Below are 271,966 nucleotides of genomic sequence, written 5' to 3'. Positions count from 1 at the left end.
GTGTTTTAGATATATAAAAAAGTTGTATATATCAGTTAAATTAATTTAATAATAAAAAAATTAAACAAGTAACTGAAATAATTAATGTATACAAAACACATGGAAATTCTATTAATTTTTCATATACGTGTAAAATATATATAATTTGCAGATGTTTTATATACAAAAACAAAGGTAAGTTGTAGATACTTGTCAGTAAAAATTTATTTTATAATTCAAAATAACTAAACAAATAACTGACTATCTAAATAAATATTAATTTCTATTTTTCATGTATTGAATTGATTAAATTATTTCCATTTATTCAGTTTGTTTATAGGCAGGATGGTTGCCATTTTCTTGACACCAGACTTTTATTTATTATTTTTTTTTTCAGTTTTTTTTTGTTATTTATGTGCCTTCAGTAAATATATTTCTTCAGATTAATTACATTTATCTACTTGTTTATTTACTTAAAAAATGTAAAAATGTAAATTTTTAACACAAGTGATTCATTTATGTTACATTACATAAAATCACTTTTTTCCCTATTTTTAACAGATCAGTCTGTGCTTTCATGGTGTTCATTTCATCTGATGAGCTTCAGCAGATAACAACATGCTTTCTGCTTAAACTGAATCTGTCTCATTACCCCACCGACCCGTCCTGCTGATAAATGGCCATTTAAGCTACATCTCGGGGGATTTAGAGCTCCTCTTAATCAGGTGAAGAGAGCAAATGAAAATGAAACATCAACACCAGCTATTCATTTCATAAGAGACTCTTTTCCCGCACTGTCCACATTTGTCCTTTAGGGCTGTCCAGCCGGTTGTTGACGTACCATTGTCCATTAATGCATTGTTTTCACTGAAATTAATGCAGGAGGTGTGTTTTTTTCATAGATGTCAAATGTGAACTCTAACTCCTAAAGGAAAAGACTGAACTGTGTCATGCTGTGGGACTAAATCTGAGGACATCACTCTTGAGCCCTGGCGTGGATTCTCTTTCACTCACTGTGAGTACGAAGGTGAAAGCCCCAGCTGAAGATAATGTGCGCTATAAGCTGTACAGGCTGCTAGACATCATGTGTGTTCCATCTATACACATGAGGGGGATTGTTATGTTTCTAAAATGGCAAATAAAAGCACACATTTCCAGCACGGCAGCAGAAAATTGGCTGTTAAAGCTGGTATATTCCGCTGTGACGAGGCTGCGGCAAATCAAAAGCCACAGAGAATAACGAGCCGGCGGCTGCGGCTAAAGAGCCTGGACAGATGCGGCGAACACACTGCTGAAAACAAAACCAGCGTAATACAGAAGAGAACAGAAACAGCTCTGGGCGTATCGCATCCCTCACTGATCCTCGGGCGGCCTCGTTTATCCACAGTCTAATCTCAGCCACAATGAGATGAACATAAATCTGCTCTTAGATCAGTGGATCAGTGACTAGAGGAGCTCTTCTATTTTTTATGAATGCTGCCAAAAACAAAACATCCCACATTCAGAACACTTAGGCCTTAGTCTGCTACACTGTAGAACCGCTGAACAAGATTAAAGGGTCTGTATTTCCACATTCCTTTTCTTTATTTAAAATAAAATAATTTGATGTTTATGTAAACAGTATTTTTTGCTTTTTGGATTTTCTCCCTACTTTAGCAGTATTGAATTCCACCCGCTACCAAAGCCTTCTCTATCACGATGCTACCAAGCTGGGATGATGAAGGCTAACACATGCTTCCTTTGAGACTGCTAACTGCTGCTGACACAACGTTAGACAGCTCACGCTTGGAGGAGAACACTAATTGCTACTTCTGTTATGCCAGCTAACAGACACTTGTGTTAGCTAACATCATGCTGAGAGGTGGGGGGTGGGGGGGGCCTTCCTACCCACCCTGAGAGAGAGTGGTCAGGCTCCCTTGGACTCTTGTCCACAGATGGCTGGGGCATCACAAGAGATTTTGATCTCCCAACACTAAGAACAACACTGTAAAAAAAAATCTAGTGTAAAATTACAGTAATTTATTGACAACAATTTCTTATTTCTAGTATTCATGGGCCATGAACCACTTTTGGTGGTCCCCAGTCCAATACTGTGTGAAACCATGATCTGTAGTGGACCAGTAATGGCAGTTTGATGAAAAATTCAGTAAAAAAAACAGAAAACAAACAAAATTTTGTAGACAACACTTTATTTTGAGTGGTAGCTGTTTAATAAAGTCTTCTTATCAGATTATCAGTAACACAAAATTTAACTTCAACCCAACATCTAATCCTAACCCTCACCCTGGCCATAATCCTAACCTTAACCTTAACCCAGTACCTAATTCTAGCCCTCACCCTGGCCCTAATCCTAACCCTAACCTTAACCTCAACTCAAAACCTAATCCTAACCCTCACCCTGGCCCTAATTTTAACCCTAAACTTGATCCCAACCCAACACCCAATCCTAACCCTTACCTGGCCCTAATCCTAATCCTAACCCTAACCTTAACCACACCCTATTTCAGTGAAGCTCCAGGTACAGAATGGTGTCAGTGTGTCATGTGTCTATAACAGCTTGTTGAGGATGTTGATGGTCTGTATTAAACCTGTTACATGTTCAGTTCCTCTCAGGTTAAACATCTGAAGATACGAATTTGGACTCTAAATAAAGTGAAAAACAACTGAAATTAGCAGATTATAAACAAATTTTATTTACACAGGTAGAAGTCTCTTGATGATCTACTGAATGTATTCACTTCTGCTACATCACTGATACGTTGTTGATATTACTGAGAGTCTGTTGAGTGTTTGTGGAAACAGCATTAATACAAGCATTGCAATCATAGCGAGAAAGGCACCTTTGTCAATGTTTGTCCCCTGCTTTGAGTAACAAATACACCCCTCTAACATTTCAGTTGTCCACTTCCAAGTGTAACGGGTTTTGCAATTTTTAATATTATTATTGCTAGAACCTTATGTGAGGATGTGAGGTAACCCGGATTTATTTGAAGTCTACAGACCAGGGCAAGAGAGGGAAACGCTCGCACCAAGGATGCTTCAGAAAAGGGAATTTATTGGCTAAATATCAAACTACTTTTGGACTACATTCAATGATAAACAATAGAAAATAAGACCAGAAAACACAACAAAACAAAGTGATAGTAATGAAAGACAAAATAGCTCGAGTAAGTTAGAGTGATTCACGGCTAAGTGGTATGAGGCAGTGTGGTTTGGGAAGTTGCTTAGGAGAGCCTCTAGAGAATTAACCTAAGCCTGGACGGGAAGAACTATATGGCTGGATGTACCTATAAAAGTTCTCTTATTAAATAAATTGGCGTCAGGGCCCTGACTGCAAAATGATGGAACCATCTTACGTTGGAGTCGGGGGCTGACTTCAGGAGGGGTCGTCTCAGGACGGACTCGATCGAAGGCTGGAGCTCACGCGGTGGTTCCTCTCCTCGCTGGCCGTGGATGCCGCATCTCCGTGTGGGCACGCGCCTTTCTGTCAGTGATTGGATGGAGGCGTCTCGTGGCTGTCTGAGGGTGGAGCTTGCGCAGCCTTTCCATGGTCGATCTGTTCACAGATCAGTGCGTGGCTCTGGGTGGGATGCTGGGTCTCCGTGGCGTCAGAACCGCTCCCACTCCGCTGGCGAGGTTTAGGTTGCAATCAGGGCTCTGAGGCTGGTGATACTAATTTAACTAAATACCTCTCTTTAGCAGAATCGAAAGTTGTGGATATATCCTCCCTGGCCAGACAAGAAATATCCACCTTCCTTCTGTGAGCGTGGCTTAAACTTAAGGTGTATAGACGAACAGGCAAACAAACAAAGGTTTCAGATCTGATAATTTAGCGTTCTAATACTTCTGACCTGTCTTTCTGACCAAGGCCGGCACAAACTTAGAAACTTAGCTATCCTCTCATTGCGATTGCAGGAATCTGATCTGAACCACCGAAATTTGCAGTGCACTCTTGTTTTGCTCGGCTGGAGGCCCTACCCTTTGGAGGTGGAGCCAGAGTGCTGATAGGTTCTCCTCACCTAAGGTTAACTAGCTACTCATTGTTTCCAACTCTGATTGGTTGTGCATAATTTTAGGAATGCCTTCCCCAGAATCACTGCCTCCTTTGTTTCAGCTAGTTTAAACAAAGAAAAAGAAACATTCCTATATCATCAAATTGGTTTAACTTTCAAAATCAAGGAATGAACAACCAGGATATTCAGGCATGTTTCTAAGAGAGAGTTTAATCCTTGTTACCTGATACACAACACATGTCAAAGAACACAGGTACTATCATATCTGAATATGACCCAATGCATAAAAAAAATAAAATCGACAATAAAAGGAAAGGAACAAAGGAAGAAAAGAAAAGAAAACCACATTCAGGATACATATTGGTCAATGGTCTAAACTCATAGCAATTAAATGGTTGGGTCTGTCTGTTATCAAAGTTATACTCTACGTATTTCTAGCACTTAATAGTAGAAAAAGATACAGGTAATATTTAGGTGCTACACAACAACAAGATTAATACAACAAGTAGTATTGCTTACAGATTATATAAATGTTGATAATCAAGCAGATAAAGCAAGAAGTTTCTTGGGTTCCTTATAAGCACAAGGTTTCACCCCTTGGGGGTGCTGTGGGTCCATGCTTGAGATCCCTAGGAAATTTAGAAAATTGAAATTTGCCGTCCAAAGTCGAGTTCCGTTCTTGGTATGTCTAGTTTAGTTAAAAAGAGTTCTAACGAATGGTTGCAGTTTGGAGTGGACATACGCCTTAGAAATGTACTTTCTGTTACTTAAAGATAAAGTTGTCCACAGGACTTTGGAGGGCCATGTGGACAATATTCCAGGGAGGTGTTGTCCCCCTTGGTCGAGGGAGAGGGGTGCTGGTTCTTGGTTCAGTCGTAAATTCGACTGAGTTTGGGGGTTGGGAGTGTTAAGTGACAGATTTACACTTTCAACTCCAGACTTGCTGGAGCCAAAAGGCCCTTAACTTTGGGTTGTTGATACGTTAGAAACACTCAGCCTGGGGGTAAAGTTTCAGCCAGTGTTCGCTACACAAGCAACTAGTGTAAAATAGTGTTGTAGAAACATTCCACTTCATTTGCCCCCACTCTGCCTGATTTCGATATAAAACAAATTTACACTAGCCTGGTCTGTTGATATTTTATGTTCACTGATGTTGCAGAGATGTAGACACCCAAACATTGAATGTGTAAATATGTACTTAATAATCTGATATCTGCAGAAAATCAGATTTTGTCAGTAATCCGATCAACACGTTTACACGCACTTGAGTAATCAGATAATGGGAAACTCCAGGTCTACATGATTCGGGCTGTAATTGGATTTCTGCTCTGCAATCAGCCAATAAACTCATAGAAGAAGACGTGAGGTAAACATAACGTGAAAAACTTCATGCCGCAGCTTTTTTTTTTAAAAACATCGCGCCAGTTCACCTAAAAATATGAACATACATCATATAGAAGATCAAGAATATTTCAACTCCTCATTTTGTTGGGTATGTGTTTGGTTTCAGCATCGCTCCAAAAGTGTTTCGCTGCCGTCTCGCGGCAACACTGCTCATTTCCAGTATCACGGCCAGTTTTCACTCATGCGCAGACTGAGAAATGCGAAAGAAATCAGAGTAAGAGTTTACATGCACTGAGAAATCTGATTACTGAGCTAAAATCCAGCTCTCTTTATCAGATTTCTTAATCAGATTTCTAGACCTTACTCTGCCCTAAGAAATCAGAGTATGCTGTTTACATGACCATTTAAATAATCAGATAACTGCAGAAATTAGATTATGATCATATTATTGAGTGCATTGCTGTGTTGAAAATTTCCCAATAAAATATTGTTTTCCTGTGGGCCGTCATGTTTTCTAGTAATAAATTGATGTGCCTTGAGGTGGAAAACGTTGAGAACACCTGCTGTGATGTGCACTCACAGCTGTCTGAAGAGCTGCTACATTATGTAGTACATTATGTACATATATAGGAGGAATCTATCTATAGCTAGCTTCTGGGAGCAAATGCTTGAACCTTCATGCATACTGTTACATAATTAAGAGAAAGATCATGCTATCAGAAAAACATTATCAGTCACACCATGAACTGAACATCACATTACAACACTTACTGAACTTATACCCATCTTTAAGACCAGGGCTGGGCAGTAATGGAATACATGTACCAAATAAGGTAAATGTTACAGTTCAGTAGACAGGACAGTAATCAGATTACAGGTACATTCTACAACCAGGATCATTACAGCAGGATTACATTCAAACCAGAATCCTCTGGGAGATCACATGCCTGCTGACCCTCTACAGCGCTCCAATCATCATTCACACTCACCTGAATACTATTCTGGTTCACCAGTTCTTCTGGTCATGTGATTTGTTAGAGTAAGTATAAAGCCTGGGCTTTTAGACTAGGTTCTTTGCAAGGTATTGCTTCTTCTTTCAAAAAACTACTGAGCGGTTTTTCTGACCACCTTTTGTATTTTTGACCTGCCTTGGATTCTTTGACCTTGTCTTTTTGTCTTTGCCCTTTGGATCTGCCTGGTTTTGTTATATTTGTCCTTCTTTGTATTTTAACCTCTCTGGATATGACCATCATTCATTCATTCACTGACTTCGAGTTTTGCTCGAAGTCCTTAACAATAAAGCCTCAGTTTTCTGCGAGCGTCGGACTGGTTTGGTTTCATTACAGAGAACATATTTCGGGAAAATAATTTTTTTTTGTATTTTATCTTATTTCACTATTTTGTTGTAACTGTTTTATTTGATGTTAATTATGTTACTGTCCTCTTTTATTTTACTATATTATTAAGTAATTTTATTTCTAAGAGTTTTCATTTTCTTCTTGCTTATTATCTTTGTTGGTTCTTTTGCTTACTTTTAATTTGTTTTCATGATATATTTAATTCCTGTTTTATGCCTGTTTCATTGAGCTGTTATTCTTATTTCTTTATAAATCTTCTTGTCTTGCTGATTTTGATTTAAGATGATAAATTTCATCTTAACTTTTTTTTGTTAATCCCTCTTTAATTTGTTGGGCTATATTGTAAATGTGGGTCACCCTCAATGTACTTCTGAGTGAACATAAAGTTTGATTGATATTTCAATCAGGTATTCAGCCTGGTTGCAACATCCTTGCTCTGTTTGTGTCTGTGTCTGCTTTTGCTTTTCTTCTCATGTACTTTTAATTTTGTTTTCCTGCTCCTCTTTGGCTCCATCCTTTTGTTACGCCCCTCACATCTTTTTATGTTAAGATCTGACAAGTCAAGATACATTTTTCCACAAATTCATATAACAGAAGCAAATCATATCTTAATTTAGGAATCTTATCTTACAGCATCTTATATCCAGTTAGGAAATCTTACCCTACTCGATCAAAGTCGACAATCAACTGTCATGTCTGTTGTCTAGTAACTGACCATACATGCACAGCTAAAACGTTAACAAATAATCAAAATAATCAAGTTAGTTAGCCAGACAGCTAACAACCACTATTGATGTAAACAAGGTCAAACAAAACACGCAATAAACTTGAAGTTAAGAATACTGTAAGAGCGCCCCCTGCTGATTATCAGAGCATCACTGCTCTCCAGTTTCAGTTTCAGTTTCCCAAACGCTTTAGCTGTGCACGCTAACGTTATTCCTCCTAATAAACAGACACACGTTCAGCTCTGTCTCCTCATTATTCACCACCATCACTGTTATATTTTATCATCAACATTAACACATGAAGGTAATAAGAGGGGATGGTGGGGATTGTGTGTCTGCAGTGTCTCAGACTTTTTTAATTGTTTTAAAAAAAAAGGTCAAAGCACTGTTTACAGTGTAGATAAATGTAGCATCATTATACTAGTTATACTGAACTCTGCTGTCTGTCACTGCATAAAACAATAGAAACAGACGATTAATCAGAAGTTAAGACTCTCTGGGGTTTATCTTAAAGTTAGGACAGTTTAGTAGATTTGGTCTAGTTAGGATGTTTGTGTAATACTGTTTTCTTATCTGGAGTTAATAGATAGGTTTATGAACTTAAGAACTGTTGTTCTGTAACAGCTTCTGTATTAAATTCAGTCCTAACTGAAGTTGTCATGGTGACTAAACGGGTAAGATTTCAGGGTTAAGAAGTTTGTGTAATACAGCCCCTGGGCTCTAATAAAAGGAACTTGCACTTGCATCCTGCCTCCATGGTAACACTGGTTTTACATAGCACCAAATTCAACAGCAGCAAACTGACCTGATAGTGAACTCTTAATTAGCTGTAAATCAAACATTGCTAACTTGCTGAAGGGAGCAAACATCAAAGTTAACTAAGAATAACATAGAACAGAAAAATTAATAAATGTCAAAAGAGCCTTGTGTTGTTTCTTCATTCTGTTCTCTATTTGCAGTGTTATTTATTGTTATGTCTTTATTCTTACTTTTCTCTGTTACAGTATCAATGCTGAAGTGTCTGTATATTTTAAGTTTACAGCAGTCTAACAAACGCATGCTACAGCATTCTTTAAGGTCCAGAATAGACTTTCAGCAAATGTTTAGTTTCCAGGCCTTTAGAGAAATGCGGTAATAATGTACAATAGTACTCATAGATCCAGTCACTGAAGGTCATGGATGCTGGTGTGCCTGCAATAAGCATGAGTTCAATACAGACTGTGTATGTATGTGGTGGATGGACGATAGCAAACCAGATATTCCATTGTTTTCAATAGAGAAAATTCTGCCAATGCAAGCAACAGTGTTCCACAGACTGCAGCAGTGAGTGAAACGATCCATCCAGCGTTCAATTTTTCCAACTTTTGCCGTCTATTGCAGTGGTGGGATAAACCAGACGTCTTGTTGGTGAACTCCAGACAAACCCAGTATTATAGGGGAGCATGGGGTACAATTTAACACAGACTTTTTACATTGTTAAAGAAGGGCAAGCAGTGTGAGCTTCTGGCCACATTACCACATTTCCTTGTCGTGGTCTCCCACCAAAATTCAGAGTGATCGGTCTGCATTTTAAAGAAATCTGTGCCAAAGAGTATTTTCAGGGCATTTAAGTAGTTTTTTTCAACACAAGTTTTTTGGCTACTGAGCTCTTTGTGTAAATCACAAAATCCGACCTTGTATCACTTTAATCACCATCTTGTTTCCTACAACACAGCATGTTTTGAAGCAGCTGGTAAGCTCACAGCAAGCACTAGTTAGGCTTAAGTACAGCCTCTGTACTGTGGGGTTAGTTCTTACATGGCGTTACAGTTAAGACACCTTTAGTAAGTACATAACAATTAAGTACATTTTGTCTTTTGGTATAGCAGTTTAGCCCCGCCCATTCAGCCTACAGCAGTTTAGCCCACCCTTTCAACCTACAGCAGTTTATCCCTGCCCATTTAGCCCACAGCAGCTTAGCTCCACCCATTAAACCTGCAGCAGTTTATCCTCACCCATTCAACGTACAGTGGTTTAGCCCTGCCCATTTCGCCTACTGCAGTTTATCCTCACCCATTCAGCGTACAGCAGTTTAGCCCCACCGAATTAGCCTACAGCAGCTTAGCCCCGCCCGTTCCTGTTGAAGTAATAGGAAGTGTTGTTCCTGCAGACAGTCTGTAGCAGTTATTGTAGTGGAAAATTTGGGAAAACTATTAAATGTTGTGCCGTTCCTGGCTGCAAGGAAGCAAGCAGATCATCAGCATAAGTGGAGAAAACATAGAACAAGAAAAAAAAATGTAGAATATGGGCCCTTTAAATGGTTTATATCATTATGTGAATTGCCCTAATTTGATATTAATGTGTCATTTGCATTACGTCTGTGCTGATGTAAGGCAGCTTCCTTTAAGGCCCAGAACAGACTACTAGCAAATGTTTAGTGAACTGCGGTAAGATGACTCAATTGAGTTCAGGCCACTGTTCTCTGTAAAGCCATAAATCCAGTTTTACCTCGTACAAATCTTCCTCGGATAAATGTGAGTCAGAGCGGACTGAGCTGCACATTCATACTGAGATCCATTTAAAAATAAAAAGAAAAAAGATTCGTCATCAGGATCACAACATGCAAAAAGAGCAAAGAAGAAGGAAGTAAAGACAGGGATAAAGAGAGGTGAAAAGAGAGTGAAAGAGAGAGATATAGAGGCAAAGACAGAGAGAGAGAGAGAGAGAAACAAAGAAGAAAGAGAGAAAATAAAAAGAGAGAGAGATGCAGAGAAAGAGAAGGAAGGAACATAAAAAGAGAGAGACAGAGACAGAAGAGAGAGTAGAGAGAGATAGAGCAGGACGAGGGGAAGAGATGGAGAGAAAATAGGGAGAGGGTAGAGAGGGAGAACAGGAGCGCGAGGGAAAGAAAGGAGAGAGAGTACAGAGAGCCGTCTCAGCGCAGAGTGTCAGTGGGTGGAGCTGTGGTGATAATATGAGTTAGAGAGGAAACTACAGGATAAAGGAGGCTATTAACCTCAGAAACAGAGTTAATTAAACAGACCCTCAACACCACTGACTGTACATCAGATCAGAGAGAGAGAGAGAGAGACAGGCAAAAGAGATAAAGGGAGAGAGAGGGAGTGACAAAGAAGAAAGAGAGAGGGGGAAGAGGGAAGTGTGTGTGTGAGAGAGAGGAGAGAAAGAAGAAAGAAGAGAGAGAGGGAGAGAGGGGAAGGAAGAGAGAGAAAGTAATAGAGAAGGGGAGAGAGAGGAGAGAGGAGAGAGGCAAAAGAGAAAATGAGACAGAGCGAGGGGGTGGCAAAAAAGAAAGAAAGAGAGAGAGGGAGAGAAAGGGGAGTGTATGAGAAAGAAAATAGAGATGGGAGTAGTGGTGAAAAAGAAAGAAAAGAAAGGGACAGAGAGAGAGAGTGTAGAGACTGTGTGTGTGTGTGTGTGTGTGTGTGTGTGTGTGTGTGTTTGAGTGTGTCAGAGGGATTTAGTGTATGTAAGTGCAGTTGGGTTCATGTTCTCTCAGTCAGTGCTGATATGACAGACAGTGATTATGGGTGAGCGAGAGTGTGTGATAACGTGAGAGAGAGAGAGAGAGAGAGAGAGAGTATGTTATATAGGGTTTGATAAAGAACCCCTCATTCTCTCAGAGGGTGAAGGAGAGCTCAGTCATGTCTGGACTGAGATTAAACTCTTCAAAGTCTGTATGAGGGACCAGGCTTCAGCTTCTCAACCTCAGAACTAATAAACTACTACAACTATCAACTTATACACTTCTAGTAGTTACTGAATGATTCATAGTAATAACTGAATAATTCAAAGCCAAAGAGTACAACAATAGTATGGAAAAAAAGTTGGTAACACTTTCTATGAATGTCACGTTTGTAAGCATCTATAAACACATTTAGAACATGTTATAATGCACTCATACGGCATTATAAACATGGTTATAAATATTTATAAAAATGAATTACACTGAATTACACTTTATAGCCATGTTTATTATACATTATGAATTATTAATAGAATTACTGCTACAATGTGCTTTTCTTATCCACTATTTTTCACGCTCTCACTTTAAATGTTACGTTAAATCACAGCAAACCAAGTACCCATGAGCCCCTCCCCTAAACCCCTCTGACATCACACTGAGTGTGAAGTCACTGTGGAGTGAAGGCCTGGAAAGGGAGAGGCAAGATAGTAGAGTGCTGTTATTATAATTTGTTCCCTCACTGGTTCTAACGTCAAGCGCTAGAACCCTTCACTCTGTAACATCCCTACGCTACAGCACAGTAATGCTTATTTCTACTAGCATCCTATTGGATATGCAGTGTTAAGTTAGTGTCAGGCTAACGGGGGTGTACATTGACTTTCCCACATTGGGTAAAACACTGATGGCAGCTCTAGTTTAAACTCTGACATTTGAAGCCTGTAATGTGCTTTATTGTGCATGTTTTAGTGTTTCAATAAATTCTTCAGTAAATACTTCAACTTGAAGCCTCACTCTGAACACTAGAGTTGGCTTTAGTACAGTATGCTTCACTTTACTTAGAGTGGACTAATACGACTTATGAGCTTTTATAATTTGCTATGAACAGTACTTATAATGTATTATATTAACAATTCACAATGCATAATAAACATGGCTGTAACGTGTAATGCATTTTAAAAATATTTATAGCCATGTTTATAATGCCTTATGAATGCATTATAACATGTTATGAATGTGTTTATAGATGCTTACAAAGGTGACATTCATAGAAAGTGTTACCAAAAAGTCAAATCATTATTTAGGCAAAACCAGCTCTTCATACCAGGAAATACACTTTGATGAACATAAAGCTGAGAGTTGAAGCAAGGTGCTTGTTATTTACTAAAGCATATTGTTCAATAACTACATAGACCATAATGCAAACTGCATGAGCTGTTTCTAAGTTATAGAAGTGTGTGGTAAAACTTTGGACCTGCTGGTAGGTCAGGTTATGTCAAATCAAGTGAAAGTTTATTCATATAGTGCTTTTAACACCAGGTGTTGCCGTAAAGCAGTTTTACAAAAAAAAATCTGGGTCCGAGCCTCCACGAGTGTCGCCAATGGCAAGGAAAAACTCCCTAAGAGCAAGAGAAAGAAACCACAGCTGTGTCCCAATTCAGGGGTGGCATCCTTTGAGGGACACGGTCTACGAAGGCGTATCCTTTGAAGGCTGCATTGACTTGTGAAGGCTGAACCGAAATGAGAAGGTCTGCCCTGTGGTGGACTTCCTGTTTGCGTCACAGCACCTCTGTTCCTGCCCTTGACCTCCTGTCAAGTATTTTGAAGTTTGAAGTTAAAACGTGGAGCCAGAAACTTTGATTTTTTATTATTTGTTTTTATTTTTTCATTAATTAGAGCTGGAGGCGCTCCACCGCCAGCGCCTGCACATTAGCGTAAGTTTTGCTTCAGACCACAATGGCTTTTTTTAACATTTGTATCGTTAGCTATTCGATTCAGTTTAAACCCAGTACTTCCATTTAAAAGTGTCTCCTCAGCTGCTGTTTGCTCCTCTGCTGACACCGCCATGTTCTCGAATCCTCGCCGGCACGTAATGAACTTTGGGATATGTTGACTGGCGAAGGATCCACCCATTGGATCCTTCATTGCCATGGAAAAGAAGGACACATATCTCGGCCGCATATGAAGGAGACTTCGGAATGGGACAGCCTATTTGCACTGCTGTGACGCAACTGGCTTTCAAATGCAGCCGCCGAAGGATACAGCCTCTGAATTGGGACACAGCTCTTGAGAGGACTCAAAAGGGTAACACATCCACCTCTAGTCGACACTGGATGGCAAATGAACAGAGAATAAGGTTTTAACATTAGTGTAAAATATTAAAATACAGAAAAGAGGAAAAGAAGCTGAAGCAATGATTATGATTAAATAGTCTGAGTCTGTGCAGCAGCATCATCATCATCATCAGGAGGGTCAGGTCATGCAGGAGAGGTTTGCCCAGTGTCAAAGTGGTCCAGGTCATTTAAGATCCTGGCCATTTAAGGGGCAAAGCTAGTAACAAATAGGTTAGACTCTAAAGAACCAAGAAGATAAGCTTCTCAGTAGGTCAGTGCTGATACCTACATACACAACTCATGGGAACATCACAACAGCCTAAATTCTTTATGGAATGGTTCTGGAAACATTTCTTAGAGATTCTGCTCTTTTACATTGCATCTTTGTTGCACATTTGTCAGCTGAGCATTTGTGCCGCAAATGTCTTGTTCTAACACATTCTCCCAAAAGTGCTCTACTGGATTCAGATCTGGTGACTGGGGAGGCCGCTGACGTTCACTGAACTCACTGTCATGTTCATTGTGCCAGTTTGAGATGACTTCTGCTTTGTGACAAGGTACATCATCACACTGGAAGTAGTGGATGTAAGAAGGGGCCATAAATGCACATGGTTATTTACAACACTCAGGCTGTGGCTTTTAAATGATCCTCAGTTGGCATTAGGGAGCTCAATATATGCCAAGGAAACATCACCCCCACCATTACACCACCACCACCACCAGCTTGCACTGTTGACACAAGGAAGGTCCATGGAGTTGTGCTGTTTATGCCAAATTCTGACCCTACCATCTCTATGTCACATCAGGAATTGAGATGCATCAGACCAGGTGATGTTTTTCCATTTTTCAGCTGTCCAGTTTGAGTGAGCCTGTGTCCACTGTAGACTTGGATTCCTGTTTTTGACTGACAATGGGCCTCATTCATGAAACCTTCATAAAAACATGAGCAAACTGCAAATAAATTGGACCCTCACGAAAACTCTCCACCAGATTCACGAACACTGTGCAAACAGCAGATTTATTAATAGAACGTGTCTGTTAATGAATACCAATGATTCGCAAATTAGGTGTGCTTGCACGGTAATTTACAATTAACATACAATTACCATAATCCACGCCCATGAATGAAAAATGACCACCGCATAAGGGAGCTCTTGGACTGAGGAACCACAGCAAAAAGCCTCCAAGATGTCTCTGAAAAAGCAAAGGAAAATGGTTCTGGGCTCATTGACGGCCGAGAAATTCCTGATCTGTCAGCAATCTCCCGCTGGAACGTTCTAGTAGCCGAAAAGCCAAGCACGGATAGCATCTGCACAGGTACAGGACAGCGTGGGATCTGTTGGACTCCCTTCTTAAAGCTGGTTCTAAAATGTTGCATAAATGCAAAAGAATGGGTTTTGATGGACGAAAGTGATGAACCAGCCAGACATCACTGGCTGGTTTATGGGGCAGTCATGGGCTGGAGGTTAGGGTGACAGTTACAGACCCTTCACTATTTTATAGTGCAATTATCCACATTAATTAACTAATTGGGAACATGTGTAACACAAAAAATTTAGCAAACAATTGCTCTGTATAGGCTATTTCTATTTCTCTGAATAACAGGCAGTATTAGGAAACAGAATGCTTAGTCAGTGTAATTTCATTTTGTTTCATTTTTTGATGCATTATAGATCATTTTATTCTTTAGTTATTTCTTGAATTACAGTGCAGTCATAAAAAATGACATTTTGGGTTTCTTCCGGATATTACGCACACATTACACATGGTCAGGAGAAGGTGTACATTTTGTTCGTACTTACATACATTTTGAGACACCGAACACTTTAGTCAATGCAGGTTATTTACAGAAAAAGCATTTTACGAACAATTTACACACAAATTCGTTCTGCTTGCTTTTCATGAATAAGGCCCAATGTCATTGAGGTGGAGGTCTAAGCTGAGTCATACTTGAGACCCGAGGGACCTCAGGTACAGTCTTGAATTTGACCATTTCTGTCAGAAAGACACTGGCAGCTTCACTTGTGGCTTTACAGGCAACTCAGCCTACAATTGATTTTTAGTTAACATTTCATATAAATTATATATAATATGAATAATATGATTGAGCTACAGGAAGCCAGTGGAGAAGTGGGAGATAAAAGTAAGCTTGGAAAGACAGACATGAACTGAGGAAGACTACGGACATTAAACAGTAAAACATGGATTTTATATTACTGCCTTTTAGTAAAATTGAATTAAATTAATTGTTGCCACATGACAACACCTTGCAACAGAGGGCTAGTGTGGGCTTTTTTAGAAAGGGTACCACCCTGGCTGTCTTGACAGCAGACAGTACATGACCTGATGTTATGGAACTGTTTATGATGAAGAAGAGCAGGTCATGGGGGATAGTCTGGAGCTTTATGGATGGCACTAGGTCTAGTTGCGAGGTAGTGGGATTATTGGATGTCAGTAGCTGTAAGATCTGTCAGCCAGAGAAAGAGGAGAAAAAAGAAGTTAGGGATTTGGAGGGGGGAGAAGGAAGGCTAGCGAGGGGAATTGGGGAGAGGGGAAAAGGATTAGTGGATCCTGTTAACCTTCTCCTCAAAGAAAGTGACAAAATCTAATCTCTCGAGATCAGAGAAGTGGGTCAGATGAGTGAAGAGAGGTAAAGAAGAGAAAAGACAACAGTGAGGATAACCCTAAATCCAACAGAGCTTAGCAGAAGGCACACCCAGAGATCTAGTTAACCAAGTAGAGGATGAGTAAATTGTAGAGAACAAGTGTTAAACCCTAAAGATAGCTATATCAAGTTGAAAAAAAACCTCTGCGGTGTATGTGGGTTTTGTGTTTTGGTTCGGCAATGCTTTATGTACAGCCCCTTTATCCTTAAGGTCATAATACAAACCTAAACTCTGTGTATTCTAATCATTTTGGTAAGTCCAGCAGTGTGAGACATACATGAAATGCTGGAAATACACAGCTTTATGTGGATGTAGCATAATCCAGAGCGGCTTTGGATCAGTTGGGTTGTCATGTTCACGCGGATTGAAGTTCTGAAGCCTGTTTGGATTTGACTTTATGGCCTGTTGCCTCTGCAGCTCAAGGAGCCTTACGCTCTCCAATGGTTTGGAGAACTACTTTGGGTTTATCTCTTCTCCTTTTGTTTTTTTTTCATGGTACTGCCAAACTTTCCAGTAATTTTCTTCTAGCTTCACACATTTCATAACTGTTTATTCCTTTATATACTGGCTGCTTCTATAAAGGACTGTTAGCCCCTGTAAAACTGCAAGCATCTGTATATGGGTCTGCACATTCCTCACTCTAATAACTACATAACATACATACTAGTTTCATAGTAGTTGCTGAATAATTTGCAGCAGCTTCTAAATAAAAAGATTTGAGATTATTAAATAATAGGTCCACAGATTTCAGCCTTGGTGGCTTTTTACCCTCTAACTTGCCAGTAGGTGTAATCCTGCCCAGTTGGCTGGTTTGACTGATTAGGCAGGAACATTTTGCTTTTGACCCTGAAACTTTGTATTGCATTAGCTGTATGTTAAAATGTGGTTAGGCCAACTTGGTAGATACACTTTCCAAAAGCACCATGTGTCACAGTGTCATAGCGTCAGATTACAGCATATACTTGGCAGCCATGCAGTCATCACCCTACTTATTCCAACACTTCCACTCTATGATACAAAACAATAGCAAGACTGTATGTATATCAACCAGAATGCTGGATTCACACTCCAACACCCTTCACTATAAAGCATCCGTCTGCTCACAACAGGCACTACTTTTTCCCCATTGAAGATGACATAACCGAGTTAACCCTCTGGGGTCTGAAGGCATTTTCTCGATATGTACATATCTTCTTACGTTCTCCTTTAAAGGCTTCTGCTTATAACATGTTACTCATATGTTTTATTTCAAAATACTCCATTATTTTCGTTGCTGCTTTCCAATACTAAACTGCACTCTCCGCACACCATTTTACATGTGTCTCCAATGTGGACTGAATGAAGAATAAAGGGTTTCCAGTGGGTCAGTCCTTAGTGATTTCTTGTGTGTCCATTGGTCAGTTTCACACAAAATGTAGACGAGCACACAAATCCAAAAAGGCAGATGACATGTTTCTCAACCCCTCTTCCTATCTTCATAACTGAGAGTTTGTGGACCCCGGTGGGTTAAAGTCAGATGGTAGAGATGAGATGTGGGAACACAACACAGCTAACTTAAAAATCCAAATCTAACCATCCTAGGCTAAATTATACTTCCATGGCAGACATAAAAATTGTTTATGGACCATTTATGTCTTACTTTTAATGACTCGCTGCAATGAATTAGACATTTGATTTGACATTTTGGCAGCCCAATCTGGATTTTGTAGTAAAAGAGCATTCACAGACTATGGATGACAACAATGTTTAGTTTTGGCTTTAGCAATGGGTAGAAAAAGACATTGTTTACACTATCAGGGATGAGCTCTCACATTTCCAGGTCTCCCAGGTTAATTTTTTTACAATAACTTGAGCTTCAAATTCAAAGACTGGTGCACTGATAAAGAGCTAAAGGCTTGAGGCAATGGCAGAAGGCAATGATTGCTGAGCAGTGACTGGAGGGCTGAGAAAATAAGACAGAGCTCAGGATTGGTCAGTTGAACTTGCACAAATATTGGAATGTAATGATTTTGATTGGCCATCATACAATAACAGCACTCTAGTCACTACAGGATTATTGGATGTCAGTAGCTGTAAGATCTGTCTGCCAGAGAAAGAGGAGAGAAAGAAGTTAGGGATTTGGAAAGGGGAGAAGGAAGGCTAGCGAGGGGAATTGGGAGAGGGGAAAAGGATTAGTGGATCCTGTTAACCTTTTCCTCAAAGAGAGTGAAACAGGAAAATTTCATTATCTTAAAAAATGTAGCTTAATTAGCCATTTGATTGGGTCTGTAATCAATGAGTAGTCTGTTTAATTCTAAAAAACGAAACACTAGTTGTTTGATGATGTATAGGATAGCTAGCTAACTATAAATTGCATATATTGTGATAATCAGATCCAGATTATCACGAAATATGCAACTGATAGATAACTAGCTATGCCAGACACCCGTCATTGCCTCAAGCCCTCAGTTTTTCATCAGCACACCAGTCTTTGAATTTGAAAATCAAGCTGTGTTAACACGATGAACCTGAGGGGCCTGTAAAAGTGAGAGCCTATGGTCACTGAAGGCCTGCCTTCACATTGGTCAGTATTGGTCAGCACAGAAAAACAAACATTCATAACATCCACTACTCACCCCTACACTTTCAGCTTAGGCAGAAAAAGCAAGCTTGTGCATTTTGTGTGCAAAAACATTGAGAAAAATCTCTCTCCTAGTGAAAACAATCAGAAGGAGTGTGGCCTCCTATGTTATGCCAGTGGCACTGAATCATAAGACTGGGTACCATTGGTGGCAACAGGTAGCCTACCTAATGATAATGAAGTACAGAAAAATTACAGAATGCACCCAGAACACAATTAACCTGTGGAGCAGCAGCGGGGCAGGTGGATTTGCTATTCTTATGGAGGTTTAGATTAGCTCATCATCTTTCTGGCTTTGAAAACCTCTTTTTTGTTGTTCATTCATAGATTATCAGAGATTTGTTCCTTGTGCCATTTGAGAAGCAACATGCTACTATTTGCATCTAAACATTAAAATGTCAAACGTATGGGTTTGGGAAATTGGAGTCATAAAGATTACAGCCACATTTTTCTAGCCACATTTCATATAATTTCTTTTAAATAAAGAAATAAATGTAATAAAAATAAATGTTTTTATTCACATTTTGTCATGTTATGCAGCTTTCTTTTCACCTCTGCCTCCCATAATTATGATCCTGCAGTAAAAGTTTTGAGGCATTCAGTAGAATATAAGCAGCTCAGATGCTTCTGCTCCATTCAGAGGTTAACTTGCTACTGCTGCAAATTATGTTATTATCATTAATAATAATAATAATAATAATAATAATAGCTATTAAATGTTAGACAAGATCAAAGATAACAACCAGTTAAACACACCCAGTCAAGTTGCATGTTCTGTGAATTTTCTGTGAAAATAAATGAACACATCCTGTATAGAGTGCACACTAATATGAGTTTACCATATTGGAAAAAATATATATAAATAAAATGTGTGATAATAGCAGTAATTGTACATTAAAGAATACAAAAATGTGATCTCTGTAGAGGAAACTTCTGCATGACTGTTTATGGAGCTCTATATTATTCTGCACTTTAGCAGTACAGTCCATCAGCTCCTATTAATATTATGGGTGGATTAATTTGTAAATGATATATGAGGTCTACACTGAGTAGTAATGGATGCTGCAGTTTGATGGTGATGGAAGAAGGTCCCAGATCACATAAAAAAGGTGCATCAGTAGCAAAGCTGAGGGTGAGGTTTCCCCATCGGTGCATCTTTAGACTAATGAGTATGTTAATGAGGCTCCTAAGAACTGAATGTTCTCTCATATATCGTTTCCCAAAACTCAACAGTTTCTAACGCATGAGTAGCTCACAAATCATCACAAGCCAGAGGTTATTGAGCTCTTTAGTGAAAGGCCTAAAAAGCACACTAGCTTTTTAGTGAAAAGCATGCTACCTTTCACTTTTTTATGTTATATTCTGTTTAAGTTTGTGTGTAGACAATTACAATATTTATGCAACTGACATTACAATTAGATTTACATGTATGGCATTTAGCAGACACTCTTATTCAGAGTGACTTACAAAAGCGTTTGGTTGTCCACTCAGGGAATGTAACCTAGCTAGTACAAATATGAGTCCAAATTATCCCTGAGCCAAGACATTGCCATAAACAAGAGCAAAAAAAGGAACCAACGGGATTGTTGGATTTACAAACTAAACATATGTCAATATTAAATACATTCATTGTGTTGTCTTTAAGTAACGTTTTATGTAATATGAACAAAAATGAATGAAAGTGCATTTCAGTGAGTATGTTGAGCCAAAGAGAATACCATTTCAAAGAAAATGGATAAAGTGCACTGAAACTGTTTGTTGAGATAAGTCCTTGTGAACTGACTCTATTTGAGTGGAAATGTGTGGCATAATTGAATTAAGTTCATACAACAATTTATTTAAGTGGTAGATCAGTGCTCATTTGAATCCTTCACAAAGAGATATGTTTTTAGTCACCATTTGAAGGTGGTGAGATACAGCCAGTCCTTTCATTCCACCTCCTGGAAAATGTGAAAAGTGTAAAAAGTTACATAAAAAGGTAACACGCTGCATTGCCTCTCGATACATCTTTACAGACTGTTGCCTGCATTTATTTCTAATTGTGAATGAGGTGCCAGATTCATTCTGAGAGGTGATGGATCTGGTTTGTTCCAGCACAAATAAAGCCTTGATTTGGGCAAACGGTTTATCATCATCATCATCATCATCATCATCATCATCATCATCATCATCATCGTCATCATCATCACTTTTATTTATATAGCGCCTTTGCCATGCTCAAGGACGCTTTACAATCAGAAAGTAACAAAATACATAATCAACAATACATAACACAGAACACACAAACACACACACACACACACACACAACTCCACAGTTCCAATAGCTAGTGGGGGGGTTTCACTGATCATTGTATAAAGTCACTTAGCTAGCCTTGAAAGAGTCGCAGCGCAACTATGGTGCATCACACAGGAGGCCAGCCTGGGAAGCCTAGAAGGCCAAAAATGTCATTAGCCATGAAGGTGTAGCGTTTCCTGCAGCCGAACACCACCAGTCAAGGCAGCCTCATAACTGAAATGCAGCATCACTCAAGTGGCCGACTCAGGCAGCCAAGTAGCTACGATTTAGCGTCACTTAGGCAGCCAGCCCAAGAGGCCTCCTAGCTGCAGCATAGCACTGCTCATGCAGCCCCACAACTGCAGTGCAACGTCAGCCAAGCAGCCAGCCCAGGCTGCGATGTCATGTTGATTAGGTCCTCAATCCAGAGAGACTCGTAGCCATGATACAGCGTCACTCAAGTGGCTGGTCCAGGCTTCATCATAGCTGTGATGTAGCATCACCCAAACAGCCAGCCCAAGAAACGTCTGAGCCACAGTTGGAAAATCACTCTCAGCTGCTATCTCGGTGGATATGATGGCAAACTCCTCAGCCTGCAGGGAAACATCAAAACATACACACAAACAATACAAACCAAACAAAAAAACGATGTAGAGCTGCAGCCATATTGCATTAGCATACTTACATTGGAGCACAAACGTACACATGCACGGTTTAGTGTAGCAGGGGTCAAGTAGAAGTTCTTGTGAATAATGATGTTCATAAATGACTAAACAAAACTGCTAAGAGGAACATTTTAAGAACACAACTCTCAAAGAACATCTCAAAACCACTGTTTCATGTAGAGAAAAGACCAAACAAAGGCTGAGATAACTCTGAACTGGGATAACTTTGTAACTCTGGCTTTGAAACTTTGTAACTCTGGCTTTCTCGCAGACTGGAAACAGCAGAGATGAACAGGCCAGAGAGTGACCCATGCAGTACTTTTATTCTTGCCTTTAATTTCAGACAGACCAACAATTTCCATTGTCATGCAAGTGGCAGGTGGTTTGCTACATTTTGACAGTGGCAGGATTTCTTACAGAAGTACATATGACAGCCAGCTCTAAAGAGAGTTTAGCGAGGAGGTAGAGTGCTAAAATTATGGGTCTGATAGTTCTGACAGCTCCCAAAAGCAAGGGGACGTTCCTACCAGCCATTCTAAAAATCTACCCACCTTCGGAAGGTGACAGGTGTTATTTGGACTTGCATGAGCTTTTGAGCGTCCAGTGAAGTATCTTTTGCAGTGGAAAAGCAGAGTTTGCTGCACTTTTTAGAAAGAAGAGACAGCAGCACATCACAACACCTGGAGAACAAAAGACTAGTCAAGTGCTAGCAAACACATTGGCAGCTGAATAGCGATCCAAACTGTCCAAGGGTTCGCTCGGCAGAAAGGGTCTGAAGTAAGTGTTGTTTCAGGCTTGGATTTCTGAAGCTCAGTCGGGCGATTGATAGAGAATAAAGAGAGGCCTCAGGCACTTGTGTAACTCTGTTTATCTCTTTCTCAGATCACGTCTCATTGACAGCTACTTCTTCTATTCCTACTGGGATGGTTTTCTTTAAGGGGGAAGGGGAGCAGGCTTCCTTTGCAGCCAGCTTTCAAACAGCTTGTTGTAGGCACAAAAGTTTGAATGGGTTTGGAGGGGTTGCAAAAGAATAGCTGCTAATTAGAATCATTAACTCTTGGAAATAGCAGCTACACATTGTACACTGTTAGAAATAAAGGTACAGTGCAGGTATATTTCTCGCTCATCAAGGTACAAACAATGTTCCCTCAAAGGTACAACAGTGGTTTTAAGGTCCAAGTTTTTTCATAACCTCATGTTTTAAAACAGAACAATTAACTAAAAAGCCTGGAGATGAAATAATAGATAATAGACAGATAGATATAGATAAAGACTTAGATAATATAATTTCAATAGATTATGATACAGTTATGTTCCCTGACTAAAGTTATTGAGATGTATTGCCTAAGTGACAGTTTAGTACCTTTTTTTCTGAGAGTGTAATTTTGTAGTAGTTCTTGTAGTAACAAGTAAAATTCTGTTGAAAGTTGTGATTATAAACTTCCAATCCATTTTATATGTGTTTGAAGATATGTGGCTATGATTAGAATTGGGAGAAAAGTTATTGTGTGTACAGTATTTTTCTGTGTTAAGAAAATCATATTTCATATTTTTGCTGTTTTGTCATTTCTTGACATCAAAACATCAACAAAAATCAACTGCCGAGTGAAACCTGTCAATAGGCAATGTAAGCTGAACTTGAATGCAATTCATTATACATCTAATTTATGTAATTAACTATGAATTATCACTTGTAACTATGTAATTACATAGCAACATAGCTGTAATAAGTCTAGACCTCTACAGTTTAATGCAACTAGTAAAGCCTGATTGTAGGGTTCTCTTCTGTCAAAGTCTCCAGAAAGTCCTGCATCTATAATTAGAAGAGCTCAGCGTGCTGATAACTGAGAAAGCTTATCTAACAGTATGTTATAGTAACTTCTTCCGCTGTTGTACTTGCTGTTCAAGCCTCTAATAGATACACACATCTCAGGTCAGTGGCGGCAGCTTCCCAGATAAATATGCACAGGCAAAATGTGTTAGAGGCCCAGCATGTGGCACACCTACTTTTATCGAAGGCCGTGGACGGAGACAGATGGCTTGGAGTGGCTGAGTGTGTGTGGAAGTGTGTGTGCGGGATGGCAGCACGCAGATAAGAGCCCAGCTCTAAATCAGTGGTTATCTCCCGCTGACCATAACCGCACACTAATGGTCATCCCAGCGGGAGAAGGAAAATGCAGCACAGGTTCGCAGTGGGACAGTTTGGCCTTCAGCACGGCCAAAACACACTCAGGGGAGAAGAGCTGAGACATTCCACCTTTTTGTCCACCAAGAGAGCACCATTTCTGTCCAACAATAGAGGACTTTTTTGCCCACCCGAAAGATTACCTTTATTGCCCACTAATAGAGTACATTTTCAGGGACTGAAAGAGTATGTTTTTTTGGCCATCAATGAAGTAATTATTTTGACCAACACCGCACCTTTTTGCCCATCAAAAAGTGTGTTTTGTCAGCCAGTATATTGTCTTTTTGCTCACCAAAAGAGTACCATTTTGGCCAACAATAGAGGACTTTTTTGACCTCCGAAAGAGTGCCCTTATTCCCACGAAAAGAGTACGACTGAAAGATGTTTCTTGTCCACCAGCATAGCACCTTTTTGCCCACTAAAAAGTGCATTTTTAGCCAATAGAGGGCCTTTTTGCTCACCAATAGAGTACCATTTTGTCCACCAATACAGGACTTTTTTGCCCACTCTTGGTCATCAATGCAGTATGATTTTGCACCCCACCACAATATCAATTTTGCCAACAATGTACGTTCTTGTCCAACAATATAGTACTATTTTGGCCACCAACAGAGTAACATTTTGCTCACAAATAGATACATATACATATACATATTTGTCCACTAATAGTGCACCATTTTTGCCCAGCAACAGATTACCTTTGTTGCACTTCACTCCATTTTTGTCAGTCTATAAAGTCTGATTCTTGTTTACCAATAATGTACATTTTTGTCCATTAACACAGTATCATTTTGTTCATAACTGGAATATATTTTGTCCATTAGTATAGTATAAGTTTGTCCCCCAACACAGTAACAATTTTGCCCACCAAAAAGTATGTTTTTGTCAGCTAGTATGTTGAGTACCATTTTGTCCAACAACAGAGGACTTTTTGACCCCCAAAAAAGTACCCTTTTCTCACTAATAAGGAATGTTTTTGAAGACTGAAAGAGTACGTTTTATATCCAGCAATAGAGTAACTTTTTTGTCCACCAATGTAGCAACTTTGTGCCCATTAAAAAGTGATTTTTTTCAGCCAATAGAGTGCCTTTTTGCTCACCAGTAGAGGGTTTTTTTTGCTTACAAATAGCACCATTTTTGTTTATCAGTGCAGTATAATTTTGCACACCAACACAGTGACACTTTTGTCTACCAACAATGTACCTTTTTGTCCAATAACAGTACCATTTGGCCATCAACAGAGTTTCATTTTGTTCACAAACAGAATTCATATTTACCCACTAATAGAGCACCATTTTTGTACACCAACAAAGTTACCTTTTTTGCACTTCCGTACAGTTTTGTCAGTTGATAAAGTATGATTCTTGCTCACTAATAAAGTACATATTTGTCCACCAATAGAGTATCTTTTTGCTCATAACTGGAATACATTTTTGTCCATCAATGTAATATAATTTTGCCCTCCAACACAGTAACAATTTTGTTATATATAAAGTAAGTTTTTGGAGATTGAAAGATGTTTTTTGTACATCGATAGAGTAACTTTTCTAGTCCATCAACATAGCACCTTTTGCCCACTAAAAAGTACATTTTTTCAGCCAATAGAGTGCCTCTTTGCTCACAAATAGAGCCACTGTTGTCCATCAATGTAGTACGGTTTTGCACACCAACACAGTAACAATTTTTTCCACCAACAGTGTACCTTTTTTGTCCAACAATATAGTATCATTTTGTCATTAATGATCAACGGTGCATCATGCTGCCCACCAATAAAGTAACTTTTTTCTCACCAACAGAATACATGTCCACCAAGAGTAGAATTCATGTAATAATAAAGCATCTCTGTACTCACCAAAAGGTACCCTTTTCCATTCTCACCTCTTTTGCTCACCAATAGAGCACCAATCTCACTCACAAATAGAATATACTTTTGTCCACCAACAGAGCACATCCTTTGTCCACCAGTAGAGCACCATAGTCTACCATTTAACAAATATATTTTGGATACAGTTTCTGACTGTACACCAATAAGAAGGGTAGAGTGTCCTAATGAAGTGGACTAGGGGTGTCCAGTGTGATATTAGGTAGATAATGTCACTTCATAGAACATTAATGACATGAAATAAGCATGATTGTCAAACAAATGATCTTTAACAACTGTTATCTCTGGCTGACACTTTCTGCAAGTATAGTAGTAATTCTCTTATTTCATTGTTAACTTGGGTTGGAAAGGGTTAAAATCTCAAAATGCCAAAAGGAAAATAATCCAATCACGATATTTCTGTGGCATCTAGGCAGACATAAATAAAATCACTAAATATTATATTATTATTTGTATTCATTCAAATATTAATGTTTTTCTGCACAAATAAAGACTAACTGACCAGACAAACAGCTTTTTAAATATAATTTTCTCAGGTGCCTAAAACCTTTGCACAGTACTGTATATAAGCATCTGAATGTAATAAGCCTTTCTATGCCTTAACCTTAATCTTAACCTCAGGAAGCAAAAAGATATGGTTTTGCTCTTTCAGTAGAACAAAAAGAAACATGGAGTTTCTGTTAAAAAAAGAACTTAATAAAGTCAGGATTTCTTTGGTCTTGTAGGTTGGAGCTGTTTTTTCTTTGGCTTTCCTACAGAGTCAGGATTATTTTGCTGATCCTAACAAACAAGGTTAATCCTGATTTTACACTGGTTGTCCTATCAGGACAGGACCTCTTTGTCCTGAAAATGTACAATACCAAACATACACACACTCACACACACAGTAACAATGCCGTAGGAGCTGAGCTCGAGATAAATAAAGGCAGACTCAGAGGGACTGAAGGACAGTTTCGATTCTGCACGCTAGCCACCGGGGACGGACGGCCAATTAACGCAATAATTAACTGGACTAACATTTCTTTTAAACAAGTGTTACGAAGCGCGGTGACAGCACGAATACGCTTTAATTGAAGTGCCCTCCAGTTAACGTGGGCATTTATAAAACCCGGGAGGCACTCTTGGTGGAGAAAAAAGAGCAGTTCACTGAACTGCTGTGCATGTGTGTGTGAGTGTGTGTGAGTGTTAGTCAGAGGCTGAATTGGCTGTGAATTGTTGTCAGACGGGAAAAGGCAATAAAGCCTGTTATTTTCCTCTGTTCCCCTGTGAACCCCTCTCTCCAGCGAAGCATGCCCAGAGTAAAAGAAAGCCCCATTCACTGACATTATGGAGACAGAGTGAATAAAGAGAGTCAGAGCAGGTGTTTGAATTGTGCTGAGAAACATCACATTGAGACCTTACAGCCTGTGTGTGCTTTATACACACTGGCCTCTTTATTAGAAGCACCTACCTTGTGCTTCAATTAACTGGCCACTTTAATAGAAACACCTACCTAGTACTTCCACTAACTGGCCACTTTATTAGAAACACATACATGGTACTTCCAGTAACTGGCCACTTTAGTAGAAACACCCACTTTGTGCTTCAACTAAGTGGACACTTTATTAGAAACACCCACCTTGTACTTTCACAAACTGGCCACTTTATTAGAAACACCTACCTTGTACTTCCACTAACTGGCCACTTTATAAGAAACACCTACCTTGTCCTTCCACTAACTGGCCACTTTATTGGAAACACCTACCTGGTACTTCCAGTAACTGGCCACTTTAGTAGAAACACCTACCTAGTGTTTCCATTCACTGGCCACTTTACTGGAAACACCCACCTTGTATTCCCACTAACTGAGCACTTTATTAGAAACGCCTACCTTGTGCTTCAACTAACTGTGTACCTTATTAGAAACACCTACCTTGTCCATCCACTAACTGGCCACTTTATTAGAAACATCTACCTTGTACTTCCGGTAACTCGCCACTTTAGTAGAAACACCCACCTAGTGCTTCCACTAACTGGCCACCTTATTAGAAACACCTACCTTGTGCTTCAACTAACTGACCACCTTATTAGAAACACCTACCTTGTCCTTCCACTAACTCGCCACTTAAGTAGAAACACCTACCTAGTGCTTCCATTCACTGGCCACTTTATTGGAAACACCTACTTTGTCCTTCCACTAACTGAACACTTTATTAGAAACACTTACCTTGTACTTCCACTCACTGGCCATTTTATGAGCTGCATCTACTGTGTGCTACAAATTTTCATTATTACAGCAGTGACACTGATATGGTAGTGTGTGGTGCTGGTACGTGTGTATCAGACACAGCGGTGTTGCGGGAGTTTTACACATGGCAGTGTCACTGCTATATTGAGAGTAGACCACCACCCAAAAAACATCCACGCAAGAGCAGCTCTATGGTCAGAAACTGACCACTGATGATGGACTAGAGTAGGGGTATTTAATTAAAATTCAGTAAGGTCCAGTTAGAGAAAATTTCCTCAAGCAAAGGTCCAGAACATCATAATGTCTATTATGACTCAGTGCCACATACTGTATACTGAAGTAGCCTAGTAGGTATATCAACATCTTATGCAGTCAACAACCGAATGTCAAATCAAATAATGTACAACTCAGTAATATTTCAACAACATTTATTGTCACTTTTCTCTTTTTAGAGCGCGCCATGTGAAATAACTTCCCTCTGACTCACTTTGTTCTCCGCTGTTTCTTACCTCGTCCCTAACCTGTGTGTGCATCCTACACTCGAGTCTCACTGCTCATTGTAATGCACAGATCTGATTGGCTGAGTAGCGTCATGTGTGAATTTTACAACACATGCGATTGGTCTAGGAGTCTCCTGGGCTGCTAAAGCGGTACTGTAAAGGCTAGAAAAGTTACACAGATTAAAATAGGACCACCCTGTTGAAATTAAATAATTCTCCATAATTTATCGGTTATAGGTCCAGTTCCGCATAGCACAGCGTCTGGGTCCGGACTTGGACCGCGGTCCGCCTATTAGTGACCTCTGGACTAGAGGATGGACAACACAAACTGTACATCTACAGATGAGCTACAGTCTCTAACTGTACATCAGCAAGGTTGCGCTACAAGAGAGGGGTTTTTGATAAAGAGGCCGGGGGAGCATATTCAGCAGTACACACACAACCCGGCCTGGGGAAAAACTCAGTATAACTGTACATGAGAAAATAAAAATATTAATTGAATTTATTGACCATTGTAACTTTGATCTAAGTCTGGCAGGTGGAAGACAACCAAGACAGTTTAAACTCTCTGGGCCTGTTTGTGGATCAATACTTCAATTTCTCACCCTCATAACCACACAAATGATATATTAAGCACTACTGGAGCTGGATTAGTTTCCTAGAGAGTCGTGCAATGTAATCAGTCAGGATTTGTTCGACCAGTTGGTTCGGCATAAAATATCAGTGTAATTTCCCCAAATTCCCAAAGACAGGTTAGCTTGAAAGGACACAGTCTAGCTGTTCTTGTCAGCATGTCAGCCACAGGACACACTCAATAACAATATCAATATGGCCGTGTGTTTTAGCAGGTTTTGCTATTCAGTTAGTGTGAGTTGGACAGGAACAGGACCACGATTATGGAAAATTCGGGTCAGCCAAATACAGAAGACAAATCACTCCACAAGCATTACTGCCAGACTGTAAAAAATACACACACTGCAGATTCATACTGGATTAAAATCACTCCACAATTATTACTGTCAGACTGTAAAACTACACACACTGCAGATTCAGACTGGATTAAAATCACTCCACAATTATTACTGTCAGACTGTAAAACTACACACACTGCAGATTCATACTGGATTAAAATCACTCCACAATTATTACTGTCAGACTGTAAAACTACACACACTGCAGATTCATACTGGATTAAAATCACTCCACAATTATTACTGTCAGACTATAAAACTACACACACTGCAGATTCAGACTGGATTAAAATCACTCCACAATTATTACTGTCAGACTATAAAACTACACACACTGCAGATTCATACTGGATTAAAATCACAGATCTTGTCAGAAATTGTACAAAAACTCTCTGTATAAAACCAATCCAGCTTCAGTAGGGTGTTAATTTCATCATAGTTACTGAAAGATGAGTAGTATCTACTGTATGCAAATAATTAATCTGTTGTGTTTTGTTTGTGGAGAGTGAACTTAGCGCCCAAAGCAACCCAAATGACCAATAAACACAGCAAAGTCTTTACAGCCTCCTGTTTAATTGATCTGTGGTTTATCAAACACAATGCCCCGGAACAGAAAGTACGAAAACAGTTTTTGTTTCATTGAAGACTATCTCCCATGACAGAGAACATTATTATCCTTCATTATAAAATAAATACAAATCTCAGAGTCAGCTCTTAAAGTTGGGAAAGAGATGCAGCAAATAAACCAATGTAAAAAGCATAAATTAAAAACAAATAAAAACAAAAGGATAAAAACATCGCTACTAAAAGGAGGAGTGTTTGGAGGAGTACTGAGTAAAGTTAGTCTACTATAGCGTCTGCACCTCTGTACAAAAATCACATGGTACATTAAGATAAGATCATATTCATAAGCCTGATCAGTCCATAAGGTACATACCATGAGACTGAATATTACTTCTTGATTATAATTGATTTTAATTGCAATCTATTAAGATAATATTATATTATTATTGTTATTATTTTGATTATGTTTTTCCAAAGTGATTTTGAACAAAAGTCAACATTAATGTAAAACTGTGAATATACAGTTCTGTGCAAAAGTCAGAGACCATATTTAATTGGTTTAATTTCCAGTCAAAACAGCCATTAAGTATGAGAGATTTATTTTTCAGGATATTTCTGAGCAGAAAATATTAAACCAACTTCTAAGACTGAACTTTGGAGGTGTGTCTGCAGATTTCTTTAAGACACTGAAAGTGAGCCTCCTGAAAAGAATGGAGGCTGTAATAAATGTAAAAATGTACACAATAAATACTGAATTATTTAGTTGTTGAGGCTTCTGGGTAATTTTCTGTTAAATATGTGTTTTCTGCTTTTTTTCTGCTGAAAATGTTGAAAAATGAATAACGCTTAATATTTTGACTGGAAATTAAATAAATGAACATGAAATGAGGGGAATTCTGTAAAACAGAAGATCATTACTGTTTAGTTATGATCAATTATAATATTACATGACATTTATTTTTAGATATTATATTTGTAGTTAGGGTTTTTAAAGATGGGTTTGGACAAAAGTCAACATAAAAGACATAATTGTATATTAAGTATTAAATCTCACATGTTGTGTATGTGTGTATACATATATATATATATATTTTTTTGTTTGTTTGTTTTTTTATTCTATTATCTATTTCTATTATGTTGAAAAATGAATACCGCTTAATAATTTGACTGAAAATTATTACTGTGTTATTACTGTTTAGTAAATTAATTACAACAGTAATGATATTATTATTATTATTATTATTATTATCGTTGTTGTTTTGTTGTTGTTTTTGTTGTTATTACATGATATTTATGTTTAGATATTATATATTTATTATTAGCCTTTTAAAGATGGTTGTGGACAAAAGTCAACATAAAACATAAAATTATATATTGGGTTTATATATATATATATAATTATATATATATATATATAATCAAATCAAATTTCAATTTTGCAGGCAATAGAGTGCTGCTGCGTCCCAGTGTGTGTATCTGTCCAATATGAGGAACAGATTCTTCGATGCAGTAAAGGTCTTTAGGATGTTTATTTCTCTTTAAGATAATTTATATCAAATGTGCTGAGTGTACCGTATACAGGCTCAATCCTGTACATTAACTATTTTGCACTTTTTTGAAAAAATGTGACGTTGTATGTGCTGGATCACTCACTTACACACTTGACACTGTGATAAAGCACAAGGTGGTGGGAAACAATGAAAAGGCAAGTGACCAGTGAATGAAGGAAGAGATCAATCCATGCCCCGCCCACAAATGTGCTCTTTCTTAGCAACTGTTGCTAGGTTGAACAAACTTTACAAATTGCTAGTAAAATCCGTTCAACCTAATAATAAACTTTAACATTAACAGACACAATACTGACACATTTACTGTGTTATTAATTAGAAATAATAATTATTGTGAAAGAGCACACTGTTAAGATTGAGGGTTGTCTGGTTTGGTAAGTAGAAAGTTGACAACAATTATTGACAAGGCTTTATCAAACCTAATGTCTCGACTGCAGACTCTTTGTCCCTGTCCACTGATTAAAATCTGCCCCCTAGAGCAGCTGGTGAGCATGCATGCGCACACTGGTCAGTAAAATGGATCAGTGTGCGTTGCTTTCTGTGAGCTACTGTTTTTCTTATCACTGTTTAAAGGAGCTTTATTCTGCTTTTATTGCTGGATGCACTGTAATAGTAATTTACATCTCTATGGAAACTCTATATTGATTTATTTCACCAGCATAACAATAAAAAGTGACTGAAATATGAAGTACAGTCAGATGCAAAAGTTTAGACACCCTTGATCAAATGACAGTTTAATGCACAGTTACTGTTTATTTGCTGGATTTAACGTATTTACAAAATATATTTAATCACAAACAAAAAATTGTGCACGAAAATGAGCAGAATTTAAGTTCTCTGCAGAGGGTGTGTTAAATAATTTTTTTCAACAAAACATGGCATTTGACCTGGAGTGTTCAAACTTTTGCAAATGACTGTACATTCATATTAATGTGTTTTTAAAAAAAGACAAAGACAAATATTCACTGTGATGGATAATAAAGTTAATCTAAGACAATCTAATCTGGTCTAATCTAATCCAATGTAATCTAATCTGGTCTAATCTAGTCCAATCTATTCTAGTCTGACCTAATCTACACTTGATCCTCCCTAACAGTGTATTATACAAAATAATACACAAATATACTCATATACAAAATAAAAACATAATGTATCTTGACACAGACCGATTTGTGTGCTACAGTGAGATTGATGATTAGGTTGATCATGATTTTTCCCAGCATTCTGTAAAGTCTGTCTAAGTGAAAATTAAGTATATTCCTATTCATGTGTTTTAAACAAATTACCACTGTGATGGATAATAAACTAAATCTAATCTAATCTAATCTAATCTAATCTAATCTAATCTAATCCTTCCAGTATGTAAAGTTATTCATGTATTTGGTCCTAACAATGTAACTACTGGTGATGTATTTAATGTTACAGATAGATTACAGTAGTACAGCTTATGTAGATTGCAGACTCTTTGTCATGTCTGTGTTTGTTCTTATCCACTGATTAAAATCTGCCCCCAGAGCAGCTTGTGAGCATGCATGAGCACATTCGTCAGTAAAATGGATCAGCGTGTGGAATTGGATCTTTCTGTGAGCTACTGTGTTTCCTATCACTGTATAAAGGAACTTTATGCTGCTTTTATTGCGGGATGCACTGGGACCGTAATGTACATCACTATCGGAAATTCTTTAGATTGATCTATTTTAACAGAATAATAATAAAAGGTGACTGAAGTATGTTTTCATTTATACCAAATAAAAACATAATGCAGTCTGACACAGACTAAGCTGTGTGCTACAATTTCTCATTAGGTTGAACATGATTTTTACCAGCATTCTGTAAAGTTTGTCTAAGTGAAAATGACGTATATTCCTATTCATGTGTTTTAAACTTGAAGCCAAAGAAAGCTTTTCACTTTCATGGATAATAAAGTAAATCTAATCTAATCTAATCTAATCTAATCTAACCTAACCTAATCTACACCTAATCCTTCCTAACAGTATGTTCAGTTATTCATGTATTTGGTCTAAACTATATGTGGTATATCTATTGTTACAGATAGATTACAGTAGTTCATCTTATGTAGTTACACATGTGTATCAACTTCAGATTTTTCTTAAGTAATGACACAAGCGTATGTTGGTAGGTGTGACAGCATGTTTTCTCATATGTAATTACACATGTGTAACAGAGTTTGCTGTTTTCCCAAAACCTACCTTATAATTACCTACATAATGACAGTTTATCCACTGCATCTGCACAGGAAACGCCAACTTTCCTAACATTTAGATCGTTGCAGTAGTGTGCTTGTGCCATGACATGGTAACCAAAGCTCTGGCTTCAAATTATTCTATAATGTGACAGTATTTAAATAGCAACAACAGATCATGAGCATTTATCTTTATGTAGTTGCTATGAAATTACAGACAGGTATTAATCCATGTGATTTGATCTGGATACCATGTTACAATACAAATATTCCACTCTGTAACTCTGTAAAAGTAAAATAAGTGGACGGTTGCTGTGTAGTTGTTCTGTAGGTACAGCAAAGTTACAGACCCAATCCAAACATTGCTTTTGGAAGCATATAATAAAATAAACCCTTATTTTTAAAACAATTACATAGAAGTTACTGTTAAAGATATGTGCTGTTGCTGTTTAAAGACCATTACACTAAAAATGGTTTAAAGCCAGAGCTTTGATTACCATCATGAAACAAGAGCACTACTACAGCAAGCTAAATGTACGGAAAGTTAGCATTTCCTGTGCAGATGCTATGCAAGTAGTCTCATAATATTTGTAATTACACATTTCTTTTTATAATCAGAAAAGTCTTGTTGGAAAAACAGCAATTCACACTATTCACATGTGTAATTACACAAGAAAAAAACACTGTAAACTATCAAGATACACTTGTATAATTACATAAGTAAAACTGAAGTTGGTACACATGTGTAATTACATAAGCTGTACTACAGTAATCCATCTGTTACAGTGAATACATCCCCAGTAGTTGCATTGCAACTACATGCATTATTAATAACTATATGTACTACATAGTTATTAGCGACAATAACTATAAAAAGAGATGTATTTTGTTTATGTTAATTACGCTGAGGGGGATTTTTACCAGTGTTCTGTAAAGCCTGTGCAGCCTAGAAACAGTAGCTAAGATGAAACACATTTGTGGGCGAGGCATTAATAAGGTAATCGAGTGAGGAAACTTTACATGGAGCAGGAGAAGTGAGTAGAGTAGTAGAGTAGTGAAGAAGCGAGTTAAAAGGCCAGAACAGATTTCAAAACTGCCTCAAAGTATTAAATAATTTAAAAAACAAGCATGAGAAGGTGTTTGGGGTTTTTTTTTAAATCGCTCTGAGTCGCTGATGTGCTAACACAGAGATGCGCTTCAGTCGTGTGGGAGAGTCTGCTGCTTCAGCTTCATCCAGCAGAGTCATGTCAGGTTGAGTCAATCTACACGCACGCTCGTGTGCTGTCAGTGTCTGCTCTTGTGGATTATGTGTCATCACTTATCTGAGCAACCTCTTGGAAAAAAAAAGGAAAAAAAACCAACACAGTCCTGTAGGAAAAAAAAGATTCCCTCTCTCTCCTTCACTCTCTCTAGGTCTCTCTCTCGTTTTCCTTAGTGAACTCATCAGGTCCTTCCGTTTTGATTCATTTGTCATATATCAAACACAATGCCCCGGAACAGAAAGCACGAAACCTTTTGCTTCTTTTTTTTGAGAACAATCTGTCATGACAGAAAAACACGTTTCCTTCATTATTTCTTCCTCTGTGACGTGATCAGTTTGTCCGCCTCAGGATAAGTGGGGTATTTCACCGTTTCGATCTTTTCCTTCACTTTGTAGGATGGATACAGGCCTGTTTGGCCCAGCCTGCGGTTTATGCCCTTGGAGAAGCCATCCCAGTGGTTTCCTGCCACTCCGATGACGTCGCCAGGCTCCAGCGGGATGTCCTCGGTGTTTCGGGGCTGGTGCGGGTAGATGGCGATCTGATTGTGAGCGTTTTGCCCTCCAAAGTAGTAAATATCATCCAGAGAATAGAAGAAGGAGGAGGCGTCTGGGTGGAGCGTCTGCATGATCTCGTACGCCACCCTGCAAACCTGAGACATGATACAAGAAAATTTTAAACCGATAATTTGGCAAAAATTCTAATTTGCACAGTTTCTAAAGAAGAAGCGAAAGACAAATTTTTCCTAACAGTTTGTTCAAATATTTATATATTTGGTCATGAGTTATATTAGGCACCTGTAATAACTGTGTAACTACCATTAATACATGTAATAACAATGTAATTATGAGTGATGTGCTCACTGTTACAGATAGATTACAGTAGTACAGCTTATATAGTTACACACATTTTTTACACATGTAATTACACAAGTGTATCTTGGTAGTTATAACTACGTTTTCTGGTATGTAATTACATGTGTGATAGAGTTAACTGAAAATGGCTTTTCTGATTGTAACACAGGTGTAATTACCTATATTGTTGATCACAGATGTTTAGAGGGGGTACCTGTGATAAACTGTGCAATGAGGCTACGTTCAAACAGCAGGTAAAAGTGGCCCAAATCTGATTTTCTTACCAAATCTGATTTCTTTGTTTGGCTGTTTACACTCTTTTAAATGTGACCTGTATACGACATTAGTCTGAACAGATCACGCTCCTAAACTGACCCGCGTATGCAAAAGAACATTGCTTCACGTTGCTTCACGTGGCTCATCCAGAGGTACACAATCATGACTGCCAACAAATGCCAGTTGCTCCTGGAGGCTTTAGTTTCATCTTCACCAGCATCACAGGAGCCATCATGAAGCTTCATTGACTGAGAGCTGGGCTCATCACCCAGAATGTGTTCGAGCTCGCCATAAAAAGGGTGTGGTCACTTCTCTGATTCTTTTAACTTTGCTTTTTTAACTGTTCGTTGATGCTGCAGCCTCGTTCTCCTACAGCCATGTTCAGCCGTTTCTTTCGAAATCTCTTCAAACACGGAGGGGTTTGGATAAGACTTATCTAATCTTTTGTATAGAAACATCACCCCAAATGTTTATGAGATCTCAGCAGAGCAAGAAATTATAACAAATGTGGAGTTGGATTGATGTAAAAGTCACATGAATTCCGATCTGGCCGTTCAGACTGAGTCGCATTGCTGCATATTGGATACATATCGGATTTCAGTACCATATATGAAAGCGCCTCAAACTGGAACTGAAAATGTCAGATTCAGTGTGATTTTTGCTGTTCACCCTGACACACAGACAACAAATTTATGTCACATATGAAGAAAAACATCTGATTTGGGCCACTTTTACCTGCTGTGTGAACAAAGCCTAAAGGAAGGGCTAGAGTCCATATCTATACACCTGTGTAGTGGACCTGTAAAGTAGGAGTCTCACTTACAGTGGACAGTCAGTGTACATCTGCATACCTGTGAGGAAAAAGTGCAAACCAGGAAGTCAGTCTGGGACAGGAAGTGGATGTCCAGTATAACTCCCCTCAGAGAGTTCTCTGTGTAACGGTTATGCAGTCCAGCTGACCACGAGATGGAGTTATCACTGATAAACTCATAGTCTGGGTACCTGAGGAAAAAATATGATAACAAACAACCAATCATAAGCACACCACTTGTTTATTTACGACGGATTCTGTGCTATGCGTTTTCTTCACTTTGCTGTTCACATGCAAACCACTAAATGTAAATACTTCAATATGATTTTAATGCCTTCTGCTCTTGTGTTTTATCTGTTTGCACTGTGTTAAGATGTGGATTTATTATGTATGCACAATGTCAGGGTTTCTTTTATGTATATATTGTGTGTATATATATATATATGTGTGTGTGTGTGTGTGTGTGTATGTATATACCTACTCCTGTTATAACTCACTTATTTTTGGCCTCCTGTAGCAGTGATGGGTCATCAGTGGCCAGATAAACTCTCTTTTTGTCCAGCTGGATGCGCTGGGCCATATACTGGAACTGTTCCTCTACGTGCACCATGTACTCCTCTATGGGGTGAAACGCCGCCTCCGTTCCGACTTTGTCCGTGCGTCTCACATGCACTCTGCAAGCACACACACAGACATGTCAGTCTAACACTTAGAAGTCACGGTTATCACTAGATATTAAACAGCATGCTGTAAATTTATATGAATTTTTTCTGACTCATAGCTCATTGAAACAAGCACAGAAATTAAGTGGAAACTTTCAATCCAGACCACATTTGTATTTGTTGGTAAAAGAAGAGAAATTTTGTTATGTTTTAAATTTGATGGAAAGTTCTAGAAAAAGATGGCTCTTTAAAGGTTCTTCAGTAAAGGGAATAGTTCTATTTAGAACCAATTCATGGTTAAATGGTTGTGTATATATTATGCATTATACCACAGCTAGTTCTGACCTCACAATGTGAATGGCATCCTGAGGGTTTTGCATTGCGATACTTTATTTAGCAGCGTTTAAATGCAGCAGCACTAGATCAGAGCGATATTTCTTTGTGGAATGTAAATAATGAGTGTTTGTGTCATAATTGTGTCAAATATCTAATAATAATACTCCGGAGGTGGAGCTGTGCTGTGAGGTATCAGTGCTGTAGCATACCAGTGCCAATATTTCATATTGGCAGGGCTCTGCTATTGTTATGATGTGAAGCTTGTAGCAATAGAAGAACTCTGCTTGGTGCTATATAGTACCATATACAACACATTCTCCATCAATCTCAAGTACCATATCACCATGCAAAGAACCCTTTAAGCATGAAATGGTTCTATACAGAACTCATAGCTCTAAAAAGAACCATTGCCTGTACTAAAGAACCTTTGAAGAACCATCTTTGCTTAAAGTGTGCAGTTTCAATCTTTTACAAACATATTAAAATTCAGACTCAGTGAATATACATTCAGGAATAGCTGAACACAATGATTTTATTTTGAAGCAGCTGTTTATGAACTGGTTTTACTGGCTAGTTTTACACTCTAAAAACGGGTGTTAAATTACAACACATCTATGTGTGCTACCTGAGCTGACACAGACACTGTGTTATTCATAAGTGCACAGAAATACAGAAATAAAAATGTGTATTCCTTAACTGAACACATCAAGGTTATAGAGTTAAAGACAAAATGTGTATATGTGTATATATAATATGTGTATATGTGCATATATAATGTGTACATGTATAAATAACTTCGTATGAGAGAGTGAGCCATCTATTTCTTTGCAATTGCATTAGAGCAGAGCCTACCTGATGAAAGCAGAATGAAAAATGAATGAAAAGCAGCCAAAGCTGTAAAGCAGAGTGAACTGAGAGAAGCTTACAGAGACCACACAGACAGACAGGTGAAGGGAAATGTTGGTAAGAATGTATAAATATGCATCTGCTGGAAGTTAAACAAACACACAGGGACACAAAAAGAGTGAAGAACCTGCCCACTGAACTACCTAATTTTAATTTTGTTTTAAATTAAATAAAAAAAAATAATAATAACTTCAGTATAAAATAACATTATCATGTCTTTATAATGCTCTTATTAAATCTTATCAAGCCATTAATTTCTGATTAAATGATTGCTGTTTACTACAGCAGTCCAGAGAGGCCATGTGGTAGTAATTTTCTGGATTGTTATCTTGAGATAACCAAGTTGTTATCTTAAAATGACAAGTTAGTTATCTTGTTTCTCGAGATAATAAAAGTTGTTATCTCATGCAAAATGTAAATAAAAACAGAATGGAATAATGTGCATCTACACCCTATTTTGAATTTGAAGTCAGCAACATGTCCCAAAAAAGTTGGGACGGCGCAGCAAAACACTGGTAAAGTTGTGTAATACTCAAAAAACCTCCAGCTGGTTAATTGGCAACAGGTCAGTAACATGATTGGGTACAAAAAAGCAGAGTTGTAAGTAACGAATTACATTTACTCTCGTTACTGTGAGTACAGTTTTCCCTGTAACGGTACTTTTTGGAGTCGAATTAAATCACAGTACTTTTACTCTTACTTGAGTTAATTTTTTTTTTACCCGATTTTTCTCCCCAATTTAGTCGTCTCCAATTCCACCCGCTAGTTAGGACTCCCCCAATCACACGATGCCACCAACGCTAGGAGGGTGAAGGCTAACACAGGCCTCCTCCGAGACGTGTGAAGCCAACCACCGCTTCTTTTCGAGCTGCCGCTCACGCAACGTCACTGGACAGCCGAACGCGCTCGGAGGAAAGCGCCAACCGCCAGATCTGTTACGTCAGCTAACAGACGCCTGCGCTGACTAGCATCGCGCTGAGTGGTGGGGGGAGAGGGGGAGCCATCCTACCTACCCAGTTGTGCTCTCTCGGACTCCCGGCTACGGACGGCTGTTGCATCACCAGGGATCGAACTCGCGATCTCCTGATGATACGGCCAACGCTTAGACGGTTGCGCCACTCGGGAGCCTAGTTAATTTTTAATAAAATACTTTTACTTCGCTACTTTAATTTTCATAACGTTACAGAATAAAAATAAATTATGAGCGTATCAGCTCAGAAACTAATACAAACGAAAGGCATTTAAATGTAAAAGATTTTCAATCAAAAAACAGCAGCTTCGGCAGGAAAAACACTACAGAGCTAAACAGGTACCGTGTTTACGGGTTTCTTCTTTCTTTTATAATGATGCTGTTTATTACATTGGAAATCTGCTGTGTATATTTTATTAGTGTCTGTCAGCTACTTTAGTTAACAGGTGTCCCCACAGCCCACAGGTTACCGTTAATACAGCCTAGTTTAGCTGCTGTTTTGGAGGTAAACGGTCGTGAAGACAAGAAATCTAGTCTAATACAGGATCTTTATCAACTCTGAGCAGTGATTCTGTCACGCTGTCGTTGACTGGCCTGATCTGATCCCTCCCCCCTGCCCGTCCGCCCTCTCTCTCTCTCTCTCTCTCTCTCTCTCTCTCTGCCTTGGTGTTTGTCTTTAACTGTGAGAGGCTGTGTAGCTGTTTAACTGTGAAAAATGCACGATTAGTGAAATAAATCAACGCTGGGTAAATTGCTGATGTTGCTGCTGATTTTAATGGTGTAAATATTCTGAACAGATATCAGTGAAAATATACAGTTTGAAGGCTGGGAGAGGTTCACACCTATTAACGTAAGCTAGAGTCCAGGGAGATGATGGGCAGCAGGACCGTCACTAAAATCACATTATTAATTAAGCAATTTACTTATAATTTTGACTTTTTTTTCCTCTTAAATCTACTTATTGAAACAGTAACATCCTCTGCACAGTCTTTCAGGGATTCTGAAATACTTTACTGGAAACAGATAAACTAGGACATCTTATATAATCGTCTAACCATGAAATGCATGCAGTTTAATGTAAACCTCATTCCTTACACAGCTCACAGAAAGCTGGGTAAATATTTAGTAGCAGAGCGAACTGTGATCAGTCTCAGCTCTCAGAACTTTAGCTTTAGTGTTTTTCTGTACAGATTATTTCCAGTCATGTAGCCAACTCAGCTCAGAAATATGTTCAGGTTGTGACAGCAGAAATATGAAAAAGTAACGAAGTAACTGAGTACCTCAGTAGTTTTTCAGCGAACTACTTATTTACTCTTACTTGAGTAATTTTATTTACTAATACTTTTACTTGTACTTGAGTAAATTGTCACTACAGTAACAGTACTTGTACTTGAGTAGGGATTTTCAGTACTCTTTACACCTCTGCAAAAATGCATCCTAGAGGGGCTGAGTCCTTCAGCAGTAAAGATGGGGAGGGGTTCACCACTCTGTGAAAGACTGTGGGGCAAATAGTACAACAAATTAAGAATAATGTTTCAATGTAAAATATCGAAGAACTTGGGGATTTCATCTTCTATGGTACATAATACCATTAAAAGATTCAGAGAGTCCAGAGAAATCTCTGTATGCAAGGGACAAGGCCAAAAACCAATACTGGCTGGCTGTGATTTTCAGGCCCTCAGGTGGCACTGACTTAAAAACAGACATGATTCTGTATTGGAAATCACTGCATGGGCTCAGCAACACTTCTGAAAACCACTGTCTGTGAACTCAACTCGTCGCTGCATTCACAAATGCAAGTTAAAACTCTACCATGCAATCAAGAAACCATATATAAATAGGATCCAGAAACACCGCCACCTTCTCTGGGCCTGAGCTTATTTAGGATGGACTGAGGTAAAGTGGAAAAGTGTCCCGTAGTCCAATAAATCAATATTTGAGATTCCTTTTGGAAATCATAGACATTGCATCATTTGAGCTTAAGACCACCCAGCTCGTTATCAGCACACAGTGTAAAAGCGAGCATTCGTGATGGTGTGGAGGTGCATTAGTGCACATGGCATGGGTGACCTGAACATCTGATGTTTTGTTTTGGCAACATATGCTGCCATCCAGATGACGTCTTTTTCAGGGAAAGACTTGCTTATTTCAGCAAGACAATGACAAACCATATTCTGCATGTACTACCACAGCATGGCTCTGTTGTAAAAGATTCCATGTCTATACTGACCTGCTTGCAGTCCAGACCTGTCATCCTTTGAAAATATTTGCTGCATTATGAAATAAAAAATACGACAAAGGAGACCCCAAACTATTGAGTAGACTAAAATCTTATATCAAAGAGGAATGGTAAAATATTTCACTTTCAAATCTATAGTAGTTGATATCAACAGTTCCCAAACACTTACAAAGTGTTGTTAAAAGAAGAGGTGATACAACTGCTAAAGATGCCCCGCCCCTTTTTGGAACGTGTTGCTGGCATCAAATATAAAATGGGCATATATTTTCCTACAAAGATAAAATTTCTCAGTTTCAACATTTGTTGTGTGATGCACTATTTTCAATTAAATACAGTGTTTAAATGATCTGCACATCATTGCATTCTATTTTTTTTAATATTTTGCACAGCGTCCCAACATTTTTAGAAATGAGGTTGCATTCAGCATATTGGAAACATCTGAAGTATTTTAAAGTTTATGTTTTATTTTTTTTTCCAACGTATTAAAACTTAGCAAATAAATAGAAACTGTGCACTAACATTTGCACATTAAAGTGTGTTCTCTGTAGAGGAACTGAATTATTAAAGTTGTTTGAGTTCATGATTAATTTTTTTCTCAAGGTTCATCATGTTTGGGCTCATCACAGTACCCAGGATACAGTAAAATCATCTACAGTAAAAACCAATAATATTATATCGGTATTCACTTTTACACCATGTTCCTCCCTCTTCTTCATCATACATGCTCTCTCTGTCCTTTACACACTCTCTTAATTTAATTCAGTTCACTTCAGATCAGCTGAGCTCAGCTCAATTCAATTCAATTCCATTTAATTTGTTTTTACTTTCATGACTGTGTTCAGCAGCGTGCTGCCAAAAAACAGTTGTAACAGAATTTAAAAAAAACAAAACACATTTTTTTTTTCTCACTTATACTTCCCTTTATCTTTCTGTTCTCTAACACTGCATTGCTCTATCTCTCCTTCTCTCCATCCATCCAGGCCTTCTTAGCATCCACCTATCGATACCCCCCCTTCTCCTCCTAAGACGCATTTTCACACTCTTTAGCTTCGCCCTTATACTCATCTGACTGACTCACTGACTCACAGATTGACTGACTGACTGAACTCGGCCTGGCGTGTCTGTACCAGGCTTGTGTTAACATATACAGAAAATCCCCCCGGTCTGACTAAACCGAGGATCCTCCAACACCTACGACAAGTGCTTTCTTTCATCTGGTCTCTTCTGCACAGTTTCCTTTCGAAGAGCACTAACTGTTGTATCTGTGGAGAGTGCAGCAGTATAAGAATGGCTGTGTTAGATCAATAACACTAACAGCTGGGTAATGGCTGCTGTGCACCTGTTTAGTGCATCGAGATTTGTGCAGATTCTCATTCATTCTTAGAGACAGTTTCCTGAAGTGCCTGACAGGTTTAACAAGGTCACTGAGTGGCACCATCTCCAAATACAGTCAGCTTAATGAGTTTATGATGACTAAGGTGAGAATATGATGACTATCACTAATTCTCAACTTTTATTTTCATGTTAACAACTCAGAATTTTTTTCTTCAAAAATTTTCAACATGTCACTGATCCAACTTGTAATTGGGACTTAATTATGACTTATTATTTATCAACGTCATACTCTTTGTAATTTTGTACAGGGTCATATCATGTTGCCATGTGAGAGCATTACTTACATAACTTAAATGGCCTCATTTGTACAAACCAATGTAGAATGCAAGGCCATCAAAAATGGAGATGATTCCCCAAGCATACGTGACAAAGTCAATAACTTTATCATTCTGTTGACAGACACTACATTTATCTGCCCCGTACAAAAAACAAAGACATCTCTATCTAGGGTTGTCTTGTAGAAAAGGAAACTGACACACTCTGTTAAAGTGGACCATCGCAGAGGGAAACGAGCATGACAGAAGAGTACATTAATAATGCATTATGAAATTTATAAGTAATGCATTGGTGTCTACTGAGAGACTGCTGCCTTTCTATAAGATTGCTGTTAAAAACCACAGTGAGCCTAGATTACGGGTTCCAATTGATCAGCTTTTCAATCCTTCACACCTGACCACTATAGGGGTCAGTAAAAGTGTGAGGTACTTCCTTATTCTTAAAAAACAGAAAATCATTGACTTCAGATGACATCCACTATATTTGTCCATTTCAATCATCTATCTATCTTTTTATTTATATACAAATATAGGATATATACATCCTACATTTGTCAATTTAACTGCTCTAAAGAATATTTTCTAATTACCGTTAAAACTGGATAATAGATAATTACATTATAAAAATTTAAGTATTAAATAGCATTAGTGAAGGTAGTTGATGATCTGGAAATAAAACACTTGTTTTATTGGATCATGATTGAGTCCTTGGGGATTTTTGGCTAAGCCCCAGCTCCTGGCATACCTCTGCAGTTATTCACTGCTCTTGATTGCTAGATTCTTGATTGCAGCAAAACCAGGTTTGCCACATATTTAAGTGAAAGATGTTAATTTGTCAGTTTCAGACTGTCTCTGACAGGCATGGTTTTCTCTGTGGTGTACCCCAAGGATGTACACTGGGTCCCCTCTCATTGTTTTGTTCATGCTGACACTGGGCCATATATACAGTGAATGTGTAGCTAATGTCCTTAGCTTTGCAGACAACACACAACACTCAATGGTTCTTTAGTAAAGACAGTGGTCCTATATAGAACCATAAACATTCAAAGAACAAAAGGCACAAAGTCATAGAACACAATCCTGGAAGTGGCTAACAAGCAAGACATACCAAGAGATGCACTGCCCAGCTAAGTTAGTGAGACAGACAGACAGACAGAGAGAGATGCACTGCCCAAGTACACATTTAAAATGATGGTTCTTCAAGGGTTCTTTATGAAAGAGTATGGTTCTATACAGGACCATTAACAATCAAAAAACTATAGTAAAATAGTTCTTCAGATCAATGCAGAATGTGTTTTTGTTGCTATATAGAACCATATACAACACATTCTCCAGCAATCTGAAGAACAATTTCACCATGCAAATAAGCATGCAAATGGTTCTATAAGTGTTTGTGGTTCTATATAGAACCACTGTGTTAACTAAAGAACCCCTCTCTTTTAAGAGTGTATATATTATGCATTATACCACAGCTAGTTCTGACCTCGCAATGTGACTGGCATCCTGAGGGTTTTGCATTGCGATACTTAATTTAGCACTAGATCAGAGCGATATTTCTTTGTGGAATGTAAATAATGAGTGTTTGTGTCATAATTGTGTCAAAATCTAATAATAATACTCCTGAGGTGGAGCTGTGCTGTGAGGAATCAGTGCTGTAGCATACCAGTGCCAATATCTCACAGTATAGCACCCTCTCTTGTGTTTTACTGGGTAATTATATTATATAATATACAATATACACTGATGTCTTCATAAAAGTCATAAATTAGTTATAAATCAGACAAATAATTTTTATTATTAAGTGCAAAAAGAGAAACAGTATACACTCAACAGCCACTTTATTGGGTACACTTACCATCTATCTACATTCGTTGTCCATTTTATCAGCTCCACTGACCATATAGGGGCACTTTGTAGTTGGACAATTACAGACTGTAGTCCATCTGTTTCTCTGCATACTTTGTTACCCTGTTCTTCAATGGTCAGGACCCTCACAGGACCACCTCAGAGCAGGCATTATTTGGGTGGTGGGTCATTCTCAGCACTTCAGTAACACTGATGTGGTGGTGATGTGTTAGTGGTGTTGTACTGGTACTAGTGGATCAGACACAGCAGTGCTGCTGGAGTTTTTAAAGACTTCAGTGTCACTGCTGGACTGAAAACCAAAAATATTCAGCCATACAGCGTCCAGTGGGCAGCATCCTGTGACCACTGATGAAGGACTGGAGGATGACCAACACAAACTGTGAATAGATGAGCTATCGTCTCTGACTCTATATTTACAAGGTGGACCAACGATGTAGGAGTGTCTAATGGAGTGGACAGTGAGTGGACACAGTGTTTAAAAACTCCAGCAGCACTGCTGTGTCTGATCCACTTACACCAGCACAACACACAATAACACACCACCACTATGTCAGTGTCACTGTAGTGCTGAGAATGACCCACCACCCAAATAATACCTGCTCTGTGAGGGTTCTGTGGAGGTCCTGACCATTGAAGAATGGAGTAATAAAGTATGCAGAGAAACAGATGGACTACAGTCTGTAACTGTAGAATTACAAAGTGCTCCTATATGGTCAGTGGACAGTAAAAGTAGATACAAAGAGGTGTTCCTAATAAAGTGCTCAGTGAATGTACAGTAAATTAGTAAGGCTCGTTTTCTTATTCTGGTTTTTATCATTTAGTGTTGTATGTACTTTTTTCCCTGTTTTGTACAGTTTTAAGCCAGTATGTTAAATTATTTAAAACCAACAAAGAAGTAGAAGAAGAAGTTCATTTATTAAAAATGAGCACTGGACAGAGCTCACAGGAGAGCTGTGGATAAATCAACTGCAAACTAACAAAAGCAAGAGCAGAGTGTAAAACTGGCTCTGCTCCAAAGAGTCCAGAGACTATATATATATATATATATATATATATATATATTTTTTTATATATATATATATATATATATATAAAATACCTGTTGACTTTTACATTGTGTGTAAACTTCATGATGAATGGACCCACAAAAATGATCCAGAATTACTAGGAAAGAAATCTGGTTCCATTGACTTACATTACAAGTAAACTATCTTTTTTCTTTTTCTGAGATATGAGGTTTAGTTACAACAACAGCGATATCTTCATCACATCCTGCTGACCCTGGCTCCACTGGCTCAGACTCTATATATTTGCTCTGGAGAGTTCTTCAGGAAGCAGTATGAAAAAATGACGTTGTTCCCTGAACTCCACAAAGCAGCTCCTACAGGGCCTGAACTGCACTGCTGAATGGAGTCTACTCTCACACTTTCATCACCAACACCCATCTTTTCACTCAGGTACCCAGTGGAGAGAGTGAGAGACTGAGAAAAGAATAAGAGACAGAGAGAGAGAGAGAGAGAGAGAGAGAGAGAGAGAGAGAGAGAGAGAGAGACAGAGAGAGCGAGGAAGAGAGAGAGAGAGAAAACAGAAATAACATGAAAGAGAGAAAAAGAGAGAATGAGAAAGAGAGAAAAAAAGAAAAGAGAGAGACTGAGAAAGAGAAAGGTGAGAGAGAAAGAGAATGAGAGAGCAAAAAAGGGGGAAGAAGAGAGACAAAGATAGAGACATTGACAGTAAGAAAGAGGAGAGAGAGAGATAAAGATAAAGAGCAGAGAAAGGATAGAGAAAAATGAGTTAGAAAAGAGAGAGAGCATAAAGAAAGTATAAAGTGAATGAGAAAAGGGAGACAGAGAATGAGAAAATGAGAGAAAGAAAAGAGAGAGACTGAGAAAGAGAAAATAGAGAGAGAGAGAAAGAAGCAGAGAGCAATAAAGGGGGTAAGGAGAGAGAAAGAGAAAAAAGAAATTGACAGAGAGAAGAGAGAGGATAAGAAAAAAGAGAAAGAGAGAAAAAAGAAGAAGAGAGAGAAGCAGAGAGACAGAGAGACAGAAAGGACAGAGAAATTGACAGTGAGAAAGAGGAGAGAGTAAGAGAGAAGGAAAGATAAAAGAGCAAAGAGGGACAGACAGAAACATGAGAGAAAAAATAGAGCACAGAGAAAGGATAAAGTAAATGAGAGAAAAAGGAGAGAGAGAATGAGAAAGAGAAAGGACAGAGAAAGGTGAGAGAAAAAGGCAGAGAAAGTGAGAGAGACAGAGAGAGAAAAGAGAGAGAGAGAGAGAGACAGAGGGAAGATAAGGGCTAAAAATACAAAAGGAGCTCTGAAAGAGGGAAATGAGTGATGAGGGTGGGAGCAGACGGAGAGAAATGGAGGGAAGCAGCAGAGGAAGACGTGAATAGATGGAGGATGGAGAGACAGAGATGGATAGCGTGGTGCACGGCGACAAGAGAGGAAGAGAGAGCAACACCATAAATGATTGAAGAAAAAAAAACAGCAGCAGCTGAATATGAGGAGAAGCGCAAGAACAGAAACGCTATCAAACATAAAACCACTTAAAACATAATAAAATCAGCTCCAACAAATGAACAACATTCCAGGAGCTGTGATGAAGCCAGAGCTGTAATCTAACAGTGACAGTTCAGCAGCCGGTCACTGCTGTCCACTCCTCTCTCTCTAAAGCTCACTCCTCTCTCTCTAAAGCTCACTCGCTCTCTCGTTATCTGTGAACTGATGCTGTGAGAGATTAACACTGAGACGTATGAGGAGACAGTGGAGAGACGGCTTCTGCTCCTCTCTAATCAACGGAGAGGGAAGATGAAGAAGGGGGAGGGTCCTCCTGCCACTGACCACTAATGATCAGGAGGATGAAAGTTTTTGAATTTTTGGAACAACTACAGTTGTATGCAAAAGTTTAGGCACCCTCAGTCAAATTCCATCTTGATGTTGATTTTCTGTGTGAAAATATATTTAAAGATCCTCTACAGAGAACACAGTTCTGCCCACTGTAATACACAATTACTGTTTATTTATTGAATTTAACATATTAAATGTGGGCTGTGCAAGTTATGGCACATGTTTTTTTCCCCAATATGTTAAACTCAGCAAATAAATAGAATTTGTGCACTAAAATTAGCAGAAAAAAAAGCTTAGTTTATTTTCTGTAGAGGATGTATTCACTCATTTTCACCTAGAACATCAGTAAAACATGTCATTTGACCAGGGTGTTCAAACTTTTGCATTTCCTCTTCTCTGTAATGGGATGATGACTTTACTCATTTAATTAAAGTGATAGTTTTGCAATAAATCTAATACACTGTTTTATTATTATTAAACTTATTCAATCAGCCAAGACATGCATGGTGTCTCAAGTTTGTTCCTTTAGTTTTGCACTGGAGCTGTGAGGCTACACACTTAAAAGTGATGGTTCTTCAAGTGTTCTATAGTAAAGAAAATGGTTCTATATAGAACTATTAACATTCAAAGAGCCCTTTGCATGATTGAATGGTTCTTTGCATTGTGAAAGTTTCTTCAGATTGATGGAGAATGTGCTCTACATGGTTCTATATGACACCAAAAAGGGTTCTTCTATTGTTACAAGCTTGACATCATGACAGTAGAAGAACCCCTTTGGGTTCTATATAGAGCCATTTTCAAAAAAGTTTTATATAGAACCATCTACAGCACATTCTCCATCAATCTGAAGAACGATTTCACAGTGCAAATAACTATTTAATCATATAAAAGGTTCTTTGAATGTTGTTGTATATGGTTCTATATACAATCCTTTTCCTTACTAAAGAACCTTTAAAGAACCACCTTTTTTAAGAATGTTGTTACAATAGAAGAACCCTTTTCAAAAAGGTTCTATATAGAACCATCTACAGCACAAGCTCCATCAGTCTGAGGAACCCTTTCATGTTGCAACGAACCATTTCATCATGCAAAGAGTTCTTTGAGTGTTCATATAGATTATACCATAAACCACAATTCATAGAGAATTATACCATTTTCTTTACTGAAGAACCCTTGAAGAAAATCATTTTAAGTGGTATAATGAAATGGTTCTTCAAAGGTTCTTTCCTAAAGGCAAGAGTTATGCAGACCATTTAAATGGTGCTTTGCATGCATAAATCCTGTTATATCTTCTTTAAAGAACCTTTTTTATATAGAACCCTTTTTTCTAAAAGTATTGCTAACAAATAATAGAGCTAAAAGCCACCAGGTTAGCATACCTAGTTCATCACATGCTCGTCTCAAACCATGTTGAGTTGTTTAAAGGGACATTTGGCAAAAATGAACAATTTAACCATCACTACCTCGGCTGTAAACATGCCTACTCGCCTCCTCCAGCAGGACCACAATAATCCAGTCTGAGGAATTTGAAAACCCTCTGATGATGCATCTCAAAGGTGGGAGGAAATCTTGAAAACTACGAGCTCTTTTGGTGTGGATTTTTGGAGGCAACCTGTTTGAAATGCTTTTTTCCTCACTAGCTGGCTATACAGAAGGATGGCTATATGACAAATTAGTACAATGCATGCTGGGTATTGTAGATAACACTGCAAATTCTCTCAAAGCGATGAGGCTGCATTGTAGAATATTTCATAACATGACAAATAAGATATTAAATGCTAGTTTTAGGCCTGAATTTCCATTCAATAATCTCAAATAGATTTGCTTATAATCAGGCTAAAAGCTCCATTTTTGTCGTTTTCCATTTTCTGCCAGAATTTGAAATCGCCAGCTGCTCTTTACATTGTGTCAGAATTTCATGATGAACAGGCCAAGAGAAGTGGTGCAAAATTACTTGAAATTAATCATTTCCTCAGTTACTTCCATTAAAAGATATGATTGTTTTTTCCTTCTTCTGTAAACGTACTTTTCTGGACAGGAGAAGGTTTTGTTCCAACAGAGATAGTTCCTATGTGTTTATCATGGACAGAAGTATGTCCCATGACTAAATACTGTAGTAGAGCTTACACTTTTACTCTTATATAATGACATCACTAGTCAGCATGACAATAAATATTAATAAACTGAATAAACATTGAAGTGCACTGACCCGATAATTGGATGTTTGAAGCCCAGTTTGACGCTGGCCTCCTGCATCTCCTTCTCCAGCCAGGCCTGCGGACGTACCAGATACTTCACAAACTGAGAAACCCACCAGACCGAAGGGTCGCCATGGAGACGCTGGAGCCGGGGGGCCAGGTCCTCCGGGATGGCCAGGGGCAGGTAGGGGGGCCTGGGGTGAAGACTGTCCACTATGGGCAGCTCCACCACCTGGATTTCCCGGTCATTATCCTCGCCTGGAGAGACAAAGAGAAGAAATTCACAAAGATTCATTTTAAGGCTGCTGATTCTCAGAAATGTTGAAACTCTGAGATGTCAGGGCGTTCATTCCTTGCCACCTACTTTTTCCTCTATAATACCTAAATAATCCACTCAGGATGCCACCATGTTTGTTTAGAGATGCTACTTTGACCTTCCAGTTTAAAAGGCAGTTTTGAGTTTTTAGTCTCTCCTCACTGAAGTAGAAGATCATGGTCTTTTAAGACTGGATATAACTGCTGGTGGCATTGCTAAGCCTACTGCTGAGTCTAGAGACTTCCCTATATGGAATTTAGATGAATGACATCATGGCTGTGATGTGAATCACCATAACACATCTACTGTAAACAAACCACAGTTGGGATGTCACTTATCATATCCCACTCATAAAAGCTGTTATGCTGATCACCAACAAAAGCAGCATTTGATGTGCTTTGGATGTTGGTAGGATGTTGGCTGCTAGGCCACCTCGAGCTGCTAGGAGGGGCCGGAGTGCGAGGACTGACTAATTAGGGCTGCGTGGTAGCAGCTGTGGGCACCCTACTTAAGGGGTGCTCACACGCTGCTTGGTGCTCAGCCTTGAGTTCATGGTGCTACATGCATGTTGCTCTGACTCAGCTGGCAACCCTGGTCTCTGTCTCAAGTTTTGAGTCTTTGCTTTTCACAAATTGCTCTCAAGGATAAGTATTTAAAAAATCTTCTGCGTGTGTTTCACTCTCCACGTTTAGGGAAGGAGCAAGGGTGAAATTTAAGAAGGGAATTTTTTTATTTCAGTTTTGGGGAGCTCTCAGTTTGGGTCATCCTTTTTTCAAGTCTTTAGTTAGCACAGCCATTGTCTCCTTTAATGACACACTGCATAGCATGTTAGTCTGGCAACGAGGTGAATGAGGGTTCAATCCCCCCGTGACTAGTTAACTTTCCTTATTTACTGCATTCCCTTTTTAATTTGTTGCTTTTCTGTTTGTTTGTTTGGTTGTTTGTTTTCCCCCTCTTAGCCTATATTGTTTTGAGTTGCACCAACTTTCAGTTGCACTTGAGGCCATCCTCTAGTATCCACCAGTTAGTTTGTCTCTTAGCGCTCCTGACTACTAACACAAGGGTCTTGAGTTCAATCCTCACTCAGAGCAAACCCCCGGGTGTGTTCCAGACCAGCTAAACCAGCTTAGATCAGCATGGAATTCATAATGGCCTGTGCTGTTTTTTTCAACAGGAACTGTAAAATACACACAGCTTTTCATTTACAATACCATGTCGGCATGTCACATTCAAATAATAACAACACTTAGACTTTTATAATTGTCGGGCTGAAGTCATCAGAGCATTGGTCACCAACCACCAATATGTAAGCTCTATCTAACATACCCTAACCTAACACTAATGCATCTAATCCAGCCAATCAAGGGCAAAAGCCGCATACTACTATACTACACATTCTATTCAAATGAATGCAGTTCTAATGGTAGTGAGCCATTCTTGACATTTGATGTTGGATGCAGCCAAGGCCAGATTGTGGTTGGAAATAAGGGCTGACCTCCAGGATCAGGGTTGGTGACCACTGCTTTAGAGACTCGCTGCTGCACTGTTCATTAAACCGGAGTGATGTATTTTTTTCTTCCCCTGTGAAACTGTACCATGCTAACAAGTAAATATAAGTTTCTTTCTGTCAACAAACTGTCATGTAAATATACATTAAACAGATGGTCTGACCTGCTGCTTGTCTCAATCTGGCATCCTTGTTAGTGCTGTAAAAGATGACAATTTAGATATGTTTCTGAGCCTTTCTGCTTTGGTAGGTGCTACAGCCTCTCCAGTCATTTGGCAGGAGAATAACAGTGAACTGAAGTGTGTTATTACTCACAGAAGAAAACATAATCACTGGCAAAAGGGGCTAAACACATGTCAAAACCCAAGCCTCCTCCCATTAGGCTGTGCTTGGTAAACCTCCACTGGGAGGTGGCCAGGGGGTGTCCTGCTTAGATGCCTGAACCACCTCAACTGGCTCCTGTGGAGGAGTAGCGGCTCCACTCTGAGCTCCTCCCGGATGAATGAGCTCCTCACCTTGTCAACTAGAGTGTAGCCTGCCACCCTGCGAAGAAAGCTCATTTCTACAGCTAGTTAGCTACAGCTAACTGCACTGAGTACGCTTTGAAAGAGTTCTGTGTCGAACCATGTCCGTGTTAAAATGCTATTGGAATGGTTGCTCTTTGTGTGCAGGCCAGTTTACACTGCAGGAGAAAAGAGTAGGAACCTGCGAGTGTCCAGCCTGCATTTAACAGTAAAGTATTTCTGCAGTGATTAATGCCACTATAAAACACATATGGAACGCTAAATCATGGGAGGCTAAAAGCTGCCATGTTTATATTTGACCTCGTCTCTTGGGAACAGTGTGACTGAATATAAAATCTATACAGCAGACATTAAGCCAAATGCTCAATATATCATCCTCTGCTCATAAATGCACAATGCTGATGAGTCGAACGTTATTTAAATACAGTGCCTAAGCAGGACTTACACAGAACTGCTCAGTCAGCTGAATAGAGGAGGTAATCACACGATTTGTATTGCAAGGAGCGAGCGGCATAGAAAGAGAGTGAGAGAGAGAAGGAGAGGGAGAGGGAGAGAGAAAGAAGGAAAAGGGAGGGGGAGAAAAGGAGCAAGAAAGAGTAAGAAAGATGAGAGATCTTGAGGGTGAGGGTGAGACCTAGGGGCAGGAGAGAGACAGAGAAAGTGAACGAAAGAAGGAAAAGAGAGGTAGAGAGAGCAAAGAGAGAAAGCGGAGAGAGAGTAAAGAGACGGGGGAAGAAAGGGGGAAAAGGCAGGGAAAGGGAGAAAGGAGAGAGAGTGGGAGGGAGAGATAGAAGGAAAATGAAGGGGAAGAAAAGGAAGAGCAAGAAAGTAAAAAAGATGAGATATAGAGGGTGAGGGTGAGACAGAGAGGGCAGGAGAGAGAGACAGGAACAATGAAAGAGAGAAGGAAAAGAGAGAGGTAGAGAGAGAAAGAGACAGAGAGAGAGTGGAGAAAGAGAGCAAAGAGAAAGTAGAGAAAGAGAGGGGAGAGAGAGTAGAGAGAGGAAGAGGGAGAGAGTGAGGGAGATGGAGGAGGGGGACAGACAGGAAAAAGGAGAAAGAGAGAGAGAGTGAGAGGGAGAGAGAAAGAAGGAAAAGGGAGAGGGGAGGAAGAGTGAGAGAGAAAGAAAGATGAGAGATATGGAGGGTGAGGGTGAGACAGAGAGTCAGGGAAAGAGAGAGACGAACAGTGAAAGCAAGAAGGAAAAGAGAGAGAGGTGGAAGAGAGAGAAAGGAACAGTGGAAGAAAGAAGGAAACGAGAGAGAGAGGTAGAAAGAGACAGCAAAGAGAGAGCAGAGAGTGAATAGAGAGAGAGAGAGAGAGAGAGAGGAGAGAGAGGGAGGGTGAAAGTGGGTTGAGTTTTATCACTCATATCCTCAAAGCTTGCTGTGAGAAACTTTCTGAATATTATATTGCAAGGTGACATCCTCTCTCTCTCTCTCTCTCTCTCTCTCTCTCTCTCTCTCTCTCGTCTTCTCTCTTAGGGGGTTTACTGTGAACAGCACTTGGCTGGGAGCAAAGGTCTGTTTGAAACTGATTAAAAAGGTAACTTAACTTCGAGAGAGAGAGAGATAGAGTGAGAGCGAGTTGGTTTGGTTGGTTTCTTTTAATTATCAGCAAAAATAAGCAAAAAAACAATATATCAATAAAAAAAGATGATGTCATAATTGGCTGGGAACCAATCAGCTGCTTGTTACTATGCACTAACAGTTACTGTACACTGTTTGTTGTTGTTGTTTAAAGACTCTCTATAATTGCTCTTTTTAATGATCCATGCAGTTGTTCCATACTGATAATACTCATCATATGCATCTGATGTATCACGCTGAAGACTTACATCTGTCTTAATAAGCTGTTATCAGGCCTTGTGTTCATCCTCAGAAAAACACAGTGTTTGTCTGCTAACTCCATCATCTGAACAGGCACAGACACTGAGCTGCTCTTATTTATGGTCAGTGCACTCGCCGCCAGAGCGCCACGTGTCAGTGTAGCAGTGAGAAATGACCAAAAACACTTTTCTGCATGGTCTTAGGGTTTAAGCTGGATTCTGCAGTGTGTTACAGCACTGTTTGAAAGTCGTGTCAATACTTTTTGTTGTTTTGTACACAGTTTGGGCTCAAATTTTACTTTTCGTCTTTATTACAGCTTCTTGTTTTTTTCACAAAATCTCAGTTTTTCAAAGAGATCTGCAGGCATATTTTTCCAAAGTTTAGTCTTAAAAGTTGGTTTAGAATTTTCTGCTTCTCACAATCCAAGTAATCCCAAACACATTCTATGATGTGGAGGTCTGGACTCTGTGGTGGCCAGTCCTTTGTTCTGAGAACACCAGCAGTTTACAATCCAATGCCAGACTTTAACTGCTGCACCATTTAAGGTGAAAGGGAAAATTTAAATAAGAAGCTGGTGAAGAACTAGCAAACTTCAGCTTTGGCACAGGTACCATAGACACTTTCAGTTCAATAAGTTACCTCTGCAATCTGATATCTAACATCCAGTTAACGTCCAAGTCCTGCCAGAAAATAAAAGCTTAAAAAATGATAAAGTCTGGAAATTCATTTTATTAACTTCAGTCAATCTTTTATAGCCTGTTTGGTCATTTTAGCTCCTGACTTCAACTTTTTTTGGAAATTTTACAAGAGTAGGGATGAAATCAGGAGTTTTAAAAAGCTTAATGCCCAGTGTCCCCAGTGTAAATTACACCTGCGATCTCGATACAAGTTGTATGAAATGACCAGGTGTAAACGCAGGGTCAAAGTAGCAGCTGACAATAATTAACAGTGCAGCTCAATTTAGCGCAGCAGTCACTGACTTGCTCAACAGAAGCCCACAGACACTTTACTCCACCACGTTGTTCCCTCACTTCCACATCAAATCAGTCACCCCCAGATACAGTGTACAGCTCCCATCCTAATTACGCCTCTTTCATACAGCAGCACCGGCTCTTAGAACTCAATCACTAACCAACGAAATAACCTCTCGTGAAAAGCATTCTCTCTACAGAATGAGCTCCAGAAACGAACAGCAGCAAACGAGGCTCCACAAACGAGCCGGGCCTTTGCGCACAAAGTGCAGGGCACCCGGGAGCATGCTCGGAATTTAAATTGGGAAGGCATCAAATATTTAACAGCAAAAAATATTCCCGAGTCCTGCTGTACTTATATAAGAACATTGGCAGCTCATGCGAGAGAGAGAAGAGAGAGAGAGGGAAAGAAAGGGGGGATGCGTTTTTTTCTACTTTTTTCTTGAGGCTGGAGCACTTCTGGCGAAGTGTCTCCGATAAGCGATTCCCCCAACAGCCCTAACCGCATTAATTAGGACACAAAGTGTAGAGAAAATTTCAGCTTGTCCTCAAATCCACACGAATAACTTACTGTCTGCATTTGTGCACGGTCTGAAGGAGTTCTACTGCTAATCTGATGGAAGTAAGCGTTTCTATAACGGAGAGAAAGTCTGTAATACAAGCTGTACAATACTTTGTCCAAACCCAACAGGACCCGACCAGTCAGAACGGATTTAGGCGTCATTTTCCAAATACGAGTCAGGCTCAGGTCGGGTTTCACCAGATTTTAACCTACAAATTTTAACAGACCCTGCAGTTCCCCCTGCTTTACACTTTCTACCTACTTCCATTATCTTAGAACAATCTGAAACCTTTTGTCTCAGTAGTCAATACCTTTTTTCTTCTGTAACATTGATGGAATGCATTTCAATAGAAATGTATACTGAATTAGTTCAAACTGCAGTCCCACAGTAAAAAAAAGAAGGATTCAGACATTCAAACATATTTAAAAAGGATTATTATCTGTTCAAATTTAAGGCATTAATAGAGATAGTAATAAGCTAAATATATACAAAATCATCATTTATAGCAGGGGTGTCAAACTCAACCACAAAAAGGGGGCAAATCTGTGGGCCAGAGGAAAAAAAAATCATTTCTAATAAATGTTGTGCTGTAACCCCAACTGACCATTGTTTATTCAAAATATGCAAAAACCTCAGCAGTAAAATATAGGCACTTGAAGTACACCTTGATATATGATATGATATATGATACATGATTTCTGAGCTGAGTTTTGGGTGTTTATATTGGCTGACCTGCAGCTGAAATGCAGCTAGTGTGGTGATATGACTGGTGTAGAATTGTGTAGAATTGAGGTGTAACCGCTGTCCCATATATTGCTGTTAGGTTAGGAGGGTCAGAGTGCACTTTTAAGTTGCATTGCATGCTGGGGACTGCAGTGCAGTGCACTGTGAAACAGGCTAATATTACCAGAAAGTTAAAATACTTTTGCGGGCCGGAAAGGATTGTGTCCTGATCTGTGTTTGACACACGGGATTGATTGGGTACTTTCTATGGGAGGTGTCTGTCCCAAACTGGGGCCGACTAGCCTGCCGAGCTCAGGGACTGAGCCACTTAGACCCAGCTAAAGACCCGCCCCATTTACCTCAGCCCTCCAATCATTGCTTAGCAACCGTTGCTAGCTGCATTTCAGCATGTACATATGTATTTTGGTCAAGAAATGTGCCTGTGTGACTTCTAAAATACACCCCAGACAATGACAGAGGACAGGACAGTGCTCTCTGACCATCTCCAAAGCTACAAATAAACTTTAATAAATGTCAGCTTTGGATTGGTCTATGTGGTAAACCTGTGTTTTCCTCCATTTGTGAGTCATTTCATTTTCATTACACTCATAGTTGGTAATATGGGCTAGTTTGACTTGAATAATAAGCGCATGACTTCACACAGGAGCTGAAAAGTTGATGCTGAGTGGATTCTTCAGCTAGATTACTGTTTTGTCCATGTTATCTCTGCAGTAAGTTAACTTTATTAATAAGAAAAAGCAAGCAGACTCAACTGAATACCAGTAGAGAGAGAGGTTGTGGCTTCAGTTTTGCACTGAGTGCAGCAGCAGGGCAAATTTCTTTCATTTTGCTGTTTTTAATGTATTGAAAGGCTGAATCCAGGGCTCTTGAAAACATCCAGGTAGTTATGTCAGTGGCTACGTCCTTCCAGAATGGCTGCATTGCATTTTGGGATGCAGTATATCACAGAGATAGCTCTTGCATCAAACTGAAATATTTGGCTGTAGTAGTGTGTTATCAGGATATCTTTGGCATTCTGGAGAAATTCATATTGTTCACACACTGCATACAACTTACTACTGTTGGGCAGAATCAATACGCAGGCCAGTGTGTGGTAGGCTGTTTCAAACACAGCCAGAGTTTTAGTCATGGGCAGAGCCTTGTTTTAGCCACACCCCTTCATTTTAGAGCGGGAAGTGAGACTGCGGTAATAGCCTTTTATGTACTGCTTGCATACTGATTGAGCCCAAAAGCAGTAAGCAGTATCAGACCACCAGAATGCCAAAGATACCCAGATGATTCACTACTCCGGCCAAATATTCCAGTACATGGAACAGTACTTAGTCTATTTAATAAAGTTGACAGTGATGTAAAGGGGAGTTCCACCAATTTTTCTAAATGTCTGCATAATTCAGTGGTTGAAATGTAAACAATGTCATTCAGAGTGGTTTGATGAGAAATGGTTCTTTTGTAGAGAAACTTACTGACTCAAATTTCTTTACAGTGGTGGTGATAGGAACCAGGGATCACAATGTCTACAACACAAATATAGCCATTTTATTTACTATCCAAAACCACCAACGTACAGTCTTCTGAAGTTTTTATATGTTGCTATATAAATGCTGATGATGGTAAAATAGTCGTAAATTAGTTTACCACTCAAACTACTGTAACTCATCTCAAAACTACTACAAAACAATGTCTCAGACATCAGGCTGAGTATTCATAACCAATTAATGTAATAACTTTCTGTGATGTAGCTTTTAGTGGCCTTAAACTCTTCAGACGTCTGGTTCCGAGTACTGCCGCTGTGAACAATTCTGACTTACTAAGTTTCTCTAGAATTAAGCATTTAAGTTTAACGCTTAAAACGATATAAGGCCTCTAGAGGTGCCAAACATGGGACACTGTAATGTACACTCTTGTACACTTCTATACTAAACCAAGATTAAGCTTTCCAGAAAGTATGGAAATATCAGCCCTAACTGTGTTGGATTATGATGCTATCAAATCCTGGCCAATTTATTTCATATGTTCTGGAACTCCATATTCAATTCACTGTCAGACATATTACAAGTGCCTGTTGACTCCTCTCCAATTACCGCACTCGTTGGAGTCTTTCCCGTCGCCCATTCTACATACAAATCCAATCTGGTGGTCTTTGTGACTCTCACAGCGAGCGGCTCATTCTGATGAACTGAAAAAAAAAACAAACATCTTCCCACACACATTGGATCAGACACGTACTGTATTTTCTGAAACTGGAAAAAATAAGGTCAAGGCTCCATAGCTTAATGTTATGAAGTGTGGGGGCCCCTTTAGCACAACTGAATAAATCAGAGCTCCAGGGTCTGTCAGACACAGATTAGGTTGAGTTAAAGTGACAAGTAAAGTTTATATTATTGTTTTTGTTTTACACGGTCGCCTCCTGCCTGGCACATGCATGTGCAACTAATATGGTAAATGGGCTGTGACACTTGCATGTCTACATTTGCATTGCAGTTGTCTATTTTATGTGGGCGCAGCTGGCTTTGTGGAGAGGTGTGAATTCACGGCAGGAGGTTCTGACCCCTCTCCTTTCGCTACTCATTGCTCACTAGCAGCTCAACACAGAATCACATTTCGCACACAGAGAAACAACAGTATAAAATACAAGTTATATAAAATATGTGTATATATATATACATATATATATATATATATATATATATATATATATATATATATATATGATTTATATATCGCTGCTTTGGGGAAAAAACCTTGTATCTCTATTTTTATCATTTTTCAGTTATTGACATAATTTGAAAATGCTTGTTCTTTAAATTGTGTGTAAATTTATGTAGAATGGACCAAATGAAATGGCCCTAAAACAACTTAAAAACGTAAAAAAGCCTGGTTCCATTGACTTACATTAAAATCATCAAAGTATGATTTTCCTTTGCCTGCTATCATTTTGGAGATATGGCGTTTTCTTCCGACAACAGCGATATGTGTATATACATATACATGTATGTATATATATATATGTATATATGTATGTATATATATATATATATATATGTATATGTATGTATATATATATATATATATATATATATATATATATATATATATAATTTGAGTACATTAATTACAACCCCATTTCCAAAAAAGTTGCTGTGCAAAAATGTAAATAAAAACAAAATGCAATTATGTGCAAATTATTTATGCCCTATATTTCATTGAAAATAGTACAAAGACAACATTTCAAATGTTGAAACTGAGACATTTTATTGTTTTTTGAAAATTTTTTGCCCATTTTGAATTTGATGCCAACCACTGCACGAGCAAGTAGTGCAACAATTCAAGAATAACGTTTCTCAACGTAAAATAGCAAAGAACTTGGGGATTTCATCATCTACGGTACATAATAACATTAAAAGATTCAGAAAATCTGGAGAAATCGCTGTATGCAAGGGACAAGGCCAAAAAAACAGTATTTGCTGGCCGTGATCTTTGGACCCCCAGGCGGCTCTGCATTAAAAACAGACATGATTCTGAAGTGGAAATCACTGCATGGGCTCAGGAACACTTATGAAAACCAGTGTCTGTGAAAACAGTTCATCACTGCATCCACAAATGTAAGTTAAAACTCTAAAACACAAAGAGGAAATTGTACATAAACAGGATCCAGAAATGCTGCCACCTTCTCTGGGCCTGAGCCCATCTAAAATGGACTGAGGGAAAGTGAAAAAGTGTCCATATTGTGTTTTTGAAATCTTTAATAAAGTCTCTTTTAAAAAGGAAAAGTGTCCTGTGGTCTGATGAATCAACATTTGATTTTTTTTGGAAATCATGGGATACAGACCACTCAGCTTGTTATCAAGTATTCTTTTAAACTGTGTATAAAAGTATAGGGGCGCATTAGTGCACGTGGCATGCGTAACGTGCACATTTGTGAAGTCACCATTAATGATGAACTACATATATGTGCATCCAGATGACGTCTTTTTCAGGGAAGGCATTGCTTAGCAAGACAATATCAAACCACATTCTGCATATATTACAACAGCATTGCTCTGTAGTAAAAGAGTCTGGGTCTAAACTGACCTGCTTGCAGTCCAGACCTCTTATGAAATGAAAAATATGACAAAGAAGAGCCTGAACTGTTGAACAGCTGAAGTCCCATATCGAACAGGAATTAAAAAACATTTTACTTTTAAAACTACAGCAATCGGTCTCCTCAGTTCCCAAATGCTTACAGAGTTTGTTAAAAGAAGAGGTGATGCAGCACAGTGGTAAATATGCCCCTGTCCCAACTTTTTTGGAACATGTTTTTGGCATCAAATTCAAAATGGCCATTTATTTTTGAAAAACAACAAAGTTTCTCAGTTTCTACCTTTGATTTGTTGTCTTTGTACTATTTTCCTTTAAATTCTCCATTTTGTTTTTATTTACCTTCTGCACAGCGTCCCAACTTTTTTAAAAGTGGGGCTGTAAAAATGTCCCAAGCAATTTCCAGTCTTTCAGCAGAATGGCCACTGCAGAGAGAGAGAGGGGAGAAAAATAATAACAAATTTATTCATCATGAATTTATTCATTCAATGCTGTAATTTACCCACGCTATCATCACAAATACCAGGTTTTTGTTCAGCACGTCGGGTGACAATGGGCTGCTTTGTGTAGGTTTCGGACCGGTCCAGTTCAGACAAAATTTTTCTGGCTCAGGTCGGGTTTGGGCAAGTCTGTGATAATTTGTGTAAGCACTTTGTACAATGCTAATTGATAGGGCATACGCTTCCATTAGATAAATCTAAACAAGCAAACTTCAGACACCAAACATGTCTTGGCTGATAGACTACATTTTGTACAATGGGTAAAATGTATAAATACATTTTTTGCTGAATTATCACTTTAATAACCCATGCAGGTGCACATGTAGGTGGAAGCTGTAGATAAAACTCTGAACATTGGTGCTTAGCGGAGGGCAGGAGATACACTATCACATGTTTTGTCAGCAAATGTATGTTGTGCCTTTCTCTGGCAGTTCAGACGTGTCTCAGTCTCCTCTGAGCTACAGTTCAGTTTGCACACTGCAGCTGAGAGATTAGCATTAGAGGACAATACTAAAGCCATGAAAGAGTGCAGGAGAGAGAGAGTGCAGAGGACAAAGAGAGAAAGCCAGAGAATACAGAGAGAAGACTGGGGACTTCTGGAATAAAGAGATGTGGAAAACAAAAGGACAGAGAAAGCACAGAGAGCGAGCGAGAGAGAGAGAGAGAGAGAGAGAGAGGAAAGACTACAGACTCTACTGAGACCTTTTAAAATCATTTTGAAGAAAAAGATGATACCTAAAATATCATGGCAAATAATAAATTCCCCACCAGGCTGATATCTCTATTCCATCTCACAGAGGAGTTATTTCACTCTGCCAGTGTCAGTGCTGCTCATATTTTGACTAAGTACGTCAAGTCCATGAGTTATTACTCTTCACAAAAAAGAGTTTCCACAAGGAAATATTGGTGCCGGTCACTGTGTTCAAGAATGATTCACTTTGCCAAACAAAGTGAATGAGAAAAAAAAAAAATCGCTGTTATATATATATCTCCAAAATGATAACTTTAAAGGAGAAGGAAAAAACCTACTGTACTTTTAATGTAAGTCAATGGAACCAGACTTTTTTCCAAGTCATTTTGGGCTGTTTCTTTTGGTTCAATTATCCTGAAATGTACAGACAATGTAAAAGACAACAAGCATTTTCAAATTACTTCAAAAACTGAAAAATGGCAAAAATGGAGATACAAGGTTTAGTTTCGGCAGCAGCGATATGCAGTAGTAGTGAAGATACATGGCCGAGCTGATCTCCCAATTTGAATAACTTGAATCCAAAGGAAAATTATGAGGAAATTTTGAGAAATTCTGAGTCGTTCAAAGGGAACCTCGTAACCTTACGGAGGGAAAATTGTCCAAGAGTAATACGGCCGCAGAACCTTAACATCTCAGAATTTCTTCGGAGAACCCCTTATGCTACACTACGTACAGTATAGCAGTATGCATTTTTGGATGCAGCCATAATATTGTAGCGTTGAGTGCTATTAAAGGAGTTTTCACACAGATCATGGTGCTTTATTATCCAGCTGCCTTTGGCCACAGCTATGCTGTACGTAGGCTTAGTTTTCTCTAACAGCTCACTTGCTACTCAGCTCACATCTTACTCATCACCTCTAGACTGACTGTCAGTTCTTTCTGCTCTACACACATACCCCACCAGTCAAAAATAGCCCCACCTTCACAATAAGAGTCCTTGGAAGAATAGCCACATGAATAAATGTGAATAAAATAACATTTCAAAAGCATTTGTTGAACATGCTACAATATAATAATAATTATTATATACAAAGTATTAGAGAGTGAAGGATGAGTACATTGAACAGAGCCCTGCCCCTGCCTACCTGACCAGTGTCTGGTGGACGCTCCTGTGCGGTCAGTGCAGGTATCGCTGACCGGCCTGAAGACGGTCTCCCAGCCGTTGTTGGCATAGCGCCAGTTGTGCGACTCGAGGATGAGTGTGCGCTGGGTGCCGTAAGCGATCATAAAGCAGTAAACCACATGGTGCAGCTGGCAGCCATAACCACAGCCCTTATTAATATTACACACCAACTTCCGCGCTTTACTGCAGTCAGGGGGATTCTGGGAGAGAACAGAGAGAGAAAGAGAGCGAGAGAGATAAAGACTTTAAAGGGCAATTCCACAGATTTCTCTGCATTTCTGCATAATTAGTGAAGATGAAGGCAGTCATTCAGAGCAGTTTGGCCTGAAATGCTCCATTTCAGAAAAACATAGAAAATTGTTCACAGTGGTGGTGATAGGAACCAGACGCATGCAGAACACTATCAGGCGTAATAGTACCCAAAGAAAACCACTATTTTGCCATCAGCATTCCATATAAAACTCAGAAGACTTGTGTAGGTTCACTGGTGGTTTCGGATAAATAAAATGTCTATATTTGTGTTGTAGTCTCCCACGACCCAGGAGGATAAGAGGCTTAGAAGGTGTGTGTGTGTGTGTGTGTGTGTGTGTGTGTGTTTGTGTGAGTGTGTGTGTGTGTGTGTTGTAGTCATGGTGACCCCTGGTTCCTATCACCACCACTGTAAAGAAATCTGAGTCTATCTGAGATTATCAGCTTACATGGTCTTAAACTCTGTCACACAAAATGTCTCATAATGTCTTTTTTTCCTATAACCGATTAAAATTTGCCCCCAGAGTAGTTGGTGAGTGTGCATGTCCATGTTAGACTTAGTAAAATGCATCAGCATGTGTAATTGGAGCTTTCTGTGTGCTACTGTATTTCCTATCACTGTATAAAAGAAGCTCCATGCTGCTTTTATTGTTGGTGCACTGTTATAGTTTTAGACCTAGCGTGCACTCACATTCAGAACACAATTCACATAGCTATGAAAACACCTATTATTGATCTGTTTCATCAGAGGAACAACAAAAAACAAGCAAGTGTGGAGTATATTCTAACATATGTGTTTGCTTGTTTAAAATGGTAGTTTGTGACACAAACCATAAAAAAATGTATGGCTTTGTTAGATCATGCAATAACAGCAGTAGGCATAGGTGCATTTCCTGAAGAAATTGGAGAGTGATTGGGACCATCCCAGGTGGTTGCTAAGGTGTTGCTAGGTAGTTACTGTGGTATCTCCGGTGGTTGCTAAGGTGTTGCTAGATAGTCGCTGTGGTATCACAGGTGGTTGCTATGGTATCTCAGGTGGTTGCTAAAGTGTAAACAACCGTTGTACAATCCATCCAATCAAAAAGCTGCATACACGCACAATATTCCTGATCAGACTGAACATTCCAGAGTCCCTGAATTTTAAAAACTGTGGTAAGAGTTCACTACTACTGCTACTACTACTACTAATAATAATAGTAATAATTGTTCAGGCCAAAACATTATTTAAAGTATTCCTCTCAGACATCAGGCAGTGTATTCATAACTATTTCCTAAAATAACTTCCTGAGAAGGAGCACCAAACCATTCTGAATGACTTTGTTTACACATTGACTATTTAATTATGCAGAAATTTTGATGTGAATGGAAGTTAAATCAAAGAAAGGGTTGTCTTTGACTTTTACACAGTACTGTAATATACATAAGTCATTTTAATATTACCTATAGTGTGTGTGTGGATGAGCTGAATAACTGCAGAGTGCTCTGTGAAGTGCTGATGATACTGCTGAAGTGGGCGGCTCACACCTATCAAGATTCCCACCATCAAATGAACATCTCAGCCTGTGTTTGTTTTAGAACAGAGGTGTAATGGATTTCCCTCCTAATTAAACTGCAATGTGTTGGGTGTGTAGCTGTCCGTGGGGCGGATGTGTGGGAAGCGGGTGGAGGGATGGGAAAGTGTGTGAGATGCTGAAAGTGCTGCATCTGCATTACAGCGAGGCTGAGTGGCTCAGCATTACCCTCATTACAGCACTACTGTCTCATCAAATAAACCCTCAGCGCTTATTCACAGCTTAGTGCTAATGAAGCGCTCTTTCTTTCAAATATCATTTGCCAAGAAAAGAAAAGAGAAATATATAAACTATGCAGCTGAAAACGTCTCCTGGTAGGCTGACAGGGCTGGGAAAAATACTTTGAAAGAGTAGCAATGGCTAAATAATTAATACACGGTCCTAAATGTATTCAGTAACATATTCTGTTACAATAAATAAAAAAGTAACATATTCCATATTAGCGCCCGGACTCTTTTAATAAGGAGCAATGCTGTTGTAATACATGCAGAATGTGGTTTGACATTGTCTTGCGCAAATAATCAAGGCCATCCCTGAAAAAGATGTTGTCTGGATGGCAGCATATGTTGCCAAAGCATGTATATATATCGTCCAGCATTAATGGTGCCTTCACAGATGTGCCAGTCACCCATGCCATGTGCACTAATGCACCCTCATATCCTCACGGATGCAGGCTTTTGAACTGTGCACTGATAACAAGCTGAGTGGTCTTTAGCGCGGAGGACACAGTGTCCATGATTTCCAAAAAGAAATTCAAATGTTGATTTGTCGGACCACAGGACACTTTTCCACTTCACCCTCAGTCCATTTTAAATGAGCTTGGGCCCAGAGAAGGTGGCAGCATTCCTGGATCCTGTTTATATATAGTTTCTTCTTTGTGTTTAAAAGTTTTAATTAGCATTTGTGGATGCAGTGATGAACTGTTTTCACAGACAGTGTTTTTCAGAAGTGTTTCTGAGCCCATGCAGTGATTTCCTCTATCAGGTCTGTTTTTAATAAAGTGCCGCCAGATGGCCCAAAGATCATGGCCAGCAAATACTGGTTTTTAGCCTTGTCCCTTACATACAGAGATTTCTCCAGATCCTCTTAATCTTTTAATGTTATTATGTACTGTAGGTGATGAAAAGCAAAAGTTCTTTGATATTTTATGTTGAGAAACGTTATTCTTGAATTGTTGCACTATTTGATCGTGCAGTCTTTCACAGAGTGGTGGACCCCTCCTCATCTTTATTTCTGAAAGACTCCGCCTCTCTGAGATGCTCTTTTTATACCCAATCATGTTATTGACCTGTTGCCAATTAACCACCAGGTGTTTTTTTAGCCTTACACAACTTTACCAGCCTTTTGTTACTGCTATCCCAACGTTTTTGGAATGTGTGCTGGCATCAAATTCAAAATCGGCATATATTTTTCAAAAAACAATAAAATGTCTCAGTTTCAACATTTGAAATGTTGTCTTTGAAGCATTTTCAATGAAATATAGGATTTAAATGATTTGCACATCATTGCTTTTTGTTTTATTTACATTTTTCACATTTTCAAAGCCCCCAAATTCTATGTTTTATTGATTTTCTAAGTGAAAATAAGTTAACACACCCTCTACAGAGAACACGCTTATACACATTTTAATGTACAATTATAGTTTTGTTACTAAGTTTAACACAAATCTCCTAAATTTAGTTTTATATTTTTTTTCCAAGAGTACAAATCGTCACTAAACTTTGCAGAAAAATACCATATTTAAGTGTGTTCGCTGAAGAGGATATGTTAACTTATTTCCATTTAGAAAAATCAACAAAACATGTAAACAGCGGTGTTCAAAGTTTTGCATAAGTCTTCATTGGATTAAAATGAAGCAAAAGAAAATAAGAGTTGAGAGGGACAAAAGCAGTTTTCCTTCATTCAGATCTTATAGCTTAAATTTAGTTCTCAGGCTTGGAACAGACAGGGAAAAGAATGTAAACTGAATTTTTCTTAAACCCCTCTATCCCAGCATGCACTGGGATTGGTACCTGTAGATAAGATATCCTGTTCTGAACCAGGATGGACAGATCCTTCGCCTCCTTCTCTCTCCACTCTCCAGCTCCGTCTGCCTGGCTGAGGTAGTGCAGGTCCGTCATGATGGACCTGAAAAATATTTACAAACAAAATTATTTATCCACCTTAGCAAATCTGCTCAGTTTATTCTGCTGACATTTTAGCAGTTTTGCACTGTATACCAGCTCTAAATACCAAGCACATCTTCAAACTTCAACAGTACTTTTCCTATATAACACATATGTGTGTGAGTACAGCACTGCAAACCAGTGGAATATTCTGCTATCAATAAACATGTGTGGTTTTGTGGTAAACTGAGATATTAAATATTTCTGATGCTCTAAAATCAGAAAGAGGGCACATCACATTTTGGATTTTGCCATATAATGTTTTAAAAATTTGGACAAGAACAAGCCTTTATCTCCAATAATGCTTCTCATCTAAAGCGATTGTGAGTTAGTAGTAACTGCTGTATAAAACATATTATTACATTATTGAGATTGTATTATGTTTATGAACTATTATTATGAACTATAAGGAAAAGGAAAAAAGAGAGAGACAACCAAACCCAGCCCTATTCTTAAAAGGGAATTCCACCGACTTTCCAAAATGCCTGCATAATTCAGTGGTTGTGATGTAAACAGAGTGATTCAAAGTGGTTTGGTATGAAATGGCTCAGATGTTGATGATGGTGAAATAGTAGAAAATATTAAATTACAATTTTCTTTGGAAAGGATTCTGCCTTATAACACTCTGCATGGGCCTCTCCAACATGAATTAAGTTAAAAATACGTTTTAGACCAAAAACTTTTAGAGGTGGACGTCTGGTTCCTATCACCACCGCTGTGAACAATTTTGACTCAGTTAGTTTCTCTAGAACAGAACTTTTCACACCAAACCACTCTGAATGACCTTGTTTACATCTTAACCACTTAATTACTGAGAAATTCTGGAGAAATTTTGAGAAATTGGTGGAATGCTTCTTTAACCTCAGCAACCAAAAGACCAGTTTTGGGCAGTTTTTGAAAGCTACAGCTTTAAGAGGTAAAAAGTATCTTTTCTCATGGAGATCAGAATAATAAGCCTTATTCACCAAAATCCTCCTAAGTTTGTTCTTAAATGTTTTCTTGAGAAAAACAAATCCCAAATAAGAAAACACTGGTGAGTGTCAGAATCTTCGTGAAAACTGCGTAAATGAGTTTTAAGAAGAAATTTCTTCTTAAGAATGGTTGGTGAATGAGGCCAAGTGTCCACTGAACACTCATGATTTCATCAACCTACACCCCACAAAGAGACACAAATACACATACACACTCTGTCTTGCTCATCCATGCGACCCATGCCGGTGGGAGTAGCAGTGAGAAATCAGATTGTTGTTTTGTAAGTGTGTTTTCTCAACCGTGTCCAACACACGTTTAACTCGTCCCATCACGCACTCGTCTAACGTCTTTCTCCTGCATGCTAAATTAGGGTGCCATCTGTTCACTCTACATATAGGCAAAGGCAATAAGGCACCTGTTGAAGCCCTACTCTTATTAAGGTTTCAGTCTTAAAGGAATAGTTTGGAGAAAAATCAATGTACGCCAAATGTTGTCAATCAGCTAAGACAAATTTGATGTCTGAAGTTTAGTTTTGCACTGGAGCTACAAGGTTAATGTCATGGTCAAATTCCATATTTGTACGTGGAAATATATGTGAAAATAAGTTAACACATTGACTTAATGTAAAGATTTAAGACGAACATCAATAATTTGGGCAGGAATTGACTTATTTGCATTTATAATCACTCCAGCTGGTTTTCTGATATGTTTAATCTGCAATGAGAACCAGTCACTAAAAAGTAACAAAGCTGAAGTCAGTTTCTCATTCGCCAGGTTCTCATTCGAATTGTCCCGTTCCGACCTTAAATAGTGCAGCAGTTACATTCTGGCGCCTCAGGCACAATTTCAGGTGGAATGGGACAATTCAAACAAGAGGCCGGCGAATGAGAAGCGACTTCAGCCTTGTAAAAAAGTTGAAATAAAAGAAATATTTTACTAGAAACTGTTCTACTTTTGAAGAAAAGTTCCTGCTGGAGATGTGAGAAAAACAGCTATATCTGAGCTAAAGCTTAAAGCAGAGCAAAGTAAGTCTGCATTTTCATTTATATTATATTTTTAGCCTATACTAGCACATTAGCACATACTGAGACATATTTACAGCCAAGATGGTAAAATGGACAAAAAATATTGTGGCTCCTTGATTTTTCTTGAAAGAACAAAATGGCTCTTCTTAACATCTGGGTTGCCGACCCCCACTATAGAGGAACTTATGTTCACTTAGAAAATCAAAAAACAACCAGGGTGCTCCAACATTTGTATATGACAGCAGTTAAATAATAGAGTGGTAACACTTTATTATAAATGACCCTTTTTAGATGAAATAAACACCCAACAGACTCTCAGTAACATCAACAACATATCAGTGATGTAGCACCAGTGACATTTAGAAGATTATCAGTAGATCATCAAGAGACTTTAAATTAACTGTGTAAATAAAATTTGTTTATATCTGCCAAATACAGTTGTTTTGCAGTTTATTTTGAGAGTCCAAGTTCAGATCTGTAGATGTTTAACCTAAGAGGAACTGAACATGTAACAGGTTTAATACAGACCACCTCAACATCCTCAACAAGCTGTTACAGACACACCGCTGAGACCATTCTGTAACTGAATCTTATTCTGAAAATATGTTTCTTAAAAATGTTCACTACTGAGGAGACTGTTCAGATCAGTCATCCCTCAAAAGAGTTTTCTAACAGTCAGATTAATAACTGGCTCATTACACTGATTTATCAGTCTACTCAGGCTTTAGCAGAGCTCAGTAACACTGAGATTAATAACTGATCATCACATTGATTTATCAGTCTACTCAGGCTTTTAGCACGCATTTTTGTAAAGAAGCCATTTTTTAGTTCTTCTTTAGAGTAAGTCTTTACATGCTGTGTGCTGGTTTTAAAATAGTTAATAAACAAGCATTAATAAGGTTTCTTTTATATAAAAAGTATTCTCCTAAAAATGTAAAATGTAACTGTACTCTGAATACCGCCTTTACATAATGCAACTTGGACTGAACACAGAGACTTAATTTCTCTATTCTGAACACATATAATACTTTAAATCTGTTACATCCCACGCTTGTGTATGACAAACTGCTACCTCTAAACATGGACAAATGTATACAAAATAGCTAAAAACAGTAGTAAGTCTGAATTTTGCCTGTACTTCTGTCCATTTTTAGAGATAACAGTTCAAGATTACTGTCTGAACATCCGCTTTACCATTTGAAGGCTCTTGGATGTGGAACTGATGACGTTATTACAGGATCCAGAAACCAAATGAGAAGGAGAAACACAGGCCCTCAGTTTAAATCACAATAAGAACAGCCCTGAGGCAGCACTGGACTGTGAGTGACCAGCCAGCTGATTACAGCTGTAATAGAGGGGCAATTACTGATACATTACCCATTAATCAATAAATCCACAAGCAGAAAAGAGAGAGAGAGCGAGACCGAGAGAGCGAAACTGAGAGAGCGAGACCGAGAGAGCGAGACCGAGACCGAGAGAGACTGAGTGAGAAAGAGTGAGAGAGAACGAGTTACACAGCACATGGAAATGAGAATAAAACAGCTGAAACAAAAACCAAAGAAGAAAAATGAACAAGAGAGAAAAGAGACAGAGAATGTGAGGATGGAAAAGCTGAAAGAAAACAGTGAATAAGACAGAGAATTTAACAGTAATCCAGCCTGCTGAGATCTGTTCTGTTTGATAATGTCCTTTTTGTAAATCCAAGCTGAGCTCATTGCTAAGTTCTATAATTTCTATCCCATTGTCCAGATAAATACAGCACTGTTATAACACTTATGCTCGTTTTATGTGTATGATTTTACAATGAATGCAAAAAATGCAAAAAACTAAGACTAATAATAAGTGAGCCATTTTCTCCTCACCTATTTTATGCATGGTACCCAAAAACAAGAAGTTACAAGGCTACAAAGCTAACACAGCCATAAACTGTAATAAAGCAATAAGCCACGAGAGGCCGTGCGTTACTGTGATTTTATCATGGGAAGGGTGTTCTTAGACACAAAGGGAAGTGGAGTAAAACTCCCTTCCCTGTGATAAAATCGCAGTAACGCACAGCCTCAAGTGGCTTTTATGAAATGGCAGCCAACATAAAATATGATAAAATACACATCTTTTCACAAAATAATTTATTACTCATAATAGTTGACATGAACAAGTACAAGAAATGTAGTTCCTTTAGATTATGGTATCCTTGCCGAGCAACCATGGACTGCTGAATGAGGAGAACGCTCTGTCGCCTGTTGTATATTTTGGTCATTTGATGAATTTTTGAACTTTTTGTCATCTAATAATGAACACATACTAGTGAAGTTTCCTCATTGTTTAAAGCTAGAAATAAAGCTTGGTCCACTGCCAGACGCACGGGGGAGAGAGACCACTGGCTTACGCTCAGACAACTGAGAAATAAATGCACCTCTGTTAGAAAGGCCAAATCAGATTATTATCTTGGCCTAATTACCAGCTCTACAAACACTCAAAACTTTTGGAAAACTGTAAAACCCCCTAAAAACAATTCCTCTACTCTTCCAACCAGTGTTGTAGTTGATGATCAGCTGATATCTGAGCAGAAGGAACTCTGTAGAGTTTTCAACTCACATTTTGCTGCAGCTGGTCACATTTTTGAAAATACTGACTCAAATCTGCTGTTAGGTCAAACTGATATCAACTCTATTGTTACCCAGAGCCATGGTCTCTTCACACTCCAGCCCTTCTCTCCAATCATAGTAGCTAAATCTCTTCTTACTATTAATCCATGAAAAACTACTGGTGAAGATGGGCTGGACCCTTACTTCCTGCGTCTAGCAGCCCAAATTATTTTAAAATACATAACATATATTTTTAATCTCTAAATTTTCCTGTTTAGCTAAAATTTTAGAATTTCTAGTAAATAGTCAACTTAAATCATTTCTATATGAAAATTCTTTAGAGAAAAACACAGCACCATCTCTGCTACCACACTGGTTTTAAATGATCTCTATATGACCATAGACAGGAAGAAGCATTGTGCTGCCATTTAATTGATTTATCAAAGGCAGTTGATCACACTCTGATACAGTTGATCAACTTTCGAAAGATTGGTTTTGATACAAATGCACTAAAATGGACCCAAAATTACCTTTTAGCCAGACAACAATGCATAGGACTGAGTAATTACAAATCAGATTTCTTGACTATATCCAAAGGAGGCCCAGTTTATATATATATATATATATAATATATATATATAAACTGGGCCTCTATATATATAGGGGTGCGGGAAAAAAAACGATTCTTAGATGCATCGCGATGTGGACGTGAACGATTCTGAATCAATTCACAAATGTCAAAAATCGATTTTCTAAATATTTAATTTATAACGTAATGTTGACGGAACGCAAAAGGCGGAACTTGGAAGTGCGGAAGTGCAGCGCCTGGACAGTCTGTGGCGGCACATAACAAAAACACAACTGGATGAGTGAGAAATCTGACCGGCTCCCTCTGCATTAAAGCCAGGTTAGATCAGGAGTCACAACACAAATGTTAACATTTTGTCCTTTCAACAAAAATCAAACCACCTTGGGAGCCACAACATTTAATGTCCAGTGTGTCTCAGTATGTGATAATGTCCTAGTATAGACTAAACAATATAAATGAAAACGCAGATTTACTTCGCTCTGCTTTAAGCTTTAGCTCAACTATAGCCGCTTTCCTCCCATCTCCGCCAGAAAACTTTTCCTCAGAAGTAGATCAGTTAAATGTCTCTCAACGTTCAACTGTTTTCACGAGGCTGAAGTCGCTTCTTATTCTCCAGCTTCTTGTTCGAATTTACCCGTTTGAAAGAGAAGCGACTTCAGCTTTGCCACGTTTCAGTGTGACAGTCTCTCGTTGCAGATTTAACTTGCCAGGAAACCAACTGCGCTGCTTATAAATGCGAATAATGCATCGCTGCTATGTGACCTGCAGTCCGCACGCCGGTTACCAGTCATTGTGAAACAGGGCTTTCGCGCTATGTTGCACACGACCCGTCTCAAAGACATTTTACTGACACAGCGATCCCCCCGTCTCTACAACGAGACCAAAACCGAAGTTATAAAATCACTAAAGAAAACAGGTAGAATAGCTGTAACGTGCTGCGTGGACATCCATCACCACTGGATCTTATTTCACCGTAACTGCGCATTTTATCACAGATGAGTAGCAGCAGCTTCTCGTGCTCCAAACAAGAGCACTGAATGAGAGCCTTCTAGTTCACTTGCCACATCACTTCCATTTGTTTTATTAAAAAGATATTGGAAAATTCATTATGGATCATTACAAATACTTTGCTTTACAAGTACCAAGTCACTTTAAATAACAATAACACAGAGTCACTTAGTCACTTTAAAATGTATATTGTCTCTATATTCTGTGTATATTCTGTATATATTTTGTGTATATTTAATATATTTCTGTTGGTTTTTCTTGTATTTTTATTTATTTACTTTCTGTAGAGTGATTATCTGAGCCTCACCATAAGCATTTCAATGCATAAATGCCCTGACATTGCAAATGACAAATAAATTTGAAACTTGAACTCGAAACCTGAGCTCACACAGTGAGAAAATATAAATGCTATATAGAAAAAAAGATGCATCGAGATGCATCGATAATCGTTTTATAATCGCATCACAGCCCTCTGAATCGTAATCGAATCGAATTGTGAGGTGCCTAGAGATTCCCACCCATATATATATATATATATATATATATATATATATATATATATATATATTAATAAACTTGCTGCCTCTGCCTCAGACTGCAAAGTACACCTGTATGCAAATGACAGTTTCAAACTGTTCAGCTGACCCTGTTTATGCTGCAATAAGAGTACGGAGTGCGGAGCCTGGGTTTGACGCTACTTCTGACTGAAACACAAACATTTAAAGTGTGTAATCCATTCAAGTAACATTTTTTAGGCTTTTATACTGCAGTTTTGCAGTGAATCATATTATAAGTGCTTTAATTCAAGCCTGTGATATTACTGATGGAGTTGGTTAACAAGTTTGCTATCTTTTAGCCTGTTAGCTAGCTGACCAACCTAGTTCTAGTTAAGAACATAAGTCTCCAGCCCCTCAGTTTAAACAAAAAACGAGTTCTTACTTCATCAATTCACTCGGTGGTCCATGCGAGCAGCATGGGAGTCAAAGATTATTACATTACCAGCACAAGGGATTTTTCATGCCGAGGTGCAGTGACACAAAATTCAGTTGCTGTGAGGGGGTCATAACTGCGTGTATATTGTAGATTTGACAACGGCTTCAAACGTGACTATCCATTTTACAATATTAGCTTATATCCCCATCAATCAGCATCGCAATTAGAAAATAACAATCCACTGATGCTACCACTGTTCCACGCCTCTGCTTCTCAGCTTTTTCTGGCCAAGAGAGAAGCTGTGGAGCTAAAGCTTAAGGACATGAATGCTGTTGGGTCTTACATGTGGTACTTGTAAAGAATTAGGATGGGACTTCAGCTGCATTACAAAGAAAGACTACTATCTGATCCCACAGATTGATATGGCGCTGATCTACACTGTGGTACCCAGATGGTTTAACCTCCTTGATCTCTGCAATTGGCACTGGCTGGTGGAGCTCTCTCCAGACCTCCAAGCATCTACAAAGCTTCTACAGTGGGCTATCCAAAAAAAGGGTTACCAGTGATATAGCAGGTTCGGTTTAAGAGCTGATAAAAATTTAACACTTAACTAAAGCTCAAGACTCAAGATGTGACTCATACTCGCACCTCAGAGACTTGAGACTTGATTTGAACTTGCATAAAGTAGCTTGTAAACACCTCTGGTACGTATACTTGAGTGTTTGTATGCTTGTTAACCTCTGCTGGTGTCCCAGATCCTGCAGCAATGTGTCTGTGTGCTTCTGCAGCACTGCTGGATCCACATGGCTCAGTTTCTTCACTTCACTGCGAACAAAGTACCACAGCTCTTTGACACCTTTCTCCACCTTCCGCCTGTACTCTTCCTGCTCACGGCCCGGACCAGCTGGAGAGAGACAGAGAAGAGAGAGAAGAGGGGTTAGAGAGGCATGTATATCAGAGCCATAATTGTGCCTGAAATTTTAAACATGATCCAAAGACTGATAATATTCTGTATATTTAATATTCAGAGTCAGATTTGACCCACAGCACCAACTTTAGAATCTGATCCCAACTGTAGGACCAAGAAATTCTGTCAGAGCACAACTGCAGTGCAACTTGACTACATCCTGACTTAATTATGTCCTAATCTGACTGAAGCCCTGACAATTCATAGTATTTGATTATGTCATTAAAGACATCCCGTCACCATCTTGGTAGGTGAGCTGTAACTCTGTAACTCTGATAGAGCTTGTCTCATCACTGTCACTGCAGCTACAACGCTGCAGGTAGATGAAGACCAAAATAGACCAGAATGACCCCAAAAATATGGAAAGATATGTAGACATCTCAGATGTAGTCTCCAGAAAATGCTATGAGGAGAAGATTAGCCAGACTGGTGGACTATATCTGTGTAACCTACAAATCTCTAGAGACTATTTCTAGAGAAATTTCAATGTGTGGGATTCTGCAAAAAAACTAACAAAGCTCTTAAATAATAAACTCATACACACACACTCACACAAATCACTGCGGTCGGAACAAAACCTTTTACATAAAATTCACCAGCTTCTTATTTGAATTTACGGCCCACCTTAAATGGTGCTGCTGTCACACTGAAGTACCTTAAACAAAGAACAAATTTAAAACAAGACCTGCTGGACTGTTGAGTGCATCTCACTGGCTCCCAAACCACACATTTATATTTCACCTGCTGCAGTAATGAGTTTGGGACGTGGCTGTAATAATACAGTGGGAAATCTAAGCCATTTAGATTTCAGCTTTCTTTTGTTATCACTACAGCAGCAAATGAAATAAAACGTATTACTTAATTATAAAACACTCAAATCTATTAGTTAATATGTTTTAAAAATACTTGTAAACTTAGCATTCCAAAAAAATGTTTTACTGCCTTTGCTGGATTGGTTTTGGCTTTGTTATCTCATAGCAAACCACCACTTTGCTTCCCAAGTGAACTTCAAGTTGCCTACCGAATTGGTGACAGCGCAATTGCGTGACGTCATTGGAATATTATGAATATTCTGTTTCAATCTAACTGTCCCATGATGGAATTTTGTCCCAACCCAACAGTAAAGCCTGAAAAAATACTTTACCAACCTGATTGTAGCTCAACAGAATTCGGGCACATTTTATTTGGGCGGTCCCCTATAAATGATCTACAGATACTTAAATCATTAACAGACTTTCTGGTGATACTCAGTTGATTATCAACAACATTAGGGTTCGGGTTAGGAGTAGATGTAGGTTTTCTCTTGAGACACAACTTCAAGTTCAGTTGCATTTAATAGATATTTAGTTGAATGTTAGTTAAGGATATACTGAGCATCTACAAAGCATCTACAGTGGACCATCTAAATAAAGTGTTACCCAGAATTCTGTCTTAACTCAACTGCAGACCAAGAAAAATCAGTCTGAAACCAAATGTAGCTCAACAAAATTCCACTCTGTATTCGACTGGATGATAAACTGACTACAAACAACAAAATTGTGTCCCAAGTTGACTGAGCATGACAGAATTCTGGCAGAACCTGACAGTAGACTTACAAATTGCTGTCTGAACCCAAATGTAGCTGACAAATTTCTGATTCAATCCAAATTGTGCCTGATGAAATGATGTCTGAATTTGTACTGTAGCCCAAAATGATCTAAACCCTTCTGTAGCTGGACAATATTCTGCCCCAATCCAACAGTATCCTAACAAAAATCTAACTGTAAACTGACAAAATTCTGTCCAGGTTGACTCTAGCCTGACAAAATTCTGCCTGATTGTGACTGTAGCCTAAACCAAGGTCAAAATCTGTTACAGGTGGGAGATACTCATATGGGAAACCCAATATGAAATATGAACCTCACCTGAGCATGACAAATGTGTAAGAAACTATGTCCAGTTGGTAGTGAGAATAGTCAGGTCCTGTCAGGTTCAGATAAATATTTCAAGCTCCAACACATAAACATCTGCGGCGGCTGATCTCACACTGACCAATACAGAATGTATATTCTCTGTATGACCTGGTGCTGGTCACTCACAGAGTAAAAGGCTTACAGTGAGATCTTATCTGCACAATATGTGTGTGTTTGCCTGTAAAACTGCCATATTTAAGAAGAGAAAATTAGAATAGATGCAAATACATATAAACACAACAAAAATAACAAGAATTTCTTATTTTCAGAAACATAGTTGATATATTGTCAGCTAGATATCTGGTGAGGTTCTTCCTCTTCTAATTGTTATTATAGCTGCTAGCTGTCACTTCTCCCTATGGCCGGCTGAAACTAAAGCCAACGCGGCCGCCTCACACTATAGTTCCCAGAACCCCTCGCTTCACTACATTCTGTTTGCAACCTGACTTTGCGAAGTATCGTCACCTTGTTGTGCAGACTGAGCGTTTCTCCCATGTCTGTTATATCCTTTTTATGTATGACCTGTATTATGTTTATGGCCTTGCTTTTTGCCTTGCCCCTTTGCTCAGTTTTGTTTATTTATTAATTATTATATTATTTATTATTTATTTATTTATTTACTATATATATATATATATATATATATATACATATAAAATGTTTGCAGTGCTTTGACAATACAAATGTAAATTTGTCATGTTAATAAAGCAAACTTGAACTGAACTGAGAGAGAGATAGAGAGAGAGAGAGAGAGAGAGAGAGAGAGAGGGAGAGAGAGAGAGAGAGAGAGATAGAGAGAGAGAGAGGTAGAGAGAGAGAGAGAGAGAGAGAGTGAGAGAGAGGAGGATATATTTTTGTTACATGCTGAATGATGAACTGGACACACTTAATTCCTTTCATAGTTGTAATTTCATTCCAGCTGGACATAAAAGCTGGGTTCACATTGCACTCGTTCCTCCTGATCTCTCCTCCGTCTCACCACTCTTTTCTTCTACCACTCCACTCTACCCTTACTGCAACTCAGCTTTCTTCTACTTGACCTTCACCTCTTTCTCGCTCTCCTTCTCTTTTTTCTCCCTCTCCCTCTCTCTCTTGTCCCTCGCTTTATCCTTCTTCTCTGTATCCTCTTTCTCTCTGCTACTTGACCACTGTCTGTATCAGTAATTCACCCTGGACACACTGAGAGTGACCTTGCGAGTGTGTAAGTGTGTATGAGTGCGTGTGTGTTCAGGTTGGGCAGAAAAATGTGTAAAACGCAGAAAAGCACAGAAGTGACGTAAATGCATTTTTGCCGCTTTTGTGCCATCGTGTCCTGCGTCAATTCCAAATTAAATCACAAAAAACAACAACAACAAAAAAATAGTTCTGTTCGTTTACATGGTCAGCAAATAAGAGAAAGCAGAGCACAATTTTCAATCCATCATTCAATACGTGTCAAAACCACCAATCTAACAAAAACTGCCAAATGCAAAACAAATGTTACGATAAGACAAAGACTGATATCTGAGAGTGGGTAGAGTGACTGGTATTGGAGTGATGTTGGTATTCTGTGGTGTTTGTAGCTGTTAGTTGTCACTGAGCCACTGTCCTGTGTAGTCTTCCCTGATTAGATGGGAGGAATCATTATCGGCACAATGCATTTGCACGAACCTATTGACCTACAGAGTAGGTCAATAGCATCTATGAAGCGAGTTTTTCCATGTCCATCCTTTCTCGTCCAACATCAGTGCCTGACCTTACAAATGCCCTTTTGACTGAATAGACACAAATTCCCTTTGAAAGCCTTCACAAAGGTGTGGAGGATGTTATAGCCACAAAAGCTGGGTCAACTCTATATTAATGCCCATGGTTTTGAAGGTGATGTCCAACAAACTCATGTAGTTGTGATGGATACTTTTGAAACCACAAACATAATCTGGGACCTCCATATGCCTGTGTGTCATTCAAGCAGGTGAAGGGGAGTTAGAATGCAACACAACACCTGCAATGTTAGTAATTCAGCAGACCACACTGTTCAGTGCTCACGAGAGAGCTATAGATAAATCAATGAGCAGCAAACTAACAAAAGCTGCAGCAAAGTGGAGCTCCAGCTTCCCTCAAGATCCTCCACTATAACATAATCCATGTGCTGCATGAACAAGAGGCTACAATCACAGAGGAGTTGAACCACTGACTTATTTTTATATGCTTGTTTTTGTCCAGTCATAAAGTTGTAAGAAAATGCAGTGCTTTCTAAATGGAAAACAATCTTTCTTTAGGGCCTAATAGAGTAAAAAAAAACAAGCAAATAAGCAAAAAAATGGGATTAATTGTGATTAATCAACTCAGCTAAAAATTAAACAAAATTTATTATACTCAATTGACCGCTCGTGAAATAATGATCAAACAAGAAGTTTGATCATTTGATCAAACAAAAAGCATTCAGTTTTAATTACATTTGAGTAAAGTACAAAGGTAATTCAATGTGCTTTACATAAATAAAATCAAAAAGAACATCAAAAGCAAAAATAGAATACAAAAAAAGGAAGTATGAAGTATATAAAAAAATCACAAAGAGGAAATCAAAGACAAAGTCAAAAGCCTCCAAAGAAATTTCCTTTTTTTTCAGATTTACCACTTTTTTAGCATTATCAACAAACTCAGAAGACACATGTACGTTCACTGGTGGTTTTAGACATTTAAATAAAATGGCTATATTTGCATTTGTGACCTTGTGACTTTGTTGACATGGCCCCCTGTTCCTCTCATCACCTATATCTCAACGATTGAAAGTCTCCTTTAATACTTAATATTATATTGTATTTCTGCTACAACCGGTTGGATTACTTTAGAGTATGAAAACTGACAGAAAGTTCCTTTCATCATTCTGCTTGCTGAATAATTGAATGTGCTGTTGGTGTGGTGCGGTGCTGGAGCACGGTTTCATCTGCAGAGGGGCTCAAATTCACCTGCAGCAGTGCAAACACACTCAGACCCTCTTACCATCTCCAAACAGCCTCTGGTAGTTGTGTATTTTCTGCTTTGCTCGACTCAGCTGCTCCTCTAAAGAGCGCAGCCTGCCTGCAGACACAGGCCGATCAGACTGTCCTTCAGGAATCCTGCAGAGAGAACACACAGGGGCGGTCAGTCACTTTTATCCTACAGGTAGACAGTGGGTCACAGCACATTAGACTCATTCTGGTTAGCATTCAGCATATGTCTGGGGAAATAACAATTAAAAAACAATTAAATTTAATTTACCTTTTGATTTGAACTAGGTCTGCCAATTCTGATTAAATGCATTTTCGTGTAGTTATTTTGCGATTAATCACATATTTGCTTAAAAGAAAGATTACTTTCATTTTAAAAGCAGTGAATTAATAGCTAGATGGATGGACTAAATAAGCTTCATCATAATGTGCTTATTACTGTCAGTTAGGCAGGTGCTGGAATAAAAAACTGATCATGATAATTACCTTTCAGATAGATAGATAGATAGATAGAAGGTAAGTAAGTAGATAGATAGATAGATAGATAGATAGATAGGTAAGAAATTGCAGTGTTACAATAGTAACACATACAATTGCACATAAACTTCGAATAAGAAGCTGTCATATAAAAAGCTAACTTTTTGTGGAGCTAGGCGTAGTTCAGAGTCAAATTAGGAAAGTGTGTTAATGTCACTGTAGTTTCATTTTACAGTATTTGTTCTTTTATTTTTTAACATACAGCATAATGAAGAGTAACTTTTATTTAAAGGGGTCATATCCTACATTTTTCTCACATTCACATATTTTTCCTGGAGCTTCACTTATAACTTTTGTGTCAAAAACTAGTTATACTTAATTTTTAAATGACAATGTCCAACCTCTCCTTTTCCCTTTAATAAAACAGGCCATTTTTGTTAGTGTTAGTTGTCAAGACTGATATATGTAAATTGCCTCTGTTCTGATTGGCTGCTCTGTATAACACATGCTCCTCAAAGAACACACTTAACCCTCTCAACAAACTTATTTACCTCACGATACAACATTAAAGGGAAGAGTTTGAGTAAGTCAGTAAAAGGCATGTACTTAGTCATACTGTCATATTGGGCACCTTTAAACCTCTTTTTTAACATTCAGTATATATACAGAAATATATTTGCAGAATAGAAGCAACACTGTGCAACGGTGAAATAGATTTAGCCAGTCACAAGCCAGGTCTCACCAGGCCTACCTCTAGAGAGGTCTCAGGGAACACTGCTCTCTATCATTTCTTCTCATTGTTGCACAATGTTGCCTCAAGGCAACATACTCCAAAAGGACCCCTGCACATATGAATTATTTTTAATGAATTTAATATTCAGGTCCATTTTATGCAAGAAAAGTGAATCTTATATATTTTTTTAATTGGCTCTCATAATACAACAGTACAGGGTAAAATATTTCTGTATTTTATGTATGTATTTATTCTGCATTTTTTGTTTTTTTATTTATATTAATTTGCTGAGTTTATTATATTGAAAAAAACACAGAATACTAAATATGCTCTTACTTTTGCACAGGCCACATTTGGCGTTATATTCTTTTTCAACATGTTTAAGCAGCACAACATAAGATTTAATAAAAACTGAAAGAAGTAGCATTACTACTGAGGTAGGAGAAAAGAGAATACACAAAAATGGGGAGTGTGTGCTGCCGCGAGTCGCCCTATAAAGCCTAAAAAATGTCAGGTCGAATTCCGGGGGAGTTTTTCTAACCACGTTGTACTTTATGCATTAGTGTCACATGCGCAGACTCAAAAAATTGTCGGCTTAATGTTTAGATCTCACATGCAAAATCAACATGATACAGATGAAGATATATATATATTATACTGATGTAGATAATTCACTCACATCCTCTAAAGACATGTCAATCATCAAGTTTTAGCTAAGTTCTCTTTGAATTCTCTTTCAATCATCAGATTCATCTGCTCAGGGAAGGGGTCTGAAGCGCAACCCACAAAAGAAAACATTCTTCCGCATGTTGCATGCAGTTACACATTTCCAGAGAGGTCTCCAAATCCCCAAAACTTACATCTTTAAATTAAGTAAATAAACAGTAACTGTGCATTAAAATGTGCAGAAGTGTGTTCTATGTGTGTGTAGGATGTGTTATGTTCACTTAAAAAAAATCAACAAAAACGTCATTTGAATGGGCTGCCTGAACTTTTGCACTCAACTATGTAAATGCATTAGTTTTTGTGACACCAATGATTTTAAAAAACTGCGATTGCAGCATACTTTTCATATATGGATTGTATTGACTGGGGAGTGAAAGTTTTGAATCTTTAACCATGTTTACATACAACATTAAAATTTTGTTGAAAAAGTGAGGAAAATTAGGTTTCCCATGATACGAGCTGTTTAACAAAACATTGTATTCAGTATATAATAGAGACAACAAACACACAAAGAGAGATAGATAAAGAGAGACAGTCAGAGATGGAGTTGGAAGGAGAGAGAGAGAAATAGATAAAGATAGAATGGTATAGAGTGAAACTGTTTCAGTAAGAGTTGATTATGAATAGTGGGTGAATTAGAGACAGTATAATGTCGACTACAGTTCTCGATTGCGCTCTGTTTGGTGCGCTTTAGTAAATTCGCTTTTAAAAAATTCCCCTAAAGCCTGTAATCACTAATTACAGTCTGAATGATGTTCCTCTTCAGCCTGTTTCGACATACTCTAAACACCTCCTGTCACAAACAGCCCACTAATGAGTGTCTGGAAAGCTATTTATGCTCAAGTGGGGCTTAAAATGTTGACTAAAGTCTGTTAATTCACCACCACACAATAAGCCTTAATAAACGCAAAAACATTTTTCGGAAACATCTTGCCCCCTTTTTGCAACAATTACCAAACATTTCCATCAGATTCATAATCATAAACACGTTCCCTTTTTTTTCTGAGAACCAGCATCTAACAAGAACATGAAAAGTATGTGTTACATATTCATGTACTAATGAATATATTAATATTAATGCTGGCAACATATGCATATGCAAAGGGAATTAGAGCAAAGGAACCACAGCAGTAAGAAGGAAGCCTGTGAGCCAAAAAATCACACATTCAAAGAGAAATCAGTGCTTTAGACTGGAAGAGGAGAGGGGGTGAAATGCTTAAAAATTAATCAAACAAAAAAAAATAAATCATATACATGAACACAGCAGGCTAACCTTATATTCACAGTATATGGACTAACCATGGAGATAATAAAAGCAGGCCATAATTTTGTATGAATTATGTCTCAATCACAGGTCACTGAAACCAAAGAAGAAACCGTCAATTCATACTACAGTTGTGCTTGTAAGTGAAAAAGATTTTTTTAGATGAATTTGATGAAAAAGGTATTGTTCTGTGTACAGCTTTGTTTTGCAGAAAGAAAAAATAGATAATTTATATTTTTGTCATTTTTCAGCATTTTTGACATCGAAACAGGCAGAAAAAGATGATGCAAAACTGTCAATATAGAATGTCAATGAAATTCCTAATGTAACTAAGTAATAAATAATGTAATTACATATAGATACTTAGGCAATGCACATTGGAAAGTTTGCAGCACACTTTTAAAAATAAAGGTAGATGATTTGCTGGATTGATGCCATTCTTAAAAAAAGGTACTAGAGTCTCACTGAGGTGGTCCCCTTAAGTCCCTGGGGTCGGCTGGTACTCCGAAGTCCCTGGGCTGGTACCTTCCAATCACCGAGGTGGTACCCCTAAGTCACTTGGAGTGGTAGCCTCACATCACAGAGGTGATACCCTTAAGTTACCAAGGTGGTCCCTTAAGTTACTGAATTGGTACCTTGAAGTAACTGAAGTGGTAACTTGAAGTCACCAAGGTAGTAAACTCAAGTCATCAGAGTGGTACCCTCAAGTCACCAAGGTGGTACCTGAAGTCACTGACGTGGCACCCTCTAAGTCACTGGGGTAGTACCTGCAAGTCACCAATGTGGTACCCATCAAGACACCGAGGTGGTACCATCAAGTCACGAGGTGGTACACTCAAGTCACCAATGTGGTATTCTGAAGTCCCTGGGGTGGTACCCTCAAGTCACGAGGGTGGTACCCTCAAGTCACTGAGGTGGTACCCTCAGGTCACCGAGGTGGTACATTTAAGTCACCAAGGTGGTAGCCCCAAGTCGCTGGGATGGTACCTTGAAGTCCCTGGGGTGGTACCTTCGAGGGTACGTCTTCAGTGTATTTAGTTAGGGAACATAATTGTCCCACATTTTATTGGAGTGATATTTTTAAGCTGCCTTAATTTCATACACTGTGTCTTCACTCCAGTCCTTTTTTAAAAGCTAAAAATACTTACCTTTATCTTGGTAAAGTAGTTGGGCCTTAAAGACTAGTTTGAACATTTGATTGTACATTTACATCGTCTATGCTTGAGGACAAAATGTATCTGCACAGTGACCTTTGTTCCTGAGAGTACAGTGCTGCACGTTTTAGAGATACACACAAGTTGTGTGAGCATCAGAAGACGGAAACCACAATCTCTGCTGAGCTCTGGCCTGGAAGGAACTCAGTTTAACACACTTGTTCAATTTCATTTAAAAATCTTTCTTAGAAAAAGAACACAAACCAGTTAGGAACCTTTCTAGAGTATTTACTGAATAACGTCCCCCTAGTGTCAGTGTTCATGTTTGTTCAGGTCCCCATAAAGAGATCAACACAAATACATATGGACACACATACTGTCGCTGCGAGGACGAACCTTGCATGCCCATTTTTTGTCATCATCTACTTTCTTTGCAGAATTTGAAATTTCATGACAAATGAACCAATAAAAATGGTCCAAAACTACTCACAAACAAATCATGCTCCATTAACCTCAATTCAAAGTAAAGAATGTGTTTCTCTCGTAAAGTTCTCTTGTAAAGAAAGAGGGAAAAAAATAAAAGCACAGAATAGAAAGAGACATAGAAAGAGACAGAAAGGGGGGAGGGGATAAAGTCATAGCAGAGAAAGAGACAGCAAAGAGAAAGAGAGAGAGAGAGATAGAGAGAGAGAGAGAGAGAGAGAGATGAGATACAGTTATAGAAGAGAAAGAGACAGCAGAGAGGGAGAGAAAGAGAGAGAGAGAGAGAGAGAGAGAGAGAGAGAGGAAAAAGATACTCATAGAACAGAAAGAGAGCAGAGGGAGAGAGAAAGAGAGCAGAGAGATAGAGAGAGAGAAAGAGAGAGAGAGGCAGAAAGACACTGCAGGGAATGCCTCCTTTTTATCTGGTGGTGAAGTCTGCGCTCGGCTGTTTGTGCAGAATAAAGAGTAGAGGGAGATGAACAGAAACGGAAAACAGAAATGGGGGCAATGTGCAGCGTGCTGAAATATAAATGAACTACAACTGCTCTCTCGCTCTTTCTCTGTCTGTCTGTATCTATCTCTCCATTTAGCTCTGTTCAGTAATCCTTGCTCATATTAACACATGTAGTTCCTGTATGTCCAATTAGCCCCACTGAGATAACTAGAGCTAACATTTACAGATTTAAAGTGAGTGACAGGCTGGTGGATGGCATACTGTGATAATATGGCTGTATGACATACTGTCATCTATTAAAATGACAGAAGCAGGCACAAAATTAAGTCTTCAAGATCACTGCTGTCTGTTATACTTTTATATTTTTTGTCCATGTTTATACAAAACACTGCTTCATACAGTGTCAGAAACCACATAATGAAGTCTGTTAGAGATACTGAACAACTCCACACAGTTTGAGGTGAATGTGATGATTTAGACATGCAGTTTGCATGATGCTAATTGGTGGAGTATAAGTTTTTCTTACTTGTTAGCCTTGTAGCTCCAGTGTAAAACTAAAGAAGCAAACGTCAGACACCAAACATGTCTTGGCTGATTAAATACATTTTGGGGGGCTGGGGTGGGGGGCAGTTATAGAATATCAATGAAATTCTTAATGTAACTGAGTAAAAATAATGTAATTACATATAGATACTTAGGTAACGCACATCGCAAAATTTGCACACACCACACACATATCGTCTAAGCCGCTTCTCCTTCTGGGTCGTGGGGGGTGCTGGAGCCTATCCCAGCTGTCATCGGGCGGAAGGCAGGATACACCCTGGACAGGTCGCCAGTCCATCGCAGGGCAGACAGACAGACATACACATTCACACACACACTCACTCACACCTAGGGGCAATTTAGCATGTCCAATCAGCCTGACTGCATGTCTTTGGACTGTGGGAGGAAACCGGAGTACCCGGAGGAAACCCATGCAGACACGGGGAGAACATGCAAACTCCACACAGATAGGACCCTGGTCACCCTGCCGGGGAATTAAACCCAGGCCCTTCTTGCTGTGAGGCGACAGCGCTACCCACCGCACCACCGTGCCGCCCGGAAACTTTGCAGTACTCAAGGTAAATGATTGATGCCATAAAAGAACCACCCATGGTTCCCTGAATATCCTTTCAGTAGATGGTTCTTTAAAGAACTACTATTGTAAATCAGATGTGTAAGTGTGAAGAACTGAAAGATGTTTAAAGAACCTCCACATAATGTAAAGGTTCTATTACATTTGAGTCAGACTCCTGACCTGGTGGGCCACACAGTTCCTTTTTTTGTCACTCTCAAAAACAGGAACTAAACTCTCACTGAGGTGGTACACTGAATTCCTGGGGGTGGTACCCTCAAGTCACCAAGGTGGTACTCTCAAGTCATCAAGGTGGCACTCTCAAGTCACTGGGGTGGTCCCCTCAAGTCACCAAGGTGGTATCCTGAAGTCATGGAGATGGTACCCTCAAATTACTGAGGTGGTAGCCTCAAGTCATTGAGGTGGTACCCTGAGGTCACTAGAGTGGTACTCTGAAGTCACCAAGGTGGTACCCTGAAGTAATGGGCATGGCACCCTCAAGTCATTAGGTGGTGTCCTCAAATCACTGAGGTGGTACCCTCAAGTCACGAAGATGGTACCCTCAAGTCATTAAGGTGGTACCCTCAAACCACTGAGGTGGTACCCTCAAGTCATGGGGGTGGTACCTTCAAATCACGAGGTGGTACCCTCAAATCACTGAGTCGGAACCCTCAAGTTACTGGGGTGGGTGAGGGGGGTGCACTATGTATTTTTTGCTGGGGGAAAAGCTTAAATTTTTTTAAGGTTTATCTATTAGTCAAGTTGCACCAAACTATCAACCTAGTTTAATAATACTTGGGATTAATCCATCATTTAAATCCTGGTTTTAGTTAATCTAGAATAATGTGGCTCCAATTACAGTTAGAGTTAGGTTTTGGGTTTGAGTACTTAAAATGCACCATACAAGGCACAGAGCATGTAATTCAATATCGTAAAAAAAGCTTAAAATGTCTTTAAAAGGTTTTAATTGCAGATGTTTCTTTGCAGATCTTTTTAAAATATTTTTAATTTATCCCTTTTTCACAGTAGCCATAAAATGCAGTTTCCGTCTGTTTTGAAGGTCCCTCAGTTTTGGCACACTACATTTTTGCTCAGCAATGTTGATGGAATATGTTATGATGGAAAAGTGCATCTTTTACAAAACCATAACCAGTTGTACAGGATTGTTTGATTGCTGTCCATTTAATCTCATCATGGCCCTCCTTTCGCCCCTCGTTGCTCACTAGCAGCCCAACACAGTCACATTTCACACACAGAGAGACAACAGTGTCCTATGATATTAGATTAAAAAATCTAAACAGGCCTGATGGTGGAATGACCATTAGATGGCCTGCAAAAAATGATGGAAAACGTAAGCTGTGTCCCAAATCAAGGCCTGCACCCTTTGGACGCTGCATTTGAAGGCTGATTTCGTCACAGCAGCACGACAAGGCTGTCCCATTTTAAAAGGTTCCTTCATGTTCAGCCGAGAAATGTGTCCTTCCTTTCCATGGCAACGAAGGATCCAATGCATTCAGCCTTCGCGGGTCTATGCAGCCTTCAAAGTACACGCCTTCGTAGACCACGTCCTTCGAATGATGCAGCCCCTGAATTGGGACCCAGCTATAGATGAACAAATCCTTGAATAGTTCTCAACTTAAATAAATGTTTAAATTAATGTTTGCTGGTGCAACCTGCACTTAGAAGTCTACGTTTCACTCTCTCTCTCTTTCTCTACTCAGAGCCAGAATCAGATTTGTTTTCTCTCTGATTATGTCAGCTCCCTGTGGTGTTCCTCATTCATCTCTTCTCTCCTCCATCCTCTGTTTCTCTGCTACCTCCATCGCTCCATGCTTCTCCCACCAAAACGCTTCTCAGCATGGAGCATCCCACAAAACATCCATCACCATCTCCCTCCTACTGCCTGAATTTACAGCGCACTCACGCTCTCAGCGCACAGCTCCCACACCTCACCGCTCACACACCTCCGCGCTGTGGCTCTTGCTCTGGAGGCTAAGTGCCAAATCTACAGTAACTGAACTGTACTGCCAGCATGAATCCAAAAACACCTCTCCGTGGGTGCAGTTCACCATCAGTGACTTTACTCTTAGTTCCATTTTACTTATTTATGAGGGGCATACAGAGAACTCGGCAAACGTTTTATGCGCCTAAATGATATTTAACCCTCAGAGACCCTCTGCTGCAAAATTGCAACCACTGTTTGAAGCGCTCCACTTATGCCTAGTTCTGAGTAAATGTCAAACAACATTTATTGGCATCCTTGATCTTGACTTTTTTTTAACCATTTAAACTCATGATTATAATTCTGCAACATTTTTCCAAAATACACCCCAAACAAAAATATGTAAAAAATGTTTTTATGTTCAGTGGCGTTCTAACAACAGTTTACCTGGGAAAATGCTTGAGTTTCCTTTTCTAACATACATAATGCTGTTGTCTGAAGAAAACCTTAATTACCCTTAAAACCCTTAATTTTTTTGTCATTTTTCAGTTTTTGACATAAATGACCCAAAATTACTTGAAAAAACATTCTGATTCCACTGACTTACATTAAAAGTAAAGTAGGTTTTTTCCTTTTCCTGTAATGTTGTCATTCTGGAAATATGAGGTTTTCTTTCGACAACAGCAATATGTTTGTATTGAAAAGGACAGGTATTTTACATACATATGAGTAACATATGCTGCACATTATCCCCCCACCACCAAACTCACCCCCTGCAGCAAAATCACAGAACATCCCCCCACCAACACTTTCCAAAACTTCCTTTATATTTAATAGAAAGTTGCATTAATTATGATGAGATACTAACAAATCAATTAAAAAAGACAGAGAGAGAAACACTGAATGGTTGGGTTTCTGAGTGTTAAAAACTTTTTAAAACACTAAATACAAATAACTCCTACAATGATTGGTGATTTTATGTATTCTTATGTGTTTATTTAACTATTTCCAAATCTCTCCTCATTGGCAGCTGTGTTATTTGTTGTTATCATCCAGTTGCAGCATTTGGATGCAAGTCTTTAGTTTTATTAAAAAATTCATGACACAAAGGTGACGAAACAAAGACAGAACACTAAACAAAATCTTGAAACGTAAAGAAAACCATAGGCAGAGGGACATGAAGAAAACTAGAAAACAAATCAGAGAAACCAAAACAGGGCCTGAGAGAACAAACACCAAGCAAACACAAAGCACACAAGCAAGGGTATGAATACACAAGAAACAGACCAGAAATACCTGGGACTAATGAGAGGGCGGGGCTACAACCAAGAGACAGGTAAGACAGATAACAAGTGGGCAGGACCAGGGAGACGACAAAGACCAAAACAACAATAAAAGCACAAGGCTGGCATAAACTAAAGCACATGCAACAAAAAAACTAAGGCTGAAACAGCGAAAGACAAGAAAAGGGCAAGACAGAATGTCACACCAATACCTTTAATTAAATTTAGCTATTAAGTAAAATTAAGTGGTTTGCAGATGGAATGCAACAAATTATTGCTGTCCAAAAAAATGTTCATTTTTTGTTGATTTTTACATTTGAACATCATTTGAGCACATCAAAAATAAAAAATACGCAATTTTACCTAATAACAGTATATATATATATATAGTCCAAATCTCTGGCCACTTTATAAACCTCTCTCTTGTAGCTCCACCTTGCTGGTGTTCAGTAAGAGACTGTAGCTCATCTGTAGATGTACAGTTTGTGTTGTCCATCCTTTAGTCCTTCATCAGTGGTCACTTTCTGACCACAGAGCTGCCCTTCTCTGGATATTTCTGGATGGCGGTCCACTCTCAACCTAGCAGTGACACTGATGTGTGTAAACACTCCAGCAGCACAGCTGTGTCTGATAGACTCACATCAGCACCACACACACTAACATATCACTGCTGTGTCACTGTGTCACTGCTGTGCTGAGAATTGACCACCACCCAAATAATATTTGGACAACAGCAGCCCTGAGGTCAGAAACTGACCAATAATGAGTGGGGTAGAGGGGGCTGATAAACTGAGCAATAACAGACAGACTACACTCTGCACACCATTATAGTGGACATATATGGTAGATGGAGCTCACAGCGTGGCCAGTTAGTAGAAGTACAATGTGGGTGTTTCTAATAAAGTGGCCAGTTAGTGGAAGTACAAGGTAGGAATTTCTAATATGGTGGCCAGCAAATAGAAGTAAAATGCACCTGAATATATATGTGGTACTCTTTTCCTAAAAATCAACCTGCTTTGGCTTAAGCATGTTATGTTACAGTAAACTGACAGAGAAAACATGCTCATTTGTATCAAAACATTTTTTAAAACCTAGATGGCCCTAAACTTTTGATGGGCAGAGTAAAACTAGTGGTCTCAGCTGTAACTTCATCGATTTTCTCAATCCTTCCACACTCGTCTGAAGTGGCCTTGTGCCCCTACTGCCTGTCTGCTATCACTTGCATGCAGCCATCTCTTCTTGACCCCCCAACACACACAGGCTCACCTGCCTCTCATAAAACCCTCCACATAACACACTCAGCTCTGCTCTTATCCTCTTGTCCCTCTCCTCTCTGTGAGATACACCCTGTGTGTGCCCTACACCCAAGGATATAGTTTTGGACTCAGAAGTGGCTAAGGCCACAATAATGCTGGAGCTAGATAACAGAGTTAAGTTAGCTAGCTAGCTGAAAGTGACAAATGCACATCCGGCATCACTTATTTATGTTTTATTGGCAGAATTTCATACTTGCAATAATTCATATCACAGATGTAAGTTAATTTTAGCTATAGGTGCTACATTTACCATTTGGCAAAATCAGGTTAACATTTACATTGACAGCATTTAGCAGATACCCTTATCCAGAGTGGCACATGAAAAGCTGCTTTGGAAACAGATGTAGGAAACAACTGTAACATAACCATGGAAATGAGTGTAGTGTAACAATGGAAATGCATTTAGGAAAGTGCAGTGTAACCATAGTAATTGGTGTAGTATAACATAACCATGGTAATGGATGTAGTGTAACCATGGAAAGAGTTGGACAAATTGGTGTAGTGAAAAATATGTGATGTAACAACTGAAATGAGTGTAGCATAATATAACCATGGAAAAGGCGTAGTGTGACAATGGAATTAAGTGTAGGATATAGTGTAACCATGGAAATAAGTGTAACCATGGAAAGCATGTACTCTAACCATGGAAATAAGTGTAACCATGGAACGAGTGTAGTGTAACCATGGAAATAAGTGTAAACGTGGAAAGGATGTAGTGTAACCATGGAAATAAGTGTAACCATGGAAAGGATGTAGTGTAACCATGGAAATAAGTGTAACCATGGAAAGGGTGTAATGTAGTGTAACCATGGAATTAAATGTAACCATGGAACGAGTGTAGTGTAGTGTTGCTATGGAAATAAGTGTTACTATAGAAAGGTAGTAGTGTGTCCATGGAAATAGGTGTAACCATAGAAATTAGTGTAACCATGGAAAGGGTGTAGTGTAACCATGGAAATAAGTGTAGAAGTGTAGTGTAATCATGTAAATAAGTAAAAGCATAGAAAGAGTGTAGTGTTATCATGGAAATAAGTATAACCACAGAAAGGATGTAGTGTAACCATGGAAATAAGTGTAACCATAGAAAGGGTGTAGTGCAACCATGAAAATAAGTGTAGTGTCACCACAGAAATAAGTGTAAGCATAGAAAGGGTATAGTGTGACCATGAAAATAAGTGTAGTGCAACCATGGAAATAAGTGTAGTGTAACCATGGAAATAAGGGTAGTGTAACCATGGGAATAATCCAAGAATGTAACCAAGGGTGTAGCATGGGTGTAGTTCTACTTCAGATGATTTTTTTAATTGGCTGGACAGTAAGAGTACACCTGCACGATTTAGTGATTTCACCTGCAAACTCTCATTAACTTTGAAAAGGACAAAGCCTGGATTTTGGACAGTCCTCAGTGGAAACTTTGCCGATGCCTGCACCTTTGAGCTCATTCCTCCAGCCTGCAGCAGCCCATCACTCACTCTCTGTTCTCCAATCAGTTTCACTCTCTGTCTCTGCGCCCATTAGTCCTGCTCTAGCTCTACTCTGTGTGTGTGTGTGTGTGTGTGTGTGTGCGTGTGTGCGTGCGTGTGTGTGCGTGTGGCCTTGTCTGTCATCTCCTGCACACTCCCCACAGCCCCCCTTACGACCTTCTGTCTGAACCACCATGGCACCTGCCACTCCATCAGCGCAACGTCATCTATCACACCAGAGACGAGGAGAGAGAGAGAGAGAGAGAGAGAGGAGAGAGAGAGAGAGAGAGAGATACTAAGGCAAAAATGAGTGAAATAAAGTGAAAGAAAAGCAGAAAAGATCATGAGACAGAGAACAAGGGAAAGAATGAGTGAAATTAAGAGAGACAGACAATAGAAATGCAAAGTCAAACCACAGGGAAGAAGTTTAACTGAACATTAGACCGCTCTGACTCTTTTAAAAGAGGGAGAGAGAGAGAGATGCATGTAAAATCTGAGCACAAAGCAGTGCTGGTTGATTGGGTCACTAAATAACCATCAGCACTGCTCATTAACCTCCATCTGCCTGCTGGATGCTGATACCGCTGACCGCTGGGACTGCAAAGGGCCAGAAGTCAAAATAATACATCATTACTGATGGAGAGTTTTAGCTGATTGTGAATGTTTTGGAGAGGCAGTGGAGCCCTTCAGAAGCAATCTGACCCTCTACTTACAGCCTTTAGTCACCTGTACCATTTAGGACACCAGAAAGCATCTATATATGTCCAGATAACACCATAATAATTAGCACCCTTTAGATTGGTAAATATTGAAAAAAAAAAAATGCCCAAATGATCTTTGGCTGCGTTCACACTGCAGGTGAAAGAAGCCCAAATCTGATTTTTTATTTATCTGACACAGATTTGTCTTTAGTAGGGCTGGGCACTGAAATTCGATACCAAAAAGGCACCGACCGAAGCATCTCGGTACTACCGAGTACCGAAAAGTGAAAAACAAAAAACAGTGCCTATTTTTGATACTTTGCATAAAACGTAAGTCACGAGGGATTATTGGAGTTGACCTTACCACTAATGCAATAATAAAAAAAAAAAACGCAACTCCCTGATGCACAGAAGCGCAGAGAGCACACAGCTAGATAAATATGTCAGAGAGGTCGAAAGTCTGGCTCTACTTCGAAAAATCTCCATCAAGAAAACTGCTGAATTTTCGACTGCATGAAGAACATAATCATAAATAAGCTGTATTAACTATTTGCATGTTGTTTTCATGCTGTAGGTGAGGGCTTTGACAGTGCTAGGTTCAGTTTACCAGTTCTACTCAAGCTAATGTGGTTGCCCACGAAGAAACAACCCCTTTCACTGTAGCAGAAAAGCTAAGGATGTTGGTTGAGGGGAGGCAAGAATGCCACAGAGCAGTAAGCAATTTTATTGTTAAAGGATCGCAGCCCTTTTCGACTGTTGAATCCCCCTACACAAGATAGATCATTTGTTTTATGCCTCTATGGCACACCTATAACAGTGGTTACAATAATGTATATGTGCTTTGTGAATACATTTTTCTCTGTGTTTTTATTTATTTAAATTCCAAGTATCAGCCCCCATCTAGAGATATGCTGTGAAACACACTAATACCTGCCTGGTATGCAGTAGAAAAAGAAAATAATAATAATAATAATAATTATTATTATTATTATTCCTTTTTTGTACGTTTTGTCACAATTAAAAAAAAAGGTATTGAAAAAAGTCTCATTTAGGTATTGATATTGAATTAAAAGTATCAAATCGGTATCGAACATTTCCAAACGACATCCAGCCCCAGTCTTTAGTGTGACAGTATGAACTCAGGTTTGGGTCACTTTCACATGTGGTACTGAAATCAAAAATACATTCGATATGCTGAAGATAAATGGTAACATGATCAAAATGCACCGCTACGGTTATGCTTCACATCATCTTTCACTTTGGAGGACATCACAGACGAGTGCGGGCGGTCTAAACAAATAACCATGGCACTTTCTAACGAGAGACAAAAGAGGCAAAGGAGCCTCTCTCTTATCAAGTCTCTTTAATCAGCACATAACAGAACATGTTTTGGCACAGAGTTTGTGTCCCTTTGCTAGCATTCTGCTTCACGGCAGGTAAACAAATGAAACTGAGCTCCCTCACAGCGTTTGGTTGGCTTCCACAAATAAAATAAGCAAGAAATTCTTAATAATTAATACTGTTTACTCTCTTCTGTAAACTATGTCCAGCGTGGTCGTGTTGGTGTCCACTGTTTGTCCTCCAAGTTTAAAGTATCAGTTTGCACATGGTAAAGTTCAGTGTCAGGTTAAAGGAGTCTATTAATCTTAAGGAAAGGTAGAGGACAGCTGTGTTTGTTGGATAAATATGTTGGGTGGATCGATGTTCTTTTGCGCATGTGGGTCAGTTCAGGAGCAGGATCTGTTCAGATTGATGTCAGATACAGGCCACATTAAAAAGACAATGTGAAATGACAGAATCAAATTTGGGCAGTAAAGCAGTTTTGGGCCTCTTTTCATTTTCAATTCCAGTTTGAGACGCTTTCATATGTGGTGCTGAAGTTTGATACGTATTCGAAATGTGGCAATGGACAGCCAGATCGGAATTCATGCAAAATGTATGTCAATCCAACCCGACATTGGTTATAATTTCGCACTGCTGAGACCTCATAAATATTTTGGGTGATGTTTTTGTTCAATAAATGAGAAGACACTTATCCAAAGCCGCTCCGTGTGCGAAGAGTTTTCGAAAGAAATGGCTGAATTTGGCTGTAGGAGAACGAGGCTGCAGCGTCAAAGAAAAGTTAAGAGTCTAGTTTAAAGAATTCGAGGACATGAACCAAAGAAGTGACCGTGACATTTTTATGGCGAGCTCGAACACGTTCTGGGTGATGAGCCCAGCTGTCTGTCAGTGAAGCTTCACGATCGCTCCTGCAATGCTGGTGAAGATGAAACTGAAACCTCTGGGAGCAACTGCCGTTCGTTCATAGTCATGCTTGCGTACCTCTGGATGAGCCACGTAAAGCAACGTGAAGCAATGTTCTTTTGCTTTAGGAGTAGGATCTGTTCAGACTAATGTCGCATATACATCACATTTAAAAGATATATATATATATATTCTGATAAGACCTCTTAAGCGCTCAGCGTACTTCTTGCCAAATATGAAGTGAAGCCAAAAGTGCCTATGACCTTTCCTGGAAAACGATTCTATCATTGTCAGAATGCTGCGCTATGCAAGGTAGAACAGGAAAATTTGAACAACAAGCAGGCGAATAGGATGCTAATTTCAGGCTTTGTTGCTTGGAACGCCTCTTTTTTACTGACCAATCACAGGCCTTTTTAAGAAATGTTTTCGTAGTGAGTTCACCCAGCTTCCATGTGCACGACACAGTGAGCGGCATCTGCGGTTGTTCGGTTTCTCTGCAATTACGTCATATTGTTCACCAAAGCCAGACAAATGTTGTCTCTGCAAGTAGAATGCCGAAGGCTTTATTGTGAAGGTGGTCCTAGTGTCCCTCAAGGGGATATGTGTGTAGAACAGGTAGAACTGTGGGTCTGACCAGAGTGCTGTGAATAGCATGCGAAGTGATAGAGAAAACTCTGCTTATGTACGTCGTAGCTGTGGCCCACAACAGCTGGATAATAAAGCACCACAACTTGTGTGAAAGCTGTGTCTCCTTTAATATGTATGTATGGAGTTTACTGTAGCCTAAAAATATATATTTTAAAGAAGTTAATATTGGCACTGTAGCCATGCTTAATGTATGTGCTAGCATGTAGATCACAAATAATATGGAATGAAATAAGCCGAATATTCTCCTGTGGAAATGAAAGCTCAGTTCATAAATATTCACACGTCTCGCACTCTTGCTTTCTCATGTAACTGCGTATCTATATGTTTCATACGTGTGCATGTCATGACCAAAAAAATAAATAAAGAATTTATGAGAGAATAAAGCTTTCACTTCCATGAGAGAATATTGCATTTATTCAGGATGAAACATCCATGTGTGGCAGAATGAGGTCGGATACAGTATGGGGCTTGAAAACATGCAGCCACACGCTGTGAAACATAATAAACACAGAAATGGAAGAAAAAAACCCACTGAGGAGTCTGTAAATACTGCAAACAGCATCAACTAAAAACTTTATTTCTCAAGCGATCACATCTACAGCTTTTAAATTAACTCAACTCAGTGCAATTGCTTAAATAAAGTTTTTGGATGTGATTAAGTGAAGAAATATTTTTTAATGAATCCAAAAGTGAATGATGACGATCTTTATACTGCTGAGCTATTGATTGCTTTTTGAGGAGGAAACAGTGAATAGCAGGCCCATACACAGATGCTTTTGGGCACAAGGGCTCCAAGGACAAAAGGGCAACCTGCATATGAATGAAGTTTCATTTCATTTACAGCACATGGCATGCACTGCTATCCAGAGACACAGTCTAATCGTGTTTCAACGGAAGGGAATGTAGTTACATTAAAAACTCCATGGGCAGCATAATATAGCACTGTTGCAAACTAATATGCAGGCACGTGCTCAGATAGACCCCGGGGGGGGGAGCTTAAGTCCCTGCCCTTTTACCCTCAGATTGCTCAAGCGCCTTCTTAGCTGGCATGAATAATAATTGTCTTTTATATAGCCCTTCATAAAGACCCATTTCATCGAGGCAAGGCTCAGTCTTGCATCAGGAATAGAGCTAGTGGGTCAGCTCAGGTTCCACAAGCTCCATCACTCTTGAGCACCCCCTCTGATGCAGTGCTGACCACATATTTCACCTCAGACAACTCTGAACTGAATACCACAGATCTAATTGATAATCTCATGGCAACAAAACATTGGGACACTAAAAATTTCATTAAGCCAAGTTTCTGTTGTTGTAAAACACTGACATTGATGCCAGATGTTGCAAAGCCCTTAAACAGGAATATAACTCACCACTTTAAAACAATTAGATAGCATAGTGGGAAAAGTTACATCCTTGTATATTATCAGTGTTCTGACGGTGGGATTTTTATTGCTGTTGTGGTGTGTGCATTTGTGTCAGTTACTGAGGCTTATAGGTGGCTGGTACTGCACCAAAGGAAGCTAAGCCCGACCTTCTAGGTCTATTCCCGGGCCTGCTGGTGGGCCCTGCCATTGTAAAGGGTTAACCCAATTTGCGAGCAGGTCCAAGCTTTTATCCCTCACTTCTATCACTCAAAAATAACTCAGTCATTCTGCAGTGGTTTAAATGTAGTTACTAAAAAAAAACAAGCTTCAGGATGCGGAACTACAAAAGAGTTACAGCAGTAGCTCGAGATAGTTATCATTTAATGTACTTGCACTCTAAGAAGTGTCAGCTTAAAACAGGTCCTCAATCTGTCACATCTTTTAAATCTTGTTTTTAGTTTTTTACTTAATCTGTTTTCCCATGTTTACAGCATGCAGAACAAACAACACAGTGTCTCTATCTCTCTCTCTTCTTGATTCATTTTTCAATTCATTTCAATTCAAAACTATTTGAATAGCACTTTGTACAACTGGTATTGTCACAAAGTACTTTTACAGAAATCAAGGTCCGAGCCCCACCTAAGCAAGCCAAGAGCGACAATGGCAAGGAAAGACTACTAGAAACAAGAAGAATAAACCTTAAAACCAACAAAGACTCAAAAGGGGGAACCATTCTCTTCTAGCTGACACCAGACAGCAAAATGAGTTATGTAAATGTGAGTGAGGAGATGATAAATGAACACACAAAAAAACCAAGTGAGGCTCATCCAAGGCCAGAAATGTTTTTAGGTTTAGTTCAAATTCTATTTTATTTTATGACACTCACTATCCCCAAAAAATAATAATAACAGAGTACATTTTCACATAAGCTTCAGCCTTTAACCCATTAAAATCCCAGGCTTATTACATACTAAGGCTTATTATTCAGTAATTACAGGGACATCAATGCAAACTGGTTGAGCTATTCTTAGGTTATAGAAGTGTGTAATAAAACTTTGTGCCCTGCCCATTTAAGGGGTTAATTGTCTATTTGCTCGGTTTGTGCCACTCTAAAGTGTGTAATTTGGCTAATTAGCTACCTCGCTTGCCAGTTAACTTCATTTGTTAGCTGCTATAAAACAACATTTATACAGAATCATGGGTAGAATCAAGCAAAGCTCATATTTATTGCTGTTGTGTGTGCAGATAAGATCAATAACACTCGCTCAGGAGGCTAATATAAATGCATTCGTTTCCTAACTAGTGAACTCAAAAATTACTGTTACAAAATAGTAATTTTCAGATTACCAGTGGAAACATCAATATAGCATTCTATTTCAAGTTCTGGTGTACATTACCAACCATATAATAGTGCTTGGTGACTTTATCCTCACCTAAAAAACTGGACTTGTCATTGGCTTCAGCTGCAGTGTTACCAAAGACAGAGGAAAACACTCTTGAGTACCATTATGTCCTGTTGGGACCACGCTTCAGCAGGCATCAAAAACAATAAAACTGGAACTTTCAGTGTTGCACTGATGACCAATGGAAAAAACACAGTTCCAGTTTTCTGGTGGCAAAGGTTCCTGTTCTTTGGGCAGTGGAAAAACATCCTTTGTTGCCACTTTATTATGTGCACCTACCTTATGCCTACTAAAATCCCAGGCTTATTACATACTAAAGCTTATTATTCAGGAACTACAGGAGTTTCAATGCAAACTGGCTAAGCTATTCTTAGGTTAAAGAAGTGTGTAATAAAACTTGGGGCCTGCTGGTGGGCTCTGGCCATTTAAGAGGTTAACTGTGGAAAATATAAGAATATTTCTGAGCACTTTGGAGTGAACAGCCAAAAAGGCAGAGGTATGGTCAAAGGAGAACTGAGAAAGAGATAAAGGAGCATGCACCAGACATCGCTGAAGAGCTTGCACAGCTCACTGAAGTCTTCATCTCCATCTGGGAAGGCAGCAGAGACAGCAGTGTCAGCATGAACTTCTACAAGACCTCAAAGGGATGAACGAGGCCTTGGTCACGTCTTTGTTAGGATGCATGCCAGCGACAGGACTTACACCACACTCACACGAATGGCACTGTCACAGAGAGCTTGGCCACACAACCGCATTTTGCCAACTCCGAAGACACACTTTGTGTGCTCCTCACTAACTGACATAGTTACTACAAGGTCAACAAGCAGACAGGGCCAGTGACTTATGAACTGTACATGCCCAAGAAAAGTAAACAGCATCAGCAATATCAAACTATTGTCGACCTACTGAACCTATTGAAATAGTTCAAGCCACAGCCAGTGCAGCAGCACCTGTTCATTATTTACTTACAATTTGATCATTTTACACAGGTAGGCGAAGGTAGTGTTAGAAGTCTACCCCAAGGACTATTACTGGTATAATGTAGGGTGATTGCCCAGGCAGGGGATCAAACCCCAGTTTGCAGCATGGGAGGCAGTGGTGTTACTCTCTACACTATACCAACCAAACCAACACTGTATCAACAAGGAGGAAGGGGAGGTCTTGAGTCTAGCACAAGATCTGTGTCAAGGAGCACTCTATAGTATCCCAAATTGATCCTCTGGGTTTGGGAGAGAAGGTTGATGTAATGAGGGTAAAGGGGAATTATTGAGCCTTCAACCTGCAAACGGTGCAAAGTTGTACTTGTTTCATTGCAACATTCAATTTTGCATTGGCAAATCAAAGATAAATCTCACCCTTTGACCCAAGCCCTGCAAAGACAGCCTTGGTAAGGGGATGGACTCTGCAAAATATTGTCTTTTGTGATCTGTGCAAGGGATAGTGGCAGGTGCCTTTGGCCTCAGAAACAAGGGATCAGACATCCTTCAAGACACCTTTTGGATTCTATAATTTTGCTGTGATGCCTTGTGGGCTGCACTGGATACCACTGACCTTAGAGGCTAATGGACAAAGTGTTTGCATGCAGTTTATAGCCACATTTATAAATAATATGGCCATGTTTAGTCCTGCAAGGATCATCTGGCCCACATAGGGCAGGTGCTCCAATAGATTTAGTATGCTGACCTCAACTTCAACCCGCAGAAGTGTGTCTTGGCACGTTGCCACATCCAGTAGCGTGTGATTGCTAATAGGGTAATCTGGCCACATGTGGACAAGGTTGATGCAAGTCCATATGTTCAGGTACCACTAGGAGAATGGTAAGATTAGTAGGGTGATACAAGAAGAAAGCAGTTGTCTTGACTGATCTTATGAGGAAGGCGGCACTAGATAGACTGCAAAAGACTAAAGACTGTGACAGGGCCTTCAGGAAACTTCAAAGTTGTTTACATTACAAACAGACGCCACAGGGGCTGGTCAGAGGGGCTATTTTAGACGAGGAAGGTGAGTGAAGACCTGTTGCCTTCATTAGCGGGTAGTTCTCTTCCTGGGAGATGGCATTCTCCACTGTGGAGAAGAAGTAGTTGGCAATGAAATGAGTGGTAAAGTCTTTTCACCTTTCATTATAACTTGTAGGGTTTTGACCTTGTTCAAGAGACAGACCAGCAGGCACGTTGTATAAGAAGAGGGATGGTAATTCTCTTCTTTCAAGGTAGTATCTGTCCTTTGGTCATTCAAGTTCAGTGTTGCAGTTACTCAAAAAATAATCCATTACAAATTACTCAAACTGTAAAGGGATTACTTTATTGATTACTACCTATTACTTTACTTCTACACTACTTTAAAACTGACACAAAGCTGTACCAACTGGAAGGCACAAGGAAAATCCAATAATCCTTTCAATACTTTATTTAGAAAGAAATAGCCAGTACCAGTAGTGACAGAAACTAGTCAGTAAATCAGTGGTCTCCAACCCTAGACCTTTAGTTCCAATTTGTATCCACTATCCCCTTACTTAATGCTATCAAATCTGATCCAGCCAATCAGGCACTTGGGAAGAGGTTGATTAGCTGTAGCAGGTGTGACACATTGTGGTCGGACCTTCCAGGACCAGGGCTGGAGACCACTGCAGTAAATACAGCCCCAAAACAAGCTGCCTTAAAATAAAATCTTTAGGAATAAAATGTTAAGCTTAAAAAGCTGTTCCTGAGTGAACATCAAGTCAGGCCTGTTTAGTTGAGGCTGGGGTGCTCTCTGTTCTTCAGCACAGGTATCTTCATCCATCACTTTTGTATTAGCATAATTAAATGCTTCAACAGATTGCTCGCTGAGTTTATGGCGCTTCCCACGCTGCATTGCTTATATTGGTAGCACACAGGCATGCAAAATTACTTACAAGGACAGACATGGATCATTTATATGGATCGTTCCATTGAACTGCTTCAAAGTCAGGGTCAGTCAGTCAAAACGCAATTCAGACTTTTAACTTATGTGGAATTTAGACTAAATGCTTTTGCTCTGAGTGACCCTATACCTTAATTATGTTTATTTTACTAAAACAAATGATTGAACATTCCATTTTGTCAGTAACAAAACAATCATAACACTACCGAAACTTTAGCAAATGTTTCACTAATGACTGTTCTGGTAGTGACAATTTTAGCTCATTTTGAGCAGAACTCAAAAATGCTAGCCAGTACATGACTAGCAAACACAGCTTTAAACAGCTGCACATACATATAATCATTGTATTTTTCTTTAAAACACAAAAATGTTTACTTAATTGAAGAAAATATTTTGGCCATAATAATTCTTGATGTTCCACACTGATTTTCAGACTTTGGGACACATTTACTTCAAAACAATGGGACCTAACTGCTCACCATGTCAGGGATGCAGTCTCACTTCCTGCTCTAAAACACAGCGGCATGGCTAAAATTAGGCTCCACCTATGGACTAAAACCCTGTGTTTCGGTAATGACATGAAAACGTGAGACAGCATTTTTTTTTAATTAAACAACAACAATACAAAACACTAAGCGTTATTTAAAGGTGAGTTAGGAGATGACTAATGAATATACAAAAATGTGGAGGATGACGGAACTTTTCTGACAGCTAATAAAGCAGAGGTACGGTCACATGAGGATAGAAAATTCTTTGGGACAAATTTACTTCAAAACAGCTCACCATGTAGGCATGAGGGACGCAGTCTCACTTCCTGTTCTAAAATGCAGACGTGTTGCTAAACTAAAGCTCAGCCTATGGACTAAAACTCGGTAGTGACATGAAAACGGAGGACAGATTTTTTTTTTTTTTATTTAAAAAATTTAATTCATGATAAACATAAATCTTTGAACTTTTAACTAAATATATATATATATATATATATATATATATATGGCTATAAGTAAGAAAATTACCTATAAATGATGATTTTGGACATCTTTTGTTATTACTAACTCAATGCCTTGGGTTAAAATAGATTCATTACAGCTCAACTGAACATTACCTCAATATTACTTCATATACATACAGTAGCCTGTGTTCTCCCAGTTCTCCCAGCATCACCCCCCCCGCCACCTTCCCAGCCCAAAACCCACCTCAGTGCCTGTGCCATGCGCCGCAGGTCCTCATTTTGCTGCTTGAGGCGCTCCAGTTTGGTGAGGATTTTGGCCAGCTCTCTGCTGGACCGAGGTGTGTATTCGCTGTCCCGCACCAGGTGGCCCCCGATGTAGAAGAGCAGCGTCCCCCAGGCCAGCAGCACCAGGGCTATCCAGCGCCAGGACCCCGCCCACGGACGCATGCTGATTCTGACCTCGCGCACTCCACCACGGTCACCACAACAGATGCACGGCCATCTCAGGGAAGTTAAGCTGGTCAGAAGCCAGGAAGCACTGATTTATCGTTGTTTTATTTGTACCAGTAGCTGTATTTAAGTATGCATATCAGAACACCAGTGATGTTCAGGCATGGTGATTGGATGCTAAGGTAGCTGGCTGCAGGGTGGTCTGTTTTGCTGCAGTTTCACTTCAGCTCACTCCTGGACATCAGGTTCAGTCCTGAGATGTGTGAGTGGGCTTCTCGATGTTATTAACCTGTGGACATACAAAGAGAGGGACAGTGGAACCATGTGTTAGGTCAGTGCGCTGCAAATACTTGCATGTGGTGCCTGTGATATATGCTTGTGATGTAAATGCACATTTTATTCTATTTGCTAAAGTTCACATATTAAAAAATAAAAACATAGTTTCTTGCACAGGCCACATTTTGTTCTTGATTTTTCCCCAATGTATTAAATTCAAATAAACTGCCAAATATTAAAATGTGCAGAAGTTCACTATAGAAGATGTGTTCACTTATTTTTTAAAACAAAACATGTCATTTGATCAGGGGCGCCCAAATCTTTGCATATGATTGTATGTGGTCACTGAACATCTTGTAAAGCCAGTTTGTTTTTGAATCAAAATGCTGGAGATGTTCTCCTCTGTATCGAGGCGCTTTTTTATTTTATTATCATGGCAAAATGAACATGTTTTTCTTAAGATCTCAAGTTATTTATATCATTATGACAACAAAACACACACACACATTTTCTAAACCGCTTATCCTTCTGGGTAGCTGGGGGTGCTGGAGCCCAGCAGTCATTGGGCAGAAGGCAGGAAGCACCCTAGACAGTCTGCCAGTCCTCACGGGGCAGACACACAGATACATACATTACACCGAGGGGCAATTTAGCATCTCCCTGTGGCCTGGCTGCATGTCTTTGGACTGTGGTAGGAAAACATAGCACCGTGGAGGAAACCCACACGAGGAGAACATGCAAACTCTACACAGAAAGAACCCTCGTCGCCCGGCCGGGGAACCAAACCCAGGCCCTTCACCCAACAACAAAACAAATACTCCTTTATCAAGATGCAAGAATCGGAGAATTTGTTTCTGTAGACTAAGCTGTCCTGCAAAGCACACCAAGCTTACAATTATAACCACAATTACAATTTACACTTACACTTTTACACTTAACTTACAATTATAACAATTATAACCTCCAGATCCTCAGACAGTTATGTGTCAAACCGCAGCCATCAAATCGAATCACATGGACATGAAATTTGAGATTTTGAGATTTGTAGAGATTTACAGATCTGCTACTGCACAACACATGCATTCGATGCATGCTCTCCAGACTTGAGATATATACATCATATTTATCTACTGTAATCACTTCTGGTACAAAAAGTCTGTCCTGATTCATATTAAACTGAGTGTGTCTCTGAACTTTGATGCTTCTGTCATTTGTTCTTAAACACTCCTCGAACGTGAGCACAAACAGGTTCCATGAGGTGAAGGTGGGATCAAAAAGGGACAAAAGAGAAAATACCAACACAAGACAACACTCGTTATGTCATCATAATAGCATAAATATTTCAAGATCTTGAGAAAACAAATGAAAAAATAACTCATGGTCTTGGGAAACTGGAGAAACCGTGGCTCTTTAGGTCTTCTGTGCCTCTGTGTGCTTCTCAGGTTTCCTTTGAGCTATCCAACATTGTGGTCTTTTAGCACAAGTGCCATATATGCTACCTGGCAACTAGAGCTTATAGGTTGATGGACAAAGCAACAGTAACTAAGGGAGGCGGGGCTTGTCACAATTTTGCAGTCAGTTCCTTATACATCTCTCTATGTAGTGAATTAAACATTCAGATCCTGGATTGTGGTTCTGAAATTTGTGTACACAGCACAATATGTTCTCTCTCTCTTTCTCTCTGTCTCTTGCTCTTTCAGGAAAGCCCTGTCTCAGCACTTTCTGACAGGCTGATCAACATGCTGCAATTTCAGTCTGAATGTGACAGCGCTCTCAGAGCGTGCGTGCAGACATCGCCTCTGTACGACGAGCTGTCTGTCCACACGCGGAGCATCTCTACTTCGCTCAGCCTCACTGCTGTCTCAGCACTCGCACACAGACACACTCGCATGCCACTCTGCCAAGGTGACGGGATGAGCTCACTGGAGCAGCTCGAGAAAAAAAACCTACTATCATCACTTCTCAGAGAGAGAGAGCGAGAGAGAGAGAGAGCGAGGGAGCGATGGGGATTGAGTCCTTTGATGCACCCTCATTGCACTTTAACGGCCCATCACATTTCATTACAACGGAGATGGAGGAGAAAAGAAAGACTGGAGGACCTGGAGAGTGAGGAAAGTGATTGCGCAAAAAGCAAAGGCGATGAAATTACAGGCAAATATAACAAAACTATGAACTGGTACGATATTATGTGTTTTTTTGATCGTTTACAAATGCAGACAAGAACAATATTCAGTTATCTCTGAGAAAAAGCCTTGGCGTAGTCAGAGATGTGTGCCTTGGTGATAATATAAACTTCAGGCACGGCTTAAAGGGCAATTCCAACATTCAGAATTTCAATCACTGAGATGTAAACAGTCATTCAGAGTGGTTTAATGTGAAATGGTTCATTGTAGAGACTCTTTACAGCGGTGGTGATAGGAACCAGGGGTCACGATGTCTGCAAAAATAAAATTAATGTAGTTCAAAATTGCGTTTTAGGCTAAAATCATCTCAAAACTAAAGTAAAACAATGAGTGCATTTACATGCACTTAATAATCCGACAACTGCAGAAAATCAGCTTTTGTCAGTAACACGATCAATGTGTTCATATGCGCTTGAGTAATCAGATAATGGGGAAACTCCAGGTCTACATGAGTCAGGCAGTAATCAGATTTCTGCTTTACAATCAGCCAATAAACTCACAGAAGACGTGACATAAACATGAAGTCAAACTCAAACTTTAGGCTGCGGCTTTTCAAAAAAGACATCACGCCACTTTACCTGAAAATACTAATATGTATCATCTAGAAAATAAAGAATCTTTAAAGCCTTAATTTCGTCAAGCATGTAGTCGGTTTCATTGTTGCTCCAACAGTTTTGCTGCCATCTCGGCAAGCCTGCTTGCTTATTTCTGGTCAGTTTTCGCACATGCACAGACTGAGAAATCCAAAAGAAATCAGAGTAAGTGTTTATATGCACTGAGAAATCTGATTACTGAGCTAGAATCCAGCTCTCTTTATCAGATTTCTTAATCAGATTTCTAGATTGGAGTGTGCTGTTTACATGACCATTTCGATAATCAGATAACTGCAGAAATCCGATTATGATCTGATTATTCAGTGCATGTAAATGCACTCAATGGCTCAGACATCTGGCAGTGTATTATAACCATTTCATGTAATAACTTTTTGAGCTATTAGAGGCATTAAACTCTTCAGATGTCTGAGGTATCAATGGTGCATGTGTGCAGTTTTGTGCATAATCATATGCATGTTTTCATGTATAGAATGTGATTTTATCCTTAGAGCTACTCCTGACAATGCATATGCAGAAACCCCTAGTGGTAACAGAGTGTAACAGCCAGCAAACCGATTACACAAACTCCATTCATTTTCAGCTATAATAGCATAACTGAAATTGGAGTGTTTATTATCACTGCACTTTTGTGGAATTGCTGATTGTACATGACAGCTAGATTGAGGAACAGGGAAAAGGGACTAGAGTCTGTATTTGTTGATCTGTTGATAAGTGGTGCGGATAAACTGGACAGTGATTGTAGATAGAAGGCAGACAGACTTAATAAAGTTAGCAAAAAATATTTTATGATCTTTCTTGACCCATCTCTATAGATGGGGTGTCAAACTCAACCATTAGAAGGGTCATATTAAAAAATCTCAATAAATCCAAGGGCCAGGGAATGATCACGTTTTATTTAGTTTTTAATTAAACTGACCATTGTTTATTCAAAATACACAAAAACTTCAGCAATACAATTTACGCCCTTGTAGTAAACCTAGAAATATAATAATAATACTTCATTCCTAGCATTTTTTCTTTGCTGCAAGTTGATTAATACTTGGGCTCAGTTTCTGAGCTGCTGAGCTGACGTTAGGTGTTCATATTGGCTGAGCTGCAGTTAGTGTGTTTGGTGATATGATTGGCGTGGAACTGCGTAGAATTATGTAGAATTTAGATGTAACCGCTGTCCAATAGATTGTTGTTGGGGCAGGAGATTCTGGGCGCACTTTACGTTGCAGTGCATGTTGGGGACTGTAGTGCAGCACAATGTGAAAAGAGCTAATATTAACAGAAAATTAAAACACTTTTGAGGGGCCGGATAGGATCTGGGCCTGATCTGGGCCTGATCTGGGTCTGATCTGGGCCTGATCTGGGTCTGATCTGGCCCGTGGGCCTTGTGTTTGACACTTGGGCTATAGATTGTAACATGAATGTGTTTAAAATGTGAATGAGGTGCCAGATTTACTACAATAACTTTTCTCCACTAAAACTTGTTCCAGCACAAATGAAGCCCTGGTTAGTAACGCTGAGTTACAGAGGCGTATGTGGGAGGAGTGCTGTGCCGTTTTTGTACTCATGTCTTTAATTAATAAACTCTAAAGAAATCAGGAGCAGATTAATTGCTTTAGAAATAGATTTCCACATAGGAGGCCATTAGCAGAGCTGCGTCCACTTAAAACTAAACCATATGGTGTCAGGATAAAAGTGCCAGCACTTAACTGCTGTGATATAATCCTGATGTTAAATGGCTGATAATAATTGTGAGGTTGGTGCGGATCTGTGAAACGACTCTGTCTGTGTGTGGCTGCTATCAAGAGCACTTCAGTTTAAGAGAATACTCCCACATACACACCTGCTATAGAGAAATAAACAACACAGAAGCAAAACTGCCCTGACAGTGATTCAGTCTGATTAGGATTCGATTCATCATGGAATCTCAAATTTCACCACAGTTTTCCTTCAATCTGATTTGATGTGAAATGAATTGAAAATATACTGTTGTGTTCTGCTGCTGGCTGGTGCTGGCATCTGAGACTCTGGAGGCGTGGCTGTGCAGATGGTTATAGTTATGTATACACGTTGTTTGTGTTATTTAGTGTCAGGGATTGTGGGTTTTGTATGTGATGGGTGAAGTGTGTGGCTACTGGTGATCACCCCCTCGAGTTTGGTGTGTATGTGCCCTTTTCTGCTGGTGTGTTCAATAAAGAGCACTTCTTACAGGAGAACTGTGGCCACTCCTGTGTTACTTCTACTAGTACATCTTCTCCTTCTTTTTCCTCTTCTATATCTTCTTCTTCCTCCTCTTTCTCTCCTTCTTCTTCTTCTTCCTGTTCCTTTTCTTCTTCTGCTTCCTCTTTTTTCTTCCCCCTCTTCTTCTTCTTCTTGTTCTTCCTCTTCTTCTTCTTCCTCTCCTTTTCCTCTTTTTCTCCTTCTTCTTCCTCCTCATCTTTTTCCTCTTTTTCATTCTTTTTGTTCTTCTTCTTCTCTCTTTTCTTCTTCCTATTTTTCTTCTTCCTCTTCCTGTTCTCTTCTTCCTCTTCTTCTTCTTTCTCTTCCTCTTTTTCTTCTTCCTCTTCCTCCTCCTCTTTCTTCTTCCTCTTCCTCTTCCTGTTTTCTTCTTCCTCCTCCTCCTCCTCTTTCTTCTTTTTCTTCTTCCTTTCTTTTTCTTCTTCTTCTTCTTTGTTTGTTTCTTCTTCTTCTTCCAGTGCTACAGTACATTAAATACCCAAATGCGACTGAAGGAACAATTTACGCAGTTGAGCAATCTAGTTTGTTAAAGTCTGTTTTGTAGAGGCACTTCTATGTTTTAAAATGCAGAGGGGAAAATTAGCCAGCTAGTGTTTGAAACCTGGTAAAACATGATTGCATGCTCTACTGAACATAGTTGTAGTTGATAATAATTATTTTTAAATTTCAAAACTGTTATACCATCTTGTAATTTTACACTCCTAGCACCATCGCGTGCTGCAGCTTAAATTTCACTGTACACTGTTAGAAATAAAGGTTCTGTTCAGGTACAGTTTTTGTTCATCAAGATACAAACAATGTAAATGTTCCCTCAAAGGTACAACAGTGGTTTTAAGGTCCAATTGTGAACCTTTCCAGGTGAAAAGTACATATTTGTACCTTTTCATAACCGAATGTTGTAAAACAGATCAATAAAATAAAAAGCCTGGAGACGAGACGGGGTGTGCGGAGTCAATATCATTTCAGTGAATTATGGTACAATTATGTTCCCTAACTAAAGGGAACATAATTGTACCCCTGAGGGTCCCACCCCAGTGACAAGAGGTGTACTGGCCCAGTGACAGTTTCTGAGAGTGAACTGCTGTGCAGTGACAATAAACACATTCTATTCTGTTCTATTCTACAAAATCAGTGTAACTTGTTGGAATCATTGCTACTTTCTGATACAGCTGGATCTCCACTTTCAGATCGATGCACCTGCACAACGGGCTAGAGGTCAACACAGGTATGAAACTGAAGCCTAAGACTTGAGACCCGATCTCACCAGGCCCAACTAGAACTGCTAAATTTAAACTCGACCCGACTCGCTCAGACACACCGACAGAGATTATAACAGACAGGGTTTTACAGAGCTTTACTCTGTTACTCAACACTTGAGTTGATCAACAGAAAATGTCCTGCTGTGATAGACTGGTAATAATCTCTAACACACTAGGAGTGTTTATTATCAGTGCGTTTTCCTGATTGCATTTGACAGATGAACAGCATCCTCTCTTCTCTGACCAGCTCTTAGCCTCGCTGCCCAAACTCAGCCCTAAGCCTGTTATTTTGTCAGGCCCTGTTTGGGTCGGGTCAGCCAGCAGATCTCCAACACCAACACACACTCCAAAAGCCTCTTCAGACAGGAACAAACACCAGCTCACACACAACCCCACAATCAGCAATCACTCCCCCCCTCCCTCTTTTACTCTCTCGCTCCCTCTATTTTCCCTTCTGTCCCTATTTTTTCTCTTTTCTTTCTCTCAATTTTTCTTCTCTCTTCCCCTCCATTTTCCCTTCTCTCCCTCTTTTCTTCTATCTTTCTCTATCTTTTCCTCTCTCCCTTTTTCTTTCTGCCCCTCTCCCCTCTACGTTTTCTCTCTCTTCTTTTTTCTTCTCTCCCTCTTCTCCTGACTCTTCCTCCATCTCTAAATCTGTTCCCCTTTCCCTCTCCTTTTTCTTGTCTCTCTCTCCCTCTATTTTCCCTTCTCTCTCTTTTTCTTGTCTGTCCCTCTCCATCTTTTCCTCTCTCTCTCCCTCTCTTCTCCTGCCCACCTCTCCTCCTTTACGTTTCTCCCTTTTTCTTCTTTTCTCTCCTTTTTTCTTCTCTTTTCCTCTTTTCCTGCCTCCATCGTCCTTTTTCCCTTTTTCTCTTTCCACCTTTCCTTCTTTTTCTCTCTCCCTCTTTCTCTCCCTTTCTTCTTTCTTTCAATCTTTACCTCTCCTCCCCCTCTCTCTTTCTTCCTCTCTCTATCTTTCCACTTTCTCTCCCTCTTTCCTTCTCTTTTTTCTTCTCTATCTCCCCCCACCTTTCCTCTCTCTCTCTATCTGTGTCTCCCAGATTGCAAACTGTGATTGAAACAGTGTTGATGTGATGTTGGGTAACACTGTTGAATTACTGTAGATTTCTGATGGTAAATTTGCAGTGATCTTGCTTGTTGTATTGACCGTTGATTCAACACTGGAAAATCACCATGTTGAGCACTGATCCAACACTGATTCACACTGATTCACCAGCACTCATGCACGGCTTGAAAGGGGTGGCCCGAGTGTTTGTGTCTTTAAGGGGAGATTTGTTTCACTATGGGTTGAACAACCTTCCAACCTCTCTCTATACATCCCCCCACACACATTAACAATCCCACCCAGCTGAAATTCTCTGCCACCCCGATTAAATATTCTAGATCACTGATGGTTGAAAAGCTGTTGATATAATGTCAGTACTGATGTTGCTGTAATACTGAAATAATGTTTTCTCTATTATTTTGCAGTGATAGCAAACTAACTTCAGTTCAGTATTTACAGAGCATAACACACATTACTTACAGTTTCAAGCAATTAGGGGAGTGCAGCATTTAGAGACTTACCACAGAAAACAGAAAATGGACTTTTGGCCTGGACATGGATTTCACCTCCAACGTTCTGTACGTAGAGTGATTGCATTGTCAATGAAGCAATGTGCACTTCTAGCCATTTGAAAGAGGTGTATAGGATAGCGCCATGGGTAACGCAACTGCCCTTCATTGCAATTTACTATTCTTTTGACAATGAATTCACCAAACATACATTAACCTTAAATCAACATCACATAAACAGCTATTCAATCATGAGCAAGTGCACAACATGGTGATTTTCCTATGCTGAGTCAATGGCCAATACAATGAACAAAATCAATGCAATTTCAACATCCGAGACTTATGATGAATCAATGGGCCAACATCACTGTTTCAATCAGTTTTCAATCTGCCTTCTCCCTTTCTTTTCCTCTCTCCCTCTTTTTCTTCTTCTTCTCTCTTTCTCAGTTTCACATCAAGCTGTGAAGTCCCAGATTGCTGTTCACTTCATTCACTGCACATTCCTGACAGTGTTAGAGATCTGACAGATGAAGAGCGGTGGAATGACCGCCAGCGTGTTTTGCTGGTATTTGTTCCCAACAAATGAGAGACTCAGATTCACTCGCTGCCACGATTGCAGAGTTGTTGTGTCACTTTTGATATTTCTTTCCATTTTTTTTTCATCTAATGAAGCTGAAACTGGCAGCAGGTGGACAAAAAATAAATAAATGCAATAAACAGGACCTATTAACGAGAATACATAATAGGCTATAGCATATTATTGTTGTTCAAAGAAAAACAGGTATATCCAAAGGCATATCTTTACCTTCTCAGCACTTAATGTAAGTTAATGTAAAGTTTTTTTTTGTATTTTTTAAATTACAAGTGATTTTGGAGCATTTCTATTGGTCCATTTATTAAATTTCATGGTCATGAAATTTGCACACAACGTAAAGCACACCTGCTGTGTTCAAATGATGCAGAAAAAAAAGGCTGAAAAAAAACATGTTTTTCTCTGGACAGAGACGAGACACTCCAGGCCACTTTATCAGAAACTCCACTCTTGTAGCTCCACCTTGCTGAGTCTGTAGGCCTCTGTTGACATTTTGAAAAATGGCTCTTTCAAGAACCATTTTAGGAAAGCAACAATGTTTTAGTAAACCAAAAGTGGCTCTTCTGTTGCATCGCACTGAAGAACCCCTTTTATTTTTAAGAGTGCACAGCAAAAAGGTACATGATGTCTCATGTCAGATGTCTGAAGAGTTTGATGTCTCTAAAAGCTTTCTCACAGAAAGTTATTATGAAATGGTTATGAATACACTGGCTAATGTATGAGACATTGTTTTACTATTAGGTTTAGGTCTAAAACTTATTTATTAAAAATGTATTCATGATGTAGGGGTGCACGCAGGGTGTTGTAAGGCAAAATAGTCCCCAAAGAAAACATGTAATTTTCGATTTACCACAATTTTACCATCATCAACATTAAAACTCAGAAGACATGTGTAGGTTCACTGGTGGTTTTGGATAGTAAATAAAGTCATGGTGACACTTGGTTCCTATCACCACCACTGTAAAGAAATCTGGGTCTCACATTATTTGTATAGTCCACTATAGTCCCTTATAGATTATCTACAGACGTTCATATTGTTAACAAACTATCTGTCAAAACTCAATTGATTCTAAACAGTGGTGGGGTTAGGGTTAGGGTAAGGATTTGGATCAGGGTTAGGGCTAGGGTTGGACTTTTGGGTTGAGGTTAAGGTTAGGATTAGGATTACAGCCAGGTTTAGAGTTAAAGAAAATTGTCAATTTAGTAGAAATTTACTTGAATGCAACTTTAAAGTGAATTAAGTATCTACAAAGCATCTAAAGTATCTACAAAGCTACAAAGCAATATCTAAATAAAGTATCTACAAAGCAATCTAAATAAAATGTTACCGAAATCTGAGTCTCTACATTGAACCATTTCACACCAAGCCACTGTGAATCACTCTGTTAACATCTCAACCACTGAATTATGTAGAATTTTTGAAGAATTAGTTGAATTCCCTGGTAAGAAAGTTGTAGAAAGATTGATGGAATAATACAGTAGATCTCACTACATGCAGAAACTCAAACTCACACATATTCCCACTGCAGGATGTGTGAGAAGAACTGGGGGTAAATAATTGATGTGAGCCGAATGGAAGGTGACAGTAAAATAGGGAGGCAAATTCACACAAGATATCATTTCACAACCCAGAGGAGGAACTTCGCAGCATCATCATCTCCTCACTGATGTGGAAGTGAAAGTGAAGGAACACCAAACACACACCTGCAGAGACCATGGCACTACGAATATTCATAACACATGAAATCATACCTCAAAGCTGTCAAAAGTGTACAACATTTGGCAGTTGTACAGTGTAGACTGAATTTTTGGGCCTATTTTGATTTACTTACAGTCAAATTGGCCAGATGCCTGAATCTCACACTGTGTGGGCTGAATGAACACATGAATCACACCAGCACATTTCCCAAACTTTCTATTAGCCAAAGTAACAATATACAGTACTGTGCAAAACTTACAGAGCACTCTTTAATTTTCACTGCCATTAAGTACAAACTATTAATTTTCCAGCATCAGCAAAAACATAGAAAAAACACACAGAAGCCACAACAACTAAAAACAATAACAGTATTTTCAGTATTCTTTTCAGGAGACCCACTTTAAGTTTCTGAAAGAAATGTGCAGTTGGTTGATCATTTTCTGAAGTAATCAAACACATTCAGTGATGTTGAGGTCTGGACTCTGGGGTGGTCAGTCCATTGTTCAGCTTCTTTGTTTGATGTGTCCGTCTCCTTTTCTCAGTGAGGTTCTTCTTGACAGCTACACATCCTTTCAGACCCACAGCGCTGAGTCGTCTTCTCACAGTGGAAGGATGGACAGAAACACCTGTGGATGTTTTCAGATCTGAAGCAGCTTGATTTTCTCCTCTCTCTCAAAGATGAAAGCTTTGAAGTGCTTGTGGTTGTCAGGAGTCCCATTTTCTCTGTAGTTTTTTGGTTTTTAATTCCAGTTTTGGTTTTTAATTCCAGCTTTTTTTGCTTTGACTTTCTTCTTTTTTAGGCAACTGGATTATCTTAAACAGAAATATCTCCTGAAAAATTAATAACTTGAATGAATGGCCATTTTGGCTGGAAATTAAACAAACCAGATGGTCTGATTTTTGCACAGTACTGTGAGCAAACTGGCAAGTAAAATTTTAAAATGAAAAGTCAGTTGTCTATTTAAATAACATCACTCTAATAAAGTGCTACGCTGAATTTAGGAGGTGACTGGCTATTTAGCACAATGAATCATGTATAATTCATAGTATTTGATTGCATCATTAAGAAGGCCACGTCGCCATGTTGGTAGGTGAGATCAAGCAAAACAGACCAGAATGACCTCAAAAAGATGAAAAGATATGTAGATGCTTTGAATGCGTCTCTAGAAAACACTTTGAGGAGAAAATTAGCTAGATTGGTAAATCCGCATAATCTGCACAACTTCAGAGTTCAGAGCATTCCAGTGCGTGAGATTCTACAAAAAAGCTAATAAAATTGACTACAAATACTGTCAAAGCACTGAGGTGCCTTAAATGTAGAACAAATTACAAAAGTTGGCAAATATGAGAGAAGGGTCTGGCTGCAGACATGCACTCTCAGCCTGACATGCACCGCCAGCCTATTAATAACTTTCAAAATAAAACCTACCACGATGATAAGAAATGATTAGAACTGGTTATAAAACTGTAATATTGATTAAAATAGAACTTATTACGGATTCTAGGAGGTTGTGACACAGTCAACCTAGTACCGATTATTTTTGCTGTCTCGTCAGCATTGTCTTAACCTCCTAGAAAGTTGTCAGACAACGTTGTCATAACTTTCTGAGGAATGACATTTCAACATTGTGACAATGTTGTGGGCACCAAAACAGTACGTTGTCACAACTTAACTGTGTTTGCAGGGCCGTTAGGAATAAAACCTGATGGCTTGATGGTTGCCATTAGAGGCCATTAGGAAACGATCAAATGTATGTAGAATCAGTCCCAAAACACCTGATTAAACGATCAGAATCCTTTACACCGTGATATCAACTCATGAGGAAAACACAGAATACCATTAGCCACTACTGAAAACCACCAGGAACCAAAAGACACTTTTAATGGGTTCTATGATTTTTTTTCAACAGGGAGGTACATTAAATGTAACTCTCTCGCCGTGTTACGGATGAAAAATGGATTAAGTGATGATATCGCTAAGCAGTAGCAGCCAAAAGTTAACGTGCCATTTGGCTGCATCTGCCATTGTGGCAGAGAGTGCATGTGCACGTGACGTCACTGGGGCTGAGAATGCATCTGGCTGAGAGTGCATGTCTGCAGCCAGGCTCTATTGAAATACGAAGCCAACATTACCTCAATAAATGCATCCATTTATTTCAATAAATGATCATTAGTCAACAAATACCTTAAACTTTCACTTTGAGACGTTTCATGAACAGCTAACAAGCAGCACAGCAAAGCTATAATCAGCCATTGGAACTGCTGAACGCGTCTCACTGGCTGATCTAACACCACGTCCCAAATAACACACTTCTGTACTTCACCTAGTACACTAATGAGTGCACTTCTAAAGGTATTGCACTGTTTTTTGTATACTATTTAGTGTCCTAGTTTTGAGTGTTCACGGTTTGGGATGCGAGAAGAAGTAACGCAGTGGGAAATCTCAGCAATTGAGATTTTAGCTTTTGTTTGTCACTACTGGAACAAATCAAATGACATCGTCAATACATTCAGATACGTTAGTTAATACGCTTTTAAAAAATGAGATTTATAGAGTATTTAATAACACGTTTAACTGCCTTTGCTGGATCTGTTATGGCTTTGTTATCTCTATATGGTGCCAACTGCATGTCTAAATCATCACTTATTTGCCTCAAACCATGTCGAGTTGCTTGCTCATATCTAAGAGACTTGATTATGTGGTTTCTGACTCACTGTTATACATAAACATGGACTAAAGAACAGACGAAATTCAGACTTCAAGATTGCTGCTACTACTGCTTTAAACTATGTGATGTACTTTAGTCCATGTTTATAGATAACAGCGCATCACAGTATCACAAACCACATAATCAAGTCTATTAGAGATACTGAACAACTCCACACAGTTTGAGGCGAGTATGTGTCAATTTAGGCCTGCAGTTAGCGCCATGCTAATTGGTAGGAAATAGGATACCATTACTTGTTAGCCACAATAGCCACGTAGCTCCAGTACAACACTAAAGAAGCAAACTTCAGTCAGCAGACATGTCACGGCTGATCGACTACATCTGGGGACAGGGCGTAAAATTGGAAATTTGATTTTTTTTGCTGAACTACTCATGCTTTAATAACCAGAAAAAAAGATAAGTTATTGAGATGAAAAAGATTCGTTATGGCCTCCGCAAGGTACAGTAGAGGCTTATGTGGAATGAGTGCTGTAGTGTATTTCTGCTGACGACTGTGAAATTTCATGCCAGTAGGCCACTTTGTGCTTCTCTCTTACCAAAAAGGCTAAAATAAAACCCATCTGAAAGCAACCCCCCCGCGCCCCCTCCAGTCACTCCATCCTCAGTGGAATATGAGACACGTCCATTTTGTTTAGCTTCCAGCAAACTGCAGGCCATGAAAGACAGAAAAGAGTGGCTTTTCCCATTTTTTGTGTGCTGAGTGCAGTTTTGTCATTACTGCACTATCTAGTGGGGCCCAGAACGGCCCACTCATCACGGGTCAGTTGATCTATTCATGCTCCACCAACAAAATGCGCTCACTTGTAGTTACAGAACACTGACAAAAATGCCATTTAATAAAATAAAACATTGTACGAAACACTATGAAAAAACACTATATGGCATCTAATTATTAGTTTAGGCCTCCTAATTACTGAGTCAATTTATACTGTGCTCCTGTAGACTTCATACACTCAGAAATAAAGGTACTAAACTGTCACTGGGCCAGTACACCTCTTGTCACTGGGGTGGTCCCCTCAAGCGTACATTTCAGTGCCTTTAGTTAGGGAACACAACTGTACCACAAACCATTGAAATGATATTTTCTAAGTTGTATTGACTCCACACACCCCGTCTCGTCTCCAGGCTGTTTATTTTATTGTTCTGTTTTACAACATTAGGTTATGAAAAGGTACAAATATGTACTTTTCACCTGGAAAAAAACTTATTTAAGGTCCACAACTGGACCATAAAATCACTGTTGTACCTCTGAGGGAACATCTACATTGTTTGTACCTTGATGAATGAAAAATGTACCTGCACATTATCTTTATTTCTAATAGTGTAGGGTAAAAGGTTTAACATCATTTAGTGAATTTTTCATGTTTTGTATCTCTTTTTTGTTGTAACTCTTTATGAACTCGCTATTTTCCAGCTAAAACGTACGAGGTATAATACGTAACAATGCGAACAGTAATGTTAGCTAAGGTAACAGCTGACTAGCATTAGATCAACATCTTTCTCTGAGTAAATTTTAAACCACATCATCTACTTTGGCTTTGCAGTCTGGGTTTAACTCTTGTGTTATCCTCAATTTTAATAATATTTATCCTTGGGGTCAATCTGACCACAGCAATTTAAACCACTGGGAATGTCCTCCCGCTCCCATGTGGTGCAAACTATCAATGGTTCTGGCACTACTACAGGAGTGGTTATGTTGGGGCCCTAAAGCAGTGGGATGATTATAAAATTGCATATTATTTTGACCTCAGTATGATCCAAAACAACCAAAACAAATGTGTAAAAAATGTTGGCATATCATACGTTGTATACAGCTTAAACAGCCTGGGGTCAATCTGAAAGAACACTGATGCATACAAAAGGTGTAAAGGCCACTGAAAACAGTTTGTTGGGTAATTTTATGTTTATTCAGTTGTCCACTTTAAATTAGGAGTCATTAAACATGAAGCAAAAAATGATTTAATTTAAAAAAATATATATATTTTTAAAAAAAAATGATAATCATGTATTTAGACATGTTAAACAATGAATGGGGTCAAATTGATCTTATAGATAATAAGAGGGTTAATATAGTTTTTTTGGCACACTAAAATGTCCATCCCTCCTGCGAAGCTCTTCCAGCAGTACAACAGAAGAGTGCATTTGTGGGTGGAGCTTAGAAAGGTCAGTTGATTTTGTTCAGTAAGCCAGAGCTCCTGCTGCGCTGCAGTGTGTTTGGAGCTGATCCTCCACTTGCCCTTTCTCTCTCTGCGCCATCTTCTTTAACTGCCTCCCTCATTCTCCTGCCACTCACCCGTGAGAAAGGTCGAGCTGAATGACCTGCGGAAAGTGCGACTCTGCGGCGTTCGGTTACCCAGCATGCCCAGGGATGGCCGTACATCACCTGGTCCTCAGCCACTCCACAGTAAACGGCTCGTGAAGGGACTCTGAATAATGGATGAATGTGCGCTGACTTATAGCTGTGTTTAAGGACAATACACTCAACGCAACTCAACGCCCTTGACTTAATGTATACGATCCAGGATGCAGATCTATGCGTGCGTGTGTGAGCACCTCTGGTCAGCCTAGGGAGAAGTCAATCTAGGCCATGTGTCTAAGAGAGTGAGCTGGATGCTCTCTCGGTTCATCAAATGAGGCCAGAGGCAGAGGGATCTGACCGCACCAGCGCCATCAGCCCAAATCAGTACAGCGCACACATAAAACCTTGTATTTATATCTAAACTAAACTGAGAGATCCAGTTCCCTATACACAGAAATAAGAACAACTTTATATAATGTGCTTGTTTGTCCCCGTTTTGATGTGTTTATTTGTGTAGAGTGTAGTTAACACATTTAAACCAGTGTCCTCAAATGGGTAGTGTCCTAGTAAATTTTGGATCCCTCAAATAAAAACAATGTAAATGTAAAACTCAAAGGTACCACATGGTCCATGTGTGTACATTAAGTGGGTTTTAACACACACTATATTCATTTTTTCAAGGGAAAGGTGGATATCTTTATGTTTTCATAACTTTTTAAAGGTAAGCTAATAAAATAAAAAGCCTGGAGTCAAGACACAGTGGATGGAGTCAGTGCCAAGACACACATTATAAGTGGCAAAACACATCATAAATACATTGAAACTGATACTGATTTTAAGAAGGTAAAACATTACAAAAACATTTACATCAATTGCCTGTATATTTTCCTGTACTATATAAAATAACTGCTGTGATTTTTGAGTGTCACCTTTGGCCGACATAGATAATCTGTGTATGATGTTTATTAGGCAAAGTGACATCCCACATAAATAAAAATAATGCGTGGCCACGACTTAGTAAGGGGTGGGAATGAGATCCCAATATATGGCCATGACTTAGTAAGGGGTAGGAATGAGATAATTAAGCCTTGACCACAGCTTAATAAGGCATGATTTCATTCCCACGCCTTACTAAGTCATAGCCACAACTTAATTATGTAAGAAGACAAATTTGTTGAATTGTAATGAAAAAAGCTCTAGAACTTTAATATTGGCCAAACGGATAAATGTGTATAACCTTAATATCGGTCAATATTAATAAATCTGTATAACCTTAATACTGGCCAATACTGATAAATCTGTATAACCTTAATATCGGCCAATACTGATCAATCTGCATGACCTTGATGTCGGACAATACTGATCAATCTGTATGACCTTAATATCGGCCAATACTGACCAATCTGTATGACCTTATTATCGACCAATACTGATCAATCTGTATGACCTTAATATCGGCCAATACTGATCAATCTGTATAACCTTAATATCGGTCAATACTGACAAATCTGTATAAGCTTAATATTGGCCAATACTGATCAATCTGCATGACCTTGATATGGGCCAATATTGATCAATCTGTATAACCTTAATATCGGCCAATACTGACAAATCTGTATAACCTTAATATCGGCCAGTGCTGATAAATCGGCCGATATATCGTTCAGGCAGATGTCATTCTGCTTTTGTCCATCAACAGTCTGTGTATATAATGTGTGAGGTGTGTGTAACATGTAACTGCTGTGTGTTTAGCAGGAACAGCAGAACAGGAGGATGCACACACACATATATGCACACGCACACACACACACACACAAACACACACACACACACACACACACAAACACACACACACGCACACACATACGCACACACACACACTGCGCTGCGTCTCTCTGCAGCTGAAGCAGCTGAATCTTTCATGAGCTTCTGTTTACTGCCTCGCACTTCCACACTCACCGCACGCAGCTCTATTAACACACACACCACACGCAGCTCTATTAACACACACACACTCCACACACAGCTACATTCACACGCACATGCAGCTGTATTAATGGAGAAGGCAGTATATGCATGCACATAGAAGTGGGCGGTGTGGTAAAAAAATAACCTCACAATACTCCAGGACATTTGCACAATACATAATATGTGTCACGATATTTCATTTTTCTGAAGCTTGATAAAGCATATTTTAAAAATATCATAAATTGTGAATACAACTCTGCATGCACTGCATTAAATCCATGACTATATGGGTCATTCTATTCAAAATTACTGACAATCTCAGCTTTTCTAAAATATAGTTCACCACCTCTTTAGTCTCAAAGTCACATTGTACATGGACTGGTCACTTCATGAAGTCCACCTCCTTGTATATACACTCATTCTCCATTTTATAAGCTCCACTGACCATATAGGAGCACTTTGTAGTTCTACAGTTACAGACTGTAGTCCATCTGTTTCTCTGCATACTTTGTTACCCTGTTCTTCAGTGGTCAAAACCCTCACAGGACTCCCACAGGGCAGGTATTATTTGAATGGTGGATCATTCTCAGCACTACAGTTGCACTGACGTGGCGGTGGCATGTTAGTGTGTGTTGTGCTGGCACGAATGGATCAGTCGTCCTCCACTGCTATTTTACTAGCATTACAGATATTGCCGCATCAGTCATGAGCTTTGCTTCTAAATTATAATTGTTTTTTTTTTTTGTTTGTTTTTTTTTATTTACTAATGATTTCATATTTTGATGCCCCTGGTCAAATGACATTTTGTTGTTTTTCTAAGTAAAAAAAACAAAAAAAAAACACACAAAATGATGCTTGTGTGGAAGTTATGGCACATTTTTTATACTTCTTTTCACTATGATAAACCCAGCAAATAATTAAATAAAGGAGGCTGGCTCCTGTAGAGGATGTGTTAACATATTTTCACGTTTAATTTGACCATGTGTGTTCGATGTTTTGCACATAACTATTTATTTTTATTCCTTCTGTTTCTTTTTTTATTTGATGTTGATTATTATTATTATTATTATTAAATTAATATAAATAATAAAGCTATAAACCTTTCTATATGTCCGTTTTAAACGACGGCCCTTCTGACTGCTGTAACTCCTTTCTTTCAAGGTTACCGCTGAAGAGAATCTGCTGACACCAGTCTGATGCTCTTCTGGGACCCGTCTGTCCAGTGGGTATGAGATGTTTGTGTATACAAACAAGGCTGTTAATTAGAAGAGGGGACGCAGCGTCAGGGAGAAAGTGTTACTCGCCTCCATTAACTTTTATGTTCCTCTGTAATGCAGGATGAAACACAGCCACACCTGCTACACCAATCTGCCCCTGCAGCTCAGCACAACCTTCCCTCAACAGAGGAAAGTCAAGATTGACCAAAATGGTCAACCACCAGGACTGAAAGTGTGGGAGATACAGGCTCAGATTATGTCATTTACACCTCTTCTCAGCACAAAAATGTGGTACTGCCACTCGAAGAGCCTCAGAAACTGCTGCTCAGGCTTATAGTGTTTAAAACACAGCTGATCTACAGTTGTGTGCAAAAGTTTGTGCTCTGGTCAAATTTACGCTGTGTTGATTTTCCTTTTTTCATGTGAATCCAGCCACTGCATCTTTTGAAAAACTGCTGCTAACAGAATGTCATTGGAGCTTAACATGCTTGGAGGAGAATGCTAACTTTTAGGTCAACTAACAGATGTACACATTGGCTAACATCCCACTGAGCGACTGGGTCAGACCCCATCTTTTCGAACTGCTGCTCACACAACATCATTGGCCAGTCAAACAAGCTGAGTGGGGGGGAGGGAGGGGCCGCCCTACCCACCCAGAGAGCGAGGCCAATTGTGCTCTTTTGGACTCCTGCCCATGGATAGCTGTAGCATCACCAGGGATCAAACCCATGATCTCCTGATGATAGGACCAATGCGTAGACGGTTGTGCCACTCCGGAGCCCCTGTTTTGTTGATTTTCTATGGGTGGGTTGCACCAACAAGGATTAAGTTAAACAAGGATCACGTTAAACTGAGTTTAGAGCTAATCAAGGATGTTAATCTAGGTTTTATTTTAAATTGAGTTGTGTTGCACCACATATTGTTAAACATAGATTGACAATCAATCATACAAATCTGCAATTAAAGCTTAATCTGTGAATAAAACCTTAATGTTAACCAGCCATAATCTTGATTGTCTGCCATGATGGATTTGGCAGTATAAATAAACAGCAACAGCATTACTCTCGACACTAATCATTGCTCTTATTGAGTGAAAACTAGCATGGGGCTACATCAGAAACAGCTCTCACAGGCACAGAGTGAATTCAGACGTGTAAACAGTCCATTATTAGTTTCCAGGAGGAGCTGCTTAGCCGAACCTGAGAAGACTGCTTAAATATATACAAGCCTAAATATACAGAACTCCTGTTGGTAGCTAGTGCTAATAGTGCCCCCTTGTGGTGAGAACTGATGAACATGAGTGAGTGAGTTACACTCATCATCTAAGCCACTTATCCTCCTGGGTCGTGGGAGGTGCTGGAGACTATCCCAGCGCTCACTGGGCAGAAGACAGGAAACACCACAACAGGTCGCCAGTCCACCGCAGAGCAGACAGACAGACATATACATTCACACACACACTCACTCCTAGGGGCAATTAAGGGTGTCCAATGGGCCTGACTGCAGGCCTTTGGGCTGTGGAAGGAAACCCATACAGAATATACAGAGAACATGCAAACTCCACACAGAAAGAACTCTGGTTGCCTTGCTGGGGAATCAAACCCAGGCCCTTCTTGCTGTGAGGTCAGATGGATGGATGGATGGATGGATGGATGGATAGATAGATAGATAGATAGAGAGATAGACAGACAGACATTCAAAACCTTGATTTAATCCAAGTTTAAGCTTAATCATTGTTGGTGTAGCCCACCCTAAGTGAAACTAAGTTAACAAATCCTCTATAGAGAACAAACTTCTGCACATTTTAATGCACAATTACTGTTTATTGGCTGAGTTTAACAATCTATCTCTGTTCCAGCACCGAATGTGTTCTTTCATAGCACCTGTGCGAGGCTGAAGAAGCTTTACTGGTAGAAATCCCATTAACCTAATGACTGAAACGGATCCCTATTTGCATTTTAGGGCACTATAGAGTATGTCAGCCTTTTTATCTCTTAGTCTCTGAATCATAAACTGGAATTCCAGAGTGATTTTGAGGGCACTACAGTTTCCTACAGTGCACTCTAATGAACAGTGTAGATCACTACATCTGCTGAACATATACCAGCATGCACTGTGAGTCTCTAGTTTCTAAGCAAAGGAAAGCGGAACATTATGTTAGCGGTGGCTGCTGAGCTGAAAATGAAACTTAACAGACTCTCTTGACTCTCTGGAGAAAAATGATAAAAAGCAGCAGCTCTGTTCAGTGAAACATGCACACTGTAATGCTGCTCACTATAAAGCAAAAAGACCAACAGGCAACTGCAGGCTGACACTGGGGCTGCCACACTGACCGTCCAGGTTTTTGGGAAAAAGTAATGCCATTCCTGGAAACAAAATGAAACAAAATAGCTGTTGCTATAATTTTCTGGATTGTTCTCTTGAGATAATGAGTTATTAATTCTCTTGCGATCATCTTAAGATAAGAAAGTTGTTATCTTGAGATCACAAGATAATTAACTTGTTATCTCAAGATAACAACTTTATTATCTTGAGATCACAAAATAACTAACTTGTTATTTCAAGATCACACCTTTTGTTATCTCAAGATAACAAGATAACTAACTCATTATTTCAAGATAACAACTTTGTTATCTTGAGCTCACACGATAATGAACTCATTATCTCAAGATGGCAACTTTGTTACTTTGAGATCAGAAGATAATTAAATTGTTATCTCATTATAACAACTTTGTTTTCTTGAGATCACAAGATGGTTAACTTTTTATCTCAAGATAACATCTGTTATCTCAAGAAAACAAGATGACTAACTCATTATTTCAAGATAACATCTTTATCTTGAGATGACAAGATAATTAACTTGTCATCTCAAGCTAGCAACTTTGTTATTTTGAGATCATAGGACATTTGTTATCTCGAGATAACTAAATAACTAACTCATTTTCTGAAGATCACAACTTCTATTATCTCGAGATAGCAAGATAACTAACTCATTATTGCAAAATAACAACTTTATCTTGAGATAAGTAACTCGTTATCTTTAGATAACAATCCAGAAAATTATAACTACCTCATGGCCTCTCTGGACTTCCGTACAAAATGTCTTGTAGTTCAAGTATTTTCATATGTTAGTTTTTCTTATGAAGTTCAAACTGCTTCTTTTCATCTTGTCAAATCATCTGTACACAGAGATTAAGTTTGACTGGTTCAGATTGTCCTCAATCTAGAGAATTATTTCAGAAAGGGGCACTAATGATGACAGGTTTAAGCACTAAACAGCATTGCAGCTGAGATTAGATTTTGACATCCATCTACCTCAGACTGCATCATGAGCAGAGCATACTTTGAAAGAGTAGTGACAGCTGAATACTCAATACACTGGCCTTCATGTATTCAGTAATGTATTCTGTTACAATACATAAAACAGAACGTATTGAGAATACATTTAGAATACAACTTGGTAAGGCAGGTGGGAAAAACTTTTTTTTAACTCAATTCATACTGTTCCTCACTGTTACTCGTTGGCAGTTTTCTTCATGTAATTATTCTGTTAATACTTTTCATGAAAAAAATTCCTTATCATTTAAGAAAATTCTTTTCTCTCACTGCCTGCTTTAGTGCACTGCTGCTCTCACATTCCCTCAAGTGTTACAGTGCAACATTGATATCACTAGCAAAAATATCCACTACTGTGAAGATTATTAGCTCAGTAGCGCTGGACCTCAGTAGAGCTCAATAACACTGAGATTAATAACTGATCACATTGATTTATCAGTCCACTCAGGCTTTAGCAGAGCTCAGTAACACTGAGATTAATAACTGATCATCATATTGATTAATCAGTCTACTCAGGCTTTAGCAGAGCTCAGTAACACTGATATTAATAACTGATTATTACATTGATTTATCAGTCTACTCAGGCTTTAGCCTGAACTTTGAGGTCGTCTTTAGAGTAAGTCTTTACATGTATGCTGCAGCTTGTGAGCTGATTCTAAAATAGATTATATATAAGCATCTTTTGAATATTGCATGCTCTTTTTTAATTTTGTATTCTAAAGGTATTCTCTTAAAAATGTAATGTAATGTAGCTGTATTCTGAATACTGCCTTTGCAAAATGTAGCTTCGACTGAATACAGATACTGAATTTCTGTATTCTGAATCTGTATTCCCAATACTTGCATTCTGCTACATTCATTGTGACTGCAGTGGCTATAACAACATAACATAGTATATTGTACCATAACAACAACATAACATAGTATATTGTACCAAACTGAATCACAGCATATCATATTTATTTGCATCACTGTATTGTGATTAGCATGTTAGCTTGTGGCTGGAGTGTTAGACTGGAACAACTTTTGTTTCTAATATAATTGTACTTAATGTAAAATGCTCTGATAAACTGAAAATGGAAATACAAGCACATTAACAAAAGGCACATTGTTAGCTTCTCATTATTTTGCTGCATAAAAAATGTATCAAACTGAGACATCATTGTTTTATACAAAACAATTTGATGTTGTGATAATTATTTGCAGGTTGGGCTCATTAATGATTAGTATGGCAAAATGGCTATGTTTGTACTTTCAGTGCAAGTCAACGTAAAACCTTCCTTTTATTGATCGTATGGAATTCTAGATAAGTAGTTAAGAACAGGTTCTTTCAAAAGCCTTCTTCAAGTGAAGTGGCTGCTGTGTTTCAGACTGAGAAAAACAAGTATAAGGTTAAAGTGTGTGTATGCATTTATGGTGTTGTTTTGTGTTGGGCTGTGGGGTAGTTAGTCACCGGTTGTGTCTTCACCGTAATAAGGAAGCGCATGGCTAGAAGTGACCTGGCTGCTGTTTCACTGCTTTTGCATATGCCTTTTCTTCTGGTGTTAATAAAGAGCAGCAATCAACGTGTCTCCTTCTTTGCCAAGACGCTATAGTGTGTTCGGTTATATAATAAAATCAAGACAAATTTGCCAGAATACACTAATTACTGCACTTGTGTTTGCAATGATTATTTACATTTTAAACAGTTGGATCAGTTAAATCTTCTTGTGGGCCGCGGTTGCTTGTGTGGGCTGTGAGTTGCAAAAGATTGGGAACGTCTGATTGATAAGTTTTATGTCATGTCACATCAGCGTTAAGACACTGTGACTACAAAGCTATAATGTGCTCAGAAAAGTGACAACTGAATGTCAGTACAAAGTCATTGGCCTTTTTTCATCAAAGCTGTATAGAATATATAAGTGCAAATTTGACAGTATCGTAGAAAACTGTGGCACTATGACAAAAACATGATTTGATGAATCAGCTTCAATGCATCAAAACAAGTGTTCACACACACTCTTTGCATATCATTTACAATGGGCACACCCTAATTTGTCCTTGTATATATATATATATATAAACAGCTATATACATATATAGTTTTTGGAAGAGAACCTCGTATCTCCAAAATAGTAACTTTACAGGAGAAGGAAAAAACATACTTTACTTTTAATGTAAGTCAATGGAACCAGAATTTTTTCATTCAATTCATTCATTCAAGTCATTTTGGGTCGTTTCGTTTGATCCATTCATAAAATTTACACACAATGTAAAGAACAACAGGCAAGTTCAAATTATGTCAAAAACTGGAAAATGACCAAAATGGAGAAACGAGGTTTTCTTCCGACAACAGCGATATATATATATATATATATATATATATATATATATATATATATACAAGAACACCCTTATTTATGCAGATGTGTCGATAGTGAGCAATTCAGTGCCCCCCCCACCTCCCACTGGCCAGAATTTAAATATATTTACAGCCTTAAACTTACAATAATTGAATAGAATGAACAAAATGAGTGATGTGAATGTACAGTGTGGTTAGTTTAGCTGCTTTAGTGATGATACTGCAGTATATGAGCTTCTACTGTAATAGCTTATGCTTTGTATTTTAGGGAGGTAGCTATTTACTGTATCAGTAATATAAAGCAAGTCTTTAAATGGAACATATAGTCATAGCATTTGTTTATATCAGAGCACACATATAAATAAATACATTCACTTAAGCACAAAACTTACTATGTGCAATTCTTGCTGATATTACTGAAAAATTTTATTATTTAACTTCAAATCAGGCATTTTTAAGGCTGTCAAAATATTATTCTAAAATTTATGCGCACTTCTATCAGTGTGAGATCATAACATAAACTGTCAGTAAAATTTGCATGCATTCATTTTATGGTCACATCTGACAGGGTCGACTCGTCATCAGAGGTGACGATATGTAGGTGTCATGCAGCCTTATGAACTCTGTCCTACAGTAAAGTGTTACCTTAAATATACTGTGAAGCACAGCTACATTTTCATGTATGGAAAGTGATATATAAGTAAAGTTATTATTTTTTCAAACACTGAAAAGGATCTGAAAGGCTACTGATAATTACCTTTTAATGTTGTATCCTCTTGTTTTTAATTACCACCAATCTATTGCTGTGAGGCAAACTTGACCTTCCACTCCTCTCACAATCCTAAACACAACCCCAGCGCGTGTGTGTGTGTTCCCTGTCTCTCCGTCTCTCTCTCCCGTAATGAGCTGCAGTGACAGGTGACCTTTCTCCACTCGGAGGCCTGAGGCACTGTAGGAGACGAGAATCCACAGGGGGAGTCAAACCCTCACCAAGCCATCTTGTCATTAAAGAGATAGCTCAGCAAAAAAATCAGATTTACTCAATTTTCCCCTTAACCCAAATGTAGTCCATCAACCAAAGCATGATTGGTGTCTGAAGTTTGCTTTTTTAGTTATAGAGGATAATGTCGCTAATTAGCCACCGATTGGCACTGTGCAAACTGCATGCCTGAAACATTAGCCATGATGAGTTTAATATCCTCTAACAGACTTGTTTTTGTGGTTTTTAACACAGTTTGACATCTGTTATGTAGAAACATGGACCAAAATTAGAGACTAAAATGCTTCCGGGTGGTTATGACTGTTTTTAGCTACGCAAGGTAGTTTTTATCATTTTTATACTAAAAAACTGTTGTAATCATATGACAATGCACGTGCCTCATTTCAGGAGTCCAGATTGAAATAGACTGAAATGCTCAGGAATGAAAATAAAATCCTTTCAAATTTGTGGCTGTAATGATTCATTTGCTCCCTGACAGCCAGGAACAGCAAGTTTATTCGCTTTACCAAATCTTCCACTCCAATAATTCTAGCACAGATTGCCTGCAGGAACAACAATTCACTTATACAGGCGTGGGCTAAATGGACAGGGCTAAACTGCTGTAGACTGAATGGGTGGGGCTAAACTGCTGTAGGCTAAATTGACAGGGCTAAACTGCCGTAGGCTGAATGGGTGGGGCTAAACTGCTGTAGGCTGAATGGGTGGGGCTTAACTGTGGGTATAATTTGCCATTACTTGTTAAGTACATTAGCCTTGTAGCTTCTGTGTAGCACCGAAGAAGCAAACTTAGGACACCGAACATGTCTTGGCTGATCAACTACATTTGGGTTTAGGGGAAAACTGGATAAACTGCATGAATTAGATTTTTTTGCAAAATAATTGCTTTAAAAGAAAAAGTAGTGACACAAAATGCTCCACATTTTATCCAATTTATAAAGCCACAGAAATAAGTGACGAGCAACGCAGAGGATGAGAAGAGGCGAGAGAGGAGGAGGGAAAGACTGCGATTATAAATCTGCTTCTGCCGCAACAGAAGAATGGACCTTCTGCAGGACAGTCCGTCGCCCAATAAAGCGGTGATGGAGAGGGAAAATGGCGTTTTGCAGCCTCTGGAGCAATAAGTTGAGGTTGTAGTGTAATAAACAGCATTGCCCCAGCCCACCCCCCACCAGCCCTCTACAGCTAAATTTACTGCCTGTGTTTAGACCTGCTGCAATACCACTGAGGCCAACAGCAGAGCACTTACTACAAATGCCTTCAGGCCCAGTAATGAGAAAAGAAGCTAAAGGCATAGAAAAGAGGATGACAAGGGTGGGCAGACAAATTTTGGTGGCAAAATAGAGTGGCATCAAAAATTAAAAAGTAAACAAAAAAAAAATGTGACATGAAGGAAAAAGCACACCAGATGATCCGACTCTGACGAGCATCCATATCGAGGTTTCCATGCATGTATCTTTATTTTTATTTGAACATATAAAGATAAAAAAAGATTTGATGAAAAGGGCAAAAGATCAAATAAAATCACAGACATTTGCATAAAGGGAATAGAATAGAATAAAATCTGATCAAGTGCTTCAAAAGAGCAAAGCCAAACCTGTGATCATGACCTTCATTTAAAGCTGCACTATGTAAGATTGCTTTGTTTAAACTGAAAAAGTAGCATCACTGAGCCTGAAATAACCATTAAAAAGTCAGAAACATCAGGTAGGGAGTTTTTTGGACCATGTCATACATCTTTACGTATTAATGTCATAGGCACAGGCTCTGAAGGAAGGTCCGGCTCAATGGTTAGGTCGTTATAAATGATCTCAAAATCAACATTATACTGATAAAGATAAGATGACACGGAAGACGTGTCCTTCATCAAGTTTTAAGATCTCTTTGAATTTTCTTTAAATAATCAGGGGGCCGAAGCGCAATCCATGTTACAAAGTGTTCCTCCACATGTTGCATGCAATTACACATTTCCACCAGAGAGGTCTTCAATTCCCCAAATCTCCAAAGGATGATGCAATAAATCAATTTAATCTTTTTAGTACAAAATGCAACTTTAAACTATAATGTGAGCAATTTTATACAGTGGCACCACTCATACTATTATCATGTACTCAATAGTAATCATAAAAAGTATTGGATTTGGTGTTTGCTTTCAAAAAAGGCCTATGTACATTCATATCCAGTGGCGTAGCGTCCAAGTATGCACTCTACTTCCTATGCAATAGATGCACAATCATCTCTGCTTCTTGTCCATGCAAAATTGTCCACTTCTAAGCCCCGCCTCATTTTCTTAAAGCATGCCGCTGCACACTGGCTGCATCCAAACATTTTGAACCATTGTTTTTTGATAAAGGCACATACTGCCAGCGCCAATCAGCCAGTAAGTGAATTCCAGCATTGCTCTATTTCTCTAAGCACCACAGCGCACCACTCAGCATTTTCCTATTACTGCATCAAATTATATTTCACAGTATGTCTCCAGTGGTCGAACAGTCTCCAACATCCAGTATTTAATAACAATTTATCCTGACACTAATAACAGTTTACTCAGAGAATAATAGCAGTTCATCTAATAATAGTTTACGTGCTCTGGGTCGGTTGTGTAACAGTGGATAGACGAGAGATTGATTAGTTTAGTCTGGGCCAACATGCCCTGCCCAGGTGGACTGCTACAGGAGGAGAGACTGTCATTAGACAGGCCTTAAGCTGAAAGCTGAGGAGGCTTTACTCCGTCTCTGTCTGCAGGACTAACCTGCCACAGTGATGGAGTGGGCGGCGCAGCTAAAGATGCTGTTTGTAACACTGCATATTAATAACTTATTTACGCCTGGCTGATATGCTTGAATTTTAATGTGTTTAATGTTTTGTTTTGTGGAGTTTTTCAGTGAGAGCTTAACCCAAACATGTCCAACAACCATGTTTAGGATGAAAAGGAAAAATGCCACAGAACAGAAATGTGACATGTGTAGTTGCACCTTTAAGGAACATCTAACAGGACCCATCTGTGCTTTTTTGTTAACATGAAATTTGCATATTTTTATCACAGTCAAATTTAGATTTTCTATTGTTTTGTCACACATCAGTAGTATTATGTTCAGTTCTTGAACTAACTTTAAGTTGGCTTGAAAAAGCCATTGCTTTAAAATCCCAGGTGGTCGCTAATGTGTTGTTAAGCCATTGCTATGGTGTCCTAGGTGGTTGCTAAAGTGTTGCTATGTTATCCCAGATTGTTAATAAGATGCTGCTAGGAAATTGCTATAGAATCCCAGTTGTTGCTAAGGTGTTGCCAGGCTGTCACTGAGGTATCCCATGTGGTTGCTAAGATGTTGATAGGCTGTTGATATGTTATTCCAAGTGGTTGCTAAGGTGTTGCTAGGCTGTCACTGAGGTATCCCATGTGGTTGCTAAGATGTTGATAGGCTGTTGATATGTTATTCCAAGTGGTTGCTAAGGTGTTGCTAGGCCTTGGCTATATAATCCCAGGTGGCTGCTAAGGTGTTACTAGTCCACTGCTATGTTATCCCAGGTGGTTGCTAAGGTGTTGTTAGGCCACTGCTATGAAAATCCAGCTTGTTGCTAAGGTATTGCTTTGCCATTGCTATAGTATCTCAGGTGGTCGCTAAGGTGTTCCTAGGCTGTTGCTATGTTATCCTAGTTGGTTGCTAAGGTGTTACTATATTATCCCAGATGGTTATTAAGATGCTGCTAGGAAATTGCTATAGAATCCCAGTTGTTGCTAAGGGGCTGCTTGGCTGTCACTGTGGTATCCCAGGTGGTTGCTAAGGTGTTGCTGGGCCGTTGCTATGTTATCTCAGGTGGTCGCTAAGGAGTTGCTAGGCTGTTGCTATGTTATTCTAGTTGGTTGCTAAGGTGTTGCTAGGCTGTTGCTATGGTATCCCAAGCAGTTGCTGAAGACCATTGCTGTAATATTCCAGGTGGTTGCTAATGTGTTGCTCGTCCTTTGCTATGGTGTGTGTGTGTACATATAACGGTGTACAAAAACTGGTCCCAAGAGCATAAGTCCAATATACTATAATCCAAGCCTCGTAAAGCCAATATACTAATGATAAATTAAGTGATGATTCACTTCTTCGCTATATGGTTTCTTCAGATCTAAACATTTGCTTTTAAAAAAAAGCAAACACTTGAAGAGTAACATACGTCACACGTCTGTGAAAGTATATTGCATTTTACTATGATCAGCATGACAAGCTATTACATTAAAAGGTTAGAGATATGCTGTCTGATGTTTGAGACACTGTTTTATGGTAGTGTTGAGATAGATTTTGGCCTAAAATGTATTTTGTAAAATCTATTCATGGTGGAGAGGTACACGCAAGACATTGTAAAGCAAAATAGTCCCGAAAGGCTACCAAAGATTTATCACTATTTTACATCATCAACATTACATGTAAAAACTCAGAAGACTCGTGTAGGTTCACTGGTGGTGTTGAACAGTAAATGAAATAGCTACATTTGTGCTGTAGACATTGTTACCCCTGGTTCCTATCACCACCACTGTAAAGAAGTCTGAGTCAATATGTTTCTTTATAATGACCCATCCACCAAACCGCACCAAACCACTCTGAATGACTTTGCTGACATCTCAACCTTTGAATTATGCAGAGGATTAGACAAAATGGAGTTCCCCTTTTAACAGAGAGCCAAATAAAATAGAGGATGAAAGATTCTGACTGCAGGAGTGGAAATGTGATTGAGATGTAGGAAAGTGTGATTTGAGACACTGTGTGCTGTTTTCTATTTGAAATGCCCGCAAGGAGACCTCCTCAACTGAAGTGACCTGTAAGCGGAATATGATTTAAACACTCCGCAGAATAAGAAAACTCAATCTGACTGAAGCACAGGGGCTAAAAACAGCTGCCCCATGCAATTTTATCCATAAACAGCACTACCTCCACTGAGAAATGTGTAATCGGAAAAAAAAACAGTCTCCGCGTGACCTGAAATGTTATTGAGAAGTAGAGCAGTGAATGCAGCACAGCAGACTGGACTCATTCACAGGGAAACTGGCCTTAAAGAAAAGTAAAGGGAAATGGTGTTAGTGCTGAAAGTGCAGATTTAGCACTCTTATTCAGTCCAAACTTCACACACCTGAGTTTAGAGTTTATATTGTACAGTAACCACTACACACACACAATAATGCTGAAAGAATGGTGGGAGAATGGTGAGGCTGCTCACTCATGAACAGGGTTGGGCAGTAAAAAGCACATAAAAATGTGTGAAATGCCCTGTGTACATGTACTTTTTATAAGTGAGATAGAATTCAAATACATTATTTCATTCCAAAATGTATTTCAAACACTAAAGTACATTATGGAGCCAAAAACATTTCTGGCCATTTTCATACATTTTAGAAAGTATTTGATAAATACATAAAAGCACAGAACAGCATAAAAGCGCTGTAAGCAACTAAAAACGTTTGATGTCATTTATGTGTGTCTCCTCCTGCGTTATTTCAAAACTAAAAAAATAGCAAATACTATACAAACAATTTTACTCTATACAAAGTCTGCAAATTGTTTTAATCCATACAAACTCTCTCTCTCTCCTCTCTCTCTGTATGTATGTATGTAAGTATATATATGTAAAAACTTAATACAGAGGCCCCTTTATAAATACATATATATATATATTACAGGGTCATTCTTTGGAAACATCCATTTTTGTGTCCCTAGCATTTACAGATATATTACACTTGACAAACATGTTTTTCTGCTATTTTACCTTAAAGAAAGACATAAAGAAAACAAATGGCAATTAAATATTATTCAAATATATAATGAAAGTTATGGTCCCTAGGAGTCAGGATACTGTGTAACAAAAAATCTCTTATTTTGAAATAAAATCACACTGATGACATCACGTGACTTCCTTTTGCCTGTTTTCTGAGGATCTATGAAGAAAAGCACATGGTAAGTCCACTGTGTCTTTTCAGTTATCAGACGTTTTCTCAATTAGCTCATGATTTTATATGAAGCTTTTAGCTGAAGTTACTAGTGTGACCTACTTTATTCTTGGTTAACAGAAATGTGGCGTGTGAAAAAATAAAATACAAATGAATTAAATTACATATTTTAGTGGATATTCCATGACTGTCTTATGTGTAACACCAGTGACGATCGGTAACACCAGTGACTCCTATGGATAGATAAAAATCATTTCTGTAGAATGACCCATATATATATAAATGACTTTATTCTAGGTGAACTGTATACAAATGAGCTCACAGCTTTACTCTATACAAAATCTACACAAATGAACTCATTCAGCTCATGCTGTAGTACGTGTGTAGGGGAATGAACCCCACTGATGGTTTCTGTTAAGAAAATAAACACACGAACATGCTCTGAGCTACAATGGCGGTCAACATAATTATATCCTGTGTATAGCTGTCAGACTCATGTGTGTGAGTGTGCGTGATGTTTTGACGGACAGCTGTGTTTTAGCTGGAGAATATGCATTTGGCCTGCAGGACGGGCTGAAGGACGCCCGCTGATTGATGAGCACTATTTATATCGGCTCCTTTTAAATGCATCAGGCATGGCTGACAGGACCACACACACATACATGCACAACCTAGTAAAGCTATCTTCATGGGACATTTCTACTGACTCATGTATATTCTGTAGATGAATAATGCTAAACCTAAAACCTCACCTTAAAGAGAAATTACACTGATTTTTCAAAACTTCCACATAATTCAGTGGAGATGTAAACACAGTCAAAGTGGTTTGATATGAAATTATGGAGACACTTACTGACTCCGATTTCTTTATAGGAACCAAGGGGTCACAAGGCCTAGGCTCTTAGAAAAAAGATAGTAAACTGTCACCCCTCTTGTCACTGGAGTGGTACCCTCAACGGTACATCTTGGTACCTTTAGTCAGGGAACATAATTTTACCATAATCTAATGAAATGATATTTTCTAAGCTGTATTGGCTCCACACCCCGTCTCGTCTCCAGGCTTTTTATTTTAGTGTTCTGTTTTAAAACATTAGATTATGAAAACTTACCAATATGTACTTTTCACCTGGAAAAACTTATTTAACTTATTAAGACTTATTAAGGTCCACAATTGGACCACTGTTGTACCTTTGAGGGCAGATTTATGTAAAAAAAAAAAGTCATTTTCTCACATGAAATCATTTTTTCTCTATTCTTCCTTCCAAAAAAAGTGCTTTTTTTTGTTTTGTTTTGTTTGTGCTTTTGCATATTTGCTCCCCACAAAGAGCTAAATACAAGCGCACACATGCACCCTTGCTGCAACTCCCCAGCACAATAGCTGAGGCAGTGCTGCAGCACCTTATTTGTCAGTCTGCTAGAGAGATAGGCCGGGATTGATGGAGCTGTGGAGTCAGTGCAAGTGAGAGACAAAGTCTGAACAGAAGCAGAAGCAGAACCGGCGGCCTTTAGTCCGTCCACCAGCCTCCCCGTGGCTTCCAGCACTGCTTTGTCCTCATTAGATCACAACGAAGCTGACAATTAATGAACAAAAGGACATTTTCATTTTGAACCCTTAATGACAGGCCTTTCCGCCGGCCAGTAATGCCATTGTTCTTTCATATCACCCTGAAAACACTGGTTAAAAAAATTACATTTAAACAATTTCCCCTTTTATGTCAACCGGAGTTATAAGGTTAGTGTAGCTAACAAGTAATTGAAGCTTACATCCCACCAATTACAGTCGTTTGCAAAAGTTCAGGGCGCTCTTAGTTAAATTTCTTGTTAATTTTCTAAGTTAAAACATCCTCTAAAGAGAACACACATCTGCACATTTTAATACACAATTGCTTTTTATTTGCTGAATTTAACATTAATTTTATTTTTGTATTTGTTATTTAGCATTTTGTTTCTTTGTTTTTTTTTCCAAATATGTTTAACTCAGCAAATGAACAGAAATTGTGCACTAACATTTACAGATAGATGTCATATTTAATTTTCCTGTGGAGAACACGTTAACTTATTATCACCTAGCCTTTTGGATATGTGAACATTTATCCCTGTTTTCTAACGGAATGGATTAGGATCTTTTCTATGATAACGATTTCATTAATGTATTATTCTGAAATAGTTTCTGATGTTTTTGATGCATTTTTGTTTTTGCAACTGAGTATATCCTCTTGCTGGTGTACTGTCACTTTAAGAAGGTCTAAGCTGAACCTACACAGGGCAATTTGTGAGTCTTTAAAAGCAGGTAGGTTGAGTGAGTTGCTTTATAAGCACTGACGAAAACAAGAAACTGAAATATTTGCTAGGTTTGTATCTGTTTTTTTGTACTCTATTTAATGGAATAACAAAGACATATGTTTGCCAGACTTGGCAAACTTCAACAGCGTGCAGGCAGTACTCTTTCTACCCTGAATTTAACAAATACATTTTATTTTTGCATTTGTTATTTTGCATGTATGCTATTTTTTTTTTTAAATATGTTAAACTCAGCAAATGAGTTGCAGAAAAAACACCATATTTAAGTTCCTCGTAGAGACTTGGTGCACACTATGCCTAAATCATCACATGCTTCCCTTTAACTGCATCAAGACATGGAAAAAATCTGACTTTTGAATTGCTGCTACTGTTTTTAGCTTTGTGATGTACTTTTGTCCTCCACACAGTTTGAAACAAGTGTGTGATGATTAAGGCCTGCAGTTAGCACCATGCTAACTGGTGATATAAGCTTCCATCACTTGTTAGGTACATTAGACTCACACCTTCAGTATATAACTACATATAACTATTAAGCAAACTTCAGACACAAGAAGTCTTGACTAATTGATTACATTTAGTTTAAAGGGGGGACTTTTCTAGATTTTTTCCCCCCTCAAACTTTCATTTTAAAGGGGAATTCCACTTGTTTTTTTTTAAGATTCATGCATATGTAAATCATATGATAATTAATTGATGTGAAATGCTTTGCTCTAGAGAAACTTACAGAGTCAGAATTGTTTACAGTGGTGGTGACAGGAACGAGACGTCCACCTCTAAAAGCTCCATCATAGAACGTTATTACATGAAATGGTTATAAATACACTGTCTGATGCCTGAAATTCAGTTTTATGATGCTTTTGAGAAGATTTTTTTGGGCAAATAAAACTTTTTACAATAAAACTTTTTCCACAATTTTACCATCATCAACATTCCACATAAAAGCTCAAAAGACTCCAAAACCACCAGTGAACCAAAAGCTCCCTCACAAAACGTCAATACGAAAAATGACTGACAGTTTTAAGAAGATTTTGGCCTTACAGTAAAAGCAGGGTGTTGCAAGGAAAAAAGTTCCCAAACAAAACATGTTTTTTTCAGATTTATGACTATTTTACCATCATCAACATTCTCTATAAAGCTCAGAAGACTCGTGTAGGTTCACTGGAGGTTTTGGATAGTAAATAAAATGTCTATATTTGTGTTGTAGTCATGGTGACCCCTGGTTCCTATCACCACCACTGTAAAGACATCTGAATCTCTATAATCAACCATTTCACACCAAACCTGACTTTGAACCACTGAATTATTCCCCTTCAAGAAAGCTGCTGGATATTTGCTGCAATAAAAAGAGTAATAAAGTCTGTCTTGTATGCTTGTGAGATGTGCTGTGTAAAAAAGGTGAGCAGAGGCCCTTTGCTAACATACTGACAGGCTCAGAGCGCACTGGCGTGTTTCACCTGTACTGCTGAAGTGATCTGCCGGTGCGTGTAGTGGGTTGTAGCTGCAGGGTTTCAATCCGTGTGAACCTGATGCTTTCTGAAAGCACTGCTGGAGAAGGAGGGATGAAAAAACCCACGAAGAGAGTGTGCAGAGAGAGCAGAGGGGATGTGAGGGGGAGGAGAAGCCTGCGGATGATGACCTAACCAGATGAGAGTACGCGTGATGCTGGCAGGCAGCCCTAGCGGAGACCCCTGGCTGTTCCTGCAGATGTTGTTTGTCTCACACTCTGGCAGCGGACAGAGGGGGCGCATGCAAACGAGCATGACAGGTGTGCAATTAAAGAGAAAGTTCAGCAAAAAAAAGAGCCACATTTACACAATTTCTCTCCCTTATGATACAACATTCTTAGCGGAAAATCAGGAAGACCTAAAGGCCCTGATGAGAAAAACTGAAAATGTGGTAACTGCACAATGCTAATTGGTGGCTATAAGCTTTGATTGATTGTTAGCTACATTATCCTCTTAGCTCCACTGTAAAACTAAAGAAACCATAAACATCAGTCACCAAACATGTCTTGACTGATTGACTACACTTTAATTAAATTTAAATTCCACTTGTTTTTCACAGCTTTCTGCATAAACTAAGAGCTGAGATATAAACAAAGTGCTTTAGAGTGGTTTGGTGTGAAATACTCTGTTCTAGAGAAACTTAGTCAGAATTGTTCACAGATGTCCACCTCTGAAAGCTTCCTCACAGAAAGCTATTATATGAAAAGTTGGAACTGAAATGATTGGAGTTGTGTCAAGTGTCAAGCTGGACACTAAAAAAGCAGGACAGGAAAAATACTGATGACTTTGAACTTTGGTGCTGGTGAATACTTTTGAGAGAACCTTGGACGGCAAGACAAAAAGACTCGACTAAATCAAGCCTAATTTCTCATTTGGAGATAACTAAACACTTTTGGACACAATGACCCTTATTCATTATTGACAGTGTTTACATGCAAACATTTTTGCCAATCTGATTGAATACAATGTGATTATAGATTAAGACTGAGGTGTTTATATGCTCACTCTACTCAACAATCTGGTGAAAATTTCTGTTTATGTGCACACTACAAACAATCCAATCCAAACCTACGGCATGCGTAGAGATCCACTTAGTGTAGACGTTACCATGACAACGAGCATTACGTCAGAGTGAGGTGAGCAGCAGTGAGCAGTGCTTGTGTTTTTAATTTCTTTAAAATGATGTCAGACTCAGGAAAACGTACCTCACATGTGCTTATTAAAGAAGGCGAGAGGAAGACGTCGTGATCTGAGACGCATAAGCCGGACGCCCTGTCCCACCGCCTTTTTTTTTAATATTTCAAAGCATAAACTTCGTCTCCTCTGCAGTCCAGTTTCTGCTCCCGCCATGTTGAACGTTAGAATTTTCACTATGACGCGACGCACATGATCAGAACGTACTTAAATTTTCCAATCAGGAATGTAATCAGATACAGCCGTTTAAATGGTTATTATTCTTTTATTTAACGGATCATTTACAGGATTACCCACGTTGTTCAATAGGATAGAAACTGTATTCCGAATGGCCTCAATCGGACTAGTCTATTCCGATTGAGCTATCCGTCGGATTATTAACGGATTATTAGGCTGCATGAAACGTGGCTAGTGTTGTAGAAACAAGTGCATATTTGACCGTTCTGAATGTCGTATAAACTATCCAAGTCTAATCGATAAAATGATCATAGGATGACAAAGTAAGCAGTGATACTGGTCAGAGCTTAAGTATCTTTACAGTGTTAAAATTATGTTGACTGAAAAGAATAAAATGTGAAATGAACAGAATGTCATAGCCTGTTCTCAGACAGAGTGATGTGATTGTTTTGGCTGCTTCAGTGATGATGCTGAAGTATATGAGCTTCTACTTTACTAGCTTATGTTTTGTATTTAGAGAGGTGGTTATTTACTGTATGAGCAATATAAAACAAAAGGGTTTAAGTGAAACGTATAGTCAGAGCATCTGTATATATCGCTGTGCACGTAAAAAAAAGAAGTACAAGGATTACTATGTGCAAAGTTATCACTGGTATTCTCTATTTTTACTGTTTATTTTTTTATATTTTTAATGTTACTGACAAAAACTTTGATTATTTAAACACAAATCAGACATTTTTCGGGCTGTTAGAATAGGACTCTCAAATGTTCATGCACTTCTAAAAGACGTGAGTGATCGTACAGATATGCCAAAACTGATAAATAACAAAACTGTTGGTGAAATTTGCATGCACTGATTTTACGACTGGGTTTGAGCGTATGGAACTTTGATGAATGAGGGCCATGATGGAGGCAGTTCATTGGAAAAGACAATTAAATGTACACTGTGTGGGCTAAATGAACACACTAATGAATGCACATTTCCAGCAGGCCCACTGGAAGAACGTGGGCAAGGGGGCATTTAACACAACACTTTTCAATGTACTCTTGTGATGCCTAGTCACGTTTGCTCTGGAGAAGTTCAGGATGCTTAAAATTGAAATTAAAAACTCTACACGCCTTTTAAACTGCACTGAGTGCTGAACTACAGGCATGAACAGGCAGAGAGTCAAACTTAGTACTTTCAGCCGGGGGGGCGGGACATTTCCCAAACAATGGTTGATTGCCGATTGCATGTGCTTCCCAAAATCTGCCAATTCCAATCTTGGCCGTTAAGTTTCTCCACAATCAAACATTTCATAGCATACAACTTAGAAACACTTTGTTTACATGTTAACATTTGAAATATGCAGAAATTTTGAAAGCGAGTAAAAATTTCCCACCAATTTCACAGGCAGTGTATTTCTACTGGGTTGCACGTGCAGTAAAATGAATAAAATGCATATCACTGCTGTCGGAACAAAACCTTGTATCTTCAAAATGGTAGCTTTACAGGAGAAGGTAAAAACATAACTTTTAATGCAAGTCTATGTAACCAGACATTTTGTTCAAGTTATGTTGGGTCATTTCTTTGGTCCATTCATCATGAAAAATGGAGATAAGAGATTTTGTTCCAATAGACTGGACAATGGACTGGGTACGAAATTAAGCCCAGGACTTTTGTCTAGACCTGCGCACTACAATCACTATAACCCCTCCACCCCTCATCACAACCTCCAGAAACCACCCAACCCCCCACAACTATGCTATCATAGTTACAGTGAGTGGAGGCATATTCCTGAACAACATTAAATACAGTTTATCTCATTAAAATACATGAGCGTGAACATGTCAATGCTGCTGTAACTTGGCTGAGAGCTGCAGTGACTGCTAGTTAGCTAGCCAGCTAATTAGCCAGCGTGTGATGTAGCCACAGTGTACAAGTAGACTGAATGAACAGGCTAACTTACCCCTTCTGCACTTCGGCCCTGCAGCCCTTTCATTTCTTTGTTTCTTTGCATCTTACCTTTTTTCTTTAAGTATTTTTTTTATCACCCATCCCTGCCTTCCCCCCTTGCGCTTTTTTGGAGGTTTTCTCCATCATTGATTAATTTTCCCAATTGCTATCATTATGCTATGTTTGGGGGGCAGCAGCATGCGTGATTGGCCAGTGGCTACACACTGAGAATGCAGTGGGCCACTAACATGTCAACATGTAACATGCATTCTCACTCTCTCAGCGGCCCACAGACATAGATGCCCACCGGGAATTGTCCTAGTCCTCCTGTCCATGCCTGGAAACAAACATCATCATGCTAATAAAGTGGCCTGTGAATAGAAGTACAGGTTTTTAAGAAAGTGGCCAGTTAGTGGAAGTACAAGGTAGTTGTTTTTAAACAAGTAGCCATTAAGTGGAGGTGGGGGATTCTAGCAGCAGTGTTGTGTAGAATTGATAACTCTGTTAAGGAGAATTAACAGCAGGTTGGGAGATGTTCTCACTCTGATAATAGACAGACTGGAGTCCATGTTGGCGAGCTTGTTAGCCGTGTGTAATGGAGGCTGCCTGGAGGCAGGTTGTTTCTCAGACTGATGCGGAGGCGTGTGCCCAGGTGGCCCAAATAGAGCCGCCTCCAGTTCCGAGCCGACAGACAAGTATGTGTGAGGAATTTCCCGGTTCAGGCTGACTCTAGGACAGCAGCCAGGAAAAAGGTTCGGCATTTAGGTATCGAGCAAGAGTGAGAGAGATGGGAGTATAGGCGAGTTGTAGCCATTTTCGGTGATAGCATGACCAACATCAGCACTGGCAGACAAGCCTGAACAAAGATATAGAGGATATACTAGGCTCCTGTTTACTTTCAAATGCTACAGTAAAATCACTATTTTTTAGGAAAGTGACACACTAAACGGATACTTTATTAAATTACTGCTACTTTAGTGCAAGATCCAATAAGATTCAATTAAACTGACAACAGTTTAAAGCAGTGTAAAATGCTAATGTAAATTGACGTTCAGTAACTGGTTTAGGGTTGAGTGCTATAACAGTATTAAGGAATAGTGCAGGATTTAAAAACGATGCTGGTATTTTAAAATGATGAGGTATTTTAAAATTAAATTTAATGTTAAATGAAATTAAATTTCTATTCTACATCTGAAAGGCTAAATAAACACATTCCAGCCACTTATATTTTACTAATTGGTGGTGCTCACTGATACAACGAGGGGAAAATCAGAGGCAGGAAAAACCTCAGAAAAACTAAGCATGACAGTGGCTCAACGACAGCTAAGGGCTACACACCACAGAGCACTCTCAGCTTTCATTCTAACACCAGTCACTCCACTCTGCACTCTCTGATATCCTCCAAACATGGGTCATTTTAGCATCAGTTAGCTGGAACAGAGACTGTGCTGTACTGTCTGGCACGTTTGGCCTGCTAACCAATCTATTGTTAGCTTAGCCAAAGCGCTACAGTTCCAAACACCAGAAAACAGGTTTGATTTTATCTTTCTGTCACTCCAACTCCAGTCAATCCACTTTCACTCTCTCAGACATTAGTTTTTAATATCTAAAGCTGTTGCAAAAGTTCTGCAGGTAGTCAAAATCACGCCTGTACTATGGTGTTTGACACTGTTTGGGTCTGTAGCTGCTTGCTAAGCTAACATTAAGTTACAGATCCACACACTACAGAACATGTTTAATTTCTCCTTTCTGTCCCTTCAGCAGTCGCTCGACTTCACTCTCTCAGATTTGATTTTGTGGTGAGCAGAGCTGTGATCATGCACGCTAAGCTAATGCTAACCAGCTCGTTTCTCCGAGTATGCAGCAATTACTAACTGTTAGACCAGTCTGACATCGATTGAATGATACTTTGAAAAAGATACACTGGGGTCACTTATTTGGTGATCATGTTAGCAAACTACTCTTTCTGTTTTTTTTATTTTGTTGAAATAATGCAGGATGAGACGGCAAAAAAATGCTTTAATCTCACAATATTAACTAAACCTACTATAGTTAACTAGACTAACTTTGAAAGGCTCTCAAGGACACCGTATGTAAAGGGGTGTGTTATTATTGGAAAGTTCTGGCCTACATAATATGTTTATGTTTAAGATATTAACTTAATATTCGTTCTTTTGAAATGTGCATCAACAGATGAGCTAAAGTCTCTAACTGTGGAGAAGAGAGGGGTTTCTAATAAAATAGCTGGACCAAGCGACAGTCTCTTTTATTCATCTACATAAGCAGTGATTTAGCAGCTGCAGTAAATGGTAAAGTCTGGCCTGTCAGGCTGCATTGATGTGTGTTTGATAAGGATGGTTTATGTGCTGGGAGAGGAACTGCATGAAGCGCTTTGTTTGTTTGGTGCATCGGCGGCATGATATGCGGTGTGATGTCATGTTTTATTCATGTTTGGTGAGAGAAAACGTAGCAGTAATAGTCGGTGAGTGAATATCGCATCTCCTGCTGGTCTGCAGACTCTTTCAAAGACACTGATTCATATGGAATTGTCATAGCAAATCTGTATCACATTTATGAGGTTCTCTTGGAGGTGATGGCAAAATTCTCAGCCAAAAGTCTCTCCAGTGAAAGCATTTATGTACGTAACTGAGCCTCTGATCAAAGCTTATTCATCTATACATATCCTTCCCTCTGTTTCCCCGTCAGTGCGGACCACGCAGAGGTGGTCTTCTCTTACAGCTCCTTAACTGATAGTCTTTCTCACATGCCTAAAATAAGCTCACTTGTTTTTATTTATTTTTTTTTATTGATGGTGTAAAATGTGGTTATTAACAGTTTAAATGTGACTTCTTGTGATCAAACAAGATGTACAGGACACACTCAATGACAATAACAACACAGTGCATGGCCAAGTCTGTTAGCGTGATGTGGATTTGGACTAAAAGTGAGCAAAATTACCAGTAGTATCGTGGTATTGTTAAAACAGTATAAAATACTGTCATAATGTAAAAACTACACACTCTAGATTCATACTGGATTGAAAACACTCTACAATTATTACTGTCAGTTTATAAACACTACACACACTGCAGATTCATACTGGATTAAAATCACTCCACAATTATTACTGTCAGACTGTAAAACTACACACACTGCAGATTCATACTGGATTAAAATCACTCCACAATTATTACTGTCAGACTGAAAAACTACACACACTGCAGATTCATACTGGATTAAAATCACTCCACAATTATTACTGTCAGACTGTAAAACTACACACACTGCAGATTCATACTGGATTAAAATCACTCCACAATTATTACTGTCAGACTGAAAAACTACACACACTGCAGATTCATACTGGATTAAAATCACTCCACAATTATTACTGTCAGACTGTAAAACTACACACACTGCAGATTCATACTGGATTAAAATCGCTCCACAATTATTACTGTCAATCTGTAAAACTACACACACTGCAGATTCAGACTGGATTAAAATCACTCCACAATTATTACTGTCAGACTGTAAAACTACACACACTGCAGATTCATACTGGATTAAAATCACTCCACAATTATTACTGTCAGACTGTAAAACTACACACACTGCAGATTCATACTGGATTAAAATCACTCCACAATTATTACCGTCAGACTGTAAAACTACACACACTGCAGATTCATACTGGATTAAAATCACTCCACAATTATTACTGTCTGTCTGTAAAACTACACACTCTAGATTCATACTGGATTAAAATCACTCCACAATTATTACTGTCAGACTGTAAAACTACACACACTGCAGATTCATACTGGATTAAAATCGCTCCACAATTATTACTGTCAATCTGTAAAACTACACACACTGCAGATTCATACTGGATTAAAATCGCTCCACAATTATTACTGTCAGACTGTAAAACTACACACACTGCAGATTCATACTGGATTAAAATCACTCCACAATTATTACTGTCAGACTGTAAAACTACACACACTGCAGATTAATACTGGATTAAAATCACTCCACAATTATTATCGTCAGACTGTAAAAACTGCTCACTGCAGATTCATACTGGATTAAAATCGCTCCACAATTATTACCGTCAGACTGTAAAACTACACACACTGCAGATTCATACTGGATTAAAATCACTCCACAATTATTACTGTCAGACTGTAAAACTACACACACTGCAGATTCATACTGGATTAAAATCAATACGCAATTATTACTGTCAGACTGTAGACTGAGGCTTTTGTCGAGCAATGTAATGTAGCTCTAGTTCACTCTGAGACGCTCTGTATGACCCGATCCTCTTGCAGGTGCTAGAAATACTATTGTGTCTGTGCACCTTTAGGACCAAACCCCCCTCCCTGATCCCCAATGCCGGTGAAGGTGACGCGGTCTCCAAGGTTACAGCACACACACTTGGAGCATACTGATTCAGCTCTTATCTGCGCGGTAGGAGTCGCAGGCTAGCAGCTCCGGCGCTCCGGATTCCAGGAGAGAGAAAGGAAAAGCAGCAGAATCTCAACTAACCCACTGCAGCAACACACAGGACACTTATGGACTCTAAGCATCAGCAGATACAGAGCTACGCTACAGCTGCTTTACGTATGCGCTCATACGAGAACGTAGGTGTTCCGTATTCGCAAGGGTGCATCGTTTGTGCACTGCTTACTGAACTTGTTTGTCCCCAGTGTGTTTTTGGACCGCTTCAAATACTAAACTCCCAAAACTGAGCGCCATGTTTTTAAAAATGGAATGCTACTGAATGACTCTTCGCTTGAACATAAATGTTCTGGGAAAAATCTGTAAATGGCACAGAACATTTTCTATTATGTGGTGGTGCTTCAAACTTTAGAAAGGTTCTTCACAGTAGTACATTTCAATGACAAACAATGGTTGTTTAAGCAACCATCCACTCAAAGGTTATTTAGGGCAGCAATAACGGTTCTTCTGAAGCACTTGTGTGTAGTGAATAAGGCATAGCTTCCTTTATTTTCTGACAGTTATGGCAATCATTTTCAGTTGCTATCATTGATCTGTGGAATGAAGTAGGGCTACAGCTATCTAATATTTCAATTTTCAAATATTTTATAAGAATAAGAAAAGTTCAAGACATGTTTCACATGAATAACTGGTTAAAATGGAGTTGTATTATTATTAATCATTATTGTTTATTTATTATTGTGAAATGTGATTAATGTGAATTAATAACAACCACAATAGCAATGACTAACTTGCTATATGCTAACAATATGCTAACTTGCTATTGTTGTTGTTGGTGTTAATAACAACCACAATAGCAATGACTAATAACAAGATGCTAACTTGCTTTTTGTATATTGTATAAATTCTAGCTAACTGAAATACAACATAATGAAAACATTATTAGCTTTTATTATCATACAAAATAACACAAAACGCTAAACTGTGGGATTTCGCCCAATCTGGCAACACTGAACTGGTTGCTAGCGCAAGTGATGCTACCTGAACACGACTAAAACCGGTCATGACAGCATGCTAGGCTACATGTATTTATTTTTGATGGTATATGCAGCTGAGAGCATGCTTTATAGCTAGCAAACCAGAGCTGTTGTTTTTGCATGTTTTTTTTTGCTAGTTTGTTGTTTTTTTTCTCAAAGCCAACAGGATGAGAGCTAAATCACACTGCTATTAGACAGTCCTCACTTCAGGCTTAAGTTAGTCCAGCAAAACCAAGAAATCCTGCTGTGTAAAATAACCCCCAGAATAACAGCACACTAAAAATGATAAACCATTTGCATTAATACTATACCTTCTATATGAGACTAATGTAACAGAACAATAAGAGAAGCATTCAAATAATGAGTGGATTTTACTCGCCTGAATGGATCTCAAGCACAGCACAGATTAGAAAGGCGCTCATTTAGACTCTGCCTAATTAACTCTTAATTGAGTGCTTAATCAAAACTCTAATTTGCCATGAATTAAATAAATACTGTAAGCCCAGCTTAAGGATACTGGGACATTACAGCAGCACAACATTATTTGGAGCACAGTCACTCATTTATAAGCAGACTCAAGTCATCAGGAGCTGAGTGCTGTTGAGGGGGGGGTCTTTCTTTCTCTACCATGTCTAGTGTTGGCTGGTGGGTGTTTAATTTGTGTTTCTACTCCATGCTCTCTCTCTCTCTCTCTCTCTCTCTCTCTCTCTCTCTCTCTCCTTCTCTCTCCTGCTTTCTCTGTCTTTCTTTCTAACTCGTCCACTGCCCACACAGTGAAGCCTGGCAACGTGAGTCACCCAGCAACCTAAATTACAGACAGAGAGAGACAGGCAGAGACAGATAGATGGATAGATGGATAGATGGATAGGTAGAGAGTTTACATCTATCTATGTATGTATCTATCTATCTATAAATCTATGGATCTATCTATCTATCTATCTATCTATATATACATACATACACACACATACATATGCATATATATATATATATATATATATATATATATATATATATATATACACTCATACAGTGGCCTCCACAAATATTGGCACAGATGGTAATCATGAGCAAAATGAGCTGTAAAAAATATTCTTAATTACTTATTCTTTTTTATCTTTCATTCAAAATATTATAAAAAGTCTAGCCTTTAAGGTGTAATGACTGAAAGAAAAAAAATAAATATAAATAATAATTTTTTTTCTTAAATCTGTGTGCCACCATTATTGGCACCCCTAGAAATTCTTAACAGTAAAATCTACCTGAAGGATATTCCTATTCATATTTTATTGTTAGGAACACCTAAATGGTCAGCCATGACTTCCTGATTTACTGGGAAATATATATGAGATGAAACACAGGCCAAATTCCCTTAGTCATCATCACTGTGAGAAAGACCAAAGAAAACAGCAATGATGTAAAACAAAAGATTCCTGAGCAGCACAAATCAGGAAATGGCTATAAAAAATTGCTAAACAGTTGGAAATGCCAATTTTCCACTATCAGGGTAATAAATAAGGAGCCTAAAACAGCTGGAGATGTTGTCTATACGTATGTCTATATTGACTCTAAGCACAGTGAGGAGGATGGTTTGAGTGGACAAAGTTCAAAGATGGTTTGAGTGGATCACAGTTCGGGAATTGTAGACATTAGTGAGGTCTTGGGCTCAGAATGTCTCCCAAACCACAATCAAACACCACCTACATAACCAGAAGTTTTTTGGGGGTTTGCCAGAAGAAAGCCTCTGCTGTCAAGATCCAAAAAACCTAAGTGCCTAGAGTTTTGCCAAATGTTACTGGAACTTTCAGTGGCACTGTGTTTGATGGTCAGATGAGACCAAAATAGAGATTTTTGGCAACAAACAACAGAGGAGAGTGTGGAATGGACACAAAGATAGATATGCAGAAAATACCTCAACCCCACTGTGAAGTATGGTGGTGGATCTGTAATACAGTAGGGCTGTTTTTCTTCCAAAGGCCTTAGACAATTTATTATACATGGCATCACAGACTCCATCAACTACCAGCAGAAATAAAAGTGTGTGTCTCAGCCAAAACGCTTAAACTGGGCCAGAGTTCTTTCAGCAGTACAATGATCCAATGCACTCCTCAAAATCAACACAAAAATGGTTTACTGACCACAGAACTAAGGTTTTGCCATGGTCACCCCAGCCCCCTGATCTAAACTCCATAGAAAATCTGTGGGATGAGCTGAAGAGGAGAGTCCACAGTGTGAAGTTCAGGATCTGAAGGATCTGAAAAGGTTCTGTAATTGTCTCATTCTCATTAAGCATTGTAGGAGAAGACTCAGAGCTGTCATCTAAAGGGGGGGTGCACAAAGTATTAAATTAAGGGGTGCCAATAATTGTGGAACACACAGATTTGAGAAAAATATTTATTTTGTGATAAGATTTAGGTTTTGCTTTTATTGTAGTTATGTTTTTGTTAATATTCTAAATGAAAGATTAAAAAGATTTATATGTATATGGATATGAGAGACACTATATTGCCCCCACTCACACCTGGGGGCAATATAGTGTATCCAATTGGCCTGACTGCATGTCTTTGGACTGTGGGAGGAAACCAGAGCACCTACAGGAAACCCACGCAGACAAGGGGGGGACCTGCAAACTGCATGCAGAAAAGACCCTGGGTGCCACCCAGTTAGGGGGTTATTTATTTTCTAATTATGTTAAATATGCGCACAAATTCATAGGACAAGAGATAATCAGATAATCTATATAGAGGAAATGTATGCCTTGCACCCCCACATTTCAAAATTGTTTTCCTGCAAATGCAAAAAACAACAGAAGAATAATAAAAGAAAATATTTTAAGCATAGCAAAGATTTGTGTTTTTGTAGAGTGGAGCTTATAGTTTATTTAATTTTTATTTATATATGTGCAAAATCTGCAATGGTTGTACACTGTTAAAGATGCATTTTAGAGTGAAGTGAATCACTCACAGCATTCATGTCACTGTGGGTGCATCACTGGAAACACAAGCAGAAGTTGTAGGCTAGCTCTGTGCCCTGAAGCGGCCCTACGCTGTTTTAAAAACGTAACAATTTCAACCGACAAAATTATCCCCCTCTCCCATCCACTGTTTCAACCACTGTAATAATCTCCCACTAGATGTGCACATGTAGCTTGACTATGGGTGACACGTGTGGTTTCCTGCCTCATATGAATCAATCATGCTCAACATAAAGCAAGAGAGAGCAGAGACAGCAGGGTGAACATCAGCTGTGGTTGCTGTGTGGGTCGTTTCTCTACAAATAATTCAAATGAGGTCTGCTGGTCTCGTACAAGCTGCTAAAAATTTCAGCACTTCCAATTTTAAACACGTCCCAGTACACGCTAAATATTGCTGTCTTACAAGACATTTACTCATTTTTACCCAAATGTCTCTAAGTCAGTAACTGTAACTAGTTTGAGTCATAATCTGATTGGCTGAGCCACATTCGAAGCTGTTGTAAAATCCGAGATATACGAACACCAATGATGGCATGAAAAAAAACCCTTGTGCTGTTAATGGAATAATGTTTGACTCTCATGCTGCTCGCATGGACCACTGAGTGCACTCATGAAGTAAGAACCAGATTTTTGTTTAAACGGAGGGGCTGACAACATATGTTCTTAACTAGAACTAGGCTGGTCAGCTAGCTAACAGGCTAAAAGAGCCAACATGCTAAATGACTCCATCAATAATATCACAAGCTTGAATTAAAGTATTTCGGTATGATTTACTGTAAAACAGCAGTATAAAAGACTAAAAATGTCACTTGAAAATGTTCGTGTTTCAGTCAGAAGTAGCGTCAAACCCAGGCTGAATCCCAAACGGCTCCATACTCCCTAAATAGTGTGCTAGCAAAATAGTGTTTAGAAGTTACAGCCAAATAGTACATCATATATCGAGTGTGGATGTGGCTGAATCCCAAATCACTATTTCTTAGTATTTTGCACTTTTGGGCTGCAGGATCTAATATTTAAATTCCTACTTTGTGCACTATGTAGGGAGCAGGAAGCCAGTTGAGATTCAGCCCCAGCATGAAAAGAGGGGTGCCGCTGGACTGCTAAATTAGACTCGCGGTGGTAATTTGGTGACCAGAAAGTACTGCGGAAGTTTTTGCATTAAACAGTTCTGTGTTATCATATGTTAATTGTTATAAAATGTAATGCAGTATACTGCATACAACTATACCATACGCTAAAGGAACTACATTTCTTAGCTGTTTATGTTGATTATTAATAATCATTAATTATTAATAACGCCTTAAATTATTTCTGAAAAGAAATTGTATTTTACTATTCACTATTATTTACTATAATCTGCCTGGACATCACACAATAACAGCATTTTTTTGATGTTTTTTTGTCAGTAAAGCGGTTCTTTCCTGGTGATATCGCAGCAGTAGTCAGAGGTCAAAGATGTCAAGACTCTGTTCTTAACTGTCTGTATTAGAACTTTAATCTGAGGTGATAATGTTGGTTTTAATTGGCCACTTCAGTTCAGATGCTTCTCCTGCTGCTCTAGATTGGTAGCTAACTGCTCTCTGCTGCATTTATTTATGAGAATAAATGACAGCATGCTGGTTAGGGTTCTTCTATTGTAACAAGCTTGACATCGTAACAGTAGCAGAACCCTTTTTGGTGCTATATAGAAGCCTTTTAAAAAAGGTTCTACGTAGAACCGTTTAGGTTCTCTGAGTGTTTATGGTTCTATATAGAACCATTATCTTTACTAAAGAACCCTTGAAGAACCATCTTTTTTAAGAGCGTACACTATGCAGCTGGTTGATCTACAGGCTTAACCAGCTTGAGCTGGCCAGGCTGTTTTGTTCAGCAGGGTAGCTGCTGCCCTCGCTGCCTCAGAGATTAGACTCACTGAAAAGCACTGTGGGAACCCCCGATGTTAAAGCCAGACTAGAATGACTGGGGATTCCCAACTTCAGCCACAATGTCTGGCTGTTTAGACTATATCTGTCCATTAGCTATTTTAAAACTGTACAGGCCGCTCGTCACTTGGCCCACAGAGGCATAAGAAGGCGGCTGTGGCGCATTGTGCCAAACTTCCGCTGACTGTGTGAAATCCCCGTCAATTTCCAGCTGATTTCACACCCAAAGAGGCTCCAAACAAACTTGAGTGCGATCCCGTCTATCAATAATTGGTCAGTCTAGACCGAGGAAATTGGCACCTGTCCCCAAAACCCATTTTTGGCCTTTTTTTTATTGTGTGCAGCTCCATCACTTCACAACCTTCGCCGCCACCCAATGCCAACAACTGTTGCCTAGCAACTCTATATTTGCCTGGAAAAATACGCTCCATTATTTATTTTTCAGATGCACAAAACAACAAGAGACGTCCTCAGGATTCACACACAGTAGAGCACTGCTGCATGGGCACTGATTCAGATTCAGAGGACGAATAAACAATGATACAAAAAAATGGCAGAGAAGCAAAGGGGGTGAAATGCAAATGAATGAATGAAATGCACAACAAGTAGAAAAGCCCCTTAACTGCTGAGAAAAGACTGAGTGCACCAACTGAGATCAAGCAAACGTTTCTCAAAATGTCCCACAGAATAGTTGTGAATCCTTTGCTGCACTATTCTGAGACACTCAGACAAAACACTTGAATGAAACAAGTTCGTGCAGTGATAGAGGAAGTGGATACTGATGAAAACAAATAGACACATTAACAAATTACATCACATAGGACAAATTACATATAAATAACCAAGCACGCTTCTATGAGGGAGCAAAAGCATGCATCGTAGCATCGTATCTAAGAGCAGTACGGAAGCATGCAGATGTGTAGAACGTGTGTAGAACAACTCTGGTAGTGTAGCATAAAGACTAATTAATCTACATTCGTGTCATTGCTGCACACAGTGTACAGTGCAGTTAGCATCCTCATTAACAAACTGGATGTTAACACACACACACATTTTCTTAGCCGCTTATCCTTCTGGGTCCCGGTCGCAGGAAACACCCTGGACAGGCCGCCTATCCATCACAGGGCAGACATATATATCCACTCACTCACACACACAGCTAGGGGCAATTTAGATTGTCCACTTGGACTATGGGAGGAAACCCACAAAGACACAGGGAGAACGTGCAAACCGCACACAGAAAGGATGCTGGTTGCCTGGCTGGGGAATCGAACCCAGGGCCTTCTTGCTGTGAGGTGACAGCACCACCAACCTATTAGTGCAAAGCATTACTCCTCCGTAGCACCCTGATACTTAAGTTTTGCTTGTGTTAATCTTCATAGATTAGCAATTAAAGCATGCACGTCCTGAAACTAACCATTATTCTGTATGTTTAACATGCACTGACATCTCAAAGAAAGTCATAAAACCAAAAAATAGTAGTGATTTGGAAACCTCACTTTATCAGAAACCCCTTTCTTGTAGACGGTAATTTATCTGTCAAGGCACAGTTTGTGTGAGTCATCATCTAGTGCTCAGTTTCTGACCACAGATCTGCTCTTGGGTGGATATTTTTGGGTGGCGGTCCTCCCTTAACCTATCAGTGACACTGACATGTGTAAAAACACCTGCAGCACTGCTTCGTCTGATACCCCAGCACCACACACATCATATCAGGGTCACTGCTGTGTTGAGAACGGACCAGCACCCAAACAACAGTAGTCCTATGATCAGAAACTGACCAATGATGAATGGGGTAGACAGAGCTGATTAACTGTTTCTAATACAGAGGCCAGTGAGTGTATGTTTTAGTATTTAACCTTCACTGTATTAGAAAGTTCTGTATATTTTTTCAAAATGTGACAAGCTGAACTATCCAGTTGTATCTAACAGTCTTTCTGTCTAATTGTTTTATGTTCTTACATTTGTATTATATTACTAGTATATACACGATATGGTCAGAAGTATGTGGACACCTGATCATCACACCTATATAAGCTTGTCGGACATCCCATTCCAAAACAATGGGCATTAATATGGAGTTACGGCTATGAAAGCTTCCACTGTTCTAGGAAAACTTTCTACACAATTTTGGAGTGTGTCTGTGGAAATTTGTGCTCAGTCAGTCAGAAGGGCATTTGTGAGGTCAGACACTGATGTTGGATGAGAGGGCCTGACTCACAATCGACATTCCAGTTCATCCCAGAGGTGTTCAGTGGGGTTGAGGTCAGGGTTCTGTGCAGGCCACTGAAGTTCCTCAACACCAAACTTATCAAACCCTGTCTTCCTGGAGCTCATGTGCACAGGGGCACAGTTATGCTAGAACAGGAAAGGGCCTCCCCAAAGTGCTGCTACAAAGTCAAAAGCATATAATTGTCTAAAATGTCTTTGTAGGCTGTAGAATAACTATTACCCTTCACTGGAACTCAAGGGGTCAAGTAGTATGAACCCATTCTACTGCTAGTGTGAGTCTATGGAGACTGCATGGCTATGTGCTTGATTTTATACATCTGTTAGCAATGGGTGTGGCTGAAACACCTGAACTCTATATTTAGGAGGGGGGGTCCACATACTTTTGGTCATGTAGTGTGTATTATACTGTGTTTTGGCCATCTGATAAAATGATATATAAAGCCAATTATCTGGACAGTAAGTGCTTATTTGTTTAAAAACACTAATATTAAAATTCACACAAATAAACAAATACAAATAAACAGTTTATTTTGATTGTTCTGTCTGTGTTAGTTTAACTATTTCCAAATGTCTTCTTGAAGAAGCCCAGTGTTAAAGTACATGTCCTTAACATACATCAATGTAATGAGATCAGGAATGAAATAATAATGAATGATGAAATAATTTTGGAGCATTTCTATTGGTGCATTCATCATGAAATGTTCACACAGTGTAAAAGACAGCTTGTGTATTCAAACAGCATAAAATGGAGATTTTATTTTTTCTTATGACAACAATAACATGAATAAACAAAAAGCAACAGATATACAAGGAAGAACTGAGATTCCTTCAGGAGCAGCAGTGAGGACATGCAGCCAGAACCCTGTTCCACCCTGCTGACTGCAAACAGACACAAACTCAGGGTGGAAAACCCAATCTCCCCCAGCTGCTGGAGTGAGGTGTCGTCAGGTCGGCCCTCACAACCCCCCGCTGCCCCTCCCCTCACCCTCCACCCCCCACCCCCTAACCTCCCCGCTTAGGCAAATGTTTATCCGAATCCACGCTCTGCTTAATTTGACAAGAGCGCCTGCGTCTCCAACGTTTCGGGATGCAAAACGGTAATTACTGGGAACCAGGGCTGGAATAATGAACTCGTTAGCATGCTCAGCCTCCTGGAATTCATTAGGCCCCGCAGCCTCTGCTTCGGATCAAAGAGCATTCCCACACGACTGCAGACCATTATCGGACACTGAATCGAATTACGCACCGAAGAGTTCATGACTGATGTGATTTAAAGTAGTAGAATGGACAAATTTACAGTCTCCTCCTTAACCTAGACATGTTTGGTGTCTGAAGTTTGCTTCTTCCGTTTTACACTGGAGCTACGAGGCTCATGTAACTAACAGATAATTGAAGTTAATACCCCACCAATTAACATGGTGCTAGCTGCATGCTTAAATCATCTCTCAGTTGTTAAGTAATCTCTAATAGCCTTGATTGATGTGGTTTCTGACACTGTTTTTGTATTTATAAACATAAATTGAATGACATTAAATCGCTAATTGTATGTTTCATGCCTATATATGTGTGTGTGAGTCAATTCCTATATGTAATAATATGGGACTCCTAACAACCACCTGAAAGACCTGGTAGACACCAAAACTGTCCCTGTCAGATAAACAGCACTTAGAGCTTTCATCTTTGAGAGAGAGGAGAAAATCAAGCTGCTTCAGATCTGAAATCATCCACAGGTGTTTCTGTCCATCCTTCCACTGTGAGAAGACAACTCAGCGCTATGGGTCTGAAAGGATGTGTAGCTGTCAAGAAGACCTCACTGAGAAAAGGAGACGGACACATCAAACAAAGAAGCTGAACAATGGACTGACCACTCCAGAGTCCAGACCTCAACATCACTGAACGTGTTTGATTACTTCAGAAAATGATCAACCAGCTTCTAAGAAAATGATCAACCAGCTTCTACTTTGGAGGTGTGTCAGCAGATTTCTTTGAGAAACTGAAAGTGAGTCTCCTTTAAAGAATGGAAGTAATAAGAATTTTCTAAACTTAACAATAATCTTAAGCTCAGGAATCAAAAAGAAATGGTTTTGCCTGTTCAGTTATCTTGAAACTTGAATTTTATCCACAGATTGACTACATTTGGGGTGATGGGGGTTCAGTAAACTATGAATTCTACTGAACTATCACTTTGGGTCAGTGTCGTTTGTGTGTATGGAGTTGAGCAAACAGCATCATGTGGTTCTCCTGTGAGCGCACACACACAAACACACACACACACACACACACACACACACACACACACAAATCAGAGCAATGAGTGTTTTTCACACACGTGCCTGCACACTGCGCACACAAACATGATGATGAGTCAGAAACTTCTGGCTGCTGCTGTCTCATCTCATTACTGATGGTGTATTTTAGATTGGCTCTGTATTTGGAACAGAGGGGTAAAAAAAGAGATGTGTGGCAACTAGTATGCTCCAGTTACCACAATGAATGACCAGAGTAATGAACACACACACTCTTACACACACATAAACACATACACACACATATACATACAGACACAAACGCACACACCCTAATACACACAAACACACATACACACATGTCCATACAAGTGTGTTTTTTTTTTACCTTGTCAGGATGTAGAGCCATACACAGGTCCCATATGATTATATATAAGCAACTGTATGTAATAACATTATATCTCATATCTCTTACATATAAATATAGATATGTTTTTATAATGTGAATTATAATATGAATTTATAATGTGTACCATATGTCATACAAGTATCTATAATAATAATAATAATAATAATATAATAATGACAATATGTCCCATATACATTATATATACATATCTGTATGTAATGAAAATCTGCTCCATACGTAACATAAAAGTACTTGTATATAATAATGTGCCATATGTATTACATCTAAAAACGTAATACATATGGCACATAATAGTTCCACGTCTATTATATACAACCATCGATCTGTAAAAATAATACATCCCCATATGTATTATATATGTGTATCTTTATATAATAACAATAATTGGTGCCATATGTATTATGCGTATGCTACTTGTATGTAAGTACATATATTTAGTAATAATAATAATAATAACAACAGTAATAATAATAATAATCCTAAATATATATAAGAAAAAATAAAATAAACCAGACTTTTACATGGACAAAACTTTTTTTTATATATGTTAAATTCAATAAACTGTAATTAAAGTGTGCAGAAGTGGGTTCTCTGGAGAGGACATGTTAACTTATCTTCACTTAGAAAATCAAAAACAACCCTAGGGCGCCCAAACTTCTGCATGTGACTGTATGTAGCTCCTATCATGAATATTACATGTATTTTTGAAACACAGTCTTTCATCATATTTTTATTTTAGCAGACACGCTAAACCACCTCCAGTGTTTCAGTGTTCTGCTGCTAATTATCACACACTGTGTGTTCTGGAGAACAACATGGATCTAGGTTTCCCCCGTTCACTACTGATTTTAGGTCAACCAAACCACTTCAGCGTTACGACTGAACTATTTTGATGTTCTCTACCGTAGTCTGACTCACAGAAGGGCGGCGAGTGTAAAGAACCGTGTCAGTTGCATAAAAATAGACTTCCAGCTCTAATCACCAAGGCAATATTGTTGATATATACGAGCCCAGCGGGAACAAACCGATCTCTAGACACTCGAAAAACTGATTTCTTTAAAAAGAAGAATCATCTGTCGCACTACAGTGACTTCAATCTGCAAGATAATTCTGGAAAGCCATGATAAGCAGCTTGATAAAAAACAGTAGAGGACTCAGTGCAGCAGTGCCTGATCAAAAAGCCTTTGAGAAATCAATACAGAAGGGGCGGTGTGATAGTAAGCACTTCTCAAGCAGAACTGTCCTTATTTTAACATCATTAACTGGTGCTGACTGATATGCAGAATAGAAGCCACTGTGTGCTTTATTAGCCGTATTCATTTGATCAAGATCCTTAAGTGGCTGAATGCAGCAGAGGCAGTTCATCAAAAATAATGCTTTTAATATTCTATTGTAAGTAATTAGTATTGTAGTTCACCTACATTATCTTTTATGAATGGAATTCTTGAGGTCAAATTCATAGAAATGCATACATAGATGCTGCGTTGTATGTTCATCTCTATCTAAGTCGATATGTCTGTGCGTCCACCGTGTTGGAGAGGTCAAGATCCGCTCGTTAACAAATACATGTGTACTAAGATATGATGAGTTCACATGATTATTCCAGGGTTGGGATAGCTACTGAAAAAATTAGCAGTTAGCTAGTGTGTAGCTACTTTCCCAAAATTTGTAGCTAGCTACAGTTTAGCTACTTTTCCAGAAAAGGTAGTGGCTACTTTTTAGCTACTTTTTGAAAAGTAGTGCACTACTGTTTAGCTACTTTCAAAGCGCGACTGTCAGAATGTTTGTGAATCTCCACCTGACACAACAAACAAGCCCAACTGATAGTGTGAACAAGACACTGCATTTAATCATGTGCCAGAAAGAAACACTGAAATCTGCAAATATACAAAAAGATCACCAAAAAGTAGAACCAACAATCAAACTTACACAACCCAATGTGTGATATCCAACAAAAATTTAGACTAAAGTCAATCATTCCAGGTTTTTCCTAACAAAAATCAACAAAAATAACCAAATACAACCAAACAATTTTGTGCAAAGAATTGTCAACTGTTGAAATAAAATTGCTCCAATTTAAACATTTCAGCAAGACGTACAGACATGACATTCAGAGTTCTTTGTTAAACTTCAGCAACACTTCCTCAAAATCCTCATCAGTGACCCTGACCTCTGGGTGGGAATCAGGCCTGAATAATCTCTCCACTGCTGCAGAGCTGCTGCGGCTCCACAGCAGAACTAGATTTTTAGGTAAAATAACATCATCCTCCTTTGCTGTAAAATCGTTATAACACACTGTTTTAACACAGTTTTCACAATAAATGGTCTTAAACGCTGGAGTTAACGCATAACTGCTAATTCACCAACCTTTAGCACTGAAGACTGATGCTGACTGCTGGTCACACAGCAACGCAGACAACGAAAAGGCAAAGAAACAGATTTAAGGCGAACATCGATAATTTGGAGATGGACGGACTTATTTGCAGTTATAAGCACTCAGCTATTTTCCTGGTATGTTTAAACTGCAACAACTCGCGAAGCTTAAGTTGCTTCTCATTTGAATTGTCCCGTTCCACCTTAAATGGCGCAGCAGTACAAGCTGGCCCCTCAGGCACCATTTAAGGTGGAACGGGACAATTGGAACGAGAAGCAGGAGAATGAGAAGCGACTTCAGCTTCGTAAAAGGTCGAACATTGAGAGACACTGTACAAGAAACTCGCTGAAAAGTTTCCTGAGATGCGAGAAAAGTGGCAATAGCTGAGCTAAAGGTTAAAGCAGAGCAAAGCAAGTCTGAGTTTGTGTTTGTTATATTTGTAGCCTGTACTATCAGCACACACTGAGACATACTTACAGGCAAGATGGTAAAACAGACATAAAATGTTGTGGCTCCCAAGGTGGTTTCATTTTTGCTGAAGGGATAGAATGGCTCTTCTTAACATTTGGGTTGCCGACCACTGAGCTAAGCTTACTATAGTACGGAGTGATCAGCGCGTGACCGTTTGCTCGAACTGCCCGCGGCTCAGTCAGGACTGCACAGACTCTATGGTTCACATTTTAGTGAACATTTTCGCTATAGCTACACAATAATCTGTAGGTGCTACAGCTATTAGCTGCATTTCAAAAAAGGTAGCAGCTACAGCTATTAGCTACAAAAAACGGTGGCTTACTACAAAAAGTAGCGCACTACTTAGCTACTCCCCCATCCCTGATTATTTCCCCGTTCCACCTTAAATGGTGCAGCCTCAGGCACCAGAATGTAACTGCTACGCCATTTAAGGTGGAACAGGAAAATTCCAACAAGAAGCTGGCTGCTGCACCATTTAAGGTGGAATGGGAAAATTACAAGAAACTGGCTGCTGCATTTTTTAAGGTGGAGCAGGAAATTCCAACAAGCTGCTGCACCATTTAAGGTGGAATGGGAAAATATGACTTCAACGTTGTAATCTATTATAGTGCTAATCTATTGTGAATGTCTACATAGATTATGGAATACTATAACTTACCTAGCTACAATGCTTAGGCAGCATTAACAATCATTATAAATGAATAAATAACTTCTACACCAAATTAGATCCCCTGTATAGGCTAATAAATGAAATAAGCTTAATATAGGAAAAACAATCACTTCAACAGGTTCCCTGTGTCTCACCAACCACACGGCCATCAACACAAAAACATCACACAAACAATAAACATCACACAAACATGAGTGTCAACTGCTGCGTACTCTCCATTATACAGTCCTATCAGATTTACTGAGTACAATATCATTGAAAGAGTATATTTTGGACAGTGCCTTTCTTTTCACCGATTTTCTCCCCAATTTAGTCGTCTCCAATTCCACCCACTAGTTAGGACTCACCCCAATCACATGATACTACCAAAGCTAGGAGGGCGAAGGCAGCAAAGGCTTCCTCCGAGACATGTGAAGTGCCGCCGCATCTTTTCGAACTGCCGCTCACGCAACATCATTGGACAGTTGAAGGCGCTCGGAAGAAAAATGCCAACCGCCAGATCTGTTACGTCAGCTAACAGACGCCTGCGCTGACTAGCATCGTGTTAAGTGAAGCATCCTACCCGCCCAGAGAGAGCGAGGCCAGTCAGTTGTGCTCTCTTGGACTCCCGGCCATGGACGGCTGTAGCATCACCAGGGATCGAACTCGCGATCTCCTGATGATAGGGCCAATGCCTAGATAGTTGCGCCACTCGGGAGCCAGTACAGTACCTTTCTTAAACTGCTGCACTGGTCAAATTATCTATGATGTCATTGCTATACTGGTCACTGTCACTGGTGTAATGTGCATGGCAAGACGGTAGGTAGAAAAGTTTGATTTTATTAATATTTCTCCATGTATTTCTATTGTTTCAGTAAGCATTATTTCTGAATATAACAGTCTATTATTGTTGCCATAGTAGCATAAAATGAAAATGGGTTCTTGTTGGTCAGCTGCATAATAAATCATATCAAATCAAAACAAAGTAATATAATTTCATGTTCTTATGGTTTCTAATCTATACAATCACTCTCTTTTTGGTCACTGGTGTTATGTGTAAGGCAAGATAGCGCTGAGAGCTGTAGCCTGTACCTTTTTATGACCCCGTTTTGCTCTTATGTTTGTCAGCTAATAAACTCGGCACTAAGCCTGGACTCGAAGCTCTTGTGAAGAATCATTACTCGCAAAAAGTGGCCACAGAGTGATACAGAGGGGTTACATAAAGAATATAATCGGATCTAATTTGGATTACTATTATATTCTATTTGAAATACACTCACTGGCCACTTTATGAGGTCCACCTGCCACATTACAGGCCAGACGTCTGCACAATATTTCTCCAGCAGGCACAGCAACAGCCTTGTCCTCACCTGGTGGAGAAAAGGCTTTCTTATCATTAAGTTGGCATTTGTCTCTACAACAAAAATCAAACCACTTCTGGAGCCACAACATTTTATGTCCATGTTACCATCTTGGCTGTAAATATGTCTCAGTATGTGCTAATGTACTAGTATAGCCTAAAAAATATAATATAAATGAAAACGCTGACTTGCTTTAAGCTTTAGCTCAGCTATAACTGTGTTTCTCACATCTCCGGAAGGAAACTTTTCCAAAAGTAGAACAGTTTCTTGTAAAATGTCTTCCAACGTTCAGCTTTTAACGAGGCTGAAGTCAGTTTCTCATTCGCCAGCTTCTTGTTCGAATTTTCCCGTTCCACCTTAAAAGGTACTAGAATGTAGCTGCTGCACCATTCAAGGTGGAACAGAAAAGTTTGAAGCTGAAGAACGAGAATCTGACTTCAGCCTTGTGACTTTTTAGTGTTTGACAGTTTCTCACTGCAGATTAAACGTATCAGGAAACCAGCTGGAGTGATTACAAATGCAAATAAGTCCATTAGTCTCAATTTAGTCAAATTATCGATGGTCGTCTTAATTCTTTCTCTTTTTCTTTTTTTTGTTAGCTACTGGCTAGGCCAGACTGTTGTCTGCATTGCTATGTGAGTCTGCAGTCTGCGTGCTAATCTTCAGAGCTAAAGCGTGAATTAGCAGTTATACATTAACTCCAGCGATTAAAGGAGGATTATTTATTTTTACCTACAAATATAATTCTGCTATGGAGACACAACAGGGCAGTAAAAGAGTTGCATGTTGTCCACTCCTGCCCTAGCAACTGCTTAGTGTCGCTGTAGCAACCACTAACCAATACTATAGCACCAATTTAGCAATGACCTAACAGCTGCCTAGCAATGCCCATAGCAACTGCATATCAATACCATAGTAACTACCTGGAATAACATACGAACGTCTTAGCAACACCTTAGCAACTACCCTAATTACTATATAAACCTGGTTAAGGTACCAAGAAAATCACAGTCAACTGCTGTAGCTTTTCAAGCGTTATTAGCTGTCTTTGTAAAGGCACCTTAAAGTTTTTTTAAAAGGTTTTTCCTTCTACACACTTAAAAATGTTCTTTAGTAAAGAAAATTGTTCTATATAGAACCATGAACACGTAAAGAACCCTTTGCATGACTAAATGGTTCTTTGCATGGCGAAGTGGTTCTTCAGATTGATGGTGAACGTGTTTTATATGAGTCTATATGGAACCTTTTTGAAAAGGGTTCTAAATAGCCCCAAAAAGGGTTTATCTATTGTTACAGGCTTGACATCGTAACAATAAAAGAACCCATTTTGGTGCTATATAGAACCATCAATCTGAAGAATGCTTAAAGAATGATGCAAAGAACCCTTTAATCACCTTTGAGTGTCCATAGTTCTATATAAAACTATTTTCTTTACTAAAGAACCCTTAAAGAGCATTTTTAAGTGTGTAGTTAATTGATATTGTTTTTAATAGCTTTTAATCTAGAGACAGAAAACAAAGGAAAAACCTGAATCAATGAGTGGAGATGCAGCTAATATGCTTCCATGCTTTGTGGCACTTATAAAAACGCCAGGCAGCCCAGCTGACCTCGATTTTGGATCAAGATGGCAAGAGAGACAGAGTGACTTTGAAAGAGGGTTCATTATTGAGACACGGATGGCCGGACTTCAGTCACAGAGACTGCTCAGCTGGCTAGTGTTTCAACTGGAACAGCGACTGAAGAGACATCTGTATTTAGATCTACGAGAAACACATCAGTAAACAGGGCTGGAAACTGTGGTCGAAAAGCACATTCAGTGAGCGTGATGTTCGTGCATTAGTGCACTGAGACTGAGAATATCAATGCACAAGACATGATCAGACGGTCAGCAAGAGCAGTCCGTCCATAACTACACAGAGGGGGATATTATAGTAGGGCTGCAGGGCGCAAACCCCTCATTACAAACGACCGAAAGGTCAGTGGAGTAAAACCCATCAGCACTACCCTACAGAGATGTGGAGAAGAAGTGAGCTGGTCAGATGAATCATCCTTCAGCACATTCTCCACAAGTGGGTGAGTGCAAGTGCATTTTGCTTGCATGATCTGAGTCCATTTTTCATCTCAGAGGGAACAAATCAATACGAAGTGGTTCTGATTGATCACCTTTATCCTATAACGAAACCTTGCTGTTCTGATGGGAGTGGTCTCTGCCCTCATTCACAGGGCACAGTGGAGGCACTGAACGGTTTGGTGAGTATGAAAATGAAATCATATGTTATGGCCTTCACAGTCACCAGATCTAAACTCAAGTGAACATCTATGGGAGGTTTTGGACAGACGTGTAAAGCCGGGGTTACACTCCACTACTTTTACCCTGATTTTAGCCCTGTTTCTCAGTCTGGCAGAGTCTAGAGCTAGTTGGCTCTTGTCTGCAGATTTTTGGGTCTATCGGAGTCGACAGTGGGGAGAGAATTGAGTAGTATGTGAGGAGCACAGACTCAGATTTTTGGCCTCCCAATCACATTTCAGACCAGTTGGAATTTATTAAACATGATTTTTTTTACCCGACTCTGAGCGTAATTTAGTAGTGCAAGCTGATCAACGACTGAATCTGAACTAATTTCCGCAACAGCCAATGAAAACTGAGAGTGCTAAAGAAGAAAATGCAGCAAGTAAACAAAGAAAAATCGTGGAAAGTCTCTCATGTGTGAAGCAAAGCTTTTTAATGAGCTGAGTTTAAGGCACAATTGAGTTTATGTATATTGAAAACTCTAAAAATACCACACTGATCACATTAAATCCATGACCCTCACTTAAAGATGTTTACCTCCTGCTTATTTACTGTGAGAGAAAACAGGAGCAGCAGTGAGCCGCTCCGGAGAACTTGTAGAGAGGAGAATTACCGCTCTGTAATGTCTTCCAGGTTTCTGAAACACTAGAGGGCGCTCCCAAGCGAGTCCAAAATGAAAGGGTTAAGATGGAGCATTTGAGTAAAATCATAGTTTATAAATGCTTAAACATTTTTAATGTAAAAGAATACATTAATATCCTGATCACAGAACAGCATAAAACATTTTAACACTGCTGTTATATTTTTAAGAGCTTTTGAACTCGAGTTTAAAACGACACCTCATGTACGTTCATGATGCCACTGAGCACAAACAGCCGATGAGCTGCTCCGCTCGCCAACCAATCAGTACTCAGTAGCAGTAGTGCTAACAAAGTTTTCTTTGCTTTTTTAAATACATCATTCTGCTTTCTAAAATGAAAGAAAAGTCCTGGGCAAGTGATTAGAAACTATTCTAACTTTTCATTTTTAGCCATTGAGCTACATTTACTCTCTCATTCATTGAGGACTCGCTTGCGGACACCCTCTGCAATTTTGCATCATGTTTTGGATATAACAGTGGAAATAGGAAGTGACCAGGCTCCTCATAAACTGGCTCTGGCAGCTCCACGTTTGTTTATTTGGGTCTCCTAGTAATGGGAGCACGTGAGTTCAGTGAGTTCCGTTTGGTCCAGCAGCAGCTTAAGAGTTAGTAGTGTGTGATCCCCAGTATCTCAGTTGCCCAAAAAATCTGCAAGAACCAGTCAGATGGTGTGAGATGCCCCGTCATTTTATAATCTGTTCAGACTTTAAAAGTCATGTAGTGACCCAAGGCTTAAGAGCGCACTTCCACAACTCTCATCAAAGCACCACCTGAAGGAATATCTTCTGGAAGAACGGGGTTCCATCAGTACTGTTCCACAGACTGGTAGAAGCTACACTAAGCTGTTCTGGCAGCTCATGGAGGCCCAACATATTATTGAGACACACTGGGCCAAGTTTATAAAACACCAGATTTACTGTGATGTTAAGAGCAAAGAGAGTGTTGGTAACACTTTTGCTCAATTATAAATAATTACTGGTAAGTTGATGTGTTTTCAGCTCATGTATATGTGGCAGTAGAAATTCATAACATGACACAATTCCATGAAAACTAACGCCTGGCAGTAATTTTCCTGGCGAACTTTCTAACTGCTGTTGGAGGAGAACGTGAAAAGGAAGACTTGCTTGAACAGGATTTCATATTGGCAGATTTACCTGGCACTGAGCACTGAACTGCCTCTTCTTCCTGCATCAAATTCTATATTTGGCGAATTCCCCACCTGTGAATGGAAAGTAGGTTTAGCTTGTAATACAAATAAGTGAAGAGTAATTTGACACGTTGAGATTCTAATTACAAGTTCAAACTGATTTTATTGTAAGCAGTTTTAAGAATTCAATTTACACGTGAAAATCACATTTTGCTATTGATAAAAATTTATTTCTGAAAAGCAAAAACATTTTTTACTAGTTGTAATGAAATATTTACTTGTGAAATTTTACATTTCATGTGTGCAAAATGAATTTCCTGATATCAAGGACTAAATACTAAACAGGTGAAATTAATTTTTACATGTGTAAACTGAATTCCTGAAATCAAGAAAAACAGGCAATAAAAGCCAAAACCTCATGCTGTAATTATCAGAATTTCAGCATGTCTAATTAATTTTAAGTTGTGTGGGGAAAAATTACAACATGTTAAACTTTCATTCATGTTGGTAAAAAATGTAACTGCAACTATAATAAATTGGAAAAGGGTTTAAATTCTTTCCAAAGTCTTAATGTTAAAACAGAATTCCTACAATAAAAAGTTGAACTTTAAGATGTTATAATTAAAATCTTTGTCTTTTTTTTTCTAGTATCAACAATATTTTCTGTGTCATGCATCCTTCTGGCTCCGTCTCCATTTCCCAGAATCCCCTAGGAGATCACATGACTGTACCTATGTCTCTTTGTCTATGACTGTACCTGAACCTCCTTAGTTATTTACCATGAAAGTCTGGCTGGTTCTGTCACGTAACATTATGATAAAGAACCTTTTTTTTTCTTAATTAAAAGTTAACAACATCTTTAGTAAACAATTTATTAATATTTGTCAGCACTTCTTCCCTTAAAATTTGTATCTCTGTTTCTGAGAATTTTGATTCTATTTGCTTTTTTTCTTTCATCGTGTCCATTTTGGTAGCAAAGCGGAGCTTCACTCGATGAGGGTCTCTAATATGTATGACCCTTATTTGCATGTGGCATCAGTGTCCTAGTCAAAAAACAGTGCAGCATTGAAAAGACATCCATGCTTAGCTCCTATTTACTGTGCCATAGCACTGTTACTGTCGAGTTTTAGGAAACTGGCCCTTTTCATACTGAATTCCTACACTGGTTTATACCAGATTTAAGCCTACAGCATTCACTATATTTATCTGATATGGAGAAAAGTTATGCAGTGCAAAATAAAACTTTTTCATTGTTGCTTTTATCTAGCAACTTTTGGTTAAGGCTGCTAAAGCTAACTAGGCTAACTTGTTTACTCTTTTGTAGTTAATGCTAAAGCTTTGGCCTCAAAGCCCTCCAGAACACATTACAAAACTGGTGTGTTACCTTGTCATAGCAAAGTTTCTGGTCCCATAATTCTTATTAAAATGTCATTTAAATTAAAATTAGGCCCATTTTTGACCATATTTTGTGGGCACTGAGACATCCACGTGCAAAAACTCGTGCACCGCTGGGCTAGAGGGCAGCTAACACTATCTGTACATCAACAGACGATCTACAGTCTTTGACTGTACTCCAGCAAGGTGGAGCTAGAGGAGAAGTGTTTCTGATAAAGTGTCCGCTGAGTGAATGCATATATATTAATATACATTTGCGTGTGCGTTTGTGTTTCAAAAGCGTTTGAACCAGAAAGTTTCGTTTCTAGCGGCACATTGTGCTGACTGTGTGTTTCTATAGGAGAAGAACTTAAAGAACTGAAGATGAGAATAAACTCTGCGATGAAGGAGAACTTTCCTGAGACACTTCACACACTCTCTCTCACACCTGTGAAAGTGCAGAGAACAGCAGAAAGACAGAAAGACGAGTGAGAACAGTGACAGATCCTACCGACGGGGGAAAATAAAATAAATGTCGTTTTTAAAGCAAAGTCTCAGCGTCAGGTAACACGACCTCAGAACTTCCTTAAAAACTCTCAGGTTGTTCAGGTTGTTCAGGAACCGACACTGACAGGAGAGCAAATTTTGCTGACGATGCTATGGGATCAGAAAGTCTATTTGAGATTGCTTAACAACTCTGCACAGTTTGAGGCAGCTGTTTGTACCTTTATGTACCATAATTCAGTTTTACACAACGTTTTACAGTCGATTCTTTTTCCTTAGAATTAAACAGGCTGCTTTTGTTACTGTGCCTTCAAGGCTGATATTTGTAAATGATCTCTGTTCTGATTGGCTGACTCCCTGACATAACTGTGCTACAGACTGTACGCAGGAACTTCTCCGTACAGTCTGTTGTCTTTAATGGGCGGAGTGAAAAAACGTTAACAGCGGCATATTTTAAACTTTATTAGAACATTTTTTTAATAACAACTCATCAATTATTTTAATTTAAACAGGCTAAATTCCTTTTAACATATGGGCTCTTTAAAATAAAGAGCTGGAGGATGATCAGGGAGACAGAGAGAGAGAGAGAGAGAGAGAGAGAGAGAGAGAAATAGAGAGCGAGAGAGACAGAGAGAGATTGATTAGCATTATACATGAACACCTGGAAGCAGGGTAGGGGTGAGAGTGCAGAAGCAAGGAATGAACAGAAAAAAAAACAAATTTGATGGAAAGAATGAAGAGAGAAGAGCGAGAGACTAGATGAATGGAAAAAAACGAAAAAGAAAAAATAAAACAAGCCAGAAATATGACGAGGGATGGACAGAGATGGAAAAACATGTGGAGTTTAGAATGCGGAAGAAAGGAGGAGAGGAAGAGAAGTAGGGCAGCAGGAAAGAGAGCAGAGAGAGAAAGATGCAAAACAAGGAAAGAGATGACAGAGAGAGAGAGAGAGAGAGAGAGAGAGAGAGAGAGAGAATGAACACTTGATAATATGAAGTGTTCACACTTTCATTAATGTGAAAAAATAAAAACCATGCAGAAATATGAAGAGGGATGAGCAGAGATGGAAAGATACTTATAGAAACAGTGAGAGAGAGGGAGAGGGAGATAGAGGGGGGGGGGCAGGCAGAGATAGAGAGCAAGAGAGAGAGACCAAGAGAGACAGTAAGATAGACAGAGACAGACAGCAAGAAAGAGAGACAGAGAGTGAAAAAGAGAGACAGGGACCTGCTAAGTGGAGAAAAAGCGACAGGATGGATCTGATAAAAGCTAAATTCCTAAATTGTAGATAACAGAAACATTAATATGAGTTGAAGGTTTTAGTGTATGTGTTGGTACGTGACTGACAGCAGCATGCAGCTGCACAAACGTTGCCAATGGTGACAGCATCACTAGCAGAACTGGGTAATTATCTGAGGAGAGCTTTAACAGTGTTGATTGTTTAATTAGGGTGGAATGAAGGCAGGAGAATGCTCTGTGGAGAGAGAGAGAGAGAGAGAGAGAGAGAGAGAGAGAGAGAGAGAGAGAGAGAGAGAGAGTGTAACACAATACATGAACATCTGGAAGCAGAGTAGGGGTGAGAGTGTAGGAGCAAAGAATGAATAGAAAAAACTAATTTATTTGATGGAAAGAATGAAGCGAGAAGAGGGAGATGAGATGGATGGAGAGAATAAAAAAGTAAGAAATATAAAGAGCCAGAAATGGAGGGATGGACAGAGATGGAAAAACACCTGTGGAGTTTAGAGTGGGGAAAAAAGGAGGAGAGAAACAGAAGTAGAGCAGCAGCAGGAGAGAAAGCAGAGAGAGGAAAATGCAAAATTCTGAACTTCTTTTGTTGCTGTTGCTGTTGTATAACACTGAGTTCACCTGGACTTAAACAACAAGATGTTTGGCGCTCGTGACACTCATAAAACGTTCCTCTGACCGCTGTCATGAGCTGCTGGCTGTGGTAGAATGTTCCACCACTGTTCCACTGAAAACAACAGAACATCCAGTTCGCTGTCGACTGTCTAGTGCAGGGTTCGTTCAGGCTCTGCAGAATCTCACACCAGCCTGAAGCACCATCAGCTCTCTGTGCCCACTCTGTTCCTTATTATGCCCACTATGCACCAATTCTGTGCCCACTATGCACCCACTACATGCTCACTCTGCACCCACTTTGTGCCAATTCTGTGCCGGCTTTTTCCAAGTTCTATCCCCAATTTGTGCCCTGCTCTCTGCCCTCTGTGCTCACTATGTGACTGCTTGGTGCCCAGTCTACACCCACTATGTCTCCAATTTGTGCCCACTCTGTCTGTCCCTGCTCTGTGCCTGCCTGGTGCCCATTCCGTCCCTCTTCTAAGCCCACTTTGTGCAGATTCTGTGCTCATTCAGTGCCCACTCTGCTCCCATTCTGTATTCATTCAGTGCCTTCTTTGTGCTCACTCTGCACCCACTGTAGGCCAACTCGGCACCCTCTTTGTGCGCACTTTGCGCTCAAGCTGTGCCCACTTTAAGCCCACTCAGTGCCCACGCTGCACCTACTTTTTCCCCAATCTGTGCCCTCTCTCTTCTCACTTTGTGCCCATCCTGCTCTCAATCCATGCCCACATTGTGCCCACTCTGCTCCCACTTTGTACCCACAGCCCTCAGCCCATGCTGAGCTTGCCGCTCGCTCGTGCCAAGGCTAGTCGACTCCTGCTGGAGGCAGCTGCCAAAAACCGGGTCAGCACTTTACTTGTTCAACATCATTAATACAGCCCTGCACTCAGCGCAGAAACCTGAGCACAGCTTGGGGTGAGAAGCTGCAATCAGACAAGAACGTGTTTCTAAATACAGGTTTCAAATACATTTTTCAAAATGCTTATTTTTTGGTGGAAAGAATGGCGTGTAGTTTGTATCAAAATGAAGTTGAAAAAATGATAAGCACTTCTCTCTACAATCTGTTAGTTAGTTTTGGGTTCAGTAGGCAATAGTTTGAATACCCACAGTCAGTTGACATGTTTTGTTGATTTTCTAAGGGAAATTACGTTACGTAATACGTAATAACACATCCTCTACAAACCTGATGATGGCAGTCTTCTGCACATTTTAGTGCACAATCTAAGGGTGCTTTCATACCTACCTTGTTTGGTCACGTTCAGACTCTTCAGTTTGGTCCGAACCAAAGTAGCAGGTATGAAAGGTGCCCTGGACCAGTGCTTAGTGAGTGGAAGTACAAGGTAGGTGTTTCTAATAAAGTGGCCAGTTAGTGGAGGTGTGAGGAATGTGTTTCTAATAAAGTGGCCAGGTAGTAGATATACATGGTAGGTGTTTCTAATAAAGTGGCCAGTGAGTGAAAGTACAAAGAAGGTGTTTCTAATAAAGTGACCAGTTGGTGGGAGTACAAGGTAGGTGTTCCTAATAAAGTGGCCAGTGAATATCATAGTTAATCACGCACACACACAGAGCTCTATACTCAAACAGTCAAGGCTCAGGTAGGTGAGGACGACAGGACGTAAGTGTGTCATGCAAAGTTCTTTAGTGCCCGTTAAATTGCAACGTAACAAAAACTAATCGGATAAAATGTGTACAACATGACAAAAACATCTTGGTTCGGACTTTCAGTGTGAAAATGGCTTTAAAGTTTAACACATCAGGAAAAAATAAAACATAAAATATAAAATGTGCCATAACTTTTGCACAGGACACATTTTACATATTTTAGAGTTTTTTTCTGTCCAATGTGTTATTCAGTAAATAATAATAATAATATTAAATAAACAGTAAGTGTGTATTAAAATGTGCAGAAGTGTGGTCTCTGTAGAGGATGTGTTCACTTATTTTCACATAGAAAAGAAATAAAACATGTAACATGTAACCAAACTTTTCCATAGGGCTATATTTGACTTGATGGATATGATTTGTAGAAGCGAAGGTTTGCAAATTACTGATATCCCACTGTACTGGAAAGGGTATTAGTATATTTTAATATTTTACTATTGCTTTTTCAATTTTAACACATCTTGGCTGCAGTATTTTGATATACTTGATGTACTTAGTTCAGTATTTTGATACTTTTAAATCTGGAGCACTTTGCATTTTTTTTATCAATTGCATACGTTGATACAAATCCATTTTTAAGTAGCTTATTTGTGCCCACTCCTGGCTGCTTTCCACTTTTAGCCACAGACCCAACAAACCCACACTATTCTTCGTTTTATGTGTTTTTTATAGCGGATACAGCGCTGTAGTCTTGATTCTCAGCTGGGAGCATCACCTGGACATGCACAGCTCTGCCTCTCTGGGGAAAAGAGAGCATGTTCTGAAAACAGCCAGTCGTTTTTCTACTAGTGATTTAAATAAGCTGAGAGTCGTGAGGAGACGCGCAGCAGTGAGAATGTTCCGCTGTGCCGCTGTGACTGAAGTCTTCTTCTGTGGCAGACAGCACCAGAGCCAGATGTTAGTGTAGAACTGACAGCTGCGGCGTGTCTCCGCTCCGCGGGCTTTCCCTGCTGGAGCCGCACAGTCGCACAGTGCTCCTTCCAAATCAACCTCTAAAATCAGGACAAACTCAACTAGGAGTAAAAAAAAACCTCTCACTTTCAACATTCTTGCGTACCTCAACCACTGAGATGTAAAGAAAGTCAGAGTGGTTTGATATGACATGGTTCATGTTAGAGAAACTTGCAGACTCAGAATTCTTCACCGGACTGTTGACAGAAACGAGGGGTCGCCATGTCCACAACAAATATACAGTGATTTCATTTAATATCCAAAACCACCAATGACCCTACACGTCTTCTATGTGTTATATGTAATTATGACATTAAAATAGTGATGAATCTAAAAAAGATACGTTTTCTTTAAGGAAAACTTTGCCTTACATAATTTTTTGTCTAATAAAGTGGCCGGTTGGGGGATGTACAAGTTAGGTGTTTCTAATAAAGTGGCCAATGAGTGGAAGAACAAAAGAACAAAGAAGGTGTTTCTAATAAAGCAGCCAGTGAGTGGAAAAACAAGGGTGGTGTTTCTAATAAAGTGGCAAGTGAGTGGAAGTACAAGGTATGTGTTTCTAATAAAGTGGCCAGCATGGAAGCACAAGGTAGCTGTTTCTGTTGAAGTGGCCAGTGAGTTTTGAAGTCCATCACACACACACACACACACAAACACACACACACACACACACACACACACACAGCTCTTCATTCAAACACTTTTTACCCCAAACTCAATAACATGTCAATTGTACACAGGAAACAGAGCAGCAGCTTAGGGTAAGTAACCACGGCAACTAGATAACAAAACGTATGAAAGCGGACAGAAAAGCTGTTATGAAGTGCAGAGAGAAAAAATGGAGCTGTTAATAGAGGAAAGAGGGCACAGACTGCTGTAAGCTGCCAACTAGTACCACATTGTGAGACTTTTTGTTACTGTGATAAAGGCAATATAACTGCATTATTGTGTACATAAACAACTAAAGAATATACTTACAATATTCTCAAATTCAAATATTACTCTAACAATATAAAGTGGGCCCTAAAAGGGGGGGTGAGTTTAACAGTCAATATCCTGTTTATGGCTGCATAACATGGACAGAATACCACACTGCAATTGCATTGCTTATTATTGCAATTGCAACATACACTATATGGCCAAAAGTTTGTGGACACCCCTCCTAATTTTTGAGTTTGGATGTTTCAGCTACACCTGCTGGTAAGAGGTTGATAAAATCAAGCACATAGCTTTGTAAACACTGGCAGTAGAATGGTTCGTACTGAAGAGCTCAGTGACTTTTTAAACAAATCACTGTCATAGGATGCTACCTTTGTCAAAAGTCTGGTTGTGAAATTTCTGTTCTGCTAGATCTGCCCCTGTCAACTGTAAGTGCTATTAATGCAAAATGGAACAACAACAGCTCAGTAACAAGTGCTGAAGTGTGTAGTGCATTAAAGTCACCTGTCCTTTGTTGCATCATTCAGTACAAAGTTCCAAACTACCTTTACATTTAAAAGCAATGTCAGTACAAGAACTGTGCATGGGGAGCTTCATTAAATAGGTTTCCAAGGCTGAGCAGCTGCAAACAAACCTAAGATCACCATAATGTCAAGTGTTGGCTGGAGTGGTCTAAAGGACACCGCCACTGGACTCTGGAGCAGTGGAAATGTGTCCTCTGGTGTGATGAATAATGCTTCACTATCTGACAGTCTGATGGATGAATCTGGGTTTGATGCATGCCAGGAGAACGTTACCTACCAGAATGCATAGTGCCAACAGTAAAGTTTGGTGGAGGAGGGATAATGAGCTGGGGCTCTTTTTCCTAAGTTTGGGCCCCTTAGTTCCAGTGACGGGTGATGATAATGCTTCAGTATACGAAGACATTTTTTAGACAATTATAATGCTACTACTTTACTTTTAATGTAAGTCGATGGAACCAGACTTTTTCCAAATCATTTTAGGTCATTTCTTTTAGCCCATTCATCTTGAAACTTACATACAATGTAAAGGGTGATATGTATTTTCAAATTATGTCTGAAAAACTGAAAAACAAAATAATAGAGATAGGAGGTTTTCTTCCAACAACAGTGATATGTTTTCGGCTTTTCCTGCTCCAGCACGACTGAGCCCCTGTGCACAAAGTGAGCTCCATAAAGACAGGGTTTAATGAGTCCGGTGTGGAGGAACTCCAGCGGCCTGCACAGAGCCCTGACCTCAACCCCACTGAACACCTTTGTGATGAAGTGGAACGTCAGTGCAATGAATATTTGATAATATTTGATCAATTCAATAATTAAGATCTTCAGAAATGGTAAAGCCATTTAAATAAGCAACACTTTTACTACTTTTGTGAATCCACACCCTTCTGTGAGGAAGCAAACGTTTATCAATCTAGATGCTACTAGTAGCACGCAGTTGTAAGCTCTGCAAACCAGACTGCTTGGAGATGAGAACGACTGTCAAAACTCCATTCTCAACTATTTGATATGAGCAACAGTTCGTTTTAGCTCTAAGTGCAGTCCAAATAAGTTTCCTACTTATCTGTATTGCTAGTTAGCATGTTCTCTATTATATTCATTTCTAAGAATAAACAAGAGTGAGCCGGCAAGCAAACGTTCCAACTTTGTCGGCCAATAAGACTGAGTTTAGAGCATGCTCCAGCAGAAAGTGGCCTAAAAACCTTCATCATATAGAATCTGAAATACAGTCACTTTTTATATTCTTATTTGTTTAAGGCAGATGCTCTTCGCTGGCACATGCAAGCAGTGCCACTGATCTCTTCATTGTTGCCAGATTGAGCAGGATCACTGCTATTAAAATAACTGGTTATCTATGATGTTTTTGCACAACTTTGTAGTGTTTAAATTGAGTTTTATTTAAAATGCATAAACAAAAAACAAATACACAGAAATTATGCAGCAGTAAAAAGCAGCTCATAATTAGTAATAATACTATGAAACATAATATTATTAGCAATAATAACAGCAGTACTCATCATTTTCCAGGAATTCATGTGTACACTGAAAACCAGCAGCAGTGCGAAAGCATTTCTTCTGCCAAAGAGCAAACAAATAAATAAAAAACAGCAGCTAAGCTGTCTTGCTGCGCCGCCAGAGAGTACAAAACCACAAATCTCCTTCAGCGAGAGAAATACACCTTGCGTGATCAAGTGTAGGGTCGACAACAGGGTCAATTTCTCCTTCTGTTATTCTGACAAGCTGATCCATGGCTGCTGAGAACCAACTACAGCCACCCAAACCATGTGGCTGGGTCACAAATCGTAAAACAAACTGGAAAAAAAGCCCAGACTGCTCAGAGAACAGATGTTCAGATAAGGCGAAAAGTATTAGCACGGCGTCTGCGCTTTATCTGTGGAGTGTGGCGCCTGCTAGATCTGCGGCCAGCTATAAACAGCCACAAAGCTCAGGATCTTAAGAACAGTTCAGAGGAAAGTCCATCTACTTTTTGGAATTACACAGGAATTTCAGCCACTTGCATTGATGGCCATTGAAAAAGTGCACAGCTTATATTACTAATATCATATTTCTGAATCATAACATCTTCAAAATTATGTGACAGTTATCTGTTTGGGTTTAAAAGTGTCCTCATATTTAGCTGCTCAATAAAAGTCTGTCTTATTGAATCAGGTCATTCACACTGCAAAATATTGTATCTTGTCAAGTAAAATTATCTTAAATCTAGCCAATAAATCTAGTATTTCTCCTGTTGAGATTATTGCAAGCGTAATTTAAGATTATTTACCTTATGTCCAGACATTTTTACTTAAGTAAAATTGTCTCACTATATTAGCAGATATTTTTGCTTGTTTTAAGAAATGTGCTTAAAATCAGCAAAATTATCTTCCAGTATAGAGAGATAATTTACCTGATAAAATTACTCAAAACAAGTGAAAAGTGTCTAGAAATAAGATAGATAATCTTATAAGTGCACAACCATCTCAAAATAAGAAATATTACACATATCGACTAGATTTAAAATCATTTCACTTGACAAGATATGATTTTTTGTAGTGTAGAAATCTCTATTATTGTTGTTTTACAGTACTTACAATGTGTTTAAAACGTACAGTTTCATGATGATAGAAATGATGCAGAATTACAAAAAATTGTTCCATTATCTTTCATTCAAAGATAAGATCATTTATCTCTAACGTTACTGTTTTGGAGATATGAGGTTTTGTTGAGACAACATGGTATTAATGCTATTTAGTTTATAGACATAATCACTTCAGAATGGCTGAGTTGCAAAAATGTGTCAGCTTTTCCTATAAAAAAAAGAATGACTTGAAATCAGGATTGACGTTTTGACCCATGTTTCTGGTTATATTTGTCATCATCATATCCTGTCATTTAAAAGAGAACATTCCTGTATTCCTGTAATCTTTTACTGAAGTTTAATGACTTTTGTCTGCCTCAAAAACACTTTCTGATTATTGATTATGTCACCGTGCACCAGCGTGTTAAGCCACTCCTGCCCCCAGTTTTTCATGAGAAAACAAACATAAAAAGAGAGTGAGAGACACACCCTCCTCTTTTAACAGGACAGGCAAACATCTATAGCAATGCCAAAACCACTGTGTGAGTGTTTCAGTGGTGTGTGCCAGTGTTTCAGGTTTCTGTGTGAGCGTTTCAGTACTGTATGCCAGTATTTCAGTGGTGTGTGCCAGTGTTTCAAAAGTGTGTGCCAGTGTTTCTGTGGTGTGTGACAGTGTTTCAGTGGTGTGTGCCAGTGTTGCAGGAGTGTGTGACAGTGTTTCAGTGGTGTGCAAGAGTGTTTCTGTGGTGTGTGCCAGTGTTTCAGTGGTGTGTGAAAGTGTTTCAGTGTTGTGTGCCAGTGTTTCAGTAGTGTGTGACAGTGTTTCAGTGGTGTGTGCCAGTGTTTCAGTGGTGTGTGACAGTGTTTCAGTAGTGTGTGACAGTGTTTCAATGGTGTGTGACAGTGTTTCAGTGGTGTGTGACAGTGTTTCAGTGGTGTGCGCCAGTGTTTCAGTGATGTGTGCCAGTGTTTCAGTGGTGTGTGACAGTGTTTCAGTGGTGTGTGCCAGTGTTTCAGTAGTGTGTGACAGTGTTTCAGTGGTATGCAAGAGTGTTTCTGTGGTGTGTGCCAGTGTTTCAGTGGTGTGTGAAAGTGTTTAAGTGTTGTGTGCCAGTGTTTCAGTAGTGTGTGACAGTGTTTCAGTGGTGTGCGAGAGTGTTTCAGTGGTGTGTGACAGTGTTTCAATAGTGTGTGCCAGTGTTTCAGTAGTGTGTGACAGTGTTTCAGTAGTATGTGACAGTGTTTCAGTGGTGTGTGACAGTGTTTCAGTGGAGTGCACGAGTGTTTCAGTGATGTGTGACAGTGTTTCAGTGGTGTGTGACAGTGTTTCAGTGGTGTGTGGCAGTGTTTCAGTGGTGTGTGACAGTGTTTCAGTGGTGTGTGCCAGTGTTTCAGTGGTGTGTGACAGTGTTTCAGTAGTGTGTGACAGTGTTTAAGTAGTGTGTGCCAGTGTTTCAGTAGTGTGTGACAGTGTTTCAGTAGTGTGTGACAGTGTTTCAGTGGTGTGTGACAGTGTTTCAGTAGTGTGTGACAGTGTTTCAGTGGTGTGCAAGAGTGTTTCTGTGGTGTGTGCCAGTGTTTCAGTAGTGTGTTTAAGTGTTTGTGGTGTGTGACAGTGTTTCAGTAGTGTGTGACAGTGTTTCAGTGGTATGCAAGAGTGTTTCTGTGGTGTGTGACAGTGTTTCAGTAGTGTGTGACAGTATTTCAGTGGTGTGCGCGAGTGTTTCAGTAGTGTGTGACAGTGTTTCAGTAGTGTGTGACAGTGTTTCAGTGGTGTGTGACAGTGTTTCAGTAGTGTGCCAGTGTTTCAGTAGTATGTGACAGTGTTTCAGTGGTGTGTGCCAGTGTTTCAGTGGTGTGCGCGAGTGTTTCAGTGGTGTGTGCCAGTGTTTCAGTAGTGTGTGACAGTGTTTCAGTGGTATGCAAGAGTGTTTCTGTGGTGTGTGCCAGTGTTTCAGTAGTGTGTGAAAGTGTTTAAGTGGTGTGTGCCAGTGTTTCAGTAGTGTGTGACAGTGTTTCAGTGGTGTGCGAGAGTGTTTCAGTGGTGTGTGCCAGTGTTTCAGTGGTGTGTGACAGTGTTTCAGTGGTTTGTGACAGTGTTTCAGTGGTGTGTGCCAGTGTTTCAGTAGTGTGTGACAGTGTTTCAGTGGTGTGCACAAGTGTTTCAGTGGTGTGCGAAAGTGTTTCAGTAGTGTGTGAGTGTTTCAGTGGTGTGCGCGAGTGTTTAAGTGGTGTGTGCCAGTGTTTCAGTGGTGTGTGACAGTGTTTCAGTGGTTTGTGACAGTGTTTCAGTGGTGTGTGCCAGTGTTTCAGTGGTCTGTGCCAGTGTTTCAGTGGTGTGCGCGAGTGTTTTAGTGATGTGTGACAGTGTTTCAGTGGTGTGTGACAGTGTTTCAGTGGTGTGCGCGAGTGTTTCAGTGGTGTATGCCAGTGTTTCAGTAGTGTGTGACAGTGTTTCAGTGGTGTGCAAGAGTGTTTCTGTGGTGTGTGACAGTGTTTCAGTAGTGTGTGACAGTGTTTCAATGGTGTGTGACAGTGTTTCAGTGGTGTGTGCCAGTGTTTCAGTAGTGTGTGCCAGTGTTTCAGTGGTGTGTGACAGTGTTTCAGTAGTGTGCGACAGTGTTTCAGTGGTGTGTGACAGCGTTTCAGTGGTGTGTGAGTGTTTCAGTAGTGTGTGCCAGTGTTTCAGTAGTGTGTGGCAGTGTTTCAGTGGTGTGTGACAGTGTTTCAGTAGTGTGTGGCAGTGTTTCAGTGGTGTGTGACAGTGTTTCAGTAGTGTGTGACAGTGTTTCAGTAGTGTGTGACAGTGTTTCAGTGGTGTGTGAGTGTTTCAGTGGTGTGTGCGAGTGTTTCAGTGGTGTGTGTAAGTAGTATGTGCATGTGCAAATGTTTCAGTGTATTTTACCCCAAACAGCCCCCCACAGGGTACAGGTCTTTGTTAAAAGCCTGAAATTTCTTTCTTCACGCTTCAACACTTGTTTGCTTAAAAGGCAAAACAGTATTTCAGCACCACTCGACTACAGACAGGAGCACAAGAACGACTACCCACTCCACATGGCCACACTCCATTCATCTCTCTCTCTCTCTCTCTCTCTCTCTCTCTCTCTCTCTCCCTCCCTCGCTCCCACCCTGATTACCACACATATTAGTTAAGCACTGTCGACACCCTTTGATTATTTGCAGTAATCTCTTGTGCTTAAAGGCCAGTCTAGGGAAACTGTCCTTCTAGAGTAGCGGAGCAGCTGTCTTTAAAGGGGAATTCCACCAATTTTTCAAAATTTTTGCAAAATTAAATGGTTAAGATGCAAAGTCGTTCAGAGTGGTTTGGTTTGAAATGCTTCATTCTAGAGAAACTTACCAAGTCAGAACTGTTCACACTGGTGCTGATAGGAACTAGATTTCGAGTTTATAGTATTAAAATAAAATATAAACATAGCAATATCAATAATTTGTATTAATACCTGTAACAGAGTAAAATACATCATACATGTTCAAAATGCATTAAGCAACGATTAACATACCAACAGAAAATCAACAAAGCATGGAATGTGACCAGTTGCGCCCAAACTTGTGCACACGACTGTATGTCTGAATATCAGGTGTGTTTTCCTTTTTTTTTTTTCTATGGTTGAATTGTGGTTGAGAGGCCAGCAGCGTGTTTAAAGCACACACTGCAGAGGGAGAGTATCGGACCTGTCGTCCCCCGAGCTCACTAATCCCGGTGAAGATGAACACAGAGATGTTATCCAGCAGAGCTCCGTCCAGCATCGCCCGCATTAACACACAGCTCAGCCTCCGCTGCCAGGTTAATCCCAAACATGGGATTTATCCGCCGAGAAAGTTGCCACGGCGATAAACATCTCACCGGACGCCTTAATTAGGCAGCGGCGGCCATGAAGAAATGAGGATTATGGGATAGAGGTGAAAGTAGGCCGCTGTCAAGGTCGAGGTCGCATTAGGTGCATTCCCCTGATATTCTTTTCTGAGTCTTTGAGATGTGAGCTCTGGTTTGCTTCTGAAAGTTCAAAAGGTAAGTCAAAGCGATAAACTGGGGTGAAGGGAAAGCTGCGGAAATTTGAGGGTTTTCTTTGCCAGGCTCTTTCACCTTCCTCACAAACACATACTCAAATCTGTTTGAGATCACTTAACAACTCATCATGGAGTGCATGATGATTTAGGCGCGCAGTGCTAATTGGTGGGGTAAAAGCTTGCACTAGAGTAATGGGCCTAATGTAGTGTAATGGAAGCTTATGTCCACCAATTAGCATCATGCAAAACTGCATGCCTAAAGCTGTAGGAAGTTGATTACTTATGACTGCAAACAGCCAGAAGGGGGCGCACTTGCGAGTTTTACTTGTCAATAAAAGGGCAAAAGTTGGGCTGCTATGTTCGTGTTTAAAATATTTTCTATAATTTTTTAAAAACCTTTTTTTTTATTAGGATAAAGTTTAGCTGAAAAGAGCAAACACAAACAACAGATGATGGAGTATACATAACAATATCATGCAAGAGAAATAATATTTAAAAAAATGGAAAATTTAAAAGAAATTTTCTAATTTTCTCCCCAATTTGGTCGTGTCCTAGGACTCCCCCAATCACACAATACCACCAGTGCTACACTCTAAAAAGAGATGGTTCTCATGAACACTTAAAGAACTCTTTGCATGATTAAGGGGTTCTTTGCTTTATGAAAGGGTTCTTCAGAATGATGTAGAATGTGCTGTAGATGGTTCTATACAGAATGCTTTCTTAAAAAAAGGGTTCTGTTTAGCACCAAAAAGGGTTCCACTATTGTTTTAAGCCAAAGAACCCTTTTTAGTACCATATAGAACCCTTTGTGCTAAGAGTATAAAAGGGCAAATTAAAACACAGGCTTCCTCTGAGTCGTGTGAAGCGCCACCGCTTCTTTTCGATCTGCCACTAACACAACATCACTGGACATCTAAACACGCGTGGAGGAGAACACTAACCACCAGTTCTGTTACATCAGCTGACAGACATCTGTACTGACTAGCATCACACAGAGTGATGGGGGGGACAGGGGACCATCCTACCTACCCAAAAAAGAGAGAATCAATCATGCTCTCTTGGCCTCCCAGCCATAGACAGCTGTAGCATTACATCACAGCGATCTCCTGATGACAGCTTATACATAAGTGATGCGTTTTGACACTTTCATTTCACACCTACTTAATTTTTTGCTTTCAAAAAATTTTTAATATTTTTTTTTTTCCCAAAAACCAAGAGTGTTTTTTCACTAAATGTTTCAGTGATGAAATTTCAGTGCATCCCTAGGGGAAAGAAAATGAGGAGCAAAAACATGACAAATCATCCTTTCTCATCGTGCTCACGGACGCTGAACGCTGTTCACTCACTCACACGCTCTGCCAATGATTACTCTCTCAGCTTTGATATGTGTTGTGAGATAAACATCACATCATCAGAACGGTGTGCAGTATCATTTCTAGGCTGTATCAGGTGCCCCTGACTAATCCTAATGACTTCATTAGAGCTGCTACGCAGCGGTGGAAGCCCACTGACACGTCCTGACGCAGGCAATAGGCATTCGATAATGCCCACAGCAGGTAAAGCTAATTAGAGAGTTCAGTAGTGGCGCTGGAGAACGTCTATTACTGAGATGTGCTCCTGTCTGAGACGCGCACACACATCACTACACCCGTCTGCTGTGCTCTCGATCACAATCAGAGCACTTAAAGGGCCCATATCCTACAGTTTTATTGTATTAGACCCCCCCAAAGGCCACTTATGAAATCTGTGTAGGTTTATGCAACAAGATGGGGTTGGATGGGAAAATGGGATGCTTAAGCTTGATCTTCTGTATCTTTAGACGTTTTTACTAAAGTGATAAAAATCACTTAAATCATCCTGTGGATGTCCGGTGTTAAATTGTTGGGCTTTCATATTTGTGATGTCACTTGTGTGGGGAGTGGCCTGTTCCATTTCTTAACCAGGATCATGAAACATAAATGATAAATGAAATGTCATTCAGTTGAATGCAAAAGTTTGAACACCCCCGGTCATATTACCTGTTTTGTTGATTTTCTAAGTCAGGGGTCGGCAACATGTGGCTATGGAGCTGCATGCAGCTCTTTTACTGCCCTGTTGCGGCTCCACAGCAGAATTAGATTTGTAGGTAAAAATAAAATAATCCTCCTTTGCAGTAAAATATAGCTCTGCTGATCATTGTAACACAGTTTAAACAATTGCAACGTTTTTAAAACAGTTTCAAATGGTCTGGAGTTAATGAATATCTGCTAATTCACCCTTTAACCCTGAGGGTTGGTGTGCAGACTGCTTTTCACCATAGCAACGCAGACAACAATCTCGCCTAGCTAGTAGCTAACAAAACAGCAAAGATGAACATTGATAATTTGGAGATGATGAACTTATTTCACATCACTGTCAAACACTGTCAAACACTAAAAAGTCACGAAGCTGAAGTCAGTTTCTCGTTCGCCAGCTTATTGTTCAAATTTCCCTGTTCCACCTTAAATGGTGCTGTGGTTTTGTTAATATTTTTTAATCTATAACTAGGACATTAGTACATACTGAAACATATTTACAGCCAAGATGGTAAAATGTTACTTCAATAAAATGGACATAAAACATTGTGGCTCCCAAAAATGTTTGATTTATGATGAAAGGACAAAATGGCTCCTCTTAACATCTGGGGTGCTGACCCCTGAGCTAAGTGAAAATAAGTGAACACATCTTCTACAGAGAAAACATTAAAATATGTCTTTTTATGCAATTTATAAGTGGGCTTTTTATCCTCAGTATGTTACATTCAGCAAATAACCAGTAATTGTGCATTACAATGTGCAGAAGTGTGTTCTCTTCACTTAGAAAATCAACAAGAGCATATCATTTGACCAGGGGCATCCATGTTAATATGACATTACAAACATGAATCAAAAACAGAGAGTTTTTGCAGTTTCCATCAATGGTCTGTATAGACTGGATAAGCTAAACGGTACATTCTGAAACTGTGACACTGTTTGTAAACATATATTTTATGTGGAAAATGCAATTTAGTTTTTCCATGATATTGGCCCTTTAATATTCTAGCTTTCTCTTCAGGGATGTGAAATGTGCCACACTGCGCTGACATCCTGAATGACTCTGCCTTGCAGGCTGCTGTCACCTCGTCTCCACAAGCCTTATTAAGGCCAGTTAGTGCCGAATGTCATGTTTTTACTGCTCTCGTAAGAGGAAATGAGCTCCACAGAGAGAGAGTGGGAGAGAGAGAGAGAGAATCGAGCACCAGAGTTAGAGTTTATTGTCTTTGCCTCCTCACAGACCCTTTAGCGCAGAAAAAGGTGTCCAGAAACTGGAGTGGCATGTGGTTAATCTTCGAGAAATGCCCAGTGGACGCTGCACGGACAGCAGGAAGGAAGTGATATCCAGGCAGGCATGGAATGACCACCACATCAAATAACTGAGAAATAATTCACTTTACTGTTGCTGTTTATGTCAGTGTTTTTGGGCAGATATTCCAATTAAGATCTATTAAAAATTGGTAATATTATAACACTGTTATATCAACAACGAAATAATAATAAAAGACTGCATAATGTTAATATAACTATTAATTAGTTAGGTGATTATTTGATTATTTAATAAATTTGGATATCTTTATATATTTAATTAATGTCCAACAGCAGTTTACACACTTCAAATAAAAAATGTGTCTTTTTTGGTTTTCCACATCATTTGGGCACCGCAGTTCTTTATATTATGTTAAAAATTATGATGAATGGACCAATAGAAATGCTCCAAAACAGCTTAGAAATAAAATCTCTTTACATTAACATACATTGAACCTAAAGACTGGATTCACGGAAAACTTGCAAAGGATCTTATGACAAACACTGAGAAGTTTGTAAGAATGTTCTTAAATGCATTTTTCGAAAAAAAACTTCTCATTTACTCCTGTGTATAAATACTAGTCTGTAACATTTCTTTGTGAAGTATTGCCAACTCTTCAAACCAAGTGTTTAAAAAAGAAAATATGATAATTGTGAGGTGACGGCAAGAGAGAACAAGAGACGAGGATGGGCAGGAGCAGCAGAGGCAGTATCCGAGTGTGATAAATTTACATGTTTACCTCATCAGCTCTTACAGCTTTAAACGAGTTTGAGGCTGTTGTAAGGTTAAGAAACCATCTAAGCCATACCACTTGTTTTTTAGAATTATTCTTACGAAAATAGCTAAGAACAATTAAGAGAATTCTTAAGACGTTTACTGAAGAATAGCAATTTTTCTTTATTTTTTCTTTTCATATCTTTCTGGAGATATGTGCTTTTTTTCTGTTGGACAGTGACTGTTATGGGACAGCAGGGAGGTGGACCCAAGTGCAGAGAGGAAAACCAGTGAGAAAGGGTCTTAAATGAATTTATTGAGGCGATGGAGTGTAAAACTGGTGATTGTGGATGTTGGAGTTGAGGTGGTTCAGAGCCAGGCTCAAACCACTGTACTGATTGGTGGTCCAAGGAGTTACCGCTGCGCCATGGGGAAGCACAGGTAAAAACGGGAAAAACACCTCAACGAACGACGGGAAAAAGGCAAACAAAAGGGCTGCTGTTTGCCACAGCCTTAAGTAGAGGAGTCCACAAGTGTGCCAGGTTGGGCTTCTGGGAAATGGAGTTCCCTGAACTTGTGGTGCCTCCTTACAGTGATGAAATATGTTAGTACTTAAACAATTGTTTAGCTCAATGTCAGCACTGTGGTTCAAATTTACTGTCAACCAAAGAATCCATTTCTGCATAATTAAAACACCCCCAGAACATCACAGAGCCTCCAGCTTGAACCACAACTTGCACACAGTCCTCACTGAAGTCTTCCTGAGGTCTACAATGAACATGACGCCAGCATCATTCACATACGCATCATGATAAGCAGTTCTTTCAGAAATTGGTTTTGAAGGACGTGCATTAATTTCGTCTGCGGTCCCTGTCTGTCAGTTTCATGTTTCTGCCACATTTCTGATGAGAATTTCCTGTAATTAATTAATTACTGCCAGCCCTAATTATCTAACATCTATATGTAATATCCATATATAAATAAATATCTAAATCAGAAGCAATATATGAAGATCACTTTTCAGAGAATTATGACAAAAAAATGGCATACCTTGGCAGCGTAATACACTCTCCTGAATTTGTGTGAACTGCAGAGGATTTTAATGTGGGTATTTGGGGTCAGAAATCACGGTTGAGGTTATAACCTGACCTTTACTGAGGAGTTATCGTTTGGTGAGCGCAGTGTGTTTAATTTGAGGCAGAAATGTCATGGTCACACTCGGTTCGCTCATTAGGCGTCTGGGCCGTGTTCTCCATAAAGCTGCTCTGTGAAAATACCTGTACAAACAAACCTGAGGCAGACAGAGCTGAGTTTTACACACTGCATTCTCATCATGAAGAAGCCACTAAAAGCCTTGCGCTCTATTAGAATGACGCAGACGGCTTTCTGCTGAAAAGGCTCAAACAGTGGAACATCTGCTGAATGTCCAGCCTAGCAGGTGTTAGCAGGTAGATGTAGCTGTTTAAAAGACTGATTTTAAAAGAGTTGAAGGTCGTTACTTCTAGTTTCTAACCATTCTCTTCTCTTCTCTTCTCTTCTCTTCTCTTCTCTTCTCGTTTCTAACCTTCTCCTGTCTTTTCTTCACGTTTCTAACCGTTCTCTTCTCTTTTGCATGTTTACATGCAAAGACGTTTGCCAATCCGATTGAATACATTCCGATAACAGATTAAGACTGAGGTTTTTTACATGACACTCTACTCAACAATCTGACGGGAAATCTTCGTTTACATGCACACTACAAGTAAACTGATCCAAAATGATGCGCATGCGTGCAGTATCACTTAGAGTAAAGTTACAATGACAGCGAACATCATGTGAGGTCCATTCAGAGTGAGATGAGTTTTCAGTTGGTGCGTCTGTCCCACCGCTGTCTTTTAAAGTTCAAAGCGTAAACTTCGTCTCCTCTGCAGTCCAGTTTCTGCTCCTGCCATGCTGAACGTTACAAACTTTCACTATGACGTGACGCACATGCACAGAACGTACTTCAACTTTCCGATCAGGTATGTAATCAGATACAGGCGTTTACATGGGTTAACGGATTATTTACAGGATTACCCACCTCGTTCAATCGGATAGAAACTGTATTCCAAATGGCCTCAATCGGACTAGTCTATTCTGATTGAGGTGTATATATGGACGTATTCTATTCAGATTGAGCTATTAGTCGGATTATTAACGGAATATTAGGCCGCATGTAAACGTGGCTACTGGCCTCTTTTCCTTTCTTCTCTTTTCTAACTTTCTCTTCTCTTCTCCAAAACTTCTCTTCTGTCTTCTAACCTTCTCTTCACGTTTCTAACCTCCTCTCTTCACGTTTCTAACTGTTCTCTTCTCTTTTCTTCTCTTCTCCTCTCTTCTAACTTTCTCTTCTCTTCACATTTCTCTTCTTTTCTCTTCTCTTCTCTAACCTTCTCCTCTGTTCTCTTCTCTTCTCTAATGTTCTCTTCTCTTTTCTTCTCTTCTCCTCTCTTCTCTAATGTTCTCTTTTCTTCTCCATGTTTCTAACCTTCTCTTCTCTTCTCTTCGATTTTTTCACACTTTTTCACTTTTTTCTTATTTTCTCTTAACTTTCTAACCTTCTCTTCTCTTCTCTCTTCTCAATTCTCTAAATCAAAATGATAAATACATGAAATGCTAGGGATGCACCAAATTTTCAGCTGGTACAATTTTTAATCTGAAAATGATAAAAATGTCGTTTTTTTAAAAGAAGGTCTCTGCAATGAATTGTTAAAATCGATGACTTTAATATGTCTGGTCTAATGTTTTGCTGATTTTGTAAGAGAAAGTAAGTTTTTACATCCTCAATTTACAGCCACAATTTATGTTAAATTCAGTAAATAAACAGTAATTGTGTATTAAAATGTGCAGAAGTGTGTCTCTGTAGAGGGTGTGTTAACTTATCTTCACTTAGAAAGTCAACAAAACATGGAATTTGACCAGAGGCGCCCAAACTTTTGAATAGGACCGTACATGCACTAACACACAGTGGACTGCCAGCAGCATTAGGCAGAGGTCAGCATGAGCTCCAGAAACCCCTCTGAGCCTCAACACACATACACACCTCCACACAGGCTGGAGTAATAACACACATCGGCCATTGATGTCCTGCTCTTTTATCTACCCAGTGCTTTGTTCTGATGACCTGCTCACTGACCTCTCTGGCTATTCTGTTTCTGTCTGGCGGTTGTCCACCTGTCCAACAGACCAAAAGACATAAAAGAAAAAGAAAACCACAGATGATACCCACTCCCTGACCACTTTATCAGAAGCCCCTCTCTTGGAGCTTGCTGGTGTAGAGTTAGAGAGTGTAGCTCATCCGTTGATGCACAGTTGGTGTTAGCCGTCCTCTAGTGCTTCAACTGGATGCATGACCATGCTGGATGACCAGCTAAACCAGCACCAGACCAGCACTAGGCTAACAGAAACCATTCTTTTTTTGTCAGCAGTAGTCTTTCTGTTTTTTCAAGAATACGGAAAATTGCAGGTAAAAATACAGAAAAATGCCATACTAAAAATAACAGCAATAAAATGTGAATGTAAAAAAATGCCATTTGCTGTTGATTAACAGTATTCAAGTGTAGTTTTCTTTACCTTTTTACATTAAATACAAAGCTCATACAAGACATCCATGTACTGTTTATTATCTCAGTATATCACTAGCATTAAAGATTACCTACAGATTATTTATTATTTATTTAATGAAACACACATTAGAATCTCGTTTCCATGCGTTAATACATATTATTTTTATTTATATCGGATGTCACCTTCAGGGCTCTGTACAAAACATCTACTACTGAACTACCACTACAGCTCATTGCTGTCTTCATAAAAGGATGTGCACAGCTACTCGAGTGCTCAGTTAACCGTTCGAGGTGCACAGTTAAATGAGATATTATGGTCTTGCTCGTCCTTGAGAGCTACTTCGCTAGTCTGAATCACGATTCCATTAGTTTTCTGTAGACCACTAGTTTTCTGTAGGACACCTTTTAGCTCTGTTAGCTCAGAGCTCCTCTGCTTCTCTGCTCCTCCGAAGAGGCAGTTTCTGTTACACAAAAAGCTATCAGCTGTTTTTTAAGCATTAAGGCGCGTTCCTCTGCGTGCTGCTATATTTTTGAGCAACACCAGTGCTGTCTCCTAAAAAAGTAAGCCTGCAGTCATACATTATTTTGACAAAGTGTTTTTATTTTCTTTTATTTTCACTTTTGAGTGTTTGTTCTTCACCAGATATCTGTTCATGAACTCTTATGTGTATTTTAACATCAAAATTAGTCAGAATGCACAGCCCTACTTCACAAACGTCTTTATTTTGCTATTACTTTTTTGTGCTTACGCAGTCATTAACAACAAACGTGCAAGTAATAAATGCTTATTTCGGTGTCAATTTACAGACATATCCAGTAAAACAATCAATATCATGAAAATAACCTTTCCTTAAAACAGCATTTATGTTTATGAGTAGCACAAGTGTCTAAAGTTTCACTATATGGTCTGGAGAGTGAACCATAGTGATGAAATCTGAAATTTACTGTTTTTATGTAATTGCAGTTACAGAAATACAGTATTCAACAGTTTTATACTGGAAACTTTGCTGCCAGACTTTTGGCACCACTCAAAGTACCATGACCACCACCATATCAGTCTCACTGCTGTGCTGAGAATGGACCACTACCTAAATAACATGTGGACAACAGTGGCCCTGTGGTCAGAAAATGACCAGTTATGAATAAAGTAGAGGTCAAAAGACATGTTTGTTGGTGAAAATGGGTTAAAATATCCCCTACCAAGAACACACCTCTGTACATTAACACACAATAACCCATTATTTGCTTAACATACTGATTGAAAACAAAACATGGCCTGTGAAAAAAGTTATGGCACATTTTATGTTAAACTCAGCAAGTAAACAGAAAATATGCACAAAATTCGCAGAAAAATGCCTCATTCAGGCCCAATTCCATTTCAACCCTCGTCCCTACAAGTTAGCCCTTACCGCTCTGTTTTGCGCGTTCTCATCTAGGGGGTAGGGTGTCCCAATTTTTGTTGAGATAGAGGGGTAGGGTGAAGTGTTAGGGCTGCATGGCCCCCCAAATGGAGGTTTTTCAGAGACACACTCCAAACAGTGTTATGAGAAAAAGGAAAAACCGGCAAGATGGCTGCACAAGCGACCAAAGGAGCCAACAAATGTGAGTATTTTCTCGGTTAAAAATTACAATAACGATCGTAATATCTTCAATGTATTATGTTCCTTTTTTTCATAACAAGAATATAAAGTCACAAGTAGTATGCTGATATCTTGATAGCTAGCTAGCTAAATTTCCCATTCCACCTTAAATGGTGCAGCAGTTACATTCTGGCACCTCAGGCATCTGAACATTTGGTGGAAGAGAAAAATTCAAAGAAGAGGCTGGCAAATATCTGACTTCAGCTTCATATCACTGAAGAATTAGGGGTGGGTGATAATAAATAATTGTCATCCCTCCTCTTTGAAGGCTTTGATGCCCTAAATGTAACTAAAGCCCAGCAGTGAGGTTGTTGAACTTTACCCTCCTCTGCTATAATTGCAGACTGGCAGGGTCGCCTACAGAGCACCACTGATAGCCTGTTAATGAAGTCATGTTCTCTTTAATTTAATTTTCCCATTTAAAGAGGAAGATTTCAACCACTACCCCTTGTAAGGGGCAAGGTGGCACTCCAAAACAAGGGGTAGGGGTAAAACTAAGAAATGGGATTGTGCCAAAAATGTGTGAATATGTTCATTTAGAAAATCAACAAAACATGTTATTTAGCCAGAGATGTTCAAAATTTTGCATACAACAAAAGTTAGGTGGACACTGAGTGTATAAACCATATCCAATCCACTGAACCCCACCAAGCATTGAAGGAGTCTCTAACACACCACCTGAAAGTGTAAAAATATCATCTTTTATCTTCAAAGTTCTTTTTCGTCATACAGCTGCATGGGGTAAATAACACTGCTGAGAGTGCCCTGTTATTCACCAAACATTTTGTGTTTCGCAGTGAGGGGTCGCTCAGTGGGGACCCCCCCGCACAACCTGGTATCAAATACCCTTCCATCACAGAGGCTGCATTCAGAGGGAAACAGAGGACCCCCATATGGGCCAGACAAACCCACCCACACATACACACTAGCGTGTATTTCTACCTTGTATTGATGTCAATTATGAAAAAAAGTCCAAACATTACTTAAAAGCTCAAAAGCGCTCATATGAACTATACAGTCATTCAGACTGTAACACTACTGGAAGCTTGTGTAGCGATTAGGCCTGCCCAAACTGGGGTGGTGGGGGGGGGTGGTTGGCATATTTGTGGCAAAAAAGACAACTACTTACAAACACAGGTTTCAAACTGAGTTCTTAAAAATTAATTTAACAATACACCACAATTTGTTTTCAATATACTTCACAAATACAACTTTGAAACAGAAATAAAAATGCAGTAAGTTACATATAGTGTAAAAATATGTTTGTTCTCTCACGGGGTCAGGAGATGGGGTTAGGGTAGTCTTCTGGGTCAGCCCTGATCTTTAATGTGCATATGCAGCCATTCTGACAGACTGTAATACACTACAGGAAGTGTGGGGGGTGATATAGCTTCTATCGTTTTCCAACCCTAGTCCTGGAAGCCCCCAGCTCTGCATTTTAGTTGTTTTCCATAGCTGCTACTAATGGTTTTACATACAGAAGCAAACCTCAAGCACTATATGAAGTGTAGGAGCGATATGGCTTCTACTGTTTGATGTAAAAGCACTCTATCAGGTTTATCTGCTCCATATATTTATTCTGACATATTGTAATACGCTACAGGAAGTATAGGGGGTGATATAGCTTCTACTGTTCGATGTAAAAGCACTGTATCAGTGTGTCCCATTTCAGAGGCTGCATCCTTCAGAGGCTGCATTTGAAGGGCGATTGCGTCACGGCGGCACGACTAGGCTGTCCCATTTTAAAGGCTCCTTCATATGCGGCCAAGAAATGTGTCTTTCTTTTTCATGGCAATAAAGGATCCATCGGGTGAATTCCTCCGCCAGCCAACATATCCCAAGGTTCACTGCATGCCGGCAAGGATTCAAGAACATGGCGGCATCAACAGAGAAGCGAACGGCGGCTGAAGAGCACGCTTTTAAATGTAGTAAGTATTGGGTTTAAACTGAGGCGAATGGCTATCGATACAAATGTAAAAAAAAAAAAACACAATCTCATCAGTAGCTGGCAGGGAACCACCTCAAAGTTTCTGACTTTAAAATAACTGACAAAAGCAGTGTTTCGTGGTGCAACGGTAACGGCGGGAACAGTGGTGCTGTGACGCAAACAGAAAATCCGCCATATGGCAGAACGTCTCATTTCAGTTTACCCTTCGCGGGTCCAATCCAGCCCCTGAATTGGGACACACTGTATAATGTTTACTTGATCCACATATTCATTCTGACAGATTGTAATACACTACAGGAAGTGTAGGGGGTGACATGGCTTCTACTGTTTAATTAAAAGCACTCTATAATGTTTGTATGATCCACACAGTCATTCTGACAAACTGTAATACACTTCAGGAACTGTAGGGGGCAAAGCAGCTTCCAAAATGCTCCATAAGTTCATACTTCATGCTATACAGCTTTCTGAATTATTATGGAATAATCTACAGCTCTGTTCATCATTTAAAACGTACACTTTCTCCAGCTTTCTACAAACAAATCATATTAGCACAACGTTACACATAAATCTGCAAAAAATGGTTTTATATTATTGAAAACATTCCAAACTTTTCAACAGTATTGTATGTATGTAATGTTGCTTTTTTTTTGATGAATGCTTATGTTTCAGGTTGGTCACTTATGAGCATGAAAAAAAACATCACACAACCCCATTTCATTGCTCCTTCAATTCCAGTCATCTTGAGCCCATCACTGCACTGAGCGGCTCACCAGCTTCCATTTACTCACCCGGCACTGGATCTGGGTTTTAAAAGCCTTTTTTGGAGGTTGCTAAATTGCGCTGAAATTGCCTTGCCACTCCTCAGCCACTTGCCAAGCATGATGAACATTACGCGTTGGGCCACTTTAGACAGACGCTCTTTTCGCACAGATATTACAGCTCAATACAAAGAGCCAATCAGCTCTTGAGACATTGTGGAGAGACAGTTTACCAGAGGGGAAGTGGAATTTTATACAGCCAAATCCTCCAGCAAACTTACTTTAAGTGAGAGTTTCCCCTCTTGCCTCAAATGCAGTCCATCGGCCAAGATGTGTTTGGAGTCTGACTTTGCTTTTTAGGAGCTACAAGGTTAATGTAGCTCACAGGTAATGAAAGCTTATAACCCAACCCACAAATTAGCTTGCTGCTAACTGCATGCCTTATAGCACGCTTGGATAGTTCCAGTCCTAAAATTGAATTGGCTGAAGCCGTTGTAAAATCCACAATATACACACAGCTATGACCACTTCACAACAAATGAACTGTGTATTACTGCGCCACGGCCTGAAAAATTGTGCTGTTAATGGAATAATCTCTGACTCTAATGCTGCTCGCATGGACCACAGAGTACATTGATGTAAGAACCCGTTTTTGTTTAAACTGAGGGTCTGACAACTTAGGTTCTTAACTAGAACTAGGCTAGTCAGCTAGCTAACAGGCTAAAAGATAGCATGCATGCTCAAACAAAATTAATATCACAGGCTTGAATTAAAGCACTTATGGTATGATTAACTGTAAACCTGCAGTATAAAAGTCTAAAAATGTCACTTGAATGGATTACACACTTCAATTGTTCATGTTTCAGTCAGAAGTTGTGTCAAACCCAGGCTGAATCTCAAACGGCTCTGTACTCCTGTACTGGTAGGCAGAGGCGCGCCCCTCCCACGGATCCAATCTAATACCAACCATTTAAAAAAGCCTGCTATGTAGAAAGAATTAACATTATATAAATACAGACAGTAGCACCGTTTGTTTAGGAGCTTATCAATATTTTTGTTAGCTCAATATCCATCCCTTTCTACAACAAAAAGTTTCTTGGAAATGCCATTCATTTCCCCCCATGGAGAAATCTGCTCCAAACCAGAATTCCTTACTTGGGCATTCAAACATAACTTCAGAGGTCTGTTTTGGACATCAAACATGTTTTGGCTGATTAGCTACATTTAGGCTAAGGGTGAAAAACTATATATATATATATATATATATATATATATATATATATATATATATATATATATATATATATACACACACATATATATACACACACACACATACACATATATATATATATATATATATATATATTAATTTTTGGCCGAATTACCGCTTTAAGGTTCTTCTGCTTCATTATTTCTCATCCAGGAGTGGAGCATCATTTATTTAGCAGAAGAAAGTCAAGACTTTCGTCAGATTACAAAGATGATGCACTGTTGACTTTTACCAAATGACTGCAATCTTGCAAATCGCAGGTGTTCCCACTCAGACCTAATTATATCAGCTGTCAGTCACACTCAGCAATCACACGCAGACACACACACCATCCTGAGCCACTTCAAAATGTCATTCAGCCTCACACACTCGGCCTGGTGTGTAATACAGACCCACACAGTGTGTTCTCAGAGCGCTCACAGTCATCTGCTCTAAAGAACCTGCAAGAATCGATAGGGTCAATACAGACCACTATATGCCTGAGTATGAGAAGATAATGACAACCAGAGCGCCAAGGTCTCCATGGTGATGACCTGGAGTGTAGAAATGCATTTATAACAATTAACTATGAAATATTGATTACTTTTTATAATATTACAAAAAATAAATATTAGAAATTCATATAAATAAAAAATACCCTTCATTTTATTTCACTTCCAGTCAGAACGACCAGTTATTCATGTTTCAGCATCAGAAAACTACACAAAAGGCTCTACAACTAAATATAATTATTTTATATAAAATATAAACCTTTTTTTTTCACTATTTATCCATTCTTTTCAGAAGACTCATTATCAGCTCTACAAAGAAATCTGCAGGGATATTTTTCCACACCTCCAAAGTTCAGTCTTTGGTTACCTTTTCTGCTTCTCATCTGTTTTCACTTCTAATTATTTGATTTATTTGACAGTTTTGAGCCCTTACTATTTTCATTTCCCAATTCTTTGAATTGTTTTTATGGGATGATGATGATTCACACTGTGAAGTCATCTCTGGGTTGAGGATCAGGATAAAGCTCACATTAGCGCCTCCAAAGACAATAAACTCCCCAAAAAAAGCCTTACACACCTGCCACACTCTATAATAAACAAACACACCATCAATAGGCTGTTTTCACACTTGTTCTGAACAAGAAGGTGCTTTCTGACTAATTCTGACATTTGAGCATCTGTAAGAGCTCATAAACGGCTATCTGCTTAGGAGAAAATACATACATACATACATACATAAATAAAAAAATAAATAATTAGGCCTGGGTCTTTTGATGGTTAATCGAGTTAGTGCAGTTACAGCCCCAAGAGACAGTAAAAAACAATTTACCACCAAAAATGTGTTTATTTATTAATGTATTGTATGCAAACTATATCAGGATCCCCACACATAAACATAACTGAACTCTTAAATGCTGGGTGATGTTAACATTTTACATTAAAATCACATTTATTAAACCCAACATATCTGCCACAGGCAGATATCACGCCTGTACAAAAGCTGCCTTACTGTATGGTGTATATTTCAGAATTCTCACACCACAGAATCAGGTTTCAGACTGAAAAATGAAAAACACAAAAACAACGTATCTCTGCTCTCGTTCATCAGGCAAAATGGACAGTTTAAAATAGCCTCAGGAGACACGGCTTCTGAGAATAAGGCCACAAACTCTCTGACGGTGAAGTCTGTGCAGCATTCGTGTTTTCTTACTAAATTAAGTAAAGTACTGCACATCCCTTGTCCCGCGTACTTAAGGCCGCACCCAAGACTGATACTGAGCTCGACTGGGGGAGGGGCTCAAATCAAAAGCTTCCTACAAGCTTTAACTACTTTAGAATGGCCAAAAAATGGTCACGTGAATCGTCGTTAGCTGAGCACTAACATACTACTAGAATCCCATAGAGGTGTTAGCAGGAATCAGCATTAACATAAAGGTGTGTTTTTTCCTCATTTTTGAGATATTTATGGCACCTAACTGAAGGCCTGGCTCTAATAGTGAAGGATCGCCATTGGAAATTAGAAATGGAACACTGTAGTTCGTGACATAAGCAAGTATATTAATAATGTCAGATATTCATAATTTCTTAATGAGAAACAGAAGAAAAAGTAATTATTCCATACTGGTTTATGCTGATTACCCAACACAGTGATACTGGTTGACCAGCATACCAGCACCCAAAACACAACATAACGTCATTTTCGGAACAAAACCTCATATCTCCATAATGGTAACTTTACAGAAGAAAAAACATTCTTAACTTGTAATGGAGGTCAATGTAAAAATATTTTTCCAGGTCATTTTGGAGCATTGCTATTGGTCCGTTCATTATGAAATTTTACCACAATGCAAAGGCTAACTGGTGTTCTCAAAGCATGCAATAAAAGTAAAATAAATAAATAAATAAATGAAAAATAGAGATACAAGGTCTTGCAGGTCTATGTTCTAGTAGGGGTATCTGACTTTCGGCATATGGACTGAATACATTTGTGTATTACATGAATAAATGTAACGTGTGCTTGAATATTTTAACATTTTAATCAGTACACAGGGTTTAAATACATGTGTTCTGCATAAATGTTTACTGAATGGGTAAACGGCACAGCTAAAGGGGAGAAAAAAAATCATTGCATATGAGAACCATGCTTCAGTTTCAATTTCCAATAACTCTGACAAATGACTCTCTTACAGCATGATTTATAACTCTAAACCTAAAGCGTTTCGCTTTTATTTTGCTGGGTGAAAACCACCCATGTTTTTCCACATTTGTCTCTCGACCGTCGCTGAAACGTAGACAGAAACCATGCTGTGAATAATTGCATCCTTTCCGTTATAGAGATAGAGCACTTCCAGGTTTCGACTGGCTAAATCTGTCAGAATGTATTACCAGGTTTGTCTGAAAATGGCTACTAATGACTGTTTCATTTCATTTAGAAATGCATTAACTTCCAGGGAGTTTTTCCCCCCTAAACGTGTTTGCGATGGGGCTCATCAGACATTTTTCAAAGGTTTTTCTTTTAAAACTCCACCAGAAAGCCATCTGGGCCTGGAGCTCTGCCTGCTCCTCAACTGAAAAATTAATCTAATGACTTTGTCCTCGTTCTGTCTTCAGTAACATGCATGTAAACAGACCAAGATGCTGCACTGCATGCACAGAATCTAATAAGCATCAAACCAGCTCAGAGTTGGCATGAGTTGGGAGCATATTGAGAGCAGATCCAATGTCAAAAAGGGTCAAAGGGGTCACGTTTTTTGTTAGCATACACAGAGATCCATGCCCGCAATTCCGTTTAAGCGCTCTGCATCTTGAAGGGTATTTTTAAGTGAGGCATATTTCTCTGCCAGTTTCTGCTAAAACCAGATTTGACTTGGGCGAAGGAAAAAAAAACTGTAGAGCAGTGCCATACCTTTATATATACAGTGAATAAACTGATATATACTGTATATAAATTGATCTATGCTGTATACTACCTGATAAATACTGCATATAAACTGCAGATTTCAGGATGTGCCATATCCCCTATTATACTGTGTTTAAAACGATATATACAGCATATTTCAGTTGGCTGGTCATCTGATATTAGTGACTTACAGTGTTATCTGTGTCAGCCAATAACATATCACCGAAAATTAGTGCTTTTTTGGCAGCAGCACCCCCGGGATTTGAATTTGCAAACAGTGCACAACCAAAAAGTGCTACTGGGCAACTCAATATGCAGAACTCAATGTTTAACTATGAATAGGTTTCGATTGACATCACACTGGTCGCCACCACCATCTTTACATCACATTTACATGAATAACATTTGGCAGACGCTCTTATCCAGAGCGACTTGATCATTTTACACAGGTAGGCGAATGTAGTGAGTCTTGCCCAAGGACTCTTATTGGTATAGTGGAGGGTGCTTGCCCAGGCAGGGGACAGAACCCCAGTGTACACCGTAGAAGGCAGAGGTGTTACCCACTACATAACACCAATCTTTACATGACCCCAGTCACTGTGGTGATGACATCGGTGCTCGTAGGTTATCTAGCATGTGCAGGCTGGATGTCTGGATATCGTCGCTGTCCAAAGAAAAACATGTATCTCCATTTTTGTCAATTTTTATTTTTTTACATCATTTCATCACACAAGTTGTCCTTTACATTGTGTGACAATTAATAATAATAAAATCTCTTTACATTAACTTACATTGAAAGGTATGAGTGTTTTTGCCCTCTCCTGTAAAGTTACTATTTTGGAGATACTTGTTTTTCTTTGGACAGTGACAATATGTCATCTCAGGCAATGACTCATAATTGGGACTCATAGATAACTTATCAATGTGGTACTGAAAACACATCCGACCAAATGGGCTTGTTGATTTGGAAGCCGTAGTTGGCGTCAGCTGCTCATGCTCATTATGCTGATGTAATCAGGCCAAATGAAAAAAGCGGATCCAAAAGTGGATCATGTGACAAAATCGCCCCACCAAAAAAAAAAGCACACATATACCAAAAAAGCCAACAGAAAAAAGACTGAGTGACACTGACAGCATCTTGCCTTCGGTCCAAGATGCGCCTTTGCCAGTAGCTGAGTAAGTGCCCTGCAGGAATTAATGGCCTATGCTGCTGGCAAACACACAGCAGAACTGGGCCATGGACGTAATTGGAAAGCAGCAGCATTAAAATTGACTAGTCATCACAAGACCACTGACAGAACTCACTCAAGCCTTTGAGACGGGATTATTACAGCAGCTGGATGGGGTGCATGTGTAACCATCACTTGATTTCTGTCAGGGCTGGACAAAGGGACAGAATGTCATACAGTGATCATATCTCATATTTCGATTTGCCTTGCAATGTGTTTAACCTTAGCCATTGCTTCTTCTGCTATTCCCCTTTTCCATATCTACTTATACTTACGGTCACAGTTTATTCTCTGTACATATTGCTCTTCTGTTATTGTTTGCTATCCAGTGTCGACCAGAAGAGGATGGGTTGCTCTTTTGAGTCTTGGTTCCTCTCAAGGTTTCTTGCTCTTGCTCTTAGGGAGTTTTTCCTTGCCACTGTCGCCACTGTTGATGCTCACGTGGGCTCAGACACGGATTTTTCCGTAAAGCTGCTTTATAATAATGATTGTTATAAAAATTGCTATATGAATAAACTTTGACTTGACTTGATATATTAAAAACACATGAATACTCAGGCTGGTCATGATCAAGAAATTTTAGCCCAGGATTAATTGTCACATAAATGACTGCAATTAACTGTCACAAAGATATTCTGCACTTTTGTGCACAAACACACAAATCATACAAATGTCTACAGTTTGTAGAAACACGAGGAACCAAGCTAAGCTTACAGAGCATGAAAATATAAGCACAAATGCCCATTCTGCAAACAAACAACACCCAACAAATAAACAAACAAACATTACCCAGCGCTGCTCTCTTCGTGCCAAGTTTTGGGCGTTCACTGCTTTCTTTTATTTATATTTATTTGCCTGAAACTAATGAAAGTAACATATTAACAATACATCTACTTAATGTAAGTAATGTAACAACAGAACATCTACAAGATATTACTTCAATGTATTCAGATGCTTCACTACAGCTACTTTACAAAGAGTTTATTAATTATCTACAAAGGACTACTACAAAATTACCTTACCGAAATTCTTTAGACACTGTGTTACACTCTGGGAAACCCTCAGTGAAACATTCACTCTACCGCAGCCTAACGGCTCATTAGGGAGCCTGCTGTTCTACTGCCATGGTGAGGTGACTGGAGTGAGAATTTCAGTTGGGTGGAGTGAGACTGGAGAGAAATTTCAATTTTGCATGCACAAGTGCGTATCCACTGTTACGCTGTTACACTGCTTGAAACACTAATTTGAGCCGCAGCTCATAGTCATTAGCATGTAGATCCATGGTTCTTGAACCGGTCCTCAGGGACCACCAGTCCATCCATACATTTGCTCTAACGCAGCTCCTGACACCTATACAAATCCATTAAGAACACTAAATACCTGGTAAAGATGTGTTGCAAGCTGGGTTTGAGCAAAATGGATTTTGAGGCAGCTGTTTTTGAACCGTTTCTACTGGCTAGCACATGGATCGGCAACATGCTGCTCTTTTACTGCCCTGTTGTGGCTCCACAGCAGAATTAGATTTGTAGGTAAAAATAAAATAATCCTCCTTTGCAGTAAAATAAAGCTCTGCTGGTCGTTCAACACAGTTTAACAATAAATGGTCTTAAACACTGGAGTTACTGTATAACTGCTAATTCACCCTTTAACCATTAAGGTTGGCACGCAGACTGCTGGTCACCATAGCAATGCAGACAACAGCCTCATCTAGCTAGTAGCTAACAAAAAGGCAAAGAGAAAGATTTAAGATGAACATCAATAATTTGGAAAGAATGTACTTATTTACATTTATAATCACTCCAGCTGGTTTCCTGATACGTTTAATCTGCAACAAGAAACTGCACTGAAATGAAGTTGAAACCACCGTCTCTACTAAAGAACCCCAAAAGAACCATCTTTTTAAGAGTGTAGATGAACCTCACTCAAGGTTTTAGGACTGACTTATTATAGGAGTATGGGTGACCACTTGCCCCCAATCCAGCATCTTCACAATGGTCACACAGGCCTTACATTACAGACTTAATTTGACCAAACATGACTCTGCTCACAACACCCCACAGCGTGACTACCAGAGATCTCACAAAGTGACTGTAAGCACTGCCATCTTCTTTTCTCCTTAAGAACACACCAAGCTTGACACGTTCAGTAGTCACAATGCTGGTGTGGTATTGACTAAATATTCACCTGAAACATTTGAGTTCATCTAAAGTCCATCTGAAATTCAGTGAAAATTACATCTGACTGGCTTGTTTAAGCACCAGACAGACTTAAAAATAAAGGTTCCTAAATGCTTCTCAGCTTCAATTTATGGTTCTGTAATTGGTTTAGTACCTTTACATAATGTGGAGGTTCTATAAACTTTTTAAAAAGTTCTACAAAAATGGTAAAATAAAGAACTATCCATTAAAAAGCTCCTTAGAGGACCAGCAGTGGTTCTTCTATGGCATTGCTTTTCTGCAGTTTTATTTTAAGAGTGCAGATGAGAGTCTTTCTTAGAGAAAAGCATACAGCAGCAGTTCTCTGTCCCAGTGTCACTCGGCACACCTGATTCAGATCACCGAGCGAAAATGTCCTTCAGTTTTTGCATCTGTTGTAACAGAGAAATAGAGAAGATAAGCAGCACGTTTCAATTTGATGGTCCCGTTTAGCTCTACTGAGGGAATATACTGCTGTGTTATGTGCTGTTATATTCAGTATTGTGTTTTGTACCTTGCAAGAAATGTAACTGTACCTAGAACATTCTGAACATTCAGCCTATTTTTGTTTGTCCCTATATGGTCATGTCTGTCACAACCACCACTTGTCATATATAGACTGGGCCTAATCTAGGCATCCGTCCAGCCTACATAAATGTGAACGTCCATTGTTTAACAGGCTGGTTAAATGTCTGGGTACCTGCGCACAAGAAATAAAGACCAGCTCGCCAGACCTGAGGCTGCACCCTGGTTTGGATTGTTCACTACAAAGACTCAGATTACTAAGAGTTATTCACATTCTGGTGAAGCCCAGTTCTCAGTTGTGTTAAAACTGGGATTAGTATTAGGGTTTTGTTTAGGTTTAGAGCTGAGGTTAAAATGTTCTGTGTTCAGTATAGAATTATGTTGTGGGCTGAGGTTTAAATTTGGGATTGAGGTTACTTTTATGTTCTGGGTTCAGGTTTAGGATTAGGTTCTGGGTTCAGGTTTAGGTTTGAGATAAAGATTAATTTTAGGAATAAGGTTGGTTTAGGTTTGAGATTATTTTATGTTTTAGGTTAGGTATAGGATTAGGTTTGAGGTTGTTCTAAGATTATCTTAAACTCATTTTAGGTTTAGCTTTAGGTTTACAGTTGAAGTTAAAGTTTTAGGGTTTATGTTGAGGTTGACGCTTAGGTTAGATTAAGTATTCAGTTTAGGTTTAGGTTAAAGTTTCAGTTTAAGGTTAGGGTCAGGTTTTATGGTTTAGGTTTTGGACTGAGGTCAAGTGAATGTTAGCTTTGAGGTTGGGTTTAAAAGTTTAGGTTTTGGGTTGAGACCACATTTAGACTGAGTGTCAGGTTTAGGGTTAGGTTTTTGGGGTAAGTTTTATGTTTGAGGTCAGGAATAGAATTATTTTCTGGGTTAAGGTTCATTTTAGGTTTAGATTTAGGTTTGAAGTTAAGGTTAGATCTTAGGGTTTGTGCTTTAGGCCAAGATTAAGGTTAAGATTAGTTTAGGTTTAAGTTTAAGGTGAGATTTTAGGTTAGGTTTTAGCTTAAGGTTACTTTTACAATTAAGTTTGGGTTTGATATATTTGAATATTAGTGGACAAAGTTAAGGTGAATTTCACAGATACTTGGTTGAAAGTCAGCCAAGAACATGATGAGCATCTACAAAAAAAAATCTACAGTGGATGATCAAAATAAAACGTTATAACAATAAATTGCAGAGTGGGTGTGGTCTGGCAGTCGGTCTCTAATGTCTAAGCTAATCAGATATCAGTCCTTACATTTGAGGTATTGGTTACCATATTTCAGTACAGATATCTTTACTTTGATACAGATTCCTGAACGTTAATTTGTTGGATGCCTTTTTAAATTAACAAACCAAAAGTGGGTGTGGCTTAAAGCAACAAAATCAGAGTGAGGTGCTGAAACTGGGTATATTTACTTAATGCAGTGGATTGCAAACTAATTATGTTCATAATTTAGAAAGCCAATCAGCAGTCTAGCATGCTTACTGGCTCACTGGCTGGCTCCTTATGTATTTGCTTTATAGGATTCATAGGACAGAATGGGGTCCTGCTATACTGTGTAGTACTGAAGTAATTCACTCAGTACTATAAAGGTAGTGAATTTGATACCCAGTCCTAACCTGAGGCTGTTTCTGGCAGAATACATGCAGCAGAATACTGTTTAACCGGGTATGAAACAAGACCAAACAAAGCAAAACACACCATAATGACAAGTCTGAGTCAGCACTTTTGCGAACATTTGTTGCTGTGAATTTTCATAGTTGTCACATTGCTAATTAGATGATAGCATGGGCAATGCAAATTAACCTAAATTAGTCAGATTGTTCCTTGAGAGAAAAACCAAAACAACACGTTCGAGTCGTGCAGCCTAAATGTGCAGCCGATGTCGTGTTCACTCTGGAAAAAAAGCCGAAATGACTAATTAGCTCAGCGGTGGCACCTCCAGATTTGTGGGTCTTCAGGAAAAAAACGCGCAGCAGAACAGTTTGCTGTGATCAGAGAGGCTCTACATGTCAGCTGCATTCAAGGATGAAGGTTAAAGCAAACTGCACGGCTAGGAAAAACACACAGCGTGAGGCTGAACTTAATCTACTAACATTCAGAAGAACTAGGACGCGCTTCCTTTTGGAAGACTCTGTATAGAATTGGCTCACTATCTTGTGTATTAACACAGACAATTTGGTTAATTCTATTAAACATTTAGCACCCAGAACATCCCAGCCTGCTGGGTTTAGCTCCAGCTCTAATCAAAACACACCTGAACCGCCTGACCAAGACGGACTGTGAACATGAGCCAGAATATGATGCTCAGATAAGGAAAAAAAACTCCATCCTAAACCAACTTTGGTATAAACAGCTACCTATAGTTGTTTGAAAAAGACCTTGTTTCGCTACGGTGACACTTTTTTGTAGCTTATTTTTTTTTTACACCTCTTATCTATAAAAAGCATGGAAGAAGCATGATCTAGATTTAAATAAGCGTTTTTTACTATTTTTTAGTTACAGTTGTATGCAAAACTTTGAACATTTCAAAAAAAAAAAAGATCACATAGTAAATTAACACATCCTCTACAGGAAATATATGGCATATGGCATTTAAAGCCAACTATAATGCACAATTTCAACTTATTTAAGTTTGACACATTGGATATATATATATATATATATATATATCCAATGTGTATATATATATATATATATATACACACACACACACACACACACATTATATTATATATATATGTCAGACCAAAGTCTCTGTCAGACCTTAAGAGGTCACCTGCTCAACCCCAGCCTGACTCAGGACCAGTGAACCAGTGAAAGACCAACACGAAGATATACCTGAACAACCGTCCACCTCAAGCACTTCATGCAGAAGAACAACCACAGAAAGATTTCAGAACTTCTTGGCTTCAGGAATTTGCATTACTCAGGTATGATAACATAAAGCAGACTATACTGCGAATTCTGTTCGAAAGCAAGACAAGATACAGCTGGAAATGGATTTCTTAACAGGAACGAATCATTTAAAAAGAAGCCTGAAAAACCATGGTGAGAGCTGAACGCATAAAAACGCACGCGATTTCATCATCGCAAAGACCGCTGCTAAGAAAACTCCCTTAGCTCGTGCGGTGTCTTGTGCAAGCGAGAAAACAGCTGAGAAAGAATCCAAAGAGCTTAAAATTAAATTCAACACAGGCTAAATGACAGCACGTGAAGAGCTACCCTTCACCAAATTCATCTCCCAAATCTTGTTGATGAAAAAAAAAGCGAACTGGATGTGTCGAGAATCAGGCACGGTGGAAGGCAGAGATACTTAAAGGGGAATTCCACCAATTTTCAAAATTTCTGTACAATTCAGTGGTTGAGATACAAACATACATTCAAATTGTTTTAATGTGAAATGGTGCACTTGCAGAGAATTTACAGACTCATGTCTTTACAGTGATGGTGACAGAAACCAGGACTCCTGATATCTACAATGCAAATGTAGCCTGTCTTTTAGGAGCCAGTGGATCCTCAAGCTATTTTTTTTGTCTGGAGCCCTGGATTAACCAACCAGCAGCAAAGTACCAAAAGCTACAGTAAAGTGGAAAGTTCCCTTCAAAACAACATGGAACACACAGTGAGAAGCTACAATTAAAGAGGAGCTGAAACATGCAGCCACTGTGCTTTTATTGAATGTCAGTACTGCACTTTTGGAGTACAACAAATTGCTGACATATTGTACTTAAGAAGAGCAGACCATTTAGCCGCCGCTGGACTGCTGCACTAAATTGACTTAATTTCAGTCATTTTACTGCATTTGTAACCCTACAGAAAGAAATGTTGTATTTCTCCAGAACACTAATCCAGGTAGATCTAGTCCCAGTTTCTATAGTGTATTTGCATTAGCAGATATGGACATGAAAATGATCTCATATCAGCCTCAGCCTATGATTTCCATATTTAATGATAGCCCACTTTCAAACGCTTATCTTAAGTGCAATCCTTCAGTTAAAAAATAAGAAGACAATAATAATTACAAAAAGAAAAAAAAAAAACAGATCAGTATCAGCCAATACTAAAGGTCACACTGGTCTCAAGTTTCCAATTTAGCAGTCCTGCAATTCCATCAGATCCTCTCCGAAGGCTAAAACACCCAAATCTGTCCTCTCCTCAAACACTCGCTGGCTGCCTCCACAGGCTGCAGTGCAAAGCTCTGCTAAGCGCTGTACAGTGATTAAGAGAACCAACAGACATGAAGCAGGCTGCCAGCGCTGAGGCTGAAGGAACAGACGCAGCTTTCTTCGTTCTTTTCTCCAAACTTTCAGAGGCTGAGCCGCTGCCGGAGCGACCCTGCGCAGGACTGGCTGCTTCCTTTGTTTATTTGTTTGCTTTTTCGAGCCTCTCTCCTAACTAATCCCCCCGAGAACGTCTCGGGAGACAAAGATACACACTATCTGGGCCAGAACGTGCCACAAAAAAAGTGCTAGAGCGTTCAAAAAACAGCCGGAATTAAACAATATGATGTGGAGGGACAGCAGTGCTGCGTCGAATTACCAAAGCCCTTCTCATGTGAGGAATAAAGGAAAGGGAAGATAAGCAGTGAGGGCAGCCGCAAAGTTTCAGCGACTGTCATACACACTATCACTATAAGGAACTATACGATTCTTAGCTTAAAAGAAGCACAGAAGGGAACTGAGGTGCCAGCACTGTTTAACCCTTTCAACCTGTCATTTTTCCAGTTACACTTTGAACGGTGTTAAAATTTCATGGTGAATAGACCAACAGAAATGGTCCAAAATTACCCGGAGAAAAAACAGGTGTGGTTGTGGTACACAGTCATCTTTAATTTGGCCACAACACTGTAATTAATGTTCACTCTTAAAAAAGATGGTTCTTCAAGGGTTTTTTAGTAAAGGCAATGGTTCTATTTAGAACCACGACTTCTACACAGAACCATTTCATGCTTAAATGATCCTTTGCATGGTGAAACAGTTCTTCAGATGGATGGAGAATGTGTTGTATTTGGTTCTGCATAGCACCAAAAAGCTTTCATAGCATCATAACAATAGCAGAACCCTTTTGGTGCTATAGAACCACTTTCAAAAAGGTTCAGTATAGAACCATATACAACACATTTTCCACCTCTCTGAAGAGCCATGTTACCAAGTAAATAGAACTGTTGCCATTACTAAGGAACCCTTGAAGAACCATCATTTCAAGTGTGTGGAACTGAAGAGCAGTTTTGCGAATGTCACTCAACTTTACGGTCTGAGAGTTTGTGGCTGTCTGGCTTAGCCTGCCTTCTTCTGAGGCTCTTTGAAACGACCTGTTTCGCCTGATGAACGAGAGCTGAAACACGTTCTTCCCAAACCTAAGTTGTTTTTCAGTCTGAAACAGTCTCAGATTGTTCAGTTTCAGACTGAACAATACGCAATATGGCTGCTGCTTCACATTAGTTTTTCGTTTGTTTCGTTTTGTGTTGTTTGTGTGTGTATTTTGATGTTTCCCTGCTGCTGAGTTTGCCATCATATCCGTCAAGATAGCAGCTGAGATTTTCCACCTGTGGCTCAGAGGCTTCTTGGGCTGGCTGTTTGGGTGACGCTACATCATGGCTATGATGAAGCCTGGAGCGGCTATGAGGCTCTCTGGATTGCGGACCTGATCGACATGACATCACAGCCTGGGCTGGCTGCTTGGTTGATGCTGCACTGCAGCTGAGGGGCTGCCTGGTCCAGTAGTGTTCAGCTGCATGAGCAGTGCTATGCTGCAGCTAGGAGGCTTCTCGGGCTGGCTGCCGAAGCTACACTACATCGTAGATACCTGGCTGCCTGGGGCGACCACTTGGGTGATGCTGCTTTGCAGCTATGAGGCTGCCTGGACTGGTGGTGTTCAGCTGCTGGAAAATGCTACCCCTTTGTGGCTAAGGACATATTAGATCTTCGAGGCTTCCCGGGTCGGCCTCCTGTGTGATGCACCATAGTTGCAGAGTGAGACTTTCCCCCGCGGCTAAGGACTCTTTCTGGTCTAGCTAAGTGACTCTATTTTGTGGTCAGTGAAACCCCCGCCCCAGCTGGCTGTGGGAACTGTGGATTTGTGTGTGTGTGTGTGTGTGTGTGTGTGTGTGTGTGTGTTTTCTGTGTTATGTATTGTTGATTATGTCCTTTGTTACTTTCTGACTGTAAAGGGTCCTTAAGCATGGGAGAGGCCCTATATAAATCAAAGTGATGACGATAATAATGATGACGATGAAACCCGACAATGTGGTCTGAGAATGTCCTAAAATGTATGTTTTAACATGGTGGATTTTTCTAGGCATGAAATCTTTCTGCCGCACAAGTGCAGATATGTTTTTAGAACAGTCTCATCTATGTCGGTTCTATAAATGTGGCATTAGAATATCACATCGCCCAGTGTTCAGTTATATTCGCACGTTGGAATATGGCCATCTTGCTGTGGTTTGCATGAAGTAAATCAATAAATGAATTTTTTAAACTGTCCATAACTGAGTTTTTTGTCATCACTGGGGGGCTGGTACCATGGTAACTTGTTTAACCATCACGAGGCACAGGCCAAGTCTAAGCAGATACTAAGCAGATATTTGCTTAGAAAAATCAGCATTGGACAGATGTTTAGATTTGGCAGATATTTCAAAGCCATATTTGATGTTGTATTTATTTTACCCTGGAAGAGAAGAAATTTTAAATAACCTTTGACACTAAAATTGATATATTCCTACACATTCTAAAACATATATGAGGTTTTGTTCTTAGAGAAACAATGTGTTGTGAAGTAAAACAGGTTGTTTTAAACAGCAGAAAGAAATGTCTTCAGAGAAGGTGGCAAAGGGCTACACTTGGTGGCAACAAACTCTCAGATGGTAAAGTCTGTGTGACATTCGCAATCTGTTTTTCCTTATTTGATTTTGTTTTGTGTCCAAATTAAAGATGACTGTGTACTACAAACACTGCTTTCACTGAACTGTGACAGCTTAGGGACCCACGACTTTTGCAGAGTAATGCATGTGAAAGCATATGCAAAAAAATAAGAAAGGCAAAAATAAGAAATTTAAGCTTCATAAGTATATAAGGTAGTTATTTTGGTCAATGGTAAATAGTATTTCATGACAAATTCTGTGGTGTAATATGACCTTTGATCTGTACACTAACGTATGCTAATGTATATTTTGTACATATAGATATGCACATCTTGATTTGTCCCTTTCGTCCCTTTTTGACTGTATGACAATTTACATCTTGACTGTAAATTCAATTTCCAAAAAGTTAATGATCTCATGTCTCCTCAGTGCTGCTACTCTACACGCTAAATGCTGTACAAACCTAACATACTAATATACTAAACCTATTGTCTTCTCTAAAAATAACACCAAAGGAAGATTTACACAGTCTCATAAACATTAGCCACATAGGAAGCACATTTCCACAATGAAACTTTGATATTTATTTATTTTTTTATGGATTTAATTTTTATTTTAAACTGCCAGGTCCTGGAGATCTTGCGTAAAGTGTAAAAAATGGAATTGCTAAACTAAAAACAAACAGCTTGACGACAGAGACACTGTTATTTTATGTATGTTGTAGAACTGATATGATGCAGAATACAATGCTCGTTGTCTATCAAATATATTGCTAAAAATGTTTTGGGGCAAAATTAAAGATGACTGTATACTACAAACACTGCTTTCACTGAACTGTGCTTTATTATGTTCTTTTGTCTGACAACAACTAAGACTCATCTTGCACTCTGTCACTGTGTTTTCTCCTGCGCCCACTTCGGTATAAGGGGCCGTCACAACATAGCCAAACAGGTTACTTTTCACAGGGTGACCTGAATGAGAGCCCAGTCATGACCTCATCATACAGATATGATTCTGATTTCATCGTGCATTTTTTACTAATTTTAATCAGTTAAAGGAGACAAAGACAAACACTCTGAATGGATCACTGATGGCATGCTGGGTGAGACAGAGTTAAAATGCATTTCAAAAATAAACAAAAGTGACCAAACGGCCAAGCCTCAGCTCATTTAAACCCCTCCATCACAGCGTCCCCCTGCACTTCATCAGCATTACTGTAACGTGTAATGGAGTCATTAGGGCTCAAATGAAGACGGACAAGTGCATTAGAGCAGCTGCGGGAACAACACGCACACACAAAAGACGAGAAACAAACACACTTCCCAAAGCCCCCCGCAGTAATGAAGGCTGCGCAGAGCGGAAAATGCAGCAAGGTCTTGCAGCAGCCAGGACTGACCTTAAGCATGACAAACTGATCAGTTATCAGAAGGACAGACACTACGTGGACATTATGTTAAATTATGCTTTCATAAAGTCTAAAAAATAATAAAGGATACAACCTCCCACTGACAGGATGATTTAGTATAATGACAGTACTGTGCAAAAGTTTCAGGCAAGATATTTTAAATTATATTTAAAATTATTCATTTATTCGGATAAATAGAAATACTACACACTAAAATGGTTCTTCAAGTATTATTTAGCAAAGACAATGGTTCTATATGGAACTATGAACTCTCAAAGAACCATTTGTATGCTTAAATGGTTCTCTGCATGGTGAAATCGTTCTTCAGACTGATGGAGAATGTATTTTATATAATCCTATATAGCACCAAAAAGTGTTCTGCTATTGTTACGATGTCAAGCAGAGGAACCCATTTTTGTGCTATAGAGCCATACTCACATCTACAGCACATTCTCCATCAACCTGAAGAACAATTTCACCATGAAAAGAGCCATTTAAGCATGTAAATGGTTCTTTGAGTGTGTATGGTTCTGTGAAGAACCCTTGAAGAACCATCTTTTTTTTAAGATTGTAAAATAAATACATATAATATTAGGTATCAATTTACATGAATCCTGAAACATAATATTGATATAATCATACCATAAATATGTTATAGCAGATGTCATATGCTGTCATGAGATGTCATAACAGATATTATGTCATAACAGCTTATGTCACAGGCTAATTTTTGCTGTGTACTCTACTTAGCCACCATGGCATCAAACATTATGGCAACTGTCATGATAAATAAAGGTATTGGTAACATGACACTGAGTTTCCTCACTTTCCGGAAATACAGTTGAAAACATGTCTGGAGTCTTTAAATGTAACAGCTAACAAGTAATGGGACCTTAAACCCAATTGTTTTGTCCGGTTTTTATAGATTTTCTTTCAGCAAACTGACAGATTTGACAGCTTTCCTGGCTTGAATCTCATGTTTCCCTGCTAAGAGAAGTGGCTTTATTGTGAGGCCTCAGTAAATGAGTTAAACAGTCACTTAGTGGTCAGCAGATGCCTAGAGAATGACTGAAGTTTCCCAGCCAGAACAGCAAGAAACCTCCAAACAACTAATATATCACTAACTTTATCTAATAAAGCAACGCCTCACAGTCGGAAGTCTATTAAGTGTTCTGCATCTGAAAATGAGTAAACATTTATTAAACATATAGCGGTGACAAACTTTTTTTAGGCCTGTTCTTCTAAATCAGAGGTTCCTGACCACCAGGCTGAGGACCTCTAAAGGGCCATTATATCAGTAACACTGAGTATTGTTATAATAGTATTTTGTTTTTAAGGCTTAGTTCATCCAATTAAATTTGATATCATTTTTAAACATGTCAGTGACCTCATTAGTGCATGTAGGTTGCCATTTACCACTGAGGACTACAGTAAATGAAGAAGTGAAAAAAGAAGGAATAAACTGAACATTAACAAAGGTTTTACAGGGCCTGCAAACACAGATAAAAACATCACAGATCAAAGGAGCCAGATGTTCAAGTGGAAATCACCAGGAGAGCCACACTGACCACATTTACTCACTAAATAAGTGTCTATCAATTTAGGAAATGTCTGTAATTCTTCTTTCCACAGTGCACAGCACGCTCCTAAAATGCAGCCAGTACAAACCGATGCATACAAACCCTGCTGTGTTAATCAATGTGTGGTAACCAGTGCAGAACTGTGATTGAAACTCAGTTTCACTTACATTTTGCCACCTGTGGCTGTGAAAGCATGCACAAAGTAGTGGTTTCAGGGGGGCAGGATGCTTGGTTGGTGAGCCTGCATGGGCTAATCAGGTACATCATGGCATCATCACCACCACCTTCTTCCAGTAAATGAGTTAAACAGTCACTTAGTGGTCAGCAGATGCCTAGAGAATGACTGAAGTTTCCCAGCCAGAACAGCAAGAAACCTCCAAACAACTAATATATCACTAACTTTATCTAATAAAGCAACGCCTCACAGTCGGAAGTCTATTAAGTGTTCTGCATCTGAAAATGAGTAAACATTTATTAAACATATAGCGGTGACAAACTTTTTTTAGGCCTGTTCTTCTAAATCAGAGGTTCCTGACCACCAGGCTGAGGACCTCTAAAGGGCCATTATATCAGTAACACTGAGTATTGTTATAATAGTATTTTGTTTTTAAGGCTTAGTTCATCCAATTAAATTTGATATCATTTTTAAACATGTCAGTGACCTCATTAGTGCATGTAGGTTGCCATTTACCACTGAGGACTACAGTAAATGAAGAAGTGAAAAAAGAAGGAATAAACTGAAGATTAACAAAGGTTTTACAGGGCCTGCAAACACAGATAAAAACATCACAGATCAAAGGAGCCAGATGTTGAAGTGGAAATCACCAGGAGAGCCACATTGACCACATTTACTCACTAAATAAGTGTCTATCAATTTAGGAAATGTCTGTAATTCTTCTTTCCACAGTGCACAGCACGCTCCTAAAATGCAGCCAGTACAAACCGATGCATACAAACCCTGCTGTGTTAATCAATGTGTGGTAACCAGTGCAGAACTGTGATTGAAACTCAGTTTCACTTACATTTTGCCACCTGTGGCTGTGAAAGCATGCACAAAGTAGTGGTTTCAGTGGGGCAGGATGCTTGGTTGGTGAGCCTGCATGGGCTAATCAGGTACATCATGGCATCATCACCACCACCTACTCCCAGTAAATGAGTTAAACAGTCACTTAGTGGTCAGCAGATGCCTAGAGAATGACTGAAGTTTCCCAGCTAGAACAGCAAGAAACCTCCAAACAACTAATATATCATTAACGCTATCTAATAAAGCAATCCCTCACAGTCGGAAGTCTATTAAGTGTTCTGCATCTAAAAATGAGTAAACATTTATTAAACATATAGCGGTGGCTAACTTTTTTTAGGCCTGTTCTTCTAAATCAGAGGTTCCTGACCACCAGGCTGAGGCCCTCTAAAGGGCCATTATATCAGTAACACTGAGTATTGTTATAATAGTATTTTGTTTTTAAGGCTTAGTTCATCCAATTAAATTTGATATCATTTTTAAACATGTCAGTGACCTCATTAGTGCATGTAGGTTGCCATTTACCACTGAGGACTACAGTAAATGAAGAAGTGAAAAAAGAAGGAATAAACTGAACATTAACAAAGGTTTTACAGGGCCTGCAAACACAGATAAAAACATCACAGATCAAAGGAGCCAGATGTTCAAGTGGAAATCACCAGGAGAGCCACACTGACCACATTTACTCATTAAATAAGTGTCTATCAATTTAGGAAATGTCTGTAATTCTTCTTTCCACAGTGCACAGCACGCTCCTAAAATGCAGCCAGTACAAACCGATGCATACAAACCCTGCTGTGTTAATCAATGTGTGGTAACCAGTGCAGAACTGTGATCGAAACTCAGTTTCACTTACATTTTGCCACCTGTGACTGTGAAAGCATGCACAAAGTAGTGGTTTCAGTGGGGCAGGATGCTTGGTTGGTGAGCCTGCATGGGCTAATCAGGTACATCATGGCATCATCACCACCACCTTCTTCCAGTAAATGAGTTAAACAGTCACTTAGTGGTCAGCAGATGCCTAGAGAATGACTGAAGTTTCCCAGCTAGAACAGCAAGAAACCTCCAAACAACTAATATATCATTAACACTATCTAATAAAGCAACGCCTCACAGTCGGAAGTCTATTAAGTGTCCTGCATCTGAAAATGAGTAAACATTTATTAAACATATAGCGGTGGCTAGCTTTTTTTAGGCCTGTTCTTCTAAATCAGAGGTTCCTGACCACCAGGCTGAGGCCCTCTAAAGGGCCATTATATCAGTAACACTGAGTATTGTTATAATAGTATTTTGTTTTTAAGGCTTAGTTCATCCAATTAAATTTGATATCATTTTTAAACATGTCAGTGACCTCATTAGTGCATGTAGGTTGCCATTTACTGCTGAGGACTACAGTAAATGAAGAAGTGAAAAAAGAAGGAATAAACTGAAGATTAACAAAGGTTTTACAGGGCCTGCAAACACAGATAAAAACATCACAGATCAAAGGAGCCAGATGTTCAAGTGGAAATCACCAGGAGAGCCACACTGACCACATTTACTCATTAAATAAGTGTCTATCAATTTAGGAAATGTCTGTAATTCTTCTTTCCACAGTGCACAGCACGCTCCTAAAATGCAGCCAGTACAAACCGATGCATACAAACCCTGCTGTGTTAATCAATGTGTGGTAACCAGTGCAGAACTGTGATCGAAACTCAGTTTCACTTACATTTTGCCACCTGTGACTGTGAAAGCATGCACAAAGTAGTGGTTTCAGTGGGGCAGGATGCTTGGTTGGTGAGCCTGCATGGGCTAATCAGGTACATCATGGTGGCATCATCACCACCTACTCCCTTAGTGGTCTGTCAAAACCAGGCACATCAAAGACTGACCCCAGGAGTGGTGGGCTTGAGCTCCTGCCCTTTCGTTCTTAGAGTATTCTCTTGGTTGTCTTATATTCATCACTAGCCACGTTTACATGCAGCCTGATAATCTGTTAATAATCTGACTAACAGCTCAAACGGTATAGAACACGTCCATGTACACATCTCAATCTGAATAGACTAGTCTGATTGAGGCCATTCGGAATAAAATTTCTATCCTAAGGAACGAGGATAATCCTGTAGATAATCCGTTAAATAGACGAATAATAACCATGTAAATGCCTGTATCTGATTACATTCCCAATCGGAAAGTTTAAGTATGCTCTGCGCATGTGTGTTTGCATCATAGCGAAAGAACGTTCAACATGTCGGGAGCAGAAACTGGTCTGCAAAGGAGACAAAGTTTATGCTTTGAACTTTAAAAGATGGTGGTGGGGTGGGTGTCCATCTTTTTGTGTCTGAGAACATGAAGTCTTCCTCTTACCCTTCTTTAATAAGTACATGTGAAGCACGTTTTCCTGAATCGGACATCATTTCAAAGGAATTAAAAACACAAGCACTGCTTACTGCTGCTCATCTCACTCTGACTGGACTCACGTGATGCTCGTTCTCACGGTAACATCTACACTAAGTGGTTCTCTACCTATGCGTGTAAATTTAGATCGGATTACTTGTAGTGCGCACGTAAACAGAGATTTTTCGTCAGATTGATGAGTGCGCATCTAAACAATTGGATTGGCAAAAATCTTTGCACGTAAACACAGCCACCCTTGGGCACCCTCTATGGTGTCTTTTGCTCTCCTCATCAACTCTGGCATCATGCTTTACATAGTGCTGGAATTCCTACCAATAAAACTCTGATGATCTCTTTAAAGATGGCTTGACATGGTGAAACTTCAATGCAACTAGTTGCATGTTGTGAGTTGCCTGCAACATCACTTCACAGATGCACAAAGCAATTCAAAGATAATAATAAATAAGTTGCAAGCATCACAATCAACTACTTCACTAGACAAATTAGCAGTTCATATATTTTAATGCACTGTATTATTCTCAATAAAGTCATCCACAAGGTATAATTTACATTCTTATGTTTTTGCCAGCAGTCACTGCCATTCATTTCCCCCTGTGTCTATGTATCTGGCTTTTATCTATCTATCCAGGGTTCATTACTACATATTTGAGTTTTTGAAAAGCAATGTTTAAGTAGCTGATATCGTCACAGTCTTCTTGATGACTCACTCATCGTGTCCATCCTGTTTTTAAGGCACAAGAAGTTAATCAAGGACCACATTTCAGTCTCCCTGTTAGTAATAATCTTCATCATTTGGATCTCAAATGAATCTGAGCTCTGAATTTTAGCTCTAAATTTAAGGGGCATCAAGAGAGGAGAAAACAGATTTAGTTATGTAGATTGTGATAATAGCAGACTAGATGAATTCGAACACACAAGGGTTGCAATGCCTGCATAGAGAAAACTGTTAGTGTTTGTGGCAACCTTTGGAAAAACCTTTAAAACTGCATTTGGTTTTATCTAAGACATTATTACACTGCCTCTCACTGTATAAGACTGATTGCAATATACAGTTAACTAAATGAAGTTTAATTCATGTTTAATTCATGTTCCTGAGACCATGCCCCTCGAAATGTCTGTGCATGAGCCTGGATTAAACTGATGACGGCTGCACAACACTGTTAAAAAGAGCTGAAACACCTCTTCTAGACTCAGTATGAAGAACATAATGATACGCACTGATCTAATGACTCCTCAGCTAATCATTAAACCCTTCACGAATCAGGTGAGTTTGAGGTGACCTCTGCCAAAATCACATTAGAGGAGGACAATATTACAATGTGTTATTGTTATGTGTTGTGATAAATTACATCGCAATGTTCCTTTCTGAGTTCATAATGGGTATCACCAGTATTTGTAGAGCAACTGTATAGATCATAAAAGAGTCTGTAAACAACAAATAACCAGTATACAAAAAACTGCACAAGCTACATATTAACAAGTAGCCAACAGGGTGTAATATAATTCTTAGTTACTAAAGGTAAATCTAGTTAAGATCAATTAATCTGAATAATTCTTACAGAATGAAGAGTCTTTTGCCCCAAAAAGGTGCATGGATCAAGATTCTTTCTTTACAGCTAAACTGACCAATGGCTGATTTTTTGGGCTTTTTTAAAGTCTTTTTTGACCCTAAAGCTAAATGAATGGGCCAAACTGGTATATTAAAGTCTTAAACAAGAAGTCAGGTCACTGTTTAAATAGCATGCATCAAATAAAGCACTACACTGGCAGTAAGAGGTGACTGGCTTTTAGCACAATGAGTTGGCTATAATTATACTACATACTACATCATTTTGGTGTATGTGTAACAGAAGTCTTTAAATACAGCGCAGGTGCTCTTAACTACCTCACCTTATTTACTTAATAAAAGTGTAATTATAAGCATAAACACAAACGTGTTTAAAATGAAACTGACAGAGAAAAAGTATTCAGTCTACAGTAAGAAGTAATTTGCTTTTCCCCAAAGTTACAAGGGTCGACTGATCCTCCAAAAAAAAAAAAAAATCCAACAAGATTTAAGTCAGGACACTGGCCAAGCCATGACTTTTTAGAAACCTGTCTTGAGTTATTTTTGATGTATGTTTGGGGTTGTTGTCTTTCTGATGCATCCATCTTCTCCCCTTTCTGGGACAATAAATTCTCCTCTAATATCTCCCTGTACATCACTCCATTCATGTTTCCTTTGATGGTGTGGAATACTCCAGTACTGTTTGCAGCGAAGCAGCCCATATCATGATGCTCCCACCATAATGCTTCACTGTGGATATGGTGCTCTTGAGTTTTTTGTTTTGTCTGACCAGAGTACATCATTCCTAATGAGTTATTTAAATGCTTGTGTGCAAATTTGAGACATGCATCTCTGAGCTTCTGTTTTAGACAAGGAGTTCTGTTTGTGCTTTATTAATAGAGATGATTGTGGTGCAGGGCATTGCTTATTGTTCTCTGTGTAAGTGTTGTTCATGCTGCTTTCAGGTCGTCCTGACACATCGCTCCATTTATATTTCCTTCGATGGTGTGTAATGCCCCAGTGCAGTTTGCAGTTAAAAACGCAATAAACACCAAAATCAAAATAAGAAATTGTCAGATTGCCAATCACCTTTGGAGCGAAAATCTGCCCATTCCAATCTTGGCTGATTAGGGGTGGGAATCTTTAGGCACCTCACTATTCGATTCGATTACGATTCAGAGGGCTGCGATGCGATTATAAAACGATTATCTTTTTTCTCTATACAGGATCTCTATCTTCCCACTGTCTGAGGACTTGGTAGTTTTAAAGCAAAGTATTTGTAATGATCCATAATGTAGATGCATTATGGATCATTACAAATACTTTGCTTTAAATATCTAAAATATATTTTATTAATAAATCAAATGGAAGTGATGTGGCAAGTGAACTAGAAGGCTCATATTCAGATACGCTGCTGCCACTCATCTGCGGTCGGTTAAATCTGCAAGGAGAGTTAAAAAAAAAAAGCTGCGAAGATGAACTCGCTTCTCTTTCGAATTTTCCCGTTCCACCTTAAATGGTGCAGCAGTTACATTCGGCGCCTAAGTCAGAATTTAAGGTGAAACGGGAAACTTAGAACGAGAAGCTGGCGAATGAGAAGCGACTTCAGCCTCGTAGAACAGCCGGATGCTGAGACATTTTACAAGACACTCTTCTAGTTTCGAAGAAAAGTTTTCTGGCGGAGATGGGAGGAAAGCGGCTAAAGCTAAAGCTTAAAGCAGAGCGAAGTAAATCTGCGCTCTCGTTTATATTTTTAGCCCATACTACGACATTAACACATACTGAACATTAAATGTTGCGGCTCCCAAGGTGGTTTGACTTTGTTGAAAGGACAAAATGTCTCTTCTTATCATTTGGGCTGTGACTCCTGATCTAACCTGGCTTTAACGCAGAGGGAGCCGGTCGGATTTCTCACTCATCCAGTTGTGTTTCTGTTATGTGCCGCCACAGACTGTCCGGGCGCTGCACTTCCGCACTTCCAGTTCCGCCTTTTGCGTTCCGTCAACGTTACGTTATAAATTAAATATTTAGAAAATCGATTTTTGACATTTGTGAATCGATTCAGAATCGTTCGCGTCCGCATCGCGATGCATCTAAGAATCGAGTTTTTCCCGCACCCCTATGGCTGATTATAATCATACATCCCAACTATGTATTGAGATACATACAGTCATATGCAAAAGTTTGTTCAAATTACATCTTCTACAGAGAACACAAATATCACAATTTATTTTTATGTGCGAATTAAAAGAGAAAAATGTGCACGGAACTTTTGCATCTTATGCTCTTTGTGTGATATGTTAAATTCAGCAAATAAACAGTAACTGTGCATTAGAATGTGAGAACAGATGACATTTTAACTTATTCTCACACAGAAAATCAACTAAACATGTCATTTGAGCAGGGATGCCCATCTTTGCATATGTGTGTATCAAGTACTGTGAAAATATCTTAACTCTATGTATAATGTCTGTGGTGAAAGATGATATTTTTTGCCATTTATGCGCCCTTAAAAATCATAAACTCAAGCATGTATAAACAGCAAGCCACTCCAACATGTTCTGCTCCATTTCTCTTTACAGCAGGAGTGCACAGCTTCAGCCTCAGCACTGCAAAATTTAGCAGTTCCGTACAAAATAGTGCTGAGAATTAGCTTGGTCAGGTGTGTTATAGTAGCAGGGATTTGTCAATAAGCTAAAGAGGCTGCAAATGGTTTTAAAGCACCTTAGACTACCATTTCACAGTCACAGAGAACCTCTGCACTGCATAGTTTACCACCTTTCTGTTATAACACACCTGACTTGGCACCTGAAGTGTTTGATAAAAGTAGAAAGAGGTGTTTTTTGTCCATATGATGGAGCCCAAAAAGTCTGTAAGACACTGAAACATTGCATAATATTAAACATAATATTAAATACGTCTGGGAACCCTGCTTTATCACCTGAAAGAAAAATGTACACAGTTTCCCCCTAAATGGAGCCGGACAGCCAAGACACGCTCAGTGCCTGAAGGTTGCTTCCTTAGTTTCACACTGGAACTACAAGGCTAATGTAGCTAACAAGAAATGGAAGCTTTTAGCGCACTGCATTTTTCCTCAACTGTCGAGTTGTTTGGTAACCTCTAATAGACTTGTTTGTGTTTTCTGGCCTTATATCACACATTCATAGAAAATAGACAAAACAATTGGGCGTTAGCTTCCATTACTTGTTAGCTACATTAGCCTTGTCGCTCCAGTGCAAAACTTAGGAAGCAAACTTTACACACCAAACATGTCTTGGCTAATAAACTCCATTTGGTTACTATACATGAATAGAATAGAATAGCAATTGTCTGCAAAGTGTACACACAGTACGTTTTCCTCCACTAACACACTGTGACTGACCTCTTGGTGGTTAGCTGATGAGCTACTGCGAGGAGAAACACGTTTACAGACACTTCCTGTTGTTTTATAAATTTACAGTGCATATATCTACTTCAAATTTACATAAACACAGCTTTTGACTTTGAACAAAAAGTATGTATTCATAAGCATCAAACAAAATGTGTTTAAAATGAAATTCACAGAGAACAAGTATTCAGACACCAAAAACGAATAACATTAGCACTGCTGCTAAGTTGTTGTTGGGACAGCTACAGTAAGAAGCAATTCGCTTTTTGCAGCATGGTGTTCCAATTTTGCTCCGCTACTCTTGGCAAACCATCTTCTATTCCCCAAAGTTACAAGGGTCTCTCTGATGGATTCCTAATTTCAAAATCTTCAAAAAAAAATTATTAAAAATTCTATGGGATTCAAGGGACTATGACCTTTTTAAGACCTGTGTTGAGTAATTGATGTATGTTTGGGGTTGTTGTCTTGCTGTTGCATCCATCTTCTCCCCTTTCTGGGACAATAAGTTTAATTTTTTTTTTTGTATTTTTAACACATTTTAACATTTTTATAACATTTCCCTAACAATTGTAAACATATTTTTGTTTATGCTGAAAAATACATTCTTTTTTTTTGTTCATATTTTAGTAACAAAATCAAAGGATATCATGTATGCCTTTGCTGTTCCACACAACACTGATCAGTCCAGTACACAAAAATACAAATAATAACAATGGAACTGGAAAGATACTTATGTTGAATTGGGAAGTAATAACAAAAGAACTGGGAAGACACTTATTTTTTGCACTACCTCTGTAATTTGAAATATAGCCAACAAATCTGGTTGGAAATGGAAGTGCCATTGATCATTGTTTTCATTGTTTTCTCTCGCCAAGCTAGCTCCACCAAAAATGAACGGCATTTTTTTGTGGAAAAATTAGGCTAATACCTTAATAAGGTAGTAACAAAGGAGGGCTTTGTCTACATTAGCAGGTTTTCCATCCACCAGTTTTTTGCGAATGCATGAATGCACAAAAAAAACCCCTGAAATGCAAAAAAACCCAAATATCGTGAAAAAGTCAATATATCGCTCAAGCCAAAACGGGAAAAAGGGTGGTGGAAAAGGAGATTTTTTTAATAAACAATGAAGTGTCAAGCTGTAAGTGAGAAATGATTGGCCCTACAGACAGTCCGATGGTGGTGGATAGCTTTTCAAAGGTTGCTTTTAGCACTCTGAAATGCCTAATCAAAGCTCTGAAAAATGGCTTTGCACAATGTGCTCCCTGAATTGTCTGGTGCATTTGTGTTCCCAGATGCCAGGTGGGCGTCGTCGGGGTGGCACGGAGATTTCAGCCCTCATTAGGTGGGCCATTGCTCATCCTGCCTGGCGTCTCTGAGCTGCAAACAACATGGCTATAAAAAGATGGTAAATGGCTGTAAAGATAATTTTGCCTAAAGCAAAAACTGAGTTAAATCTGTGGTGGATGGACACAACTTAATTCTTTTTTTTCAGCCGAAATTTCATAAATGCGTAAATAACTTGTAAAAAAAAACTTGACTGGAAACCCGGTCAGCATCATCCGTTAATGCCACTACTACTGTAATGTTTTCCTATTCTGACGACTTCTCAAATATGGAAGTGTGAAAAGGGTCTGCATTATGTTCAGATCAAACAAATGGGAAGTAACATAAATAGGCTAAAGACAGAATCCTCTGATTATCTCACGCAGTTGTCTTTCAAACAAGATTGTTTACATTTCTTCATATTTACATATTTAAATTTTCAAGTTAGGATGATATAAGCATTCTGCAAAATGTCTGTCTATAAACACTTCACTGGAAGTGAAGTCCATACTTCACGCAAGGAACCATTCTCTAAAGCCCATGTATCAAACACAAATCAGGCCCGCAACACAATCCTCTCAGGCCCGCAGAAATATTTTCATTTTTTAAATTAATATTAGCCTGTTTCACAATGTGCTGCACTACAGTCCCCAGCATGCACTGCAATGTTATGACAATGCTCTGACTCTCCTCCCCCAAAAACAATCTATGGGACAGCAGTTACACCTCAGTTCTACACAATTCCATACCAGTCATATCACCACACTAGCTACATTTCAGCTGCAGTTCAGCCAACATAAACACCCACCATCAGCTCAGCAGCTCAGAAACTGTTTTGTTTGTATTAACAAACTTGCAGCAAAGAAAAGATGGTGGGTTTCTGGTAAAGTAAATAGGTAGGTTTAAAAGACCGAGCACCTGTGGACATTTAAATTTTGAATATTTCAAGTATTCTTATAATATTTCAAGGTTTACTATGAGTGCCTCAATTTTACTGTTGAAGTTTTTGCATATTTTGCACAAACAGTGGCCAGTTCGAGTTATAGCACAACATTAATTAAAAATAATATAAAATATTCTCTGGCCCACAGATTTGTTCAGATTTTCTAATATGGCCCTTTTACTCATTCGACACCCCTGCTCTAAAGAGACTGTGAGAAAAAGACTGTAATGCACTGCAACATCGCACCTCACGCATCACAGCACAGAGAACAAGGAAACTTTGAGGGGAACAAGAAAAACACACCTTCATGTGTGTAAAAATCCCACACAGTCCATGAACACTGATCAGACCAGATTCTAGACTCTTATCTATACCATGTTTTTGTCTAGCTCATTTTTCAAAAGAAAAGGTTCTTTTAGCCTTACATTATCAGAATCAGCTTTATTTCTCCAGGTGTGCTGCACATATGAGGAATTTATAGGCAATAGACTGACCAAGCAATGTGACTAAAAACAAATGTCCGCTTTTAGCCAGCAATTACCAGGACTCTGTTTGTAGCTAACTTGTGGCTACTCGCTTTCATTCACCATGAGCCACATTAGCTATTTTGACATAACTTGTCATTTGACATCTATAAACTGAAGAAGTCCAGCACACACGGCTCGCTAAACGTGGCAAAACAGATCTATTGAGCTAGAAAATAAAACAGAAAGACTTCATTCTTTTGCACTGCTAGATTTCTTAGCGCTGGATAAAAAGCAATTTGCAAAGAACTTAATAGACTAATAGTCAAAGTACCGCCTTAAAAGGCCTGGATTATTGCTATGAGACACTGTAAGACTTATGTCATACTGTATAACATCTATAATAATCTAGAACATCACCTCTATATAATACTCCTGCAGTACAGTCTTATAGTATCCCATAGAAAACTATAGGAATTGTCTATAGAAATCTACTATGGGGTTCTATAGAAATTTCAACTGTTTTTCAGGGTGACACTTACATTATTGACCATGACTCAAAAACTCTCTTGTAAAGATGCACTGATTTCAAGGACAGCATCCCTCTACAACAACACTGACTGTCCAGGAGTGACCCTCTTCTATTGACCAGAAGCTTGCCCTACAGACAATAACACACATTACACACTATTCAGTGAAAAAGCATTCAGTCCATGTCCATATTTTATCCATGCTTGTCCACGTTATATGTCATAGTTGTAATGCTCTCTTCCAACAGAGCTCAGTGCGAATGGAAGCCCAATGTGAATGGGACTCACCTGGATGGCTCATAAGAGATAAACAAAAGCACACAAAAGGCCAGTGCTGACCAGCAGTCATGCATGTGTGGACTGCCAGATCAGTCAGTCTGGCGTTGGTGCAGACAGTGTGTGTGTGTGTGAGTGAAGTCAGTGTGAGACACCCTGGAGAACCACGCCGCTGCGTAAACATGGTGTGTGTGTGTGCGCGTGTTTGAGTGCACTTGCATAGAACACAAACATGAGAAATGTGTGTGTGTGTGTTTGTGTGTTTGTGAGAGAGAGAGATAGAGAGAGAGAGAGAGAGTGAGTGGGTGTGTGTCTGTTGTGTGTGTGTGTGAGAGAGAGAGAGAAAGAGAGAGAGAGAGAGACTGAGTGTGTGTGTGTGAGTGTGTGTGAGAGAGAGAGATATTGTGTGTGTGAGAGTCTGTTGTATGTGTATGTGTGTGTGAGTGCAGTTGCATGGAAGACAAACATGACAAGTGTCGTGTGTGTGTCCGTGTGTGTGTGTGTGTGTTTGAGTGCAGTTGCATGGAAGACAAACATGACAAGTGTGTTGTGTGTGTGTGTGTTGAGAGAGAGACTGAGTGTGTGAGAGTCTGTTGTATATGTGTTGTGTGTGTGTGCGCGTGCGTTTGAGAGAGAGAGAGAGAGGCTGAGTGTGTGTGTGTGTGCGTGCCTGTGTGTGATATGACAGCGCGTGTATCATGCATAAGCTGGTAGGCAGGGCAATGACAATGTATCCAATGGCGTTTTTGCGCAATATACCCCCAAAAAGCAACGCATAAATGCACATACCTCGTGCACAGAGCGCGTGCAGATGTGTAAACACGTCTCGAACTGGTTCGCCTCTGGTATGACAGGCACGAGCCCCTGGATCCATGAATCCAACGTGCTGTGTGTCTGAGAGCGCGCGATCCTGCTGCTGCCTGCTGCTCGCCTGGAGATCGGAGAAGCGGTGGAGTTGGAGCTTTGCTTCTTTTCTCACCCGTATTCAGGCAAACCGCGCCTCCTGCGCTGGGATTGGATTGCAGATTTGGCGTTCTGGGCTGCGATTGGCTACGCTGTGATTGGGTAACAGTCCGTATCCCGTTTCCAGAGATGGGCTTCGACTGGCTGATTTTGGCTCGCCTCCTCTAAGATTGGCTGGTAGAATTGGAGCTCTCAGCTGTGCTTGGATAATAGTCCATATTCCACTTCCTGCATTGCGATTGGCTCGTGCTGTCCTGCCTCCTGGGCTCGGATTGGCCGCCTGGTTGTGATGATGAACGACTAGCCTATCCTAGCGCATGACTTGCCGGAATATGGGTGGGAAACAAAACAACAACAACACTTTCTGAGTTGACACGATGCTGCACTGCGCGTGCGTGGACCTGAGGTACTGCAGACTGGCTAATGTGAGAGCCGGTGGCAGGTGGCCTCAGCTGCGGATGCCTGGAGGGTTTCTCTCTTCTAACACACCTACGAAACCTGGTAATGAGTGGAATCAGGTGTGTTTGAGCAGCTCTGCGCTGAACTCAGAACCCCAGGTGGGAAACCCTTGGAAACGAGGGTGACAGATTCCTTCTTTCTGTCCAAATCCAGCTCCCCTTTGGGTGTTAAAGCTCTAATTCTACATCAGTCAGACACAGAGTCTGGAACAGCATCAGTAACACACCTGACTCAGCTAATGATCTGCTGAGTTGAATCAGGTGTGTTTAGATCAGGGGAACACTAAATTATGCAGTGCAGGGGGTCCCTGGGACTGGGATTAGGTACAAAGACCCTAAAGCAACACAAGACCCTCACGCAAACGTCGCCCGGATGTTGAGCTGCAGCCCCTTTGAATACTGTGACACTAAAGAAGCCGAACCATCTGTTGAAAAGGGGCTTTTACATAAGAAGCGTGTTGCTTTGCCAAGGCTGATCTTTTGATTTTAGCCCTGAAGTGTCCCGCGGTTACTGTGGGGGATTTTAAAAAAAAGGGAAGATAAAGGCTTTAGAGATGTAGTAGTTGATATTAATGTGCTGCCATCTACTGGCCGTGCTTCAAAACTACATGCCAGGTCAGGAGGATCTGTCAAAGATATGGTGAATAATTACACATATCGTTGATATTGTGAAGTGCAATATGTTGATAATGGATAGTGGGTCATGTTCACAGGCAAGAATTACTGACATATTCTTTAGAGCAGTGGTCAAACTCAACCACTCAAAGAGCCATATTGAAAAACCTCTACAAATCTGGGGGTCAGAGAACATTTGTGTTTTTATTTTATTGTTAAATAACAGTTTGGTGTAACCTGAGCTGGACATTGTTTATTCAAAGTATGCCAACATTACCAGCATCAAAATAGGGTTGTAGTGTACCTTAAAATATTACATAATGAATACTTGAAATATTAAAAAATAAATAAATGATTGAACGAATGAATGAATGAATAGGCTACAGTACACAACATTATGCACATTACAATAGGCTACATTACATTACATAATGCACATTATGCTGCAGAGCATGTTGGGGATTGTAGTGCAGCGAGTTGTGAAATCGGCTAATGTTAATAGAAAATGAAAAAAATTTCGTGGGCCAGATAGGATTATGCTACGGGCCTGATCTGGCCCCCTGGGCCTTGTGTTTGACACATGGGGTAATGGGGTAATGCATCAAAAGACTCCTTACACTACTAAAAACAAAAGTTCCAAATAGTTCTTGGATTGGACACATGGTTCTAGGGAAACTCTTAAATGGTGTAGAACCAGTGTTCCTTGAAGGAATGATTTGGCAAAAACTCAAATTGAATTCATCACATTGACACAATTCTCCATTTATCCCAGATTTAAAGATGTCAGCCAAGACATGTTTTGGTGTACAATTTTGCTTCTTTTTGTTTTTTAAACTCGAGCTACAAGAATAACATTGTTAACAAACACTAGAAGTCAATAGTCACCCAAATCTTTTCTGTAAATATCCCCAGATCTTCTCTCAACCCGTTCAAACTGAATCCATTTCTTCACTGAGGGGATGTAGACTTGTAGATGTGGTTTACGGCCCTGTATGATTGCTGTGAGCAGAATCCGATTCTCATTCGTGTGCACACACTCCTCTCAGACATATGGCCTTATTAGTGATTTCTGTTGTTTCTATACATAACATATATTTTCAGCTCATACTTTCAAGACTGAAGGCCTTTAGGGACCGAATACATTTTTTTCATGTGATTTATTCAGACAAGAGTAAATTAATTTGAGCACATGTATAGCTGATGGTATCATGTTTTCGCCAGTGGCAAAAACTCACTGACCCAATCACAGTTGCCTCTTCTGTTGGCATGGCGACAACCAAGATGTCTGAGGAGCTGTGTTCCAGCAACAGGAGCTTTTCCACAAATGCTAAAGGATCAGAATCATCATATCATATCATTTAACAGACTTATGTTTCTTATTTTCTTGTAATCTTCCATTAAAATGCAAAGACATTTGCTGCCTCTAAAGGTCTTCTAATTTTAGATTACATCACCATGCACCAGTGGGCAGGGCAAAATAATATTAACCAATAATACCATGTTTTATTATTTTAACACATAAAATACGTAAAATACAAGAGGTCATGTACACATACCATGACCTTTAATACACTGTCACTCTATATTGAGTATACTGGACATATTGAATATATTCAGTGGGGATATTATTGAGAGGTATATACAGATGATGCCTCTCCCTCAGGGACATGCACGGTGAGCAATAGGCACATGCCAAATATCGTCTCATATGTGAGCACTGTGCAGAAATGAAACAGAAATAATTTAACATTCCCTCTGGCCGGTTTCTGTTCATACTGAAGCATTCGTTCATTTAGCATTCATAACAGCGAACACATCCCGGGGGCTAAGTGTAGGCAAGCACGTTACAAAACAACGATTTGCATTCATCAGTGAAGCGGTGTGGCTGAGCGACAGGCAATGAACAACTTTCACCTACAGGAGCCTGACTGATGGAGTTACATTACAGTTCAAAAGTTTGGAATCAATCATCATAAAGTCAACCTGAAATCAAAAACAGACCTATTTTTTTCTTTTATGTTGCTGGCCATATTAAGCACAGAAGAAGAACTGGACAGCATGGTGTGTACGGGCAAATTCTCTTTATTATTATTATTATTTTTTTAACCTCTTATTCTCCAGGATATATTTTGGTTTTTCCATTTGAATTTACATGACCAAATCGTAATTTTTATTTTATTTATTTATTTTTTTAAAGCTCCCCTCAAATGAACATGTGTTTTATTATCATACACATATTGCTATATGCTTACTATTTACTACTGAAAGCCAAAAATCGTAGACGCTCTTTGTATTATTTCATAAAAGTAATTTTTACAGAGCAGATCACTAAAAAGACACCATCTGTTTATAGTTTATAGCCCAGATTTGTGGAAAATGGGTCAACTTTCAGTAGACAAATTGTGAGTTCAGCCTTTTCTATTATAAGGGTTTAAAATTACATTACCCATCTATTTGACTGGAAAGAAGACTGTTACAGCTCTCACTCGACACCCACCTTTTGAATGTATCTTATGAAATATGAAAGTTTTGGAACCACCGGTGGTCTCAAGAAGTTGAAGAGACAGCAGCACACCCAGCTCAGCGCAACCCCAAGACAAAAAACACGGAAGGAGTAGCATGGGAGGACATGGCACACAAGGTGGGTAGATACTTCTAACACACTGTAAGACCACTCTCCTAGGTCACAGGTTCACTAATAGCTGCAAACCAAACCACACAGCAATAACATCAACTACAGTAGTTGTCCTTTTCACACCAGGAATGTGGCACCTCCTGTGAGCCACTTTGCATGGCCACACCCCACGTGGACACCGCAATATCATATCATTTAAAAGACTACACTCTTGCTTATTTGTAATCTTCCATCAAAGTGTAGTAACTTGTGAACCGCCTCTAAAACATCTTTTGATTTTTTGATGATGTCACAGTGCACCAGTGGGTGGAGAAACCAATATGAACCAATAAATGGACCTCTCTCTCTCCCTAATAATGGAGTGGTGCTCAGCTACCGTGTTGCACTGAAATATGTTACATTATGGTCTGCCTATTGGCTAGAACCACTGATAAAGTAAGTGGGCGTCCCTAGTCAAATTCTGTTTTGTTAATTTTCACAAGTGTAAAGTGGGGACAACAGGCACAAAGCCGGGACATTAGTCCCAAACTCTGCCACCCAGACCCCACCTCCTGTTCTCCAGCGAGGCTGCTAAACTACACCCTACGTTCGACCCTGGTGGACAAGCTGCGGAGCTGGGGCAGTGACGGGGAGGCAGAGCAATGAGCTCTCTGTCCCTGTGTCTCTATGACAGAGAGGTTATTGCTCCTCCCCCCCATCATCGCGTAATAGTGTGTTGTGATTGGTGGTGAAGACTTAAGGTTCCTTATATGGGAGATCAGTGTTCAAGGCCCACTTCAGAAAAGACCTTGTGTCATTTTATAGCATTTAAATATATATGTCCATACATTGGCATAAACCTGTGGTTTGACATTGTCTTGCTGAAGTATGCAAGGCCTGCCCTGAAAAAGATGTCACCTAGATGGCAGCACATGTTGCTCCAAAACCTGTATATATTGATCAGCATTAATGGGGTCACCCATGCCATGTGCACTAATGCTCCCCATACCATCACAGTTACTGGCTTTTGAACTATGTGCTGATAACATGCCAGATGGTCCCTCTCCTGCAGAATGCAGGAAACTGTTTCAGATTTTTATTTGGTGGACCACAGGACCTTTTCCACTTTACCTTAGTCCATCTTAAATAAGCTCAGGCTCAGAGAAGGTGGCAGTGTTTCTAGATCCTGTTCATATATGGTTTCTGCCTTATATGGTCTTACCTTGCATTTGTGGAACTGTGTTCATAGACAGTGGTTTTCAGAAGTGTTACTGAGCCCATGCAGTGATTTCCACTACAGAATCATATATGTTTTTAACGCAGTGCTGCCTGAGGGCCTGAAGATCACAGCTATCCAGTACTGGTTTTCAGCCTTGTCCCTTGCATACAGAGGTTTCTCTGGATTTTCTTAATCTTTTGATGATATTATGTACTGTAGATGATAAATCCCTCAAGTTCTTTGATACTGTATAGTAAGAAACATTATCCTTGAATTGTTGCAATATTTCCTGAGCAGTCTTTCACAGAGTGGTGAAACCCTCCCCATCATTACTTTTGAAAGACTCAACCTCTCTTGGATGCTCTTTATATACCCAATCATCCACTAGGTGTTTTTTTGTCTTTTGTTGCCCCGTCCCAACTGTTTTGAAACGTGCTACTGGCATCAAATTCAAAATGAGCATATATTTTTAAAGAAATAATAAATTTCTCAGTTTCAGCATTTGATATGTTGTCTTTGTACTATTTTCAATGTAATATAGGGTTTTAAATGTCATGCGCATCTTTGCATTTTGTTTTTATTTTACACAGTGTCCCAACTTTTTTTGGAAACAAGGTTGTAAAGACTTGGTGATATTGTGCTTACAAAGAAATGCTTTATACATGTATGTGCCCCTTTAATGAGCTTGTGCGATCTTGCTTTCCTCATTGATTATATTTTCTCTCTCCTCCTGATGCTATCCCAGGTAGCATGTGGAGTTGTAGTATTACTCCCCAGACTAAGTAAATGGTTGAGTGATTCTTCAAAAGCCGTTTTTTATGATTCGAAAAGTGTTTGATATCTGGGGAAAAGCACTCTAGGAAACCAAAAGTGGTGAGTAGCACTGTTTTTTTCCCAACGTGAGGCAAAATATGCCTCGAAAAACACAGAGATTTGAATCTTAACAGGACCGAAATGATCAAAGTAGAGCTAAGTTTGGTAAAAAAAAAAAACAGCAGTTTTGTCAGTGGAGGAGGGAGAAAAACAGCAATAAAATCCCAGGGGAGCACCTGTAAAAGAGGAAGTGGCCCCCAGAAACCCATGCACGTTTAATCCCATTAGAACAGGGCTTAAGGCAAAGTGTAACTGTGATGGGTCAGGCGGTGTGAGCAATGTGTGTCCCCCAAAGTTGAAATGAAACCTGTGCCACTGATAGGAGCCAGTGGGAAGTTGCCAGAGTATTAGTTTAAGTCTGCACTCTTGAGTCAAAATGCACTCTTCACTTTCACAGAGCCATTTGTGCAAAATGCAGGGCTGGCAGGGAGCTCCGTGTTTTCAGGCTCCTGCCGAGTGACCAGGGGATTGCAGGTTTCAAACCAGGCTGTGCGCCATGGGGAAATAGAGCTTGTAGAGAGGAGCATAATTTTAAGGTTTTGGCTCATTTAATGTTTGCCCTTGAGCAAAGGCACTTAACTCCAGTGGTGCAGCATGTCACCACATCCCCCCCCACTCAGTAACTGTGTGTAAATGAGAAAGCTCCATGTTCTTCATGAACCTTCAAGGTTATTTTTCCCTTTGTCCTGATTTGACACCTGCTGGAAAGGCCATCCTGTCAGTAGGGCCAACTACAGCTGAGATTCAGGCTTCAGTGTGCTTGGAAATGGTGCTAAGTTCAATTTAAAAGACAGCTTTACATCAAGCCTTGCAAATTAATAACATATTATGCTGTAAATAAGTTGATATGCTATAATTAATGCCCTGTGATGGACTGGCGACCTGTCCAAGGTGTTTCCTGCCTTCCGCCCAATGACTGCTAGGATAGGCTCCAGCACCCCCAACGACCCAGAAGGATAAGTGGTTTAGAAAATGTGTGTGTGTGTGTGTGTGTGTGTGTGTGTGTGTGTGTACTATAATTAATATATTAATTGACTTTTAAGGCTTAGTTACTGTTGAATAGTAATTTAAGGACTTTTAGTGCTCTGTCAACCCTCAGATTTCATAGTAATTACGTCTTCATTGTTTGAGGTCGCAGAGATCCCAATGCTGTAACTGTAATAAATAACAACAATAATTTCATTTTCTAGATTTTCATGAGCAGAGGATATGTATAATTTTCTTGAGTACTTCTGAAACATATCACCGATTCCAAATGCAAGGTGATAAAACAAAGTACATTTTTTGATTCTTTAAGAAGTGAGTCTACACTGTAGAAAGTGGCTCGTCAGATCTACCTAAAAACATACTTCATGTGGTAACAAGTAAATTAACTAGTTTTATTCAACCTAAATAAATACTTTGAATGAATAATTCTTTCAATCAATGTAGTATCTTAAGTTGAATAAAACTAGTTCACCTGCTTGTTACCACATGAAGTAATTTTTTAAGTAGATCTGACGAGCCACTTTTTACACTGTACAGTATACATTATGAGGGTTAACTGACTGTTCAGTTTGCATTTACTTAATAAGTTATATTCTCACAACTGCTGGAGAACAGATAAGTGCATTTGCTCTTCTAAAGAAGTAACATACAAACTTACTAGTACTCCATTAAGCTAAAAATCTATTGCTAATCTATTTTATCCTCCATTGTGCAGCCTTGTAAACATTACCACCTAATGTACAGAAGTAAGGCTTTCTAGAAATGTGGATACATTGAGCTAATGATCTTCTCTGAGGGTGACAGTGTTAGAAAAAATGCCTAAGAGCATGAGGAAGAACCACTGAGTAGAACCAACACTCAAAAGGGAGAAGTCTCTAAGAGTATGAGGAAGAACCACTGAGGGGAACCAAGACTTAAAAGGAGAAACTCCCTAAGAGCATGAGGAACAACCACTTAATGGAACCAAGACTCAAAAAGGAGGACTCTCTAAGAGTATGAAGAAGAACCACAGAGTGGAACCAAGACTTAAAAGGGAAGAACTCTCTAAGAGTATGAGGACAAACCACTGAGAGGAATCAACACTCAAAAAGAAGAACTCACTAAGTATGAGGAGGAACCACTAAGTGGAACCAAGACTCAAAAGGAGAACCTCCATAAGAGCATTAGAAAGAACGACCGAGTGGAACCAAGACTCAAAAGGAGATCCTTCCTAAGAGCATGAGGAAGAACCACAGAGTGGAACCAAGACTCAAAAGGAGATCCTTCCTAAGAGCATGAGGAAGAACCACAGAGTGGAACCAAGACTCAAAAGGAGATCTTCCCTAAGAATATGAGGAAGAACCACACAGAAGAACCAAGACTCAGAGGGAGAACTTCCCTAAAAGCATGATGAAGAACCACTTAGTGTAACCAAGACTCAAAAGGAGAAACTCCCTAAAAGCACAAGGAAGAACCATCAAGTGGAACCAAGACTCAAAAGGAAAAACTCCCTAAGAGCATGAGAAAGAACCACTGAGTAGAACCAAGATTCAAAAGGAAGGAACTTCCCTATGAGCATGAAGAAGATCCACTGAAAGGAACCAAGACTGAAAATGAGAACCTCCCTAAGAGCAGTAGGAAGAACCACTGAATAGAACGAAGACTCATAAAGAAGAAACTCCCTAAGAGTGTAAGGAAGAACCATTGAGTGGAACCAAGACTCAAAGGAGAAATTCCCTAAGAACATGAGGAAGAACCACTAAAAGGAACCAAGACTCATAAAGAAGAACTCCCTAACCATGACTCAAAAGGAAGAACTGCTTCAGTTACTATATGAAACATTCAAAACAAAATTGTTTGATGCTATAGAACAACTACTTTTGGTTCCCTAAAAACCTTTTAATGGATGGTTGTTTAGAGAACAATTTTTCAATTTTTGTAGATAAGATGAAGTGCATCAAGAACCTTTTCTAAATTTTAAAGAACCTCCACAGAATGTAAAGATTCTAGGAAGAACTGTTGAAGTAGCTTATTGGGGTGTTTTTGGTATTACTCAAGGATCCTTTTGTGGCACCTTATTTAGAGCGCAAATCTACAAGTGAGATGAACAGAGGGACTCAAACAGAGGGACTGAAACAGGGGGGCTCAGACAGAGGGACGGTTCCTTAGAAACAGAATTTCGTGCAAGAGGAACCAAAGCAGCAGGAGTTCAGGATCACGCTTGAGCAGTATTCTATTCTATATTAGTCTCTCCTGATAATAGCATCTGGTTGCTGCCATGCTTCTAAAATGAGGCAAACCATCATTCTTCTATTTTTATTTAGCAGTTTGTTGGCTTTCCTCTGTGGTGATGGATGACTGAGACTGAAACACCTCTATTTCACCTTTATTCACCCTATATTTCACTCCTAAAAATAAAAGGTTCTTTGTGAGATGCTGTAGAAGGAACACCAGATATGGTGGCAGAACTAAATCATGAGTAGGGCGTCCAAAGTCTCTACAAGGCAGGCTGGGGATGATGGGTAGTGCATCCACAAAAACAATTGGGTGAAACTGAAGCTTTACTGGACACAAATGCTGTTTTGATGCATGATAGAATTTAATTAAACAATAAAAGCAATAAGCTACATGAATATTGTGTAGGTGGAGGATCACATTGCTTTTTACTGAATGCTGTAGAACAAATCTTTTTCTTGGGGGTTCACGCTGCATCTTTGAAGGCTGCTGCTCCACTTTTTTTGTTGTTGTAATTGTCAGTGAGTACCCTGAAAGCCCATTGGTTAATATAATTTGGCATAGCTAACTAGTTATCATTTGGATATGGATCCATGAATTTGGTGACTACAACCATTAGGCCCGCCTTCACAACCATCTAAATGGTCAGCACCAAAAAACATGCTAAGAAGCTACCTGACTGCTTTGATTCATCAGTGTTTTAAAGAAATCTGTGCCAGAGAGTGTTACCAGGGCATGTAAGTCATTTTTTTCAACAAATTTTTTTTCAGTTACTGAGCTGTTCCAACCTTATATTACTTTAATCACCATCTTGTTGCCGACAACACAGCACAGTTTTGAAGCAGCTGACAAGCTCACATCAAGTGTTACAGCTACGACACCCTTAGTAAACAAAGACTAATTAAGTAAATTCAGTCTTTTTATTCCATGTTTACACAGATTTTGAGATGAAAAAGAGAAACATCTGAAAACAGAGATTTTCTTGTGCGTTATTAGTGTCAGGGCATTGCTTATGTCTTATGAGTTTTGGTGTTAAATAAGTATAATAATGAAATTGACATTAACAGTTGGTAAAGCTGTAGTTATTCAGAATCAATGTTCCATATTTTACTGATGAGTCATGTTTTTATTTGCTGTTTGACACACATACTTATATAGATGATAATATATAATGCAGTTTGGCTGCAAAATCTATTTGTTTCATACAACATGGGATTATAGTGAATTAACTTTGCACTGATTCATCAGATCTTTCTAGCAGGTGTTAAACTGACCCTCTGTCTGTTACAGTGAACCCACCCATTGGCTAAACTGTAGCTCTGCTCTTCCTGTCATTTTGGGTGGAATTGTGCATGAACAGTAGGTGCTAGAAGCAAAGTTCAAGTGTTTGTTTGTAGCAGAGATGTATATGTTGCATGCATAAAAATATGATTATTCCAGCTTACATATTTTTAAAGGCTTTTCTAGTTTGTGCCCCACTCTCCCCTAAGGCATGATGATTCGTTGATGGGATATTGTCCCAGTAAATGAGCTACTGATGCCAGGCCTGAGAACCACTTTTGGTTCCCTCAAGTACCTTTCAATGAATGGCTTTTTAGAGAACCATTCTTATAAATGAAATGTGTGAATGTGAAGAACCTTCATGAATTACAAAGAATCTGATATACAGGTTCTAGGAAGAACTAAATTGATGTAGAACCTTTATATTATGTGAAGACTCTTTAAGCCTTTAAAAGATTTTTTACACATACAAATCTCAAAGAACATGGTTCTTTAAGAGTTTCTTTCATGGCGGTGCTTAAACAACCATTTTCGGCACCTTTTTCCTAAGAGCTTTTCCTAGCACTACTTTCTTGGAGGAAGACCACAATGCACTTCCTTTACATTGACATTCATGCAAGTAAAACTCATGTATGTGAAATATGAGTGAAAAGGAAAGAAGAAATGGTACAAATTTAATGTAGGCAATTTTCCTTCTCTTTGAAGTGCAATTAAATATTAATTATAAGAAATTCTTCAGCACTAAGAATGTAATTTTAGTCTCCTAAATATAGCGCTGATGATGGAATGTTACCATGGTGATGCAGACATTCTATGCCTCCTCTTCATTCACAACAGTGTCCAGCAGATGGCAGCAGTGCTGTATCACAGTCTCTCTGCTCTCTGCACACTGAGTTGTACTGATATGAGTGTATCAGACACAGCTGTGCTGCTGGAGTTTCTATATACGTCAGTGTCACTGCTAGGTTGAGAGTGAACTACTATTCTAATAAAGTAGCCAGTGAGTGGAAATACAAGGTAGGTGTTTCTAATAAAGTGGCCAGTGATGGAAGAACAAGGTAGATGTTTCTAATAAAGTGGCCAGTTAGTGGAAGTACAAGGTAGGTGTTTCTAATAAAGTGGCCAGTGATGGAAGTAGAAGGTAGGTGTTTCTAATAAAGTGGCCAGTGATGGAAGTATAAGGTAGGTGTTTCTAATAATGTGGCCAGTTAGTGGAAGTACAAGGTAGGGTGTTTCTAATAAAGTGGCCAGTTAGTGGAAGTAGAAGGTAGGTGTTTCTAATAAAGTGTCCAGTTAGTAGAAGTACAAGGTAGGTGTTTCTAATAAAGTGGCCAGTGATGGAAGTAGAAGGTAGGTGTTTCTAATAAAGTGGCCAGTGATGGAAGTAGAAGGTAGGTGTTTCTAATAATGTGGCCAGTTAGTGGAAGTACAAGGTAGGTGTTTCTAATGAAGTGGCCTCTGAGTTGAAGTACAAGGTATGGTTACTGAATGGAAGTACACACTATGTATTTCTTGTGGCCAATGTATATCAACATAATTAGAACACCATCAGAGCCAAAGGCTGACCACCCAATTCTGGCAGGTTGAACTGACTGTGAAATTAACACTGTTAATATGGTTCTGAGTGAGAAAGGTGACTTCAACCATAAGGACAATTACAATTAAGTAGATTTATGGCATATATTTAGATTAATGGCCCCAGCGTATGATAATTAGACTTGATAGATTGAGATTAGATCTAATTAAATTTCATAAATGCCACTATAAGGTTAAGTTTTAGGTGTTCCAGAAAAAAAAGAAGTAAAAAGCTGTGTGGTGCTGAGGTGATCACTGACGGCATTCGTTTAAGTACGATGCTGAGTGTGATTGAGATGCAGCCTGAACTGCAGACTGAACTGCAGGCTAAAACTCCGCCTCACTGCTTTGCCTTATTATTCACAGCAGCTCACCTAAATGAGCAATTAGCCCGGAGAGAGAGGAGGAGGCGAGCGAGCACAAATGTGCAGTGGATGGCATTTCTACTGAGAAACTTACCTTATTATAATCCAGAGGGAGAGAGAGGGAGAGTGAGAGTAAGATACGGTACAGAAGCTGGGAAGGACAGATGTTGAGGATGTGCTTGAGTGGTTGTACTGTATGTGCGTGCGTGTGTATGTATGTAATGTTGTCTCTAGTGTGCTGATACATGTGTGCTTGCAGAGAATGTAGAGTTGTAGAGTCAATCACACTCAGCATCGTACTTAAACGAATGCCGTCAGTGATCACCTCAGGACCACACAGCTTTTTACTTCTTTTTTTTCTGGAACACCTAAAACTTAACCTTATAGTGGCATTTATGAAATTTAATTAGATTTCTGAATCTTCCTGAACCTTAGTGAACCCTTCTGAGCCTTACTGAACCTTAGTGAACCCTACTGAACCATTCTGAATCTTACTGAACTTTACTGAACCATTCTGAATCTTACTGAACTTTACTGAACCATTCTGAATCTTACTGAACCTTACTGAACCCTATTGAACCATTCTTAATCTTACTGAACCTTTCTGAACCCTTCTAAACCTTACTGAAAGTTTCTGAACCTTACTGAACTTTACTGACACTTACTCAAACTTACTGAACTCATTTGAACCTTATAGAACCTTACAGAAAGTTTGTGATCCTTATCTTACTGAACCTTTCTGAATCTTACTAAATCTTTCTGAACCCTTCTGAATCTTACTGAACCTTACAGAACCTTTCTGAACCTTATTGAATCTAGCAGAACCTTACTGGACCTTTCTGAACCATACTGAATGTTTATGAACCTCACAGAACCTTATTGAAAGTTTCTGATCCTCAGTGAACCTTACTGAACCTCAATAAACCTTAGTGAACCTTACTAAACCTTTCTGAATCTTACTGAATCCTTCCCAGACTTACTAAATCTTACTGAACTCTTCTGAATCTTACTGAACCTTTCTGAACCTTTTTTTCCTGAATCTTAAACTCATCTTGAACTTCTTGTGCAGACGTTTTATGACGGTGTCCATTGTGAAAAGCTGAATGCAGTAGAATATAAAAGCTTGCGTGAGCTTGTCTGAATGAAGTCACGCTCATCAGGTGTTGGGTGTGATTAATAATGCAGTTCCAGGTTTGGTGTGTCAGAGCTTCCACTTTCAGCCTAAAAAATATTCCCTAAAATATTAAAGAAGAATTCATATCCCCCACCATTGACACCATAATGAAAATACACATTCTGAACTGCCACGTTTTCACTGAGACAGTGAGATGCTTTATTTTTTCACAGTTTGGCTCAATAAACTTGTCAAAACTCATCACGCTGCCTGTCTGCATTTGGATTTATTTCACCATTTGGCTTCAAAAGCATAAAGTCAATATCTTCTACATCTGCGTAAAACATTTTGGGGTGTTTACTTCTGTGGAAGAGAGTGTATTTTTAATGTTTATGTCAGTGATGATTTCTTCCAGCTGCATTCACTTAGTATTTGGAAATGAAGTAGAGAAATAAAACATGAAAACCCTGAAAAATCAAATACAGGTTAATAACGACGCAAAAAGCAGAAACAGCGCATGTGAACTTGTTAAACCAAATGTGAATCTCTAAAGGACTGAACGGCTTGATTTGACAAAAGATAGTATTAAAACTGTTATTTCAGTTTTGCTATTTTACTTAAGGGGAGGCAGTCGGGAAATACAGTGGGCCCAAAAGTATTTGGATATTTGTGTCCAGATACTTTTTGTGGCTACTGTGTGTGCACTGAAGAATATATGTATATAAATGTATAGCCTGTTAAATCATCATCATCATCATCATCATCATTATCTGCATCCCCATAATAATAATAACCAACGTCTTCATCGTTATCATCGTCATTAATTTTCAGCATCATCATCATCTGCTTCCCTATCATCATCAAAGTAATCATCATTCTCATCATAATCGTTAATCTTCATCATCATCGTCATGTTCATAATAATTAATCTTCATCATAAACATCTGTTTCCTCATCATCCTCAAAATAATCATAATGATCATCATCATCCATCATCATTATCATATACATAATCATTAATCTTCATCATCATCATCATCATCATCTGCTTCCCCATCATCATCAAAATAATAATCATCAGTCATTATCATCATCATTATAATCTTTAATCTTCATCATCATCATCATCCCTATCATTGCCATCATCATAATCGTTGTCATATTCATAATCATTAATCTTCATCATAAAATGTTTCCACATAATCATCAGAATAATCAACATCATCAATTTTAATCTTCGTTGTCATCATTATCATCATAATCAAAGTCATTATCATTATTCATAATCATTAATCATCATCATCAACCATCTGCTTCTCCATCAACATCATCATCATAATTGTCATCATCATAATATTCATAATCTGCAGCCCTATCTTCATTGTCATCCTCATCCTCATCATCATAATCATCTGCATGTTCATTATCATCATAATCTTCATCATCTGCATTCTCCTCATCAACATGATATTCATCTTCATCCTCATCATCATCCCATCATAATCAGCATAATCACCATTATCATCATCTGCTTACCCATAATCATCATCATTATCATCATCCCCACCATCGTCAGCAGCAGCATCAACATTATCACCATCATAATCATCATCATCTGCAACCCTATCATTATCACCTTCTTCCTTTTCTTCTTTTTTTTCAGTTCTTTATCATCTTCATTAATAAACATCATAATCACCGCCTGTCTTCTTCATTACTGCCATCATCATCATTGTCTTCTTCTTCTTCATCATCTTCTTCTTTACCATCATCATCATCAGCTTTATCATTGTCATCATCTCACTTTCTGTTAAAAATCATATTCGAACAGTCAAAACACTTTAATAATAAACTAACATTTATTGTTCTAAAATCAAAAAAGGAGTGGATGTAATAAAGCTGAATGAAGAGCAAATTCAATTTATGAAAATATGACTTTAATTTCTTCTCAAACAGGGACACACAACTACGATTTCATTACACACACACACACACACACACACACACACACACATACACACACACATGCCTCCAGAGCAGTAGAGCAGTGTGTGGGGGTCTGTGTGTGAGGGGTCAGAGGGTTTATTAACGTTTTGGCTGGTTGGCTCAGAGCTGTAAGAGGGGAAATCCCAGCAGGAGAGAGATCATCAGCGTGAAGGAGATACAGGAAAAGTGAGGGAGATGACTGGAGAAGAAAACCTACCCTGAGTAATGTGGAATGTAGATTGAGAATGCGCCACATTCACATAATCAGGGCAGATCTGAATCAGAATCACGTTATTTGTTAGTCTGCATCAGGACCAGGCATTAGGTTAAGCATCTGGGTGGTTTAAGCAGGGTCCACTTAATTGAAAATCTGATCTAACCCTGGTGCATTTTGTTGCTGAATGAGGCCAAAACCTGCCTACTTTGAATGTAGCTATGTTATAACTGAAGTTTGCACAAGTGACCAACCACAAATGTGAATATTTTCTCTGTTAAAAATGACGATAACCGATGTATTGTCTTAGTTTAATGTTAACTAAAGTTTAATGTATTATGGTCCTTTTCTTCATAACAAGCAGAAAAAATTGCTAATAGTATGCCGATGTCTCTTTAGCTAGCTAGCTAAATTTCCCGTTCCACCTTAAATGGTGCAGCAGTATTGACGCCTGAGGCATGAGAATGTAACTGCTGCTCCATTTAAGGTGGAACGGGAAAATTCAAACAAAAAGCTGGCAAATAGCTGACTTCAGATTCATTTCACTGAGGAATCAGGTATTGGTGATAATAAATAATTGTCCCCCCTCTTTGAAGACATATGATGTCCTAAATTTAACTAAAGCCCAGCAGTGCGGTTGCTGAACTTTAGCCTCCTCTGTTATCACTGTAGACTGGCAGGTTTGCCTACAGAGCACCACTAGTAGTCTGTTAATGAAGTAATGTTCCTTCGTATTTGAGGGTTGTCCCATTTTGTAGGGGAAGATTTCAACCACTACATCTTTTATCTCAGTTCCAGGGGGCAAGGTGGCACTCGAAAAACAAGGGGTAGGGGTAAAAATAAGAAATGGGATTGGACCTAAGTCAGAAAAGTATAGCTTTTACAATGAAATGCAGTAAATGTCCAATAGAGACATCCCAAATGTAACTCACAGACATTTAACACACTATTTGGGTGTTAAAGCCATTATGTCAAGACCTGTGTAGTGTAGCAGTGCAAAAGCTTTAGTTTTTTTCATCCTGCCTGCACAGATAAAGTGACAGGCCTGACTTTGCATTTGAAATATACTCTCACCGTGTCCAAGGAGGGAGCTGATGACAGTTTGATGGTGCAATCAGCCCAGGCAATATAATGACCAGAAATGGAGGAGACCCAGCTGGAGCACACTGATGAGTGGAGCTGAAATGAAAGGGTACAGAGGACAAGAACATGGAGGACAGGAGAGCATAGACCATGTTAAAGAGAAAGATAAGACAGAACAGTGTTTAAGCTGGACACAAAGTCTGTGTCTGTGAAGAAGAACATGGAATGGGTTCAGGTTTTGCCCCTGGGATTCTGAGAGGATGAGGGGAAAAAACAGGATGAGAGAGTGAGGGAATGTGAAAGAGGGAGTGAGGAAAGAGGATTAAAGAGGGCTGTTAACTCCTGTCCCAGCATTAAAGGGAGACCACATGAGGATGCCAACGTCTTTTAACATCCACACCTGAGGGCTAATGGCGCTAGTTTGGTAGAAAATCCAATTCACACAGTTTTACCCTTTTATCCCAAATGTAATCAATGCACCAAGACGCGTTCGGTGTCTGATGTATACTTACTGAAAGGGCTTTCACACCTACCCTGTTTGGTGCAGACCAATCAAACTTGGGTTTGGTATATTTTGACAGGTGTGAGCACTCCACCTGTACTTGGGTGCTTACCAACTAAACTGTGGTCCTTCACAAATTGTGGGTGCTGGTCCACTTTCAGCTCTGGATCAGTTTGCTGCTGGTGGGGACAGATATTTACAGTGGTCCACATCAAATGAAGGAACTTAACATCAGAGCACACTTTTCTCTTCGTCAAGGGGTACAGCCGTTTTAAGCGTTATCTTAGCCCTATCTTCAGGAGATCATGAGTTCGATCCCTGGTGATGCTACAGCCATTCATGGCCGGGAGTCCAAGCAAACACAGTTGGCCTCGCTCTCTCTGGGTGGGTAGGATGCCCCCCCCATCTCCCCCATCATCCATTACCATGCTAGCCAGGGCAGGCATTAGCTGACACAACAGAACTAGCATTTGGCGCTTTCCTCCAGGTGGCAGTTTGAAAAGATGCGGTGATGCTTCACAGGTCTTGGAGGAAGCCTGTGCTAGCTTCACCCTCCTAGACTGGGGGAGTCCTAACTTGTGGGTGGAATTGGATATGACTAAATTGGGGAGAAAATTAAGGGGGAAAAAAAAAAAACAAAACAGCTGACTCTTCACAAAGGCTTATAAAGTTTTTTTAAAGTAACTATTGCAGCATTAGCTGTGGCCAATAATGGTAGATGAGCAGTAAGCAATTGGATCTTGGCATATTGACCACAGAGCTTATATTTGAGAGATGGGGCCAAGTGACCAATTCAAATTGACACATAAGTAAGCCAACCGATCCCAAAGAAATAGAGATTATGAGGTTTGGTTTATTGCTTTAATTGTGATATATTTGAATGTTAAGCATCTCTATTTTTATACAACATAATGCTACATTGGTATCAATAATGTGTGTGAGAGATGGATCTGGATTTTAATAATAGGTTAATGAAATAAAAAATAATATTTATTTGGCACCATTGGAGGCAAATGTGATGGTAACTGAGTGCTTTCATCCTTTGCATTCCTGACCGATTAGTGAACCCCTACATATATAATGTGGTGCACTTTAGTCATTTCAATTACATTACATTAAAGCCTCAAGGAACCTAAATACTTTCTTTAGGTTAACTTTGCTTCTATGGGCACACAAAATAGATGTAGAAAGTATGTCCTATGACTAACCTTCCAATGTCTGCTAAATGACCAAAATTCTCTCCCTTTGATGTAAAATGGGTGCTCTTAATTTTGGGTCATGCATTTGAAAGCAGTCCCCTCTCCAATCGCAAGGCTAATGTGCTCCAAACAGTGTTAACCACAGTGTTTTCCTCCACAATCTCTTTCTCTTTGTTTCAGTCAGAGAAATGTACAGAGTGAAAGCTAACAACCAAATGAAAGCTAACCAAGTGAGCATTACTGAGCTAGCTCATCTGTCTGCCTGTTGTCTGTCCGTCTGTTTGCTCGGCCATGCCAATGCTCTTTAGAAGCACACCCAGAAGTAAAGTGAATGAGAACTTTCACCTACTCAAAGACCTTGCCATATAAAAAACAGATGTATAATGTTTTAGTTAGATGACACAGCAGGGTCTACAACACACTCATTAGAATATTAAGAGCATACTCAGCTGGTTCTCAAATACATCTAATCAGCTGATTTAAAATAATTTTAAATAATTTTATTACATTTCCTGCTTTTTATCATTCAAACTTTGCTAGATTCACATTGACACTTCGGTAGATTGTTTCACATAACACTCAATTTTAGTATCATACAAATATTTTGGATATTTTACACTGTGGTCTTTGGGACCTGAACAACTCAACACAGTTTGATATATTTTTTAAGCCACATTAGCCTCGTAGCTCCAGTCTAAAAGCGTCCATAGAACCATTAAAGAAATCCATTAAAGAAAACTATTTTCTATTTTAGATGTTTCAAGGTAGCCCCAATTTTGCTTGCTATTGGCTTTATGGCTACCAGTACAGATGAATATTTTCCTGTAGCGCTCCTTTAGATGTGTCCAAAATCAGTCACATGTCATCTGATCAACTATTAGGATCTTTCACATTGTAATCCATCCCATCAGGAAAGTACAAAATACCATTGCCACCTATTAGACATTAAAAAACCCCACCATAAACCTCAAGTAGTTTCTATGATTGTTTTCCAGCAGGAGCAGCTTTGCACTCTTGATCTTGATCATTCTGTCAAGCAGCTTCATGAAGAGCCACCTACAGACTTAAAGAGTATCCACATATGCTTACACTGTGCTGCCAAACCACTTAATCAATGAAGCATTTCAAAAAAATATTTTTGCTTTAGAAATAAATTCATACACACTTCACTATTTATATCCAGTGTTCAAACACTTTTAGATGAGAATGACCTGAAGATTATGAAAAACGTATGTTCAATCACATATGGCCAAATTTTTGAACATAAAACAGGTGAATATATTCCACAGTAATGTAGAGGTTATACACAGTGAGCATGTTCGAATCATTTTATACATTTAACTGCAAAAACATTGATTCAAATGATTAAAACACTGATTTCAAACTTTTGAACAGTAGCATACATCACAGTCAGACTGGTGAAGAATCTGGAGCCAGAAAAAAAGCCCTTACACATATTAAGTAATAGCAGACAAGTGCTGGTAATAAGAACAAAGGCTCAAAAAAAAAAATTATGAAAGCTCCAACATTTCTGACTTTTATCTGTCGTTTGTAGTACAGACTGGATTTCATGTCCAAAAAGTTCATCCAGTTACAGATACAGGGCTGATATATATTTATACGCAGAGTATCAGCAGTCCACACAGGCCTGTGAGTAAGAGTAATAATCCATGACCTCCATATCAGGACAAAGTTGTCTGGAATTTGCAGGCAGTGTTAATTTTACTTATTTTTCAATCCAGTTTTTACACATGATTAAGTTAATAATTATTCCAATGAGGCCAGATTATGGTTTATAAGCAAATTTGCATTTTCGCAGCTATCATGGAACAAACACCCAGCGATTTTCATTTTTCATTTTAATGTCATTGCCCTACAATTATGATTTAATTGTAAGTTTAATGATAGTGTTCATTATTCAAAAATAAGGAAAAATGCAGTGTTAAGTGTGGTGTGAAAGAAGCAGATGCTGTTTCAAAACATTATCCCAAAAGTGGTTAAGCAGTGCAATCCAAGGAAAAATATAATTTCAATGATACAATATTATTTATTAAGTATCTACATGTAATACAGTAATATGTCTTATTACTGTATTGCATATAGATATATGTGTATGTAATACGGACACTCTTAAAAAAGATGGTTCTTCATGCATTCTTTAGTAAAGACTGTGGTTCTATATAGAACCATGAACACTCAAAGAACCATTTGCATAATTAAATCGACCATTCGAAAAATAATGATTGACAAGACACTGAACCAATCACTGCTTAGCAAGCATTTCTTTTTTTTCCCCAAATTTCTCCTCAATTTTCCTCAATCTCCAATTCCACCCACTTGTTAGGACTCCCCCAATCACACGATACTACCAGCGCTAGGAGGGTGAAGGCTAACACAGGCTTCCTCTGAGACATGTGAAGCCAGCCACCGCTTCTTTTCGAACTGCCACTCACGCAACGTCATTGGACAGCTGAACGCGCTCGGAGGAAAGCGCCAACCGCCAGATCTGTTACGTCAGCTAACAGACATCTGCACTGACTAGCATTGCATAGAGTGATGGGGGAGAAGTGGGGGCCATCCTACCTACCCAGAGAGTGAGGCCAACTGTGCTCTCTTGGAGTCCTAGCCACGGATGGCTGTAGCATCACCAGGAGCAACTATTTCTGAGCACTACTTCTTCTGTACAACCCTTTGTATTCTTTGTTGTTTGCCAAAAGACTATGTGTAAAAGACAAAATATCTTCTGTATCTATTGCTTCATCAACTAACTTTAGTCTGACCGTCTAATCTGTTTTCTCTGTGATGTTTGTTCAATCAGTTTGTTTATTCAGAATGTAACTTTCAGATAAATAAACATGTTTATGAGCAGCTGTTGCTATTGGGCTACTGAACTTTAAACTGTTTTAGTGTAATATAGCCCAGTATCAAAACTGAGTATGACACCCCTGTTTTAAGCCTAATGTTACTCTAAGGAATCAAAAAGAAACGGTTTTGTTTTATCAGTTTTAAAAAAAAAGATACATAGATTTTCTGCATGGATTTCTTTGATCCTGTAAGTTAGATTAGCTTTTCTTTGGTTTTCTTTTTTGAAAGAAAGCCAGAGAAAAACACAAGTACACACACACACACACACACACACACACGCACACACACACACACACACACACACACACACACACACATACCTCTGCTGTCTTCTTCAGGCCTACAGCCTCTTTGTTCTTGTCTCAGTTGTTTGCTCTCCTCCTTTCATTTCTCCTCGTGGCTTTTCTGCAGCAGGCTCAGTAATCCTGCAGCCTTTCTCTCTTTCATCAGGCTTCAGCCCAACTGCAGCTCTGCTGCTCACTCTGACCCCCACTCTTTCTCCAAGACCCTCACATCACAACAAGAGTCAAGAAGAGCTTTACTGTCGATCCATCCATGTACAAATGCACTAGGTTGTAAAAATTCTCCAGTGTGATACATCAGATCTGAATGTGGTGATTAACCTGCATAGATTTTGTGGAGTTGATTTTCATCAATTTGAATAATATTCAATGCAGTATGCTTTTTTTTTGTCTGTAATAAAATTCATAGGCAAATGCTTCAAACATAAAAATCCAACAACAGCTTAGAATTTGTTCTTTATTGTCTATATTCCAGTATTGTGTAAAAACATTTGTGCATTCTGTATGATTTTAAAAGAACTCAACACAACTGTACTGACCATTACAGATAGCAGCACAAACATGGATTATACCTGCAACCTAATTAACAGCCCTAGAGTGGTAAACATACTGAATAAACTGTGCCTAGAAATGCATCAACATACAGTTTACCAAAAAAATAAAAGTGCTTTGTAATGTTCCTCTGATCCACACGTTCATTCTGACAGACTGTAATACACAACAGGAAGTGTAGGGGGTGATATGGCTTCTGTTGTTTTGTTGCATCTTAAATCTGTGAAAGATTGGAAGTAGCAAAAGAAAGAGAAATGAAGGCATAATGGTTAGATTATATTATTAATTGATAGATTAATCTATTATATAACTCATTCTTAGTTGCAGCCATTAAACTGCTGTTTGATTATGTAATTTTGTTTATGTGGTAATCTAATAACAGTCTCCATTTATGGTATATTTACATATTCATCTACATTGAGCATACTTTTAAAACCCATACGATCACTAGTGCAGCACAATGTGCCTATCTATCTATCTATCTATCTATCTATCTATCTATCTATCTATCTATCTATCTATCTATCTGTCTGTCTGTCTGTCTGTCTATCTGTCTATCTATGATGTGATTTTTAGGGTGAGGGTAAGAGAGGAGCAGCCTTCAAAAAAAAAGTTCAAAAAACCTGAAAAAAGTTGGAACAATGTGTGAAATGTTAAACAAAAATAAACAGAAAGCAGTGATTAATAAATTCTGTTTGACAGAGTTTTACAGGAGATTCATATTGAGAGAGCTGGCAGGAGTCTGGACCTCAGTGGACGATGGAATGGTTTATCCAGGGTCAAAGTGCTTTGATGTTTAAACAAACACTTCTCAGTAGCCGATTTCACCGGAATTTCCCTGCAAGAAAGTGATGAGGGAGCGAACAAACACATTTTGCTGTGGGATATGGCTTTTCTCACTTTTCTCCACCCCTTCTCTCCTCTTTCCTCATGTGTTTATAGCTGATTTCATTCCCTTTACAGACTCTCTCTCTCTCTCCCTCTCTCTCTCTCTCTCTGTTCTACTCTCTTTAAAAGTTCTTCTCTGTGTTGCGTCGAGGACTCATCCTGTGTGGGGGAATTCTGCACTCTCTCTGCAGTAAATCCAAACTCGGCCTGCAAACACATTCACATATTTTATGCAGTTTATGATGCTGGTAAATATTTGTCCTTCTGGACTTTCTGACGGTCAGAACCTGCTGCATTTCAGCTGCGAATAATAAATGTTGCAAGGCCGTGGTGTAAGCTGAGATGACACAGTTTGGCTAAATATATTTCTACCATAACTCAGGGTGATTTTTTTGCCTTATCAGTGAAGTGGGGATGGAAGATTATTTCACAAACACATCACACATTTTGGTCGCTCATTTACTTCAATGTTTGGGGTCTGTAGTGTGCACCTCTAGTTTTACACTAGAGCTATGAGTATCTCACTGCAGTGTCAGAAACCACATAAGTGCATCTATTTAGAGATTCTGCTGCTTATGCAGCACTGTAGACACTTAGCTTCTTTGCTGTTGGTAGCCTTGACTTGTATATAGACTTGCTTACGAGGTTTCTGACACTGTATGACACACTGTTATCCATAAACACGAATAAACAAGTGTCACATAGCTAAAAACAGTAGCAGCCACCTGGAGGTCTGGATTTTGTCCACACTATTGTCGATGTTTGTAGATAACAGTGTGTCACACAGTGTCAGAAACCACATAATCAAGTCTATTAGAGACACTGAACAACTCCACATGGATTGAGGTATTATGCTAATTGGTGTACTTAGGCTTCTATTAGCTTTTAGGATGCCATTAAAAGAAAAATGCTTTTCAAGGATGCTGGTAAAAATAACATGCTTTGTTGATTTTCTTAGTGTGAAATTAGATAGCACATCCTCTACAGAGAACACACTTCAGCAAATCTTTAGCCACAATTACTGTTTATTTGCTGAATTTCACATATAAAATATAAAATGCGGCCTGTTCAAAAGTTACGGCACATTTTATATTTCATAGTGTGCCATGCACCCATCCCCCAGGCCCTGGTGACAGCCATGAGAGCCAGCGGGATGGCAGGCCTGAATCCCGAACAACGGCGGGAGGAGGACGTCAGCCGCCAGAGAGGGGACGATGATGACTACGGCCGTGAGAGGCAAGAAGGCGGGACATGAACTCCGCTACCCAGGCCCCACCTCCTACTGGCTCTTGCAGCCATCATCGAGGCCCGGGCGCTGGGTGCATGGCACACCATAAAATATAAAATGTCCCATTACTTTTATGCAGGATGGATTCCTTTTTTCCAATATATCTAAAAAAGAAAGAAATTGTGTGGTAAAAAGTGCAGAAAATACCGTAAGTGTGTTCTCCATAGAGGATCTTATTTTCACTTCAAATCAACAAAAAATGTAATTTGAACAAGGGTATTGAAACTTTTGCATAAGACTATATATGAAGGAAAAGCATTTTCCAATTTTGAGACAATTTTTCAAAATGTCCTAAAAATTAACTGTTAAATAGTTCTTTGGGGACTATTTTGCCTCATAATGCCCTGCTTGTATCTCTCCACCATGAAGGCCAACATCTCACCTTGAAACTGCCAGTAAAGCAATGTCTCAAACTGTCTGTGAGGGAGCTTTTAGAGGTGGACGTCTGGTTCCTATCACCACCACTGTGAACAATTCTGACTCGGTTAGTTTCTCTAGAACTGAACATTTCACACCAAACCACTCTGAATGACTCTGTTCACATCTTACTGTTTTAATTTTTTAAACTTTTTTTGAAAAATCAGTGGAATTCCTGTTTAACATCAGCCTCATGGCTCCAGTGTAAAACTAAATTAAACAAACCTCAGACACCAAACATGATTTAGCTGATCGACTACATTTGGAGACTTTAAGAGATTAAAGGCTCATGATTACAGAAGAAATTGCTCTGATTCAAAGTCCCCAAAGTCTTACAAAAAGCAGACTGCAGTAGATGAGTGTAGGTGTGATTAACTCATCAGGTTGGTGGATGAACCTGCAGACGGTGCTGGCTAATCCTTCGCTGTTTGAACGGAGATGTGCTTCACGTACAGAGTTTAGAGGGGGAGTCTGTGTGGGTTAGAATCCGCAGAGCAGCGCCTGTATTTGCGCCTGGTACTCGGGGGACGTGTCATGTTTTCACAACTTTCACGGTATCAGTTTGAGTCAAGATCAAAGCACCAGCATGCATCATCCTCCCCTCACTGCTGAACTTTAAACATGCCCTGAAACGCCTCTTCTTACATCCAGTTTAATTATATCTCTCTCCCAGCTCACTGAAACAAGAGCAGGAATTAAGTGGAAAAAGCGCAGATTCTAAACTTACAAACCAATTCAAAAAACCTAACTGCACATCATAAAGAAAGAATTAACACAACTTAAATACTACAGAAAGCTGAAGTAACTTAATCTGAAAAATTCAGACTCAAAAATGATTTATTGAGATAGTAACTCAGTCATTTTAAGTAAGATCATTTTTAGCATATTTTGAGTGAAAGTAAGTTTATTTAAATGTGTTATATTTTCTATTTTTAATTACGTTGACAATACTGGATTGTAATGTTCTACACCAAAATCAAAGCAGCTGAATAACCACCATTAGATAAATGCATTACTTGATTATTTGCATGTACATACATTATTACACATGTAATTTAATGTAGGCAGTGTGTGAAATACCCCCTGGTATTCATGGGGTTCCGTAATGGCTGGAGACTCCAGCATTGGTGGGCTGCTAACTCACTCACTATAGCGGCACTGATGCTTAAATGGCACCAAAATGTTTGGTTTAATAGTTCTTCTTCTGGAAATGCTCCTTTCTACTTGGATACTGTGCTCTTCCTCACGTTTTTCACATATGCTGTTCCACACAGAATTTAGATTTTGAGACATTCAGGGGGTCCAAGAGGTTAAGTAGAGGGTCCCGGATCCCCATGGACCCCCTGTATTTCGCACCTTGAATTTAGATCTGTGCCAACAAGACAGTAATAGCTCTAGACTTTTCAGCATGGATAGTGTCTTTGCTCCTGGCTAAAATCTGCTGCTATTAAAATCAATTATAATCAAAACTAACATTGCAAAATGAATTCAGCTCACTTTTGTGTTACAGTGTTTTCTCTGGCTGTTCTTTATCCTGCCACTATGATCTTACAGTCACTGATAAAACTAATATAATGCTATCTAGAAGTTACACTCTTATAAAAGATGGTTCTTCAAGGATTTTTTAGTAAAGACAATTGATCCATATTGAACAATGCACTCAAAAAACATGTGCATGTTTAAATGATTCTTTGCATGGTGAAATGGTTCTTCAGATTGATGGAGAATGTGTTATATATGGTTCTATTTGGAAACTTTTTGAAAATGGTTCTATATAGCACCAAAAAGTGTTCCTCTAATGTTACAATGTCAAGCTTGTCACAATAGAATGACCCTTTTTGTTGTTACATAGAGCCATATACAACTCATTCTCCAACTCAATGTCCATGTGAAGAACCATTTCACCATGCAAAGAACCATTTAAACATGCAAAGCGTTTTTTATAGATTCATTTTCTTTACTTAAAAACTCTTGAAGAACCATCTTTTTTTAAAAGTCTAGGCTAACATATGGCTGTAGTGTAGGAATGAAGTGAGTGTATCAAAGTTATTGAATTCATGAAATAATGACGACAACAGTAACATGGACAGTCACGTTCATGTCCAACAAAACAGTTTTGAGATTATGTTTATGTAGTAAAGGAGGCATGGAGTCAAGATACAAGTGTTTTGGTTTATTGGGAATGATAATCCCTGATAAGGAACAAACAAATGCACTAGACTAGAAACTACACCAAGAGAACTGAGACCAAAAGAAAACAAGAAAACAATCCTAACAAGCCAGTCGACAAGAACAAGAACACAACAGCATTACATTCAATGCCAAGCAAGGAACAAGTCAAGTGTGGTGTATATATATTGGGGAGAAAGAACAAAGAACACCTGGAAACAATCAGAGAGCGTGGCAAGAGACAAGACACAGGTGAGGGGAATAACGAAAGGATGGAACAATGGAGTTTTTCTACCTTCATATTTAATACACAGTACTGTGCACAAGTGGGACATTCATTTCATTTATTCAATTTCCAGTCCAAACAGCCATTGAGTAAAGGTTCTTCATTTTTCAGTAGGAAATTGAAAATTACACGAAAGAATCCAACAATGCACAATCACATCTAACAGTATTACATCTGTCCACTCATTTCTTTTGTGCTCTATTGCCTCTCTTACTCTTCTATCCTTTCAATCTCAAAACCAACTGGCTACAGCTGTGTCCTCCCAACAAACCTGCTCCCAAAGGAGTCACTGACATTATGTTCCCCTTCAAAAAGACATTAAGATTCACTCTAGCAACCATCCAAACCCTCCTTCGCTGCCTCACACACTTCTCTCTCATGAGCATCTAAAATGGCTAAAAGAGACATTTCTGAGCGGAATAGATATAAGAAAATCCACATGCACAAGGAAGAGAAAGTTAAATGAAAATATAAGCATGAAAAGTGGGACTCCTAACAACCGCCTGGAAGACCTGGTCAGATAAACAGCACTTAAAGCTTTCATCTTTGAGATAGACGGGGAAATCAAGCTGCTTCAGATCTGAAAACATCCACAGGTGTTTCTGTCCATCCTTCCACTGTGAGAAGACGACTCAGCACTGTGGGTCTGAAAGGATGTGTAGCTGTCAAGAAGAACCTCACTGAGAAAAGGAGACAAACACATCAAACAAAGAAGCTGAACGATGGACTGAGCACCCCAGAGTTCCAAGACTGAACTTTGGAGGTGTGTCTGCAGATTTTGTTGAGAAGCTGAAAGTGAGTCTCTTGACACACTGAACACTGAAAAAACGATCTTTTATTAAGTTGCTAAGGCTTCTTTGCAATTCACTGTTAAACACATTTTCTGCTTTTTCCAGACACTGAAAAATGAAAAACTTGTACTTTGTTATTTGAAGTTTACATTGACATCCTTCTTTTTGTACAAGACTTTGAGATCACATTAACGTCCTTAATAAAAGACTATATAGTGAAATGGAGTGTTCACAGTGTGTGGACGGAAGCATATGTTTGGTGGGTGTCCATAAGAAGCCACAGTATCCCCACCGCATCACATGTTGCTATAGACCAGTGTTTCTCAACTCTGGTCCTGGAAGTTCACCGCCCTGCGCTTTATAGTGTTTATCCTACTCCCAACACACCTGATCCAACTAATCAGCTCATTAACAACCTCTTATTGAGTTAAAGTGGCTGAGCTAAAGCAGGGAAAGCACTAAGGACAGTCGGCCTCCAGGACCAGGGTTGAAAAACACTGCTGTAGACCTACATTTAGTTCACCTATTTAATTACTAGTGGTGTTAAATGCATTGCTGCATTATAATTGGTTCAGAGCTTTAGAGTTGTAAGGGTTAAACACTTTACAGCTTTGCACTTGGCTGGAAGTTTTGCTGCTGCTGAAAGACTTATCCACAGGCTGGAAGGTCAGCAGTGGTCAGCTTCCTTTCAGTCCAGCTCCAACATGCAATTACCACTGACAGTTCAAAAGCCACAATCATCCACTGGGAGCAAGAGAGATAAACCTGGAGTCAGTGTTTTCTTTTTGCTCTTGAAATAAAGACTAAAAAAAAACTACACCAGTGATGGCAGTGACAGCTCATTAGCGCTAGCGCGGGATAACACAGAGGTGCAAAGGAAATGACAAGGGGATCTATTCTCAAGATCATAAGGTTATTATCCCTAGAGTTTGATGGGTATATTCTCTGAGCTTTCAGAAAATTTAAATAGGACGTACAAGAAACCAAAAAGAAAAACAAAGACAAGCTTGTTTAGTTTTTCCTTAACAAGGCTGCTAATCTCTACAGTACCAGGATGATAGCAAGAGAAAACAAAAGCAAGCAAAGAAACTTGACGTTGTTAGCCAAGGGAAACACCAAAAGTCTGTGGGGATCTGACGAGTCATAAAGCCAAACAGGCTGAAAGAAAAACCCCAAATTAGATCAGCTCGCAGAGATAGAGTGCTAAGAGATGGCACCAGCAAAGCCAACATCTTAGCAGTAAGGACATTTTGCAAGCACCAGTGAGAACACGCAGGGAGAGTACGGGCCAATTAATAATCTAAACGCAACCGCTTCAACATTTATTTGCCCTGCAAATGCATTATGGATGTGAGGAGTAACCACATCAGACAGGCGCTGCATAAATTTAGCTTGGACTATTTCGCCGATCATTAATCTTTTGCATATCCAATGCAATTACTATTGGTATGCAAATGAAATGACAGCAGTGTTCACAGACCAATGTCACAACAAATATTAACCTTTGATTATTCCATCAGGATTATTCCATTTGGTATCTCAGGGAGAAACCTGAAAATGAAAACCTGGTAATGAATTTAGATATGAGGAAATTGTGTAAGAATGGCATAAAAGTAGAATTAATGAGCGGCAAAAGATACTGTCACTGGATCCTATATCAGAAACCCCTACCTTGTACTTCCACATACTGGCCACTTTATTAGAAACACCTGGCTTATACTTCCACGTTGTTATTGTCATTTTTAAAGCACTTAATGTTTCATGTTTTGAGTAACACACTGACACAATGTTTTTGCAATACCTGAAGTTGTCAGTACTTTAATCCACATTTATCAGAAAAATAAAAGAGATTTCATTAACTGTGGGCTTCTCAGACTGTTTTCCTTTGAGATATTCACACAAGAGTTCAAAAAGACTTTCTTATTTTTAATGATATTTTATGTTTATGTAACACCACTGACAACATGCCTAAAATCTAAGCTTTTCTAAATGATACACTTTAGTTTCAAACTCGCATTGTAAGCAGAAAGTTACAAATATTGCATTCCTGTTATTTTTCATTTTAAAATCTGTTCATGTTTTATGAGTAACACCACTGACAGTCTTTTTGTGACCCATTAAGTTGTTAGAATTTTTTTAAATTAACATTTTATATTTCTGTAACACCACTGACAAAAAATCTTTGGACAAGATTATACTTATATACAGTATTATAAATAGTTTTAACATTGGACAGAGAATGAGTTAATTGCATGTTCATAATTTTAATTAAAAAAACAAGCATTGGAATTGCTGTTTCACTTAAATACTGCCATTTCACTGCTGTTTTTGATGCACAATTTGACCAAAAATTACAAAAAGAAGAATTTTCCAGCTTTTTGTTGGTTAAATATAGGAACAGAGCCATGAATACACTATTCTTATTCAGAGCTCATTTTCACACTGTCTGCCACTACAATGGTAGAATGACCCTGGTGCTGATGCTGCTTGGGTTTTTGCACACGCCAGTGTCACTGCTAGGTTAAGAGTGGATCACCACCCAAAAATATCCAGACAAAAGCTCCTCTGTGGTCAGAAACTGACCATTGATGAAGGTCTAGAGGATGGCTAATACAAACTATGCATCAACAGATGAGCTACAGTCTCTGACTGTACACCAGCAAGGTGGAGCTACAAGAGAGGGGTTTCCAATAAAGTGGCCAGTGAATTTCCTTCATACCCAATCCCTTTAAACCATTAAGATAATCAGCGTGGATCCCTCCACTTTTACAGTGCTTAGGATCTGTATTTTAAGCATAAAATTAGTCAGAGAAAGCACATGCAGTATCCCAGGCAAGCATTCGCTTTATGGTATTCCAGCTGGAAAGAGGCAGAATCGAACAAATGCTGTATTTATGAGTGGCTGAGCTACAAACAACCCATACAAATCAATATCCCCCTCCGTCAGACCAATCATTAAGCTGTAAAGGCAGGAGCAGCTCCCCAATCCCGCCAGCAGACCATCCTGACGATCCCACGGCTGCTGTTTCACCCTCATTACGTCTGTGCAAACAGAATCATGTCTGAGGAACCACTGGCGTGAGGGAGATAATGAGGAAACTGGACGTGCCTCCAGTCCACATACACAGCGACTGACAAGTTCAATATTTACACATTGCTACAAAACTTCTTCTGTAGTGCAGATAATGCGCCACTGTTTAAGCTGACTCAGTGAGAACCAGCACGATGAGCTGAAGTTTCAAAAATAGCATAGAGCAGCTAAAGTTTGTAGCCAACACTTCCTAGTCTATACGAACCTTATGCCACAGAGAAAAAATCACATTATACTCACTGTGCACTTTTTTTTTAGAAACAGCTACTGCTCACTGTCCACTTTATGAGCTCTACACACCATATAGGTCCACTCTGTTGGTGTACAAGCACAGATTGTAGGCCATCTGCACCATTTATCAGCCCCCTCAAATGCTCTGTGGTCAGATACTGATTGCTAACAACAGGCTAGCCCAGGGGCCTGCAAGTATATGCACATGGTCATTTTGGTGACCATGACATATGCTTGTCAAACCCATTAAATCTGGTCAAAAATGTATGCATTTGCAATAGTATGCAAAAGATAGGGCATTGAATGACATGTTGATTTGGTTTTCTAAATGACAATAAGTCAATACATCCTCTACAGAGAACACACCTCTGCACATTATAATGCACAATCAGTGTTTATTTGCTGATTTTAACATATTGTGGGGGGGATAAAACATAAAATGTCACCTATGCAAAAGTTATAGCACACTGTATCTGTTTTTGTCAAATATTTTAACCACTTATTATACCAGGTTTATCACATACTAAGGCTTATGGTTCAATAACTACATGGACTACAGTGCAAACTGGCTGACTTATTCTTAGGTTATAGAAGTGTGTAGTGAAACTTTGGACCTATGGGTGCATCCTGACCATTTAAAGGGTTGTAAAATAGAAATTGTGTGCTAGAATTTGCAGAAAAATATTTAAATGTTTCCATTTATATTACTTAAGTGTGTTCTCTGTTGAGGATGTATTAATTTACGTTTACTTAGAAAATCCAACAACATGTAATTTGACTAGGAGTGCTCAAACTTTTTGCATATGACTGTAAATTGTTTCATGTATAATGTCACGCTTCCCAGTTCTTATTCGGATTCTCTTTCCATTGCGGACTCCACTTCCCAGAATCCCTCAGTTTGTCACGTGACTCCACCAACCAATTATAAGTGAACCAGCAGATCTCAGTGACCTGAGTATTGATTATCATCACCTGTGTTTCTGTGTATATAAGCCTGTCTGTTTACACCCTGTCTTTGTGAAGTATTGCCTCTGTTCCATCAGTGTTTACCGAGCCATTCTCTTGTTTGATAGCTATCCCGTGTACGACCTTGTTTTGTTTCCCATTACTTGGATTTGTCCTTTTGGCTACCTGTGTGTTTCCTCTTTGGTTTCGACCCTTGCTTGTTTATCTGACTCTGTTATTGTTGTTGCCCACGTATTGTGTTTTGTTAATCTGGTTTCTGACCTTGGCTGGTGTTAACCCTGTTAATTCGGTTAGTTCTCCTTTAACTAAACCTTATGGTCTATCTTTTATCCGCGAGTGTCTGATTCGTCAACCCAGCGTTACATATAATTTTATAAAAATAACATATTTCAAGGGAACTTACTACTTTACATACAGTTTCCTTGAAAGCCTCAAGAAACTCAAGAAACAGCTGCCAAGTTTGTCCAGTTAGTTACCATGGCCCTAACTAATAGCCCTTAAAATCACAGGATTATTACATATTAATGCTTATTATTCAGCTACAGGGTTATAGGTTATAGAACTGTGCTACACAACTTTGCAACCATGGCCTGTTGTAGGGTTAAATACAAGCATGGCTTTTATAAAAATATCATGCAGATCTTTGAGACAGATAATATCTGTATAAATAACAGGCAAGCTGATCATTGACATAAAACATGATTTTTTACTACAGACAGAGAGACAAAGTATGTTTTCAGGGTTTTCAAATTTCATGTGAAATATCAACAAATAAAAATGCATATTTCAATATGAAAACATTAATTTTAAGAAAAATGTCATTTATCTGTCCCGTCGATTTTTACTTTAGTGTTAGTCTGTTACTCAATAGGCCTAAGCCTCTGTATTTCATATCATTATCAATTCTAGAAGTTCAGTTAGCATTAGCATTCTTCATAAGCCTACAGTTTAGATGTTTTTTTTTATATAAAATATTTCATCACTATAAAAGCTTGCTGACATTTGTGGCAATTGACTAGAACTTATGAATAAAACTGAAAAAGTCTCAGAGTCTCTGAGCACAATTAGCACGAACATTGGCCCAAAAATGTTAAGTAGCTTTAATATGAAACACTTTGTCAGTGTAAAAGAGTAACATTTTGGCAACTGACTAGGAATTATGGGCAAATATTAAGAGAACTCCTTTTAAATCAATATATTCAATAATAAGGGTGGAGGTTCCTGAGGTTCGATAAAGGTCTTTGTATGGTTTTATGTACCAAAGCATCCTAATTCATTTTACATTTTTAAATGTACTTTTTTAAATGTTTTAGCCCTTAAACAGACTGTTTATCTATCTATCTATCTGTCTATCTATCTATCTATCTATCGATATATATATATATATGTATATATATATGTACACAGTGGTGTGAAAAAGTGTTTGCACCCTTCCTGATTTCTTATTCTTTTGCATGTTTGTCACACTTAAATGTTTCAGATCACCAAACAAATTTAAATATTAGACAAAAATAACACAAGTAAACACAAAATGCAGTTTATAAATGAAGGTCTTTATTAAGGGAAAAAGAAATCCAAACCTACAGGGCCCTGTGTGAAAAAGTGATTGCCCCCTAAAGCCGATAACTGGTTGGGCCACCCTTAGCAGCAGCAACTGCAATCAAGCATTTGCGATAACTGGCAGTGAGTCTTTCACAGCGCTGTGGAGGAGTTTTGTTCCACTCATCTTTGCAGAATTGTTGTAATTCAGCCACATTGGAGGGTTTCCTAACCCCCCCATTAAAACATAAATTAACTGTGGTTTATCACATCTTTGGAAAGCTGAGTTCAATTTCCCTAGCCACACCCAGGCCTGATTACTGCCACACCTGTTCTCAATCAAGAAAACACTTAAATAGGACCTGCCTGACAAAGTGAAGTAGACCAAAAGATCCTCAAAAGCTAGACATTATGCTGCGATCCAAAGAAATTCAGGAACAAATGAGAAACAAAGTAATTGAGATATATCAGTCTGGAAAGGTTATAAAGCCATTTCTAAAGCTTTGGGACTCCAGTGAACCACAGTGAGAGTCATTATCCACAAATGGTGAAAACATGGAACAGTGGTGAACCTTCCCAGGAGTGGCCGGCCGACCAAAATTACCCCAAGAGCACAGCGATGACTCATCCAAGAGGTCACAAAAGACCCCACAACAACATCCAAAGAACTGCAGGCCTCACTTTCCTCAGTTAAGGTCAGTGTTCATGACTCCACCATAAGAAAGAGACTGGGCAAAAATGGCCTGCATGGCAGAGTTCCAAGATGAAAACCACTGCTGAGCAAAAAAGAACATAAAGGCTCGTCTCAGTTTTGCCAGAAAACATCTTGGTGATCCCCAAGACTTTTGGGAGAATACTCTGCGGACTGACGAGACAAAAGTTGAACTTTTTCGAAGGTATATGTCCCATTACGTCTGGCGTAGAAGTGACACAGCATTTCAGAAAAGGAACATCATACCAACAGTAAAATATGGTGGTGGTATTGTGATGGTCTGGGGCTGTTTTGCTGCTTCAGGACCTGGAAGACTTGCTGTGGTAAATGGAACCAGGAAGTCTGCTGTCTACCAAAAAATCCTGAAGGAGAATGTCCAGCCATCTGTTCGTGACCTCAAGCTGAAGCGCACTTGGGTTCTGCAGCAGGACAATGATCCAAAACACACCACAAGTCCACCTCTGAATGGCTTAAGAAAAACAAAATTAAGACTTTGGAGTGGCCTAGTCAAAGTCCTGACCTGAATCCGATTGAGATGCTGTGGCATGACCTTAAAAAGGCGGTTCATGCTCGGAAACCCTCCAATGTGGCTGAATTACAACAATTCTGCCAAGATGAGTGGCCAAAACTATATATATATATGAGCTATGCTCTATGTTCTGCCTCATTCAAAAAGCATTCCAGACTGAAACTTTTGTTGTAAAATCATTGTTGGAGGAGCTGAACTGCTGTAAACTGAAAGATGAAAGTATCAAAGTGTGTTGGTTTCTGTGACATCACAAAAACACTGAATTTTAAATGGCCTGTTTTTGTAGTTTTAACAGTTTACATACAGTATCAAACTCTGGCTGAAGAAAATGTGATGCGCTATTCTTTGGGCTCTTTTAACTCTTTTAACTCCAAGTGGAGATTGAGTTGGATACAGTGAGGGCCAATGACCAGGCAAGGGCCTGAGTGTGAGTTGTGTTTTTGTTTATTCATGCAGAGCTTTCAAATAAAATGCTCCATTTGGATTTGGTCAGTGTGTTTGAGAGCGATTCGGAATTTATCAGAGCTATTTTTCATTTTGAGCAGACACAAGGGGGACGTTTTTAGCAGACGACAACAAATGAGAAGATTAGCTTGTGGAGAATGTGTGATTTGTGAAACTGCTGCTTCCTCTGATGGGTGTGTGTGTGTGAAAAACGAGTCTGGATCAGAGCAGCCGGTTTGAATTTAATCAAGGACACACACTCGAGGGGAGCGTAAAAGCGCCGGCCCAATCAGTAACACTGTACAAACCTCTTCTGCTGGCTGGCACGGTGTGTAAGTGCGACAGCGACCTGTTTCACACCCTGCCAGTCTCTGCATTTCCCCGGAATGTGCAGCTCCAGTGCAGACGCAGCGCCTGCTGACCGTGAGCTGACTGTTAATGAGTCACTCCAGCTTGATTTGCCGTATCATCATATTTAACTCTACATAGTGAGTCGAGGGGAAAGAGAAGGGTGGGAGCTGGGAGCTGTGCCTCCAGTATATGTCTGTATATTTCAGTTATATATATATATATATATATATATAATATATATATAATTATGTTAGTATTAATTATATGTAACTGATTACTATTAATAAAATAATATATTATTGTATAAATTGTTTTTAATATTAGAACTACTAGAGTAAGTTGTCTCTGTGACATGTTGTGTATCATGAAAATATCTTTATTTAATTTTAATATTCATATCATATATTAATAAAATACAATGTATAATATATATTACATATAATATCAGTTGAGCATGATAGAAGTGCCATATTAAATAAATAAATACACAAATAAATACAACCACCCAGTATTCTACATGAAATACCCAATAATCAAAATGACCACTCAATGATCAGTGTGTCCACTAACTATTCAATTAAGAAAACTCAATACTGTTATCAATGCTCAATACTGTTATTCCACCCAAACCCTACATTATCACTATTCAAAATGGACCACTTACTATTCCATGCAACTGCCTGAGTATTCAATATGGTCCACTCAGTATTCAATATGGGCCACTAACTGTGCCATATGGACTAGGGGTGGGCAATATGGTAAAATTTTATCGTTATCATGATAACTTTTGTTATCACAGTGCCCGAGCTTTGGGACTCCAGTGAACCACAGTGAGAGTCATTATCCACAAATGGTGAAAACATGGAACAGTGGTGAACCTTCCCAGGAGTGGCCGGCCGACCAAAATTACCCCAAGAGCACAGCGATGACTCATCCAAGAGGTCACAAAAGACCCCACAACAACATCCAAAGAACTGCAGGCCTCACTTTCCTCAGTTAAGGTCAGTGTTCATGACTCCACCATAAGAAAGAGACTGGGCAAAAATGGCCTGCATGGCAGAGTTCCAAGATGAAAACCACTGCTGAGCAAAAAAGAACATAAAGGCTCGTCTCAGTTTTGCCAGAAAACATCTTGGTGATCCCCAAGACTTTTGGGAGAATACTCTGCGGACTGACGAGACAAAAGTTGAACTTTTTCGAAGGTATATGTCCCATTACGTCTGGCGTAGAAGTGACACAGCATTTCAGAAAAGGAACATCATACCAACAGTAAAATATGGTGGTGGTATTGTGATGGTCTGGGGCTGTTTTGCTGCTTCAGGACCTGGAAGACTTGCTGTGGTAAATGGAACCAGGAAGTCTGCTGTCTACCAAAAAATCCTGAAGGAGAATGTCCAGCCATCTGTTCGTGACCTCAAGCTGAAGCGCACTTGGGTTCTGCAGCAGGACAATGATCCAAAGCACACCACAAGTCCACCTCTGAATGGCTTAAGAAAAACAAAATTAAGACTTTGGAGTGACCTAGTCGAAGTCCTGACCTGAATCCGATTGAGATGCTGTGGCATGACCTTAAAAAGGCGGTTCATGCTCGGAAACCCTCCAATGTGGCTGAATTACAACAATTCTGCCAAGATGAGTGGCCAAAACTCCTCCACAGCGCTGTAAAAGACTCATTGCCAGTTATCGCTAACGCTTGATTGCAGTTGTTGCTGCTAAGGGTGGCCCAACCAGTTATCGGGTTTAGGGGGCAATCACTTTTTCACACAGGGCCCTGTAGGTTTGGATTTCTTTTTCCCTTAATAAAGACCTTCATTTATAAACTGCATTTTGTGTTTACTTGTGTTATCTTTGTCTAATATTTACATTTGTTTGGTGATCTGAAACATTTAAGTGTGACAAACATGCAGAAGAATAAGAAATCAGGAAGGGGCAAACAGTTTTTCACACGTGTGTGTGTATATATATGTGTATGTGTGTGATATATATATATATATATATATATATATATATATATATATATATATATATATATATATATATATATATATGAGCTATGTTCTGCCTCATTCAAAAAGCATTCCAGACTGAAACTTTTGTTGTAAAATCATTGTTGGAGGAGCTGAACTGCTGTAAACTGAAAGATGAAAGTATCAAAGTGTGTTGGTTTCTGTGACATCACAAAAACACTGAATTTTAAATGGCCTGTTTTTGTAGTTTTAACAGTTTACATACAGTATCAAACTCTGGCTGAAGAAAATGTGATGCGCTATTCTTTGGGCTCTTTTAACTCCAAGTGGAGATTGAGTTGGATACAGTGAGGGCCAATGACCAGGGAAGGGCCTGAGTGTGAGTTGTGTTTTTGTTTATTCATGCAGAGCTTTCAAATAAAATGCTCCATTTGGATTTGGTCAGTGTGTTTGAGAGCGATTCGGAATTTATCAGAGCTATTTTTCATTTTGAGCAGACACAAGGGGGACGTTTTTAGCAGACGACAACAAATGAGAAGATTAGCTTGTGGAGAATGTGTGATTTGTGAAACTGCTGCTTCCTCTGATGGGTGTGTGTGTGTGAAAAACGAGTCTGGATCAGAGCAGCCGGTTTGAATTTAATCAAGGACACACACTCGAGGGGAGCGTAAAAGCGCCGGCCCAATCAGTAACACTGTACAAACCTCTTCTGCTGGCTGGCACGGTGTGTAAGTGCGACAGCGACCTGTTTCACACCCTGCCAGTCTCTGCATTTCCCCGGAATGTGCAGCTCCAGTGCAGACGCAGCGCCTGCTGACCGTGAGCTGACTGTTAATGAGTCACTCCAGCTTGATTTGCCGTATCATCATATTTAACTCTACATAGTGAGTCGAGGGGAAAGAGAAGGGTGGGAGCTGGGAGCTGTGCCTCCAGTATATGTCTGTATATTTCAGTTATATATATATATATATATATATATATAATATATATTATATAATAGTTAGTATTAATTATATGTAACTGATTACTATTAATAAAATAATATATTATTGTATAAATTGTTTTTAATATTAGAACTACTAGAGTAAGTTGTCTCTGTGACATGTTGTGTATCATGAAAATATCTTTATTTAATTTTAATATTCATATCATATATTAATAAAATACAATGTATAATATATATTACATATAATATCAGTTGAGCATGATAGAAGTGCCATATTAAATAAATAAATACACAAATAAATACAACCACCCAGTATTCTACATGAAATACCCAATAATCAAAATGACCACTCAATGATCAGTGTGTCCACTAACTATTCAATTAAGAAAACTCAATACTGTTATCAATACTCAATACTGTTATTCCACCCAAACCCTACATTATCACTATTCAAAATGGACCACTTACTATCCCATGCAACTGCCTGATATTGAGTATTCAATATGGTCCACTCAGTATTCAATATGGGCCACTAACTGTGCCATATGGACTAGGGGTGGGCAATATGGTAAAATTTTATCGTTATCATGATAACTTTTGTTATCACAGTGCCCGATATGCTTTCTTGAGCATATCATGGATATCGTCAGTACTTAAAGAAAACTGACTATGTTTCATTAAAAAAAGAGCAGAATTAGTCCTGTTTAACTGGATTTAGTGCAGCATAGTATGTGTGAAATGCTGAATTAAAATCATTGTAATAACAACAAAATATGGTGGTACATCTCGTGTATCATGAACATTTCTTCCCACCCCTAATATGGACCACTCAATGTTTATTATGGAGCACTCAAAATTCTATATAATCACCTGAAATTAGATGCAATATGGACCATTTAATTCAGTAAGGACCACTGAATCTGGACCATTTGCCTGTACTAAATCAAATTGCGGTTCCACAATGAAAAACTATTTAAAAATCAACTAAGTATTCAGACTTCAGATATTTATAAGGGTTATGTTATGATCTGTTTAAACCCAAGATATTAATAGAGATGGTAATAATATAAATATATGCAAATTCATAATTTATTGGGTACTTTCTGTTGAGAGGTGTCTGTCCCAAACCCTAACCTTTTTTTGTTGTAATTTGTAATATTTTTCAATATATTTTTCTCTTTTAAAGTTGAAAGATTTAGAGTTTAGAGTTTAATTTTTAAATAATTTTTTTTATAATTTATATTCAAAAAATACTGTCTCATCTTTATTATGTCAGTACCAAAAACACAGAGAGTTTTAGTTTGTAGGCGAAGCTCATTTTAGCCGCACACCTGCACTTTAGAGCAGTAAGTGAGACTGCATCCCTGTTCCTCATGGCCACATGGTGAGCAGTTGGCACTGTTTTGCAGTAAATGTGTCCCAAAGTCTGAAAATTAGTGTGGAACATTAAGAATTGTCACATATTTTCTGAAGTTAAGTGAACTTTTTTGTGTTTTATCAAAAATATATAATGATTTTATGTGTGTACAGCTGTTCAAAGCTGTGTTTGCTAGTCATGTACTGACTGGTGTTTTTGAGTTTTGCTCAAAATGAGCTAAAATTGTCACTACCAGAACAGTCACTACTGAAACATAGGATAAAGTTTTGTTAGTGTTCTGATTGTTTTGGTAGTGACAAAAAGGAATGTTAATTCATTTGCTTTAATAAACTAAACATAATTAAGGTATATGGTCACTCAAAACAAAAGGATTTCAGTCTAAAGTCCAAGTCAGTTAAAAATCCCAACTCTGATTTGTATTTAACACGGACCAGTCAGTATTCTGCATGCCCATTCCCACCTGCCCCCCTGTCATACCAACAGGTGATTGACTTAATAAAAGTATGAACAAAAAGGGGTGTATAAAGTGGATTTCAGCAAATATCCCTGAGGTGCAGGATTTTTAAACCGAGTTAGAACTGCTCATTTGCATAAAGGCGTATAATAAGTCCTGTGCTTGTGGCAAATTGTAATTGCATGCAGCCATGTGTGTAGAGGAAACAGCTCCACAGCTATTGCACAACTTAGAATGCGATAACAGCAACATGTCTTAATTATAGGAATGCATTTCATAAAAAGGCCATGTATTTTTTAACAGAAGACAAGATGAGCGTTACATTTTTAATGTAGGCTGTCTAATAACTTTATATCAGCTGAGCTGTAAAGCGACAGCAGGATAACATACACACATACAGAGTGAGGGAGTTGAGAGTGGCCTTGGTGTTTATGCTGATGGAGCGTGGCAGCAGCAGACGCAGCCCTGAACTCATTCTTCATTTTCTCTGCACTGCTGCACGCCACTTACTCACCCACACCGCAGGACGGACAGCAGGACAGGAGGGAACAACCAGCAGGACAACAGAGGGAAAAATTTATCTGAAAAGCTTTTTTATTATTACTGACTTACTTTCATTAGTTGAGTCCTCTAAAGAAGAAAAAGCAAAATGAATTAAACATAGATTTATTGGCCTGTCTGTGCTCCATCCACCATCACACCAGGCTTTCGCTGGAGTGGAGCAAAAACCAGGCAATTGTGGGTGGTCCTGATGGGTGAGGTGGTTTTGGAGGGATATATGGTCACTGTCTGAGCAAAATCATCTACCTCAAACATTGTAACTTTCCAAAAGAAGGAAAAAATATGGATATAACATAATATAACTTAATATAACTTATAATAGAAGTTAATCTAATAGGTCTATGTAATTTGGATTTTTTCAAAGTAATTTTGGAGCATTTGTATTGGTTCGTTCATCGTGAAATGACAGAACGTTCTCCTCATTCAGCGGTCAATGGTTGCTTGGCAATGATACCACATTCAAAAGGAACTACATTTCTTGGCGGAATATAATTTATATTGTTTATATTGATTATTATTATTAATAATGCAAATCATTTTCTGAAGAAAATTGTGTTTTATCAAATTTTATGTTGGCCTCTGTTTTATAAAAGCAATAAGCCACTTGAGGCTGTGCGTTACTGGGATTTTATCATGAGGTAGGGAGTTTTACGCCGCTTCGCGTTGTGCCTAAGAACACACTTGCCATGATAAAATGTCAGTAACGCACTGCCCCTCATGGCTTATTACCTTAATAATGCACTATTAGCAATCACAAATGGTTCACAATTAGTAATGAGTCCCACTAGGGCCTTATATATCAAATACTGAGACCTGACTGACTATTCTACAGTCGCATGTGAAAGTTTCTTTGCATTATGAAAGTGTTCCTCAGACTGATGGAGAATGTGCTGAACCCTGTTGAAAAAGGTTTTATATAGCACCCAAAGGGATTCTTTTATTGTTACGACGTCAACCTTGTTACAACGGAAGAACCCTGTTGGGTGCTATATAGAACCCTTTTCAAAAAGGTTCTATAAGGCACCATACACAGCACATTCTCCATCAGTCTGAAGAACCCTTAATGATGCAATAAACCCTTAATCATGCAAAGGGTTCTTTGAGTGTTGATGGTTCTACATAGAACCATTAAGTTAAAACAGCGACGCGATTCACACATCACAGCGACCAGTAGGACTTACCCTGTTTGTCCAGAGACACTTATTGGAGGTTCAGCGAAGATTCAGTCAGTAATCCAGTTCAGAAATCCACCATTCAGATCTGCATTTATGTCCTATTAAATGCCCCATTTAAACACCTCACAGCAGATGTACAAAACTGGAACTTCTCCTCGTGCCTCTACCAGTGATTGCCTCTGAGTTTAGTGCTGATAATCAGTAATTTAACGCTGAATACACATAATAACAACACAAAATGCAGTCACACATAGAAAAATGAGGCTACACACTAACCCTGTGGTCTGTGCATGCTGTCTGTGCTGAGGAAGTGGGGGAGGGGTGGGAGAATGCGACCAAAGGTGCTGTTCCAAATCTACTACTCTGAGTGGAAAAACGTTCCCTCAAAATCACACAAACAGGCCCTAAAACACATTTTAACAGATAATTAACAATAAATATGATACATATTATTATAAAAATGATTACGTAATCTTTCAGTTTACGTTGATTTTCAATATTAAAAATATCTGATGTTAAATATGCAACTCAGTATGTAATTACAAAATAAAACTTGTCTTGCTGTGTTTCAGAGTTTTAGCACTCAGCATGAATCCAAGAGGACAGAAAATCAGTAAAAACATGGCCGAATTATGTTAATTGTTTATTTTACTTAATAATGCCAAACAATTAGGGCTCTAAGTGTTAAATTGTTTCTAATAAAGTGATTTTTTTTTTCATTTTTATAGTTTACAGTAAGTCATACTGTGTCCTAAATGACACTGACAAGTCTGCACAATCTTATTGAAGACCTGGATGCATTTTCAGAGAAGATTTGGGGATTTATTTACAGGAAAGATTTGGGTGACTCTTGACTTCCAGGGTTGGTTAGCCTTGCAGCTCCAGCGCTAAAGAAGCAAATTTGGACACCAAACACATCTTTGCTGATCGACTACATCAGAGGTTTAATGAAAATTTTCCTTCTGATAAGTTTCTCTTTTATAAACATCACATTCTGTTATGACAGCAACAATATATTTCATATTAGCTGTGGCATTTTCGCTGCTCTATATCTGCATTTGATGACAAACTTAAATGTCAAAACAAAAAAACATGATGCTAAAAATCTAAGTTGGAATTTAACACTTATCCTAATTCCTATCTGCCTTTTTGGTTCAGTTAATGAGAAGAATTATGTTTATATAAGTTGTTTACTAGACCTTGTTTTTATTTTTCAGGTACATTTCTACTTTTTTTCCTTGAGGCTCTTTCCATATATCAATGTCTGTGTGTGCACCAGCGCAGAAATACCAGCATCGATTCGTCCGTTCTCCTCAGCTTGTTTGTGTGTGTGTGTTCCACTGGGTCTGTCCACCCACCTGCTCGTACCAACCTGTGTTTACACCTCTCCAGGGTGACCTTTGACCTCCTGAGCTGAACGTGTGGGACACCATGCCGAAAAACATGAACTCAGCAGCCATCACCATCTATCTCTCCCTCTCTGTATCTCTCCATAGCCTGCAGGGACACGCCAACCACCCCCATTCTCCCAAACACACCATCAGAGTAAACACTCATTATGTAGCCAAACTCCACAGCTTCATGAATATTCATATACATGACTGTATCCACCTCCCTGTGGGATTTGTTCTGTGCACTCAGTGCTTTATCTTATGCAGTGACCCCATCTTCTTTACCTCTCTGTTTATTTATCTCTTTCATTTCTCACACTCCCAGTGGTCAAACCTGAACACGTGGGCTTTTATATGTTTATCTGCATGATCTCTGCACTGCTGCAGGTAAAGGCTTAACAGCAACATTGGAGCAATGTGTGAGATGTTTATCAATCTTAGCTTTTATTCCCTGATCTGTTTTCGGTCACTGTTGGTAGCTGGTCATACTGGTCAACCAGCCAGATAAAGCTGGTCATGCTGGGCAACCAGCTTGGTCAAACTGGTCATGCTTGTCGACCAACTTGATGAAGCTGGTCATGCTGATTAGCCAGATTGGCCAAACTGGTCATTCTGGTTGACCAACTTGGTAAAGCTGGTAATGCTTATTGACCAACTTGGTAAAGCTGGTCATGCTGGTTGACCAGCTTGGTAAAACTGGTCATGCTGGTTGACCAAATTGGTCAAGCTGGTCATGCTTATTGACCAACTTGGTAAAGCTGGTCATGCTGGTTGACCAGCTTGATAAAGCTGTTCACGCTGGTTGACCAACTTCATGAAGCTGGTCATGCTGATCAACCAGATTGCTCAAACTGGTCATGTTGGTCGACAAACTTGGTGAACCTGGTCATGCTGGTTGACCAGCTTGAAAAAGCTGGTCATGTTGATCAACCAGATTGCTCAAACTGGTCATGTTGGTCGACAAACTTGGTGAACCTGGTTATGCTGGTTGACCAACTTGAAAAAGCTGGTCATATTGATCAACCAGATTGGTCAAACTGGTCATGCTGATTGACTAACTTGGTCAAGCTGGTCATGCTGATTGACCAACTTAATGAAGCTGGTCATGCTGGTTGACCAACTTGAAAAAGCTGGTCATGCTGATCAGCAAGATTGGTCAAACTGGTTATGCTGATTGACCAACTTGGTCAAACAGGTCATGCTGGTCAACCAGCTGGGGTTTATTTAGGTTAGTTTATTCTATTATTATTCTATTATTTAGATTTATAGGTATGATGCACATTAATGAACATTTCTGTGAATGTGTCAGTTTAGCCAATTTGGCAAGGCTGGTGTGCTGGTCAACAAGCTTGGTCAATCATGCAGGTCAACCAGCTAAACCATGAAAGTCTAACAAAAACACCCTATGTTTTTGCCAACTTTTTTGTTTTCTTCATCAGGGATGTCCATCCCTTTCATGTGTAATAATCTTGCAGGCCATGCTATGTGGTATTTGTTTTTTTTATTCTGTCATTGTCTTTAACTGTTAAGCTTTATCACCTGTCTGTAAAGCACTTTGAGCTGCCACTGGTGTAAAAATTGCTCTATAAATAAAGTTATTGTTATTTTTTTTTCTTTCATATCAGTATCTGTACATGTGTTGTTTTACATTTCTCAAACTGAATTGGAGGCAACAAGCTATAACTACATAACTATAAATAGTACTGTTTAGGAGGGTGTTAATGTTTTCACAGTTGAGGACAAATTAATGCTTAATCACTTTAGCCAGTCTTGCTTGTGAAGTGTTTCAGCTTTAAAAAACACAGAAACAATATTTTCAGTTAATTTTACTTCAATTAAGTTGAATATCATTACAGTCATATGCAAAACTTTGAACGCCCCTGACATGTTTAGCTGTTTTTCTATGCCAAGTCAAGTATATCAGATAATTATTTATTTGCTGCATAAAATTTGTATGCGCAGTAAGCTTTGGCAGCATATTTTGGGGACTTCGATCTCGGCATAGTCACATCATTGATGTCAAGCCACTGCCTTTCTGTTACTTTCCCTCTCTGCACACAGCTGGTGTGACAAAGCCCTGCAGTGATAGTTGGCCTCCCCACTGTTAGCATCGAGCGCTGCCATCAGGAGCCACGTGGAAATGTGCAACAGCAACAAAGCATCTTGCGAGTGCAGTGGATAAGAGGCTCGGCTCCTGCAGCTCTGCTGGTTGTGCAGCTCACACTGAAGCCCGTGCAGTGATAAGGTGCTATTAAAACACAGCCCTGGACTGCTGCACCCTGCACACCTCTGTGCAGAGCTAATGACACCATTTACACCAATTACAGTTAGAATTATCATCACTCCGCAGCGACTCAGTGAGAGGACCCACACCGCTCACCCACACCAGTCATTAGCCCAGCACGCTTCTGCTTTAATTGACTTATATTAATAGCCGCCATGTTCATTACTGCAGGGCTCCCTATAGCATTGTTTCAGTAGGTATGGTATGATTGCTTTAAGGACCTGTTTAAAGGTCTACACTACCGTTACAAAGTTTGGAATCACTCGTCACAGGGACGCGGAAAGATTTCAGGATTGTTTAACTGCAACTGCTGAAAAAAAACTTCCAAATAATTTGAACATAGCAAAGGCTTCTGTTTGTTTGGCAAAACATTTTTACATCTTAAAGAGTTTGTCTCATCAGTTAATTCTCTTTAAGAGAAGACAATCCTCTATTAGTCCCACCACAGGGGAAATTTACAGTGCTACAGCAGCAAAGGGATAGCAAGGCACTCAAGAGAAGTGTATCAAGAAGAGAATTAACAAACAAGGCATTAACCTTGTTAATTTCTTTTTTTACAGTTACAGTTTGTTACTTATTACCATATATATATATATATATATATATATATATATATATATATATATATATATATATATATATATACACACAATATTGCACAAGAATTATCGCACATATGGTATGATTATATTTCACACGGGTATGGTGATGAGATGTGATGAGGTCTAATGGGTGATGAAGTCTAATGGGGGTGGGTGGAGGGTCTGCTTGGAGCAGTGCTGGTTGTACAGTCTAACAGCAGCAGGAAGAAAGGACCTGCGATAGCGCTCCTTCACACAATTGGGCTGAAGCAGCCTGTCACTGAAGGAGCTGCCCTGTGCATGGGGTGGGAGCTGTTCTCAAGCATGCATGCAAGATTAAAATCACTCTCTGCCGTGCTTTTTTGATGAAACTTTCAAATGACAAAAACTGTAACAGACGTTAGTTGGGTCTAGTTGGAGAATCTTTTCTGGCTATTCATCTGTCAGCACTCCTCTTATTTTTGCTTCTTGATAGATAGATAGATAGATAGATAGATGGATAGATCGATAGAAGGTAAGTAAGTAGATAGATAGATAGATAGATAGATAGATAGATAGATGGATAGATCGATAGAAGGTAAGTAAGTAGATAGATAGATAGATAGATAGATAGATTGATAGATTGATAGATCGATAGAAGGTAAGTAAGTAGATAGATAGATAGATAGATAGATAGATAGATAGATAGATAGATGGATAGATCGATAGAAGGTAAGTAAGTAGATAGATAGATAGATAGATAGATAGATAGATAGATAGATAGATGGATAGATCGATAGAAGGTAAGTAAGTAGATAGATTGATAGATTGATAGATCGATAGAAGGTAAGTAAGTAGATAGATAGATAGATAGATAGATAGATAGATAGATAGATAGATAGATAGATAGATAGAAGGTAAGTAAGTAGATAGATAGATAGATAGATAGATAGATAGATAGATAGATAGATAGATAGATCGATAGAAGGTAAGTAAGTAGATAGATTGATAGATTGATAGATCGATAGAAGGTAAGTAAGTAGATAGATAGATAGATAGATAGATAGATAGATAGATAGATAGATAGATAGATAGAAGGTAAGTAAGTAGATAGATAGATAGATAGATAGATAGATAGATAGATAGAAGGTAAGTAAGTAGATAGATATATAGATAGATAGATAGATAGATAGATAGATAGATAGATAGATAGAAGGTAAGTAGATAGATAGATAGATAGATAGATAGAAGGTAAGTAGATAGATAGATAGATAGATAGATAGATAGATAGATGACAGCTGGGATAGGCTCCAGCACCCCACCGCGACCCAGAAGGATAAGCGGTTTAGAGATGGATGGATGGATGGATGGAAAGTCATCTATTACAGCACCACAAATTACAGCAAAGAGCAAAACAATTGCAAGGGTATTGCTGTACACTAGTATACACAAGTATAAATAGAAGAAGTAAAGATATATAATAAAATGTACTAAAACAACCATAAAAATAATGATTCTAATTTGATGCTTAGTGCACAACAAAGAAAGGTTATACTGGCAGACTTAACTACGGCCAAGAAATCAATCCTGAGAAGTTGGTTTGGACCTTATCTCTCTGTATCAGGAGCATGTGACAGCCAGATTCTATAATGCCAAGACAGCAATGATTTGTTTTTAGACTAATGCCATTATCTATGTTAAGACTCTGTAAACATTAATATCCTGTGTATGCTGAATGCTTTTAAATATTGTCTGTTTATTTGCTAATTTCTTAATAACTCCAGTACTTTTCTTTTCGTGTTATTG

At 39.1% G+C, this 271,966-nt stretch overlaps 1 protein-coding gene across 1 annotated transcript; it reads right to left on the bottom strand.

Annotated features, from left to right (window-relative positions):
- Window positions 1–34,370: 34,370 nt before the first annotated feature.
- On the bottom strand, window positions 34,371–166,058 carry fut8b (fucosyltransferase 8b (alpha (1,6) fucosyltransferase)). Its single transcript, XM_036582196.1, has 10 exons — window positions 166,005–166,058; window positions 103,199–103,693; window positions 80,346–80,461; window positions 75,183–75,348; window positions 67,180–67,294; window positions 63,310–63,547; window positions 50,453–50,699; window positions 37,238–37,414; window positions 36,781–36,931; window positions 34,371–35,451 (listed from the first exon to the last, which is right to left on the bottom strand). The coding sequence occupies exons 2-10, from the start codon at window positions 103,399–103,401 to the stop codon at window positions 35,110–35,112; spliced, it is 1,755 nt and encodes a 584-aa protein (XP_036438089.1). The 5' UTR covers window positions 103,402–103,693; window positions 166,005–166,058; the 3' UTR covers window positions 34,371–35,109.
- Window positions 166,059–271,966: the final 105,908 nt, after the last annotated feature.

This window comes from Colossoma macropomum, unplaced genomic scaffold (genome assembly GCF_904425465.1).
Source record: "Colossoma macropomum unplaced genomic scaffold, Colossoma_macropomum, whole genome shotgun sequence".
NCBI lineage: Eukaryota > Metazoa > Chordata > Actinopteri > Characiformes > Serrasalmidae > Colossoma > Colossoma macropomum.
The sequence above is the reverse complement of the archived record's forward strand: the minus strand, read 5'-3'. Positions and strand labels throughout refer to the sequence as shown.

Bases quoted from the DNA above. Each gene is read 5' to 3' on its own strand.
- fut8b (XM_036582196.1), bottom strand. From the start codon at position 103,401: ATGCGTCCGTGGGCGGGGTCCTGGCGCTGGATAGCCCTGGTGCTGCTG. The intron at 67,295-75,182 runs GTTAACAAGCAT...AATATTTTTCAG, and splicing joins GATCTGGGACACCAGCAGAG to GTCCATCATGACGGACCTGC. The intron at 50,700-63,309 runs GTAGGCAGGGGC...TTGTCTCTCCAG, and splicing joins GTCCACCAGACACTGGTCAG to GCGAGGATAATGACCGGGAA.